Source organism: Cryptomeria japonica, chromosome 7 (assembly GCF_030272615.1).
Source record: "Cryptomeria japonica chromosome 7, Sugi_1.0, whole genome shotgun sequence".
Taxonomy (NCBI): Eukaryota; Viridiplantae; Streptophyta; class Pinopsida; order Cupressales; family Cupressaceae; genus Cryptomeria; species Cryptomeria japonica.
Window position 1 is genome coordinate 562779031 of NC_081411.1, and position 262500 is coordinate 563041530.

The 262500-nt window shown below is 37.1% G+C and overlaps 1 protein-coding gene across 1 annotated transcript; it reads left to right on the forward strand.

The window, feature by feature from the left end:
- The first annotated feature begins 69203 nt into the window (after positions 1–69203).
- LOC131078433 (uncharacterized) lies at positions 69204–234121 on the forward strand. The gene is made up of 20 exons (XM_058016131.2): positions 69204–70041; positions 71325–71475; positions 91648–91979; positions 95813–95894; positions 95977–96307; positions 99789–99847; positions 120237–120326; positions 121851–121942; positions 122146–122244; positions 122394–122471; positions 153302–153386; positions 153500–153558; positions 153724–153793; positions 153985–154076; positions 201061–201123; positions 201251–201317; positions 208657–208983; positions 209138–209257; positions 215178–215330; positions 233598–234121. Exons 1-20 carry the CDS (start codon positions 69560–69562, stop codon positions 233685–233687), a joined length of 2922 nt encoding a protein of 973 aa, XP_057872114.2. The 5' UTR covers positions 69204–69559; the 3' UTR covers positions 233688–234121.
- Positions 234122–262500: the final 28379 nt, after the last annotated feature.

Below are 262500 nucleotides of genomic sequence, written 5' to 3' on the forward strand. Positions count from 1 at the left end.
TCCACACTTGAAGCATTTGCTAGGAAATTCTCTACTTGTACTACTACTACCTTTCCTCGGTGTCTTTTGTTCCGATTGTTTACTCCACTTAGGTTTTGACTCCTCTTCTTCAACTGGTTTCTTCATACTATCACTCATCTTGAATTTATCCTTTCCTTTATTCTATTGTCTTCTTCTCACCTTCTCCTCAGCCTTCAAAGCATACTAGTAAGCTTCTTCAACTGTGGAAATCTTCAACATACTCAACTCATCTTGAATGTTAAAAGCAATCCCATTGATGTACCTCGCCACCTTTTCTTTGTCCATCTCTCTATGTCCATATCTGATTACCACCTTGTATAATTCCTCAGTATATTCCTTGACAGTCATGTTTCTCTATTTTAGGTTCTGTGACATCTTGAACAACTCCAGTTTATAGTCTCCCAATGTGAACTTGGCCTTCAATCTTGCAACCATCTGTCTCCACCGGGTGATCTTCAATTCACCATTCTCCACTCTATCTTTCTACAACTGTTTCAACCACAAGGTAGCATTCCCTTTCAATTTGGTTTGTGCCAATTAGACTCTTTGTGGGTCCTTGACATCCTCAAACTCAAATTAGTCCTCCAACTCTCCGATCCAATCGATCAGATCTTCCAGGTTCACCGTTCCAGAAAATTTAGAAACCTCAAATTTATGCACTTTACTCGCTTGCACCACTGCTTTCAGGAATCTTTTCTCTCTCTCTCATCTTTTGGTCCTTCAATTTCCTCAAGCTCTTCACCGACTTCCTCATATTCATCCTCAGAATCAGGGTTTCTTCATAAACCAGCCAAAGCATTCTGGATCTCATTCCTCACTTCATTCTTGAAGTCTTCCATCATTTTCTCTACCCTCCGAGGGTTTTTTCTCCTCGACGGCATCTCTTCTTCCACTTCAGTGAACTGCCTCAACTCGGCAATCTGACTATTGGTTTCAATTGCCTCCCCTCGGCGATCTATTGAACACACACGCAGCCTACCTCCAATCAGCGATCTGTCCACCTCAAGGAATGCCTCAATGTTCACAAACGATTCTTCCACCAGTCGGTCCATAACCAGCTCTGATACCACTTGATGCAGCCATAACCAGTAAAAACCCTCAAAAGAGTCAATCAGCTTATGCAGCAAGAGAGACACAACAAAAGCAGCAAGAAAACACAACAAACTCACATAAACATATCATAATAAATCCTTAGAACTTCCGGAAATCATCCGACAACCATCATATTATTATCAAAGAACATCTGGTAATAAACTGGTTACATGCAAGCTTCAAGCCAAATACAATCCAACCGAGACTCAAAGAATCAACCGGATCTCAATATGCAAATCTCAATCCTTATTCTCAGCTCTACTTTCTCTCCCCTATGAATTATTACATAACTTCATATTTATACCCACCGAAACAAATCTGGGTCGACCTCATAAGATTAAATTCACCAATGCAGGAAAATGAAACGTGTAATTAGGTCAACCCTAAGATTTAAGAAATATTTTTAGAATATAACAACCAAGTGATGCAGTTCAACATGAAGGTCGGCCACATGCCAAAGAACATTGGACAAGACCCAAGATGGATCCACATGCCAAGAATCGCATCGGTAATGAAGTAAAACCAACCAGTAAGCACAAGAACTGTCCCAAAACACAGAAACAGTCAACTAGAAGCGATAACTAACCGGAAAGAAACCCAAATGAACTGGAAATCTAGAATCAAGCATATGGAGCCATTTGGAAACCGAAAATAAGATATGCCACGAAGAACAAGCAACTAGTGGTACATATCGGTATGAACACAGAAAACTGCACAAAGAACTAACAAGAACAAAACTGAAAGGAAATGCTTTTTTGGTTGATACAAGATGGTTCATCGACCAAGGATGCTCCTACATCATGTTCAATGTGCTAAGAGAGGCATGTTTCCCTCCATCTAAGGCTTCTTAATCACGGATTGCAGTGGTGGATATTTAAAATGCTAGGTAAGTATGACTTTCGATTAACACAGTCTCTCTATTCAAATCAATAACCATGAGTCCTAATTACTTTTCCAAGTCTATTTCCTATATTGACTCCTTAAGCATATAACATGAATTCGATGCTTACAATGCATGAAGTATGTATCATGCAATTGTAAGTATATATATATATATATAATTCAATGAAAAAATAAAAACATAGTATTCATCTATTTTATTTGGAATATATAAAACTTCATCTGCATGAACAATGTAAACAACAATCATCAAAATGCATGCACAATCGTTTAAAATCATTTAAAATCAATCTTTCTTTAAATCAAATAACATCAATTATAAACACTCAATAAGAATTCATCATTCAAATTTAAATGAACACTCCATTTTAGAGCCATATAAAACATTCATCTATGCAAGATACATTCTGTGAAATCTAATGTGGTGTGTGAGATTTCATCTCCATAGGAAATTCAAAAATTTAAAACAAATCTACCTAAACCAAGTTCTTGCCTTCATCCACGTTGTTCATGCATTCACTTACACTCGAATTTTATTAGCAATGACAATCCCCAATTTTCATAATAAAATAATTTAAATCATTCATTTACATTTAAATTTCTGTTTTGCGAGTAAAAACCCTCTCGCCTCTTATTTGGATGCAACACCGACTCAAAACCTACAAGAGGATTCCGACTGTGGAGCAAATCCATTAATGTGAGTCTCGCCTCTATTCAAGCCATAACTAATTTATATAATTTTGTTAATACAACGTTAACTTTTGGAAATCCTAACTAAACAAAGAATACCAAAAGTGAAAATAGATAAAAACAATAAACTCCATGGTGAAGTTGAATGAGCTGCATCTTTTGCGGTGTTCTTTATCTACCTCTCCCACCCTCCCCTATCCAGCCGAGGACCAATGTGTGAAAAATTACATTTCACATATAAATTCTATGGTGCAACAAATTAAGAAGGGGGAGTATGTCAAAGCCTTGCATTTTAATGAGAGTTTAGAAGGTTACAATAATGAGAGTGCTTGACTTTATTTTCTTGACTCTAATAAAATAAACAACAATTTGGATAGCTATGCGCAATACCAAGCATTGGTTGTAATGGCTCTCAGAATCGCAAGTTTCTTTGTATTTACAGTTCAATGCAATTTAATAGGGTAAGTTAATTGCCTTTAAAGCATTTCAAATTAAACATCTTAATTAAGATGTTCTTTTACATTGATGAAGTAGGTTTGATCACTAATACCTCCTAATTAGCATGTTGGGAAACTCTCTCACCAAGTTGTTGGTCCCCATCTAGTACACAATGTGGATTGTTCTTTTAACACCCACCCTCAAGCGACACTTTGTTGTTTCACCTTGGTAACATGTTATTTTATAGGGAGTTGTCATGGCTTAATCATAGGACCTCTAACTCATATATTGGGGCACCTTATTACTAAACTACCAGCCCCACAAAGGGAAACAAATGACTGTAGATGAAGTTTCAAAGGTTTCTTTTGAAAATAAAGAATACTATAGGGGTAGTTGTTCAACTTAAATGAATGTTGAATAAAAGGCAATTGTTTAGGGTATATTTGAAGAACGTAGAATTCATAATGTTACATTTAAATCGTAAATTTTGATTGATTATATATATTCTATTGTTGTAAGCTTTCATTAACATAATAGATATATATTAATGTAGCACTGATTTCTTAATGATAGGTATGCATTTGTGTTAGATCTTGCTTGTAGATTTAGAACATCAAGAACATTTTTGGTTTAAATTTAATTGGGTTTGTTGCAATACATCATTATGTAATTCCATTTTTGGGGAATCAGCTATGTGTTAATAATTGCATTGTCAATGATCTATTTTATAGGGTATCCAAGTACTCAATTATGCTATTTAGGGAACATACATAGTCCATAGGGTTTTTTTATAGTCTATATGAAAGTTTGTGTGTCTTATTTAGGATTTTGTTAACCATCAATTAGTGAAATGTTATTTAGGATTTTGCAAAATTTAAAATATTGCTTTATCAAGGTGGTCGATGATCTTCACATTCTCTTTATGGATGCTCTATAATTGTGAATGCAAAGAAACAATTTAGAAATTGATATCAAAGAAAAACTTTAACATTTTGTGATGAACATTATGTCTTGAAAAAACGACCAAGCATCTACTTTTTCATATATAAGCACAATGATATATTTCATAGAATTCACAACGACATTTTTTTGAAGGGCATATAGCCTCTTTCCAACACAATATGTGATAATAAATAGTAGGAAGCAATTTCAAAGTTTCCTTTTAACTCATGAACAATTTTGACATAGGTATAGACTTATGTGTATATGGCATTTGATTTTTGGAGTGCACTTATATATCTCAAAAAAAAATTGTTTATATCATAAACTCTTGTTAATTATTAGGCTTGTTTTGGATTTTCCATTAAAATACTTCTTTTTTTCTTTTCTATCACAATCCTTCACCTTGTTATGTGTGCAATATTTCCTTTCTCCCCCTTGTCTCCCCCTTGTCTCCCCTTTGTTTTTAGTTAGTTTGGGTCTCAACAAATCAATTTTCATCTCCTTAAGCTCTCTAACATCTCAATGATGAATCACAAAGTATGATAAAAAATGTTGATGCAATCAAATCAAAAAACAAGAATAATAATTTCATGAATTGTAAAAATCTAATAACATTTCAAAGTGTAAAGAATATTAATGTTATTAGATTTTTACAATTCATGAAATTGTCATGATTACATCAACATTTTTTATCACACTTTGTGATTCATCATCAAGATGTTAGAGAGCTTAAGGAGATGAAAATTGATTTGTTGAGACCCAAACAAACTAAAAATAAATGGGAGATGTGGGGGAGAAAGGAGATATTGCATGTAGAACAAGGCAAAAGGTTTGTGATAAAAAAGAAAAAAAGTATTTTAATAGAAAATCCAAAACAAGCCTAATAAATAATATTCTTTACACTTTGAAGACTACCAAAATTTTCACTTTAATATTTTCTTTAAAACCCCACAAAAAAGTTCTTGTACTAAAATGACCCTTAAAAACCAAACACCAACCTATACATCATGTTAAAGGAATGAATGAATGAATGAAAGATTTTAATAATGTCCATGAAGCTTAAACACCGTACGAGACCCAAAAACAACACACAGCCCCCTTAAAAAAGGGTGTTGTCCCAATTTTTGGATTTTCAAAAATTTGACAACCCCTTTGAATTTTTGCTCAAAATGTGTCGTTCTTTTTTTTTCTAAGGTGTCTTTTGAGGTGAAAAACTCACATTTGTTAGTATCAAATCATCAGGGGGTGTGTTTGTCATTGTTATCCAAGTTTTGATGAGTTTTGGCTTTCATTTTCCTAGCTTTTTCTTCTATTTCAGGTTTAAGATCAGTCACTACAAATATGAACTTTTTGCTTGAAATTTATGATTTTGATGCTCTAAGGCACACTTTTCAAGGTGGAAAGTCTACATTTATTGATGGTAAATCAATCATGAGTTTATCTTCCATCCTTGTGAAAATTTTGGTTACTTTTGGCCTTCATTTTGGCCATTTTTTGTGTCATTTCACGTTTATGAGCAGTCACTACAAGTAGGGGTCTTTTTTATGTCATTGCAGGTAAACTCACTGCAAGTGGGGGTCTTTTAGATGTAATTACAAGTTAAGTCACTACAAGTAGGAACATTTTGATGCAATTACAAGTTTTAAATTTCACTTTATGTTTCTTTTTTCACTTTAATTGCAAGTGGGGGTCTTTTTGAGGTGATTGCAAATAATTGAAATGACAAGTTATTTTAACTTGTAATGTGTCCTTTAAAACCCGAAATTGGCCTTTAAGTCATTTTTTTCAAACTTGTAAAGTGACTTTTAAGACCTGAATTTGCCTTTAAGTCATATTTCAAACTTGTAAAGTGATTTTAAAAGCTTTCATTACAAGTTATTTTCAAAAAGCAACATGTAATGAACCAAAAATAACTTGGTTTGCTTGCAATGAGGAATTACAAGTTATTTTAAACTTGTAAATAGTCTTTCCAAACCCGAAATCAATTTTGCAACTAAATTTTACTTGCTCTTACTCATTCAAACCCCTATTATAGAGATTTTTGGCATGAAGAACACTTGGCAAGGTCTGCAACTTTATTGAATCCCTCATTTTGGCTCTAACATTGCCACGTTTTTGTAGATTTGAGTTTGATGATGCCCTTCCCTCCTTGGTCGGATTTGTATGTTGTTGTTGCAAGCACTTTTCACATAAAATAACATTGCCTCCATTGCAAGCAATTAACAATAATGCCTATTGTTGTTGTTTCCTCTTTATTATGCCCACGTGTTTCATTTCGGGTCTCGAAAGGGTGATTGCAATTCCATAATCCATGGCTTTCATTACTTGCAGTTGGATCTCTAAGACTCGATTGCAAGTGATTTCAAAAGTCTTAAAACATTGTTGCCTCCACAAAATTCCCATAGATAGTTTATGAAGGCTTTCCCACAAGATTGCAAGCTTATACCCAATCAAAATGCTTACTTGCAATCAGGTCTTCAAGACCCGATTACAAGTGTAAGTGTCAAGGTTTTTCCCTGCATTGCATTTGTAGTGAGTCTTTCAAAACTCAAAATTGGTCCAAAATGCACTAAAAACACTTGAAAACGAGTCTCTACAATCCAACTACATGTGCAAACTTGTATTTTCCAATCACACATATTAAGTTGCATGTTTGTTCTCCACAATTGCAAGTCAATGCTCTTGTTTTTCCACACTTGTAGTCAGCCTTCCAAAACCCAAAATTGAGCTTTGGTCTCACTTTTGCAGCCCCTTTGTCTCATCCATGTCAATCTTGTTTGCACACACAACCTACCAAATCAACAAATTAAGGCATGAGCCTTATTTTGCAAGCATATTTCAAGATTGGAGGATGATGCAAAGAAAGAACAACAACATGATGGAGCCATAGAAGGAGATGGATAAGTGATATGAATGATTGAGAGCATAGAATGCTTTCAAGATGGAGATAGGCTTCTTACCTCAACCTTGCAAATAATTTCCCTCCTAAGAAGCCAGCACTACCCCAAGCAAGAAGATAAGATCAAAGTTCATTGGCCAAGGACACAAAGATCATTAAGGATGCAGATTCCCATTCCAGTTCGAGATGTCTTCACCAATCCTGAATACTCCAAGTTCTAGCATCTTGAAGAAACGTGAAGATCATCATAGACAAAGGATGATGTAGTTAGAGTTGTGTCTTCGGACACATAGAATAGTTTCAATTATGCATTTGTAATTTTGTTTTGACAAGTTACATGTAAAAACAAGTTTTGTAATTGCAAGTGTCACTTTTACTTGCATTTTTGTAAAATGTAATCACATGTAAAGCAAATACAAGTTGAGTTAAATTAGGACTTTAATTGGAATAAATCATGGTGGTTGAGAGAATTTCTCAAGTTGGTTAGGATCCTCCCACCTTTTTCTCAAACTCCCTCTCCTATATATACTTGAGGGAATCTATTATATCTCTTATCTTTTTGCAAGCAAGTAAATTCTGCAAGATTTCATACTCATAAAGACATTGAGCTTTATAGTTCTAAATTGTCATTTTCTAAGTAATATAAAGAAGTGTAATATTTCAGACTTTGTGTTGAAATCTTGCTTAGCTTCCACTATGTTCTTGTGTCATTGAGGGATATATCTTTGTGCTTACTTAAGATTGTAGAAGGTTGTTGGAAAGAGCTTCACCCCAAATAAAATTGTTGACTTTGTGTTGTAGATATCAAAGGTGAAATTAGTTTTAGTTCACAATTTGAAGTTGTGAAGTATTGCAAGACTTTGTGCTTGTGATAATTTTCATTTTAGTCTTAGAAGCGCATTATATTTGCAAACTTTGTGTTGTTGTACCTTACACTTGTTCTAAAAAATTATTGTTATTAAAGGGTAGATAGGATTTTAGATACTTAAGACTTTTCACTTGATATTGTTTTCTTGTCTCGGAGGAGGTGACAGAAGTCCTTGAGCTTTCAGAAAACTTCATTTCCTCTTTCTCATTTTGCTTTATAAGTTACTATTGTTATTTATTTCCAATTTCTATTACTTTTCTGTGAAGAGAAAAGAATATAGTTTTTCTTGAAAGAAGAAGAAAGATTGTTGTCTCGCCCATATTAGATTAGTTTAGTTTGTAGATAGGGGGAGACTTCCCTGAATTAGTCAAGTATCATACTCACACACTGTGGCTAAAACCACAATTTTGCACATCTCCCAGGTGTACAAAATTTTCAACCAACAAAGGACACCAATCCTTATATAGTTTGTAACCTCCTCTTTTAGATTTGTTCTTTGACAATGAATTTTGATCGATAAGTTTGTTGGTTTTCCCAACCTTGCTTCCTCAAACAATCTACTTAAATTTATCAGTTTTCTAGATGTCCTCATAACTTATACAAATATTATTATACATTGAACATTTTGTAAGTCATTTTGTCTATACAAAATAAACATGTTCTTTAGATATCATCCATTTGCCTCATACACATCTTAAATGATAAAAATTGGTCCAAAATTCACTACAGAAAAAAGAAGGCTCCAAAATTTACTTTGAATAAAAAATGACTCCAAATTCACTTTGAAGAAATAGGGGAGAGGAGCCATTACGTGTGCACCCCAACTTTGGGGATCCACGTGGCATGCCACATGGACCCAGAGACCAACTTTTTAGACCACCCACATAGACCACTAAGTTGGCTACTCAAAATCAAAATTTGGCATGCCAACGAGGATTTTTTCATGGTCAAGAATGACGTGTCATCCAAGTTGCCAAAAAAGTGCCACTTCAAACCGTCAACTAGAACGTGAGCGAGCCCACCCCCGAAACTTGTAATGGTTTTCATCTCAACGAACAGGTTGGCCGCGTGGTGATGAATCACTTGCTCATGTTACCAATGTGGAACTCCGCCCATTTGTCTCACAACCACATTAAAAAAAAATGAAGTGTTCACATTAACTACGCGTCACTTCGCATTACATGTGTAGACACCTAAAAATGTCTCATTGATCATGTACTAATTATTCCTCTAATTAGTTAAATAATTATTTAATTATTTAATTAAGTTAATTAATCATATTCTTCTAATTTCATATTTCCTCATAAACTTACTAATTATTCCAATTTCAATTCTATCTTCATTTAATTATTTAAACCATTTTCTAATTAAATATTTATTATTTAATTAATTGTGATTTTTAATCATTCAATTTAAACAATATTTATTATTTAAATAAATTATATTTTCAATTTCTATCTCTATTTAGTTATTCAATTATCATTAATCATTTTTTAAATTTTAATTATTTAATTAATTGTGATTTAATTCATTTAATTCAAATAATCTTTATTATTTAATTAAAGTCCATTTCTAATAATTAAATAGTTTCTTTAAATTATTTAATTAACTAATCAATTCTCCAAATTCATTTAATTAACTAATTTAATTCTTCTAATTCTAATTCTAATTTCACATTCTTCAAATTCTTCTAATTTCAAATAAATGTGCATGATTTCAAAAATCAAATTGAAAATCAAAGTCAAGCTCTAAATATATTCAAATAACAAATTGAATTTAAAATAAATTCAATATTTGAATTAAATCGCATGCAAAGATTAAATTGAAAATCTAGGTCAAAGTGCAAGCACATGCTAAATTAATTAATTCAATCAATTAATTAATTAAATCATTATCTTTCCAATCTCTATTTATATCTTCCACTTTGCTTTTTTCTAAATAAAGCTCTCAATCAGCTTTCAATCAGTTAACTATTTCATCTATTTTAATTGATCTTTTCAATTAATTGATTAATTACATATTTTATTTAATTCTCTTCAATTCCTATTTCCATCTTCTAGTTAGCTTTTTCTAAATAAATATTTCTTTGTCATCCTCTTTATTTCCTCCAATCATTCTTTTTCATCTTTCAGTCAGCTTTTTCTCAATCAGTTAACTCAATTAATCTATTCAATCTATTATGTTTCACCTCCAAATCAGCAGTTCAACTATCAACCAGCATGTGATCTCACCTGAGTTCCACCTCTTGATCAATATGTTCCACCCTTCAATCAATCTTCTCCAATTTTCTATAAATTGAGCATTCAATCCTCCTCAATCCTGGACAATTACTTTGAATCGCGAACTTTGAATCTTTGTGTCACTTGCAGGTTGCTAGCGTAATATCTGAGAGCCATCATACCACAAGGAAGAGAAGAACAATGGAAGCTATATGTGATCATGGAATAGGGAGTCCTTAATTGATATATTTTACATTCCTATTGATTATTTGCATTATTTCATTGGTTTATTTAGGATTCTTTGATTAGATAGCGATTCGTGATTTTCCTCTGTTTCTAATTGATTTTGAAAGATGAATTTTAAAGTATGACATTTTGGTGAACCCGACGTGAACAACAGCTAATTAACCTTCTTTGTTTTCTGTGTGATTTTTACAGGTCGTACAGATTTTTTTTATTTTTGTAGGTTTTGTACGGATTCCAAAGTGGATTTCATCGTCACGCAATCGTGTTTGCATCCTCACGCAATCTCATAGACAAGGTTACCCAATCGAACAGATAAAGTCACGCATTCGTGTGGAACCCATCACACAAAAGCCCTTATAGGATCACGCAATCGCTCTATTAGGATCACGCATTCGTTAGAAATATTATTGTTCTGTTTATTTTGTGCTTTTGTATTTTCTGCTCTTTGTTATGTACAATTCTGCATGAAATAGGGTAAATCTAAATACGGATTATTTTTATTGCATGCTTCATTATGACATTTTATGACACGTAAGGTACAACTCAGAATATCAGGTGCCAAGAGGATGAAGGAGCAAAGAAGACAAGCCAGACACTATCAACATATCCTCAAAGTAGAAAAGAAGATACGAGATCTAGAGGATCAGCTAGCCATCGATAGATATAACAACCTAGTTCTCTCTTATGGAGTAAAATATGATTTTATTAACATAGAATGGATGATGAGAGACTAGCTAGGGAATCAGAATTTTCTTTGCAAGTTCCAGATCAGAATTAGCTTTCTTTTTTATTTTTTGTTTGGTATGTCTGTGTATCACGCAATTGCTCTGCTAAGATCACGCAATCGCTCTGTTAGGATCACATAATCGCTCTATTAGGATCACACAATCGCTCTGTTAGGATCACGCAATCGCTCTGTTAGGATCACGCAATCAATCTGTCAGAATTACACAATCGCCTTTACAGAACCATGCAATCGTGCAGACAGGATCACACAGACGTTGAGGTATCATTACGCATTCGTTTAATTGATAATTCGGTTTTCTATTTTCTATTGATTTTTATTGGGTTACTAATTATCTGTTTGCAGCATGTGGTGAATTTATAGAAAGGATCGGATTGTTATTGAATAATAAACATTCATGCTCTCACACTTCATTTTTGGGCTTAAAATTAACAATGGTTTAAATGGACATGCATGCATCACACTTCAGTTTTGGGCTTAAAATAAATAATGGTTAAAAAGGACATGCATCTTATAACACTTCAGTTTTGGGCTTAAAATAAATAATGGTTAAAATTGGCATGCATGCATTCACATTTCATTTTGGTGTTTAAAATTGACATGCACATGCATATCTAACACCTAAATTTGGTCTTTTAAAACGAACGTGAATCAGGTTGCTCATAGATTAACTCATATTTCATTTCTTTAAGGGAAAGAATCTTTTATCATGTTTGGGGTGGACCTATTTTTGCATTAACTACCTTTTCACCCACCTTCGAGGTCTTGGGAGAAAGGGAGAAGGTGACGACAACGCCCAATTTTATTTTATTTCAAGTAGTGAGGGGTATCTTTGACTGGGGATTTCATCACTCCATAGAGGTACTTCGAATTGGGATGCATTGGGATATGATCTCTCCCAAGGTACTCTCGAGCGGGTTTTCTGAGCCGCTATATAAACATATTGGTCAGGCGACTAGAGTGTTGAGTGAATTTGACGTATGTGGGGGCCTTCCCTGCACCGATAAGTTCAACTAAAGTTTGTGGCTTGCTCTGAGAATACATCGTTGGATCGGGAACCCTTGAAATTTTACAATAAGAACCAACTTAGTAGCCCAAATCCTACATTCAGTGATTTCGGGAGTGCGGATCGTACCCCATAGATACCCCTCATGTACCTTGCATTATGAGACAGAAATCCCTCAGTGGTAAGATCTTTGGATCTTCGGGGTAAGAAATATTGGCATGCCCAAGAAGTGTGTGTCGTGGAGTGGAGCCAGTGCTACCAGACTCTCTATCTGTCCATCTTGTTTCAGTATTATGTTGCAAGAGCCTCATTTAATGGTGTCCACTTTTTAGCCTAAGATTGTACTCTGTGTTTTTTTATGTATCGTTGTATCATAATAGTATTGAGTCAGTTTTGGGCTATTTCAAGCCCTATCCTACGTATCTCTGAATTTTCAGAATTGGTCAGAACACTGTTCAGTCAGTTATATTTGTCTTCAAACAACTATTCTTTGATTTGGAAAATGACAAACTTGTCCTACACACAGAATTACTGAAAACAAAGTCCATTTTGAAATGTCAAACAGTCATACAAACTCAAAATTTCACATACTTGTGACCTTGTTATCGTCCTTAGTCCTTGCATAGTCCTCATTTACGTCTTTATTATCGTCCTTAGAACTTGCATAAGTCCTTGCATAGTCCTTATTTACGTCCTTAGAATTTGCATGAGTCCTTGCATCATCCTCATTATTGTCCTTATTATCATCCTCATTTACGTCATTAGAATTTGCATGTATTTGCATAAGTCCTTGCATCATCCTTATTATCGTCCTCATAGAATTACCATATACGTTGTCATAATCTTCGCATAAGTCCTTATTTGTGTCCCATTGACCTCCTAGTTCATTTTAGTGTTGTTATAATCTTCATTTTAGTCCTTGTCTAGACTTCATATATGTTTGTCTTAGTCCGTCGTCATTTGCATAATCATCCTAGAAAGTCATACCCCAAACGTCCAAATCACAATTAGAGGATCAATCAAACTCAACCTCAACTCAAACAAGTTTGTTAAGTTCAACAAATCAAACATTGTCACATTCAGAGAAATAGAGAAAACATCTTACATGTTGTGATCCTAGGTCCAAACCAATCAAGAAAACATCATGGATTGGCATTATACATTTCGTAGGGAAGGTGGAGAATTCATACCTTCCATTCCTATTCCATCTCCATCCATAGAAACCTTAGCTCAACAGATCAAGACTTTGCAACAACAAATGATAGACATGACTAGTCCTAACAACCATACGAGCTGGTTATAAAAAATGATGAGAGAATTGATGACCACGAAGGAATCAATATCAAGCCAACCTTCTTCTTGTTGTGAGACCATTCAAACATGCCAACCTTCATTCTTCAACAAAATCATTCCTACCTCAGTTCAACCAACATAAGAGTCATGTAAACCTTCTTTTTTATTTCAACCCACTATATCAATCATACTAATCATATCAACCCAACAATCAAACCCCATTCAACCAAAGTCCAAAACAAAATTCATATCAACCCAACAATCAAACCACTTTCAACCAAAATCAAACCCCATTCAACCAAAGTCCAAAAACAAATTCACATCAACCCAACATTCAAAGTACCTCTTTCAACCAAAATCAAACCCCTTTCAACCAAAATCAAACCCCATTCAACCAAAGTCCAAAACAAAATTCACATCAACCCAACATTCAAAGTACCTCTTTCAACCAAAATCAATCCCCTTTCAACCAAAATCAATCCCCTTTCAACCAAAATCAATCCCCTTTCAACCAAAATCAAATTCCATTCAACCAAAGTCCAAATCAAAATTTGCAACAACCCAACATTCAAACCTCTTCCAACCAAAATCAAACCCCTTTCAACCAAATTCCAAATCAAAATTTATTCAACCAAAATCAAGCCTCTTTCACCCAAAATCATACTCCTTTTAGCCAAAATCAAATCCCTTTCAACCAAAGCCAAAATCAACCATATCTATCCACCATTTCATCATCCCCTGAAGTCACACAAGACTAATCCATGCCATCTCTATCTAATAATACAACCTCCCAAGGGCTTTCCATAATACAAATCCAATCTAATCCAAGTCATGATGCTAGTCCTTTCCATGCTTCAGAAATTCAAGATCCAATGCCATCATATACTCCTATCACAAAGAGTCTCGTTGAAAACCATTAGACAGAGACACACGTTTGGACATCCTTTCAATGGTTTTTGATCGGTTGGAAAAATACAAAGTAAGATTAAATCCTAAGAAGTGTGTCTTTGGAGTAACCTCTGAGAAGCTCCTTGGATACAGTGTTTCAAAAAGAGGAATTGAAGTCGATCCAGCAAAAGTCAAAGCTATATTAGAAATGCCACTACCAAGGAATATCAGTCAACTTTAATCTCTACAAGGAAGACTCCAATCCATACGAAGATTCATAGCACAACTTGCGGATAAATGTCATCCTTTTCAACACTTGCTACACAAAAACATCAAATTCAAATGGGATGATAACTGTCATCAGGATTTTCAAATACTCAAATATTATCTTCTGAACCCATCAGTCTCGATGTCACCAATTCCAGAACAACCCATGTTACTCTACATATGAACTACACAAACAACACTGGGGGCACTCTTGGTGCAACAAGACAATGAAGGCAAAGAAAAGGCGGTATACTACATTAGTCGTACTTTGGTTGGTTATGAGCTTAACTTCACTCCAATTGCACGTGTGTGTCTTGCTGTGGTTTTTACCTTGCATAAATTATGACTTTACATGCTAACTCATAAAACTAAGGTTGTTACAAGGATAGATCCATTGAAGTATCTTCTCAATAAAGCAATGCTCACTGGCAGACTAGCTAAATGGGTTATGATCTTGAGTGAATTCAACATTGAATATTTGGATAGGAAAGCAATCAAAGGACAAGCTATTACAGATTAGTTGGCAAATGCACCCATGATCAATGACGCTTCTCTAACTTTAGAATTTGAATCCATTCTGATGGTATCACACATGAAGCTTTGGCAACTATACTTTGACGACTCGTACACGCAGCATGGTGCAGGAGTTGGCATACTCTCTATCACAACTCAAGGGGATTCCATTGCTAAATCATATCAATTGTCATTTTCTTGCACTAAAAATATAGTAGTATATGAGGCATTAACAACTGGATTACGAATTGCAGTTCAGTTGAAGATCCAAGAACTTCATGTTTTTAGAGACTCTCAACTTGTAATTCGTCAAGCAAATGATGACTACCAAATAAAGGATGAAAAATTACTTCCCTACAAGAAAATGGTAGATGACTTCAAGCAATATTTCATAAAGATAACCTTTGAGCAAATACCAAGAGAACACAATCAAGCTGCAGATGCCATGGCTACTATTGCCTCGCTGATTGATCTACCGCAGAATGAAACCCGCTATGAGTTCTTGGTGGACAACCTTGTGGTCCCCTCATATGAGATCACTTCTACCAAGATGATATGTGTCGTTGGTCCTGATTCCTCTTTGTATGGTCCCATTTTTTCATGCCTTTGTAACAATATCCTTCCTCCTGAGCTATCCAACAACCAACGTCGTACTTTCATTCGCCAATCCTCTCGATATATCATTTTAACCGATACCCTTTACCGTCAAGGTCTAGATGAAACTCTTCTTAGATGTCTCGAAGGGGACAAAGCTCTGATTGCGTTACGAGAAGTCCATGAAGGTATATGCGGTCCACATTCTAGTGGTCCTACCTTAGCCAAGAAACTCATCAAGACTGGATATTACTGGCCCGGTATGGAAAAAGATTCATATTAGTTTGTCAAGAAACATACGAAATGTCAAATTCATGGAGACCTTATTCATGTGCCAGCACAAGAACCTCAACCAATTGCGACTCCTTAGCCCTTTTGTCAGTGGGGACTCGATCTCATAGGCAAGATTCACCCTCCTTCTTCTAATGGCCACAAATTCATTATCACTGCTACAAAATATTTTACAAAATGGATCGAAGTCGTTCTTCTCACCCAAGTCATTGGAAAACGAATTGCTACATTCATTCTTAACTATATCATATGTCGTTATGGTATCCCTCTTTCCATCATCACAGATAATGGATGTCCCTTCAAGAACCAGGATGTTCGTGAACTTTGTGATCGCTTCCATATTAACCATCGCTTCTCCACTCCATACTACCCCCAAGGTAATGGTCAAGCCAAGACGTCTAATAAAATCATTCTCAAAATCCTCAAAAAGGCAGTCGATGACAATGGCCGAAATTGGCACATCTAGCTTAATCCCACACTTTGGGATTATCGCATAAGTGTTCGCACACCTACAGGAGCTACACCTTATTCAATTGTCTATGGTACTGAAGCTATCTTGCCTATTGAGGTCGAGTTACCATCTTTGCGAGTCTCTTTGCGCAACATTATCAGTCATGAAGACTACAGGGTCTCTCACTTACAAGAACTAGAACTATTGGATGAACGACAACAAACTGCTTTTAATCACCTCAAGGCTTATCAACAAAGAATGAGTCATAGCTACAATCATAAGGTTAAGCCTCATACCTTTGAGGTAGGTGACTTAGTTCTCAAGGAAAATCCTAAAAAATCAGCAAGATAGATAAAAGAAAGGCAAATTTGAACCAAATCGGCTTGGTCCTTATGTCATCACGACAGTCTACGAATCAAGTGTATATCAGCTTTTGGCCCCAGATGGAGAACCTTTGGAAAATCCTATCAATAGCATGCACCTTCGCAGGTTTTACACATAGCTCTTCGGAATATCCTAATTCAAAAACACAAAAAAAAATTAAAAATATAAAAAATACAAAAAAAATTATAAAAATAAAAAATCGTTACTTGGTGAAAAACTGGCAAACGCCGCGCCTTGTGACACAAAAATAAAATAAATTGAAAAATATAAAAAAAGTAAAGAGAAATAAATACGTCCAACGGTGAAAACCACTTTGGTGGCGCCCTAGACAAGTATCGTGGTGAAAATCGGGTTACTGGCACCATGTGTAGAGACATTGCTCCTCCCTCCTTATGGATTCAATCTCATCCTTTCACTTTGCACAAACTCATAGCCTATCCATCCATAATAACCTTGCCCATTCCCATCATGGCTTGTTATTGATCTACCTAAGATTGGTTAGCCATTCATAATAATCATTCCTTTTCACCCTTTCCATCCATAATAAATTAGCTCCTATCTGTGGCTAAGGCAAATCCTAAGTTTAGTAATGGGTATGGAACTACGAGCATCACACATTCTGAGGAGTACAGTTTCTTCCATTTTTCTTCAGTCTATCCACACACAATCCACAATAAAGCAACACTTGCATCACGGATCCGCAATAAAGTTTTGCCTTCTCCGTAATAAAGTATCAGTTTCATGGATTCAGTCAGTTTCAGATGGGATTTAAACAACATCAATGGGCTTCAACAAATCAACTCTTTCAACAAACTCAGACAACATTATGGTTCAAGTGTTGTTTATCCTTTTGTGAACAAAAACATTGTAACCACAATCAAATAGAATTATACAAGTGACAAGAGACACTAAACTTGAGGACTACAGTGGATGTTGGTGTCAAGTCTTGGTTTTATTTTGATTTTATCTTTTTGGTGACATGTCTTTTAGCTTTTTCGGGATGTCTCTAACTAGAGATTTTATCTCTAGGATGTCTTTGACTAGAAAGGAGAGGATGAGATATGATTCGCCTCCTATTGTTTTGTTGTTTGTGGATTGTCTCTTAGTAATGCTATGACTTGTCCAAGGATATGAGGACATTGTAAGTCTAGTGTGAACTGGGGCATTCCTTGTTTGCGACTATCTGATCTCCATGCAAATGGGTACAATGACTTTCTGGGTCAAACCTTTACCTTGATGTTCATAACCTATTTGCAATAATAAAGCTCAATGATGATAAAGCACAAGAAGATCTTTCACTTCCATAACTTCTATCTTCCATCCCCCTTTCTTGATTGACCTCCATCGTCCTTCTTGAGTCTATGTAGCCCGCTATCACATGACTAAGTATAATGACACACCAAAAATATTTGCATTTCATGTAGTTTGCACCTGCATTACCACATATTAGTATTTTCTACATACGTATAGATATCACAATTGCATCATATCCTGCACATAACACATGTTAGCACATTTTATATTTTCATCATGTAAATAATTATTTGCATTATCATATTCATCTACATTTCATATGCATAACATATAAAACATAAAAGAACAAAAATGTATTACATTCCATCATGTACATATTTGCATCCATATCATAAGCATCACATAGGTACACGTGCATATAGTTTCCGCAAGGATGAATCATCTCATATATATATATAAGTGTCATGATACAATAGTGTCAAAATCATATGGCTACAATCATCTGAAGGTCTCTACATCATCATACAAAAATGGTACAAAAACTAATACATGGGGAGCCCTCTAAGGCTATGATGAACTCCCTCCCTCGAAGCCAGCTGGCCTCAACAGAGTCTGAGCCCTGGAAGTCCCCACCCCAAGATCATCTCTCTTTCCCCCTCTATCTGGTGGTGGTGGAGGACCCATGACCCCACCACTAGACGCTTGTCTCATGTCTCTCCCTCCAATGGTCATTATAGTTTGCGATGGTCTCCGAAAGCTCCTAGCCCGCTAATCAGGTGGCACAGCTCCATAATACAAATCTCTCCAGTAGGCTATCTCCTCCCCTGCTCGTAGAACATAGGTGTATCTGGCCCTAGTGTCCTCTGCTTCCCATCTCTCTGCCCTCAGTGCCTCCTTAGCCTCTGTGTAGATCTAAATGACTTGGTCTCTCTCTCGCTCAGTGTCCCTTAGTTGTCTCCTGAGCCTAGGCCCATCCCTCTCCAAGTCCTAAATCTCATTTGTTTATCCTTGGTATATCTCTCTCAAGGATAGTAGCTCATCCTCCTCCTCTCGTCCCTCCTCTCCTTGTCCCTATGGCTGCTTCTATGGCTACTCTTGTCCCTGTCCTTGTATTGGAACCTGTGCTACTGGCGCCTATAATGGCAGTCGACCTCTACCTCTGACTACATGAGCTTGTCCCTCCTCTCCTCCATCTCTCCTTTGAGCTACCCTCCTCTCTATTAATGCACCCTGCCTCTGTCATCTACCTCTGCCTCCACCATCCCCACTATCATCTCCACCATTCCCACCATCACCCTCTATCAGCTCTCCTGGATCTGTCAGTCGTAGAAATGGATGATCTGCCCAATATGCAGTGTACTCAGCATCCATCCCCGCGTCCTCTACATCTACCCAAATATCCCAAGACATGGGAACCATCTCTTGCATCTGTGCCAATGCCTGATCATAAGACACCTAAATGAGCTTGACCTCTCACTGTCTGCACATACATCCTTGAACCCCGTGGCATCTGTTGTATCCTACCAAACTACCTGCATATGTTGTCAATCAACTGCCACTCAATAACATATGGTGTCCGCTCAATCAAATACCTACTCCTAAACACATATGGCAACTCCATTGCGTCATCCTCCCACTCCTCACAATCTCGGTAAGGCCTCCATACCACATTGTCTACCTCATCAATCACTCGACACCAATACTCTAGCCTCCCAATCTGTGGCTAGGAAGTAATCATATCATACAAATGCACATAATTGCGCCCATGTCCCCTGCCTCTAAAGTGTATCAGTCATCTAGCCGAAAGATGCTCATATGCCCATACCTGCAGTAATGTCACTCCACACCCCAATCTCGTTGATCCATGATACACAAACTGATGTAGCTCATAATACAAGTGTGCCAACAGACACAACCCCCATACAAACCTGGTGTGCTCAGTCACCAATGTTTCCAGAGTCCTCCCCCATCCCACAGCCAACCCTCGTGTCGCCCTATTCAGACAGAGGAACCCACTGATCACTCCTACCAGTACCGTTGATAGAGCCAATCCTGTAGCTATCATGGTGTCCCAGGCCACATGTCCTACTCTCATCTCTAGTCCTGGATCCTGGAACACTTGTCGCAGTGCATCCTTATCTCCCTCTTGATCGTAAGGAACTAACTCCCCATCAATCGATATCCGCAGTATCCTGTACACGTCCTCTAAGGTGACTGTCATCTCATCCATTGACAAATGAAAAGTGCATGTTTTTGAGTGCCATCTCTTGGTTAATGCAGTCAGCAACCCCATGTTTGCCTGAAACTCGAGCATATACATAATGTATTGTAATCCCATGGGCTCAACTGCTACTTTATCCTCAAATGTCAACTCTGGTCGTAATCCCTGAGTCAAAGGGTATCTCTCCCGTGACTCCAGCATAGGTAGGTCCTGCAATCAAGCCAAACAACTATGTTAATCCTAGTAGTACTCCTTGTTCATCACAAAGTGATTCTTTTTTATCCTAGTGCTTATATTTATCATATGGCACTCTATCCTAGTAGTACTCCATGTTTATCACAAAGTGTTGCTTTTATCTTGTCTTTTAGGGCACCTAATTGAGTGTATCCTCTTGAGTAGCCTATCCAATTGACAACGTATGTTCTATCACAGAATTGTCAATTTTAGCCTAATCCAATTTACAACGTATGTTCTATCACAGAATTGTTAATTTCTATGGTACTCCCTGTTCATCACAAAGTGCCTCGCTCTATCCTATCCTAGGGCCTCTACTTGAGTGTATCCTCTTGAGTATTTTCCTGATTGGCAACGTATGTTCTATCATAGAATTGTCAATCCTAGCCCTATCTGTTATCCTAGTCTTCCCTAGAGGACCTGTTTGAGTGTATCCTCTCAGCAACTTATCCAATCAACAACGTATGTTTATCATAGAACTATTGATTCAACCTTGAAGACATAAATGTGCATTCATGACACAAACGCGCTTACATACTACACAAATGTTCCTACATTTCACACACGCACCTGGATTACACAGACATGCCTCTGTCATACATAGACATGCCTATCCTACATAGACGTTTCTATATTTCACAAATGCGCTCGCATTTGACATAGAGGCCTTTCAAACCATAGACGCATTTCGACCAAACACAAACACACCTATCCTACCCAGACGCACCTGGCACCAACGCAGACGCGTCTTCACGTATTTTGACCCGCTTGACAAGTTTCTTCGACATTTCTAATATGTATTTATTGCCCTACCTAACATGCATTTATGACAACAATTAATGCAACAAGGTACAAGGAGGTTTTGTGGTACTTATTGGCTCTCCTGCATTTGTTGGCCTCTGATATCGGTGAACGCGATCGAATCTATGCACCAATGCCATCGATGTTGACTGTTGACTTCTCTCTGCTCTCTCTGCACTCTGATCTCTTAGGTGTGTGGATGACAATGAGGATGTTTTCCCTTGTAGTTTATCTTATAGACTACCCTAGCCCTAGTCTCCCAAGTTCATCTTCTTTATCCCATGACTTTCACTCTATCCTATCTTGTCAGACCTTTCTAGCCTTTCTTTCTCATCAAGAGATTGTCTGCGATCTTTTCAAACATTTTCATCCAATCTCTTAAGGGGACATATAATTCCCGTCTTGGGGTAACTTTGTATCAGTTCATCCTATCTTCATTGAAACAACGTGACAAGTTGCATTGCCTCAAAGAGGGGTAAAATGTAGACACCTAAAATTGTCTTGTCTAATTAAATAAATATTTTTATTTATTTAATTATTTAAGCCTAATTCTTCTATTAATTAAATAAATCTTTATTTATTTAATTAATCATTTATCCTTTTCTAGCCTTTTTCCCTCATCTAAACAAATACTTTTATTTATTTAAATTGTCTTTTTCCTAAATTAGATAAATATTTCATTTATTTAATTGATCTCATTTCCTCTATTAATTAAATAAATCTTTATTTATTTAATTAATTCATTAGCCTTTTCTACCCATGACACATGTCACTCATCTCTTAATTCCTACACTACCTACCCTCTCATTATTTTCTTATTTCCTCTACCTACCCTCTAATCCTAGCTGACCATTTATCTTTACACCTCTTAATCTTATCCCTCCATTTCCTATAGTGTCTTTTATCTAAGAAGATTCTTCTTTCATTATCAAGCCTCCTGAGCATTTTCTAACTATCTTATACAATCAATCCCTTTTGCAATCAAGTTGTCAACCACATTTACGTTCTTTGTTGAGCTCTTGTGCACACATAAAATCTGAGAGCAAATATATAAATCAAGATCAATGGAGATAGGAAGAATGGAGATTCAAACCCTGGTGGACATGTGATGGTATAATCTTTGTGATTTTGTTGATTTGCAGTTTTCTTAGGTAATCTTCATATGTTATGGTGGATCTTTGTTGTTGTTAGGCTAGGGTTTTGTGGTTGAATTTATTTAGTCTTTCAATACTGTTGTTTCCATTACTTTTCCCCATACATAGCAGGTACCAAATCGAACATGGTGGACGACGGAGAGCTACTTGCAGACGTTGAATGGGATCTTTTCCCCTTTGACCCAGGTGAGGAAATTTCCTCACTAAGGCTCACAACAATGAAACTTTTTGTATTGTTTTTTATCTCGACATTTGTCCTTTTACTTGATCTTTTGTATTTTTTTATGTCGACATTTGTTATGACTGTTTGGCATTCCTCAAAAATATTTTGTGTCTCCTGCGATGGTTGTCCATGTTTTTTTTTTGTGTTTTTTGAACACAACATTTTGTGTTCATAAACACAAATACATAGAAAAGGGAATCGTTCTCCTCTATTCTTTATTTACTATCAATTCAATGGTGACATCTGAGTAAAATTTTGGCTCCTTTCGTGAAACAATGAAAATATCGAAAGTTTTGGCATCGACTTGCAGCATCACTGTGGTTTAATGGTTTTAAATTTCACCATTGATGTTTAAGGTTTTAAGGGTAAAAGGGTTTAATTTCACCATTCATGTTTAAAGGGTTTAAAGGTTTCAATTCGAATGGTTCACTATTAATGTGTAATGGGTTTGTGGGTTTAAATGTTCATTTTATTTACGGATTCATTGGATTTAGGCTATTAATTTCACATTTACTATCAAAGGGGGTATCAATTTGAATGGTTCATTGTTAATGTATGCATTTAAATGTTCATTTCATTTATAAATTTTGCTTCTCGATGTAGTGGTTCAATTTCATATTTACTGTCAAAGGGGGTTACAATTTGAATGGTTCACTATTAATGTATAATGGGTTTGTGGGTTTAAATGATCATTTCTTTTACGGATTCACTGGGTTTAGGGTTTCAATTTCACTTTTACTGTCAAAAGGGTTTGAGGGATTTTCAATGTTTCACTGTTAATGTAAAAGGGTTCACATTTCCAATTTTATTATTAATTGAGTTTGTGAGTGTCAATGGTGGCTTTAAAATTCAATTTTAAATCTTCCATTTTTGAATGGGATCATTCCATGGTCCATTGTGTTCCTTGTCCGACGATTTAAAATAATGTGACTATTGCCATAACTAATGAAGATGATGATGAGATAAGAAGATGACCGGTAAAGTTGATATGAGGAGATTGTTGGCTTGATGATGATGATGATATAATTGTAATAGGATATTTGATGAATTTATTTGTGTTGTCATTGATGGCAGCCATGTTTGTTTAGTCATCTAGGTCATCTAGACCTACCGGTATAGCCTAACCAGTAGTGGAATGAGTTAGACAACAAAACTGCTAAGTTGATGTCAACCGATAAACAAGAATAGAGCGATGATCAAGTGACCAGTATGGATAATTGGATAAGAGTCAAGTGTTGCGGTTTAGAAAATCTGTGATTGAAATCGCATCAAGTTTGGTGAATCCATAAGCACATTTATAATTGACTTATAATGTCACCAAAATGTAATGGTGGGTGAAAAATGTGTAAATGAGAGATCAAGAGGAAAACTACCCTTTCCCTCCAAGGAGAGATGAGAGTTTTACTATGGATTTCCCTTCAAACACTTTTCACCTATTACATTGGAAGAGGGGGGGAAATTCACTAGATTCAACCTTCAAAGAAGAAGATAAACTTCTGAATGAAATGGGAATGATAAGTTAATCATCTCTTCCTATTTCAAATGGAAAGGAATTGATTGAATTATGTATAGAGACTAAATGCAAAAGTGACAAAGAACCGATTATAACTTGAGATTGTTGGAATCCAAGAACACTGAGAGGGGGGGTGAATTAGTGTTCTACTGGAATGATCAATTTTAACCTTATTAAAACATGCATACACGAACCGGTATACCGATACATATAGAATTGAAAGAAGTAAAGTAACCAATAAACCAATCGCATAAATGGATACCATAACACACAAAATTATGCGTGGAAAACCTCAACGAGGAAAAACCACGAAGGGATTTGTGACCCACAATATCAATTCACTGGCCATATGAAGAGATTTTATAAAATATAGGGGCTTGCACTCGCAGGAAGGCTTACAGCCTGGAGCACATTGCTCAATCACAAAAGGAGCCTCATTAATTACATACAAATCCAGACTACAATCCGGAAAAATGATTGAACTACAAAGATAGCATCTTTTATGCCTCAATATAGTTCCGGTTAAGCTCTGTCTGTTCCGGTCTGAAACCCTAAACCCCTACCGGAATACCCCTTTACATAAATATCCTCACATACATGATCTCTCTCGTATGTTTCCCATCTCCTTTATTATTTCCTTCCACATACATATATACATACCCTATAACAAAATGATCTAGCCAACTAACCTATATACCCTTTACAATTTATCATGCCTTATGTCATCTTACAAAGATAATTACAATATCAATATACATGTCGGCTATATAACATAAATACAAGAATATCAAAAAAAATTGTTGATGTCGGATCCAAAAGATGTCCGCCTTAAATATCGATAACCTTATTTTTAAACCATGTCGGCCTGCATTGTCAGTAACCTGAGAATTCCTTTCATCCTGTCGGTGTTGGTGCCAGTGTCGGTGAAGTGCTTGTCGATACACAATTGAACCAAAACATGAAGCTAGAACAAGTTGCCATGTTGTCATCAATGCCAACATATTGAAACCAACCAATTGAGTGTCAGTTGCCAAAAATATTCCCCTTTGGCATTGATGGCAACACTCATGTGAAAAATGATCATGGTTTCATCTGTAGGTTTCATCCTGAGCCTACTCCCCCTCAGTTGAATATCCATCAATACAAAAATACTCCATACTTCCATATTTTTCCATCTATACTCCCCCTAATGTATACAACTCCCTCTTGTTTTTTTCACATCAACCCCCTTTGACATCAATGCCATAAAAAATAACCCAAAAAAAATACCAAAGATCCAAAACTGGGATGAAGAATGAAAGATATTTTACAATGAATATCCCAAAAATACCTTACCGGAGCTTAATATATTTGAAAATTTCCGGATAGTCCTTGTCCACCTTCTCTAGATAAGTATCCCAACTAGATTTGAAAGTGTCAAAAAATAGATACAAGTTCATTTAGCATATGGGCAAATGACTCTTTCTCATTTAACTTTGCCGGTGTGGGCTTACCAACCATATCAATGCAATCCTTCTTATGTACACTAAGTGAATCCAACCTGGGACTCACCAAACTTGTAAGACTTCTAGCTCTCCTTATGTTTTTGTCTTTTTCCCTCTCAAGAGCTAAAACTTGAGCTTCCAAAACCAAAATATGACCATCAATGGATGTAGTCAATGAATTCAATCCATCAAAAGAATTGGCTATACCTTCAAATTTCTCTTGAGATTCCTTAATCCTGTTATCCAAACCAACTGTAAGTAAACCTGTGTTACAACATACTCTCTAAATATCTATACACTTCTTTAAAGAATTATCTATCAATTTCAACTTATCATTGATTTTCTTCCTTTCAGACTCAATCATTTGATCAAATGTAGCTCTCTTTGCTATGTGAATCTCTCTGGTGGTTGTTGGTTTGATATTTGTTGCAAGGACTGAAAATCCTTTGAAATATGCTCAGTGATTGTCTTAAGCTTGTCGGATGGGCTCGCTTCTCTATCAATCTTGCACTCCGGGACTAGTCTATCCAAAACAGTGATAGATTGATCAATAACCACTTTATCCATAGATCCCTCCTTCAACATTTTTTGTGCAACCATCATCATGAGTTCAGTAGAGCTCATCTCAGTTATGCTTTTCTTTTTAACCTTCGAGGTGTCAGTTGACAACAATGATGGACTCACTACCCATTCCTTGTTGGATTCCTCTTTCTCCTCCTCTGATGATTCAACCTTTGTAGCTTCCTTTTTGCACTGGTGGCTTCACCACTTGGTGCAGTCTCAGTAATTGTCGATTCCTTCCTAGGAACTTTATCCTCATCCTATACAATCCGATCCAGAGGACTATTGTCCTCAACATTATTAACCTGTTCATTATCAACCTTTACACTCTTTGTATTTGTCTGTATCTCAAAATTTGTCTATACATTTGTATCTATCGGGGGCTCAATTTCCACTATCTTAATGTTTTTCAAATTTTAGGGTGAAGTACCCATAATACCCTTTCCTTTTCCTTCAACCGGGATGTCTGCAGTATCTATTTTTGATTCCGGTGAAGTATAAAAACCACAGTTCTCATCAAATAACTTAACCCATGCCTTGTGGGTCTCTTTGATTATCTCATTTACCCTTCCTAACACAAGACTGATTATTCTATGTTTGTTGTTAAAGATTTTCCTAGCTACAACCTCAAGTATCTTATCCATCTCCTCTGTAGCAATAGAAACACAAATAGATAACAACTCTTGTATCTTTACATGCTTGTCCTCTTGCATTGTTGATAGTCTTCTAACATCTAACATATCATAAAACTATACTGGTATTTGGTCTTCAATTTTTAATAGGGCTTTCTTATAAATATCCAAATATAACAAAATGGCTTCCTCTACTTCTATTTGTTCATTATTATCTAAACGTTCATAATAAAACTGTACATTCTTTAACATACCATCTTTAGTAATCTCATAAACTAAATCTGCACAAGTCTTTGGTGGAATGATAGTTGCATTACTAGATTCAATTGCCAGATCACTGTCATCCTTCTTCTTTCTCCTTCTAGTATCGGATGAGGCTGGAGGTGTTTCTTTTGGATCTCTTCTTTGTGTCAGTACCTCGATGGTAACTTTCCTAACCGGTTGCTTCTTAGCCTCTACCTTATTTTCTTTAGTTTTCTTCCTCATTACCCTTTTGAATGCCAAGGGTGTATCATCTTCAGATGTAGATTTAGCTGCAATAGGTTCAATAAATATTTCTAGTTCTTTTCTCTTTCTGCCTTTCTCTGGGACAACATCAATCAATGCTTTGATTTCTTATAAATTCTTTTCAAAAAACTTACTTTCCTTACCTTCCTTCATCTCTGTCTTCTTCCTTTAGAACTCAATTTCAACCTCTTGTGTCTTCTACTTAGCAGTGCCAAAGGTCTTTACAGTTTCATCTATCGGTGAATCAATTAGCATTTGTGCATAAGCATCAAAAATATCTCCCCAATCCAGATCTTTCGAGGTTTGACTTCTTCCATGAGTGTTTCATCTTTCTTAACCATGAAGCATACGTCAGTTGAGTATTTCTCAACAATGTGCTTAGGAACCCTCTCTCTAGATTTCATAGCCTTCTGGAATGCCTTAAAATAACCCAATACTTTATCATCTCTCTGACTACCCAATGAAGCAATTGACTGTTTCAGTTGCCTCCCTACCAGGATATCAAATGCCCATTGTCTCTTCCCAAAACCGGGAGTCTCATTGATGAAAAATACCATTAAATAGACAATTAGGTTACCATACCAAAAGGTTCCTTCTTTTCTCCTTTAATATTTCCTAGGTTTATCAATAGTTCATCCAACATCCAACCACATAGATCTAACTTCTCAGTCTCCCTCTTCATTTTATGAGCTACATAAATACAAGAGCTAGAAAAAGAATTTAGACGGTTTTATTGTGTTACCTTGTAACCAATGACCATGGTATCGAATCTGATATCTGTTTCGGTGATAGTACTAATTCTCATTGATCGCCTGTCCGAAGTTGCGTCGGTGATTTTGTTGACATGATCATTAGAAACCTTCTTCTCTAGATGTTGCCCAACCTGTGGTAAACCAGTGATTGCCCTGATGGCCTCCTTTGTAATCTTATATGGTCTATCCAACCAGATAAAATCTCCATGCACTCTACTCAAAATATACCTAACAATTTCATCTTCAAATTCTGGAATATCCCGAATGTCGGTAAACCCTAGATCCTCAATGTGCTTGTACTCGGTCTTAATCTTTCTAGAATCTCCCATTAACTCATTCATGTACATGCCCTTGATATCAGACATTCCCAAATCCTCAATGTGATAGTGAATGTAGGCTCTTACATCTTCAACATACACAACTCCTTCGGGACGAGAAAATGCCCCAACCAAATCATCCAGGGTAGCAACATGCGGATAATGCTTGAAAGTTGGCCCGGGACAGTCCTTGACATCAACAACAGTCGGATTTGCAACAAACATATGTACAGATGATGACCCCGCTTCTATGATTGAAGATAAATACCTGTGAATCATTGCCGCTCAAAGACCCTAAAGACCTCTTCCAATCGCTGGTGAAATCTCTCAAAAAGATATTTGATCGCACTGAATTGCCTTAGGCTCGCTTTGAATATCTCTTAATCGCTCTAAATGCAAGGTGATAAAAAATGAATTAGATTCAACCTTTTAACTTTCAAGAAAAACCTTAATCTATCATTGATATTAATGACTTCCGGTGAAAGATATTGGATCTCAGTAAAACATATTCATGATGGATAAGCATATCCAATATTTGGAACATCTTCCAGAACCTCTTCCCAGGGCTTAAGCAGTATTATCATGAATTTTGCTTACCCCTAAGGCATCTGCCTCAATTACCGGTTGAGCTTCGTGCCAGTGCAAGAGCAACCTCCTCTGTTGGTTGAGTAACTGGAGCATTCCCATCTGCAGATTGATCTTCTGACTTCCTGACCCATCTCTGGGTATGATCTTGTCAGATTTCATTAACCTTTTCTTTCCCTTTCTCATTTGATCCCCCATTATCAACCGGTGGATTTATGCTTCTACATAATTTAGCAATATGCCCAACCTCATTGCATGCATAACATGTAACATTGTTCTTTTGAATTTCTTTGCTAAAACCGATATAATTGCTTGACCTGCACTGATTAGCCATATGTCCAAATTTTTCACATGCATAACATTTAACATTTATTCTGCAATCTTCTATCTTATGACCATTCTTATTGCATTTAGAACATTGACTGGGAGTAGAATTATTGTTTTGATTTGCTCTATTTCTACATTGCCTAGCCATGTGACCAAATTTATTACAAACAAAGCATCTACCATTAAATTTATAAGCATTAAACTATCTTATGGTTTTGATCTTCATTTGCAGTACCAGAACTTTATCCTTGTTCAAATCTGAGTCCACTGGAATCTCCATTCTGCCTTTGTCTCTTCAATAACTAATCTAGTTGTGTTGAACTAATCTTGATTTTTTCTTTATACTCACTTGCAATAGTTAGATCATCTCTCGGAATTATCATTTGTCTCTCAAGATCTTGTTCATTACTCTGGGATTGTACTAAATCAATTCTCAACATATCATTCTCGTGAACCAACCTACCACATTCTTCAAATTTGTTCTTTAGAGATACAACAAGATTTTATTCCTTTTTCATCCGGTCTTCAATCTCCTTAGACATTCTCATAGTTATAGCTTTCATTTCATTCCTCGTGACCATGTTCTCCTAACTCAACTTCTAACACTGTTCCTTAAGTGCATCTTTCTCTTCATCATCCTGATTTTGCAAAAGTTCCTTCCTCCTAGCTTGAACAGATGACAACCTATCCTGTAGGACAAGAATGAATTCTTGAGCAGAACTCAATTCATATTGTAGCTTCAAGTTTTTCATTCTTTAAGCATCATAAACTTAAAGTTCTACTCAAGTTGCTTCTCCAAACTCGTATCCATGGATTCCTTATTCAGGATCTTCCTCAAGTTGTCAAACTTCCTCTGAGGCACAAGGCTTTGATACCAATTGTTGGAATCCAAGAAAACTGAGAGGGGGGGGGGGGGGTGGGTGAATCAGTGTTCTACTGGAATGATCAATTTTAACCTTATTAAAACATTCATACACCAACCGGTATTACTAGTATATATAGAATTGAAAGAAGTAAAGCAACCAATAAGCCAATCACATAAACAGATACCATAACACACAAAAGTATACGTAGAAAACCTCAAAGAGGAAAAACCACGGTGGGATTTGTGACCCGAAATATCAATTCAATGTCCATATGAAGCGATATTACAAAATATAGGGGCTTGCACTTGTAGGAAGGCTTACAGCCTAGAGCACACTTCTCAATCACAAAAGGAGCCTCACTGACTACATACAAATCCAAACTACAATCCAGAGAAATGATTGAACTGCAAAGATAGCATCTTTTATGCCTCAATACAGTTCCAGTTAAGCTCTATCTGTTTTGGTTTGAAACCCTAAACCCTTACCGGAATACCCCTTTACATAATTATCCTCACATACATGATCTCTCTCATATGTTTCACATCACCTTTATTATTTCCTTCCACATACATATATACATACCCTATAACAAAATGATCTAGCCAACTGACCCATATATCCTTTACAATTTATCATGTCTTATGTCGGCTTACAAAGATAATTATAATATCAATATACATGTTGGCTAGATAACATAAATACATGAACATCAAAAACAATTGTTGATGTTGGCCTTCAATACCGATAACCTTATTCTAAACCATGTCGGCTTGTGTTGCCGGTAACCTGAGAATTCCTTCCATCCTGTCGGTGTGGGTGTCGGTGCTAGTGAAGTGTCTATGAAGTTCTTGTTGGTACACAACTAAATAAAAACATGAAGTCGAAACAAGTTGCCATGTTGCCATTAATGACAACATATTGAAACCAACAAATTGAGTGTCAATTGCCAATAATATCCCCCTTTGGCATTGATGGCAACACTCATGTGAAAAATGATCATGGTTTCATCTGTTGGTTTCATCCTGATCCTGCTCCCCTGAGGTGAATATCCATCAATACAAAAATACTCCATACTTCCATAGTTTTCCATCTATACTCCCCCTAATGTATACAACTCCCTGTTGTTCTTTTTCACACCAATATCTCTCCCCCTTTGACATCAAATCCATAAAAAATATCCCCCAAAAAATACCAAAGATCCAAAACTAGGACGAAGAATGAAAGATATTGTACAATGAATATCCCAAAAATACCTTACCGGAGCTTACTATATTTGAAAATTTCTGGATAGGCATTCTCCAAAATCTCTAGATAAGTATCCCAACCAAATTTGAAAGTGTCAAAAAATAGATACAATTCCATTTAGCATATGGGCAAATGACTCTTTCTCATTTAACTCTGTCGGTGTGGGATTACCAACCATATCTATACGCTCCTTCTTATGTACACCAAGTGAATCCAACCGGGGACTCACCAAACCTCTAAGACTTCTGGCTCTCCTTATGATTTTGAATTTTTCCCTCTCAAGAGCTAAAACTTTAGCTTCCAAAACCAAATTCTGATCATCAATGGATGTATTATTCAATCCATCAAAAGAATTGGCTATACCTTCAATTTTCTCTTGAGATTCCTTAGTCCTCTTATCCAAATCAACTGTAAGTAAACCTTTGTTACAACATACTCTGTAAATATTTTTACACTTCTTTAAAGAATTATCTATCAATTTTAACTTATCATTGATTTCCTTCCTTTCAAACTCAATCATTTGTTCAAATGTAGCTCTCTTTGCCTATGTGAATCTCTCTAGTGCTTGTCAGTTTGATATCTACTGCAAGGACTGAAAATCCTTTGAAATGTGCTTAGTGATTGTCTTAAGCTTGTTGGATGGGCTCACTTCTCTGTCAATATTATAGTCTGGGACTAGTCTATGCAAAAAATTGATAGATTGATCAATAACCCCTTTATCCATAGATCCCTCCTTCAACATTTTCTGTGCAGTCATCATCATGAGTTCAATAGAGCTCATCTCGGTTTTGCTTTTGTTTTCAACCTTTGAGGTGTCAATTGATAACAATGATGGACTCACTATTGGTTCCCTGTCGGATTCCTCTTTCTCCTCTGATGATGATTTAACCTTTGTAGCTTCCTCACTAGCACCAGTGGCTTTGCCACTTGGTGCAATCTCAGTAACTGTCGGTTCCTTCCTAGGAACTTTATCCTCATCCTCTACAATTTGATCCAGAGGACTATTGTCCTCAACATTAGTAACCTTTTCATTATCAACCTTTACACTCTCTGTATTTTCTGATATATCAACATTTGTATGTACATTTGTGTCTACCGGGGGCTCAATTTCCACTATCTTAATGTTTTTCAAAATTGAGGGTGAAGTACCCATAATACCCTTTCCTTTTCCTTCAACCAAGATGTCTGTAGTATTTGTTTTTTATTTTGATGAAGTTTAAAAACCACAATTCTCTTCAAAGAGCTTAACCCATGCCTTGTGGATCTATTTGATTATCTCATTTACCCTTCCTAACACAAAAAAAATTATTCTATGTTTGATGTTAAATATTTTCCTATTTGCAACCTCAAGTGTCTTATCTATCTCCTCTAGAGAAATAGAAACACAAACATATAACAACTATTGTATCTTTATATGCTTGTCCTCCTGCATTGCTGATAGTCTTCTAGCATCTAACATATCATACAACTGTGCCTATATTTGGTCTTTAATTTCTAACAGGGCTTTCTTATAAATATCCAAATATAACAAAATTGTTTCCTCTACTTCTCTTTGTTCATTATTATCTAAACGCTCATAATAAAACTGTACATTGCTTTAACATACCATCTTTAGTAATCTCATCAACTAAATCTACACAAGTCTTTGGTGGAATGATAGTTGCATTATCGGATTCAATTTCCATATCAATACCATCCTTCTTCTTTCTCCTTCTGGTACTGGATGCGGCTGAAGGTGTTTCTTTAGGAGCTCTTCTCTGTGTCGGTACCTTGATGGTAAATTTTTTAACCGATTGCTTCTTAGCCTCTACCGTAGTTTCTTTAGTTTTCTTCCTTATTACCCTTTTGAATGCCAGGGGTATGTCATCTTCAAATGCAGATTCAACTGCAATAGGTTGAATAAATATTTCTGGTTCTTTTCTCTTTCTTCCTTTCTCCGAGACAACATCAATGAATGCTTTGATGTGATATGAAACTTTTTCAACAAACTTACTTGCGTTACCTTCTTGCTTCTCTCTCTTCTTCTCGTTGAACTTAGTTTCAACCTCTTGTTTCTTTTGCTTAGCAATGTCAAAGGTCTTTACAGTTTCATCTACTGGTGCATCAGTTAGCATTTGTGCATAAGCATCAAGAATCTATGCATCGACTTCATAACCCATGTCCTTAATCTAGATCTTCTGGGGTTTGACTGCTTCCATGAGTATTTCATCTTTCTTAACCATGAAGCATATGTCACTTGAGTATTTCTCAACAATGTGCTTAGGAACCCTCTCTCTAGATTTCATAGCCTTCTGGAATGCCTTTAAATAACCCCATACTTTGCCATCTCTCTGACTACCCAATGAAGCAATTGACTGTTTTAGTTGCCTCCCTACTGAGATATCAAATGCCCATTGTCTCTTCCCAAAACCAGGAGTGTCATTGATAAAAAACAACATTAAACGGACAATTAGGTTACCATATTGGAAAGTTCCTTTCTTTTCTCCTTTAATCTTTCCTAGGTTTATCAATAGTGCATCCAACATCTAACCACATAGATCTAACTTCTCATTCTCCCTCATCAATTTACGAGCCGCATAAATGCAGGAGTTAGAAACATAATTAAGACAATTTGATTGTGTTACCTTGTAACCAATGACCATGCTACCAAATCTGATATCTGTGTCAGTGATAGTACTGATTCTCATTGATCGCTTGTCTGAAGTTGCACCGATGATTTTGTTGACATGATCATTAGAAACCTTCTTCTCTGGACACTGCCCAACCTGTGGTAAACTAGTGATTGCGTTGATGGCCTCCTTTGTAATCTAATATGGTCTATCCAACCAGATAAACTCTCCATGCACTATGCTCAAAACATACCTAACGATTTCATCTTCAAATTCTGGAATGTCCAGAATACCGGTAAACCCTAGATCCTTAATGTGCTTATACTCGGGCTTAATCTTTCCAAAATCTCCCATTAACTCATTCATGTACATGCTCTTGATATCAGACGTTCTCAAATCCTCAATGTGATAGTGAATGTAGGTTCTTACATCTTCAACATACACAACTCCTTCTGGAACACGAAAAAATGCGCCAACCGAATCGTCCAGGGTAGCAACATGTGGATAACACTTGAAAGTCAACCTAGTACGGTCCTTGACCTCAACAACAGTCGGATTTGCAACAAATATAGGTATAGATGATTATCCTCCTTCCATGATTGAAGATAAATACCTGTGAATCGCTACCAATGAAATACCCTAAAGACCTCTTCCAATCCCTGGTGAAATCGCTCAAGAAGATATTTGATCACACTGAATTGCCTTAGACTCGCCCTTAATCGCTCTGAATGCAAGGTGATAAAAAATGAAGTAGATTCAACCTTTTAACTTTCAGGAAAAACCCTAATCCGTCATTGATATAAATGACTTCCGGTGAAAGATATCGGATCTCGGTAAAACATCTCCATGTCGGATAAGCATATCCAATGTCTGGAACATCTTCCAGAACCTCTTCCCAGGGCTTAAGTAGTATCATCGTGAATTTTGCCTACCCTTAAGGCATCTACCTCAGTTATCGGTCCAGGAGCAACCTCCTATGCTGATTGAGTAATCAGAGCATTCCCATCTTCAGATTGATCTTCTGACTTCCTGACCCATCTCTAGGTATGATCTTGTCAGATTTCATTAACCTTTTCTTTCGCTTTCTGATTTTATCCTCCATTACCAACCAATGGATTTCTACTTCTACAAAATTTAGCAATATGTCCAACCTCATTACATGCATAACTTGTAACATTGTTCTTTTGAATTGCTTTACTAAAACTGGTATAATTGCTTGACCTGTATTGATTAGCCATATGTCCAAATTTTCAACATGCATAACATTTAACATTCATTCTGCAATCTTGTCTTATGACCATTCTCATTGCATTTAGAACATTGACCGGGAGCAAAATTATTGTTTTCATTTGCTCTATTTCTACATTGCCTAGCCATGTGACTAAATTTATTCCAAACAAAGCATCTACGATTAAATTTATAAGCATTAAACTGCCTTACCGGTGCCTTATGGTTTTGATCTTCATTTGCAGTACTGGAACTATGTCCTTGTTCAAATCCATGTCCACTGGAATCTCTGTTGTTCCTTTGTCTCTTCAATAACTCATCTAGCTATGCTAAACTAATCTTGAATTTTTCTTTATACTCACTTGAAATAGTCAGATAATCTCTCAGAATTATCATTTGTCTCTCAAGCTCTTGTTCATTACTCTGGGATTGTACTAAATCAATATTCAACATATCATTCTCATGAACCAACCTACTACATTCTTCAAATTTGTTCTTCAGAGATACAATAAGATTTTCTTCCTTTTCTTCCAGTCTTCAATCTCCTTAGACATTCTCATAGTTATAGCTTGCATTTCATTCCTCATGACCATGTTCTCCTGATTCAACTTCTGACATTGTTCCTTAAGTGCATCTTTCTCTTTATCATCCTGATTTTACAAAAGTTCAATCCTCCCATCTTGAACAGATGACAACCTCTCTTGTAGGACAAGAATGAATTCCTGAGCTGAATTCAATTCATCTTGTAGCATCAAGTTTTTCATCCTTTTAGCATCATAATCTTAAAGTGCTACCTCAAGTTGCTTCTCCAAACTCATATCCATGGATTCCGGATTCAAGATCTTCCTCAAGTTGTCAAACTTCCTCCGAGGCACAAGGTTGTGATACCAATTGTTGGAATCCAAGAACACTGAGAGGGGGGGGGGGTTAATCAGTGTTCTACTGGAATGATCAATTTTAACCTTATTAAAACATGCATACACCAACCGGTATACTGGTACATATATAATTGAAAGAAGTAAAGCAACCAATAAGCCAATCACATAAATGGATACCATAACACACATAATTATACGTAGAAAACCTCAAAGAGGAAAAATCACGATCGGATTTGTGACCCACAATATCAATTCACCGACCATATGAAGAGATATTACAAAATATAGGGGCTTGCACTTGCAGGAAGGCTTACAGCCTAGAGTACACTGCTCAATCACAAAAGGAGCCTCACTGACTACATACAAATCTAGACTACAATCCGGAGAAAAGATTGAACTGTGAAGATAACATCTTTTATGCCTAAATATAGTTTCGGTTAAGCTCTGTCTTTTTCGGTCTGTAACCCTAAACCCTTACTGGAATACCCCTTTACATAAATATCCTCACATACATGATCTCTCTCATATGTTTCACATCTCCTTTATTATTTCCTTCCACATACATATATACATACCCTATAACAAAATGATCTAACCAACTGACCTATATACCCTTTATAATTTATCATGCCTTATGTCGACTTACAAAGATAATTACAATATCAATATACATGTCGGCTAGATAACATAAATACATGAATATAAAAAATAATTGTTGATGTCGGATCTAAAATATGTCGACCTTCGATACTGATAACCTTATTCTAAACCATGTTGGGCTGCATTGCTAGTAACCTAAGAATTCCTTTCATCGTGTCAGTGTCGGTGCCGATGTCGGTGAAGTGTCTGTGAAGTGCCTGTCGGTACACAACTGAACCAAAACATGAAGCCAAAACAAGTTGCCATGTTGCCGAAACAAGTTGCCATGTTGCCATCGATGACAACATATTGAAACCAACCAATTGAGTGTCAATTACCAATAGAGATTGGAGTATGGGATGAAGTTGTGCACCTGGATCTGGCAGTAATATGTTGAGACAAAGTTGCCCTACAAATATGAGGAAAATTTGCCCAGACCGTGGTAGGAATGTACACGGTCTTTCAAAAAATCCACGAAATGAAAAGGGTTCTTCTGCCTCTGCAAATGGAGTCCAAATCCGAAAGTACAACTGTGCACCTGCAACCTACACACATAAAAGAGAGGAAAAGGGATTGGGATTGGGGGTTTGCCTTCAGGTCAAACACCAGTTTTGGAATTAACCAAGTAATGAAAGAAAGTACTTGCAAGTAAATGTAAATGAAAGACTAAAATGTAAATCACCTCAAGGGAGGTTGTGATAGAAATGTTTATGGAAATGCTTATGTGGAATTGAATTTTGAAATTAATCTCCTCTTCAATGGTTGAATCCTTGACTTGAATGCAACACCTAGCCTTAAAGGGAGACTTGAGAATACTCAATGCTTGAAAGGAATGCTTGAATGCTCTTGAACACTTGATCGCAAATTTTCACCTTAGTGAACTTATCCAACTCCTCAAAATGAGAGAGAAAATGTAATTTAAATACATGTAAATTAGGGTTAATGAAACTGATTTTCATCACAGGTCAACATCGGGGAAGTTTTCCTGCTCACTACACAACCTATAATGCATGCTTAGGAAAGGCTGCCCCAAAATAGGGCAAGGACAGGGGCACCATGCTCCTATCCTGCGAGGACAAGGGCACCATGCTCTTGTCTTGGCAGCACAAGGGTGTTGCATCCCTGTCCTAGGGGGACAGGGGCACCACGCCCCTGTCCTGCCCCTTTCTCTAGGGCAGAGTGCAAACAGGGTGGTGCAGAGGCCAAGGGAGAAGCAAATTCCAAGGGTTGAGCAGTCTTCGGTCTTCAATCAGGCTAGGGGATTCGATCTTGCATGTGTGAGGACCCTAATGTAGTAAAAAATTGCTAGGGTTGTAATTTTATGACACTACATTTAGCCCCCACTTTAGCGAGAGTACGAACGTACGCCAATACTATTGGTAAAGTACAAGGAAATAGGATTGAAATACTTTTACCACATCAAGGAGGCAAGATGTGTCAAGCCCCCACTAGACTTGGGATCTTACGACTTTGGTTGACAAAGTAAAAGGGAAGATCGAGAAAGAGAGAACCGTGATTGCAAGTAGAAAAGTTCCCCTCACTACGAGTCATGAAAGTAAGGATACCAAAGATTACAAAGAAACATAAAGTTTACTAAGTAATTCTAAGTATCAAGAAGGAAAATATGCACAAAGTGTATGCCTCCATGTTAAAGCGATCGTGTACGCCTTATCAAGAGCAATTGCTTTAAGGTAGGATACACCCAAGAGAGAGAGAAGAGAGAAAGCACATTATCGCAAAGATTTAGTCCCCAATTGAGGAATAAACCCAAGGATAATGAACACAAAACACAAGGTAGTTTTGCTTTCCTCGAGGTCAGTATGTTGTATGATAACTCATGTATATCATGTATGTATATCTGTATATAATAATCGCCATTCCCTAAAGAAGGACACTACCTTAGAAGAAAGGGAAGAGAGGATGTCTTTTGAGTCAACATGAAGAGACCAAGAAAAGATCTCAATGCTTTGGGTCATCCCCAAGTAGACATTAAGGGAACAATAGAAGAACAGGGATACACATAGAAGAATGGTCACAAAAGAGCAAGAAAAGAGAGAGAGAGAAGATCTGCAGTGCTAATATTGCTAATCTAACAAGACATCCGCCTCCCGATCTTGGTGATCACTATTTTGGGAAGGTGAGCAACACACCAGAGGAGTGACATCGAGCATAGCAGATGAAGCTATCACAAGATCCAAACAAGGACTATGATCATGTGGTAAGTCACTTTGTTCGATTCTAGGAGCTAGGATTCAGGTTTGTAAAAATTTAGTTCATAAATGCTTGTCCACATCAATATATTCATACTCATTATCAGAAGAATTAAGAGTTGTATGGCCATCATGAATAACATTTTCACCCATTTCTTCATCAAATTTTATAGAAAGAGGAGCAAGAACATGAATAGGAGTAAAACCATCACATGTTTTGTGCAACTTATAATTTGGAGATGTAGGTTGAACATCTTGCTTAGGAGAAAAGGGAATCATGTCAACTGTCGGAGTCTGAGGAGATTGAGTATTTTGAGGGATAGCTTCATGAGCTCAAACACAACGTCTTCATCAACATTCTCTCGCACAACGATTTTGTCAAGTCTTAGTGGAAGGCTGCGAAGGAGGAGGAACACTTGAAAAAGTAGGAATGTTTCTCTACTTGATAGTTGAAGGTTTAGGTTGAGGTCTTTTAGGTTGAACAAGAGGATAAGTAGGCCTCCTCTCTCGATAAGAGGAAGGAGGCGGAACTGTGCCATATGAAGGAGGAATATTAGGTGTAGGAAAGAGACCAGGTCCATCATGAGGAGGAGGTACAAGTCTAACCTTAGGAGGAATATTGTTGTTCTTCTTAGGAGAGGGTATAGTCACATCCATAAGAATAGGTTGACGATATTCCTTAGGAGGGAGATTAGTTCTATCCATGAGGGGAAGAACCTCATCTTGCAGAATAATAGGAATGTCAAGTGTTGGGGATCTAGGTTGACTTAAGGATAAGATCATATATTTCTTCCATTTTTGATAAGATTGAAAAAGAGCATCGCTCCTTGATGAAAGAGATTGAAATTATTTAGGCCAAAAGAAATCAATAGGAACATCGGGGCTTCTTTTGAATGGATGAAATAAGCTAAGGTTCACGGTTATGATTTCTCCATTATGAGAAAATTTTAGACATTTGTGAATTGGAGAAGCAATAGCCTTCATGGAAGATAGCCAAGGATAGCCCAACTTCACACGGAATTTCTCGGAAGAGTGTATGATAACAAAGTTGACATCCATGGATTTAGTATGAAATTCAACATGAAGGGTGATAGAGCCAATGGTAGGACAAGAGAATCCATCAAATAAATTTACAACCACATTAGAAACATCATATATTGGTTTATGCAATCGTAAAGTGAAAAGATATTCCTCAGTGATGACATTAACCATGCAAGAGGGATCAATAAGGGCACCATGGCAAGGGATATCCTTAACCTTCGTAACTATGTATAAAGGGTCATCAGGTGCTCTAATAGTCTCACTAGGGTCAAATGTAATACAAGGATCCTTAGGCATATCTTGTTTTTCTACCATATTTACCAAGTTCGAAGCCATATAGGTGAATTCCTTAGAAGAAAAACAATTAGGCACAATCTCAATAACATTAGAGGTATGAGAAGGCAAGGGATCAGTGAAAATCTTAAGATTTTGATTAGGAGGAGCTACTGATTTATTCCCTTTATCATTCACACCTACCACATATATAGTATTGTTATCAATTAAATCTTGAATCTTATTTTCTAATGTGAAACATTTCTCAGTATCATGACCAGGCTGACGATGAAATTGACAAAATAAAGTGTTATCAAAATAAGGGGATGCAATTTTAGAAAGATCAACTATTTTTATAGGAAGAAGTTTGATAACATTTCTTTGCAACAACTAACACATAATACTATGTAAATATTAATTCAAAGAGGTAAATTGTCTTTCTCTTTGGAAAAATTTAGAAATAGAAGGCACAACTGTTGTAGCAATCACATTGTCGTTGTTGATTGTATCATTAAACTTGATGAATATTTTTGTTGGTTTGAACTTCACAAACGGTTGTTGAATACTCTCCCCCTTATTACTTGGAGCCATAGGAGTGGATTGCTCTATTTAACTCATAGTCAGTTGATTATTATGGAATGTTGTGCACAACTACGGAAAGGAAGTAAACTCAAACAAAAGAAGCTTTTCCCTGATATCTTTTTGCAAATTAGAAATAAAAATTCATTGAATATCATTATCAGGTACATGAAAATAAATTTGAGTACACAAATGCTTATATCTCCCAATGAAATCAATCACTTTTTCTTTAACACCTTGTTTACAATGCATTAAATCAGTCGAAGTGATTTTAGGACTAATGTTCTTTTGAAATTGTTGGATGAAAGCATTTGCCAGTTGTTGAAAGGAAGTGATAGAATAAGAAGGAAAAGAGCAATACTATTATAAAGCCTTATCTCTTAGTGTTCTTGTAAACAATTTTGCAAGCAATCTTTGATCATAAGGAAAATCGGTACACAAGGTCTGAAATGTTTTGACATGTGTAAGAGTATCACCTTTTCCATTATATAGTTTTAATTGAGGGACCTCAACATGTTTAGGTGGCATGACTTTAACAATATCAATACAAAGTGGGCCCGCAACATCAAAGGTGGGCACACTAAACTTGGATTGACTCATAGAAGCAATTTGTTGTTGTAAGGAAGACACGGTTTGAGCAAGATTGTTAATTGTCGCTTCGGTAGAAGAATTGATGTTAAACATGGTTGATTGAGAAGGTGGTGTGATGTTATTGAAAGAAGGCATGGACTAAGAATAAGATGGTGGGACATTATGATAAATAGCCACAGGTGATGATTGGATAGGAAAAGGGACATTTAAAGGAGGATTAACAAAGTTGTTGAAGGAATTGCCCCCTTGTGTCAGATTGATTGGTTGAGGAATAATAGGAATACTTATGGAAGAGATAGGTAAAGATGGAGGATTAAATGAAGAAGGGGGATTACCCCCATGAAAAATGGTTTTAGAAATGACAGTTTGAGTTGATGTAGCCATGATGTTGGAGGTAAAAGTAGGAATACTAGTCATAAGATTAGTCAAAGGAATTGAAGTATTGACTTGTGTTGAAGGTTGTGAATAACCTAGGGTTTTGGCACAACTCTTGATAGGCATGGCATTAGAGTCAATAATATGTGAAATTCCATGCAATATATCAATTCCATTCTTATCACTTTGAATTATGCGCTTAAGACCTTCAATTAATGGAAGAGGTTCACTATTAGGGTACTCTTGGGACATCCATTGTTGAAAGTTATCAAATTGATTGTCCAATGTGGAAAGTTGATCTATAGAGACCCTAGTTAAAGCTTATTCTTCATCATGGGATTCATCAATGGGGTGAATAGGCACATGATTAGGATGGGAAGAATTAGCATGATCCCCATTAAAGAAGTCACCCAAATTAGACTTGATCTCCTCGGTAATTAAACCTTGGGAGGCCTTAATTCTAATGCTTCATCTAATGGGGATAGTATAGGTAGGACTAATAGTGGTAAAACTCATGCACTAGAGAGAAAATTTCAATTTTGAATTTTGAAGTATAGGAGCAAAACTTACAAAATTGAGTAATGCAAAATTTAAGAAAATAATGATTACACAATTTGAACTTTATTGGAGGAAGATGATAAAACAATTTCCAAAACTGAAAGGAAATTGGAATTTTAAAATTAGGGCCAAGGGGATACCACTTGATTTTAAAATCTGAATTTTTACAATCAGGGCAAGCTATAATTAACCTCTTAATTTAAAAAAATTTCTTGAAATTTGAAATGTTGAATTTTGGAGGTATTTACAATTCTAGAGGGATAAAAAATTGATAAAATCAGCCAATCTTCTGGATTTAGGTTATTAAATACAGTCATAACAGTCTCCCGAAATTTCAGGAAAAAAGTCGAGGACCATGGCGGGAATGCACATGGTCCGACCAACTTTTTTCAAAATTTCCAAGGATGAATATTACGATGATTTCAAAGCTAACCCCAAAAATTTGGCGAATTTTACGATTTCTAGATGGGCGAAATTAAGGTTCAAGTGGAAAAATAGGACCCTATTAGGGTTTTGAAGAAAAAGAGGAATTGAATTGCAAATTTGAAAAAGGTCAAACCTAATGGATAGGGACACCTTGGAAAATGTTTAGAAATCTGAATTTGATTGAAATTGATTAAAATTTGCACAAAATCCAGCTAAATTTGAAAATTAGGGTTTTATGACCTAACTACTTAATTTTAAAATTTGAATTTTGGGAAAAAGGAGGGAAATTGAAAATTTGAATTGTAGAAATGAAAACAAGTCTGAGAACAATCAGAAATCTGAAAATTAAATGAAAATCCAATTTTTGCACAAGTTCAAGATGATTTTTGAAAATTAGAGTTTTAACAAGTAACCGCTTAATTTTGTAAATTTGATTTGCAAATTGAACAAAACAACGAGGAAATTGATTTTGACAAACAAAACAGTTTTCAGATCTAAGATAACCACAAGCAATTTTTTCAAATCACAAGTTCAATTTTGATTTTAAAAACTAGGGTTTTTAATGATTTAACCACTAAGTTTGCAGAAAATTTTAACTTGCAAATGAAAAATATACAATTTTGTTCAAAGGAAAGCATGCAAGATGTCGGGTTCACCAAAATGTAATGGTGGGTGAAAAATGTGTAAATGAGAGATCAACAGGAAAACTACCCTTTCCCTCCAAGGAGAGATGAGAGTTTTACTACGGATTTCCCTTCAAACACTTTTCACCTATTACATTGGAAGAGGGGGGAAAATTCACTAGATTCAACCTCCAAAGAAGAAGATATAACTCTGAATGAAATGGGAATGATAAGTTAATCCCCTCTTCATATTTGAAATGAAAAGGAATTGATTAAATTATGTATAGAGACTAAGTGCAAAAGTGACAAAGAACTAATTATAACTTGAGATCGGAGTATGGGATGAAGTTGTGCACCTGGATCTGGCAGTAATATGTTGACACAAAGTCGCCCTGCGAATTTGAGGAAAAGTTGCTCGAACCATAGCGAGAATGTACATGGTCCTCCAAAAAATCCGTGAAATGAAAAGGGTTCTTCCGCCTCTGCAAATGGAGTCCAAATCTAAAAGTACAACTATGCACCTGCAACCTACACATAGAAAAGAGAGGAAAAGGGGTTGGGATTGGGGGTTTGCCTTCAAATCAAACCCTAGTTTTGGAATTAACCAAGTAATGAAAGAAAGTACTTGCAAGTAAATATAAATGAAAGACTGAAATGTAAATAACCTCAAGGGAGGTTGTGATAGAAATTTTGATGGAAATGCTTGTGTGGAATTGAATGTTGGAATCAATCTCCTCTTCAATGGTTGAATCCTTGACTTGAATGCAACACCTAGCCTTGAAGGGAGACTTGAGAATTCTCAATGCTTGAAAGGAATGCTTGAATGCTCTTGAACGCTTGATCACAAATTTTCACCTTATTGAACTTATCCAACTCCCCCAAATGACAGGGAAAACACAGCTTAAATACATGTCAATTAGGGTTAATGAAACTGATTTTCGTCACAGGCCGACATCGGGGAAGTTTTCCCACTCACTGCACAACCTACAATGCATGCTTAGGAAAGGGTCCTACCCCAAAATAGGGTAGGGACAAGGGCACCACACCCCTGTCCTAGGGGGGACAAGGGTGCCACACCCTTGTCCTGCCCCTTTCTCTAGGGCAGACTGCAAACAAGGTGGTGCAGAGGCCAAGGGAGAAGCAGATTCTGAGGGTTGAGCAGTCTCAGGTCTCCAATCAGGCTAGGGGATTCTATATTGCATGCATGAGGACCCTAATGCGGTCGAAAATTGCTAGGGTCACAATTTGATGATACTACATGACTTATATGAACTCTGTGAAGAAGAATCAATACCACTAACAGATCTTTAATCGGTAATGATTTAAGGTTTGGCGCTGGATCTTATTATGATCATAACTTAGTGATCATGTGTCAAAATCCGTGTGTAATGATAAGATGGTGTTTGAGCGCGTACAAGGATCAAATTTCTTGGGAAACATCAAAGTGCTTAGGAGAATGAAACAATGGTTTGATTGCTTATCAAATTGATGTGTAGTGATCATTCGACGATAGAAATCATCCAGAAATTTGTTGTAATAATCTGTAATGTAAATTCATTGTATCTCGTTGATGTAATTAGGGTTTGTAGCCGCCCTAATTGTAAATTGTATTCAAGGCTAGTTGGAGAAAATATTTTGTGTCGGTAGTTTGATAAGAAGGTGTTGTCTAACCAGATTGAAGTGTTTGCATGTGTGTCGCAAAGTTGTACTGAAAAGGATCTGTACTAGCAAGCAAGGAAGTGTTGTAATCAGATCATTTGCCTCGTTGTTCCCTAACAGTTACAACAGTTTGAAATCTCTTAACCGGGTAGATCCTAACAGGTCTTATATTGTAAATCCCTTCACTGGGTGGTTTATTAACTTGAGTTTGAAATACTCTAACAAGGTTACTCCTAACAGGGCTGAGGCAAAATCCCTTAATCGGGTGACTCCTAACAGGGTCTGCGCTTAACCATACATATTGTAAGGTCTTAACCAGGCTAGGCCTTTAACCGGGCGCATTCCGAAAGAGTACAAATATTTTGTGGGTGCTAATTCCCACCATGGTTTTTCCCATTTGGATTTCCACATGAAAAATCTATGTGTTCATATGGTGGTTGCATTGTTGATTTGTGCATTTGATATCATTACTTTGTTTGCGCGTTGATGAACACTTGAGAGAATGATTTGTTAAATCTGCATAACAAAATTGTTTGAGTGGTTACCAGTAAAGGTTTTTGAAGTATTGTGGAATTGTTTTACTACTGATTCACCCCCCCCCCCCCCCTCTTAGTAGTAATCGGATCCTCATAATAACAATTGGTATCAGACCCTAATTCCCTTAGAGGCTTAACCACTTGGGACGATCTCTAAGGCTAACATGGGGGAAGGTTCAATGAGTTATAGAGAGATTTCACACAAGCTTGCAGAATCTGAAGAAGCCCTTGGTGAACTAAAGGTCAAGTACAAAGCTTCATTGACTAAGAGAAGAGAGTTGCCTGAGTAGTTGATGGAACTCACTGAAGCAAACATTGATGCCTTGTCTAATGAGGTGAAAAAGTTGAATGATGAAAAGTCAAATCTAAGGAGAGAGTTGGAAGCCCTTACCATTAGGATGAGCCAAGAGTTGGAAGCCAGGAGGATAGTTGAAGACAAAATAAGAGATAAGGAGCATGAGATCTTTAAGTTGAACCAAGAGATTGGTACCTTGCATGCACACCTTTATGAGGAAAATTAGGAAAAAGAGGAAATTCAAGTTGATCTAGACATGGCTATGTCTCTTGGAGAAAGTCTTACAAAGAAGAATGAGGAGCTTACCAAGGAGTTGGCTGATGCAAATGAGTTATCAAGTAAATTCAACAAGAGCACTACTATGCTTGATGAGCAGATTCAGACACAAAGGCAGAACAAAGATAGACATGGCTTGGGATACACAATCTTTGAATAAGGAGAGCCATATGGTACCAAGGACACCATGCACGAAGCCAAATATGCACCAAAGACCAAGAAGAACATCGGTAAGAGAACCTACAAACCAGGATGTTTTAACTATCATAAGGTAGGTCATATTGCAAATGTTTGTAGAAGTAGATCTAGTACTTTGGATGGATATAAACCTAATGCATATGAAGGATATAAGCCTAGTACTTTTGATGCATATTGCTTCAATTGCAATAAGTATGGGCATAAATCTATTGAGTGTAGTTCAAGAGTGAACAATCAAAGATCTTACATGGGTTAGAGGTCTAGTGGTGAATGACAAAGATCTTACAATTACTTGAGGAACCCTACTTAGTAGTGACCTCATGAGAACCGGTCTAGTCCTTATGAAATGAAGAATAGATGGAATGTGACATGTTCAATCTATCATAACTATGGTCATGTTGCTATGCGTTGTTGGAGAAGAACTAATAGAGGCAATGTTGGACCCTGGAGAGCATCTGGAATGGCATGTTTCCACTGTCACAAACTGAGACACATTGCAAGGTTTTGTAGAGCTAGAATAAACCAACTAGTTAATCAGTTTGTTGATCGGAAAGGAAAGAAGAAGGTAGATCTGGAAGAAACCAAAAGTGAGATCTGGAAGAAACCAGAAGTGAGATGAATAAGATATGGAGGAAGAAAAGTGAGGAGAAACCATTAGAGGAATTCAATTCTTCACCTGGTGTGGAGAATCCCTTACCGGTAAACTGTTATGTATGAAGCTTAGGGGGATCATAATGTCAGATCCATTTTCAGACCCCCTAAATGATGTGTGGTAAGTCAAATCTACATGTTTTGATGCAATATGATGTTATAAAGGGATTTTGATATATAATTGGTAGATTAGATGTGTTATATGAATCGATAGCAAGTTTTAGGGTTGAATGGTGATTACGGTATGTTCAATCAATTTAGCATTAAATGCAGTTGGTAAAAGGCAAATAAAAAGGTGTTTTATAGTCTCATTTCTCACCTAGCATTTTCGAGAGCACATTTGGAGAGTGACAAAAACACATAAGATATTTTGACTGCTACTTTGGCAAAGTTGATAGCGGATTGTGAAGATTGTGTAAGAGCATTCAGACTGGAAACCCTAGTTGCAAAGAGATCTGATGATACTAGCAAGTCTAATGCAGTAGATGAACATAAGCTAGTGATCATTGAATTGGAAGTTCAAAATGATGTTGAGCATAACATTGTGGAGGATACTTCTCAATCGATGGAAGATGAAGACGGAGAACAAGAAGAGACTTCTATACCAAAACCGGTTATACGTAGATATGTAAAGTTGAATCACTTTGCATATCAAATAATTGGAGACAAGAATGCTAGAGTGCAAACAAGAAGAAAGATCAGAGAAAGTGCTTGTCTGATTTCCATAATTGAACCTAAGACAATGACGAAAGCTCTCAAGGATGATGATTTTATAAAGGCTATGAATGAGGAGCGTGATCAAATAGATAAGAATAACACTTGGTCACTTGTCCCCAGAATAGCTGATAAAAATGTGATTGGTACTAAGTGGGTGTTTAGGAACAAATTGAATGAAGATAGTGAAGTGGTTGGGAACAAAGATAGACTAGTTTGCAAAGGATATGCATAAGAAGAAGTTGAGGATTATGGAGAAACCTTTGCACCAGTTGCTAGACTTGAAGGAGTAAGAATTTTCTACTTGCATTTGTAGCATTCAAACGATTCAAGGTATACCAAATGGATGTAAAGTTTACATTTTTTAATGAAATTCTAGAAGAAGTGGTTTACATTGAACAACCAGATGGGTTTGCATTGATTGAAGACAAAGACATGGTGTGCAAACTTCATAAAGCTTTACATGGGTTAAAGAAAGCTCCAAGGGCATGGTATGAGAGACTCCATTCACACCTGATAAAGATTGGATTTCAAAGAACCAGTGAAGACAATAACATTTACTTGAAGACAAAAGGAGACAAGTTATTGATTGCAGAAGTGTTTGTAGATGATATCATATTTGGAGGAGATGATGACATGAGTTTAACTTTTGTAGAAGAAATGAAAAAAGAAGTTGAAATGTCTTTGATAGGTGAAATCAAATTTTTTATTTGTATGCAGGTCCAACAGATGAATGGAGTAATCTTTATCAGCCAGTCCAAATATGTGAAGGAGGTATTGAAAACCTTTGGAATGGAAGACTCTAAACCAGTTGAAACCCCTATGGTTACTGGTTGCAGATTATCCAAGGAAGATGATTCAGATCCAGTGGATGAAATTGAGTATAGATCAATGATTGGTAAACTACACTATATTGTTCATAGCAGACTGGACATTTCTCATGCAGACGGTATAGTGGCTAGATTTCAAAAAAATCCTAAAGAGACTCATATGATGGTAGTGAAGAGGATTTTTCAGGTATCTTAGAGGAACTAATGATTATGGATTATGGTATCCATACAAAGAAAACTTCTCTTTGAAGGTTTTCACAGATGCTAATTGGGCAGGTAATATAGATGACCAAAAGAGAACAACCGATGGTGCATTCTTTCTAGGAGGAAGAATGGTATCCTAGACTAGTAAGAAACAAAGTTGCATTTCTCAGTCTACAACAGAAGCATAGTATGTGGCTGCATCTATTAACTATACTCAAGCAATATGGATGAGACATGTATTAGAAGGATTTAAGGAGAATATGACAGAACCAGTCGTCATATATTGTGATAATACAAGTGCAATAAGTATTTCAAAGAATCTTGTATTGCATGCTATAACAAAGCATATTGAACTGAAGTATCATTATCTGAGGGAAAGAATGTGGGAAAAGCAAGTCACGATGGAACATGTGTCAAGTAAGGAGTAGTTGGATGACATCTTCACTAAGCCATTGCCTAAAGAAACCTTTGAGTATCTCAGAGGCAAGCTAGGGGTTATACCCCTACAAAAGCTCGACGAAGATGTTGCTGCAACATCAATCCAATGGACTAATTGAAAATCTTTCACTGTGGATTGATGAGAAAAGGGCTACCCCACAGGGGGAGCAGTTGAGATGAAGAAAATAAGAGCAACTGAGATGAAGACAACCATAGTAGCAGAAGATGAATTTGACACTTTGTACCTTTGGCATTGTTGTCAAAGGGGGAGAAGGAAAGTAAAGGGGGAGAAGAACAGTGAAGAGAAGAAAGAGAAGAATTGATGAAGGGAGAAGAGCATTACAATAGTCATAACAGTTAGAGTTCCAGTTTTGCATGATGATATTTTTATGAGCTTTTGGTGTTGCCATCAATGCGAAAGGGGGAGATTGTTGGCATAACTGATGGAGATGATGATGAGATGAGAAGATGACCAGTAAAGTTGATATGAGGAGATTGTTAGCTTGATGATGATCATATAATTGTAATAGGATGTTTGATGACTTTATTTATGTTGTCATTGATGGCAAGCATATTTGTTTAGTCATCTAGGCCATCTAGACCTACCGGTAGTGGAATGAGCTAGACAACAAAACTGTTAAGTTGTTGTCAACAGGTAAACATGAACAAAGCGATGATCAAATGACAGGTATGGACGATTGGAGAAGATTTAGGTGTTGTGGTTCAAAATATATGTTCATAACATTAGCATGAGTATGCGATTGAAATCACATCAATTTTTGTGAACCACTAAGCACATTTATAATTGACTGATATGAACTTTGTGAAGAAGAATGAATACCGGTAACCGATCTTTAATCGATAATGATTTAAGGTTTGGCGGTGGATCTTATCATGATCATAACTTAGTGATGGTGTGTTAAAATCTATGTGTAATGATAAGACGATGTTTGAGCACGTACAAGGATCAAATTTCTTGGGAAACAACAAAGTGCTTAGGAGAATGAAACAAGGGTTTGATTGCTTATCAAATCGATGTGCGGTGATCATTGAATGATGAAAATCGTCTAGAAATTTGTTGTAATGATTTGTAATGTAAATTCATTGTATCTTGTTGATGTAATTAGGGTTTGTAGCTGCCCTAACTGAAAAGCGTATTTAGGGATAGTTGGAGAAGATATTTTGTGTCAGTAGTCTGAGAAGAAGATGTTTCTGAACCAAATTGAAGTGTCTATATGTGTGTAGCAGAGTTGTGTTGAAAAGGATAAGCACCAGCAAGCAAGGAAGTGTTGTAATCAGATCATTTTCCCTATTGTTCCCTAACAGTTACAACAGTTTGAAATCCCTTAACCGAGTAGATCATAACAGGTCTTATATTGTTAATCCCTTCACCAAGTGGCTCATTAACTTGAGTTTGAATTCCTCTAACAAGGTTAGTCCTAACAGGGTAGAGCTCCTAACAGGGTTGAGGCAAAATCCCTTAACTGAGTGACTCCTAACAGGGTCTGCTCTTAATATGGCATATTGTAAGCTCTTAACCGGGCTAGGCGTTTAACAGAGCACATTCCAAAAGAGTACAAATATTTTGTGGGTGCTAATTCCCACCGTGGTTTTTCCCATTTGGGTTTCCACATGAAAAATCTATGTGTTTGTATGGTGGTTGCATTGTTGATTTGTGCATTTGATATCATTACTTTGTTTACATGTTGATGAACACTTGAGTGAATAATTTATTAACTATGTTTAAGAATATTTTTTGAGTAGTTACCGGTAAAGGTTTTTGAAGTATTGCATAATTTTTTTACTACTTATTCACCCCCCTCTCAGTAGTAACCATATCCTCATAATAACAGTGACCACTCTCAAACACCTCCTTTGGTTTCAATATCAATGTTCAACTGTTAATTCATAAGGTTCACATTTTCACTTTTATTGTCCAATGTGTTTGTTGGTTTCCAAGTTGACTTGATTATTGGCTTCACTACATTCATTATGGGATTCACTTCATTGTTCTATGATTCACTATTAAAATAATTCGGACTGCACATCTGCATTGTGTTCACTGTCATACGATTTACATCTTCACATTTCTAAAAAGAGTATTTTCACTAGGTATAAATCAATGTTTCATTGTGTTTGTTGTCATATGGTTTAAATTAATGTGAACACTTTTTACATACTCCTTAGGTTTCAATTACAATTCTTCACTGTTAATGTATATACGCCTTCAATTTTTCACTTTTATTTTACAATTTGTTTTGCGGGTTTCAAAGTTGACTTGATTTTGGGATTCACTTCATTTAGGGTTGCAATTTCACTTTTACTGTTAAAGGGTTTAGGGCTTATGACTCACTGTTAAACTAATTTTCATAGCACATCTACATTGTGTTCATTGTCCAAAGGTTTACATTCTAATTTGTTGCAATAACTTTACATGTTTCGTACCTTTTCAAATGCTTGTCAACTTTCATGTGTAGTTGTGAAGTTCATTGAATACATTGTGTATGTCCATGTACAAAAGTAGTTAGGATTACACATATGCATTGTGTTCACTGTCACACGGTTTACATCTTCACATTTCAAAAAAGAATATTGTCACTGGGTATAAATAAAGGTTTCATTGTGTTCGTTGTCATATGGTTTCAATCATTATGAACACTTTTACATACTCCTTGGGGTTCAATTACAATTCTTCACTGTTAATTTATATATGCCTTCAACTTTTAACTTTTATTTTACAATGTGTTTTACAGGTTTCAAAGTTGACTTGATTTTGGGGATTCACTTCATTTAGGGTTGCAATTTCACTTTTACTATTAAAGGGTTTAGGGCTTACGATTCATTGTTAAAGTAATTGGCATAGCACATCTGCATTGTGTTCATTGTCTAAGGGTTTACATTCTATTTGTTGCAATCACTTTACATGTTTCATACTTTTTCAAATGCTTGCAAACTTTCTTGTATACTTGTGAAGTTCATTGAATACATTATATGTATGTCCATGTACACAATTATTTATTAGGGTTCCTTGAACCCTTGAACATTGACAGTGAAATTGAATCCCTTTAACATCAGTTAGTATAAATCAAGTAACTACATATAAGTATGTGCATGTATATGCATATACATGTACGTACATGTATATGCATCTATGTATGTACATGGATGTGCATATATGTATGCACATGTATATGCATATATGTATGTACTTGTACAAGAAAATATGTATGTGCATGGATGTTCATTCACATATGTAAATCCAGGGCAAATACATGTGTGCATGGATATGCATGAGCATATGTAAATACGTGCAATGCGCATGCACATATGTAGATGTTTTCGGAGGTGACTAGGGGAGAGGATCCAGGACATGCACACCCTAACTTTGGGGGTCCATGTGGCACGCAAAGTGGACCCAAAGACCAACTTTTCAACTCGCCCACATAAACCACTGATTTGGCTGCCCCAATTCAAAAGCATTTGATAGTAAAATTGAAAATGTGAACCCTTTTGCATTAACCACTTGTGCATATAAATCGGGATGCCACAATATGTATGTACATTCATTTGCATATATGTTTGTACATGTATATGCATAAACATATGTACATGTATATACATATATGTATGGACATGTATATGAATATGCGTATATACATGTGTGTATGTACATATTTGTGGTCCATATTGATCGGGAGTGCAAAACTAGTAGTAATCAAAACACATGTATAAGTAGCATAGCCGAACTTGAAAGGTCCACAAACTAATCTTTTTAGAGGACTCTTCATGTGAACCCTTTTACATTAACGACTAGTGCATATAAATTAGGATGCCACAATACGCACATATGTTTGTACATGTCTATGCATATATGTAAGTACATGTATATGCATAAATGCATGTACATGTATATGCATATATGCATGTACGTGTATATGCATATATGTATGTACATGTATATGCATACATGTATATACATGTGTGTATGTACATATTTGTGGTCCATATTGTTCAGGAGGGCAGAACTTGCCATAATCAAAACACGTGTATAAGTAGCACAACAGAACTTAAAAGGTCCTCAAACTAGTTTTTAAGAGGACTCTTTTATTACATTCAATCCAATTCACTTGTAATGTGATGATTGGGCGAAGGTCTCAAAAATTGGAACAACTACATTAAGTCACTAGATGAGAACATGTTGTCATTTGATTATGGAGGTGCAAGTAAGGAGAGGTGACATGTAGTTAATGCCTCTGCAGTTGGAATTTGAATGTCGGGGTAGGAGTATTGGGCAGAGTAGATGGTCGGTAAGGTGTGCAAGTGATTGATCATCACAAGGCTAACCTGTTAGATGCAAATGGAAAGTGTGGTAGGTTTTGGGGGTGGGTCCGCTCTCATTTCGGTCAACGGTCCGAAGTGGAATTTTTTTGGTGACTTGGATGACATGTCATCATTGACCCTGCAAAAAACCTCGTTGGCATGTCAACTTTTGATTTTGGGTTGGCAACTCAGTGGTACTTGTCAATATTTTCTCCTCATCGCATAACATCTTCTCAATTGCATTGACATATAAAATTATCATCTTTGCTCGTTCATCTTTCATGTACATAAGCGGAAACATAAAACATGTAGTTGTTGACATCTACGCTCAATCATCCCATTACATGTATTGAATTGCAAGGACATCTATATAAAATAGGTATGCACATAATTGGAAACTACAAGCATGATCATGTTCACAACTTCTTCAATCATCTTTGCTCATTCATCCCATTACATGTTCTCAATTGCATTGACATATAAAACAAACAAAATGAACCTAATTGGAGACAATAAAACATGTAGTTGTTGACATCTTTGCTCACTCATCCCATTACATGTAGAGGATTGCATCAGCATCTATATAAAATAAGTATGGACATAATTGGAAACTACAAGCATGTACTAGTCCACAACTTCCTCAATCATCTTTTCTCATTCATCCCATTACACATGTCTGAATTACATGGACATATAAAACAACTTCCTCAATCATCCCATTACTTGTTCTGTATTGCATCGACATACAAAAAAATACCATATAAGCATAATTCGAAACAAAAATCATGTCAAATCCATGTCTTAAAAATACATTTTCGCAGTTCTGGTATGTCTTGATAAATTAGAAAAGTAAAAAAAAAGAACATATGTTCATGTAGATGTCATTTCATCCAAGGGGGAAACGAACTTCTTCTAACTTTAGGTGGTACCCCTGAGCTTGCGACAGGTGCCATGTTCTCATCACCTTGTATTGGGTTGCTATACCCAAGGCTATCGATAACCCCTGACATGTGAGTTGAAGGAATAGAAAAGGTGACAAGTAGGGAAGTTGGTTGATAAATTGAAGGTGGTTGAAAATACCTAGGGCTATCGACAACCCTTGGCATGTGAGTTGAAGGAATAGTATAGGTCACGGGTGGGGAAATTGATTGACAAATTGAAGGTGGTCGAAAGGTGGGGATCATTGCGTTCAACATGTCCTGCATTATGGGATGTCATTCTAATAATGGACTCGATGGACTGTTTAGCATCCCCTTTCTTGCCAGAATCATTCTTGGCTCCTCAATGGCCCTTTTCTCTTCCTCTTGCTCCTTTAACGCCTTCGCTCATTTCTATCGTTCCTCCTTCTCCTTCTTCTCTATCTCTTTCAACCTTTCCTTTTCGTTATGCAATATCTCCTTTTTTTTCCAATTCCTTCTTCTACTTTGCCCATATGCTTGCTGCATTTTTCTCTTTGGCCTGCTCTTTCTTTCTTTCTTTGGTCTCCTCTGCTTCCATCTTCTTCACCTCTTGAACCATTAACTATTCCATGAACTCATTAGATGTAATAAATTGTGAATTATAACTCAACTGAAGTCCATCATGAACACCTTTCCCTTTCATCTTGTTGACGATGTGAACAGGCAACTTTAAAAATCTTGACAATCCTATTTCCTATTGAGAGGGGCCTGTCTCACTGACTTGGGATTGCAGGCTCTCATCTTCCTCACTACCAACTTGTGTTGTGTCTTACTGTGTCAATTCTGCATCAGGTTGGCTATCTGCCACAATCGACATAGTAATGCACCACATCATCCATGGCAGTTGTGGGTGGTGAAGGGAAAGTGAGTGTGGAGTCTTCTTGTTGCCCTTCCAAGTCAACTCCTAGAGCCATTTCCCCATCAACCACCCATGTCGGTGATATTCATTGTGATGGATGAGTAAGACTGTCTTTCACACTGTCACTCACTCTTTCTTCGATGTTTTCTACAATAGCTTCACTTGAAACATCAACATCAGATAAGCTTAACATGTTTTGTACAGCCAAAACATCCTCGCCATTTTGAATGTCGAATGTGGTGATGGGTTGCATGTCATCCATGAGGGCATCGAGATTGATGGGCCATATCTTTGTCCTTTTAAATCCTACTACAATGTGTAAAGCGGAAAAATCGAACCCTAGTCGTTCTCCCCTCCCCAACTCCAAGGAGAGAGAAGGGAGAGTCACTAGGGTTGATGGTTTTCACTTAGGGGGGACTTTACATTCAAAAGAGGGGTTGAAACCCACAAGATCCAATCCCACGCAATGCAAGATTGGATTCTATATGAGTTTCAAGGGTTAAGACATCAAGGATACCCTCTTTTGTAAAGAATGTAGATAGAAAGATTGAACTAGGAATGCATGTAGAAGCAAGAAAGATTCACTTATAAACAGAGATAGGGATATGGGATGAAGCTGCGGACCTGGAATTAGTAGTAAAATGTCAAGACGGTGTTGTTCTGTAAATTTGAGCGAAAGTTGATGGGACGATGGCACCCGGCGTGCACACGGTCCTCCGAAAAATCCGCGAAACGAAGGGGGATCTGTTCGTCTCTGCACAAGGATTCCAAATCTTCAATTACAGCCGCGTACCTGCAACCTACACACAGAAAAGAGAGGACGATTGGGGGGTTAGGGATTAGGGGTTTGCCTTTAGGTCAAACCCCGGTTTTGGAATTAACCAAGAAATGAGAATGTTGTAAATGTAAATGTTTGTAATGTAAACAAGTACTGATACCTTGTTGTAAGAATGTTTGTATTCTTACATGCGAAGGTGTAATGTATGTAGTATGTTGTATTTTGTATGTGATCTCCTCTTCAATGGTTGAATCCTTGTCTTGAATGCAACACTTAGCCTTGAATGGAGACTTAGAATGCTCAATTGCTTGAAGGAATGCTTGAATGCTTGAATGCTTGAATGCTTGAATATCGTTTCCGCCTTTTTTTCATCTACCAAAATGGGAGAGGAAATGTAGTTTATATACTTGTCAATTAGGGCTGATAGACTGATTTTCCCGACCTTAGGCCGACCAGGAAACATTATTTTCCAATTTGCAAACTTAAAGACCCGATGCCCAAAAGAGACCGGGCCCAAAATAGGGCTAGGGACCAGGGCGCAGGGCGCCATGGTCCTGGGGGACCAGGGCGCTGGGCGCCCTAGTCCTGAAGGACCAAGGTGCTGGGCGCCATGGTCCCACCTCCCGGGATAGCAGGGTGCAAGGAGGATCAGGCCAGGGTGCTGAAAATGCAGTTTTTGATGTCATGAACAAGTTTCGGGGTCTCCATTCAGGTTCCGTGTTGCATCGCCATCGTGAAGACCCAAATGCAGTCGAAATTGCAAGTGTCGCAATTTTAGGACGCTACATTTAGCCCCCACTTTAGCGGGAGTATAAGCGTACGCCCATACTTCTGGTAAAGTACAAGGAAACAACATTGAAAAACTTTCACCACGTCAAGGAGGCAAGATACACCAAGCCCCCAGTGGACTAAGGATCTTACGACTTCGATTGACAAAGTAAAAGGGAAGATCATGAGGGAGAACCATGACTGTCAGTAGTAAGGTTCCCTCACTATGAGTCATGCAAGAAAGATATCAAAAATTTTCAAGTCAAAGCTAAATTTGTCAAGAAATTTTCAAGTATCTTGAAAAGATATGAATGGGATGTATGCCCCCCTACGTTAAAGCGATCGCACACGCCTCACCGGGGGTGATTGCTTTAAGGTAGTGATACATATAAGAAATGAGAAGGGAAAGGAGCACGTTATCACCAGGATTTAGCCCCCCAAGTGTGAGATAAGCCCAAGGATAATAGACACAAAACACAAATCACAAGGTGACTTCGCTTTCCTCGGGGTCAGTATGCTGTATGATAATTCATGTATATCATATGTATGTATGCATAATTGTTCTTCATTCCCCAATCAAGGAAGGTCACCTAGAAGAAGGGAACACATGTGTCTTTTGAGTCAACATGAGAGAGACCAAAAGAGATCTCAATGTTTTGCATCGTCCTCAAGTAGACAACACTAAGGACAACAAATAGAAGAATGAGAATAACACATAGAAGAAGTAACAAAAGAGAGGAGGAGAGAGTCTGCTATGCTAATGAACTAGTCTAGCATGTCATCTACCCCCCGATCTTGTTGATCAATATTTCGGGAAGGTAGGAAACACGCTAGAGGAGGAACATCCAACACAGCATATGGAGCTATCACAAGATCCAAACAAGGGCTATGTTCATATCCCAAGCCACGGTGTTCTTGTCTAGGAGCTAGGATAAGTGCTTTAGAAAATTCGTTAGATAAATGGTTATCAACATCAACATATTCAAATTCACTATCAAAATGAATAGGAGTAACATTTCCATCATAAATAACATTTTCATCTATATCATCATCAAGATTTATAAAAATAGGATCTTTAACTCGCACAGGATCAAGACCATCATGCATCTTATGTTTAGGAGATTTCGGCTCAATCGTCGGCTGAGGAGAAAATGGAATAATATTAGTTGAAGGTGTTTTTGGGGATTGCAAAGTTTGAGAAGCAGCTGCCTGAGTTCTAAGACAACGCTTTCGTCGGCGTTCACGTGCAGAACGATTTCGTCTAGTCTTAGTGGGAAGTTGAGAAGATTGAGGAGGAGGAATGTTCTCATCCTTATCACTTGGGTGTTTAGGTTGTGGTCTCTTAGGTTGAACAATAGGAGAAGAGGAAGGTCTCTTCTCTCCATATAAGGGAGGAATATTTGGTTTAGGAAGGAGACCAGGTCCATCATGACGAGGAGGTATAGGTCTACTTTTAGGAAGTTTATTAGATATAGGCATAATCACATTCATAGGGATGGGTTGGGAATCTTCTTGAGGAAAGACATTAGTTTTATCTTTCAAAGGAAGAACTTCCTTCGCAAGAACGATAGGAATGTCAAGTTTGGGTGTTCTAGGTTCACTTAGAGATAGGATCATATCTTTTTTCCACTTTTGATAAGATTTGAAAAGATGATCACTTCGCGGAGGAAGAGATTGGAATTGTTTAGGCCAAAAGTAATCAATAGGAATGCTAGAAGTTCTTTCAGCTGGTTTAAAGAGACTATGATTGACAGTAATAACTTCACCATTATGGGGAAATTTCAAACACTTGTGAATAGGAGAAGCAATAGCTTTCATGGAAGACAACCAAGGATAGCCTAGCTTCACACGAAATTGTTCGGATGATGGAATAATAGCAAAGTCCACATCAAGGGATTTGTTATGGACCTCAATAGGTAATGTAATAGAACCAATTGCAGGAGAAGAAAATGCATCCAATAGTTTCACAACCACATTTGTTTCATCATAGATCACTTGATTCAATTGCAAAGTAAAAAGAAATTCTTCAGTAATGATATTAATCATACAAGAAGGATCAATAAAAACTCCACGGCAAGGTGTATTCTTGACTTTTGCAACTATATATAAAGGACCATCAGGTGCCCTGATAGTTTCACTAGAATCAAAGGTGATGGAAGGTTCTTTAGGGATTTTCTGCTGCTCTACAAAGTTAATCACATTCGGAGCCATAGACACAAGATCATCAGGTGAGACAGATGAATCATTAGTATCAATCGCATTAGAGGTATGAGAAGGTAATGGATCAGCAAAGATCTGAAGATTTTGGTTAGGAGGAGCTATAGATGTGTTGCCTTTATCATTCACTCCAAAAACATAAATAGTATTATTATCAATCAAATCTTGAATTTTACCCTTTAAAGCAAAACATTTTTCAGTATCATGCCTAGGTTGACGATGATATTGACAAAAAGATTTGTTATCAAAATAGGGTGAATTAATCTTTGCAGGGTCTATTTGCCTTATAGGAGGAAGAGTAAGCACATTTTGTTCCAATAACTTATTCATAATACTATGCAATGATTCATTCAAAGGAGTAAACTTTCTTTCTTTCTTGAAAAACTTAGAAATAGGAGGCACACCTGATGCTGCATTCACATTGTTGTTGATGATATTTTCATTGAATTTAATGGACTCTCTGTTCGGTTTAAACTTCCCAAATGGTTGTTGACTACTATCACCCTTATCACTCGGAGCCATAGGATTTGCTTGTTCCATTTGACTCACAGTCAGTTGATAATTGTGAAGAGTTGCGCACAACTGTTGGAAAGAAGTAAACTCAGAAAACAGAAGTTTTTCTCTAATGTCTTTTTGTAAATTAGAAATAAAGATTCTTTGAATATCATTGTCAGGTACTGGAAAAGAAATTTGAGCATACAAATGCTTATATCTACCAATGAAATCATTCACTTTTTCTTTAACACCTTGTTTACAATGCATTAAATCAATCAAAGTAACTTTAGGACTTATATTGTTTTGAAATTGTTGAATGAAAGCATTTGCAAGTTGTTCGAAAGAAGAAATAGAATAGGAAGGCAATGAGCAATACCATTGTAGGGCTTTTTCTCTTAATGTTCTAGTGAACAGTTTTGCAAGCAACCTTTGGTCATAAGCAAAATCAGTACATATTGTTTGAAAGGTCTTAACATGTGTTAGAGGATCACCCTTACCATTATAAAGCTCCAAATGCGGAATTTCAACATGTTTAGGGGGGATAGCTCGAACAATGTCAAGAGAAAGTGGGCTCGCAACATCAAATGTGGGCACACTAAACTTAGATTGATTCATAGAGGCAATTTGTTGCTGTAAAGAAGAGACAGTTTGTGCAAGATTGTTAATGGTTGCTTTAGTCGAAGAGTTCATATTAGATGTGTTAGATTGTGATGGAGGTGTTATGTTATTGAAAGAAGGTAGAGAGTAAGGTGGTGGGACACTATGATAGTTAGTCATAGGAGATGATTGGAAAGGAGCAACACTACAAGGAGGAATGGAAGGGTTAAATGAATTGCCCCCTTGCGTCAGATTCATTTGTGGAGATATAATAGGAACACTCATTGAAGGAATGAATGAAGAAGTCAGATTGAATGAAGGAAGAGGGTTGATTGAAGAAGAAGGATTGCCCCCATGACTGGTGATCATAGGAGGAATGTCTTGTATTGAAGTAGTCATTATGTTTGATGTAAAAGTAGGTATACTAGCAATAGGAATTGTCAAAGGAATAGAATGATTAACTTGAGTAGGAGGTTGTGTATAACCTAAAGTTTCGGCACAACTCTTCATCGGCATCACATTCGAATCCACAATGTGTGCAATACCACGCAAAATATCAATTCCATTCTAATCACTTTGAACCATACGTTTTAGACCCTCAATTAATGAAAGAGCTTGACTATCAGGGTATTCTTGAGACATCCATTGTCGAAAATCGTCAAATTGGTTATCCAATTTCGAAAGTTGTTCTTCAGAAACCTCATGGAGAGCTTCTTCATCGTTAAGAGGATTAGAGGAATTACCCATGTCCTTGTTAAAAAGGCCATTCAAATTAGGTTCCATCTCCTCGGTAATTAAACCTTGGAAAGACTTAATTCTAAGGCTTCGTCTAACGGGAATAGTGTAAGTAGGGCTTATTGTTGTAAAACTCATGCACTAGGGAGAGAGAGAAAATTTTGAATTTTAGAGGTAGCAAATTTCAATAAAACCAGCCAATCTCCTAGATTTAAGCTGTTAAATGCAATCAGGACAATCTCTCGAAATTTTGAAGAAAATGTCCGGGACCGTGGCGAACGGAGTGCACACGGTCCTCGCAACTTTTTTCAAAATTTCAGGGATGAAAGTTATGATGATTTTAAAGCTAATCTGAAAAAATTGAGTGATTTTACGATCTATAGATAGGCCAAATTAAAGTTGCAATCTCAAAATTGAACCCTACCAAGATTGTTGAAAAATGTAAAATTTGAATTTTGAAAAAGAGGGGGAAACTGAAATTTTGAATTTTATGGTTTTAGAGGGAATGCTGAAAGCAATGCAAGTGTTGAAATTTAACAATTTACTCGATTTCATGCAAAATTCAAATTTGAAAGTGGAAATCAAGGTTGTTGCAATTAAACACTTAATTTCAAAAGTCACAAATTGCAAAAATTTGAATAAAGCACTGAAATTTCGAATGAATGCCAACACACTTTTCAGATTTAGGATTGTAAGAAACACAATTTTGATATGAATTTCAATTTCAATGATTTTTGAATGATTAGAAGCCTCAATCCAAGAAATCGCTAGACCAACTTTGACTTTAATTTTGAAAGTGTTAGAATTGATAAAATCAGCCAAAATTCTGGATTTTAGCAGAAAAATACAGTAAGATCTAGCTCCCGAAATTTCGGAAAAAATGTCGGGGACGATGGCGCTCGGGGTGCACACGGTCCTCGCAACTTTTTTCCAAATTTTCAGGGATGAAAGATATTGTGATTTTGTTGCGGAATCCAAAGTTATAGCCGATTTGGAGGTGTTTTGATCAGTGAAATTATCAGTCAAAGGTTGAATCAAGAAGGTCTTAAAAATTAGGGTTTTGACATTTAACCACTTAATTTTTAGAATTAAAGCACAGATATGAATTGACAGTTTGCAATAGAAGGGTAGATCTGAAACGAGAATTAACAATTAAACATTTCACAAGCTTAATTACTAAAAAGAAATTTTTAGGGTTTTTATGCAATCAACCTCTAAAATTTGCAAAAGATCAAACATGGAAATATAATTAAGGAAACAAAATTTTCAGATCTAACCATGAATAATCAGAATGAGGATGTTCACGTTTTGTTCACCAAAATGTAAAGCGGAAAAATTGAACCCTAGTCGTTCTCCCCTCCCCAACTCCAAGGAGAGAGAAGGGAGAGTCACTAGGGTTGATGGTTTTCACTTGGGGGGACTTTACATTCAAAAGAGGGGTTGAAACCCACAAGATCCAATCCCACGCAATGCAAGATTGGATTCTATATGAGTTTCAAGGGTTAAGACATCAAGGATACCCTCTTTTGTAAAGAATGTAGATAGAAAGATTGAACTAGGAATGCATGTAGAAGCAAGAAAGATTCACTTATAAACAAAGATAGGGATATGGGATGAAGCTGCGGACCTGGAATTAGCAGTAAAATGTTGAGACGGTGTTGTTCTGCAAATTTGAGCAAAAGTTGACGGGACGATGGCGCCCGACGTGCACACGGTCCTCCGAAAAATCCGTGAAACGAAGGGGGATCTGTTCGTCTCTGCACAAGGATTCCAGATCTTCAATTACAGCCGCGTACCTGCAACCTACACACAGAAAAGAGAGGACGATTGGGGGGTTAGGGATTAGGGGTTTACCTTTAGGTCAAACCCCGGTTTTGGAATTAACCAAGAAATGAGAATGTTGTAAATGTAAATGTTTGTAATGTAAACAAGTACTGATACCTTGTTGCAAGAATGTTTATATTCTTACATGCGAAGGTGTAATGTATGTAGTATGTTGTATTTTGTATGTGATCTCCTCTTCAATGGTTGAATCCTTGTCTTGAATGCAACACTTAGCCTTGAATGGAGACTTAGAATGCTCAATTGCTTGAAGGAATGCTTGAATGCTTGAATATCGTTTCCACCTTTTTTTCATCTACCAAAATGGGAGAGGAAATGTAGTTTATATACTTGTCAATTAGGGCTGATAGACTGATTTTCCCGACCTTAGGTCGACCAGGAAACATTATTTTCCAATTTGCAAACTTAAAGACCCAATGCCCAAAAGAGACCGGGCCCAAAATAGGGCCAGGGACCAGGGCGCTGGGCGCCATGGTCCCACCTCCCGGGACAACAGGGTGCAAGGAGGATCAGGCCAGGATGCTGAAAAATGCAGCTTTTGATGTCATGAACAAGTTTCGGGGTCTCCATTCAGGTTCCGTGTTGCATCGCCATCGTGAAGACCCAAATGCAGTCGAAATTGCAAGTGTCGCAATTTTAGGACGCTACACAATGTTAAAAATTGTCAATGCCTTCTTCAAGGACTTGCTTCCTATTTCTACCAGTTCTGCCTTCCTGATCTCCACATTTGGAAACCTTGCCAACCATGTTGCTCTTTCTGTTTTGAAGTATGTTTTGAACGAAGAGAAGACACTCACATCCGATGGCTGTAGTTTGTGAAAGGTGTGAGCCGACAATGTGAGAAAGTCTATACCTAACATCCTTGCCTCTTGGATGGTCATCACTACAACATGGCCATCAAATATAAGCAAGTGCCTGTTGGTGGGCAATACACCCCTTGGAACAGATTGCATAAAGTGGTGCAGCCAATTAAGGAATAGTTCCTTCGTCATCCATGCATATTTTTGTGCTGCCATTCAAGCACCCGACTCACATTTGGCAATGTAATATTGTAGGTACTTATTCCCTTTGAACAAGTAGAAGCTTGGGATGCTTTGCTTGAAAGCGTTCACGCAACACAAAATCATAATCCATTCCCGGCTCTTTGGGATTATGTATGAGACATTGTGACTTCCTCTCCTAGCGAGCACCCTCATAGCATCATTCCCACCCACCATAACCCCAGTTTCATCACAATTCTGACGAGGACTATACGAATTTATTGCATAAGCCTTTGATAATGTCTCGTAAAAAGAAACAACGACGGTAGGTCTCAGAGTGAGTGCCCTGTCTTTGTCAAGGCCTTCAGCTGTCCACAAGGTGAGTTCTAGATGTTGGGCTTTAAAACCAGCCCACCATGACTTCTCGGGCATGTCATCCTTGAAAGGGTTGGGTCTACCCTCACAAATCTGCGCCACAACTGCCTTCAAGTTCAGGATCTTGAGTCCATGACCAACCACTGCCATCTGTTGGCACCACTCAACAATCTCTTCTTCCTCTTCAGCAGTGAGGATGGTTGGGGGACCTTTCTTTGATGTCATTGTTAGACCACCCAACCATTTTGTCACTGTCGCAGCTGGGATTCCCCACTTCTTTTGCTGCAGACTTGACAAACATGTCATTTTCCTCTACATCATGGATTGCACCCTCCATGGAGGAAGTCGACCACGACTTATGTGGCATTGTAAAATTCCTTCCAATTGAAGGAGTAGTATTGTCCACTGTGGGCAGCGAGACAAGTTCTAGTTCCTGATCCTCCGGTGATGGGGTTTGTGGCTGAACTGGGAACTTCACACCTCTTTTATGTGATCGCAACCTTGTTGATGCTCTCTTCTTTGCACCAACAATCATCTTATTTGCCTTCCTCATTTGCAGAGAACAATAATAAATTGTACGTTAGTTGTATTTCCATGACAAATATACAGATTAATATGAATTGTACAGTATGCATGGAATGTTTGTGTAATTTTAAATGTAACATGCAAACATATATACAATACAACATGGGTTACATTGAGATGGAACCAACTAACCAAGTGATGTTGTAAGTCAATGCCTATTTAATGATATTAACTTTGATGCTTGACATGGCATCGTTGTGCATGTAAGGAGTGGATGACAAGATATTGTAAGATGATAGTAATGCTCGAACAATAGAAGTATGGTTCCCTATGTAAAATGATATGTTTTATGGGCATATGTGTGTAGAAATATATTATTTATTGGAAACTTAGACAACAGGGGTTTAGAGGTACATGTGCAGACTTAGTCTGGCAGGGATTCATGGTCAAAACCTTCTGGGTCAAGTAGATATGGTGGTGTAGCTGAAATGGCTTCCTTCCAAAGAATTTGTTGACTGTATAGTCGAAAAGGTAGATTTGAATGCAACCCAGTTTGACCATGATGAGGTTGAATGTATACTTTGGTAAAAATCCATGATGGAATATGTTTATTGACTACTCTTCGAAGCGTCTGTTTCCATGACAGGGTAGCGGAGCTTTGATGGACTTGTGGTCCATAGTTTTATATAAAAAACCTATTCAGATAGTTGGTTTGCCATGATTCCATATTCATCTTGAATAATTTAGAATAGAAAGACGATCGGGTGGGAAAGAGATGATCATCACAAGGGTTTGGACAGAGAAAAAGTTGGTCAACAATATGAGAATGCTTCACAATCCATTCTTGATGTGCAAGAATGCATGGATAAGGGATTTGAATTGGCCATTTAGTGGGTGGAATAGGTGACTGCGAGAAGGGATCAAAATATTCATGGAGGTAAGTTGTGATGTCATAATTTGCATAATTTGGAGTGAGGGTTGCAATCAGACCTTGAGTTGTTAGCGTGTGATGGACCTTCAAATAGTTTTCCCTATCGTATTCATAATTTTGAACAATTTGATAGCATTCATCTCTGTTTGAGACATCCACGCTCAGTTGTGTCCATGTCCGATGTCTGGAATGTATCATTGTGACTTCTCTGTAGTTATCTGCATCATGATATACATTACAAATATATCATGTCACTTGATAGTTGAACACATCTGTATACATGATTTGCTACTTCTGGAATCTGCATCAACGTTTCGGATCACACCTTGTGCTCCACTATCAGGATGAAGGAGAGTGTTAACTGGGGCATTTCATTTGTGCATCTCTGGGCACTCTCCTTCAACAAGATGATGGATCGCAGAGTGTGATAAAAAACGTTGGTATAAAAAAGAGTTAGACAATCAAATCCATAAGCGGGTAATGTAATTCAGTCATGGCCTGTGGAAATTAAGTAAATTTAATATCTGTAAATACATATATGTACATGACCTCTATATGTACATATTCATATATACGTATATGTACATCAGCTGTATATGTACATATATGCACATACATGTAAAACCACACAAGTACAATAGTTGTAAATGTATATGTATGTAGATACATATATGGATTTCCAATGGACAATTAATTTTGTTAGTACATACAACCGTAACACCATTTTGATGTTCAAATCAGTAAGTATTTTGTTGTTTGATGTTCAATCGCGTTTGGATGTTTCTGTTGTGATATTTGTATACATTTATATACACAGAGTCAGTAGTTTTGATGTTTACTGTTAAATTAATTCAAAATTTGATGTTTGTTTTCGTTTCAGTTCATTCGACTCACTTGAGTCATTGAGGGTTGGTTTTCTGTCATACACACTTTTAAGTATATTCACTTGTGCATTTGGAACTGCATTTCGATGTTTGAATTAAGCTTATATGTATATATATGTATATACATATATGAACACCAGTTGTAGATGCACATATATGTATATACACAAAAGTAGAAGGGTTGTAAATGTATGGGTCTATGTTCATATAGCCATGTAGATTAAATTGAGTCATTATTTGATATATGTCCACTTGAGTCAGTGTTGTGTTCGAATTGGCATGAAGTCAGTCATTTGCATGGCTGTATGTTCATTTACATTCATCTACACTTTTGTTTGTGTTCAATTGTGCATTTTTAATTGGCTTCTTTAAAGTTGAATTGGCTACTATAAAGTTGAGTTTAATGAATTGGGATTGTATATATAAACCTTCAAATATACACAATTGAATGTATAAGTATTGCATGTGGAATATATATATTGGACAATGTGTATATATATATACACACACACACTGTCAAATATATATATTTGACAACGTGTATATACATATGTATACGGTGTGAAACTTATGTATACGTGGACACCATGAAGATGGGGTTATATATACACACACTGTCAAATATGTATATTTGACAACATGTATATACATATGTATACAATGTCAGATGTATGTATACGTTGACACCACAAAGATGGGGTTATATATATACACACAGTGTCAAATATATATTTGACAACGTGTATATACATATGTATACAGTGTCAGACATATGTATACGTGGACACCACAAAGATGGGATGTGCATGTTGTGGGTCCTCTCCCTAGGACAAATAATGTTAGGTGGATATGTCAGTATACTGAATTGTGCATTAATGTAGGGAATGTGAGCTGACAGATGCGTGCTAAAATGCAAAAGCTCATTAATGTAGGGAATATGAGGTGACAATTGCTTATTTAGATGGGAAGTGTGCATAATAAAGCCAAAATCTTTGAAGAGATTTGACTCACTAACATTAGTGTAAAGTATTGAAGAGGAAATAAAAAACAAACAAACACATCTATTTATAGGGGTCAAGCAGTGCATTGAGAGTATGGTTTATTTTAGTAATTGTTCAGTGAAGGGGAAGCAGTTCGCAAGAACTGGTAAGCATGGAAGCTACATTCACACTTTACACCTCAAGGCATTAACTGACATTTGCTAGCACAATATCTGATAAGAGATTGAAGTAAGTTTTCAAGTACCAGGATGAATAATTTATCACAACAATTAAGGTGTTCCTTAGTGTTTGTTTCTTGAAAACATAACACGGGCATCACAAGAATGTTGACATTGTGAATATGGTTTTGGCATGGGAGTTGGAGATTGGGAAGAATGCTAAAAAGTGTGCATGGTTGTTGTGGGGAATAGTGGGTAAGGAATGGTTAGGTGGCCTAAAGCTTCTGCTCGACAAGGCTGTTCTTGGATTTGGGTTTGATTATCTAGTAGGGGAGGGAGTTCGATATTCTTCCCATTCATTAGATGTAGAGTGGGTCAGGATCGAGAAACCAATAGGTCCGAAGTGACCGAGGGGTGGAGGTTGCTTGAGCAATTTATTCGTTGAAAGGAAGGGGGTGCGATTGTCGCAGGTGCGGGTGAGGATGAAGGCAGCGAGCAGAGGCCGCATGTCAAATTGGAGTCGACGGACTTATGGGTACAAAAACCCATGGGGGAAAGCAATAAATGATTTATTTTGGTCTATGACAAATCATTTTTGTAATCATTTTGGTAAGTGAGTCGTAGTTTAAAAAAAAACACAATTTATTGAATTGTTAAACGTAAATTGAAAACAGGTTTGTGGATTGTGAACAAGAAAAATACCTGGAAAACACGTATTCTTTGCCTGAATTGTGTGGCTTCTTGCACCTTTGCAACATGCTCTTTCTTTGTCTTCTTGCTCTTCGCTTCTTGCTTTGGCTCGTTGAATGAAATGCACTGATTTCAAGTGCTTATTTATGTTTGAGAATTTGAATTTGAATCGAAGTTCTTTAATTTTTTTACCTACTTTGTTGAATTTGAATCTCAATATTTTCCCATTTATGTTTGAGTTGATTGTTTTTGTTGTTCAATCCGTGGCCTTACACAAGCGCTGTGATGGATGCAGGTGATATGACCAGTAACAACGCTGAAGTGACCATATCAACTTGGTTCGAGTTGGACAGATGGGACGGGGGATGCAGAAAGGTGTTGAAAGGGTCCCGTGGTCTGACACAGACGTGGACAAATTTTGACCATCATGTGACCTTTGATTGGCCATGCCACTCTCCATGGGTGCTCACATGGCATGGGGTTGTCGTCATGTCGTTTTGTATTGCTTCGAAGTTCGCTTATTTAGGCTTCATATGTTATCGTTTTAATATTTAATACAAACTTTAATGTTTTTATCATGGTCCCTTTATTGGGCACACGATTTTATTTGACCAACTCTCAAACTTTTATTCGAATCAATATGAATGGTTTAAATGTTTACGTGTGAACATAAAGATTTATATTTTGAATGCAAAAGATACACTTTATTGTTAATTCATGTGATTGTTGAATGATATTATTTATTGATTTAATGTTGAACATATGATGAGATACACATGACATATACTAAATAGTTAGGCGGACACCTGTTTAGATCCCGTAATGGCTCCTCTCCCCTAAACGACTCCAAAATTCATTTTGAAAGTTTTCGTAGGACGTACCTATCTCAAAAAGACAATGTTCCATTTGGAAGATATAACGATTACCCGCAGAGTCCTCTTTGCTAAAACCCTTTCAAAACCTCTCACACCTGAAATAACAATTCGGAGGCTTCTTTTTTGCGAGTATAAACCCTCTCGCCTCTCTCATGCAACGCGACTTAAAACCTACTGGAGGATTACGGCGATGGAGCAAGTTCATTAGAGAGTAGAGGACCTGGCCTGGGCTCTATCCAAACCAGAAATAATTTCACGTTCGACCTAGCATTTTGTTTCTGCAGAGATAACTTTTGGAAACCTTAAGTGGACGAAAAATGCCAGAAATGGAAATAGATAAAACAGTAAACTTAGTGGTGAAGCTGTACGAGCTGCGTCTTTTGCGGTGCTCTCTATCCAGCTATCCGACCCTTCCCTGCCCAGCTGAGGACCAAAGTGCGGAGAATTACATTTCACATATAAATACTGTGGTGGAACACATTGAGAAGGGCGAGTATGCCGAAGCCTTGCATTCTGAAGCCGCTCGCTTTGTTTTGAATGGTGTCTGTGATGATGAATTTGTTTCTGAGTGTCCCAATTCTAAAGAAGGGGCAAATAAATTTTATTGCCGTCTTGAAGATCGCGTTACTGTTTTTCTCCGTGGCTCGGAAGATTACAGTAATGAGAGCGCTTGGCTTGATTTTCTTGACTCTGATAAAATAAGCAGCAATTTGGATATCTATGCACCATACCGAGCATTGCTTGTAATGGCCCTCGGAATCGCAAGTTTCTCTATATTTGTTCAATGCAATTTAACGGGGTAAGTTCTTTACATATAAAGCATTTCAAATTGAACGTCTTAATTAAGATGTTCATTTACGTTGATCAGCTATGTCTGATAGCTAAAACCTGTTAATTAGCATGCTGGGGCACTCTCTCACCAAGCTGCTGGTCCCCATCTAGTACACAGTGTGGGTCGTTCTTTTATCACCCACGCTCAAGCGATACTTTGTTGCTTCGCTTTGATAACATGTTATTTGACTAGGAGCTGGCACGACTTAACCATAGGACATCTTACTAGTATGCTGGGGCACCCTAGTGCTGAGCTACCAGCCCCATAAAGGGAAACGAATGACTCTAGATGAAATCTTAATGGTTCCTATTGAAAATAAAGAATACCATAGAGGTAGCTGTTCAGCTTAAAGGAATATTGCATAAAAAGTTAAAATCATGTGTTTACGGTAAATTTGAGAACATAGGAATCATAGTGCTATCTTTAAATCGTAAATTTTGATTGATTGTATATATTGTATTGTTGTTAGCTTTTTCACTAACATAATAGATGTATATAATGTAGGACTGATTTCTTATTGATGGAAATGCCTCTGTGTTTTAGAACATCAGGCACATTTTTGGTTTTAATTTAATTGGGTTTCTTGCAGTACATCATTATGTAATGTCATTTTTTGGGAATCAGCTGTGTGTTATAGTTACATTGCCAATGATCTCTATTCTAGGGTATCCAAGCACTCAAGTATCTCATATAGGAAACATGCGTCGTCCATAAGGTACACTGTATGCCTCATAGGTTTTTTTGTATTCTACATGGTACATTGTATGCCTTATTTAGGATTTTGTTAAACATCTTTATTAGTGAAATAACTGTTTGATTATAAAAATCAGGCGTGGACTGGATGTTTTCTGCTCGCACTTCTTGTTTAATTTTACCAAGCTTCATCATTTTGAGTGTTGCAAGGGCTGTGTGGGTTGCTTGACTAAATTTTAAAATGCGAACACAATTGTAGGTAGTGTTTTTGTTTGAAAAAAAGGCTTCAATGGCCATCCTTGAAATCCTTGTCTAGAAGTGATTGAAATTTGACACTTATTAATCTCTTGTAGGATATTGGAACAATAATTTTGATAAATTCAGAGGGTTATTGATGTGTACTTAAAAATTTAGGTGTATGCAACAGTGCAGTTACCTTTTAATTTCAGCACAATCCAGAAGACTTGATTCACAATTATTTCTTTTCCTAGAAGGGTAGTCTTTGCAAAATGTAATACTGTGTTATTGAATTGATCAACTGTGTTATTTGATTACAGGCCACATGGAGACTTTGAAAGATTTCCTTTCAGCCATGGTTCAAAACAAGAGATGGTAATGCTAGACGAGCAAACAGAATGGGAGAGATGGTCCTTTCAACAACTCATGTCTGATGGTTGTGATTTGCTTGGAAAATATGTCCTTCCTGAGGTGTGTGATTTGTATAAATTGGATCATTCATCATACAAATATATTAGTCAAATCTGCGAGTCTTGTTCACTCGTATGATATTTTAATTTTTATATTGCAAGGAGTTGATATGAATATCGTTTGGGGGTCTTATGTTTTCTCTTTCTTTTTCTGCTGGATTGTATTTCTCATTGAGTCTTTATCCATCTTCAAAACAAAGATAAACATCTTATCTATTTGCATTTATATCAATGACAGAATAGAAATACAACACCGACAATTAAACCATCTGCATTAGCCTCTAAATAAAAAGAAAAAATTATAGCACTGGGCAATCATTTGGAGCATCCCTGATGGAGAGTCATTTTTTGTTGTCAGATGGAACATTGTGTTGTTCTGCCATCCCCACAGCTAACTAGAGGATTGAAGCATATATCCTTGATATGTTAGTGCCACCATAAATATAAATGGTGACTTCCATTTAGTTATCAAATATTAAGTGAGGCATCATCTGTTTTATTGATTTTATGACTTAAGAATGTTTTATAGAGGACATTAATCATTACCTCCTAGTCTTGAGCATTCTGTTCATTATCAAAATTAAATTTACTCTACAACCACAAAGGCTGTGATAATTGTAGGTAAATTGATATGTTAAATCATGCCTTCAAAGGTCAGAGTGGGTGGTGTTGTGACCAAAGGTAAGGTACTTGGAACTTGAACAGCAGGGATGGCAAATGGAGCTGTAGACGCAGAAGCTGAAGCTTTAAGATTGGAAACTGAACTACCAAAATAGAGGTTTGATGTTCCTTTTGCTGGATTCATATATTAACGACTAATCAGTGGATTTCACTTCAGCGGGAGGAAGGAGAACAGGATCTAGAAAAGTGCTAAATCCAAAAGATGTTTGTATGGTAGTTAATCCCTCAGAAGAAGAAGAATTATCAGTCGCATGAGAAATTGAAGGGACAGTGCTTGAAGTAGAGTGAGCTGGATGATCAGATCTGAAAGTGTTGTGGGTAGGGGGAGTGGGTTAGCAGTCCTGAAGGATGCAAAACCTTTTAGTGATGGATTTCAGATCAGATATTAAAGAAAAGGGTTGTGCTTCAATGGATGTCGACATTGCTACAAAGTTGCTTTGGATATGGATGTTCCCCAAATTTAGGACAGCTTTATATATGTTGATTTTTTAAATCTTCTCATCCTCAGGTTGCTTTGCATAGATCCAACTCTTTTTCCAGCTCAGCAAATATTTTTTAATTCAAAAACTTCTAATTTTAATTATTAGTTTATTTGCTTGGACTTCCAAGGAAACTATCCTTTCTTTCATTTTCTTTATTCTTCATTCTGCATTTGGTCATTCTCATGCCAAAGACTTTTTGATTGTTATGCATTATCTTTTAGCCATTTCTCATAGACATTTTCCGATTTTTGCATGCATTATTGCAGCATAAAATATGTGCTGAGGGTTTTCTTAGGAAACATCTTCAGCTAAGTTGCCAGTTTGGGTTTGCTGAATATTTTTCCTGGGTTTGTTAGGATTGGATCTCCCTAACAACATGTGACTGTGTGTGTACTAAAGATATATACAAATAACCAGTCTGCCCAAAATGTACAAAACAAGTACAAAACATAGCTGATAGTTGATAATTCAATGTCATTTGTCATATGTGAAAGATAAATAAAAAGTAGTTAATTCAATGCAACTGCACATGAAAAATCAATTCAAGTGATAATATTACTCTTTGTTAAGAGCATTGAGTAGCAATTTTGTGCCCCTCATCCCTATTCAAAACTTAGGAGAGCTATGCGAAAGAATCATCTCAAGCAAACCTGCTGTGTAAGGTGCAAGAACTCAGAAATTAAGCTCAGAAGGATGCCCAAGAAAAGCCCCAAAATTGATTTGTATGCCCTCCAATGATATCACCCTTTCGCCAATATTGATTCCTTGTTTTGCTAGTGCTCAAGGTGGTGAAGGCTGAGAGTCCATTGCTTGTTTTATTCCTTCCATTCTGCCCTAAATCGGGCAATGCAATTGTTCCATTGACTCCAAAGGGGAGTTCGCTCCACGTCTCACTGAAGCTTTTTTTAACCAAAATTGAACTTAGTTTCACACACGGTATTTGTTTTACATGTTTGATTCGTTAAAACAAAATACAGTTTTTAATTTTTAAACTACACTTCAACGTTATCTATATATATATATATAAAGTAATAATTATATATGTATATATGTACATATATGTATATGTTATTTGCCATAATGTATGTATATGTATATAGATACATATATAAACACATATTTTTGATATTGGAAAGAATTCATATACATTAAATAATATAGACATTTTATTTTATTAAGAAAACAATTGTGCAACATATGAGACAAACGACGTAAAATAAGGGAGATGATTTATTTTTCCTATCTAGTCATTTAAAACAAATCTGGTTTCATACTGCAGTCATAAAAAGATCTGAGAAAGATATTGGAGAAGTTCATTCATGTTATTCAGTTCACAAAATGCATATATATACCTCTGTATGTATACATATGTACATATATATCCATGCAGACATATCTATATGTTAGGCAGATTTAAAAATCCACATAAATGCCGTAATTTCCATAATTTTTATGACAAAGAAAGCGAACAACAGCTGTAAGTCTCTATAATGTTTCGGGATAATGAGCAGTTATATACATATGTTCGTGACACACTCATGTGTTCCAAGATGCAGATCAAGATTTTATGGTATTCTAAACGGTTCTGAAAACATACTTGTAATATCATTGGTGCATCGATTTCCAATCACAATGGAAGGAAATACAAGTAAAAATAAATAAATACACCTCTGCAGAGAACTTTTAGGAAAATGACACAGATTGATGTGAGATCCTACAAATCAAACTGCTTCAAAATCTTTTGGTGAAGCTACAATTTCCCCACTTTATTTTTTAACAAATTGCTGGTAAAAACTATAGTCAGAGGTCGTTCTAAAATCTCAAGCAAACCTGCTGTGTAAGTTGCGAATGCTCAGGAATTAAGCTCAGAAGGATGCCTAAGAAAAGCCCCAAAATTGATTTGTATGCCCGCCAAGATATCGCCCGTTCTCCAATATTGATTCCTTGTTTTGCTAGTGCTCAACGTGGTGAAGGCTGAGAGTCCATTGCTTGTTTTATTTCTTCCATCCTGCCCTAAATTGGGCAATGCAATTATTGTATTGACTCCAAAGGGGAGTTCGCTCCATGTCTCACTGAAGCTTTTTTTAACCAAAATTGAACTTTGTTTCACACATTGTATTTGTTTTACATGCTGATTGCCATTTTGGTGCCTATTTTGATTCTTTGATTCGTTCAAACAAAATACAGTTTTTAATTTTAAGACTGCACTTCAATGCTATCTTTTTATATAAATAGCTTATCTATATATATATATATACATATATATATATACGTACATATATATATATATATATATACGTACATATACATTTACGTAAATATATGTATATGTTATTCACAATAATTAATGTATATAGATACATATATAAACATATATCTTTAATCGACATTTAAACATAATGTTCAAAGTAATCTATGTGTCATAATAATGTAAAATGCAATACTAAATAATTCAGAATGCTACATGTATGCAATTATGTGAATGTGTGTGTGCATCAGATTTCCATCATGCCGATTGTTGCCGGTTGGCTAGGACACTTCTACCTCAGCCAAGTTATTGTCTTCGACAAGTCCCTCCATTCACTTGCAGTCAAATTATAGTCAATAGGTTAGTCCATAAAACCATAGCCGAAGCACATTCCATCATCATTTCAATTTCAATTTCAATTTCATGCAATTAAACTACATTTAATTTTAAACACATTTAATGCATAATTAAACAATCATAAGATTTTTAACCATAGTCCCAATCCAGTTTATTGTATTAATAATGCAAGTAAAACAAGATGTGACAATGGAGAGCCTGAATTGGGATCCATATCCGGTCCAAAATGGTCTAGGTATGGGATGTCTTTTGAGTGAATCCAGTATTAGAGAAACCATGTTATGGCTTTTGTGGAACCAATTTCATTCTAACTTATCTTCTAGTCACTCACTGGAATTATTTGGAACAATTTTTTTCTTGTTAAAACATAGATCTGTCTTGAAGTGAAGTATCATTGATCTAGTATGGAAATCCTATGGTTAGAAATTCAATCATAAAATCAATGTTTGGGTTGTAGCAGTTTGTGGACTCTTTTTCTTCTTCTTTGAAAGTGGCACATGTGATTTTAATTGGAAATTTAACATTTTTGAATTGGGAATGTTGGCCAGTTTGATGAGCTTAACGTACAACTCATAATATATGTTAGACATATGAATTAGATTTAATGTTTAGTGGTTGGTTGGGTTAATCACTCTACACATATCAAGTTATTGTACAAGTAGGTAGCACTCTATCTTTACAGGACGTGGGTGATGATAGCCTGATAAAGTGTTAGAAGCTGGTATCAATTTCCACATATGGAAGTGAATACATTTTGGAGGACTTTTAGAACCTGTCGACAACTTTGCGGTCTAATTTTATGTTTGTGATCATCCCTGAAAATATATTTTAAAGTGGGTGAAATCCATTTAAATGTCTAGGAGCTTATTAGCAATGTCACAATAAAAAAAGAAACACAATCACAATTTATTTTCTAAGTTACTGGTTTTGGTATGAGTGCGGGTATGGGCACAGGTACTCAGTACAACAATTTTTTCCCCTTGGGTATGGGTACAGGTTCGGATATATGCACATCTAAGATACCGGTTCTTGGCAAAATGGGTTGGGTCCGGGTCCTGGTTCTCCTTGGGTTCCTCCTAGGTCCTGCCCAGGTGGCTGGGTTCTTTGTGGGTCCTACGCAGACCCAGAAGAACCAAGGCCTGTGGGTTCTGTTGGTGTATGTTTTATCATCTACCAAACATTTAGAATAAGATACCCAAAGGTATTCTATCCTCTCCTGAAAAATCACTGCTGATTCCAAGGTCTATATATGCGAACAAGCGACTTTAGTTGGATAGCTACTTGGGTAGTGTATGCTGAAAATCTCAAGGGGAACTTACGTTTATGAATGTCTTTCAAGCTTTTGGACTTAGATGGATTTATCAATTTTAGGTTCTTTCTTTTTTTTTTGGGTTTTCGAGATTTAGACTTTCAAAAAAAAGGGAAAAAGGGGATAGGGTTAAGAAAACTAATCTAAACCTACGAATTCTGGAGACGATATTAACTAGGTGCTCTCGGGAAACCAAACTTTGCTTTGCCACACTAAGGACAACTACACAAAGCTGGTGCAATCTTCAATGGGTTGTGCTTATGATTGAAGTTTTGGCATGCACAGGGGATAGGCTCAGACTAACTTTGCACAGTGAAATGGAAATCATCTATTCACCAAAAGTATGAGCGGAGATGCACCGTTAATTAATACTTATCAGATCCTTCATTCAACATTAACAACATGAAAGCAAATCTAAATTAACTTTTAACTAATGTGTTGAGGAAATTGAAACCATGCTAATCATTCAAATAACAGAGATTACAAAGCCTTAAGAGAAAGCGCACATGCAATATATTTTTTGAAAATGACCTTCATGCAACAATATATCAAAAACCTCACTCTCCAAATGAGAGGAGGTAGCCTTATATAGTTTTTAGAAAATAATGAATGACTGAGATCAAACAGTGATCAAGGGCCCAGATTGAAAGTTATAAACCCTAATTAGGGTTTCCTAGAACTCTGTTAGTTTGAATGAATGAGAACATGACAAGTGGCACAATTGCTATTGTTACTGAGGTGAGTGTCTAGTTTCCCTTTTTGCAGATTCAACGTATCTGGACACGATGAGCCGAACCTCTTCCATAGTGACACTTGGCAGGTTACTAATTTGGAAGTCGACGATGTCCACATCATCAGTACACATGGCAAGGATGCCTTCCCACTCAACTGCCTGGACAAGAGAGTTCTCGTCAATGAGAAGAAAACTTGCGATCCTTGAGAGATCACCCTTATCAATCATCCTCGAGTCTTTGAAAAAGCTCGATTGAATTCTAGCTCTCGGATTCTCTGCCTGTAGGTGTTTTTCCCTTATACCCTCTTTCTGCCAAATTTGTGATGCCACACAAAACACCTTACTTAAAATCCCTCCAACACTTTCCTCCGTTTCAAAACACTTAGTTTCAGATTCCTTCAGTTGTTCAATCTTGGTGACCAAAGCATAATACCAAGTGTTAAAATCATACCTATCCCCAACCTGGATGACACCTGCATCTACCAAGTTTTGCTTTGACAGACCTCGGATAATCCTCAATTGTGGAAGTATTTCATCTTGGATTTCTTCAATATCTTCCTAGTTTGCAACTAAGTCTTAAATTCTGCTAACCAATGAAGAAGCCGACTCATGTGTCGATACTAAATTTTCCACAAGTATGCCAGCACGTGCCGAAGCATCTGAGCTCCATTCCTTAGCTTGTGTGAACGTACCCTTCATGTCCTCGTAATCTTTTATAGACTCTTGCTGAAGAGGTTGCGGAGGGGTGACTGGTATCTCATGGTTAAGTGGCTTGGTTAGGTGGAGAGCATATTTCCTCCACAGTTGATTCTCTTCCTCAACCTTCTTTCTTTTTTCTTTCTCCTTGGCTAGCCTTGCCTTGAGGGCGTTGCAAGAGTCGTCAAAGTATTGGACTTCTTGGTCTTGAGTAGGCTTACCCAACTCCATTGTAGTAATCTTATAATCTTCCGGGGCAATATTGTCCCGAGTTTTACCCTCTTTTGGCACAACTATCTGAACTGTTCTAAACCTTGCACTATCCCTTTGAATCAAAGAGAATTTTCTAGTTGGCTTAGGTGGTTCAATTATGACTGGTTCGTTCACCTTTGCCAAAAATGTTGCTGTATTCTCTTCAAAGTGGGTTTCATTAGGAACTTTGGCCCTTATCTTTTCTCTCAACCAATTAGGAATGGTTGACTGCTCCATAGTATTTTGATCAAATCCACCATCTGTCCCTCCCGGTCCAGTAACTATACCATCAAGGAAAACTACTGGAGACTCAGGCTCTTCAACTTATGTGGCTTTATTAAGAACTTGTTCCTTGTCCCGGTTTTGGACAACCTCTCTCATTATTTCTTCAATCGAGGGAGAAGGCACTCTTACTTCATTATTCCCCATATCTGTGTCTAGCTCCTGTTCTTCAACTGCATTCTAGTAGGGCACAGTAGATGCAACACTCAAAATGGAATGACCTTCGTTGGATTCACGTCTCTCCCCAACAACTTTCTTTCCCTTGGCCTTTCCAGAGCTTCCAACCAGTTCCTTTCTTTTCCGGGACCCAACACTTTCTGGATTTCGAGCATTGCCTGTAGAGATACCAGGGTTGGCAGACATAGAATCATCCATTCCCATCAAATCATAAGTTAGGGCAACACCTTTGGACTTCAGTTGCTTTGTCTTCTCAGATGCCCACCACTTGGAGTATTCAACCATTGATCTCATAAGGTCTGCCAAATCTGACTTTTCTCTTTTGACCAATCAACCAAGGCTAGTGGCTCATTTCTTATCTTCTCGAAGCTCGGCTGCTGAAGCTCAGGACTGTCTTCTATTTGATCGACAACTCTGAATACTTCTGTTGCTCTCACCATACTTAGGGGAATCCTTGACCAAAATCTTTTTCTGATCTCGAAACTATCGACTGCATTAGCCCAATAATCTTCCAAATCAGTTCTGTGCTCAAATACCATTCCTTTTACCTTTTTCATCTTATGGAATGGATCAAAGTTCCTTCTTGCCTTGTATTGGTAGAAAAGGGTACCAAGCCAGCTCTTTCTTTGCAGTGGTGGTAGCCTGTGATGACGGGGCATGCCTCTAGTCCATTTCCAATCGTGAGGGAGGATGTTCCTACCTTCTTTTGCTTATCTCTCTAAACTGTCATATAGCCTTCTAGTTGTTTCACAACTTCCAGTAGCACAACTCGGTTGGGAGGGTAAACTGAGAGCTTATAGGGAGATCTAGAAAATCCCCGAATTCTAATATAGGTGAATCTTGGGTATTGAATATACCAATACCCGAATCTGCTTATGAAGTCCATAGACTCTTGAGAGAGTCTCTAATGTAATCCACCTTTCAGTGTTCGTGTGATATGCATAAAAAATGTATCATTTACCCTCTTGAAATGTAACTTTTCTTCCATGTGCAGCTGGGGGTAACGATTGTAGATAGGAAATTGATTCTCTTTATTTCCCACTTCCCCTCTATAGGTGAGGCCTCTGTATCTATAGGTTCTATCAAGGGAATAGAACAAGTATGAGCTCATGTAAAAGGTCCTATCTGCCTCCAAATTCCTCAGCTGGCTGTATAAGTTATTGCTTATCATTTGAGCCCAGTCAATCATCTTGACTCCATTCATTATTTCATTTATGAAGTAATACATCCAAGGCTCAAATGGAGCACCTTGAGGATTACCCATTATTCTGTTCAACAACAATCATATCTCCAATCTCTTCTTTAAAATACGCCCTCACCAAGCTCTTTCTTGACAGCTTGGAGGCACCCTCTCTTGGCTTGTCCAGCCAGGAACGATTGATGATAGCCTGGTACTCCTCCATATGGTCTTGCTACATTCAATCAGCCTCATCCTTGGTCACATATACAGCATTGTGATATTCCGGAATCCTAAAAGCTTCCCTTATGGCCTCATCACTGATGTTGGCCAACACTCTTCCATTTGGTGCCACAATATCTCCACTGACAGGGTTATAGTGCCTAGCGCACTCAACTACCAACTCCGTGCACTGCATGGTAGGGAGAAAGCCAACAACATGCATGATGCCACTCTTCATCATTTTACGCGCGGTCACGGTAGGCACAAGATTATCTAAACCAAACATCCGCTTTTTAAACTCTCTCAGATTGATATGCCCGAGGTTGGTATCACTGATGCTCTTCCATTTTGAGTTCATCCTTGATTCAGGAAGAGCATCCTTGTATACTTCAAACTTCATTGTGCTTGAAATCTGCGAATAAAAATGAAACTTAAGTTAGAGACCAGAAATTTAACTTAAAATTTAGGATCTTGATGGCTAAGTGGTTGGTATTTCAATCTATTCTTGACACTTAGTCACAAAAAGATGGAATTTTCACATGTAAACTCCATACTTTTATGATTTCAATCCAAAAACCAGGTCTTATAATCTCGAAAACCCTCATCCCATTCAGTCCAACATGATCTTTCTTACTGAAAATTTTGGATAAATCCACAAAAATCACCTCCAATACACTCAGAAAAATTGAGAAAATTAATAAGTCTGCCCACCAATCAACTTCACCTTTGACAGAAATGAGAATATAGAAGGAACAAAACTCAGAAAACCTGAAAGTTCTGCTTTCTATTAGTTGATTGGACTCCAAAATCTGCAGATACTTGATAAGAATGAGGTTGAAAAATTAAAACTCCTTCAAAAGTTCGCTCAATCTGCAAGAGATCACCCTGCAACACCTCCAATCTGCAAAATCTTCTTCGAAATAACTCTCAACCTGCAAAATAACTCTCAATATTACTCTTAACTTGCTCAGAAAGTTCGAACCTTATGTGTGAGGATGAAGAAGTGAAGAAGGTATTTGTAATGAATTTTGAATTTGCAATTAGAAACATGCAGATCTTTTCCCATTCATGTTTCTAATTCGATTTTAACTTTGAGAAAGTTTCCAATTTGATTTTGAGTTGCAATGTCATCTTCCTTAAGTTCGAATTCTTCATTTTACAACTCTGTAATCTGATTTTCCATTTCATATTCAAACTAGACTTGTAGATTGGCATCTTCCAAAAAGTTTCTAATTTGGAACTCAGTCCAAAAAATTGCCTCAATCCGCAAATATCCTCTTTCTAATTTAGATTCATGGTTGGAATCTCTCACAAACTCAAGTTTCTATTTTGGATTTTCCAGCTCATATTCAAACTTGATCTTCAAATATCTCTTGTTAAAACTTTCTAATTTGGAACTTAGTTCAAATTTCATGAAGATTTGGATGACATCACCAAGGAATATTTTCCTTTCCTCAATACTTAGCAAGTATATTTGGCTTCACCTTTGACTTAGGCGAACTTCATGAAGTTTGTTTCTCATTGTGTTGCAAGGCATAGTCAGACTTTTATAGAGTGGGAACTTTCCTTATGTTTATGTGCACCTCATGTCTAAACTTTATCACATTTCCCTCAAGGCGGACTTTGTTGGTCATGTTTCTAACTTGTTGCAATGTTGGGCGAACTTCCATCAATACGAAGGATAATAGCCATGTAGCATAGGGCGGACTTTATACATCATACTTTTCAAGGCGGACTTTTGAAGTATCACCAAGGGCGAAGTTTAAGTGTTGCTTTGAAACCATCTTCTAGGCAGAGTTTGGAGAGATAGGCATCTTCCTTTATCACCGTAGGTGGACTTTTGAGAGGCTTGGACACCACTCACCATCATCTCATAGGGCAGACCTTTTCTTGTTTGCAAGCACTACCAAGGCAGACTTTGTAGGCTTGGCATCATGGGCAGACTTTTCTTCACTTTGAAATCATCTTGCATGTCCAAGTAGGGCAGACTTTCTTCACTTTGAAATCATCTTGTATGTCCAAGTAGGGCGGACTTTCTTCACTTTGCATGTCTTCTAAGGCGGACTTTGAGACTTATAACACTTGCTTGGGTGAAGTTTATGACCATCATGCACCTTTGGAGGGTGGACATTTCCAACTTAGGAACCATTGATATATATATATATATCTTTCAAGGCAGACTTTTGAAGCTCAAGACCATCACCAAGGCGAACTTTGTTCACTTGGGTGCAAAGTAGGGCAGACTTTATTCATTTCCCTTCATGGGCGGAGTTTGGAAGCATGGCACCATTATACCTTGGCTAGGCGGACTTTTCTGAAGACTTGGAACTCAATTATGAAGAGGGCAGACTTTCGGAGAGACTTCATCGTGGGCAGACTTTTGGAAGCTCAAGACCCATCACCAAGGCAGACTTTGGTGCTCTCTCCATTGGGCAGACTTCTTGATGGCCATGACCATGCTGACCTTACCTTGAGGGCGGACTTTGAATGATTTATGCACCTTGAGGGCGGACTTTGAAGAGTCTCCATCATGGTGGACTTTGGAGAGCTTGATCAAGAGTAGGGCGGACTTTTCAACTTCCTGCCATAACACTCATCATCAATCCGTGATTAGCCAAACTTTGAAAATATTTGGAAAACTTCAAAATTCCACAATTTCTTCAATTTTAACTAGATTAACTTGAAATTTGAAATCCACACTCAGGCAAACCATCGAAGCATCATGACCCCTAAAATGTAGGAACTTAGCCTTTTAGGTCAAAACTTGATAATTTTTGATTGCGATTGAAGCGGGTCAGTAGTACTCATGCAAACCCTAGGTCCCCACTCCGAAAAGCAAAAAGAAGGCATCCCTAAAAAATAGGGAAAACTTTCTAAAAATAGCCATATTGGGGATTGAGCTAAAAATGCCAAAAACGAAACTTCCTAAAAAATAGGAAAAAGCAAAAAAGCAAACTTTCTAAAAATAGAAAGTTGTTCAAATTTGTTCAAATCAACCGTGTTCTTCATCCTTTGGCCTTTCTAGGCACTTTGATGGTGTTTGGACTCCGTTATCACTTGGCTTGCAAAAATTGACTTCCAATCCATAGGACTCAAACCATTCAAAACTTGACAGAACCGAGCAAAATTGATGCGGAAGGTCACAGGCACTAACAAAAACCCTAGAAAGCAGGAAAGAGGGAGGGTCCCCATCTTTAATGGGGCGATGTGTGAAAAAAGGTCACAACAAGTTCTCAAAAACAGGGCCCACGGGTCATAAAAACACACACAAAAAAAAAAAACACCTTTTTAAATTTTTTTAACATCTAACCCTAATTTTGCCATCAAAACATATATATAATTTTGATGTTTGAACACATATATAATATATGTATATATATATATATATATATATATAAAATAAAAAATTATATATGTGTGAGGACGTACCCGTACCCATACCCATACCCAAGTTTTTTTTGTTGTTGTTGAATCCACGAATCCGTACCCGAATCGGTAACTTAGATGCACACACACATGTATATATACATATATATATGTATATATACACACATGTATATACACACATATATACAAACACATACATATATACACACATGTAAAGTCCCCTATTTGAATCACCTTATATTTTGCCCACAAGAGATTAGAGTATTATGGCTCAGGTTTGATCTGATTGCTTTATTGGAACTCCTGCTATGCTTCAATGTCTTCATCAAATGAAACCTTCTCCCCTTATATCTTCCAATGTGAGGGAGGGTCACATCTCTTCATCATGTCTGCCCTTTGTAATGGTCACAACCTTTCACAATCACCACTCTTTGTAAGAGTCACAACCCTTCATCACTTTATACCCTTTGAAAGTGTCATAACCCCACGTTTTTGTAATTAATTAATAAAAAAACACATTCCTACCCTCCATTATTATTGTAACCTAATCAGAGATGACTCCTTGTTTTATTCTAATATAATGATCATATTTTAATTATTAATACTAGCTATTAAATAAACTTTACCATAAAATATTATTAATTAAATAAACATAAAATAGATATATTGATACATAATATAATATTATATTTACCATATAATGTGTTATTCAATAAATATAAAATATGATATTGGTATACAATATAAATTATCAAAATACATTACAAATCATTAGTATGGAATAAAACCACATTACCATACGATATTAATAATAGAACCAATATAAAATATATAACATGCAATATAGATTATTTATAAAACATTATACTTAATGCGTACCTTAAAGATTATTAATAATATAGATTATAACATCAAAACATTATATAGATTATTTATATCAAAACATTATGATTAATACGTTATTTATAATGTATTACCTCCCGTGAGCGCATTGGTGATATGCGATTAAATTGTGGCGCCCAAGCGGTAGTGCAGATCGGTCAGGGAGCAGTGACTCCAACAGTCACCACCGCTCACCTTCTCCCTCAGCGGTCACGTCCTTTGTATGGACTGCTCCAACACTCCCCCCCGCTGGTATTAAAGAACAAACCGTGAGGAGGAAGAGGGAAAAACAGCATGGAAAGGAATAGCGGCAGGAAAAGGTGGTAGCAAAGGACGCAGGTAAGACTCTTGCCCACCATTGTGTATTCTGCAGTAAGGTTTACGTAAATCAGTAGGGTTTACATACATATAGATAGATATTCACTCAATTCGTTGGTACATAAATATATGTAGTTATTAATTCAATACGTTTGCATATACATAGATGTGGCTAAAATACATTTGTATATAAATTAAGATTAATATAATGGGTATTAATATAATACATTAATACATAAAATATATATATATATATAGATATGGGTATACAATATGTATGAATGAACCTCCATATGCCCAATTAACTAATGAATGAATTACAACTACAAATTCAGAATAAATGGCATCATTCAATTAAGAGAATAGTAGGAATGGGTTAAGACACTAAAATAATGATAAATGAATCAATTGCATATCCAAGTCCAGTGAGACATGACGAGAATAGAGCAATAAGGATAGTAGGAACTAGGCCTCTGTCAAGTAGGCCACCCACTGCGGATGACTTAAGGTCTGCCGTCAGTGGGCCAAGGGGGAGTGTACCGCTCTTGGGCCTGACAAGCACTACGGGCATCCTATGGCATCTAGTCCCCTTGATCTCATTAGGAACTAAATATGGAATTGACTTATTGATGACAAAGTAACCTTAAGAGAATTTGCTAGCTACACTCTAGATCAATCATTCACATCGCAAACAAATGTTGAATTGCATTGTTTATATTTTTTTTTTTATAGATTGCGGATTTGGGGACATTACAGAAAGAGTCACAACCTTCATAATTTCTGCCCTCCTTTGGAAGAGTCACTTTCTTATTTACTTCCCATTCCTTCTTCCATTGATTATTCCTTGATTGACATGCTCTATTCTTTCTTCTCCCCCTCCCCAACAAATGAGGTTCTCTTCTCCCTTTTATATCTCATGTTTGAGGGAGTCACAACTTTTCATTTCATGCCTTTTGATCGTTCATTAACTTAATTAAATTTTAATTATATTTAATTTTATTCTTTTATTCTTTTATATTTTGATTTTGATTTTATGTTTATTCTTTTGTACTTCAACTTTATTATTAAATCCTATTTCAAACAAGGGACATTAGAACACATATAAGTACAGACACATATCTATATATAAACACATATACATATATATACATATATGTGTGTATATATACATATATATCTATGCATACACATGCATATACATATATATGTATGTGTGTATACAAACATGTATGAGTGTGTGTGTGTCTATGCAGATATATATGTGTGTCTATGCATATATGTGTGTGTATATGTATAGATACACACATACACACATATATTTGTGTCTACACACACATATATGTATGTCTACACACACATATACTCACACACATATGTGCATATATACACATACATATATGCATATATACACGCATATATATGTATACACACATGTATATACACACACATACATATATACACACATATATGTATATAGTATATACACACATATAATGCATGTATATATGTATGTGTATGTATATATGTATAGATATATGTATGTGTATATATATGTAGATATATGTATATGTATTATATCAGTATTACAAGACTTGGACTCACCTTGGACTTGGCAAGCTGATTTTTGACTTAGGCTTGAACTCAACACCCAAACTCGGTGCAAACTCGACAAATTGAAAATCTTTTGAAATTTAGTGATTTTAAGGATTTAAAACTTGTTTCATGTGCCCTTTAATAAATAAACCTTAAAGACACAATAACCTCATTAAATAGAAGCTATTTTGATCACATAAGTATAAATGTGACTTTAGTTGAAGGAAATAACACATTTAGATATATAAATATTGTCAAATGTATACAAAACTCATGTAATATGAAATCTATGACATCAAAACAAATGCTAAAACTAAAAATATAAGTCTATGGCTTAGAGGAACCTACATTATTCATCCAAGATCACGCCAAGTCACGTGTTGGTGTCTAAGATAGGGCCTTGGATGATGATGTAGCCATGATATTTGCTTGTGTCTTAGTGATTGGTGTGTATATTCAAGTGAGGAATTTATCATTAAAGTTTTCTTGAAACTTGCAAAACTACATGTTTTGTTGTCAATTTTTGTTAACTATGACTTAACTTGTATTCAACAATACAATGGCTGTACCATGCCAACTTTGCCTATGGCAGTCCTTGTATATTAAACTTGTCCAATGTATGAAACAAGATAATCCTTGATTGTGGCTTTCATGGAAGATGCGGAGATTTGGAACAGGAGATATGTATTTTGTAGATTTTATGATAATTCATCATCATTGGTCTATTACTTCCTTAGACTTATAGTTTGATGGGGATTTAGGGGCAAACGATTGAGTAGCAGCGCCCCTTGCAAGGTTTTGGGGGTAGCGCCCCTAGTGTGGTCAAGCTGGGAGTGACCCCATTGGGGTTGAGGGGAAGAATACCATTTTCATAATTTTTTATAAATCCTAGATGGGCATGTCATAAACCCAACAAGCATTGAAAGGTTGTAAGTTTTTTATTTTTATTATTTATTTATTTATTTATTTTTAATATTTTTTTTAAGTAAATACCTTGCAGGACTCGCCTAGAATCAGCTAGTCTAGCAATTGCTTGGCAGTCAAGTCTCCCAAACTCGCTGAGGGTCGCTCACCTTGGGACTCTCAGAGTCTAGGCAAGCCTTGTAACATTGATATATATTCATGTTTATATATTACTGTATCTATTAATGTATTTATGTGTGTATATATGGATGTTATGTATATGTATACATATATATATGTTGGAAATATTGTCATTGATGTCAAAAGTGAAAAGACAGGATCATTAATGTCGAAGTAAATAGATGAGATTGTTGGAAATTGTTGTCATTGATGTCAAAACCATTGTGGAAGAAGTTCATTGTCTGATTTTGATGTCAAAGAATGTTACATTAATTGTCATTAATGTCAAAGAAATCGTTGCCAAGATTCCAGAGATCGTTCGAAGAAGATATAATTGGTGAAAGAAATTGTGGGCCAAAGGCTACTAATAGTTGAAGAAAAAATCCACACCAACTAGCAAGTTGAAGTTGGATATTTGAATGAAATTAAATAAATAAAGTATTATTTATTTTTGTCACGCAAGATGGACATTTGAAGAATTTTAGTAAATAAATTTATATTTATTTATTGACACCCAAGCTAGAAAGGATTTTAAAATAAATAAATCATATTTATTTAGGGGCTGATCCCCATCATAGTCGCCCAAAAAGAAAACTATGACAAGCAGCAATCATAATTAACAAAGGAACATATTTGGAGCAGTGATTGCATTTAATACAAGGCAGCGATCCAAAAGTTTTTCTATGCAACACATAAGACAAAAAGCACGTAAAGACAAAATAGTTAATAAGAGAAAAAAAGAAGCGCTTATATCAATGAAAAAGCAGGACTTAAATTAAAGAGATTTTAACAATTATAATGTGAGCAATGATTAATACACAGCAATTAAAGTGGATGAGAAGCAGCGATTCTTTATGAAAAGACAACAGTTCATAATGAGAGGGTAGAAATTTGTTAAGATTGTTTATGGGCAACAATTTAACTTAAAAGGACTGAGTTGACAAAAGGACATGTCTATTGATGAGATAGTGTCTATTTTAAGGGATGTCTCCCTTCAATTCAAGGCATAAGATATAAATGTGTAGTGAAGTTGGAGAGAAGAAAGTGAGAATAAGTGAGAGATGTGTATGGAATAAAAAGAAGTATATATTAAAAGAGATGTGTTGAGAATTGATTGATAGATCATACTATCACAAGGAGATTTGAAGAAAAGTTGAATAGAGATGTATGAAGAATAAGTGAAGATTAAATTAAAAAAGATGGAGTTATTAAGATTCAGATTTAGAGAAGATCCATGAACAGACTTAATGAAGATATTTGAAGCAGATTTATGAGAGCTTAAGTGTAAATCTATGAAAAGAATTATGAGCCAGATATAATGCAAATTTAAGAGAAGAATTAATACCAGGTTTGTAAGAAGAATTCATGCAGACATAAAAAGGAATTTCATGCAGAAATTGAAAAGGGGTTTATGGCTGATGCATAGAGAGGAAAGTGTAAGTAGATTTGAAGAAGGAAATTTGCAAATTTGTGAAGTATTTATGGCAGATTTATAAAGAAGAGTTTATGCAGCATTTACAAAGAGGATTTTATGGAGATTTGTGTAGCATTTGTGAAGCATTTATAAAGAGGAGTTTATGTAAATTTAATAGAAGATATGTATAATTAGATTTTGTGAAGGCACAAAAAGAGTTTGTCATTCATTGAAGAAGACATAGTTTGAGAAGGAGACTATTTATTCATTTGGAAGTTGGTGCTTCCCCAAAAGAGGTTGGTGCTTTTGGTAGGCTGGAGCCTACGAATTGAGGGGATTGGTGTCTCCTATGGGTTGGTGCCTACAAAGTTGTAAGAAGGGTTCATATATAAGCAATATTTGCCGAAGTTTTCTCCCATAAGGGTTCCCACATAAAATCATGTGTTCTTTATTGTCTTTATTGTGCACATCTTATGTTGTTATTATTCAGTTGTTATGCTTATGGTATTAAGTTTGAAAAAGTAAAGGTTGTTGTTATACTAATTCACTCCCCCTCCTCTCATAATAACCATGTGCTTGCTCATTATATATATATGTATGTATGTATGTATGTGTGTGTGTATATATATACACACACACACACATACATACATATACATATATATACACACACACACAGAGACATACATACACACATACACACACACACACACACACACATATATATTAATGTGATAGTGTCGGTCAGAATCTTTGTGGGGCGACATAGACTATTAAATTGTCTAATTGGCCTTTCAGCCTTAGACAATTTAATTGTACCTATTTGCTTCTATTTGTTAATATTCCGATTATCTGTAATCCGCCACCCTTGGATTACAAGTCACATTTATTAAGATGTGTTCTATTCCTAAGTAAAGTCATGTTAATGAAGAGACATGATCATTATAAGGAGTCGACTTCATAAGGAGATGTGTTGGTTGGCGCCACCTTGTGAAGTGTATATAGAACCATTCTTCCCCTTCTTCAAAGCATCAAATACATACACTTCAAGCCGATCGAATTCTGCAGCAGATTCACATCAGAAGTTCGTGTTCGTCTCCAGCAGATTCACATCTCCTCTTCAGCGATTCATATTCAAGTGATTTGTCTATATCTTCATATAGATTATCTTCAGCAGTTCGGATCTTCTATAGCATATTGTGGTCGATCTTCTGCAGATTGTAGACTTATTCAGCCAGTAATGATCTTCATATAAAGAGGATTGAATCTACATTATATAGATTGATTCTAGAGTGAATTCCCTCATTGTATAGCTTTAAAGTGTGAAGCATTTGTAAGACATTTTGCTAATACATTCAAGAGATCTATTGCTGGGTTTTTTCACCTTCAAGAGGAAGGTTTTCTCAGGGTAAAGTTTGTGCACTTGTGCTTGAATTGTCTTTATCTAATCTGATCACTAAAATTACACACACACACACACACACACACACACACACACACACATATATGACTATTATGACATACATACATATATATATGTATCTATCATACACACACAGACACACACAGACAAACACACACACACACACATACATACATACATATATATATATATATATATATGATTATATACATATATATGTATATATATATGTATGTATGTATACATACATATACATATGTACACACTCTCTCTCTCTCTCTCACACACACACACACACACACACACATATAAAGTCAACATTCAGTTCATTTTCACTTGAACAATGAGTTACACACTTCCACTGGCTGTGTACTGTATAAGCTACCTCATCTAAAGATATTTTTTGGCAAGTTGTCCAACAATAATGTCTAAATCAACACACTCAAGAGTTAGATCTTGTCACAAACGTTCATGATGCACACCATTTTCACAATTTTATCACTTAAAGGTGAAATCATATACACAAGCAATTTTTTTTTTTTTTTGGGCCACCATTGTATATATATATATAAAGTCAACATTCAGTTCATTTTCACTTGAACAATGAGTTACGCACTTCCACTAGCCGTGTACTGTATAAACTACCTCATCTAAAGATATTTTTTGGCAAGTTGTCCAACAATAATGTCTAAATCAACACACTCGAGTTAGATCTTGTCACAAACCTTCATGATTCACACCATTTTCACAATTTTATCACTTAAAGGTGAAATCATATATGCAAGCGCTTTTTGCCTTATAAAAATGTTGTTAAAAGATAACTTTTTCTTTTTTTTTGGGCCACCATTGGGTCCCCCTGGGTTTACTTGGGTTTGGCCTAGGTTTGCCTAGGGTCTCTCCCGGGAACCTTGGGTGAATCCAATGGGGAACCCGCTCGGGACCTTGATTGGAACTATACCCATATGGGTATTGGGGTGGGGGGCTTTAAGAGGAACCTAGTAACAGTTTGTTTTAGGCATATGGCATAATGGCATTACATGTCATTGGTGGTAATTAGGGTGGTTGATCACAATAATCTCCAAGTTGTTATGTAAACATGTGATAATGTATGTTGAGGTGAGAAATAGTTTTGCGAGAACATAGTTTTGCCTGACTAGGTGCCTAAAAGGTGTATTGTATGGTTCAGTTTCATCCCACCATTTTCAAAAGTTATTCTCAATTCATTTACTACTCCTAACAATTTTAGGTGGTTGAACATTTAATATCTCTTTTTATTGTTGTTTCATTTTAATTCGTGCATATAAGGCATACAGTAACTACAGTTTGATTGTATATGATTTACTTTAATGCAAGCAATGATAATAATATTCTATTTTTCTTGTGTTCCCTATTCTTTTTTTGTATATATGTAAGACATCATAAAATGGCTTTTAAAAAGTATTCTCTTGGATTTGCAGTATTTTGTTCTTGCCAAAATATTGCTGTTGAAAACAAGACAGATTACAAATGAGTATGATAATATGTCCATCATTTGCCCCAAAAGCATTGCCTGGTGGTCATCTCGTCTGCTTTTGGTTCAGCAAAAACTTTTGGATGAAAGGTCTCGTTCTTTGCATGATCAATTGCAAGTGACAATGGAAGAGACTTTGAAGCATTTTGGTCAATCCACTAATGTTATGGGCTATTGGGAGAACGAGTTACACAAAGGAGATGCTTCTGATATAGTAGCAGCTGCAAACCTTGAAGCTGGCATCAAAGAACTTGTCTACAGTTATGTTGATCGTGCAAGGTAGGCATTTTGGAGGCATATTATATTGTCATGTTGGTTCTTCACGAGGGGCTTACTTGTAAAGGAGGCTTACTTATTGCATGCAAACTGAAAATGTTATCATCTGAGTTATTGTTTAACTTAGTAGTTTGTCACAGTTTGAGCTTTCTGATGCAAAGATTTGGTAAGCAATGATATACTTGATGAATATTCTCCACCCTTTAGCTTTTTCTCTCTTTGAGAATCCTTTTTATAGTGGCTGTTATCAAATGTATGCACATAAACAAATATGTATCCCAACATTTGCATTGATACACAATCCATAAGAATTTGATTGCTTCTTGATGTTCTGATTATGAATTTCTTTCTAGTTTAGGAGTTTAATTTTTTGAATAGCATACAGATGCTCTTATAATATTTGTCCTTCAGAGTCTGAAAACTTCATATGCTTCTGAAATACTGAATTGTGATATTAAATATCCACTCCAAAAGTTCTTCAAATGATGCATGTGAAGCTATTTTTTTTTAGGTTGTAATTTATATAAATAATGGATTTATTAATTCAGTTACCATATGCAGATTTTCATGGATTTGTTCTGTATGTGAATGTGTTTCGTGTTTTAAATGATAGGCTGATAATATTACTCGACGTCAAATAACAGTAGGTTGTATTTTTTGATAGTAGTTATAGATTTTTACATGTTATTTATTTTCACTTCATATGATATGTAACAAACTTGTTTTCAGATGGTTACTGAAACCTTGTTCAGCTTTGGTAAGTTATACAGAACATGCTTCTAGGCCACATATATTTCACTTTCTTATCTAATTAAAATTAGTTGTTGGCATCTTTAGATCATACATTCACTATTGGTCTTTGCACATCGAGGATCCCCTAAATGTAATCTGTTCTCTTTGGGTTGATGCAAATTGTTCCACAGAGAGGATGAGGGAAGCAGTCACAATTTTTGCTTAAAACTCACTAAGAAAACTTATGTTTCCTCCAAACTAAGCTGCTTCTATTGTTCCCCACAAGGTTCTTGAGAAGGCCACTTTTCTGTTCTGATAATATTCTTTCTGGACTTCGGTTGTAAGAATTTCTCAAACAACTGAGGTCTATGGATGACATGAAAAGGGCAAGTTTGATTTTGCATTGATTACAATTTATAGGGCATTAATTGCCTCATTTGATCAGCAACCTGAAATTCAAAGTGAAGGACACATAAATTGAGGCAGGTCAGTAAAGAGGCTTGACTGGCTTTGACCTTGCGGAATTTTTGTAAATTGTCTTTGACTAAGTGGGGGTGAAATTTGACTTTTTGTTGTCATTTTGATGACCGTCCTGCTGCTTTTATTTGGTGAAGGTGTGAACAGAAATTGAGTAGGCTTGATCATATTTTGAAAATTTCTATGATAGGTAAATTGACTGTCTGGGGAATTCCATCTGGAGGTCTGAATCTAAATGTTTATTCAGTTTGTATGTAGGTTCAATTCTAAAATTCAGAATCCTATATGTATCGAAGATGGTTGGACCGAATTAACCAGCTATTTATCTTGATCAACTGACATTGTTGGATGGAACCCATGGTTCCTATGGTAAAATAGGTGATTAGGTAAAACACATAAATGCATGCAGTAGTTTGGGTGTGTTGATATAATCCATGGTTTTGATTCAAACCTGCAAATACTTGTGCCGTTTACTACTTTAGGTGATTAGGCTTGGCCAATGGTTATAATCATAAAAATGGATGATTGGAGTAGGATCTATGGGAACTCACAATAGCCAGTCTATTTGTATGACCACAGTTACAAGACTCGGACCCAGCATGCTAACTCTGCAAGCTGATTTTTGGCTCAGACTTGGACTCGGACCCAACACAGACCCGACAAACTGATTTTTGTCAGACTTATGTTCAGACTCAGACTCAGCACAAAAACTCAGCAATCTAAGAAAAGCATCATGTATAAATATTTTACAACAAACTTGAATTTTTGCAGAACTTTAGTCTCGCAGACTTGTTGAGTTTGGCAGAGCAAGTCAGCAGGTCTCATTTTGGCCTGGAACTGGGAGACTTGCATTGTACTTGGCCAGTCTTGTATCACTAGGAATAGCACATGGTTTACATCATATACCAATGATCAGAGGAAAACCCATGAAGGCTACTGTAGTTGTTTTTGGATTCTTAAACCCATGACGGCCATGAATATCTTGGCAATCTGGTAGCTAACTGTCCCATTACTGACTGTACGTGATAGTGAGATAATTCTGTTGAAACGAATTGAATACATCATATTCTACAGACTTCACTATTTTATTTGTTATCCTATTTCGGCTAGGTGATGGAAACAATGTTCATTGTTGGTTAATGTCCGAAATAAATGATGCCTCATGACGATGAACATCAAGGGAGAACCCCTACATCAGATGTTTGTGATCATGTATTAACGTATGTTGGGCATGAGTATTCATTCTGTTTATAATTGCTCTTATATTTTTTGTTGGATGCAGGTGCAGGGGGAGGATCTATAGCTTGTATTGTCTTAGTAGATGAGTTTATCATAATTAAAACATGCAAAAAACCATTCATTCTGTTGTCTATAGCTGAACTTTACATCAGATATATTCATGCTATTGCTCACATACAAGTGCAGGGGCAAGTTTTGTAAAATCTGCACTCTAGTTGATCTTTTGACAAAGAGCTTTTGTAAAGTTTGTGCAATAGTTATTATTTCCCTGAATAAACAATAGATGTCTGGTTGTAGCATTACCAAAAGAAAAAGATTGTGATTAGGGTATGTGAGGCTGGTGGTTAAGATCTAGGACATATATTGAATAGATCTGCCAAAGTGATAGTTTGTACTTGTTGAATCTTAGTACAAGCACCTATGAAGGCATAATGCATGTCTGAACAGAGCATCTCGGCAGGCAATTATAGCATACTTAAAGAAACAAGTGAAGAAACATAGATTGCTAGGGGTTGGCTATGATTAACAAAATTCAAAGCCATTCTCTAGAAATGTAGAACTCAATTGAAGAAACTAATGGGCACAATTTTCACACATTTAAAGTTCAAATACACAGCCATTAAGGCTGGCAGAATCAAAGAATAGAGCCAACAAAAAAGTCTTTTATTAGATTTGGTATATTAGATTCAGTTGTACCTTGTTGATATGACAAACTCTTCAAAAGGAATTTGGAATAACCTGAATGCACAATATAGTTTAAAAAGCGTTAATAGCAAATTTTCTTCTAAACACCAACTTTAAATATTGAAATGGCCTGTGATATAATAATTTTTAGTTAATAATGTTGCTTTTGCATCCAGCATGGCCCAAAATGATTTTATTTTTATTTTTTAAAACTAGATCAACATTTTGTTGGTATCTGCTTCGTCAGCTTGGCTTGGTCTAGGCAAGTTTTGTAACCATGTTTGGTACAAGAACCTGGTGAAAATTTGGTAGGTGTTCTTACAGCTTGACTTTCATTCTTTTATTTTTAAACATTGTCAAATTTTATTCTTCTTTCTTCTTTTTCTTTATATTCATAGACCTGACCGAGTCTACCTTCTGAGACTTGCCAAGTCCGGTGAGTCTGGCCAGACTCTCTGGGTACCTGGGTCATGAGTCCTTGGATATCTGCTTCGTCAGCTTGGCTTGGTCTAGGCAAGTTTTGTAACCATGTTTGGTACAGAGATATAATTTTTTTATTTGTGTTTCATATTAATATTAACTTACAGACACATATTTCCTTTGCTAACAATATCTCTTCCATTGTTTTTTATTACTGTGTATTATGTATCATGTTATTAGAAATATTTATGGTTTGGTTGACATGATGATATTTACTGTTACAGGCAATTCTTCAAACAAGCAGAAGCAGCATGTGGCTTGAGACTTTCTGTTACTGGTGCACTAGGCTTCCGTACAGTTCATCAGGTACTTGATCAGACTAGAAATAAGAAATTAAGGATATTTTTCCTGGGGAAGGATTTTCATCCTGTATTACTTTGTTCCACAGACAGAAGCAAAGGCTCAAATGGTTCTGGTAGCAGCTCCCTTGAATGAAGAGAGTGAGCGGAGAAGTGACAAAGTTCAAATGGACAATTCTCTAGTGCACAATAAGATTAAAATTTTTGAGGGACATACTGAGCACTCATCTAATGATTATGAAGACAGTGACATACTGTTAGCTCCAAGGTTAATTGAAGCAGTTGAAGATGGAGGAGTTTCCACGAGTGTTGAAAATGTTAGTCAAAGCAATTCAAAGATATTTGATACCATTAAGCAGGCAGTTATATTGGCAGAATGTCTTGACATTAAAAAGAGTACACCAGATGATGACTTGCAGGGTATGTTGCCTATAATGTTGACTTAAGCATTGTGCAATTCATAGATAAATTATAAGAAATTCAAGTTGTGTTCTGAGTATCGTATATTTTCAAATGTATTTTGTACTTCTATGGTTGCAAGTTTTTTCTTTACATTGAATCGAATTCTCTGTATTTTTTGAGATAAAGAAGATTGAGCATCTGTAGGGGGCCTTTTCCCACAATCTTATATCAGAAAATAGCTGAAAATGATCATTAGGGACCTTGACTTATAATATCAATTGATTGTTTTACAAGATACCAAAATCCTAGTAACATGTGTTATGTACTTTGTGTATATCTGGCAGAATGGAAGAAAGACTGCAAAGTACAAACTATAAACATAGTAGATTAACATCTAAATTTTCCTTTTAGATGCACCAAGAGTAGAGGAAGGTGGCATCCTGGCTTTGTGATCTTTTTCAGAAAGGACAATGGCTGAGAAAGACAAGGAGTAAGAAACCAAGGACTTCTATTATCATTAAAATTGGTGTCATATAAACAACGCGTGGAACTGAACATGATTAGATGGTTCTTAGTGCTGCACCAGTCCCTCCACCTCAATTCTTGTCCTAATGATGAAAGTGAGATTATAAAGATTCAGATTACCAAGGGCATCGACATATTTATTTTACAAAACTTGGATTGGACATGATTAGGTGATATTCCTGCTGTACTAGTTCCTCCACATTGGTTCCTGTCTGCACAGTTAAACTGGGCATTCAGCTTGCTAGGGATTTGTACAACATTTCTTTCCAACAATTTTTTATGCAGGCTATCAAATATATTCAATTTTGCCTCAATTTATTCATGGTCACTTGGCAATGCATTGTACTCGGCAGTACCCAGAGCCTCATAGTCATAATAGTTGATGTCTGAATGAAGAATGTAAGAAGCAAGGCTGATTGCTACAGAATCATTGGTGGCAAAGACTATATCCAAATAATAGATGTTCCTTCTAATGCAGGTGTCTCCCTTGTCAAAAAACAACATATCTATTTCAAATTTTCAACAGCTTCACCCTCTTGTTTTTCAGTGTCCATCTCGAAACCTACTTTCAAGAAATTTTCGTAGTCATTTTTTTTGGCAAAGTAGCTTTTCCTTGTAGAAGTCATTTCCTGAAAAATCCTTCTTGAGTAGCCTGGGACTACGTTGTATCAATCTTATTTCCTCAGTTCCTAGATTGGGAGTTTGCCCTTGACTCAGAGAGCAGTGAAGGCAAGCTATAGGGGTTCATGGGAGATAGGTTTGATGGTAAATCAGATTATTGAACTTGCCTTTCCATTGGTGCAGCTTAGTGTCTGTGATGCCTCAGATATGATTGTTATAATTTCATTTTCTCATTGGAGGCTTATATTTATGCTTATACAACAGTCAGATATTCATTATTTGTATTGTAATTTTGAATTCAATTTTCATTGTCTGTAATGTCCCTACTTTGAAATATAATTTAATAATAAATAATAATAAAATTAAAATACAAAAGAATAAATATAAAAATAAAAATAAAAATATAAAAGAATATAACTAAATATAATTAAAATTTGATTAAAGTTAATGAAAGGTCAAAAGGCATGAAATGATAAATTGTGACTTCCTCAAATGTGAGATATAAAAGGGAGAAGAGAAACTCATTTGAGGGGGGGAGAATTTGAAAAATGAGAAGCGCAGATCTGATTTAAATAAGAAGTGCAGATCTGATTATAAAAGGTTATGTCCCTTCCAAAGGGCAGAAATAATGAAGAGTTGCACTCTTTCAAAAGGTGCTAATGGTGAAAGGGTGTGTCTCTTGCCAAAGGGCATGCATGATGAAGAGCTGTGACCTCTCCCTCACATCGAGAGGAAAGGAATCAAAGCATCCAATCACATCACCATGGATTGATAAGATCAGAACTGTTATGAAGTTACAGGCAGTAACATCTTTGTTCTTGGTGGTATGCATGGGGATGAGCTGAGAATGTATGCTTAATATATGAAACCTGATAATGTTTTCATGCAGAATTAATAGTAATATTAATATGGACTGCAATATGTATGACAGTCATACTTAATTTCATATATATATTCATAATACATAAGAAATTAGTATACTTATAGTCTAAATCATGTTATTACTGTCAGTATTTAAGAAGATGGGAATGAGATGTTCCAAAGAGGGGCAGTCTAAATCCAAGCAATAGGTTAAGTCCCAATATAGGGTGGGGATCAGCGACCCATAAGCCTTGAGGGTATGGACCCAAGATAGGTAAGGGCTTGGATCTATAAACTTTGAGGGAACCTATTGTATTTGGTCTCTAAGCGCTTTGGTAACATACATAAACCCTTCTCCCTTAAACTGAAGTAGTAGCAGGGTCTGATATCTATATTAAAAACAATGAATCATGAAATTAATCATCTAATGAGGAAAATAGATAAGAACTTGTTAATAATTTATTGAAGAATATCAATCAATTTTAGTATATTGAAATAGATCAAGTAGGGGACATTACATTGTCATGGATGAGTGAGATATTTTAATTTATTATATTTAAAATCTTCAATGCAATTGTTTATAATGTTTTAATGATGCATAATTTTTTGACTGGAAGGATATAAAACTTGGATATTCTCTCATATATATTGTTGTTACCTGCACTGTACCCAAGATCTGGGCAAACTTTTTGGCTGTTACCAGAAACCTGTTTGTCCATATTAACCTTCTAACTTGTTTTTTCTTGTCTTCGATTTTCTTCAAAATTGCATACAGTTTTTAAATTTTTCTAACCACAATATTTTATTTCATATGAAATTTACTCAAGTGGGATTTGCTTGTAGTCCATGCTTGCTCTTATCCTTTGAAATGTTTCTTTGCTAAGTTACTAGGAGGGTTTCATATTGGATATACAACGAGCCTAGATACACATATATACCCTACTTTATTCAGATGGTCATGCTTTAGTTTGATATGAAGACACACACAGTGACACTAAAATAAAAAGTTATACACATGTTATATTTGTCAATGGAAATGTGCAAAGAATGCTGAAGTCAATGCATTATTTTTAGGATATATAGAAATGGAACGTCATCATTCATATGTAGCAAGCAGTTATTTTAACACTAAATTGGAACACATACAATGCATTGTTTACAGAATACAAGAAACATTCGTTGTTTCCTCAAAGAATGTAATGCATTTAACTTAAACAACTTAAGAATTGCATCTACAAACCATATTATGTATGCACATCCTATTGCTTCTGTTTGTTCTTGAAAATGTGTTCTATCCATACTTGTACCCCATGCTTTGCCCATATTCTGGTCAGTTATTGTTGGAAGTAAGCTTGTCTTCACATGAATGTAGCAGATTGTTGTCTATAGGCTTAGGTGTGTAAAGCGGTTATGACTGGATTTTATGTTTTTGTTGGTATGTTGTAATTGGAGTTTTTGATTCTTGTTCATTCATTTTAGCATTTTTTTGCAGACTGGCAGATGGCTCCTTATATAGAAGCTGTGGGTGCTCAGAATTTCTCCTACTTTATGGTATGGCCTGCCTTCTGTTATAAATGTTTAGAACCTTTGGCAGTTTGTGTACCTTCATTTCATTGTTTTATTTCCTGGTAACATTTTTTATGCCAAGGAAGTTGAGAAGATTTGACTGTTCAAGGTATTCTTGATTTATTGTTTCTCTTGTATTCTTTTTTATAATTAATGCTTCTGCCAGAAAATTGCCCATTAAGAAGGTCAATGACCTGATTGTTTTCTCTTTCTATTTTGGAGAATTGTTGAAATTAATCATACATCCTAATATCTGTTAACTTCTTTCTTATTAAGTGCCCGTGTTTATCTTTCACGGGCACAACACTTTGTTTGTTTTATCCCTTGCCAAATTTATGCTCAACCAAATCAGTGTTTCTCCAAATTTCAGGGATGGGAGAAGAAAATCGGGGAGCTGGAACATGTTGGGGGATTGGCTATTTAGTATATATAAAAACTATATTTGAAATTTTAATACAAAAATTATTACATAAACAAACTAACGGATACTGAATTTTTTTAAAATTTGTTCCAGGTTCCTACATTGAATGACATTGTTACATTATAATAAATTTTAGTGTTTGGATTCCTCCCTTTCAAGCCAACATAAATTGAACAGCAAATAAGGATAAACCTGTGATGTCCCCATCCTAGTCAGGACTTTAGAGTTGATGAGTTAGCTTATTTCTTGGACCCTTGTTGACTAACAGGGTATGGACAGAGGGTCATGGAGACAGTGGATGGAGGATGATGTTCTTCACTTCAGTGCTGGGTTCAGTTCAGGGTTCGTTAGAGCAGTTTCTGACTCCGATTGAGGGATTTTCTATTTATAGCATTTTGGCTATTTTTAGATGGGAAGTTGGCTGTTTTTTGATAGGCCCCCGGTCACATGGGTTTTGTGAGCTTTATCTCCAGCTTCTGACGGTTCATCTTTTGGAGTCATATTGAGAGAGATATTAATTTTTCAGTGGATTACAGGTTATATTTAATTAATGACATTTATTATAAAGTCACATTGACTTTTTAATATAATATTTCACTCAAATTTATTTAAGTGACTTTTTAATTCTCTCTATAGTTGGGCGCCCATATTGAAAAGTGTTTTAACACTTATTAATTTTTTACAACCCTAAAAGCAACCCTAAATGGCAAATTGTGGGTTTTGCATAAAGCCACCCCTTTTGAGAAATCAAATTTATTGTTGAATACTTGATATCTCATTCCTCTCTGGGTTTTGGAGCTTGAGGGTTTCAAATTGGATTCTTCATTGGAGAACGCCTATTCTTCAGTGCATGGTAATGGGGAGACTGTGAAAGATCAGTTGAATTGTTGCAGCTGTGGTTGGCTTCATTCAAAAGTCAAATTGGTGATTATTGCAGGCAGATCTGACTTCTTCAGACAGATCGGTGATAGGATTTAATTCTTGTTTGTTGCTGTTTCTTTGTGAGTTGGGTGTCTCTTTCCCAAGACTCACAATTTGCTCATCTTGGCGCCATCTTTCATGTTGTTTGGGCGTCTAGTTTCTTAATAAGAGCAATTCTGAATTGTTTCCTGAATAAAAAATTAGAACTTTGTAAGTTGCTGATTGAATCTTTTTATTTCAATAAATTGGCTAAGGACCTATGGGTATGCTTCTAAATTCTCCAATTTATTGTTTCAGCTGATTGATTCCATGTATTCTGTCAATATGTGTTGAAAATTAATGAAAGCCTTTCTGCAACTTCTGTCTATTTCTGAAAGACCATCTCTAATAATCAAAAACACAAAAAGAATAATAAATTACAGCAGGTTGAAGAATTGAACCAGCAAGGGGTTCATCACAGTGTTATCAGAGCTCTGATCCTGCCATCCTGGAGGGTTAGGGGATTTTATATGCATCACCAATAGTTTGGGCATCAAAGGTTTTATACCCGCAAGAGATTCGGTTCACAGGGAAACCAATTTCAATTTGGTCATAACCGAATTGAAAATATGGGTGACAGGAATGAAGCCGCCACCAGAAACACTACACAAAATGATGACAACGAGGCAAGTGAGGTCATGAGAGGTATAGCATCTGGACAACAACAGGTAGCAACAGTGTTGCAACAGTTGACTACCACCATACAACAACTTTCAATACCTAAAGGTAATGATCAGAATCAAGAAGAGAATGGCAGTATTGTTGGTCATTCTAGAGCTCGTGTGACTAATACATGCACATATGACAGACCCACACGCCCCACTTTTGTCAGAGTTGAACCTGAAGATGAGGTTGATTTTGAAGCTGGAGATGACATGGTTTTTGGTGACAATATCGTGGCAATGCATGATGAGTGGGATAGATTACCACAAAGAATTAAGGATCACCTTAACTTTGATAGGTATATTAGTTAGAAGAGAGATCATAACAAGAATTGGAATAATCAGAAACCTTGGAACAAAATTAATGATCTCAAATATGCAATCAACAAGCTCACACTTTCTACTTTTGATGGCAGCGGTAGAGTTACAACCAGAGCTTGGAATAGCAAGTTGGATACCTTCTTGACCCTATGTCCTATGTCAGAAGAAGATGCTATTAAGTTTTCAGCTTTGCATTTGGATGGGGTAGCCCATGATTGGTGGCATCATGGGATGGTGACTTTGGATCATGACCTTATTACTACATACCAAGAATTTACTGACAGATTGGTTGAGCATTTTGATAAAAGAGATCCAGAGTTGTATTTCAGGTATCTAGCCCAATTGAAACAAATGGGCAGCTTGGAATCTTATATTAGTGAATTTCAGAAGCTTTCAGTTATGGTAACTAACATCTCAGAGAGAAGGCTGGTCATTCTTTTTGTTGAAGGTCTTTATGAGCATATGAAGGGTTGGATTAAGGCTTTTGATCCCCCTACCTTGCAAGAAGTTAGGAGGAAGGCATGTAGCATAGAACTTACCGCTCCTTGTAGTAAGTTCACTCCAAACAACTCCAAACCGTCCTCATCATTTAATGACAACAAGTCTGATCCAAAGAAATCAGAAAATGTGGATCAAGGGAAGAAATTTGTAACACCTTTGGACAGGGAAACACTTAATGATTTGCGTAGAAAGAAGCCGTGTCCCCTCAAGCCTTAGGGTCAAAATATGAATATGGAGTGGTTTTATTAGGGAAGAAACATAATTGATAACACAGACCAGCAAGCTGATCAAGATGATTCAGAGATTGAAAATTCAAAGAAAGGAGTTGAAAATGAAGGAGAATTTGATGTAGGGGAAGCTCATATGTCTAGCATGCAAGGAGAAGGTTCTTTTAGGTTGCGTGGACTCTTGGCTGGTCAAAGAGTCATTTCTCTACTTGATACAAGTGCAACTCATAATTTCATAGATGCATGGTTGGTGGAGAAGCGTGGGATTCAAACTCAAGAGTTTGAAGGCATAAGGATGAAAGTTGCTAATGGTAATTTGCTGACTTGTGATAGAATGATTTCAGACTTACCCATGAAACTCAATAATTATGAATTCAAAGCTGATTTTTATGTGGTTAACAAGGGAAACATGGATGTGGTCCTTGGCACGATGTGGCTTCATGCAATAGGTGAATTTACACTCAACCTTAGACATATTGAGATGAAATTCAAGGTTGATGGGACTAATCATGTTCTTAAAGCTATCAAGGCCAACAACTTAAAATTAATCACTCTTAAAAGAATGGAGAGACTTATTAGACATGACATGGTGGATTGGGCAGCACAGTGTAAACTAATGCCTACTTATGAGGAGCAACATAAACCACCTTACCATTCAGATATTCAGGAGCTTAGAGTCAAGCATACAAAGGTGTTTAGTGACATACCTCTTTGTAGGCCTCCTGATAGAGGCATAGAGAACATTATTGAGCTTGAAGAGGGCACCAAGCCCATCATGATTACACCTTACCGGCACCTCAAGCGGTTGAAAGATGAAATTGAGAAAACCATCAAAGAACTTCTAGCAATGGGACACATAAGGCAGAGCAAGTCTCCTTTCGCTTCATCAGTTGTTTTAGTGAAGAAGAAAGATGGCACACTTAGATTGTGCATTTATTCTTGTATGCTGAATAGGACTATAAAGAACAGGTATCCCATTCCTCGCATCGATGAGTTGTTAGATGAGCTTCATGGAGCTTGTTATTTCTCTAAGATTGACTTGAGGACAGGTTATCATCAGATCAATGTCAGGGAGCAAGATATCGAGAAGACTGCATTCAGATGTCATTGTGGACACTATGAGTTTTTGGTAATGTCTTTTGGGTTAACCAACGCACCAACCACCTTTCAGTCCACTATGAATAGGGTCTTCCAGTCTTAGTTGAGGAGATTTGTTTTGGTTTTCTTTGATGACATTTTGGTTTACAGTAGAACTTGGGAGGAGCACCTCGTTCACTTGGATACTATTTTAGGCATACTTGATAGGGATTCCTTTTACGCCAAGGAGTCCAAGTGTGCATTGGGAATGGAGAACTTTTGTATTTGAGTCACATAATCAGTAGAGAGGGAGTTCGCATGGATTCTGATAAAGTTCATGCCATTGTTGATTGGCCTACGCCTGAGACCTTGACTCAGCTCAAGAGATTTGTTGGTTTATGTGCCTTCTATCGTCGGTTTGTTTGTACACCTCTAGCACATGAGTGTTTTGAGAAGTTCAAGCAATTGATGACTACATGTCCAGTTCTAGCTTTATCTGATTTCACCAAACCTTTTGAGCTTCATTGTGATGCATGTGGAGAGGGTATTGGTGCAGTGATTATGCAGGACCATCATCCTATAGCTTACGAGAGAAGGAAGCTTAGGGGTCCGGATAGGAGCTATAGTATTTATGATAAGGAAATGTTGGCCATCATGCATGCAATGGCTAAGTTCAGGCAATATTTAGTTGGCAACAAGTTTTGTGTCAAAACTGATCATAATAGCTTGAAGCATTTCCTTGGGCAGCATGATCTAAATGAGAGTCAACAAAAGTGGGTCAGCAAGTTATAGTCTTATGATTTTGACATCTCATATGTCAAAGGGACTCAAAACATTGTTGCCGATGCTTTATCTGACAGTCCCCATTTGAGCTCCATGGCAATTGTTTCCGAGGATTGAAAACACTTGATTATAGCAAACTATGCCAAGAATCCATGGGCCTCTGGTATTATTGATGGAACAGTACAAGACTGCAGGTACTCTCTTGCGAATGACCTCATCATTTAGAAAGAGAGGATTTTTCTAGTCCTAGGTTTTGAGGTGAAACGCATAGTGTTGAGGACTTTCCATGATACACCGATGGTTGGACATCTCGGTTACTTTAAGACCTATAGGAAGGTACGAGAGAGATTCTCTTGGAAGGGTCTCAAGTCTGATGCTCTTCAGTAGGTCAGAGAGTGTTCTGTTTGCCAACAGAACAAGTAGGAGGACAACTTTCCTACAGGGTTACTTCAGCCGCTTCCTATTCCTGACAGGAAGTGGGAATGCTTGTCTATGGAATTCACCACGGGCTTGCCTAAAGCCCAGGGTAGAGACAACATTTATGTGGTAGTTGATCGGTTGACTAAGTATGCACATTTCTTCTCGATCACGACTACTTATTCAGTTGCACAAGTGGCTGATCTTTTCTTTCATGAGGTATTCAGATTGCATGGTTTACCTCAGAGTATTGTCAGTGATAGGGACAGCAGGATCATGGGTCACTTCTGGCGGGAGTTATTTAGACTTTGCGAGGCATAGCTAACTCTGAGTACCAGTTACCACCCCAGACTGATGGACAGACAAAGATTGTCAACAAATGGAAGGAAGGATACCCGCGGAACTACATTTCAGGGCAACAAAAGGCTTGGGTGAAATGGTTACACTTGTGCAAGTATTGATATAATTCTACTCACCACATGACTATTCAGATGACACCTTTTAGAGCCTTATATGGTTATGATGCACCAAGTTTCCTAGATTTATTGTTGAGCAATTACAGAGTGCCTAGTGCTGGGGATTTGTTACAGGAGAAACAAGACATTATGAGAGTTGTTCGTGAGAACATCCAAAAAGCTCAGAATCAACAGAAGCAGTATGCTGATCAGAAGAGGGTTGAGTGAGCATTTGAGATTGGAGATATGGTATATCTGATGCTTCGACCCTATAGGCAGTTCACTCTGAAGAAGAAGGGTGCAGAGAAACTCAAGCCATGCTACTATGGAACATTCATGATTGTCAGGCGCGTGGGTGAGGTGGCTTATGAGTTAGATTTATCAGCAGATAGTAAGGTTCATAATGTGTTCCATGTGTCACACCTTAAGAAGGCACTGGGATAACATAGTTCCTTTTGCAGTTTTACCACTTGTTGTGACGTATTCACACATCACCCCATTGCAAATGGGGACCCTTGCTTTTTGCTTTCTAAGGTTAGTTTTTTTGCCTTAGTCTTTTAGCTTCTTGGCTATTAATCTTTGCATTGGAGAGTTGCCAGAGAGATCTTTAGGATAGTAGGGTCTGTTTAAATTGAAGTGGGTCAGTAGGTGGTCCAGGTCAGGGTCTATTGAAAGCCTCCCCTTGGTTAGGCCTGGGTCTTGTTTCTAGGATTGAGTTTGAGGAAATTGTATCATGCTAGGAGTCTTGCCTTTTGAGACCTATGCCATTGAGTCAAGTCAAGGATGCCTTGGACATTAAGTTGAGCAAATTTTTGATCATGGACAGTGAATAAAAACTTCACTTTAGGGCATGGATTGGGGGGAAATTAGCTTGAATTCACCCTTGGAGACGCCTTGGACAAACTTAGACTTGGAAATTTGGAGAAAACGTTAATAATTTGAGCATTATTGCAAAATTTGCTCCTGACCCTTCCAAAGGGTCCAGAGCGAATTTCTCTAAAAGCCTCTCTTGCTTCTAACATGGGTTAAAATCCTTGATTCCACGCCTTGACTGAGTGAGGAATGACCTATCTATACCCTGTGAGCAAGTTGGAACAAGATGGGATAAGGAAATTGAGCCTAAAACATCAAATTCGCTCCTAACCCTTCCAAAGGGTCCAGAGCGAAATTCCTCTTTAGGTCCTGTCCTTCCAAAGGTACCTAAGCAAAATTGTCAGGATGTGCTTTTGATCCAACATTTTGAACTAGGCGCCTCCTTAAGGTGATTTGTTAGCATGGTCTAAAGGCCAGGGCAACGTGAGTGAAGGTGAAGTTTGAATGTTTGATTGATGTCCAAGACTAATCCTTCAAAATTTCGCTCCTAACCCTTCCAAAGGGTCCAAAGCGAATTTCCTTGGGATCTCCTTCCTTGCTCCTAATTTACATCATAAACCTTGTTCCCATGGCGATTGGAGGAGGATTAATGACTTAAAGTGAATTTGAGATCCAGATGAATGCCCTTAGCCCTTGAAAGAGTTAGGAATTTGACCAAGAGTGCAAAATTTGCTCTTGACCCTTCCAAAGGGTCCAGAGCGAATTTCTTCTAAGCTCCTGACCCTTCCAAAGGGTCCAGAGTGAAATTCTCCAAAGCACCTAATTCCTCACTAGAAACATTGAATGGTGGTCACGCTTGGCAAGAAAAGGATTCAAATGGACAAGTCTAAAGCAAGATGAGTGAAAAGAAGGAAGAATTGGGCCTAGAGGAACAAATTCGCTCCTGACCATTCCAAAGGGTCCAAAGCGGATTTCTCAAAAATATGTACTTTCCTCCCAATTTTAAAGCAAATTGCCCTTAAGGTCTTTTCCTAAGATGGTTTGAAGCTAAACACGCAAGCTAAGAGGAAATTTTATCAATGCCTAAGCCCTATTTACTAAAATTCGCTCTTGACCCTTCCAAAGGGTCCAGAGCGAATTCTCCTAAAATACCTACTTACTCCTTGTTTGAGACCAAAATACTTTGTTCCTATGGCGTAGTTGAGAAAGGATTGATGTATACTTGCCTTGAGAAGTGGATTGGAGCAAAGGAAATGATGAAATTGAGACTAAACGACAAATTTCGCTCCTGACCCTCTTAGAGGGTCTAGAGCGAATTTTCCTAAGACCCTCCCTTTTGCTTCAAGAATGGACTAATTTCATGCCTTGGAACCTCAACTAGGATGTTATCATGCCTTGAAGACAATTGAAGTAAAGAAATTGATGAGAAAGTGAAGAATTTGTGCAAAATGTAAAATTCGCTCCTGACCCTTCCAGAGGGTCCAGAGCGAAAATTTCATTATAGGTCCTGTCCTTGGAGAGGGTCCAGAGTGAAAATCTCATTATAGGTTCTGTCCTTGGAGAGGGTCCAGAGCGAAATTAATCCTAATGCCTTCTTGTTGATGATTTAAGGTAAGAAATGCTATGTTAGAATGAATATATTATGTATGCTTAATCATCTTTGGTTTATTTTGTAGATCAACAAGACCAAGTTAGAGGAAGATCACGCGAGGACAAGAAGGACTTCTTCAAGCTTCATCCACATTAAGGACACCTTAGATGCATGAGAAGGTACCCAGGGTGTTGCTAAAATCAAAGGACTTCAAGTGTTAGAACTATCCTCAAGTAGATCACAAGATATCAGAAGAAGGATCTTACAAACACTTCAAGGCGAGGTGAGCTACCACAGGAGGAGTGACTTGACCGTGAAGAGGCTTCATCAAACACAAGAGAGCCAAGGAAAGGTACGCCACTTGTCAAGCACATCAAAGACAAAGGAGGATCGACCAGAGGTCATCACAGAGCAAGTACCAGACAAGGTGGCATCCCAGTCACTATTACTCCAGTCAGAAGGGTCTACATCAGCGTGTCCAGATTCGATGAATCACACCTATGTACGAAGACCTATGTACGGAGACACAAACTCCGATGTACCTACCCTTTGCTTCTTATTGGTTCTCTTGTTTTGAATGCAATTTTACCATTGGCTAAGGGAGTTTGTTGTAAGAAACCCTAATTACGGTTTCCATCTTGTAATCCTAGCCATTGATTTTAAATCAATTAGAGCCATTAAATTGTAAAGAGCTCCCTATATAAAGCTCTGGATCTTCATTTGTAAAGAGAGAATAGTTAGTTAATAGAGGTTAGAATAGCTAATAGTCAAGAGTTAGTAGCTAGAATAGTGGAATAGCAAATTAGAGTAGAGTAGGAAGAGAAGGCAAGAAATTGTTGCCTTGTTTGTAAATGAACTCCATTTCCATTGAAGTTATGGTGAAGTGTGTTATTTCTTTGCAATATGCATGGTTTCTTGTTGAATATTTATTTTAGATGGTAAATGATTAGATTGAATCAAAGAAGTTACTGAATGAACTCACGTGGAATCCACCTAGTCCAAACCACTAGCCTCTTACTGACTATAAGTGCACCCTGCGTGGTCCACTGGCATGAATGAGCTTAATCTCGAGTCGTTACGCATCTATTGTTCATGTATTAACTTGAATGGTGATCAGTGTCTGATGGTGTAATGATTTGAACATCTTCAAAATTCTCTTAGAAGATTGCATTGAGCCAGTGTCGAATTGTTCAGTTTGATGGTGAGACCTAGCCTAGTAATCCACCTAGTTATTCATCCATCTTGTTGCATTCTAGGCCTTAGAGTAGACTTTTTGAATCCCACACCTTTTGGTTATGTCTTTATCTCCCGGTGAGTAGTTGGGACTCAAGTTCCAGCAGATTAAACGTTCAGGCATACAAACGTAAGTCCCCTTGTGATTCCAACATAATCACATCATGCCACAAGAGCTTATCCACATGTAGAGACCCTACATATAAGAACCTTGGAGTCTTCTCAAATGATCCTTAAGCAAATCTTCAGCATTTGAGAGATTTTGTTCAAGAGAGGATAAGATACCTTGCTATTTTATTCTGTGCTCGCATGTGCATGAAAAATACATCAACACCACCCCTGGATGATGAGGGGAAGTTAGTGCTAGTACCTGAGGCCATTCTGGAGTTCAAAGAGCATCATTTGCGCAAAAGTGTCATCAGGGAATTTTTGATTAATGGAAGGATTTGCTGATAGAGGATGCTACTTGGGAGAGTGATAGCATTTTACAGCATCCAGCATTGAGTTTGCTTGAGGACAAGCAAATTCAGGGAGGGCGGACTGTGATGTCCCCATCCTAGTCAGGACTTTAGAGTTGATGAGTTAGCTTATTTCTTGGACCCTTGTTGACTAACAGGGTATGGACAGAGGGTCATGGAGACAGTGGATGGAGGATGATGTTCTTCACTTCAGTGCTGGGTTCAGTTCAGGCTTCGTTAGAGCAGTTTCTGACTCCGATTGAGGGATTTTCTATTTATAGCATTTTGGCTATTTTTAGATGGGAAGTTGGCTGTTTTTTGATAGGCCCCCGGTCACATGGGTTTTGTGAGCTTTATCTCCAGCTTCTGACGGTTCATCTTTTGGAGTCATATTGAGAGAGATATTAATTTTTCAGTGGATTCTAGGTTATATTTAATTAATGCCGTTTATTATAAAGTCACATTGACTTTTTAATAAAATATCACTTAAATTTATTTAAGTGACTTTTTAATTTTCTCTATAGTTGGGCGCCCATATTGAAAAGTGTTTTAACACTTATTAATTTTTTACAACCCTAAAAGCAACTCTAAATGGCAAATCGTGGGTTTTGCATAAAGCCACCCCTTTTGAGAAATCAAATTTATTGTTGAATACTTGATATCTCATTCCTCTCTGGGTTTTGGAGCTTGAGGGTTTCAAACTGGATTCTTCATTGGAGAACGACTTTGGTGCAGGTCACTTGAAACCCTACCTAGGGTTAGCAGTTTTGGGAAAAATGTCATAACTTTTGTTTAACCGTTGGATCTGGCTATAACTTGGAGGAAATGTTTGTAATTATATTTTATAACATCTCACCGAAGAGATTGGATAAATTTGGTGAATTGCAAAAGTTATTAACAACTGTGTGTGGCAGATCATAATGAAAGTGTTGATCAAAATTATGAAAATGTTCTACATCATTCAAAGGGAATTATGATGAGAGATGATTCATGCATGATATTTCTTATATGGGCTCACCTTATGAAAGGAAATGTTTTAAACTTAAGATAAGTATTCCATGTTTTATTAAGGCACATGAATTATTGAGTTTGTAATTTATGCTATAATATTGGCTAGTCAAATCTTGTATGCTTCTATCATTGGTATTTTTGTTCGAGATAATTTAGTTTATGAGCTATTTGTAATCTCTCTCTGACATACCTTTAGGATGAAAGCACAATAAAATTGAATTAAAGGGAGAAATAAATTGATGCTTATAAACGAATTGATGATTGAGACCAAATGCAGAGGGAGTTTGACATTTCAAAAGAGGACAAGAGGTTGATACAAGAACTTGAGCTTCAGAGGGAGCAGATGGTTCAGTCAACTTGTGACAATTTCGATCATAGTGATTGAGAGGGATTTTCACTATTGAAGGTGAAACACTTATGAGGTAAAACTTGATTCAATTTATTATTATACTAATGAAATCATTTAATGCCTTATGGGCCCTATGTAAATCATAAGGAAGTGACGACTTCCAAATGATTTCCACTTGTATTTTTGAGGTTATTGGAAGGTGACGATCTTACAATAACTTGAGCTTGTGGATAGAATCGCCGACAGAGGCAATCCACATGAGATCTCGTGGATAGAATCGCCGACTGAGGCAATCCACGTGAGAGCTTGTGGATAGAATCACCAACTGAGGTAATCCACTTAAGTGCTTGTGGATAGAATCGCCGACTGAGGCAATCCACTTAAGAGCTTGTGGATAGAATCGCCGACTGAGGCAATCCACGTGAGAGCTCATGGATATAATCGCCGACTGAGGCAATCCACGTAAGAGCTTGTGGATAGAATCGTCGACTGAGGCAATCCACGTGAGAGCTCATGGATAGAATCGCCGATTGAGGCAATCCACGTAAGAGCTTGTGGATAGAATCGCCGACTGAGGCAATCCACGTGAGAGCTCATGGATAGAATCGCCGACTGAGGCAATCCACACAAGAGCTTATGGATAGAATCGCCGACAGAGGCAATCCACGCAAGAGCTTGTGAATAGAATCGCTGACGGAGGCAAATTCATACCTTGAGACTATGGTCCCCTGTGATGAGCATCATATGGTTGATGCAAATACTCCCAATATCATGACATGATATTTTTGAGTTATGGCGAATATCATGTGCCTTGATATTCTTGTTTATACCATACTTCTTGATATCATAATGAGATAATATTTTCTCTATTCCATAATTAATCTAGACTTAATGCATTTGCATTGATTTTATCTTCCCTAGCTAAGAGGGAGTGTTAATTTTGTATTGTGTAGCTATGGTGAGGGCCATAAGTGTTGACATGGGAGATCACTACACATTCTGTCTAATCATCCTCCCTAGCTAAGAGGGAGTGTTAATGTTTGTAGCTTCAGTCGAATGATCATTTAGAATACATATAATATATGTTGATTAATAATAATATATTATTATTAATCATATGAAATTTAATATTCAATATTAATCTATTATATTATTCTAAATTGATAATTGATTGATGAAACATTATAATATTGATTAAATTATTATAATTAAAGGAGAGACATGTTCGTTCAAGGACATGCCTCTCCAAAGGGATATATATAGTATAATGTTATTCAATTTGAGAACATATATAATTCCAAGAATGCAAGTATCAGATTGAATCAGATATATACATTAAAATACATCCAATAAAACCTGGGAAAATCAACAATTTGTCTTTCTCATTTGGTGTAGGTTTTGTTTATACCATTTTTTTAAAAAAATTTGCATGAATGAAGTTTTCTTAAATTAAATTTAAGAAAATTTATGAAAAAAATCAAATCACGTAGTATTTGGCACGGTTTGAAAATCAAGGTTTTTTGGGCACACCTGGGTACAATACCTGACGTGCATCCGGGTTGTATTGGATATATATCTGTTTCAGATATGGGGATACACGTGCCTAGGGAGGGACAAAAGAATATCCAGCTACTTTGAACACAAGATTTAGTAAACTGAATTATTGAAATTATATATAAAACTATGACAGCTGCTTCAACAATTTCTGCAATATGAAGCTTGCTATTCAATATAAGCTATTTGATTCAGCAAATCAAAACACAAAATGTTACATAACAAAATAAACAATAATTCTAGCTGCAAATAGGCATAAAATTGGTATCAACTTTTTTAACTGCATAAAGCACTCATAAGTATTTACAATATTTTGCATGATAAATAAATAAGAAATATATTGAAGTTTCTATGCTTAGTAGTTTGCTTGCACGCAAAGCAAACCTTAAATACAAATTTATCTGAAGATAAGAGACCATCAAATAGACGTTGATTAAATATATTACATTCTAATATTAACCTTCTAGAAGGTCATTAGTGATAGAAAAAAGACGTGAACATCAATATAGGTAGCTTCAAATTTACTGTAAATTAGATTTAACAATGTTTATCATATGAAAGAAATCAACTATAACATCAAAACATAATGCCATAGAATACTAAACACATAAGATTGGAATTACGTGGAGAAACCCTTTTGGCAAAAGTCTCCACCAAGAAGAGATGAAAGACTTGTATTATCAGACTTGTATTATCAGCAATATGAAATTACAATACGACTTTCAAACTCTACTCTTGTCTTCAATCTGATAGCATAACCCTTGCAAAACAAAACTTGAACAAATTCATATTGTCTCCAACTCAACCCTTCAATATATAGACTCATGGGGGCTCAAGATACCACTATAAAACATTACCATGGGTCAAAACAAGGTTCCAAATACCATGGTAAAAATCCGTATGACCCCTACATGCCAAATATAGTCTCTTACATGACATTATACCTTCTGACATGTTTTCATAAGAATCCCCCTTAAATAGGAGATACTCTTACATGCGTCATAGACTATCAATAACCTATGTAAGGATACTCTTACATGTTTCATTAAAACTGATTCTCATGCCAAAATGATCCACTCCATTTTTAGACCTTATAGTTGTTATAGAATCCGTTATAACATCCTTAAAAATAGGCTTTCCATGTTATACCATTTGATGGGCATCTTTTGACAACTAATAACTTGTTTTTAAAGGCACTAACATCTGGTAAAAGTGCCAACTCATAGGACCCACATCTCTTATGGAGCACAATAATTTAATAGCTTAAATGGCAAATAACATGGGAAAACATAAAATAATAATAAATAAGTAATTTGGAGTTGCTAAGGTTGAGACACCTTAATTCCCAACAATTAGAATAGTAATTCTCTAAAATAGCAATGGCTAAAATTAGGTAATCTGACGTTGATCAACTCCTTTTTCGAACTTTTGATGATGATAGACACTTGAGAATTTAAAACCCTAATGACTTTTGACAAATCATTGAACAATTTTGGTGACTTGTATCTGATTTCTTTTTCATCTCTAGAATCTTTGAAAATCCAGTGTCTTGATACCCTAGACCTTGTCAAACATGAAACCTTGACAATCCATCCTTAGGCATTACTTGGTGGCCACTTAATTGCAAAGCCTTAGGTGTTGTCACAAGCTATGGAAAACTGACTTTGACTGCTAACTGTATGAAACCAATCTGCAACTTGATATTGTAGGAATCCTGAGGTACAATTGCCTCCTTGTGACCTCCTTTGATGAAAATCAGACCATCAATCTTGAAACACCTTGGATGAAGAGTGAAGGAAATGGTAAAACTCTTAAGTGTCTTACCAAAAGCTATGTATTTCTTTTGCAATGACTGAGACTCCACTGAAAGATACTGATGTACCTGCAACAAAACTGCTTGCAAAACTCCTTCCACAGGCAACTTACAAACTGATTCTCTTTAGAGACTGCTTAAAGTCTACTTCCAAGTGAAATACAAACAGGAACATGCTGTCAATGGTGCTGATAACTCTTGAAAAATCTGCAGTTATTCTTTGTGGTAACAATCAAACAATGAGTAGCCTGAAGTAAATTCCAAAGGCATCTGCATATCATATTTTAGCTGCTGCAAAGGTAATGAAGATGCTGATAAAAGCTTGATGCCTCCATTCGAACTGTGCACAATGCCTGTTGAAAATCTGCTGTTATCTACTGTTCTGTTGGTTTGTGCCCTAGGGCTTTCTGAACACTTGTTTTTTGAATTTTTGGTGAATAACTGTTATGGCATAGGTGCTAGAGCTTTTGGGTGACATCTTGTTCGGCTTGCAACTATCTCAACACACTAGTCAATAATTTCTTGTGGAGATTCATCAGTACAGTTGTCCATCACCAAGATTTATTTTGAAGGCTCTTGCAGCATAGAATTAGGTTACGGTCACATGCAAAGATCACATCATGGGGTGGATTTACGTGGGATATCTCAAGGATTTGAAGGACGCCAATTTGAAATTCTGCATGGGACTTGTAGCATCTTTTTGCACTGATAATTTTGTTGAACCTCAAAAGTGTGGTTGTGGACTTCACTACAATGCTCTTTAGGTGTAGTATTTTGCTAAGTTTGTTAGATATGTTTGAGTTTAAATAAGCTACATTTATAAGTCAAAGTCCCATTTTGTTTAGAATAGGGTCCACTTTCAAAAGTCATTAATAGTGTCATTTTAAATGTTTAAAATAAAAAAGAAACATTATTTCAATTGTAAATGGATGCACTTTTGCATGTATGCAACATTTACTTTATAGGGAGGGGCATTTTAAAATAGAACTTTAAAGTCAAATTTGCTAAGTAAGTAGCAAATCCAATAGAGGCGGGAGGCACCAGAGGCTGCAGGACACCCAACGTCCTCTCGTCAGTGACCGACGACTGGGCCGCTTATCAACTTCGGTGGCATTTTATTTTCTAGTATGCAGCATGATATGTTTTGTTTTTCAGTGTTCTTGGTTGTGTGAATAAGTGGAATATCATAGTATGGGGCGAATATAACCAATGTTCCATTCCCATTTGTGATATGTATGGTGATTTCTATGTAACTTCCCTGATGTGTAAGCATAGTGGCAAACAAAAGCACTAGAGTAAGTCAGCTCATGGATCTTGAAAGGGTTTGTGGGAGGATCCAAAAAACTACACAAGGTGAACAGATGAGTGGAGGTTCCTGTTCATGCCAAGGTTTGTGGTAAGCCTATTTAAAACCATGGGAGGAGAGAGCCTTTCTTTCGATGAAGGTCATGAGTCACATAGTTGGATATGCCACAAGGGTGAGCATATTGAGGAAGAGTGTGTGAATGTTTTTCTACCATTTAAACATTAAGGTGGGGAATGTTAGGAAAATTAATGTTTACATTATATTTGAGGTGTTAGTAATTATGCAAATATAAAAAGGTAATTACTATTGTAATAGTGATGTTGTTAATAGACATCTCACTAATATAGGCTGGGATGGTTAGTCGTATATTGTTGAAATAACAATATATCACAATAGTTAGTCTTTAATGTGTTATACCCGTGAATTTAAGGCATCCTTTACATGAGTGTGCACACAAGGTATCCTGTTTGTGTTGGATGTTGCTGAGCTACTTGGTTTGACAGTCTGTAATTGGATTTGCAGACCGTGGCCTGCATTGATATTTAATATATGTCCTAGGCTAGTTGTTTATTAATTCAAACTACTCTAATATTTTCTCTCTTAAAAAAATAAATATTGATTTGTGTTACTCTTCTTGCTTCTCACGTAATTACCTTGGATTCATGGCTTACAAACTACACAACCTTTTTTGCTACTCTTTCTTGGGATAAATTAATACATCCTTCTGCTGTAATTCTATGTGGCAAATGTGTTTTATAAGTGTCTGATGGGTTGAAAAATTGATGGAAATTGTTGGAAATTTATCCAATCTCTAATCCAATAAAGCCATTGATTAGATTCAAAGGTTAGATTTCACCCAATTAAAATCTGTGATTGTATGCAAATCTGGAAATTAAGTTGTCTTAATGCAGAAAACCATGGAGATATTCATCATCTTTGTTATGCCACAAACTACCACTTAACATGCTTAATAAATCCATCTTAGATGAACATAAAACATTTAGGAAATGAACATTATTTCATCTTAAGGTAGAAGCAATAAGGAAGCATAAATCAGCAACACAAGAAAAACATCTCGCAACACAAGATTTGCATGGAGAAACCCTTTCAGGAAAAAACTCCACCAAGAAGAGAGGTCTAGACTTGTATTATCTCCATGAAAGAGAGATTACATACAATAATTCCTTCCTTCTCCTCTTCAACGTTCAATCCAACAACAATTGTGTACAAAAAAGAACTCGCATGATGTCTCCATCTCAAGCCTTCAATATATAGATTTATGGGGGCCCAAATACCACTATAAAACATGACCATGTGTCAAAACAAGGTTCCAAGATACCATGATAAAATCCATACAACCCACGATAGAAACCATCATCATGCAGCTTACAATAGCCACTTACAGATGCTCTTCCAGCTGTCATGAGGCATCTCACCAAAGTGGGCACCTATGGACCAATATAACAATATATAGCAGAGTAGCCGGAAACTCCTTTGTCCCTCCCCGGGCACGCGTATGTCCGTATCCGTTCCTGTATTCGAAACAAATACGTATCTGATACAGCCTGGATACACATTGAATAATGTACCCACATGTGCCCAAAAAATCTTGATTTCCAACCATGCTAGATACTATGTGATTTGTTTTTTTAAAAAAATTGATGGAAATCTTTCTAGATTTAATTTTAAAAAACTTAATTCATGCACTTTTTGAAAAAAAATTGGTATAAACAAAACCTACACCCAATGAGAAAGACAAATGAAATGTTTTTCTATTTGAGTGACCCATTTTTTGGGTCATCTTCCAATGCAACTCTACTATTTTTGCATATTGTAAAATGTTAAATCAAGTTATCATTATTTATGTAGCAATTATGTGTCTGTATTGCTTTTGAAGTAATGAAAATCTCATCAAATAACTTAGAAAACTGTGTTAAATATGTGTGTGTTTTTTTATGAATGATGTATCCAGCCGTATCCATATTGGGGGTCTTAAAAAATGGCCGTATCCGTATCCAATACCATATCCGTATCCGATACCGTATCCGTGTCCATGCAACTTTGATATATAGTCATAAATGCCATCATAGTATTGTATGACATCTGTCATAAGTTCATTACTGTCATACGTGCACTTACAAGTTACAACATCTTACATGTGTCCAAACAACCCAAATTAGAAGATTCTAAGAGGGACGCCTAGATATTTTGTCCTTTTCCTTAAGTCCAAATAGTGAAGGTAACTTCATCTTTACATGAGCTCTTTTACCACTGTTGGTAAAATGGTTTTATCCCTTATGGGAAAATTACAAATAACATTAGAGGAATAAATAATTCAAGCATTTACAAGGTTGAAGAAGAAGAAGAAAAAATAATTTTAACGTCCACGAGGCTAAGAATAGCCTATGGGACAATCTGATCAAGCTGAATCAGTTTTTTTAAGGTCTGATCTTTGTTTATTCAGGCTAATGATGAGAGTACCCATCTTCACGATATGCTCCTCGCTGAATAGGTTATACCATGTGCTGGCAGTTAGGAAATTGGCAAACTTCTCCCGGCTGACTTTAAGTGCTTCACACTCCAAGATAAAATGTTTTTCAGTTTCCACACTCCCGCTGACGCAAAACGGACAAACTCTTTCTTCCCAAATCTCTTTTGGCCTTTTCCACCGCCCGGTCTCACACCGAAGTTGGTGAGAGTTGGTTCTAAGCTGTGCGATTAGAATTTTAGCCTTCCATGATATATTAGCCCCTATATAGACTTTTTGAAGATGATCATAATTGGGGTTGAACTCATTAATATAGTATTGTTTCTTCCTTCCTAACCCAATACTCCAATTTTTCTTGTAAAACTTTTCCATAACGAAGACCTTTATCTCCTTGCTGTTTGTGGGGCATGAGTTCAAATAAATATCCCATTTTTCAACCATTTGATGTTTTGTTTCATCCACGTCTTCTTCCTTTTGTACAAAGTGTCGTTGACAACAACCTTAGGCCATCTATCTTCTCCCATTTGCTCGGTTCTTTTTAAATAGCTAATGAGATGCACCATAGCAGCTGCCTCAATAGGGGCAGCACCCGTTTCACTTAACATGATATCATATGGGACCGTGCTTTTAATTTTGAACTTGCTTGTGATCAAACGTTTTTGAATTCTCTCAATTTGCTTCCATTGAGAATCTAAGGTACTGCTGGCCCAAACTTCACAACCATATAGAATAACTGGCAACACCAAAAGCCTAAAAAGTGTTTGGATGGTTTTCCAATCCCAAAGCTCAGCCTCTCTGCATCTATTTTGAAGTGCATAGAGTGCCTTCCAGCCGCCTAGAGTTCTCTTCTTCCTGCAACCTTCCCAACTAAGACTCTTGTTGAAATCAATTCCAAGGTATTTGTAATCTGCAACTTCTTCAAGAATGCTACCTTCAAAGTAAAACTTATGTTGCTCTTGTTTCCTTCTACTTGAGAAAACTATGATTTTTGTCTTGCTGATATTAACTTGCATTCCCACAATATTGCAAAAGCGCTCAAGGGCAAATAAGTGCTCTTGCAAACCAAGGGCGGAATTAGCAAGCAAAATGAGGTCATCAGCATAAAGGAGCAGCCTTATCACAAATTCACCCAATTGAATACCATCACCATTCTGCATGTTTAACCATTCTTCAAGTTTGTCAATGTATAAGCCAAACAAGGTAGGGGAAAGAGGACACCCTTGTTTGACACCAATATCACTCCTAAAACTAGTTGAAATGCCATCAGGAGTTCTGATTTTCACTTTAACCTCCTCATAAAGCCTATGAACAGCAGCCCTAAGATGAGGCGGGATACCAAGCTCTTCCATTCTGTGCCACAGTTTGTCATGTGGGACTGTGTCAAAAGCTTTTTTGAAATCAACAAAGCAACAGAAGACATCTTCCTTTTTCTCCCAGGTTTTTTCGATGATGTGTCTCAAAGTAATACCATGATCAACTGTGGAATGTTTAGGTCTGAAACCAGCTTGGCCTTTTGCACGTTTATGATTTTCTTCTGCCCATTTGCTGATTCTATTTTCTATCATGCTGCCAAATAACTTAGCAAACAAAGGATTGATGACACCTTAATCGTAACACAATGCTGGTGGATTTGGGCATAGAGTACAAGAGGCCTTGACTTACTATCTTTATATGGCTTGTAATTATGCATATATGGTATTCATTTTGAGGATGTCTCTATCATGCAACATTTTGGATTGCAAATACATTTTTTAACTTTATAAAATGTTAATTGTGCCATGTCTCTGTGATATTCTGATTCCTGTCATGTTTATCATTTATACCTGACGTTTCAGTTGATCATTATTATTTTTATTTGGATTTAATTTTTATGATTATTTCCTCTTAAGGTCAGATGTTATACCACTAATTTTTTATAATTGTCTTCTGTGAAGGTGAGATGTTTATACCAGATTCTTCGCATTCGCTGGGAGCACAAAAGGAGCCGCACAAAACAGCGTTCTATGCTGATGATGGATGAGCTGGTTTAGTTTGACTCTATCTTCCTACAGGCACTTAGTTTGTGCTTTATTCTGTTTTGTTATAAAAACTCCTTGATTAGCATTTCACAGTGCTGATAAGCTTGCTTGGTTTCCATGAGTCTAGCCTTCATAGAAAATATACATAATAAATTTACCTTTATAAAAACTGTAACCAAGATGTGAAGAGAAACTGATATATTTTTTAATCTATGATGCTGACACTATACTGTATTAATTGAAATCTAGATGTCAAAAGTGCAAATTGCAAAATTCTGGAAATTCTGTTCTGCAATTTCTTGGTATATGAAGTCTGTCAAAGGTTTCAAGGCTAGATATCATTTCAGTTGGATAAATAACAACTAGAAGATAGTGTGATAAAAGAAGCTAGACCCTTTTTGACTTTCTTTGTTAAATGCAGTTATCAATGAAATTAACTGGGTTAAGTCCAAAAGTTATGCGTTCTTATCTATTTATGTATTACTTTGTGGGAAAATAAAGTGTTAGTATACAACTTTGAAAGTCTACATGTTCATTGGAAAGGATATTTAAAGAAGGGTTCCTTTATTACGCCAAGAGGCACAGCTACAGTGGCAGTAAGGGGTGCGATGTGAGCGTGTTAGCAAAATCTATTCAATAAAAATTATTACAAAACTGACGTACAAAAATAATTAAAATTAAAATTAAAATGAGTAAATAGGTATTAAGTGGACAAAATTAAATAAACAAGTTTAAAGTAAATATACTAACTATAAAATAACTCTTAAGTAAACAAAATGACTCTTCTTTCAACATAAACATCTCATAAAAGTAAAATATAAATATAACTATCATTTCAATGTTAAATTTGTAATGTAAATTTTTTAGATATATTAAAATTGATATTCATGTAAAAAGATAAAATAATTAATGAAGTAAAAATTAAAATAATTCTTTATTTTTAATGCAATGTTTTTTTATCATTTATTGTCTTAATACTGAAAAATAAAACGACTCTTTAATTAAATGTGATAAAAAAATTTCTTTTAAAAATTAAATTGATACTAATTTATTTTATTTACTCAAGTATATAATTTTTATTTTATTTTATTTATCAAATTACATAATAAATATTTTTTTATTATAATAGTAAAAATAACTCTTTCAATAAAATAAAATAAATAAATAAAGAACAATGTAAATAAATAAAAATACAATTAAAATAGCTACCTCCATAATGATATCTCTCGGCTCATTATACATAGATTTTCTAAAGATAGGTATACTAGTGGTAAATGTTTAGTAAAAGTCATTGAATTTAATACAAAAAGTGCTTTATATGCAATGGTTCCTTCATAGATGTTTTCGTGCTTGTGGAATTTGTATTAAATTGTAAGCATCAATCAAGTTTTGTATACGTTGAAAGTTTGTGTTTTTGTTCTCTTACATATATTAATGTATTCGTGAAATTATGAATTGGTGATTTATATATTATAGAAAACTATGGTAAATGCATTTGCTTAGATTAAGCTTTTGCAGTCAATCATGTAGGCACAGGAAGTGCGAGGGTACTTAACACCAGCTGCAGACAGAATGCACTATGCTTACTGTGTTGACTTCCCCACCATACCAGCACTTCTCAAGTAAATGAGTGCCTCTATCTATCTCTAAATATGTTTCCTAGAACATAACAACTGTGGAACATTATCTTAAATTGCATACTCTTAACAGGATTGAAAAGATTGTTGTTCATTGTTTTGTACCAAATGTTATTTGTGAATATTTTCTTTGAATTATCTTTAAGATGCAACTTTCTGATTAGAGCTTGCTTGCTTTTATAATGGAGGGAGTATGCTGAACTTATGGTGAGCTGTGGTATTGTTGGAGATGCCTTACGGATTTTCGAGGAACTTGAGCTGTGGGATAATCTTATATATTGCTATCGGTATGCTAATCTTTGTCCTTGAAAGATTAGTATTATGTTGTGGCTAATTCAAGTGTATTGCATGTCAGGGGTTGATTGATGGCACTTAACATGCTGTTATATGTTTCCAAAGTAAGAGTTTAACTTGTGTTTGTTTTCGATATGGGCAGTTTGTTAGGCAAAAACCCAGCAGCAATTGATCTCATCAAAGAGCGCCTACAACATAATCCAGAGGACCCTAGACTATGGTATGCTGTTTCGGCAGATGTAATTTTTCCCTCACATTTAGTTCTATATGCTTTATATTTCAATTTCATTCCTTATGAGACAGTTCACACTGTATGAGTCTGCATTTATAGCTTAGTCTTCTGTTTCTATATCCTGTTTATGTTCCTACTGTTCTGAGGAGATGATGTGTGCGATCATATCAAATCAGTGTGGATTGAATCCTCTTTATAGTGAATGGTTATAGCTTCTTACATATTTCTTATCTCTTGTATGGAAGCAATATCCTGTGAACCAGTTTGCCTTTTAACTCTTGCTATATGAACAAATGAATTAGTAATGTGTTGGTTTTATTTTTTTTTCTTAAAAGCAATTTGCACTTAAGTGAACTGAAGTTTGCATTGAATTGTTGGCCTGTCAAAAGGGAATAAAAGATGTCTATATGGTGTTATATTGTCACTGTGAGATTTGCCTCTCTTTGTACCTGAAGTTATATATTATTTTAAATAATCAGGAGAGTATATATTATGGAGAATTATAGTAGTTTACTTTGGAAAATCAGGATTTTTTCCCATGTTGTAATTTTAAAAATTAACAGATTCTTGTGACATGGACAAATCTCAGCTATGAGTGCACCTTTACAGATGCTAGTCATAGTTATGGTCTTTCATTGCTTACATAGAGATAAGAATTATGAGCTATCGTAATTTTTTTGATTTGTAAATCTGGGGATTAACTTGCCCCAGTTGGTGAGGCCACAAACAAGGGGCTTGATCTCCATGCATAGAAACACTTCATCTGCCAAGGACCAACTCAACCAACATAACAATATCCACTGCAGAACTCAAATTTAGTACCTATCACAAAACGGCCAATTCATATGCCATCTAACTATGCACTCACGTAAGGCGTCAGTGAGTTTTTAGAGCAAGCTAAAAACTGTAAATTAAATTTGAGTGGATGGGCAAGGACTTGGTCTTTGGTTAGATTTCTTTTTTTTTTGGGGAATTCAAAGTATTGTATACTATGTGCATAATCAACTATTCTATGGATGAAAACAAAGTGATTGAAGAGTTTTTCCTCCCAAATTTTTTGAAAGGAAACTAGAGTATGTTTGTGGCTCCAAAATTTATAACTTTTCATGTGAAAGGAAGCAACTGGAGATTGGAATGTAGAAAAATACAAAACTTTAAACCTTCTATATGCAAGTAAAACAACTGTAGCTTGCAATTAAAAGAAATCCAAGTGTCTAAAACCGTAACATTTCAAACAGAAATCTAACTAAACGTACATGCAGACAATAAAGACACAGGATTTCATAATGAGAGATTCCATGTGATCGGAGATTTTATTTACAAAAAATTGAAACTGCTTTATTCCTTTTGCAATCCTTCTTTGGAACAATTACATTATTACATTATTATCCCTCATTTATATGGTGTTTTTATTTGCACTCTACTTTGCGTTGAGAAAGACATTGAAGATGATTAAATCATAATTACTAGATTTTGGCACAACCCAGACTCGGTAAAATGAAAAAGCCTTGAAATATGGAGGTTTTTCTATGCACTCTTATATGAATCAACTTTGAAGACAATTTAAATAAAATAAAATTACAGCCTGCTTGATCAATACGCAAGTTGAACAAATGAGTGCAAAAGTGGCTTCACACACACAAAAAAAACAACCAAAAAAACAATTACAGTCTGTTTGATCACATACACAAGTTGAACAAATGAGTGCAAAAGTGGTTTCTCTCCCTCTCTCTATCTCACACACACAAAAAATAAATAAATTACAGTCTGCTTGATCACATACACAAGTTGAACAAATGAGTGCAAAAGTGGTTTCACACACACACAATAAATTACAGTCTGCTTGATCACATACACAAGTTGAACACATGCACAAGTTGAACAAATGAGTGCAAAAGTGGTTACACACACACAGACCAAATTGAAAAAGCCTTGAAATATGGGGGTTTTTCTATGCACTCTTATATAAATCAACTTTAAAGAAAAAAAAATTCAATAAATTACAATATGCTTGATCACATACACAAGTTTAACAAATGAGTGCAAAAGTGGTTTGAGCTTAAAGAATATGTGTGCACACACACACACACTTTTCTACGCACTCTTATATAAATCAACTTTAAAGACAAATTTTTTTTTTCAATAAATTATACACAAGTTTAACAAATGAGTGCAAAAGTGGTTTGAGCGTAAAGAACACAAACAGACACACAAAAGCTCAAACCACTTTTGCACTCATTTCTTAAACTTGTTTATGTGATGAAGCATATTGTACACACACACACACACACAAATAAGCTCAAACCACTTTTGCAATCATTTGTTAAACTTGTTTATGTGATGAAGCATATTGTACATACACACACACACAAGCTTACACCACTTTTGCACTCATTTGTTAAACTTTTTTATGTGATGAAGCATATTACACACACACACCAGCTCACACCACTTTTGCACTCATTTGCTAAACTTGTTTATGTGATGAAGCATATCACACACACACACACACACAGCTCATTCCACTTTTGCACTCATTTGTTAAACTTGTTTATGTGATCAAGCATCTCTCTCTCTCTCTCTCTCTCTCTCTCTCTCTCTCTCTCTCTCTCTCTCTCTCTCTATCTTTCTATCTATCTATATATAACTTATGGATTATGACATCCATTGTATCAAAAAAAGTTTAGGATAGTCATGAACTATGGTAGAGAAGAGCTTCTATCACTTGACCAAACATCAGTTTCTCTATCATTTTGCGCTCTTGTCCCAGACATGTACTCCATGTTGCTGCAACCATGATATTGCACTTGTCAATGTCCAAATAATTTGCTAGTGCTCTGTCCTCTTCTGTCATTGTTACTATCTTTGCCTCAAGCTCAACCTGATCAACCCATGCATGGTCATCCTCTATAAAGATAGGATCTTTATCCTTGATCATCTAGTCTAATAATGGATCAATCATCTCTAATGTAATTGAAGATAAATTTGAGCCTGTGATTTTCTTTGAAAGAGAGGCAAAGATTGCAATGAATAGAGATGAAGTCATTTAACCTTCAAACCATCAATATTTTGCACTTATTCGAGTGATGTGCACAAACATACATGAATAGAGATGAAGTCATTTAACCTTTGAACCATCAATATATTGCACTTATTCACAAGGGATGTCCACCACTTGGATGTCAATGTACATTTGCATGCGTGGGTCTGCTGCTAGCTGCATATCAATGTTGTTTAATTCACCCACCACATTCACTTAAGTTTTGTCCAGCTGTGTCACCTTTCTATGTGTTTTGGTGGGGGTCAAGCCTAGAGCGGTACATATGGACAGTGGCATGACATTTGCCGAGGCTCTGTAATGTCCCTTAATAAAATGACCTTAAAATATCCTAGTTATGGTGTTTCAGATCTTAGTGTAGCGGTTAAGAGAAAGTATCTCAACCTTTGCTGTTGTCAAACCTGCAAAATAGAGTCAGAAAATACTACAAACTACACTAGGGAATGATTATATAAGCAGCAGTGGAGAATATAATCATGTAGGGTGTCTTGTTCAACAGTTTCCCCTACTCAATATTATCATGTAGGGTGCCTTATAGCAGTCCTCCCTACCCTATATTATCATGTAGGGTGCCTTATAGCAGTTCCCCCTACCCAATATCATCATATAGGGTGCTTTATATCAGTTCCCCCTATCCAATATCATCATGTAGGGTGCCTTAGTAATAGTTCTCCCTAATCAAGCCACTTTCTGAGGGTGCCTTAATAACTGTTCTCCCTCAATCCTAAAGAGGGTGCCCCATTAACTGTTCTCCCTCTATCTGAGAGGGTGCCTTAATAGCGGTTCTCCCTCTAGAGATAATGTACAGCAGTATCATAGATCAGATTCATAAACATGAATATATTGCCAATCAAATAGGCAGAATGTTATTAGCATCAGACATACATATGCAAGATATTAATACTGTGAATATACAAATACTATCATGTGAGAATTACCATATAATGCATCTACAGTTTACTATATATAATTTCTAGAAATCCATAGATCTTTCGTCTTATTACTTCTTTTTGTTTCCTTGATTACGTCTCCCTTCCATGGTTGTTCGATGCCCCATTCTGCCTTAGATTTCCCTCCATATATACTTCCATGATTTTATGAAGAGAGACATCCCTTTATACAGTGTTTGCCCTCTCAGCAAAGGCATGACTCTTCATTTTGGAATCTCTTCATAACCAAACACTATCCTCCTTAATGACAAGTTATAATCCTCTCTACTTGAATGTTGTCCTTCCTTTTACTCGATGATGGCTGTAGATGTTCGATCCTATATATGCTCTTCTCTGATGACTCCTCTAACTAGAATATGAGGGGGATATGACAGCATGAACATTATTAGATTTCATATTAAGTGCATTTCTATGCATACCACCAAGAACAAAGATGTTATTGCCTGTAACTTAACAACAGTTCTCATACCCTTTCATCATGTATGCCCTTTGGCAAGAGACACACCCTTTCACCATGAGCATCCCTTCGAAAGGGTGCAACTCTTAATTATTTGTGCCCTTGGAAAGGGACACAACCTTTCGTGATCAGATCTGCACTTTTATTTAAATTAGATCTGCACCTCCGATTCCCCAAATTATCCCCCTCTCAAATGAGCTTCTCTTCTCCCTTTTAAATCTCTTGATTGAGGGAGTCACAACTTTTCATTCCATGTCTTTTGACCATTCATTTAACTTAATTAAAATATAATTATATTTTATTATATATATATATATATATTTAATTTAAATGTTAGTTTTAATCTTTTGTATCTTAATTTCATTATTATTATTATTATTATTATTATTATTATTATTATTATATATTACTAAATCCTATTTCAAAGTGGGGACATTTGTCGAGGCTCCTGAATCTATCAAGCAATTATGTAGATTCTTGCCAATATCCTAAGTGTCAGAAAGAAGGGAGGTGGCTCTAGCTTCTCTATGAACTGGTTGATTGTGGACTCCACTTGTGCCATGTTTCAATCTGACGCACCTTTAGCTTGAACCTTTCCTTTGTCTCATGCATCACTATTATTCTTTGCAGGCTCTTCAGCTGGAGTTTTCTAAGATGGATATTCCTCTCTCTTCTTTTCTTGGGTTTTCGGGGCTTTGTTGAGGCTGCTCAAAACTGCCTCTCTAACTTTGGTGACCCTCATTATTCAGCCAATGACATGCTGACTTTAATTTTTCTGAACTCTTCCACCACCAGTTGGCTCAACTTATTTATCTTTGACTTATCAGAAGACTGTTCTGCTTGGATTGGCTTTGCAGCTGTTGCTTGGTTTGGGACAGCAGTAGGCTGATTTGGGAAGACGGGTGCTCTAGGGGCAGCTGTTGCCTTTTGGGCCGGACCTTGATTCACATACTGCTGTGGCACCTTTGGGTGCCTCGGGGTGTTGCTTGCATTGTAATCTGAGGGAATTTGAAGGTCCTTTGGAGGTGTAGATGTGGTATATGGGCCATTGTTATTGTTTTGGTTATTGTTGTTATAATACCCTCAGTTGCCACGTTGGTACTGCTGGAATGCATTCACATCCACAGGCTGGTCTGCATCAGCTACTTCGTTTTCTTCTTGATTTGGGAAGAAAAAGGGAGGAATATAACTCTGTAAGACCAAATTTGTGTCATACCTAGGTGAGAGAACTATATCATATTCAGTGGTAGGGGGTGTTGATTGAGTTGCAGTGTTCTCAATCTTTCACTGAAATGTGTTGGCTGCCACTTGAAATTCATTACACTGTAGCTCTGAGTGCTAATTGGTGTTATGCAGCCTGCACCAGTTTGACAGAGCAGCCTCTGTGAGTAATACCCTATCAACTGGTCTGTTGTCTGTTTTCAACAGTTGGAGGGTTGTCAAGGGGCATAGGAACTCCACCATTGTTGGGGTGGGTGTTCCATGTTCTATTTAGCCTCGGGTAATTCTGATTCTAGTACTGATTTTGATGTTGGTTGCTCTGTGAGTTTTGCAGATGGTTGTTTTGATTATGCAAATAAGTCACCTCCGTCGAGAGCTTCTTCATTTGGTCTGTCAACTCTTTGATCTCATCTTTCTCCTCCTATGTCTTGGTGGATGGTACAATGTTTTGTAGATACATAGGTTGGCTGGGAGGTGCTTGAGATATGGGTCCTCCAGGATGGAGTACTAATTGATTAGTAGGGGTTGGGAGTTGGTATGTTGGCTGAGGATTTGATTCAGTATAGGTTTATGATGCACTAAAGCTTGGATTATTCCATAGATTTGATTCTACATTGTGGGTGGTCCCATGTGAAGCAAGGGTCTGGCGACATTTTGGCCTAAACCTTTGCTAATTTCCATGGCCTTGGCATATGCTTCGGTCAAGTTAGTTGGGGTAGGGTGAGACTGTCAGACAAACATAGCCATAAGGTAGTTTAAGGCTGAATAATAGATTTCCCTAGCTGAAGCATCGCTAACTACATAGGGACCCTGCAATCTGGTGAAGGCTTTATGAAATCTGTTGGTAAAGGAGCTGATTGACTCGTGTTCCTGCCTCTTTACCTCCACGAACTGTCTGTGACTCTGTATAGCTCTGTGGGTGTGATGGGTATACCAAACTTCCTTGTAAAAGATGTTTTCAACTTCTCCGAAGAGTCGATAGATGAAGTTGGTAAGTGAATGAACTGATAAAATGCTTCTTCCTCCAAAGAATAGGGAAAGAGCCTGTATGCCACATCTGCATATTCAATCTGCCTATTATGCAGCGCATCCTCAAAGATATTGACATGCTCTTCAGCTGTTCTATTTGGGTCATTGAATTGGAATATTGAACAGAACTTATCTTTGCGTTTGAGCATGTTGTGATAGTTCGTAATGTTAATGCATTAGTAGCTTCTGCAAGATAAGACTCTCCTAACTCTCTACTCTGTTATTAGTTTACTCATTCATGCTTTATGTTTATCAGACGATAACATTGATCATAATTATGATATTGATATTGGATAATGATGGATTAGATTGACGACCTACTTAACCATGTTAAGCGTCAATCTAAATGCTATCGGGCTATTAACCCGATGGCATATTAATGCCGATTCATATCAATGTCGATTCATATATGAATCGGCATTAATATGCCATCGGGGTATTAACCCGATAGCATATAATGCTAACCGTTATTGTTATTGTTTACTTAATATTGATCCATTATTATATGCTTGAATACCGATTCATTATCGGGTATGTTTTATATCTATAACAATTAACAAATACCGATTCATGATCGAATATGTTTATAAGCATTGTTATCATTAACAATGATACCGATTCATTATCGGGTATGTTCATAAGCACTGTTACCATTAACAATGATACCGATTCATTATTGGGTATGTCTATGAGCACTGTTATCATTAACAATGATACCGATACATTAACAGGTATGTTTGTGGCACCGATTAGCTATGAATCGGTTGATGTTAGTAAGGGTCACGACCAAGTGACATCTTGGTTGGACATGTCTAAAAGACATGTCCGATCAAGGTGCCACTTGATCGTGGCCACCCTACTACTTATACATCATTCAAATCAAAGGAGATGACATTGAAATCGATACATGTTCATCCTCCTTACCTGCAGTAAAAGAAAGATAGCATTATTAGTGTCATAGTCATAATATCAAAATTAAAATACACCATCTTGCATATAACTTGTCCATTAAATTGGAAATTACATTACATTTACACGTAAAAACCAGGGGGGATCGATTGTCAACGAACCAGGTTGCACTATTCAGAGGAGGTTGGTTATGTGCCATTTGTGGCCGAATTGGTGGGATTGGGGCTGTTTGGGTAGTATTTATTGGGACCATGGGTTGCTAATTTGAAGAACCAGGTTCGTTCGGGTCTGCAACTCTATGATACTGTATACGTTTATAAAATTGTATCCCAACAAAGTTTTCTTGCACAAGAGTAGACCTTAGGACCCTTTCAAGCCTCTTTGGAGAGAAGGAACCGATCCTATACAGCTTGTGGCCCTCCTAGTGCCAATTTTGTTTGACGTGGGAAATGTTCTCACGCTTGTCTCTTTGTCAAGAGAAAATTGAATACCGAGATAATCCCATTCTCTCTTGCATAAGGAGGTTTCCAGTGCTACTAAGGACAATCACAAGAAAACAACCTCAAGGTTTAAACTATCAGGTCTTGACTATGGGACAACTCAGTAGTAATGTGTTTGCTGGTAACACTAAGGGGACTTACGCTGACGATTAAGATTGGCTTTGGAAAAGTTCTACAGGTTGTTCTTAAAACTTTGGAAGTCTTCTGCTCATCAAATTTCCATTAGGCATGATGTTGTTCTGGGATATCAACTTCAGATTTACAAAAATAAGTAGAAAAGAGATAAAGAGAAAGAAGCTAAACTACTTTAACTAGAACAACATCTTGAGTGAATAGACATAAATCTCAAATAACCATGCCATGTTTTGGTAGTTAAAACACAACTTGACAGAGCTAGTGCAATCTTCAAAGGATAATCTTGTTTTTCAAACTACTACATTCATATGCTGAATTCAAAACATTCATCCAACTAAGTATTTAGTAGCCGAACTAAGCTCTTTAAAGTTTAAACTTTTAGACTAACCATATAGAGGGATCAACAATCAGCTGATCCTTAATGGTATGAAGTACGAACAAAAAAATTCCATTAAATATCAACTCAAGAAACCATTTGTAAATGAAATGTATAACAAAAATTAAAATTTGGGAAGAAGAGGAACCATGCTGTCACAAGAAAATTGACTCAGATTTGTCTTCCATAAATTTTGTATAAATTTTGGCAGAGTTTCAGCAACAATTCTTTAACTTCTTACAAAAACAAGAGAGAACTAGTCCCCTTTATGTAAACTTTCAAAATTTGGATGAATGGCTAGGATTTAACTAAGCAAGTGGCCCAAATTCATCCATATAACATGTTCACCCATGCCTAGTAAATATGTAGCTTACCTTTCCAACTAACTTAACGACCACTAGCAATAAAGCTGTCCCAAAAAGGTACACAACACGGAACTCAAAAACAAAAAATGTACTTTGGTTGTTGGGAGAAATAACTAACTTTGGGGACTACACCTTTTGTCATCCCAAAGTAGATATTTCCCTTTTTACAATAAAAATTCATCTTCACCATTTAAGTACTTTTTCCAAATATCACTGCCTGTAGCTCACTCTGCCCGAACGTATTCTTTAAACTTCATGCAGACGACCCTTATCTTTGGTCTAGGTGGTGTAGGTGTTGTTGATTCGGAAAATGATATCCTCATAGTGATTTTTTTTAATCCTTTGCAGCTCCAGCCCCCAGTCCTCCTTGTTGGTCTCGTATCCTTGCATTGCTGAATGTAGTTTGCTGGCCAATACCATGTCATTCTTGGTATATGGAGCCCCATCATTTTTTAGATGGCTTTTCAAGCGTAATCTCAGCTCGTTACATTCTGCTATTAGGCCTTTAATCGCCAACCAAACTCCGCAGAGGTCACTCTTTAATCTCATAGTTCGGTACTTGTTTGCGAAGGTGTGGAATTCATGGGGTTCGATGATCTGCTGGCTTGTAGGGATCTTGGAGAATGTCTAGAATAAAGCCATCATGATTGGAAGTGAGTTATTAACCACCTCCCTTAATTTCTCGAGCCCCTTCTTAGTGGATGATATTGCTTGGGTGGTCTGATCTATTTCATGCTCCAAAAAGTCATATCCTGGAGTATCCGATTTCCCATTTTTGTTACTTCTTCAAACCACTCCCGCATTACCTTGTCTGAAGCTCTCATCCTTTCAAATTTGGTGGTTGTCTTTTGAGCTAGTGCTACGGGAGGAACATAGCCCTCATCAGCATGTTGCAGTGGTTTCAGTAGATGACCTATGTAGCTCTCGCTCTACTTTGCCTGAGGCTTATGCATATCCCTCTCTGCGGTCATCTTTTCCAACTGGCTTAGCATTGTCTCCACTAACTCTCTGAATTTTTTCACCTCCTGCCGCTTGGTGGCCTTTCCCATTGGGATTTACACAAACATTTTAATCAGCAAGCGTGACATCCTTGACTGATTTACCTTCTGGTGGGGAGGCAATATGTATTGTCCAGTTTCACTGAGCATCCTTAGTTATATTTGAATAGGTCCTCGGCTTCTTTATCTCTTTTACCTGAGGCTGCCCTATATGGGATAATAAGTCCTCTAGACTTATAGGTGGCCTCACTGCCACTTTCTTCTCAGCACGGTCCTTCAACCGCACAGGAGGTACTGACTGACTAGAAGTAACCACCATCTCTTTGCCTTGCTCTCTTGAAGCTGCAGCTGATTCTCTTTGTTCTTGGCTGGTCAACTAGGGATAAGAGGGGATTCCTTGCAACATCTTGTTCTTTACCTATGGTCGAGTTTTCTCCAACCTCACTCAACGATTGTTGGGTAGCTTCAACTTTTTGTTGTTCTTTATTTCTAGGGGGACCTTCATCTTTGTCATCCTCCTTGTTCTCATTTTTACCTTCATTCTTTTCAACTTCTTCATCACCCACTTTATCATCTTCTTTTTTGGGTCAAATTTCTCCTTCAATTTGATTTTTGGGGCCTTCTAGATCAATGGTCTGCACTTTTGGCTCTTGTACATTGAGCTCCTCGTGATCAACGATCGACATTTCTTGCTCCTGCACATTAGGCTCTTCTTGGTCTTCTGTTTCAATGACAACAAAATCCACTTGTTACATAGGAGGGGTAGATTGCTACTCTACTACGGTTGCATCTTCTGCTGTGGTGAGATCTTATGATGAGGTGATGAGGTGGCAGTAGATAGTCTCCTTATTGTTAGCTTCTTTTGAGCGGGAGGCTCGGGTGATTGGTTTTTTTATTTCCTCTGGACCTCTTTGATGCCCTTGACCCCTTGCTAGCCTTTGCTTTCTTTCTTTTCTTCTCAGGCTTATTTTCGCCTTCTCCGTTTTCAGCACTTGATGCCTCGTCGTCTTTTGATGAGTGAGACTCGAGGTCTCCCATCAAATTATAGGTGAACTGTACCCCATCATGGGTTAGTTCCTCAATGCACTGATTTATCCAGGCATCAATGTATCTTCTGGGTCCTTCCATTATGATCTCCATACTAGTGACTGGATCTTGAGACCAATTGATTAAGGCAGGGAGGCGATCTTTCACGACATCATAGGCCTGCTTTTGCACGCAGTCTCTGTAGTCAACTAGCTGTTCTAGGACCCGGGTGTATTTTGAAATTTTGATTTGGTGCAAGTTGAGCCTAGAGTATTCCTCCTGCGGACCTCAAAATCGTCACCAAAACTAGCCCAATAATCTTCTATGTTCATTTTGTTCTTTTAGTGACGACCATAATCTTTTCATCCCAATCCTGTAGGATCAAAGCCCTTTCTGCAGGGATGCTCTGACGATCAATATGAAGATAGCTCCTCAATTGATTGCTCAGCTTGCGTAGGGGTTTTGAAGTATATAAATCATTGCCCCTATCATCATTGGGTAAGAGACTCCTGAAACCTTTTTGTCTCTGAGAATTTGTCCAGTTGCTTGTACTTGTCTTGTGACTTCTAGGAGTACCATCTTATCGGTAGGATAGTTGGGGAGTCGGTACGAAGAGCCTTCAAAGCCAGAGATTCTTAGATAAGAGAATCGAGGAAACTGGATAAACCAAGTCCCATACGTCCATATTAGCACAATTGCTTGTTTGGACAGCCTTTGCTGCAGTCCTTGCATAGTTCTGACCGTGCCTTACCATGTGCATGGTGAAAGCATCATTTACGCGCTCATACTGTCCTACTGCATATGCTATATTGTTCCTCTCCCTCTGGCTTATATTGTAGAAGTGAAGTTGAGGATAGCAGTCATACACCTTTATTTGGTTGGGCCTGTTCCCAATGCCGCCTAAGCGGATCAATTCCAACAACCTAAGATGTCATGCAAACATGTATACCACATAAGAGGACATGGTAAAGTATCTCTTTTCCGCCAGCTGTACCAGCTGTGTATGTATGTTATTGCTGATAATTTGAGCCCAATTAAACTTGATTTTCCCCATGAAGACCTCTTCTACATAATAGAACATCCACTCATCAAACAGTTTGGAGTGGGGCTGCTACATGACACGGCTGAGAAGGGTGACCATGTCCCTGTATTCTTCATTGAACTCACTCTTGTATACCTTTTTGAGGATCCTGGAGCTGTGGGGCATCCTCTCCTTAAACTAGTTGTCATTCATTTTGCTTTTACAGTTGGTGGGATTTTGGTCATATATTCTTTGAGCCTCCTCCATTGGTACCACAATTGCTTCTTTGTAATGTCCACTCTTTCTTAGTGTTCACTTAGGATGGGAGATTCAACTGTCATCCATTTCCATAGGTGAAATTTAGTGTTTGGAGATGATTGGCTAGCCAAGAATGGGTTTATACTTAGTGATTTTTGGCCTTGGTGAGCTATTTACATTAAAACTTTATAATATTGTGTTATAAAGTTAACTTTTTCTAAAATTAGAAAAAATTAATAAAAAAGTGACTTTATAAGTTACTTTATTATTGAATAAGTAACTTCATTTTAAAAAGTTACCTTGCCCACTCCCCTAGGAGATTATTAATAATTAAGAAGTGGTGACTTTTACATGATGGGCTCACCCTCAAGTCTAGATACCATTTTGGAGGGAATAAGATTCCTTGGAATCTTAGAAGTTGCCTTCTTGAAGTTCGATGAAGTTTTGCAGGCATAAAGGGAAGGAGGCGATTCGTTTTGGGAGATTTAGAATTCATTATTTTTGCTTCTTTCTGAGTTGTGAGGTCTACAGCATCATGTACCAGCTTTGTAGCCATTGGAGGACGAAATCCTTCCAGATTTTGTTTGTGTAGACGAAACCCCACACTCCCAGCAACACCACGGTAGCACTAATTGACCAGCAATTGGCCATTAAGGGCCATACTCGGCATGAATTCACCATTTGCAGCTTTGTCAGGTCTGACCTTATAGATCTGGGCAGTTAGCATTTTCCAGCTGATATTGCTTCCAAACTTGTAGCTTGTACCTTCCAGGGCTAGTACCATTATCACTTGCCTGTGGACCCATAGAAAATAATGGCAGGGGTTTTGAATCAGGTTTTTGGCTCAAAATCCATTGTTGAGGGTTAATGACAGCAGTCCACCAGGTTCTTTAGCTTTTCAATCAGCTGTGAGAGTAGTACGTACAATTTTGTGGGGAAAGCACCTTCAATTCAAGGGTTTTAGCCTTGCATCGGGCAAGGAATCACTTTGTAGTGCAAGTTCTCTCTCGAATTTGTTTTGATAATTCTTTATTTGCATAATAAACCCTGTTGGAGCTATTAATACCTAGAGGGGGCTCTCCAATCAGCAATCTTTTAACTCCAGTCAAATAAGGAGCTCATCTAGACAAGCATTGGACACTTGGTAGGCCAACTTTGGCTCTTGATGGTATCAGAATTGATTTCAATTGTTTGATAAATTGCTGTTAATAAATCAGATATCTCTGAATTTCAATTCCAGTAGTTATTCTTTCATGTATTGCAATTGTCTTCCTTTCTTGTTATTAAAACTTCAAGCAAAAAACACCTAAAAGCATACAACCTCAAAAACTGCACCAAAAAACCAAAATTCCAACCGCTGGTCTAAGGAATCAGATTTAAAAAAACATATCAGATTGTGCAAAATTATAGTTGGCATCTTTCATTCTTCATGGACAGGGATGTCGAAAGCCTTTGCAATGGCCTCAAGGGAGATATCTGCTATTACCATGTCGTTCACAAACACCACCTTGCCATATGGCTTGTAGTGCTTGGAGCTTTCTACAATTAGCTCGTAATTCTGAATAGCCTTCAAGAATCCGATAGCCTATGCTATTCCACTTTCCACCATTTTCTTAACTCTCCAGTTGGCGTCCGTGGCATACACTTTGTCTCTAAATTGTTGAATATCAATATGCCCGAAGTCTGCATCCCCCACATTATCCAATTTGTTGTAATGTCCCCGATATTATTAAATAATTTAATAATTGTGTGTGGCCTCAAAAGTTAAATTTATATTATCTCAGGCCCTTTTTACTTTTGGCAGTAACATTTTGGCCGTGTCGACACTTTTTTGTAATCCTTCGGGAAGTTTCATCGAAGCCATATATATGGCCGAGTTAGTCATTGTTGTAGGTATGCGAATTTGATGTTTTTTTCTGTATGTGCGAATTACGGTTGGAGTTCAGTTGTCAGCCATTTCGGAGGTGGAAGATCCTCCCTACTTGGCATTTGCAGTTTCGGTGGTTCACAGCCACCCTAGCCTGCCATTGGAAATATTGTGATCTGAATAATATCCATAATCTGAGCATTTCAGTATTCTAGCAATTGTTCGTAACATCATTGCTTGTCTTTACACCTCTCACATAGTCATATTACCAACATATTACATATAACGAAACCATCTTTCTGAGGCCGAGATTATTAGTTCCGCACAGGAGAGTCAATTGACCATATGGAAGGTAAGGAGCGTACAGGTGGAGGGCCGTATGGTGGAGGCTGTGTTGGGTGTACGGAGTGGAGGGTCGTATGGTGGAGGTCGTACGGTATAGCTTGCGTTGACCGTACGGTGGAGGGTGTGTTGGCTGTACGAAGAGGAGGTTGTGTTGACAATATGGTGGAGGTTGTGTTGCCATACGACAGGATAAGCGTATGGTACATTACATTTGCTCTAAACTTTCGAGTCCCTGAAAAATAAATTGAATGAATGATTCAATAATCGGATAATCTATTCAACAATATACAAGCGTATATAAAGAGATTACAAGGACGACGTTCTAAATTAAGAGCAAGTCGTTTAAAGCGAACTACTTAAAGCTAAATGCTAAATGCAGCTTAAAAGCTAATTAACTAAAAAGAAAAAGCTAAATGCTAAATAAAGCTTAAAAGCTAATTAACTAAAAAGCTAAATGCTAAATAAAGCTTAAAAGCTGATTAACTAAAAAGCTAAATGACCATTAAACAACGAACTAAATATAGGTGACTCAAATATAATTAAATATTCTAATAGTTCCACTGTACTCTCGAGTATTCATATTTCATTTTTTCCAATTTGTTGGGGTTCTTAGTCTTAGACGTCTAAGAAGTTCTTGGTGCTTCGGGTGCCTTAGAGGAATCAAACGCTTTGGGAGGTATCTACCCTGCACACCAAGACGTGAATTACGGTGCAAAATGTGTAAATGGGGTTATCAGTGCCCAACAACTGCGTTAGTAACAAAAATATTGACAAAGTGATAATGTAACAACATTATGGCGAATTTTGAAAAAGTATTACAGTTTGCTGTTCTAGTTTCAAGATTTGTTACAGGGCTAAAAATCTTGGTTTTGGCATGGTTTTCCCTCAGTTTAAAATTTGTTGGTTTGGTGCACTTTGTAGTTTGACTTGTTTTATCAAAGCACGGGGGAAATTTCGGCATTTGAAAGCTTGTTGAGCAATGTTTTAAGTTTTCTACCCTTGTTGTAAATCCCAAAAAGTTCCCAGGTTGAAGTTTTCAAAGTTTGATTTCAGTTTCGGCAGTGTTTGCTCAACTAGGGTTTACTCTTGGGTTCATTCCTGAGTAAAATTTCAACATACACATTGGTTTATTAACCCTAGGTTAAGAAGTGCAACCTTTCATGATAAGTTTTAAACACAGGAAACCTATCGATGGAATAATAATACTGCAGCAATAATAATGTACCTGAAGTTCGGGCTGAAGCGATTTTAGCTGGAATGTACTTTCCCTTGCTTGTTGGGTGAAATTCTTTCCTCCCAACGATTTTATGCCGTGATTGTCTCCTCCCTGTGCCCTATCCCTTGAACCCAAAATGTCCAAAATTACTGGCACGATTTTGCAACAAGGGAGCCTACACTGTTTCTTAGCGCACGCTTTGGTTTGAATTTCCGCTTATCAACATTCTACTCGACGATGTGAGAAGCAAAATGAAAATGAACTTATCGTTTCTTACGCCTAAGTTTATTTTATGTGCCTCTATTTAATAGTGGCCTTTCATTGGTATTTTTCTCGGTAATTTTGAAAGGCAATAAAAAAAGCCTTGGCTTTAATCGCCAAAGCATGCAAACTTTATTTTAAGCACTTCAGCTTAGACTTTACTTTTCGGTAAAAAATTCGATGTTTGTGGAGATATTTTGAAAAACAAATGAACTTTACCTTGCTTCTCTTTAACTTGCCTTGCTATTTTTGGGCCTCCTTTCTTTGGCGTTTTGATGTGAAGTTCGGTGTTATTTTCGGGGGTTTTTACGACTTAAGCAAAGTCTTTTTCACATTCAAAGTATCCTACGTTTTCCTTTAAAGCGTGAACCTTTTCGGTATTTGATTTCGGCCCTTAGTCTTTGGTTATTAACTTAAGTGATATGAAAGGGGCGAAAATTAAAAAAATGCTCTTCACGAACTTAACTTATGTCGACCTCGCCTTTTATTATTATTTTATCGACCACCTTGTGAATTAATGTGTTCGACATTTGCATTGGTAATTTCTTCAATGTTTGAAGGATAATTGGGAGAAGGCGTTTTAACTTTTATAACATAGGGAATTAGTTTAAATCGGCCCCCCTCTTTTTCATTAAATCGGTACATTTTTGGCACATGTTAAGAAAAATGTTTCCCCTTTTCAAACCTAGGAGCATGGTTTAAGTTTACTCCCCTTTGATGTCCTCTTGGTAAACATTTTGAGCGTCTAAGAGCCTCGGTCCTTTATCGGCGCTTTAATGATGATGTTAAATAAAGATCCCTTGACTTTGAAACATATATGCTCGAATTAATCAACACCCCCCCGCCCTCCAAACCCCCATTTTCTTCTAATGCCCTAGGCACTTTGGAAGACTTCAATATTTTATCGGTGAATGAAGGGGGGAAAAGATGCTTTATGCTTATAACAATTCGCCTTCTCTTAAATATTTCAACACTTTCTTCGGTGTTTGGGGGAAAAATGTGAAAAGGCGATGTGAGGATGATATGAGAATGGTCTTGCTTTCAGACTCGTCCTTCTACTTGCCTAGACGCCTTTTAGGTGAAACAGGGAGCATTTTTAGGCATGTTGCAGAGGTGAGATGTTTTTGCTTCAAAATGCAACATATTGCATTTTTTGCGTTTAACCTAAACTTGACCCCTTGAACACTTAGAGTTTTGATGTTTTGGTCTGAACTTGTTTCAACGATCCCTTTGTTCTTCGTGAGCACTGACTACCTTTGCTTAGTCCTGGACTCGACAAGTCTCGTAGCACCATGGGATCCTAATCCCTCTTTCATGCTTCCTATTCTGCCAACCTAACAAAATCCTACTCAGTGCCGGGACGAGGCAAACCAGGAAAGGAAAGGGGGTCCCTGTCGGCGACAAGGAGTGTGTGCAAGGCACAACACTTTCCTTGAGACCTTGGAATCTTGGAACCTCGGAATTTTTGACCTCCTTTCATCCCTTTTGCCTTTTCCTTGACCCTAGAATCCCGAAACCTCTCCCCTTGTGACATTTTCCTGAGGGCATGACGTCCGACTTCCGATGACTTAATGCTCAAAGCTCTTAATGCTCCACCAATTCATTCATAAAGCTACAGGGACACATTTAATTTCATTTGCAGGATTGCCATCAAGTGGAGTCCAAGGCCATGCTTATTTATGGTTGTTTGATGGCCTTCATGTTAGGTCTACATGCTTTGAACTTGGAATGTTAGGCAAACTACCTTCTAGAAGTACTTTGCTTCTTGGGAATGCCTTTTTAGGGTATGGCCATGTTGCTTGCATGCACAATCATGTCAGATTTGTGCAATTCCTTGCCTTCTCGAACTGATATTCTTCTATTTATACCAAGGTCAAGGTTTCCCCTCCTTGACCATTGGTCTCTTGTATGTGATCCATTTGCTATATATAGGTTGTTAAGCCTCATTGTAAAGGGTTCTATCCTATCTTCAACTTATGCATGTTGTGTATGTTTTCTTACCTTCATTATAAGTGTATGTATTGTGGCTTTCTCTCATGTAATGCTTTGTTAACTTGTTTCTTAGTGTGACTTGTGGGAAATCTTATCCCCTTTGACATTTCACAAATTCTAACCTCCATAGATGCGTTTGGGGTCATTCATGCAACTGAAGATTGTGCATCTCAAGGGTATTTCGATTGATTCTTTGTGTCATTTCGGGGCGGAGAGAGGAACATCTCTTATCTTGGTGCATCACCTCCTTTCTTTTTAGCATTTCCTTATTCCCTTTTCCTCTACAAGCTGTTAGGTTAGCTTTAAAAGTAGACTTTGGAGTGTTGAGTTGGTTCAACACTTGCACTTGGATTGATAAGGAAGCCAATCTTCTCCGAAGTTTCAACCCCTTTGCGCAAGGTCTAATTCTTTGGGGTTGTTTCCATGTTTCATGAGGTTTTTGAGTTGATAGCTTAGAAAGGGTGCAAACTTTTGTGACAACAGTTTCTGGCACGTTCGGTGAGACAGACTTTCAACTTACATGCTAAGTTTTCAGTGCTTCTCTTAGCATCTCAAGCTTTGGAGGCAGTTATCATTCAAGCACTTGGCGACTTTGTTGACAGATCCGGTCTCTTGTTCATGACCTGTTGCTGCTTTCAAGCCCAAAATTCATACAAGAGTGTCTTCTAGAGGTAATTTCCAATTATCAATTTTTCCATTTTCAAGTTCTAGAAGATAGAGAGGTAGACCTTCATTGTCACTAGTTTGGGGTATTAAGGTTGTAAGCACTCCATCACTCAGGTCTTATTCTACCTCTCCGTTTACAAGACCATTGTAGTCTGGGGCTCTTACCACTTATGTCAATTGACCATTGTTTCACATGGACAAAAATCAGGTTTTTTTCACCTTCAATGGGGGAAGTCCTCTCATTTTAGCCTAAAGAAATGATATGCTAGTGGCCGCATTAAAGAGCATACCATATTTCATTGGTGAAACAACTACTACTCCAATAGAGCACATTCAAGACATTGCAAACTTCTGCTTTGTCCATAATGTCACTGAGGATGATGTTGTTGTTAGGCTCTTGGCCACTTCCTTGAAAGGAAAAACCTTGTAGTGGTATAGAGGGTTGCTGCCTAACTCCATTGAAAACTAAGACAAATTAGAGGAGAAGTTGTGTGACCATTTTGAAGACAAAAGTGAGTGCACCTCATGAATTCATGGGAGACTTCAATTTTAGATTCCAAAAGACATGGAATAGAATTCTTTCTCTAGTCAAGCCATCTCCCAATCATGCCTTGTATTATCTAAGAGCTCTCAATAGTGATGTAATTGTCATTATACAATCAATGGGCGGAACCTCTCTACTAGATGTGTATGACATAGCCATAAGGACAAAAAATTGTTTGATACAGGTTGGGAAGATAGGTCCAAGGCTGCCAATGCCTCTATTCCTAGAAGCTCCTACTCAACAACCCACCTTGGCTCCTATCCCCATGGTCTCCATAGACCATCCATCCACATCCACTTCATCCTCAAATGAGCTCCCCGATGTCAAGACTTTGTTGCAGGACTTTGGCAATGACTTGGTGACATTAAGTAGGCAACAAGCTCAACAAAGTAGGCCTTATCAAGCACAAAATCAGAAATACCAGCATAATAGGCCACCTTTTCAAGGGCAAAACCAATGGAGTCATGTGAGGCCCTTGAATAGTATGAACCCTACAACTGCAAATAACTCGAAGGCAATAGTTCCAATGCAAACAACCTTGCCCAAGAGCAAGATTGGTGTCAACCATGCAATCAACCACATAGTCAAAGTGCATGCCAAATGGAGAGTTTGTCCAAGCTCTAGTAGTACAGAATGAGCCAACTACCTCCGACCAACAATATGATCCAAATCAGCCAAGTGTTGGCAATCAAGCTCATATATCAGGAGATTCTACCTTTGTCAATTGGCAAGAGGTAGAATTTTGTGGTATAAACCAGACAAATAGTGATACTATGCTACAATACACAAGGTCAAAAAGGAAAGCGGTAGAAGGTACCTCACCTTCAATATCAGCCAAAGCTTCAACACCCAAAGTAGGTGTCTAGGATACAAGTCAAAATACCATTCAAGGGAGCATAATGCAAGAGCCTCAAGTTCCTCTAATAGAAAAGTCAGGCCTTGTTCCAAAAGGCCTTCAAAATAAGTTGGTGCTCCTTTCAACATAGTTGACCAAATGAAGAAGGCCAATCTCAATGTCACCATGTGGGAGGTCCTTTCCATCCCATCTCAAAGGGATTTTCTTAAGGAGGCATTGAAGGGCATCAACCAATCAAGTGATGAGGCATCGGTTAGCAAGAAGATAGTCTCTACCAGTTTCGTACAACTCAAGGAAGAAGAAGATTCAAGAAGAATCAGTAAGCCTCTCCTCTTCTATCTCTCTTTAATTATAGGAGATAACTTAGTTCACAATTGCATGATAGACTCAAGAGCTCTAGTATCTCAGTCATGCCTAAGAAGGTAGTTGACCTTCTTGGTATAGAATATGAACCTGTGACTAAGGGGCTTGCACAATTGGATGGTACTTCTATTAAGATAGTAAGGGTTGTTAAAAAATTTGAAGTTAACTTTGCATGCATGCCCTAGTTCCACTGTCTTGCAAGACATATCAGTCATCAACCTACTTGCCTTCTTTGCCATCTGTTTGTCTATAGACTTCACCACGATGATAGGCATATGCATGTCTTTTGATTGGTCCCACATATTATTTGGATTAAGGTATGATACCGAGGTTACCATAAAAGCAGAACCCATTGCACAAAACCACATTGAGTCCTACACCCCCAACCCTATAAACATGAATTGCAGTTTATGTGAAGAGGGGGAAGAGTGTATTGTCCGTGAGCCTGCTACTCTTCTAGAAGAGGTTCTTGATTGCTTGCTATATGAGTGTGGCAACATTTTCTAGTTTGATTTAGTAGCTGTGACCGAGGAGGCTGGGCATGGTACCAATTGTATTCATGAGGAGGATGCTCCTATTTCTAACCTCATTAAGACACAAGAAGATCCGAAGGGGTTATGGAGCATGTTTTTTGATAGTTCAAGAAACAAGAATGGTGTAGGTGCTTGTGTGATGCTTGTTTCTCTTGAGCAGGAGAAATATTTCTTCTCTTTTAGGCTTCATTTTGGTTGCACAAACAATGGGGCTGAGTATGAAGCCTTGATCTAGGGTCTTTAACTTGCACAAAAGAGAAAGATCAAATCTTTACAAGTATTTGGAGATAGTGAGTTGGTTGTTAATCATATCAGAGCTCAGAATGTAACAAAGAACCTACTCAAATCATACAAACACAGGGTTTGGTATTTAATTGAATGATTTGAGGCCTTCAACATCTAGAGCGTTTGTAGGAGTTAGAATAGGTTTTCTGATAGGCTTGCAGCAGTTGGTGCTTAGTTTGACATACCAACACATGTTGCAAGCAAGAAGGAACAACGCATCAGGCTTGTTGTAAGGCTTGCTATCCCATACAATCAAGCGAATTGGCAGTTGTTCGAAAGTGATTAGTAGTTTGCCAATTTCTTGCAAATGAAGTAGAGTTTTCTGCTAGAAATCAGTCTATTCTGCATGACCAATATTGAGATTAGATGATGCAGCTCAACTCCAACAAGTTAACTAAAGGTCTAGTTACCTTGGAAGGCATATTCAACTCAAATGATCAATTGAGGAAGAAGATGAACCTGTCTGCAAAGAAGGTGATTATAAGCTAGTTGTTATTATCAAATATAAGTCACTACATTTGGGAAAGGTATGTTCCCCAATCAAATAAGAAGCCTTTGTTAGGCTTTGTTGAAGATATGATGACATAGTTGCTTGGACCTATGAAGATTTGAAGGGTTTTGACCCTAGCTTAGCCTAGTATGCTATAGAACTAAACCTAGATGCAAAACCAGTTAGACAAAAACAAAGGCCAATAAACCCCAAAATCAAGCCATTAATGAGGAAGGAGTTAACCAAAGTCATAGAGGCCAATATCGTCTTCCCTATAAAACATCCCTCTTGGGTGGCTAACCTTGTCCCTGTAAGAAAAAAGAATGGAGAAATCAGACTATGTGTAGACTTTAGGGAGCTCAAAAAAGCCTCCCTTAAGGATCATTATCCCCTTCCCTCTGTGGAGCAAATTCTACAAAAGGTCAATGGCTCAAAATGATTTTTCATTCTTGGACGACTATTCAGGCTACAACTAGATTTTGGTCCAAGAGTCATATAAGTCTCTTTTTACTACTAACTGGGTACCTATGCTTATTGTAAGATGGCTTTTGGGCTAACCAATGCAGGTGCCATGTTCCAAAGAGCAATGGACATGGCTTTCAGGGGTATATTAGCAAAGTTCGCACTCATATACCTTGATGAAATAACTGTTTATTCAAAACATGCAACTGATCATTTTGATCATCTTGAGCAAGTGTTCATGAAATGTAGAAAATATGGTGTCCTTGAATCCAAGTAAATGTTTATTTGTTACTGATCAAGGAAGATTGATAGGACACATTGTATCTAAAGAACGCTGAGCTGTTGATCCAGAGTGGGTGGAGGCTATTCTTTCTCTTCCACTCCCCAGTGACAAGAAAGAATTATAGAGCTTCCTTGCTACGATCATATTTGTGTGGAGGTTCATTCCCAACCTTGCCGCCATTGTAAAACCCCTAAAAATTTAGCCTTTAGTTGGACCAAGGAAGCGAAGGCCGGTTTTGAAGAGATCACGCAAGCAATTGCTTATGTCCCTACTCTTGTCAATCCTAACTATGAAAAGGATTTTATCTCAGCTGTCCTAAGACAATAATTTGGAGCAACCCATTGCTTCTTCAATGAGGGACTGGGGATTATGAGCTTAGGGATAGCTATGTAGAGAAGCAGGGCCTCACTGTTGTAAGAGCATTGAATAAGTTTAGACACATGCTGTCTGACAACAAGATCCGGCTCTTAGTTCCACATTCAAGCGTCAAGGATTTCCTTCTAAATAAGGACATCAACGAGAAGAGGGCTGGGTGGATAATCAAGGCCATGGAATACGACGTCAACATCATGATCACCAAGCTTGTAAGAGGTAAGGGCTTATGTGAACAGCTTGTCTCATCTTTTGAGACTCCTTCACCCTTGTGTTACAAGAGGACCAACCAACTAGCAACGACACTCAAGTCAGTTGGGTGAGTGACATGACCACGTTCTTAATGGAAGGTAGATACCCCCAAGGTCTAGATGGGACCAAAAGAAGACATTTCAGGTTGTAGTCCATCCTCTATGTCTTAGTGGATGACACCCTTTTTTGAAGACTCTAATGGAGTCTTGTTAAGATGTATTGAGCAAAATCAAGTCAACAAATTATTAGAAGAATTTCATGATGGCTTTTCAGGGGTCATTTCCTTGTAAGGACTACAACTATCAAAATAATGAGGTCTGGTTATTACTGGCCAATCTTATTCAGTGATTCACATAGATGGGTGAAGAATTGCAAAAAATGAGCCTTCTTCTCAAGAAAGCAAAGGTTAGCTGCCTTTCCTCTCTACCCTTTTCAAGCAAATCAGCCATTCACACAATGGGGTTTAGACTTCATTGGCATGATAAATCCACCTTCTAGTGTTGGTCACAAGTGGATCTTGCCCGCTACAGACTACTTCACCAGGTGGACAAAGGAAGTTGCATTGAAGGATGTTGCAGAGGCCTCAGTTTTGGAATTCCTTGATGGAATTGTGACAAGATTCAATGTCTCCTCTACCATCATATCAGATAATGCCAAGGCATTTGTTCAAACCCAAATCAGTTCTTGCACAATTAAGCATAGTATATACTTAAATACATCATCCAATTATTACCCTCAGGGTAATGTCCTAGTTGAATCTTCCATCAAAAACCTCATTAGGATAGTCAAAAGAACAATAGAAGGCAACTAGAGGTCTTGGCATGCTAAGTTTAGGAGAAACTTATGGGTTGATAGGGTCACACTCAAGAGGGTGATTGGTAACTCCCCTTTCGTGGTGGTATATGGGAACGAAGCAAGACTATCGTCTGCCTTGGAGTTATCCTCTCTTGAACTAGCACATCAACTAGAATTGATAGAGAATGATGCCATGACAATAAGGCTATCTAAGCTAATGGAGTTGGAAGAGGTTAGAAGTTAGGCTATGCATATGCTTGAGGCTCATCAAGAGCTAGTCAAAAGAAGGTTTGATAAAAAGTCTACTAACAGGGTCTTCAAAGTGGGAGATCTAGTTCTCAAGTGGGATGCAAACAAAGCCAAAGTAGGACGACACTCCAAATTTGATGCTATCTGGAGTGGTCTATATGTTATCACAAGTTGCAAGGAGGCCAATGCATTTCATCTCTCTAGGTTTGATGGTGAAGTTCTTCCAATCCAAATGAATGGGTTTCATCTCAAGCCTTGCTTCTAAAGAGGGTCTTGATGACAATGTAAATATTAGATCAGAGGTTGTTTTGCTTTAATAAGTGCTTTTTCTCCTACTGCATTCTCCTTAAGAGAATGTATGCTCTAGGTTCCATCTTCCCTCCAAGTGTTGGCACGCACATGTTTTGGGTCCTTCCAGTGACTCAGTGCCCAATGGATGCTTAAGGATTTTGGATTTCATTCTTAGTAGGCAAGCATCCCATAGAGGTTGCCAAAATGTTGTCATTTTATGACACCCTTGGTCCATCAGTGAGAACCAATCTGAGATATGTTCACGAACAAGCGTTGCCCTAGTTGATCAAGGACAAAACCAATGGAATCATGAAATGTTAAGTGTTATCTTGTCAAGAGGTGGTTTTGGGCTAGCTCCTTTCCTCCCTTTCCTCCTTTGCTTGAGGACCCCAGAATCCCGAAACCTCAAAATTTTGGACCTCCTTTCTTCCCTTTCCTCCTTTCATTAAGGAGCTCGAAATCTTGGAACCCCATAATTTTGGACCTCCTTTCCTTGAGGACCCCGAAATCCTAAAACCTTGGAATTTTGGACCACCTATCCTCTCTTTCCTCCTTTCCTTTAGGATCCCGAAATCTCGAAACCTCGGAATTCTAAACTTCCTTTCCTCCCTTTCCTCCTTTCCTTGAGGACATCGGAATCCCAAAACCTCTCTCCTTGCGACATTTTCTTGAGGGCTCAACGTTCGACTTCCGACGAATTGTAACACTTCCAAATGACGTGATTAACACTCAAGGCTCTTAATGCTGCACCAATTTATTCGTAGAGCTACAGGGGCTCATTTTATGTTTTTTCTAGGATTGCCATCAAGTGGAGTCCAAGGCCATGCTTATATTTGGTTACTCGATGGCCTTCATGTTAGGTCTGCATGCTCTGAGCTTGGAATGTTAGACAATCTACCTTCTAGAAGTACTTTACTTCTTGGGATTGCCTTGTCAGGGTATGGCTAAGTTGCTTGCATCCACAACCATGTCAGATTTGTGCACTTCCCTTCCTTCTCGAACTGACATTCTCTTGTTCATGCTAGGGTCAAGGTTTCCCCTCCTTGATCATTTGTTTGTTCTCTACGACCCATTTGCTATATATAGTTCTATTAAGCTTCATTGTAAAGGGTTCTCTCCTCGCTGGCTTGAGCTACCTTATGCTCTTTCACTTCTCTTGGAGATTTGTATATTTTCTTGCATTTCTGCAATTGTAAGTTTGGCCATTGGTCAGGGAATAAATTGAAATCATCATTCTTGTCTCCCTTCAACTTATGCCTGTTGCGTATGTTTCCTTACCTTCAGTACAAGTGTATGTTTTGTGGCTTTCTATCACATATATTCTGTGTTAACTTGTTTTTGAGTGTGACTTGTGGGAAACCTTATCCCCTTTGACATTTAGTAAATTCTAACCTCCATAGATGCGTTTGGGGTCATTCATGCAACTAAAGTTTGTGCGTCTCCAGTATTTTGATTGATTTTTTGTGTCATTTCAGGGTGGGGAGAGGAACATCTCTTATCTTGGTGCATCACCTCCTTTCATTTTAGCATTTCCTTCTTCCCTTTTCCTTTGCAATCTGTTAGATTAGGTTTAGAAGTAGAATTTGGAGTGTTGAGTTGGTTCAACACTTTCACTTGGATTGAGAAGGAAGCTCGCCTTCTCCGGAGATTCAACCCCTTTGCACAAGGTCCCACACTTTAGGGTTGTTTCCATGTTTCATGAGGTTGCTGAGTTGATAGCTCAACAAGGATGCAAACTTTTGTGACAACAAGAACCAAGAATGGTTTTTTGTTCCCATTCTTGAATTAACGTAGAGGGTTTTTGTCCTTCGAAAAGATGTTGAGACAGATCTCTGGACAAGGATTTTTGGAAAATTGATAATGATAAAATGAATGGCCTTTTCCAATATTTTCTTTTTCATGCTTTTTCCATCCAACGTTAAAAGTAATTAAGAATTACTTATTCTTTTAATTATTAATTCCCTTTTTGGTAATTAATATTCCTTTTGATTGAATATTGACCACTTTTCACTTTTTACTTTATTTTGCTTATTGACCATTTCTGCTTTGTAATTAAGTGTCCTTTTCCAAATTTATAACTTGAGATACCTTGAGACAACTTAATAAATTATTTTTATATTGTTTATTTTTAAATCCTCCTTTCGCTTAGAGGGTACAAAAATAGGCTTTGTGTACTCCGATTCGTTTCAATTCGAAAAGGGGACATTACATACTATTCCAATTGAGCTATCCAATGATCAGGCTTTGTACACTTACTTCCTCATCAAACAATTGAATGCCAATTTTTGCTTCTATTAGAAGAAGGCTGTTTTGAATCAAATTTCTCCATTGATAGAAAAACTGATGGGGATATTCCTCAGTTGTCTCTTCAACTACAGATTATGAATACCAGCTCTAAAGCAATACTTCCAATTCTGAATTAATAAGCTTTAAATGCTAAAAATTAATGGTTCATCTAACAATTCAAACAAGTATGAAAGAACTTGTAAAAGGGATTAAAATTTTAAATATAGTTTAAGCCAACGTTGACAGTGTCTGAAGAAAACATACACCAGGAGAAACCCATAACTGGGAGAAGTCTCCAGGAAGAGTGAGCCAAAACTCCTCATGTCATTATATTCATAGTCTTTACAAGTGTATTAATATCCAAAGGACTGATTGGAATCCACAGCATCAACAAAAAAATGAGCTCTTAACACCTGTACATGTGTGAAACTCCATGACTTCCCTTGTTCTCTGCTTACAACAATAAAAAATGAACCTGTAGGAAGGTATAAACAAGAGTGAACCCCTTCACAAAGCCTTACATGTATTTAAATAACATTTCTAATTCTTCTTTGGGTGGGGTAATCTTTGCTCATAACGTTTGGGAGAAGAAGAGACATTGTTTGCAACCAATGGCTTTCCCGTAGGGATAAAGCTGGCAAAAAACTGTTGTTTTATGCAGGCAGATGGTTACAAAATCGCAAGGGTGAATACATAAGTGCTGGGACAAATGCTTACTGTCAGAATGGTTTTGAAACTGCACCTTATTTCATTTGGTGGTTTCATTACCAACTACAAAATACTATTTTTTCTATGTTACTTAATTGTTAGTTAATCCTACACAAGGATTCATTTCCAAATCAGATTTGGGTACAAAACACCTGTGGAATTGGCCACAGTGCACTCTTTTTGAGATGGATTTGTTTAGTCATCAACGAGCGTATCTGGGTAATTCCAACTTGTACAAGGCGTTTTCATAGTTATTGCATTTGTTTTTAAAACTTTTTTAACATAAAACATATGACCAAAATTCCTAATGACTATTTTTCACTGCATTTTCACAAGCAATAGCAGATGAGGAAGAAAGGGTCATTTGATCAAGACTTTGATGGCATGGTTAAATCCATTTTAGATTGCATTCATTTCATGGGCCAACAACTATTTATGTTCAGACTGCATTTTTACCATTTCCCCCGCTCTGCTCCTCCCTACTTGCTGTTGGAATATTCCAGCCATTCAAACAGCTTCCAGCTATGTTTGAATATTATCTATTGGCTTCCCACTATTTGAATAACTTTCAATCGGGATAATATATGGAATGCTGCATTCAACTATATTATCTAATGACTTCCAACTGTTTGAATAGCTTCCAATCGGGATAATAGATGGAATATTGCATTCAAGTTTAGAGTTCATTTCCCTTCTTTAATCAAACTCAGGCTACAGGATTATTTAACTTTTTAATCTATTAAAATTTAATAAAATTTAATATCATTTATTAATATATTAATCTTATGATAATTTTTAAATGAAGTTTATTGTTTATTAAACTTAAATACATATTAGTTGTCCAAAATTATATTAATTAGCATTAAATTGATTATTTATTATGTAGTGACACTTCTCTCCGAGAGTAAGTATTTGCAGTGGAATTAATACAGTGATTAATATTGGAGTTAATATAAGTTAATACATAATGTTATCAAAATAGATATAAATAGCAATGCGTACTATATATGTGTGATAATTTATAAGAATTCTAAAGGAATTATTTAACATGTTAAATTGAATAACATAACCACATAACTAAATCATATTATCACCAAATTCATATATTATATTCTCAGTATCTTTATCATCAAGGGTTTCTGATACTTATTTGAGTCTTGAGTACTTGGAACAGTCATTCTGGCTCTAAGAAGACTTTAGTTGTCTTGGTCATCATAGCTATGGCACATCTAGGAGGAACCAGCTCCTTTCGGAACATAGAGCTCTATTGCGCTCTACACAAGTACTGGTTCAACAAAACAATACTCAACACAAGTGCTATCCATGCCTTGGGCAAGACCCTCCTGGGTGTACTTTGTGCCCCCTTCCTCTAATGTCCATAGCCCGCCAAGCCACCTTCTTCTTCTTCTTCTTCTTCTTCCTTAAGTGATCTCCATGCCCCTTCCATGTCTCACATGAATGCTTTATGTAACCTATTAAAGGTTGGTTTACAAATCATCGCACCCTTTCAAAAAGGTTTTCTTTTAATTATTATTTAAATAAGTATTCCTCCAATTTTATAATAGTTTTTTATAAATATTCTTACCAAAGGAAAGGATCATAATATCCTTTATTTTTATCTCCTTTTTAATTCTAAAGGGTTATTTCATAACTTTATCTTCTCTTGGGGAAAAAAGTCAAATAATATATTAAATTTAGTATAATTTAATATTTATTTTTAATATTATTATATTATTTATTATTCTCTGTATAGATGTTATTTTATGAATGTCCTGTTAGTATTTATATTTGTATATTTTGTAAAATAATTGTATCCATATATGATATGGTATTCATATCTATAATACAGTTCTGCTTTAATTTTTTTGAATATCTATTATTAATATTTAACACGTTTAAAAAATAAATTAAATATAGTATAACTTTATATTAATTTGGTATTAATCAAAGTTTGAAAACTTGGACTTAGACTCAACTCGAAAGCCCAAAATTTTGGCAAGGGTTTGGCAAAAAAACTATAGAATTACACAAAAAAATGGATGATTTGAGCCAAAAAATGAAAAAAAAAATTCACTTTGTGTTGTTTTAATGCGCCCAGACAGATCTGACAGTCACCTCCCAGAACTCGGGAGTTCAAGTCTAGGACTCAGAGAGTCCGAGGGTGAGACTCGGATGAGTACTCTAGGACTCATGTGGACTCGTTTTGTGAGTCTGTGGCGAGATGACTTGTCCAGCTATAGGGCTCACGAGTTTGGTAAGTTCTAGAGAGTATTCGCAAAGTTCTCAAACTATGGTATCAATATAGTAGTTAATAAATGGATTTATATTATTATGGCATTAATATAGTAGTTTTTAGATTGCAAATATGTATATATCAATGATTTTATATTTTTATTGAACGGATTACCCAGCCTCTTAAAAAAAAATTGCTGTATTGGTGTACCGAATCTACGCAATTGCACCCAATTCTGATTCCAATTCAGTAATTAAGCTTTTCTCTCCAAATTTCTCCTGCTCTCTGACCTCCTTTAGATGCACTGAACTAAGCCAAGGCTGTCTTCATCACCAAGGAATAGTCAGTTGGCTATGAAACTGTTGTATGCAGGGTGTACTGTTTCTTCGACATTTTCTTGACAGAGATAACATATGTTGTCCTGAACAGGTTTCTTGGTCCAATTTATGGGTCACCATCAGAAACATGTAAATTTGTAAAACAGTATGCATCATATTGGAATAGAAAAAGCATAAATGAAATGAAAACATTTATGTGCAGCAAGTCTAGCTTTCTAGGATTCTAATCTTTAGTCTGTTAGATAAAGGAATTAGGAAGAGTGATTGAAATTCTATTAGTCATATATTAATTTTTGGTTACTTGTTATATTTGAAGGGTCCATGTCATAGAACTTGATGCTGGAAAAACTTGTGGTTTGTTGCAAACGGGTAATTTTGCATGTTGTTCTGACCTGCCACAGGGCAAAATGGTTAGCTCAAAATGGCCTGTTCAAACTTCAAACCTATGTTTAATTTGGAGAACTGTTTAAAAAAAATAATTAATCAATTATGCAAAGATATATTGATTACGTGGCTTGCTTCTTTGAATTACATATCCCTATTTTTTGTCAAATTTATAGGCTTGCTATTTCAGTGAATTTTATATCATTTTTTATATGATTTCTTCAGTTTACAAGATATTTAATGTAGTTGCATTATCCATACAGTGGGATTTCTTTTGATATTAAAACTCTCCTTCCTAATAGGAGATCCTTTGAAATGAAAATCTTCAACTATGTTGCAGTATCACATTGCCCAAGCTATCACACCTTATATGTTTGGATACGTGGTATGAATTGCAACCTTTGATCGCTTCATCTTGTTTGGTAATTTGTCCTTCCTTTTTAGGTGTTCACTGGGAGATGTTACTCTTAATGATGATAACTACATCAAAGCCTTGGAAGTTTCTGGTAACAGATTTGCTCGTGCTGAGGTTTGCATTATTACTTAAAAGGCTATTCTCTGTAGTAGGGATATTTTTATTAATTTCAACTAGAGATTTGACATGCATATATACTCAGTGCAATTTTGTATATTTACTGACAGAGATCGTTAGCAAGAAGTGCATATAATAGAGGGGAGTACAAACTGTCCCAAAGTCATTGGTATATATTATAAACCCATTTTTATTGGTCTCTATACTTCAAATTTTCTTTGTTTCCCCTTGATATCATTAATGTTTCCTGGTTTCTTTTCCTAAAATAATTTAATGTAGTAAATGAAGTTATATTAAAAACTTCCAGATGTGTTGAATAAATGGGTCATTGTAGGGAAGCTGCACTTGCTCTAAATTCACTACATCCAGACGGATGGTTTGCACTTGGTTCAGCAGCCTTGAAGGTAAATTGGCCATTGTTTTTATGAAATTATTATTTTCACCCATAATTTTACATTGCAGAAGAATACCTGATCAATTGTGCTGATATTTAATGCAAATACATGTTCATATTCCTTGTTTTATATTTACTATTAATATTGTTGATTTGGGATATTTACTCAATATTATCATGCCTTTATTCTGGATCTTGCAGGCCAGAGATTTTGATAAGGCCATAGATGGTTTTACACGAGCTGTACAGCTTGATCCAGATAATGGGGAGGCTTGGAATAACATTGCTTGCTTGTGCGTTCTTATTTTAATCCTTGTCTGATTTGAAAAACGATATTAATATCTTGGAGATATATCTAACTCCTTTCAAAAATGTTTTGGCAATATTTTGGGAAGAACATCTATTATTTGTAATATCTCATTATTAAATTGTTTGTAGCATAAGCTTATGGATCGGATGTCATTAGTTAACATTTACTGTTCTATTTGGCTGCACAATATGTTGCTTTGTGTTTAGCTCTCTTTGTTTGACAACCATGATGTTTATTAAAAAAAAAGAATTTGGTTAATTTATATATAATTACATGCTTAGCAATCCAAGATACATATGGTGTATCTGCTAGTATGTACATGCCTAAAGAGTTAGTTTATAATTGAAATGGTAATTGATTAATTAAACAATGGAGATACAAAGCTCCATTTAAAGAAAGTACAAAGACGATGTTTCTAAACAAAACAATCGTTAATTAAAACTAAAAATAGAAACTAGCTAAACAAAATAATGTACATTAAGTGACCATTAAATAAGAAATATTCTACTCTAATACCCTCCCTTAATGGTCATTCTATTAACTACACCAAGTTGCCTCTTAAATTTTACAAACTCGTCTGGGCTCAAAGACTTGGTGATGATGTCTGTAGTCTGATCCTCAGTTGGAACATACTACAACGGAACAGATCCATCTTCTGCAAGTTGTTGAATGAAGCTGAACACGTTTGGTGTGCTCATGGAAGACTGGATTCTTGGCAAGTTTTAGTATGTAATCTCCCCATTTTTCCTATGATCACTCAGTTGCATAGTTTTGCCTGTTAGCCATCTCTGTAGGCAATTACAGAGGCTAGGGGATGATTGGCTTTACCAAGAGGAGTCTATATTTAGTCATTTTTTGGCCTTGGTGAACTTAAGTTGCATAGACTTTATAATAATTCATTATAAAGTTACTTTTTCTATAATTAGAAAAATTATAAAGTAACTTTATTTTAAAGGAGATTAATAAAAGTTAATGATGAATTATAAAATGGCCCCTTGACACATTTCCCTAGAAGTTATAACTTAAAGGTTATAACTTAATAATATGGCCACTTTTGAAGAGGAGTTAGACCCTCAATGGGTCAAACTACTTAGGAGAAGTTGTTTTTTAATAAAAAGAAACATTTTAACAAGTTTTTTGATGCCAAAAGTGCAACCCTAACCCCAAATTCGAATTAGGGTTTGAGGAAAGTTTAAAAGACATTGGGGGCAGCATTTTATTCATTATTCATTGGATATTTGACAATTTTTTCCCTGGAGAGCTTTGCAGCAACAAGCTTGATTGGAGTTTCATGTTGAGAATGAAAACTCTCACCCTTATTTAGTGCCCATTCACCTTTGCATTGAAGGAATCCTCTTTCAGGTCATTCGAGGCCAGGAAAATTCATACTTTTAGCAAGAATAAATCATCTACAACACATTTGAGCAGATTGGGGAACATTTTCCAGCTGTTATTGTGCTTTTAATGCTGGCCATACCATTCCCAGGTTGACTGTACCCTCTTTGGTTCTCCTGTGAAACCAATAAAATAAATTAGAGGGTTTTGATTCAGAAATTTGTGTGTAAATTCATTCTTGGCAGCAAATAAAGACAGATCAGTTGGTCTTTCAGGGAAATTTTAACACATTTGGGCTACATCAGTATTTTAGTGGGGAAAAAGGGTCAATTCTGGAAGTTTCTTTTGGCAAGAATTTGGAATAAGCACCTGGTCTGCTATTTCTTCCTTAAACTGTTTTTGATAATTAAATATAAGGAGAATAAAACACATTGGAACAATTTGCAGTGCCTGGAGGCTCCTATATTGCTTTTTGCACCACCTCCAGCATCAAATAAACTCATCTAGGCAGGGCATTGGACACCTAGTAGGCCAGTTTTGGCTCTAGTTGTCTTAAATAATCATTCTCTTGAATTTATAATTTGCTGCAATAAAATCTGAGTTCTGAAATTTTATTTCAGTCAATTGTTTTTTTAATGTATTTCATTCTTTTGGCAAATTTTCATCGGCATAAGCAAGCAAAACCCCAAAAACTAAAAAACATCAAAATTCACCTCAAACCAATAAAACAATTTGCTGGTCAAAGATTTGAAAGCAAACAAAAAAACTTCAATCTGGATCAGATTCTCAGTTAACATCTTTCACAACACCCCTTTATTGCCTTAGAACAAGAGAGAAGGCCCTGCTTGACACATTTGCATGTCAGAAAGTATTGTTTGAAGCCAAATTGCTTCAATGAAGACAGGTTTGAAATTCTCTATCTCCATTGGAAGATATTCCAACCATAGTTGGACTACTCGCGACTCGGTTCGACTCGCGAAGTCCTTGGGAAAAAAACTCGGCAAAAACTCAGGAAAAACTCAAAAAAACTCGTCAACTTAAAAACATGCTTAACTTTAATAAAAAATGCATTTTTTTTTCAAAATTTAATGAGAAGATGCATCCAATGATTCAATAAATGATAACGCAAAAGAAACAAGTTGATTGTAGCATAGTTGAAAATCTCGGACTCGCCTCGGACTCGGCAAACCAAAAATTTGGACTCGTGAAAGACTCGGCAAAAAGAAAAACCGTAGTTTTACAAAAAAACATAAAGAAATTAATGCATTTAGAGAGCATAAGAGCCATAATTGAAACATTACACATGTCACATACTCATAGTTTCAAACTTTCAACTCTAAAATGTATAATACCAAGATTTCTTCAATGCTAATTATGTTGTTATATGGAGCCTAATTAGACTCGGAGGTTAAATTTTCCCTACTTCCATCGGTGCAGTTTCCCCCTATATTTTTCGACGGGGGTTTGGGGGCAGCGCCCCCAAGTTGGGGTCAAGGGGCATGGCGAGGCCAAAGATACTTTTATTATTTTATAAAGGCGTCGGGTGTTATTTTTCTTTTATTTTTCACTCCCTCGGTTATGCCAAATGAAAGCAAATTTTTTTTTAAAAAACTTAATTTTAAAGCTTGCATGACTTTTTTTTTTGGGTCGCGCGAGTCCATCTAAAAGACTCGCGAGTACATGCAAAAGACTTGCGCGAGTCCTTGCAAAAGACTCGCGAGTCTTTCAGATGGACTCGCCAGGACTCGCGAGTCCTTGGCGAGTCGACTCGTGGCTCCCATGGACTCGCGAGTCCGTGGCGAGTCCACGAGTTTTAAAAATATGGATTGTAGATATAATTAAAAGCCAAGTGTCTATAAAATCGCATCCTCATGAGGAATGCTGATGGCTGGAAGCCTGGAAGCAAAATAGTAAATAGTTTTTGTAAAACCAAAAGTAAATACATCATTACAAATTACAACTACAACTTCCCCTTCCGAGCTCTAGCAAAAACTAGGGGAGAGGTAGAGAACTAGAGGGTCTAGTCCTAGAAGTCTGCAGTGGGCATGTATGTGCCTCCTCGCTCATTATGGTTGGCTCATCCTCCATCCTGGATGAAGCAATGTCTCCACCTACTTGTGGCACTGGTAATGACTCCTCATCCTCATCCTCTTCCTCCTCAATGTCAGCTAGCGTGAAACCAAATCCACCCCCCTCCTCCATAACCTGCCTCTCCAAATCTGTGAATCACATCCTCGGAAAACAATGGAGGCTACTCCGGTGATGTCCAATTACTGTAAGGATCTATATCATCCAAGTCAAGTGGACCACCTACTACTTCCTCTACCTTCCTTACACACAATCAAAGATTATATTGCCAAAGGCAAGGTCATTTGGGCGTTTTTGAGCTAACTTGCTCCTCTTCTTCGTGTCAATGGCTTCAAACAAGCTCTAATTGCACTCACAACTGGATGAACTGCAAAGTTGACACAAGATTTTGAGGGCAATTTTTTTGAGATTTGGGGTATTTACACCTCAACTTTGCCACCAAGCATCTGCAAATTAAAATTAGGTTGAGAGTAGCACCCCTCGTTGGGATCTGAGGGTGAGAAAAAGAGAGGTAGAGAGATAGGTCTAGATCTTGGGGGAGAGAGGAGAGTTTGAGATAGAGTGTGGTAGAGAGGGGGATAGAGGAAGAGTGATAGGGAGATAGGTCTAAAATTTGAGGCAGATAAAGTGAGTGAGATAGAGAGAGCGAGAGAATGTTGATAGGAGCATAATGATTACTGAAATTGATTGTCTGAAAAATTAAAAGATCTTCTAAAACCTAGAATTTGCATTATAACTCCTAGAGATCTAAAACCACTCTCAAACATCTTGCCAATATATACATGAAATATAACTTAAAGTAAATGCCACTAGGAAAAAGACATATTGAAATGCCACTTATACTTAAATGTTATATTTCATGTATATATTCTGATGAAGAGAATGAAACTGACCTGAAAATACAAAAATAGATAATTTTTTGACATGTTTGGGCCTCTTTTTTTAGTCTAGCCGAGTTTTTTTTATAGAAACTCGGCCATTACTCGGTGATTACTCGGTGAGTTTTTGCTGCAAGTTAAAGTGGTAAAAACTTGCAAAGCTCAAAAACTTGGCAAGTGTTTAAAACTCGCCGAGTACTCTGCGAGTGTTCCAGCTCTGCTTCAAACATTGCTTTAATAACTCCTCAATATTCAGGTTTGTTAGAGGAAAGAGCTACCGCTTGCTGTTTCTTATTGATCCATGTGGGTGCACTCGTGGCCAGACTAAAGACATACCTAGAAGTAGACTTCCTATCGTCAACAAAACCTGCCCAATCCGAGTTTGTAAAGCCAATCAGTCGAGGATCTTTTCTTTTGTTGTATACAATGCCAAAGTTAGGTGTACCCTTCACATATCTTAGTACACGCTTCGTTGCAACCCAATGTTTTGCCTTATGGGCTGTCATGAAGCAAGATATGTAGCTCCAACATGAGTAAGATTAGGTCTAGTGGCTGTTAGGTAGATGAGACTATCAATTAGTTGCCTGAAAGATGATTCATTCACTTAAGGGGAATCTATTTTGTTTGATAGTTTCATCCCTTTCTCAATAGGTGTAGATGTAGGTTTGCAATCATTCATCTAGAACTTATCAAGCAAACTCCTGGCATACTTCGACTAAGAAATGTAGATACTGCCACTAGTCTGTCAAACCTCTACACTAAGACAATAATGAGGAAGTCCCAAATCTGTAATATCAAAAGATTGGCACAAATTTTGTTTGATTTGCTCAATCAAATGTGCCATACTACCAGTAATGATCTGGTCATCGCCATAGATGACAAAAATTTTCTCACTACCAATATTCTTGACATACAAGTTAGGATCCAAAGGACTCCTCTGAAATGTTAATGCATGATAGCCTCGGTAAGATAAATGATTGAATGAGAGATAAATGAAGTCTCTCATTCAATCATCTATCCTATCGATAAACTATGATGAAAAACTTCAAGCTATTGTTCCTTCATTTGATGATCATTCTTCAATTTGTATATGTTCAATCATACTTGTAAAGTTCGATCAATGCTTAACTATCGATAATCATCGATTGTAAATCTCATAACACAGAATACCGATTGGTATCGGTTTACATTATAACGTATGCACTCCGATTAATATCGGTTATCATATTAACTGTGAACAGCGATTATTATCGGGCTTAACCAATGCATACCAATTAATATCGGTTGATATATTAAACGGTGAACATTGATGGTTATCAGGCTTAACTAATACATATTGATTAATATTGGTTGTCTTGCATATGATAGACACGCCGATTGATTATTGGGTGGTTTGTTAAGTATACGCCGATTGGTAAATGCTACGATAAGTCAAAGGGTGCGATCAAGTAATGTCTTGATCGATCATGTCTAATAGACATGACCGGTCAAGGCATTGCTTGATCCTCCCTGCTTACATATATATATATATATATCAATCGACATTTGTGAGAAGGACATCGAAATCAATAAATGCTCCTCTCACTTGCAATATACAAGAATATAATCAGATTTATCATATTAAAGGAAAAGATAACCTTGAATATAACTTGCATCTTGATTTGAGAATTGAATAACATTTACATGGTATCAGAGCTATAGTTAAATCGAACCCGAGGCTGTTCAATTTTGTGGAAAATTCAAAACAAGCATATATTCAACATCACATTTCCTCTAATGGCTAGCGCTATCAGATTTGAAGATAGACTCGGAGGAGGTGATGACTTCTCAGCATGGAAGTTCAGAATTCAAATGATTCTAAAAGAAAATAAAGTCGAATCATTTGTAAAAACTGAAACTGCAAAAGTTGAGACTGAACCTGACAAAACAACTTGGAGAGAGGGAAATGAAAAGGCCATCAAAATCATAGTTGATGGGGTGAGAAATAATATTATGCCCATCATAAGGAAACATGAAACGGCTTACAACATGTTCAAAGCACTTGAAGATGCATTTGAGATATCCAATGCTAGTAGAACCTTGGCTTTAAAAAGAGAAATAAATCACATAGCCATGATCAAAGGAGAATCAGTCAATGGCTACTTCATGCGAATATCAACCCTAAGGGATGAACTAGCAACTCTTGGATATGAGATCTAAAGCAAAGAATTAACACTCATTGCTCTAGATGGGTTGCCTAGTATATGGGAAACATTCGCCCAAGGCATCAGTGCAAGGGATGAATTTCCAAAATTCGACAGGCTAAAGGCAGACTATCTCCAAGAAGAATCAAGGTTAAATAAGAAAGGGAGCAAGCAAAAGAATATAGATGAAGATCTTCAAGTTCTAAATACAAACTCAAACAAGAAAAGCAAGCAGAAACAATTTAGGAAGAGAAAAGGTCGTCATGGCAAGAACACCTTCAAGAAGGACCTTTCATAGATTCAATGTTACAGATGTGACAAATTTGGGCACTATGTTGCCAAATGTCCGGAAAGAGCCAAACAACAAGCCACATTTGCCAAAACAGGAAAATCTAAAAGGGAAGATGACTCTGAGAAGTATGTACTCTATTCAATACTTAGAAACCAAGCATCAAACAAAGTTAACTCCTGGGTGATCGACAGTGGCTCATCCAGACACATTACAGGATTCAAAGAAGTGCTAGACTCCATGATAGAGGAGAATGATGAGGAAGTGACTATCAGAGATGACTCCACACATCCAGTCAGAGGAGTACAACTTAAAGGAGTACTATATGTCCCAGGCATCAAGAGAAACCTAGTCTCCATATCAGCACTAGAGGACAATGGATACAGAGTGACCTTCATGGACAACAAAGTGTTGGCTTGGCCAAATAATTCATCCCTCAAGAAAGCTAAAACCATTGGTCAAAGACAAGGCTACTTGTATGAGCTGTGCACAGAGCCCAACTTAGCCCTAATCCATGAAACTACAGATGCTAATGAAGTCTAGCATAGAAGACTAGGTCACCTGAATTTTAGAGCTTTATCATCAATGGGAAACCTTGTCACAGGCCTACCTAAGTTAAAGCAATATCATTCAGGGGCATGCAAAGGATGTGCCCTAGGTAAAAATACTAAGGGTGCTTTTCAAAATAGTACTAGGAAAACAAGTAAAATTTTAGAGCTAGTACATTCTCATGTATGTGGATCTATGTCCGTACCTTCTTTAGGGGGATTTTTGTATTATGTAATATTTGTTGATGACTACTCTAGGAAAACTTGGATCTACTTTCTGAAGTGTAAAGAATTAGAAGAGATCCTCAATAGGTTTAAAAAATTCAAATCACTAACAGAGAACTACTTAGGAAATAATATTAAAACTCTAAGAACTGATAATGGGGGGGAATACACATTAGAATTATTTAAAGATTTTTGTAAAAATTCAGGGATTAAGAGGGAGTTAACAATACCTTATAATCCTCAACAAAATGGGGTAGCTGAGAGGAAAAATAGGACAATTGTAGAAGCTACCAAAGCTATGATTCTTGATTAGAATCTAAATGTTAATCTTTGGGCAGAAGCAACTAGCATTGCTGTATATATTCAAAACAGATGTCCTCATTCCCATCTTGAAGATAAAACCCCTGAGGAAGTCTTTACTAAATCAAAACCAGATATCAGCCACCTTAGGATATTTGGGTGCCCTGTCTATATTCATGTACCTAAGGAGAAAAGATTAAAATTAGAGCCTTCTGGAAAAAGGGGAATATTTGTAGGATATAGTGAAACCTCCAAGGCCTACATAATCTATATACCTGGTCAAAAGAATATTGAACTAAGTAGGGATGTAATCTTTGAAGAAGACTTAGCCTTCAAAAGAGCCCAAAGCTCACTAGAACCTGAAGTCTATAGCCCTACCCCTAGTATAGATGAAGACCCTGCTCCTGAGCTTCAGAGGGAGAGTCTTGAGGAAAATGAAAGTGAAACTCAAAACCCACCTAGAGAAAATTTCAAGAAAAGACCACTATGGGCCACCAAAACTGTAGAAGAAGCTCAAAAGTATGCTGCCCCTTCAGGAACTTTCAGAGAAAGCAAAAGGCCTGACAAACATACCAACTATGTCGCTCTCCTGAATAATCTCTCAGGAGTAGAACCTACTAATGTATCAGATGCACTTAAACATCAAGTATGGAAGAATGCCATGTCTGAAGAATACCAATCCATTATGAAAAATCATGTTTGGGATATTGTTCCTAGGCCGTCTGGGAAATCTGTTGTCACCTCCAAATGGCTCTTCAAAATCAAACACGCTGCAGATGGCAGCATTGAGAAACATAAGGCTAGATTTGTAGCCAGAGGGTTTTCTCAAAAGGAAGGAATTGATTATGAGGAAACATTTGCACCTGTAGCCAGATACACTTCAGTAAGAGCAGTCTTAGCCATTGCAGCATCAAAGGGATGGAAAGTTCATTAGATGGATGTTAAGACATCATTCCTTAATGGTGAGATCTCATAAGAAGTATACCTAGAGCCACCTGAAGGGTTTGAGATTCATGATGCAGAGTCACATGTGTGTAGACTCAAGAAAGCTCTCTATGGGCTTAAATAGGCTCCCAGGGCCTGGTATGAAAGAATTGATACCTATCTCTCAAAATTAGGCTTCTCCAAGAATGATGTAGATCCTAATCTCTACTATATGCAAAACAAAGGTGATATGCTAATATTAATTTTATATGTTGATGATTTGTTAATCACAGGAAAAGATCACCTCATAGATCAATGTAAGAAAGACCTTGCTAAAGAATTTGATATGAAGGACTTGGGACTCCTTCATTACTTCCTAGGTTTGGAAGTATGGCAGAATACTAATGGCATTATACTAAACCAGGGTAAATATACCTTGGACATTTTGAAGAGATTTGGAATGCTAAACTGTAGACCCATGACCTCTCCAATGGAAACAAACCTTCATAAACTTAAGGAAGCAGCAGCAGAATCACAACCATCAGATCCTACTCTATATAGGCAAATGATTGGGTCTCTGATGTATCTTGTAAATACAAGACCATATATATGTTATGCAGTTAATGCCTTAAGTCAGTTTATGTGTGAGCCTAAGGAGATCCACCTGATTGCAGTAAAACACATTATGAGATACTTACAAGGTACTCTAAACCTTGGTCTCAAATATGAGAAAGTTGATCTAGACCTACACAGATTTACAGACTCAGATTGGGCTGGAAGTGTGACTGACAGGAAAAGCACTTTAGGGTGTTGCTTCAGTTTAGGCTCAACCATGATATCCTGGATCAGTAGAAAGCAGTCTTCTATGGCTCAGAGTTCCACCGAAGCTGAATATATTGCAGCTTCCATGGCTGCCCGAGAGGCAGTATGGCTTAGGAAGTTGCTTGTGGGATTGTTTGGAGAGCCTATGAAACCTACTATCATACATTGTGACAATCGGAGCTGCATAAAACTTTCTGTAAATCCAATGTTCCATGACAGATCCAAGCATATTGAGATTCCATACCACTATGTGCGAGATATGGTAGACATGAATGTGATCCAATTAGAATATGTTTGTACAGGAGATCAGACTGCAGATATTCTGACCAAACCTCTTTCCAGAGTGAAGGTTGATCACTTCAGAAAAGGTTCAGGTATGATAGAAAGGTAATTTGCTTTGTAATCTGTATTTACATATCAATAAGATGTTTAATGTGTAAATTTCTTTGTCATGATAGGACATTTTGGATTTTATCCCCTGAGTTCATATCTAAGAGGTGACGATCTTATGATGTTCAAACCAGTTATCATGTTGGATCTCTGGTATGTCATAGATGTGCCATGACTGTTTTGTGGTAAAACATTTGTATAAGATGTTAGTGCACATACCACAACTTGGATAAGATGAGAATTTAATCATCCTCATATGTTTATCCTTAAGTATTGCATGTTTAGGCAATACTGATATCACATGCTTAGGTGATATCCTGTCATCACAAGATTGATGTGATGAACATTTGTATCACGTGTTTAGGTGATATTTCATGTCATGTGATTAGGTGATATGATTTTCTGAAGAGTCAGATTGTGTAAAGAATACTAACCATCATTTGAATTGTGATGCTTGATATGTTGTTTTCATTTATCTCACCTAGCTAAGAGGGAGTGTTAATGCATGATAGCCTTTGTAAGATAAATGATTGAATGAGAGATAAATGAAGTCTCTCATTCAATCATCTATCCTATTGATAAACTATGATGAAAAACTTCAAGCTATTGTTCCTTCATTTGATGATCATTCTTCAATTTGTATATGTTCAATCATACTTGTAAAGTTCGATCAATGCTTAACTATCTATAATCATCGATTGTAAATCTCATAGCACAGAATACCGATTGATATCGGTTTACATTATAACGTATGTGCTCCGATTAATATCGGTTATCATATTAACTGTGAACATCGATTATTATTGGGCTTAACCAATGTATACCGATTAATATCGGTTGATATATTAAACGGTGAACATTGATGGTTATCGGGCTTAACTAATACATACCGATTAATATCGGTTGCCTTGCATATGATAGACACGCCGATTGAGTATCGGGTGGTTTGTTAAGTATACACCGATTGGTAAATGCTACGATAAGTCAAAGGGTGCGATCAAGTAATGTCTTGATCGATCATGTCTAATAGACATGATCGGTCAAGGCATTGCTTGATCCTCCCTGCTTACATATATATATCAATCGACATTTGTGAGAAGAACATTGAAATCAATAAATGCTCCTCTCACCTACAATACACAAGAATATAATCATATTTATCATATTAAAGATATAATACATAGTTAAAGGAAAAGATAACCTTGAATATAACTTGCATCTTGAATTGAGAATTGAATAACATAGACATGATCGGTCAAGGCATTGCTTGATCCTCCCTGCTTACATATATATATCAATCGACATTTGTGAGAAGAACATTGAAATCAATAAATGCTCCTCTCACCTACAATACACAAGAATATAATCATATTTATCATATTAAAGATATAATACATAGTTAAAGGAAAAGATAACCTTGAATATAACTTGCATCTTGAATTGAGAATTGAATAACATTTACATGAAAACCTTGTCTAACTAAATACTAATAAATTTTTATGTACGATGCTCGAGGAGCTTGTTTGAGGCCATAGAATGCTTTCACTAGTCTACATACCTAGTGTTCTTTATCGGCAACCTTGAAACTTGGAGGATGTGTCATATAGACTTCTTCCTCCAAAGCACCATTGAGGAAGACACTCTTGGTGCCCATTTGATGGACATTCGAGTCAAACTGTGTTGCAATGGCTAGAACAAGCCAAATGGTGCTCATCTTGGTTGGAGCAAAGTCTTCCTTATAGTCACTGTCTTCTTTCTGCGAGTAGCCCTTAGCCACCAACCGAGCTTTGTACTTATCAAGAGTTCCATCAGTCTTACACTTGACTTTATAAACCCATTTGCAACCAATGGGTTTCTTTCGTGGTGGAAGATCTGACAAAACCCAAGTGTTGTTCTTCTGAAGACTATGATACTCATCTTCCATAGCCTTTTCCCATTCAGGTATTCCTTTTGCTTTGGAATACGTCTAACGCTCATAAATACTTTGAAGATTTGCCATGAGAGAAAAATTTACTATGTTCTTTTTGCTCTTGCCTCAACAAGTTCGTCATCACGAATAGCACCAATGGTCATTTCGCACCATTTAGGCCGGAGAGTAGAAGAACATGTATCTAATGCGAGAGGATCAACATGAGCAGGAGTGTCTGGAAGAAACTCATCGGGATGTAGATCCAGCTTTTCCTTAGGAAAATTTGGTGGAACAAGATCCTATCTAGGAGAATCAATATTCTATGTTAGAATCAGCAGAATCCCTTCAGGTGGAGCTAAGGGAAGTTGAACACCCAAATCTTTATCCTTTAGAGGTTGATCTTTAGTTAGCCTTGAGAGGCTGGTCTTCATAACTGAAAATAGGAGAAGAGAGATGAAAAGGCCCTCTTTCATCAAACACAACATCTCAATTGAATATGAGACGATCACTATCTACTTCAATCAACCGATAAGCCTTGTGATTATCATTGTAGCCCATGAATGTCAATGTCTGGCTCTTGGAATCCAATTTGATCTCTTTGCATTTGGAATCCAAACATAATTAGTAGAGCCAAAAACTTTCAAGTGGCTGATTTTGGGCTTCCTCCCAGACCAAGCTTCTTCTTGGGTCATCTTCTTAATGACCTATGTGGGAGACTGGTTTAGAGGATACACTGCAGTATAGTTGCTTTAGCCCAAAATTTCTCAAGAACATTCCTATGTTCCAACATAGATCGGGCCATTGTGGTGATTGTGCGGTTTCTTTCCTCAACAACAACGTTCTGTTGAGGAGTGTAGGGTCTGGTAAGCTGACACTTAATGCCTTGCTGTCCACAAACATTGGAGAAATCAATGGAACAAAATTCCCCCCATTATCTGACCTAAGAGTTTTGATTGGACATTCTGATTCTTTTTCAAATAAAGGCCTTAAAATACTGACATTCAAGAAACACTTATGACTTGTTTTTATGAACAAACACCCACATTTTTCTACTGAAGTCAATGGCAAATAATAAAAAATACTTGGTGCCAGTGACTGATGTAGTGTACATTGGTCCACAAACATTTGCATGGATGAGCTGCAAGACTTTGAAGAAGGCTCTCCAAGCATCACCATCTGAGGAAGGAGTTTGATGTTGCTTTCCTGCCTGGCAAGCTCTACAAACACCATGATTCTATGATTGAATCTCATGTAAACCAACAACCAGACCCACTTGAGCCAATTGAGAGGGATAGGGAACATTTAGGTGCCCATACCATTGATGCCAAAGCGTGCTGATGGAAGAAATCTTTATGGCCATGGCATGCTCCCGAGAATTGCAAGTGTCAACAAGTTTGTAAAGACCATGAACCTCAAGGCCAACAACAACTGTAGTGTGATTCTCCTTGTCAACAAAACTGCACTTGTGTGCATTGAAAATGACATCTAGCTTTGGAAAATGACGCATAATCTGACTGAGTGAAGATTTAGTTCCATGCTTGGAACATAGTTTACATTGAGAAATATCGAATTTCTCCCTCCAAATGTAATCTGAACATTGCCCTTGCCAACAACAGTATACTCTTCTCCTCCTCCAAAGATAACAAAATCTTTGAATGTCATGTATTCTGTGAACCAGTCCCATCGATGAGTTAAATGCTAAGTTACTGGTTCGGGTTCGGATTCAGGTACACATTCTGGGATTCGACAATTTTTTTTTTCTTGGGTACGGGTTCGTCCATATATATATATGTTCAAACATCAAAATTATAAAATATAATTATATAATTTATAAACTATCACTACCATTATTGATCATTACAATGATACAATCCATACAAAAATGAAATATACAATGTGACTGCTGCAATGATATATTACAGCAGTTATAAACATATCAGATATTATAGAGAATAATATAATACAATATCATTCAACCACGAAAAAAGGATCCTAAGTTAGAGCACGACAAAGATGAATAAGAATAGCACTAGGACAAAACGATGAACAAATAAAAGCAGATCTGCAGTAGTCTAGAACAACTTGGTGTGATAGAACAAGAGAATATATGAGCAGCCTTATGTAGAGGATAAGAACAGAATTCAGAGCAGACCAGTGAAGCATATTGGAAAAGATCAGAGAGACATGGGTTTACATCAGTGTTCCACGGGCGTTGGGGACGGGGGGACGGGGGGGATGCATTTCCGGGACGGGGGGACCAAGGGCCTAAATTTGGGGACGACAGCGGGGGGGGTGGCGGGGTGGTGGTGCTCATATACTTGTACATATACATATAATACTTGAAAAACTAGTTTTGAAAAGATGTATGACAGTATTACAGTGTAAGAATTACATTTCAAATGAGACTATAGGAAATTTGAAATACTAAATCTAAATACCAAGATTTCTAAGTTGTGTTGTTATATGGAGCCTAATCAAACTCAGAGGTTAGATTTTCCCTACTTCTATCGGCGCAGTTTCCCCCTATATTTTTCAACGGGGGTTTGGGGGCAGCGCCCCCAAGTTGGGGTCAAGGGGCATCGCCCCTTGCGGGGTCAAGGGGCAGGTCCTTGTCCTTGGAGAGACGTCTGCACGTCTCTTGAAGGACGGGGAGACGCCCAAACATCTCCCAAGGAGACGTGGAGGCGTCTCCATGTCTCTTTGGGAGACGCCCAAACGTCTCCCAAGGAGACGTCTCCACGTCTCCACGTCTCCCTTGGAGACGCGGGGACGCGGGGACGTCTCCGTGTCCCGGCGGCGCTTGGGTGGCGGTGGCGGGATGGCGGGGGACGTCGCGTCCCCGTCCCCCCGTCCCCGAGACGTTTCTGAAGGGGGGACGCGCCCAAAAAGGGGGGGGATGCGTCCCCGTGGAACACTGGTTTACATGCTAAAAAAAAATTAAAAAAAGTATTTTTTTATTGGTTTTTTTGTTTTTATGACCCGTGGGCCCTGTTTTTGGGAACCAATGGGCCTGGGTCCGCTCGGGTTCTTCCTGGGTTCCACCTGGGTCTTGCCCAGGTGGATGGGTTCTCTGTGGCAGGACCGACAGAGAACCCATCCACCTAGGCAAGGCCCGGGTGGAACTCAGGGAGAACCCAGAGAGGACCAATATTGGGCAAGAACCAGGGCCCAAACCCAGCCTAAAATGCCAAGAACCGGTATCTTAGGTGAAATGCCAAGAAGCTCTAGAATCGATGTACAAGGGAGGTTATTTGACATGGTTTGCTGGTCTTTTGGCCATAAATGCATAAAAGGAAGACTCCTGCTTAGTATGCTCTGCAACATGGGCCTTCTGCTTAGACCCTTCCTGCTTCAATTGTTCAGCAACCAAGCATTCTTTGCATTCTTTCTTCATATGATCAAACTTGTCATAGTAATTGCATTGGATATTCTTCTTGAAGTTCTTTTGAGATTTACCTTGTCCTTTTGGTTTGAAGGTGTATCCTTTGCTTTTGTCCTTTATTGAAGGCTTTGGTAGTGAATGCTTGTTCAATGGAGGATGTGCTAGTGTTGCTGCCAAACTGTTGTTTCCATCTATCCTGCTATAAAAGCTTGTTGCAAAGGTTAGCAAACTTGAGATCAACACTAGTAGAAGTAATATTGAGTGTCTCAATAAAAGGCTTGTAGGATTGAGGTAAAGTCTTGAGCGTGATCACCACCATGTCTTCTTCCTCCATTTTGCGACCAATAGCTTCTAGCTGATTGCATATATCCTTGATCTTCGTAAGAAGCTCCTGTAGAGACATCTTATCATCCATCATCATGGAAAACAACATGTTCTTCGGGAAGAATACTCTACTTTTGTCTTGGTAGATGGCACTTGAGGCAGCTAATTATCGGTGACCAATAATTTGATGACCATCAGTGCTTCACGATTTCGCTCATCATACTTGTCTTGGTATTATTCCACCATTGAGGGTTGAGACATAGTACCCAGACCAAGCTGATCAAGACATTGATACCCAAATATTCTAAGCATCCAGTGTTTCTATGTGTTGTAATCACAAGCATTGAACTTTTGGCTGCTCTTTGGCATGATGTTTGTTAAAGACGCCATCTTGCACGATTCCCGATGCACAAAAAACAAGGTATTAGAACAATAGAAACAAACATGTGATTTAACTAGTCAAAAAATTGTCAAACCGTTGGCACATAACTTAAGGCACAAATCCCAAGACACAAGCTCAAACTAGAAAAAAGATTACCCAAGTCGAGTTGTTGAAACTCTAGGTTGCAAGTAACTAGATCGCATAAATAAAGGAATAAAAAACCAAAAAGTCATGTTTTTATTCAGAAACCCTAAGTCTCTGAAAAACATGTGGCACAAGAAAATTGAGTTACAACAAAATTGTCACAAAGCCTAGCCATAGCTTTGCATCACCTCTAGTCACAGAAAAGAAACTAGGGAGTCATCGTGTGTAGAGAGGTCGTGGAAAAAATAGATGTTGCGAGAAAAGCCAGAGGCGTAGTGATATGCAGATAGAGGTGTCACCATTTTCAAAGGAGTCGTCGCTAAAATCCGTCCCCAAAACAAAACTCATCCTGTGCTGAAGAATTTTGTGAAAACTAGAAAACCCTTCTATGCACAATTGAGACCAAAAAACCCGTGCATGATTGTACAACAGATATGTGATTACAAACCCTTTGACCCTTGATCGAAGAAATCTGCGATTTGTCAACTAAAAATATTCACACGATTTGATCGAGCACAAACTCACAATTTTTTGTTCTTTCTAGAAAACCTTTGATTTTTATAAAAATCGAAGAAAACTAAAAAAAATACCGAAAATTCTTTTAGGGAAACATGATTTTATTTATAGTTAAGGAAAAAAAACAACCGCCAAAATTTTTTCAACTAGCTTTGATACCATGAAATGGTAATTGATTAATTAAACAATGGAGATGCAAAGCTCCATATAGAGCAATTACAAAGCCGATGTTTCTAAACGAAACAATCATTAATTGAAACTGAAAATAGAAACTAGCTAAACTAACTAAAGTACATTAAGTAACCATTAAATAAGAAATATTCTAATATTACTCTAATTACCATTATATACATATTCGAAAATTGTATCATACATCTTTTCACTCTAGCAACTTCTTTTTCTATTAATCTACTTCAAGTTCAAAGATTCTGTTTGGATGTATTTTTGGTTTACCATTTGTTTGTGTTGTGCATGCCTAAAGAGCTAGCTTCTAATTACCATTATATAATATTCGAAAATTGTATCATACATTATTTCACACTAGCAGCTTCTTCTTCTATCAATCTCCTTCAAGTTCAATGATATCTTTTTGGATCCATTTTTGGTTTGTAAGTTCTTTGTGTGCTTGCTTGAGTCTTTTTCCTTGCATCTGTATGTGTGTTTGCAATGCACAGTCAAGTTCCTATGCACGTGTGTGTGCACAAGTGTGTATTCAAATTTTGGTAGAGGGAGTGATCTTTTTTTGGGTCCTTTGGATTTGTGTGGATTTGAATAGCTATTTGTCTCCTTGCGTGGAAGACAAGGATGATGCTAATAAATATGTTATCACAATGTTACATTTTATACATGTTCATATCAATTATCTTCCTCCCTAAAGGATATCTTTTGGTGTTCCTACCTTGTCCATTCAAGTGGAGAAGATTAATGGAGGAGTTAGGAAAAATTCTTCACAATTTATTGGAGTGGCTGAGTTTGTTTATCAAAACACTCAATTAAAAGTTGACCATTTGTGCAGAATGTTTCTCACCAAAACATGATGCCTTGATAGGGTGTCCAGATTATTTGTGGCAGCTCTAGTCAAGCACTCTTATCTTTCCTCTTGGCCAGTGTGCTCACACTAGTTTTGTGTATTAAAAGCTAATCACCATTTCTGGCCAATAGGGAAGCAACTTGATGAAGATGAGGTGCTTCACATTCTGTACCTCTTGAAGCATCCAAAGGTTAGATTGCTTAAATTAAAAAATAGTTAAAAAACAAACTATGTGATCCAAATTGGATCCGATTGTGAAGTAAAACCACTTCACGTAAGTTATATATTTCTTTAGTAAGAGTCTTCAGGGGAGTTGAAGGGTCACATAGAGTTGAAATCCAGTTTGAAGAGAAAGGGAGGAGGGGAATGGATAGTGGGATGCAGAACACGAGAGAGGGTAATTGGTTGCATGCGATAATTTCTTGAGATTGTAACATTGCATTATTTTGGTGATAGTGGATTGGAGGCACGATCCCACATGCTGGAGATTTCCAGATTGCTTTAATCCAAGGTCAGTCTTGCATTTACTCTTTTTGTGTGCTGTTACATATTTCCTTCCCACGTGTCCATGTTAATTTGTCATTGCTTCATGTACTTAATGCAATGTGCTTCTCTTTGAATTGTTACACTTAGGTATGATGCTAAATTATCATATAACATGTCAAATCATTCGTAAGACTAAGTAATATTTATTTAAATAAACTGGATAATGCTACAATCAAGCTAATTATGGACCACGCTAAGTTAAATTAATGCAACCCCTAATCATTCTCTAAACGTGGCTCGCCTCTAAACCATAATTAATGTATACTTCCAATCTTCCTTGTGGGGAATTGAAGGGATATTGTTTCCACCCACGCTGCAATCACATGAATTTACGCAAATGGTAATGATTGTAGAACGTGTCAGAGTAGAAACATGTGCATTGGTATAGCATGTGTGTTTACCGCTACAACTGATAAATTAAATACAAAAAATAATAATGCACATGACAATGCATACCAGAGACAACAGTAAAATATATCTTTATTCGCACATGCAATTATTACAAAGAAGAAGACCAAAGATTGTGTTCAGCCAAGGAGTACAATAGACCCGACTATATCATACTACCTTCCTTGGCGGTACATAACATATTTAAAGAACCCTACAGTTGCCGAGAGGAATACAATCGTCAACCAACCGACACATAGCTACTCGAGAGTGACAACCCACTTAATACAATTAATTAATACATTGTCAAGTAACCAAAATTTTCGAACATAACAATAAGCATTTTATGCCAACTACATCATCCCCCCCAAAAGAAAAAGTCGTCTTCCAGACGACAAGCAAACATCAAGTAATATTCAGGAAGACTAAGGACAGACAATGAATTGGACTAGACAACACGAACTTGTAGTGCACTTGCCAAATCAAATGGGGGTTTGGGGGCAGCACCCCCGGCGGGGTCAAGAGGCAGCCAAATAATAGATATTTTGCAGTGTTTAACCACAACTCAAGTGGCATTTCCACGTACGACTTGCAACTTTTACAAACTTGCTGCCTTGACTCATTCTTCACATACGGGCTTGACTGATTGCCTTGACTCATTCTTCACATATGGGCTTGATTGATTTTCTATGTACGGTTTAGTGTTTCTGTATGATGTCTTTGAATTCAAGTACGACTCCTCTGTATTGTCTGACTTCTCCTCTATCTTGTATGGACTTGACTTCTCTACTGTCACATGCGGATCCATGTTCATCCTCAACCCATGCGTCCTCTTCTCTTGTCCGTACAGTATGTGAGCTGGCCCCACATACAGTCTTTCATTCCTGTACAACTTATTGTCTCCCCTTTTGTATAATGTGCAAGATTTCCTCCCGCATGACATGTTTATGGTTTCTTTGTACAACCTCCAAGTGATGTAGATGCTTTCTTCCTTGCTTGCTTCGTGTGGTATCGGGACCTCCTTCCCGTTAGACTCTACGACATAGCCTACGACGGACGATGGCACTTTACTCTCAACTCCCGTGGGCCATATAGTCAATCTACTCTTGGCTGCTGCACTTGTGAACCATACGGTGTATGGTGTCAAACCCTCGACGTCGGCCTCCAATTCCGGCAATTGACTCTTGGCTCCTATGGATTGTACCATCAATCTACTCTCAGCTCTTATGGGCCGTACGATCAACTTAATCTCAACTGATTTTTGTACGGTGGAATTACTCTCCATAACTTTACACGCTTTCATCGGTTGCTGTACTCCAAGGGTTGTAGCTTCAAAGAAATTACATGTTGGCGAAAATACCTTGTAGTCCTCTATTTGCCGGTGGAATAATCCATTGAGGGAACTTGTTTCATCCAAGCAATCTTCCAGTTCTAGTTACCCTTCATCATTAGGTTCCATGCCTTTCCTCCCTTCATCCATACCTAACTCTCCACCCTCAGGCTTTGAGTCGGAGGATGCTAGTTCTTTGCTCACCGCCTAATTCCTCAAATTGATGATGTACTTCCTCTCGTCACTCTCGATCGAGTGTATTCCGCTTCCAATTATGATTCGCCTTGGCCATAATCAACCATCCCCTTCCAACGAGTGCATCATATGCCTTCTTTTCCAACGGGATGACTACGAAACCCAAGAAAAATTTTAGTCCCAATCATTACTTTTTGTGCCATCAACGTTCCTCATGACTCGATGCCGTGTTGGTCAAAACCTACCAAGTGGAAGGTTGGTGGCATTTCCAAGTGTCTTCCAACAACATATTAACTTCCGAGTCCTTGTCGATGATGGTGTTTGCCAAATTTTGGCCCATTATTTCCATCTAGACAACAATCGTCTTACTCTCGATGCTCACCATCAACAACATTGGATCATTGGCCTCATTCCCTTCAGGTGGTGGTTTTCCCGTCAGTTCCTCCTCTTGTGGCTCACATTGGTTCTGGATGACAGTGGTGTCACTGACTTTGTTGGCAATTGCCATTCTCAGTTGTGGCATAGTTTGAAGGAGGTCGGCCACCTTGATTGGTATGGTTGTCTGTAGCACCTATCGAACTATGTTATTCTCTGACTCCCACAATGACGTACCCGCAGTTCCATTGGGGGTTACTTGTTCCTTCGCTAGCACTTGTTTTACTTAGGCTCTAGCTTCTTGGAGTCCTTCCTTCTTGGTACAAGCGTCTGGGTATATCACCTTCTTCCTCTGTGCTCTCATGATTGCTAGAACTGCCTTGTCTTGTTCCTCTACATCCAACATATTAATACCCTTTTGCTTTGGGTAGTCGGTGTCTTCATGGTTCTTGGGTCCACACCATTTGCACAATAGTTTTATGTTGCCTTTCTTATTTTGGTAGTCTCTCGCAAAGTGTCCGCATTCACTACATTATCAGCATTGTATGATAGGACGTCCCCTGGAGTCATACTCTATTTGATTTCACCCTTGATAACTGCCTGACAATGCATTATGTGGTTCAGATGGAGTGAACTCTCCCTGTGTGAAAAGTACTTGTGTACTTCTCGTCTTCAAATTGTATGGACACTCCTTGATTGAATGCCCCAACACTTGGCAAATCTCACAAAACATATTTCTAGGACAATCACCTTTCCTGTGCCCCTCGCTTTTGCATTCAGTACACGATAATTCATTACTTTCTTTATTGGTTCCTTTCTCAACCTTCAATTCTTTCATCATTCTCAACATATCCCGTCGAAGGGCTCGTACGGTTTTGGATTCTTCGTCACTGCTACCTTCAGTGCTCTCACCATCATCGGTCTTCCTCTTCCCTCGAGAGGAGGTTTTGTTTTCACTCTTGATGTCCATCACCCAATTGTAAGCATTGGTGTACGAGGACGGAGGCACTACTTTCATCTTGTTACGCAACGAAGAGATCAATCCCTCAATGAACCACCTCTTCTTCAACCAGTCGGCTGGCTGGCTCTCCATCTTGTTCAACAATTCTTTGAGCCTACCGTTGTAAGCGCATACACTCTCATTTTTACCTTGCTTGGTATTATAGATTTCTGCTACAATCTTGTTGTCATCCTTAGCATCCAGGTTTGTGTACTAGTCAATAGCAATTCCCCGAAGGGTGGCAGGAAATGCCTTCAGCCAATAATCATGGTCATCTTGGCCACTCACCTCCCATATCATTATACATGTCTTACAATGTCGTACGGGATCCTCCAATCCATCCCTTGCAAATTTAGGGAGTTTCTATTTTTCCTGGGTGTTCATCATTGTTTTCACTCGAAAGGTACCAAAGGAGTCTTCGGCTCAATTCGTCGGCAAGGGACAAGTTCCCACAAATTGGTTTCTCACCTACTTCCTTGTGTGCCGGACTTGGGGGATTGTTCTGGTGCTTTCCTTGCACTCTCGGCCACACACGCGTCCTCTGCACATCCACCTCTATTGTCCCCAACACTTTAGGTACTTCCAAGTGTGTTGGACCTAGGTGGACTATTCCAACTGCCACGTTTTGATGCTTTCTTTGCACTCTCGGCCACACGCATGTCGTGTACACGTCCACCTCCAAAGTCCCAACACTTCGGGTACTTCCAAGCTCTGACTCGTCCTTGTGCTCCCTTCGATTGAGGGTCAGTGAATCATCTATTCGCTTGGTCTTGACCACCATGTGGCCTCTTCTCACCTTTATTGGAGTGTACAACATGAACCACTCAAGGCTGACCTGATTTCTTTTAAGGCAACGATGCCAAAATGTTTACCGCTACAATTGATAAATTAAATACATGAAATAATAATGTACATGACAATGCATAACAAACACAACTAGTAATGATAGAAGGGAGAATTCTCAGTAGTTCGATCTTTGTTTCATTTCTTTTCATTAAGTTTTGGGAGAGATCTCCTAATTTTTGTAAAAACTGTTAAAACCCTAGGTAGGGTAAACAGTGTTTTGAAAAACAAATGTAAATAGCCTCCATTCCACGTTGACCAAGGGCCAAAATTTGGTGGAATGGAGGGCAATGTCATGTATTTTATTTCTACTTTGGTTGTAGGGTCTCATATCAATGTTGGCACGTGCAAATAGATGGTAATGTGGCTGGTTTCAGTGTCTCACACTGTGAACATCAGTGTATTAGTGGTGTTTGAATGTGTTGAAGTGTATGGAGGGTTTGGAAAGATTGGTGGAGGCTTAGAAGAGGGTATGAAGGTGTCTCAAACGTGTTCCAAGAGGTTGGAAACCCTAAGGGCTAATCAAACCAAGAAAGTTTATGACTGTCCCTGCACTTAGTTGACTGTCCTAATTTGACAGTGATATGAACATCTCCATTTTTGTGCAAGATTAAGTGAGTGTTGATGAGAGTTAGAGTGGGAGAGATCTGAGGAAGGTCTAGGAGGTTCTTTGAAGCCTTTAGCAGTGTTTGAAGACCCCATGAGGTGAGAAGCATCCACATGATATTGACTGATCCTAAACATGTTGTTGACTGTCCTAAAAACAGTAAATCCTCAATAAACATTGTTATGTCATTTTGGGAGGTTGGGTGGGTAGAGAGAGCCAAGTTTGAACATGTTGAGAAGCCTTTTAGGAGTGACAAAAGAGTATGTGTGTTTGTAAGAAACCATTGCATATTGTGAGTTGGCATTGGTGGAAGAGTGGAAGTCCTAATAGGGGACAGTCTAGGTTGAGTGACCATAAAGGGGTATGAATGTATTTGAGTGCTTTAGAGCATGGATGTGGGTTCAAGATGGTTGAATATGTATGGAGGAACATGTATGAATGGTTGGATAAGGAGTTGGTGAACAAGAACGTGTTTTGGCTATTGAAGCCTTGTGAGTGGATTAGTAGCCTTGTGAGGGGAATGGTGAAGTTGTGGAAGGGTTAGTACCTATTGAATAGGTAAGCGGGGAGAAGGAATCTCCCTAATATGGTTTAGTGTGTGGATGCTCTGCATCACCTTCAAAGCACCATAGGTGAATGTTGCAAAGACACTCACAACAGGAGTCTAATACAAACTCTGTATGGATAGAACTTTAGCTGGGATAGATACACTTTTAGTTTTGCATTATTTTTTGACAAGACGAGAAGAACAACCAATGGCTAACACATTGGAGTAGACGAGGAATTGGAAGGTGCATCGTGCAATGACACCACAATACTGGATTTTGTAATATTATCAACCTCTTCAGAAATATTACAAAAATATAGCTCTGCTTATTTTAAATCAGCATAGTGATTAATAATGACTTTGTTAGTAGATGCTTTAATTAGTCTATGTGCCTTTGAATGTTCATCATAGCTAGCAAAAAAAACATCTAATAGTTTTCGAATCTACTCATGCCTTATTAGCTCAAGAACTAAAGTATATGCAGCTAAACCAAATGCACAAAAAGATGTTACCTTAGGTTTGATATTTGGTGCAGTCAAGGATGTGGGACCTAAAGCAATGCAATCAATCCGAGCAGCTTCACACAAATTTTTGAGTAACAATAGTAACAGTTGTAATCTTAATAATAACATTTGACAACTCTTAAGCCTACTTTTATGTGGCCTAACATAGGAGCCTAACCCTTGAAACCAGCATTACAAATAGTGAAAAAATTCAATCTTAAAAATCTAATTACAATTAGAAATTTGACTATAATTTTACCTAGAGAAATTGAACCTAGGCACAAGGCCTTGCACTGATCTAGAATATCAATAACTGTCATGTCCCCTCCTTGATCGTTATATATATACTAAATGAAGCAATATTTATAATTAATTAATATAATAATTACCAAAGAAAGATTATTTGAAATTTATTTATTTATTGAATATTATTATTTAATTAATATATATTAATATTTATTACTAATAATATTCTTGAAATATTCAAATAAAAAATAAATTAATATTATATTATTATAAACATGATTTATATATTATAAATAATAAACATAATTTATATATTCTTAATTATGGACACACTTTATATATTTAAAATAATAAATATATAATTGTGAAGATCGGGGGACATTACACAAAGACTTTATTCATGTCATGAAGCCGGCTCCTAATTAGAGCATTTGTATTGTCTCATTAGTAATGTCCCCTCCTAAGTTTAGGCCTGTTTTAACCATAAATAATCCATCTCAACATACTTATGACTTAAACTAAATTGATTAGGAGACAAAACTATCTTAACATGAATCCAATCAGTGATAACAGAGAAATGTAAGCTTCTTTCTGATATTATCTGATCTATATTCTAATATTTGTTATTTATATACATATCTCTTTATATATATTTATATATGCTATTTATTCTCAGATATTATCATTATATATTACTGCAGATGCAGTTCTTATAAAACATTATAATAATTATAATTTTATTATTATTATAATTATATTATTATTGTTATCTAAATTTATATCACCATTAAATTCTGCATAAGAATGTTATCAGGCTTCATATATTAAGCATGCATATTAAGCACATCACACGCATACCACGAAGAACACAGATGCTACTGCCTGTAACTCAATAACAGTTCTGTTCCAATCTGATCAATGGTCCATTTGATGGTTGTAGATGACATATCTTTTTTTTCTACCAATGATTTTAATGTCTTTTTATATCATATAACCTTTCATGGATAGGTTGTGTCTTTTCTTTAATACCAACAGTTTGTTCTTGTTGGTACTAATTCATGCCTCTTCATATAATCACCGAATTTCTCATATTGATCAGAGCTTCCGAGAAGTGTTTGTTAAGGATGTGAATCGCACCCTTTTGTACCTATAACCGCTGTCTTGTTTTTAATGAATAATGATCTCATTTATTTGTTTTTGTATGAAATCGCTGGATTTATCTTCTGACTATTCACTGTTCCTCCTTGACACATCAGCCAGAAAAATAATTAACTTCCTCATATCATTATGAAGTTGCTCTTAGTCGATTACAAGTGTTTGCAGATAAGGTAATTTAATTAACCGTATTTTGTGAAGCACGTCCACAATATGCTGTGTTTTTAATTTGTCATAACTGTTGCTTTGTCTTTGATCATTATCGCTGACTTCATATTAATGTTCTTAGCTTGTTATGATTTCAATTCTCATTATTAAATGGCATCGTGGACTCCTTATTATTTGTCATTTGTATTAACCACAAACTAATGCATTTAGCTGCACCTCATTTCTTTCCTAAGTCATTCCTTCATCATATTAATTAATACCTTTCCTCTATCAGGCTGTCTCGTTAATGTTAACTATTATCTTCTTTATCAATTTCGCTCATATGTTTTTCTGATTAGGAGTTGGCTTCATGACATGAATAAATTCTTTGTGTAATGTCCCCCGATCTTCACAATTATATATTTATTATTTTAAATATATAAATTGTGTTTACAATTAAGAATATGTAAATTATGTTTATTATTTATAATATATAAATCATGTTTATAATAATGTAATATTAATTTTTTTTTATTTGAATATTTTAAGAATATTATTAGTAATAAATATTAATTAAATAATAATATTCAATAAATAAATAAATTTCAAATAATCATTCGTTGGTAATTATTATATTAATTAATTTTAAAAATTGCTTCATTTAGTATATATATAATGATCAAGGAGGGGACATGACAATAACACCTAAAACTCAACACCTTAAAGGTTTCAGTGTACATTTGAGGTTGGAAAAGTACATTTATTTAATTTTTTGAAAATTTATTTCCAAATCTATTGATCAGCATGAGGGTTTTCCTTTTCATTGTTTTACCTTTCCATTGATTCATACTCAATAACTAGAGATGATCGTTTTTAGAGGGAAGTTGCTGCTGCATTTTACTTGATTACTTAGTCGCTTATTCAAATGCCCAAGAGACTCATGTAAGCCATGACAGAGCATCTGACAACACATTCAACTAGGAATATCCATTGAAGGCAAAGAATAGCATAACTGTCGATGAGGGAAATGGATGTTGATTGTTGATTGTTGATTGTTAGAAAGAGGTCAAAATGGTCAACGAGTAATTGATGTAATGGACAACTTTGTAACTACTAGCAATTCAGAAGTATTGTCAGTGAGGAATACATGTCAACAACAAATGAAATGCCAAACTTTTGAGCCCAACTAATAGTCGTGAGGTAGCATTCATATTTTTTTAGAAACAGGAGTTAGCCCACGTGGAAGGATGAGTTGGTAGGAGACATTATAATCATTAGCATTTGCAAATTATAACTACTCAACAAGGATGCCAACCTATAGACAACTAGGATGAATGCCCAACATCAAGATTATTTTCTTAAAATTGTTGCTTTCTTTGAAATCATATAAACATCTATGGAAGAGATGTCATTATACTTGATGCCTCCTTGTTTTTGTCTAGTAATACACATGCCCCACTCAAAAAGGAAGAACTATTGTAGATGTTGCCAAGAGGGAGTATCAATGACTGCTACTAATTGTGATTCTTGTGGGCTTTGACCAATAGTGAATTGGTGATTGGTTAATCTAATTGCTAGCTGAAGTAGGAAATGTAGTCTTACAAAAGGATTTTTTATAAGAAACTTACATTCCATTAATCTAATAGACAAACTCATTTAGGCTTTACGAATGTATCTTCGATAGAATTTACCCCACATGATATGTGAGTGGGATTGATGTAGTCTAGATATCGGTTTCTTACTAGACAACCAAAATCTAGTATCCAACAATAGAATTTCGCCACAACAAGAATTTTACTTCGAATTTATTTCAAATTTGAAAATAATCTTTAGAACAATCACAAGGAGTACAATTAGTTTCTCATTTAATTCACCTCAATTTTTTCTCCCCAATTTCAATCCTTCCAAAAAGCTTTCTAGAATTTACAACTTTTTTTTATACTTCGGGCTCATAAGAAGTTAAATTGTTGTGAGATCAAGATTACAGGTAATTGAATCATTGTAGAATGGAATATCCGGTTGCAGGGTAAAGTCTAGCAAGTGACTAGTTCAAGCAAGAAATTCTAGATATCCAGTTTGCTAACAAGATTATGCAAATATCTAGTTTGAGCAGGTTACATTGTATGTCTAATTCTTAAATGAGAGTTCACAAATATCTATTTTGTGGAGGTTTGATGCCCATTTGAACAATTTTCTTATAACTTGCTCAATAGTTAGGTCCACCTGAAATTTCTTGCAATTCATACCTTGTTGACATCATCATTGTCGTTGTAGAAATTCCTTTGCTTATTGAATGGAACCTTTAAATGATACAAACATTTGGTTCAATTGCCTTCTTTCACATATTATACAATGTTGATGTCATCTTACCATGCTTATGTCATGTTGATGTTATGTTGACATCACCATTAGAATTGTTGATCCCAACTACATATCAAAACATATAGGTTCAATTCACTTCAATTGAACTACATTTTTTGTAGAACATTCACCATTAGAGCTAATCATCAAAATTCCATATCAAAACTTACAAGTTCATTTCATTTGAACTATCTTGCAAATCTAGTTAAACCTGAATTTCTTGCAAAACAACCAATTGTGAAAAGAAATGAATTGGAACTGGTTGTTAGGAAATAATTTGGAAATGGTTGGCAAAATGAGAAAGTACCTGTTATGGGAAAATGACTTGGAAATGGTGGGGAAAATGAGTTACTATCAGTTGTGGGGAAATGACTTGCAACCGATAGTAGGAAAATGCCTTGGAACCATTATAAGGAGATTCAGTTCCCCGCAAATATCCAGTTAGAGACTAAAAGTCCGTGTTCACGCAACTTAGCCAATATTTATTCAATCTTCATCAAATTGAAATCACAAATACATATGAAGACCTTTCTCAAGGTGATGTCCTTAATTTTACCAATGGGAATATGGAAATTCTCTTTTAGCAACTACCAAAAACCTACTAAAACACAACAAAATTGAATTGAGATTGAAAATAAAATTTGACATATTTTTGGGTGATACAGGATTGCTTGTTTACATAGATGCTTCTACATCAAAGACCCAATAGGATACTGTTGATGTGTCTTTTGTACACGACCAAACACAAAATAAAATACCTAAAGGTACCTTATCCTCTCTTGAACAAAGTTTCCCGACTGCTGAAGATCTCGCCGAAGGATCAGTCGAAGTAACTCCAAGGTTCTGACATGTAGGTTCTCTACATGTGGATAAGCTCTTGTGGTATGATGTGATTTTTGCTAGAATCACAAGGGGACTTACATTCGATGACCTGAGCGTCTGATTTGCTTTGGATATCACTGGAACGTGGGATTTCACTGGCCCTTGATTTTGAAAAAAAAGGAAAAAGGATAAGGGTTGGAACGGGATCTATTTCTAACACTAAGAACGTAAGAGCAATGAATGACCTTTGATGAAATTCTAACTAAGTCTTGCTTTGACATCCTAGGATCATCTCCACAAGATTAGTGCGATCTTTTGAGGAAAGCTTTATGATGTTTAGATCACCGCTACAAGCATGGACACGTCAGGTTGATGCATATCAATGAAGAAGCGATAATTGAAGTTAAGCTTAAGCTGAGTGATTCCAGTTGACTACGCAAGGCAAGTCTGCAATCAACAAACCGCTAGTAGTATGGATATACGAATTTCTTCCATTCACCTAATAACATGAAATCAAATTTGAGAAGTATAGAGACCATGCAAATTGTTGAATCGACCCATAGAATTCACCATTTCTTCAATGAAGTTTACAAGTCTTTTACAACAATATCTCAGCAACAATCTTTGCCTTCTCTTTCTACTCTACTCTAACTATTTCCTACTCTCTGACTATTCACTATTAACTAACTATTAACTATTAACCTTTACAAATGAAGAGCCAGGGCTTTATATAGAGAGCCCTTTACATATTGATGGCTCTGATTGACTTAGAATCAATGGCTAGGATTACAAGACAAAATCCCTAATTAGGGTTTGTTATAACAAACTTCCCTAGCCAATGAGAAAATTACATTCAATATTTGAGAACCAATAGGAAACAAGGGTAGGTGCCTCGAAGTTTGTGTCGTCCCCGATGAGTCAGGTACATTGAATCTGTTCATGCTGAGGTGGACCAATCCGACTGGAGGAATGATGACTGGGATGTCACCTTGTCTAATGCTTGTGACTTGGTTGATCTTCCTTCATCCTTGATGTGCTTTGATGAACATCGTACCTCCTTGACTCCCATATGCTTGATGAGGTTTCCTTACTATCAAGTGTTCTTTCTCTGATAGCATACCTCGCCTTGAAGTGTCATTCTTCTCTGTCATCATGTGGTTTCTTCATGTGGTAGAATGAGGTCTTGAGGCTAGCTTGCAGCTCCTTGAACACTTGAAGTCTTCGAACGCTTCAAAACACCTTGAGTCCTCCTTTATGCATCTGGGACGTCCTTGATGGTGATGGGCTTAGAATAGGCTGTCCTTGTCTTGGCCTGATTTTCTTCCACCTGCAAAACAAACCAAAAGATGATTAAGTACACATGATATATTTATCTCACATAGCATTTTGTTCCTTAAATCATCAACAAAAAGGCATTAGAATGAAATTTGCTCAAGATCCTCCCCACAGACAGGCCTTATAAGAATTTCGCTCTGGACCCTTTGGAAGGGTCAGGAGCGAAATTTGCATTTTAGCTCAAATTTCATCATCTCCTTGCCTTGAACTTTTCTTGACCTTTGAATCGCTTTCTCCTGAAGACATCATTGATTTGACCTCCAAAAAGACTAAAAAAGGGGATTTCGCTTTGGACCTTGGCTAAGGACAGGACCTATAAGGAATTTCACTCTGGACCCTTTGGAAGGGTCAGGTGCGAAATTCACATTTTAGGACAAAATCTTCACATTTTGTGACCACAATTTGCTCAAATGCATGTCTAAGGATGCCTTTAATCTCAATAAACACTAGGTTTGATGCAAAATTGGAGCAAAATAGAGGTTTTAAGAATTTCACTTTGGACCCTTTGGAAGGGTCAGGAGCGAAATTCACATTCTAGGACAAATTCTATCACTTCTATACTCCAAAATGCCTTCCAAGGCAAGCATACACTAGTCTTCTCTCCACCAAGGCTTGGGAATCCATCTCTTAATCTTAATCATGGGCAAATTAGGTGATTTTGGGAATTTTGCTCTGGACCCTTTGGAAGGGTCAGGAGCGAAATTCTTGACTTGTTTTCCTTCACCAAGGTCTATCCTTTTCACTCTCTATACTTGGACTCTCATCTTTGGATCCCTCTCCCATGCATGCACCACTTGCTTGACCCTCAAAATGGCTAGAAAGGAGAATTTCGCTAAAAATCATGGCCAGGGACAAGACCTATTTAAGATTTCGCTCTAGAGCCTTTGGAAGGGTCAGCAGCGAAATCCTAGTTTAAGCTCAAAATATTGATCATTGGTGGCCACAATCCATTCAAAGGTACGCCTAGGGGTCTTTCCAAGCTCATTTCACCTTGATCCACAATTGGTTAGACACAAAAATGGAAGGAAAAGAGGGATTTTAGGAATTTCGCTCTGGACCCTTTGGAAGGGTCAAGAGCGAAATTCACCTTCTTGAGCTTATTTCATCATTTTTCCACTTCAATTCACCTCAAAAGGGCAAGGACATATCAATCTATTCCTATCCAAGCCATAAAAACCAAGAACTTGACTTGTTTTGAAGGGGAAACAGGTGTTCTTAAGAATTTCGCTCTGGACCCTTTGGGAAGGGTCAGGAGCGAAATTCTCCTTCTAGGCCAAAATCCTTCACATTTGGTGATCACTAGCAACTCAAAGCCATGCTTAAGGACATCTCCAATCCTAATTAACCCTAACCCACACTTGGCTTGGCACAAAATTGAGAGAAAAGGGAGGTTTTGGGGAATTTCGCTTTGGATCCTTTGGAAGGGTCAAGAGCGAAATCCACCCTCTAGGCTTGATTGTTGATCTTTTCAACTCCAATTTTCCTTGCAAGGCAAAAATACACCACTCCACTTGCATCCATGCCATAAGAATCAATGTCTTGACCTCATCCAAGATGAAAATAGGAGTTTTCAAGAATTTCGCTCTGGACCCTTTGGAAGGGTCAGTAGCGAAATTTGTATTTTAGGCTAAAATCCTTCACTCCTTCACTTTTTGTCACTCCCTAAGGCAAAAACATGCCAATCCACTTCCCAACATGCCTTAGAAACTAAGAACTTGGTTTGAACAAGGAAGAAATTGAGGTCTATGGGGATTTTCGCTCTGGACCCTTTGGAAGGGTCAGGAGCGAAATCCATGTTCTTGGCTGGTTTCCCACTTCCTTAATCCAATTCTCCTTCAAACTTGATTGAATTCAAGCTCCTTTCTTCTCACTTAAGTGAATCTACCATCAGATTAGCTCAAGACAAGGTTATTTTCATCATTTTAGGCAAGATAGGGGGTCAAACTGAGGATTTCACTGTGGACCCTTTGGAAGGGTCAGGAGCGAAATTCTCCTTCTAGGTTGATTTCCACCACTTCATCACCTCAAACCTTCTCTCCAAGGCAAATATGCATCCAAGTACTTCAAACCATTCCTTAGAAGCCCCAAACTTGGTCAAGCTAAAGAGCAAAGTAGAGGAAATATGAATTTCGCTCTGGACCCTTTGGAAGGGTCAGGAGCGAAATCCATGTCTTAGGTCAAAATCTTAATTTCTTAATGCTTTCAATCACTTCTTGAGGCAAGAACATATCAATATACCCCCACCATGTCCAAGGAACAAGGATGTTGGCCCAAACAAGGGAGAAAATAGTGTCTAGGGAGAATTTCTCTTTGGACCCTTTGGAAGGGTCAGGAGTGAAATTCTAGTTTTGGGTTGATTTCACACTTCTTTTCTCCTTATCAAAACCTTGGACATACTTTGTTAGGCTTCCTTCCATTATGATCATGTGAATTTTCTCTTCAAGTTGACATCTTGCTCAAGATTTTGTGAAAAATATGGTCTTACAAGAATTTCGCTCTGGACCCTTTGGAAGGGTCAGGAGCGAAATTCACATTTAGGCTCAAATCTTGACTTCATTTCCCACATTTCTTCATCCAAACAAATGTTTTGCCCTCAATAATGCCTGGGAATGAGTTAGTTCTAAGTTTGGGTCAAAGTAGAATGTCTTATGGAGAATTTCGCTCTGGACCCTTTGGAAGGGTCAGGAGCGAAATTGAAATTCGCTTTGGACCCTTTGGAAGGGTTAGGAGTGAAATTTGACATTTTGGTCTCTCCATCAGGATTCATATATTGAATATAACATTTAAGTATAAGAATTATATTCCATATATACTGTTAGGATGTTTGAGAGTGGTTTCGGACCTCCAGGAGTTATAATGCAAAATCTAGTTTTTGGAGGATTCTTCAATTTTCCAAACTTAGTCAAATTTCAAGATCAGGATGACATTCCAGACTTCATCGCTCACCAATTTGACTTAACTCAGACCTTCAAAGATGATATTCACTCACCAAGCTTCACTGACCTCCTCAAACTCAAACAAGACACAATTAGCAAGTAGAGAAAAACTTTGTCCTAAGGAAGACTTTCAAAGATGACCCTAACCCGGAGCATCCACTGACTCACCTTTTAGCTAAAACAGAGCCTGCTATCTTAGTGATCCCTCTGGCAACACTCAACATGCAAAGGCTAATAGACAAAACCCTAAAAGACCTAGAAACAAACCCCAGAAGGCAAAAAAGTAGGGGTCCCCATTTGCAATGGGGCGATGTGTGAATACGTCACAACAGATACCAACAATGCTAAGGGGTTAGCTATTATGTTGAAAAGGATCGAGGGTGTAACACATGGGCCCCACTAAAGGGCTTATTGAAACCAAAGGAGCAAGATCAATAGATGCCCCAAAGAAAAATCTTGAGAGGACATGTTGACAAGGAAACGCATGATAACACACACCAAAATAAGCTAGACAAAAACATAAACCAAAATTGAACTACCATGTTCTTGAAGGATGCAAGATTGCTAATTGACCCAAATGCTCCCACATTGGTAATGGACCAAGCTTCCTTTGGTGTGATTTTTTATAAATTGCTTTGCTCACAACTTCCAAAACCAAAATCGAACTACCATGTTTTTGGCTGATGCAAGATCGCTAATGGACCTAGTTGGTCCATTAGTATTGGACCTAATTGCTTCTCAGTTGGTATTGGATCAAATTGCTCCTCTATCAATATTGGACCAAGCTTCCTTTGGTTGATATTTTGTAAGACTTTGTAAGGACTTTTGTTTAGAATATTAATTGCTATGTTCACTTATTCTCTATAATAGTGTTAGGGCACACTCCTATGCATTATGTACTTTGACATCTCCATGATAGTTATGTTACACCTTTCAAACACTCCATTCTACTACAGATTGTATGGGACAACCAACTATCTTTGAATACCTTCTTTTGATTAAGTGGAGACGAGTTCTCCTAATTAATAAACTACAAAGACTTGATCCGACACCTTGTGAAAGTTTCCACCAATGGCTTGAACTCTAAAATTGCACAAAGGCAATCAAATTTTCTGTTCAAGAAGTAGACTCCCATCTTCTTGGAGAAGTAATCCACCAATACAAGAAAATACCTTGAATCAAGGACAAATGGAGATTTCCAATATGGCTTACATAGATATGCATAAATGAGATCTAAAAGCCCCTTAGCATGTGATGTACCTTCAGTAGGAAATGATATCCTCTTTTGCTTAATGGCTAAACACACAAGTCGTTTTTTTATTTTATAGGGAGTAGCCCTTGAACCGTATGAGCTTTGTTAAGTTTGGCCAAATATCAAAGGTTTAGATCACCATATCTGTAACACACCCCCTTAATCTGATTTTTTAATGACTTTAAGCTCACTGTGATTTTAACAAACAGTTGGCAAACATTCACTTTGCTGATTGAGATTTTTGATTTAATATTTAATGGTAAGTGTTTTGATAGAAACAAGGATTTAGCAACTTCTACATATAACTGCTGTTGTAATAGACTCAGAAAATTTAAACCAAACAGCAACAAATTGTGATAGATTTCTGTACATTGTTTCCCAAACTAAGCTTCAGATTTTCAACATTATATGCTGGAAACACCTTAGAATGCTTTCAAAGTTTATGGGGATCTATTATTTATTTGTACCACTTAGTAGCACTTGGCGAGAACTTGTGTTGTTTTGGGTGTTAGCATGGTTTTCTACTTTTCAAGTTAGATTAAGATTTGTTTACATAAAGTTGCATAGTTGAATGGAAGATATTGTTGTTGATTCATGGTGAAACCGATATGTTCATACCATTTGTGATTTGTTGATTGCAAGTTGCAATGCATAGTTAGTCTCAATTCAATTGAAAGCTTAACTTTAATTGCTTTATACTCATTGATTCACATTGTCTATGGTGTTAATGTGTATAGGTGATTTGAAAACCATTGATATTTCCCTTGAAGATTACATAATCTTTGTGTTGTAGTTTCCTCGTGGCAAAGCAAAGCTTGGTTTGGTTTCAGTAAGTCATCAATAGTTTCTTGTATTGTTAGAGATAGAATAGATTACTAAGCCCTTATCGTTTTTACATTTTTTGAGATCTTTCATAGAGTTAGCTGGAGAGCCTTACTGCAAAATCATACTTTATTATAAGGGAAAGAATTGATAAAGTCCATGAACGATTGTGTAAGTCCCTTTGTGTTAACCAGTAATATCACATCACATTCACTTAGTCTATTTATTATAAAAGTCGATCGTTCGCATTGTAAACCTTGGGGTTGCCTTATTTGATCACGAAGTTTAGCATTTGAGGTTTCCTTGTTCAAGAGAGGATAGAATACTTAGTATTTTATTTTGTGTTTGAGGTGTCATAGAAAAAGACATCGACAATTACCTCCATTATGAATTCATAAAAATTGCCAATTTTTTTCAATTTGAGGTGCAAACCAAACGCAATCCAGACAAACCTTCAATCCTTTCCATGCAAATCCATTTGCTTTTTCTTTTCTAATTTCATTGTCACTTTTTTTTATTTTCTCTTTTTCTCTTTTTCGTTGTTTTTACTTTTCCTCTTTTCGTTATTTTCTCTTTATTCATATTTCCTTTTCTGTTTTTCCTTTTTCATAAAATATACTGACAATTTAAAATGCCTAAATCGTCCAATTTTTTAAGGCAATTTAAATAATACCATTCACAATCTTTTCCTAGGCAATTCAAATGTTTTTATAAATTTCCCAAAGCCAAAGGAACAATTTCAAATAAAAATTTAACTCATTGCAACAATTTAAATAATCATTCCCAATGCATAATAAAGAACATTTCTCCCTTTTGTTTCTTTTTGAATTTCTCGATTCCCAATGCATTAGGCATTATCCACACACAAGATACCTTGGAAAATACAATTGCATGCAAATGGGAATTACACAACCACGTCAAAAGATGCATTTATAGGTTTTCTGCAACACAAATACTTGAATCACCACTAATTTGGACCCATACTCAAAAGAGTAAACATAGGGCTCATCTCACACTCAAACTGAGTGCAATACTGGCTACTAAACACATAAGCTCAAAGTGACATCTGTAACATAACCATTGTTATAGAATAACTTAGACCTATGTAGCTAGCTGGAGAAATAATCTTGTACCTATAACCTAAGTCACTAGGTTTGGCCGAATTTCATCCTTGAAGTTCGAAATTCGCCGAACTTCAAAAAAAAAAAAATCGTTGAAATTCAATTTTTTTAATTTTTTTTTATTTTGTTAAATTTTTATTTTTTTTGGCCTTCTTCTTTTGTTAATATTTTTTAAACACATCTTCAGTCTGTCGTGAGTTGCGGCCTGTAGGAGAAGTAGTCGCGGACCCGTGATAGTCGTAGCTTGCAGGAGAAGTTCACCTGCAATTTTTGCCACCGTTCGTGCCCTAGCATATGTTTCCTATGGTTTATATTTTATTAATATGTCATCTTTTTGTAACGATTTCAAATCTATTTATCAATGTTAAACTATTTAAGCAATTTTATAGATATATTACATATATTTACGAATTTAATTCGAATTTTATACATTTCAAATTTTTCCCTCATCGAACTTCATTCGAATTTCAAAGTTGTCGAACTTCGAATTCGAATTCAAACCTGGTGACTTAGCCTATAACCATTCAATGCACATGTGAAGTGTACCTGTTCAATACATAAATAGGTGAAGCATAGCATAATCCTGCTATGGGATACACCATCATATAAAATATTAATTAAGGCATCAACATGTCATAAAATCATGATAACATTGTTGTCGGCATAAATTGCCTATTGTTATGGTTGTTTGTTATCCGACAAGGTATTAATTAATTGTATTGAGTGGGTTGTTAGTCTCAGGTGGTTATGTGTTGGTTGGTTGACAGTTGTGTACCTCTCGGCAACCGTCAGGTCCTTTAAATATGTCGTGTACTATCAAGGAAGTGGCATGGTATTGTCGGATCTATTGTAATCCTTGGCCGACCATCTTTGGTCTCTTCTCTGTAATAATTGAATGTGCGAATAAAGATATATTTTACTGTCGTGTCTAGTATGCATTGTCATGTACATTATTATTTCCTATATTTAATTTACCAGTTGTAGCGGTAAACATTTTGGCGTCATTGCATTAAAAGAAATCAGGTCAGCCTTGAGTGATTCATGTCTGCAGATCCCATCAAAGGTGAGAAGAGGCCACAGGGTGGTCAAGACTCAAGACCAAGTGATTAGGTGATCTGCTGACCCTCGGCCGGAGGGAGCACAGAGACGAGTCGAAGCCTGGAAGTACTCGAAGTGTTGGGACGCTGGAGGTGGACGTGTAGAGGACGCTCGCGTGTCTGAGAGTGCAAGGAAAGCACCAGAACGTAGCAGTGCGAACAGTTCACTCAGGTCCGACACACCTGGAAGTACTCGAAGTGTTGGGGACGTTGAAGGTGGACGTGTAGAGGACACCTACGTGGCCGAGAGTGCAGGGAAAGCACCAGAACGTAGCAGTCGAAACAGTCCACCCAAGTCTGGCACACAAGGTGAATACACATGTACCTTCCGAGTGAAAACAATGTTGAACACCCAGGAGAAGCAGAAATTGTCGTAGTTCACGGGAGACGGGTCAGAGGACCCGGTAGGGCATTGCAAAACATGCATAACCATTTGGGAAGCAAATGGTGAAGATGATAGGGACTACTGGTTGAAGGCATTTCCCGCCACCCTTCGAGGGATCGCCATTGACTGGTACACAGACCTTGACGCCCAGCACAAGACGAGATGGAGTGATCTGAAGAGGGCGTTCCAGGAGGAATTCAAACTCTTGAGGGATGATAATGAGATCGTGGCCGAAATCTATAATACTAAGCAAGGGAAAAATGAGAGTGTGCGCACTTACAACCGTAGGCTCAAAGAACTGTTGAACAAGATGGAAAACCAACCAGCCGATGGGTTGAAGAAGAGGTGGTTCATGAAGGGATTGATACCCTCACTGCGCAAAAAGATGAAAGTAGTGCCTCCATCCTCATACGCCGATGCGTACAATCGAGCGATGGACATCGAGAGTGAATAAAACCTCCTCCCGAGAGAAGAGGAAGACCGAGAATGACAAGAGCACCGAAGGTAGCAGTGACGAAGAATCCAAAACCGTGCGAGCCCTTCGACGAGATATGTTGAGAATGATGAAAGAATTGAAGGTTGAGAAAGGAACCAGCAATGAAGGTAAGGAACTATGGTGTATTGAGTGCAAAAGGGAGGGTCACACGAAAGGTAATTGTCCTAGAAATATGTTTTGTGAAATTTGCCAAGTGATGGGGCATTCAATCAAGGAGTGCCCCTACAATTTGAAAATGAGAAGTACACAAGTACTCTTCACATAGGGAGAGTCCAACCCATCGAAATCACAAAATGTATCGCCAAGTGGTTATGGAAATCAACGAGGGCAAAACCAAATATAGTACGACTCCAGAGGACGTCCTATCATACAGTGCCGACAATATAGTGAATGGGGACACTTTGCGAGAGACTGCCATAACAGGAAAGACAACATACAATTATTGTGCAAATGGTGTGGACCAGGTGACCATGAAGACACCAACTGCCCAAATCAAAAGGGTATTAATATGTTGCACGTGGAGGTACAAGAGGACATCGTTAGTTTTGGCAATCACAAGAGCACAAACAAAGAAGGCGATGTATTCAAACTCTGGTACGAAAAAGGAACAAGCTGAAGTAGAACAAGTGTTGGCGAAGGAACAAGTAACTTCCAATGAAACTGCAAGTATGTCATTGCGGTAGTCAAAGAAGAAGATAGTCCGACAGGTGCTACAAACAACCGTACCCATCAAGGTGGTAGACCTTCTTCAAACTATGCCGCAACTGAGAATGGCAATTGCCAACACAGTCAGTGACGACACAGTCATCCAAAAACAATGTAAACCACATGAGGAGGAACTGACGAGAGCCGAAGGGAATGAGTCCAGTGATCCAATGTTGTTGACGGTGAGCATCGAGAGGAAGCTGACAGTCGTCGAGATGGAAATAATGGGGAAGAAGTTGACAAACACCATTGTCGATGGAGGCTCAGAAGTAAATGTACTGCCAGAAGACACATGGAAATGTCTGGTGAAGCCGAATCTTTGGCCGCCAACCTTCCACTTGGTAGGTGCCGACCAACACGACATCCAACCTTTGGGAACATTGATGGCACAAAAAGTAATGATTGGGACACAAAGTTTTCTTGGACTTTGTAGTCATCCGGTTACAAAAGAAGGCGTACAATGCACTCCTTGGGAGGGGATGGTTGGTTACTGCTAAGGCGAATCATAACTGGAAGCGAAACACACTCTCGATCGAGAGTGACGGGAGGAAGCATGTCATTGACTTGAGGAACCAGGCGGTGAGTGAAAGACTGGCACCCTTGGACTCTGAGTCTGAGGGTGGAGAGTTAGGTATGGACGATGGAAGGAAAGGCATGAAACTCAACGATGAAGGGGTGCTCGAACTAGAAGATTTCTCTAAAGATGAGACGAGTTCCCTGAATGGACTATTCCACTGGCAAATGGAGGACTATGAGGTATTTTCACCAACATGTAATTTTCTTGAAGCTACAACTCCTGGTGAAAAGCAACTGATGGAAGCATGTAAAGTTATGAATGATACATTTGGTAGTACCAAGATGGAAAGTGGACGGAAAAAGCCCACTGACGAAGGACAGGGGTCGTACAAACAAAGGAGCTTGCATGGAAGGAAATCATACCAGTACGTAGTTAGATCGTATGCAAGCGCTCTGTCAAAGAATTTGGAATTGAGAGGAAAAATCAAACAGAAGGAACCGTACAAGCCACAACAAATTCCATCTCGGTCGTACGACACCAGCCATACACCCTACGGAGTAAGGGATCGCACAACAAGGAGACCATACGACCGAAAGAGATACGCGTAGAACCTAGCCCATACACTGCATGGGGACGAAGCATAATTGGCCACTCTAAGCACATTACGTAGCCAGGAAGCAGGAGGAACTCGACGTAGAGAAGGCAATAAAGGCATAGGAAGTAGTCCGTACATGGTCATACATCAATTGGGAAGTGGGTCGTACATATCCGTATGGGCCAGTGCAGAACCGTATAGAGAACTCCGTGCGGGGAATACAGAATTGCTAGGAGGAATTCATACGAAACTGACTTAAGGAGAAATTTGTACGGAGTGTGCAAGATTGGATAGAGAAATCCGTACAAGGTGTGAGGGTGTGCCAAGGAAATTTGCTGAGATTTGTACGGAATTGGAAAAAATTCGTACAGAATTAGCTTGGAAGGTAAGTCCGTACACAATCAGCTGGAGGAAGGAAATCGTACACGATTCTTATGGACCTAGTTGAAGGGGGCCACGCAGGCAGCGTGTACGGTGACCAATCGAGAGGGAAGCTTGGTGCGGGGGTAATTCCATATGCGCAAGTAGAAGAGGACTTTTGTACGAAGACGAGAGGTGGTCCATATGTAGTCCAGATCGCATGCCGTGTGGATTTGAGGCAGAAATCAATGTTTTTGGCATCTTAAAAAATCACGAAAATCATGTGCGCCATGGAGTTTCGTGTGGTTTTGAAAGTTGCAATTTGTTGTTGGCGGCCTAGGACCCTGCGAGGGGCGCTGCCCCTTGACCCCGCTGGGGGTGCTACCCCCAAACTCCTGTTGGGGGCATTGCCCCCAAACCGCCATTTGATCTGGCAGGTACACTACAAGTTGGGTTGTCCAGTCGAAGTCACTGGTTGTCGTTAGTCTTCCCGAATATTACTTGATATTTGCTTGTCATCTGGAAGACGACTTTTTCTTTTGGGGGGATGATGTTGTCGGCATAAATTGCCTATTGTTATGGTTGATGATATTTGTTATCCGACAAGGTATTAATTAATTGTATTGAGTGGGTTGTCAGTCTTGGGTGGTTATGTGTTGGTTGGTTGACAGTTGTGTACCTCTCGACAATCGGCGGGTCCTTTAAATATGTTGTGTACTGTCAAGGAAGTGGCATGGTATTGTCGGATCTAATGTAATCCTTGGCCGACCATCTTTGGTCTCTTCTCTATAATAATTGAATGTGTGAATAAAGATATATTTTACTATCGTGTCTGGTATGCATTTTCATGTACATTATTATTTCCTATATTTAATTTACCAATTGTAGCGGTAAACAAACATTCATTCAAAACACAAAGTATAATATGCATATCCATGAACTAAAGGATAATGATAAATCCGGCATATAAGCATCTCACATGCATCTTAAGAAATACCACAATAACAAATTACATCAAGTCCTTGCAAGGAACGCGACACAACCACACATGGATCTCAATGCAAACAACACCAACAACTAACATGTTGAGGAACCTCATTTTAAAACATGCAGGTGGTCCTAACACACTATGTAGAGCATGAACTCTAGCCACAACCAAAACTCACAATGAAAATGGTGAAGCTAAACCACCGATAAACACCCAAAGAAACAAGAACAAACATGGTCTATGCATTCCTTGATATTTAGTTGGAAAACAATGACGAGATCTAGACATCTCAAGGCTACAAATGGGAAGTGCATTACAGTGATGGAGTTATAAATAGACATAAGAGCTGATGAAAAATGAATGACACGTAAAGTGGAATGATTCTTGGGAGTTGGAAAATCATAATTTGAATCCCCACTTTGGGTGTTGACAAGTGGACATTTTCATTGTAGAGCTGCTTGGTCTATATATTGAGTGTTGGCATTTAGGGAAGTGTCTGAATGTTGTTGGAACTCCTTGAATTTCTAGGTGTAGAAGAGTAAATATTCATATAAAAATTTCACTGTATTTGTAATATCTTTGGGACTTTATTGTGTGGTATGGATTTGAGGCTAGATTTTTCACTTGAAAGTTCTTTCTCAGAGTAAATTTATGAGTTATGTTTCTATGCTAAGTTGCCAGATTCTGCAAAAAATCCCATGGGTCTTGGTTCGATTCGCACCAAATATTGGTCCGTTACAAATTCTCCCCAAATTCTGTTAGGGTTCGATTTTGGCCCAGCAAATTCTCTCAGAGGAACCCTGGTCGAATTTTAATGTATTTTGGACAAATTTCAATGCCAGCGGCAGAACCCGGGAAGAATCTGGGTGAAAAAGACATTTTTTAAAACTTTTTTAAAGTTTTTTTTTTTTTGCCTAATTTAGTCTATTCAACCTTGCTACCCTAAATTAGACCACTAAAAAGGTCAAATAGGTAAAACCTATCTCATTTGTGCATTTGTGAATGAAAAAGAAAACTTGTTGGCTCCATTTCTAAACTTTCTTGTTTGCTTGCCATAGCTGAAGAAGTGTTGAAGGGTGATAGTTGCATGCTCTGAGCTGGTTTGTGAGTTATTCCTACGTAGTTGCGATTGTTGAGAACTCCTCAAAGACATTGAAGAGGGAGATTTCACCAAAAGAGGTAGGTTTTTGTTGATTTTGTTTGTTTTTTTAATTTTTCTTTACATTGTTTTACAAAATGAAATGATTTCTCTAGTTCTACTTTAATTTATTTTTTCATTTTGGTTTGTGGCTTTGTATGTTGTTTAATGTTTATAGATTCAACATTCATAGAATGGCAAGTGCTTCTAGCAATCGGAACTCCCGGTTCAGAACATAGTCAGGCTCTCCACTATGGAAATATGTGGAAATGGTTTAGCAACTACCAGGTGGAGGTTTCCTTTGGATTTGCAGCCATTGCAAAGAGGAATATAAAATCTCTTATAGTAGAGTGAAAGCACATTTGTGCTTTATCCCTCAAAAAGGCATCAAGTTTTGTCCAGGCAAGCCAAAAGTTCCAGGGCAGCCTGCACCTAAAACCTTGCTTGCAAACTCTATTGTACTAAAATATATTGAAGAGCAAAGACAAGCAGATGAAGCAGTTGGGAATGCAGTTACTCATACTTTGGAAAGGTCTAGAAGTAAAAAAGCAACAAAGGCCTCTATGTCTTCAACTTCCAATGAACAATCCGTAGAGGGCCATCCGTTCTTGAATCTTCTTGAACAACCGGTGACAAATAAAAGAGCAAAGGGGCCCTTGGAAATGTCATTTCAGAATGAGGCTAGAGACATTGCCAAGGAAGACATAGGTAGATGCATCTATGCAAATGGATTGGCATTTAATGTTGTTCGCTCACCGTATTGGAAAAAAATGGTGAGATCAATTAATGAGGCTCCAAGGGGGTTCAAGGGCCCAGGTTATGAGAAGGTGCACACCACTTTATTGGACAAAGAGGTGAAAAATGTAAAGAATTCCTTGAAGCCTATGAGGGATTCAGGGATTGAAACAGGGGTGTCCATATGTCCATAGTATCAGATGGATGGAAAGATGCAAGAAATCGCCCTTTGGTCAATGTTCTTGCAGTGTCCACCAAAGCTGCAATGTTTTTGAGAGCAGTGGATTGTGAAGGGTAAGTGAAAGACTGTCCATTCATTGCAAACATTCTTTTCCAAGCCATTGAGCAAGTTGGTCCTCAAAATGTTGTTCAAGTGATAACAGGCAATGCAAAAAATTGTAGAGCATGATCTGATACACTGACATGGATAGGCCTTGCTTGGGTGAGGTATATGATGGCATTGACTCCATGATTGAGGATATGAAAACAATCATAAATGAGAAAGAGCAAGATCCTGAAGAAAAATTCTTCATGGAAATACAAAAAATCATGGTGGAGAGATGGAACAAAATGACTACCCCTTTGCATCTCCTTGCCTTTGCATTGAGCCCCAAATACTATAGTCAGGAGGTCCTCAATAAGAGTAGCACTAGAGTTGCCCCATAGAGAGATCATGAAATTGCTATGGGGTACAAGGCAGCCCTTCGTAGACTCTTTCCAGATTCATTACGGGCTGTGGTGAGGGCTGAAGTCATGAGTTTCAAAAGCACGGATGATTGCGGTATTGAGGCTCTTGAAGACAAGGCAAATGTTGATGCTCATAAATGGTGGTACTACCATGGAGAAATATACCAGAACCTACAAACCATTGCCATCAAAGTTTTGTCACAAGTAAGCTCTTAACTCTTAAGGTTCTAATTTCTTCATTCTTAAAATTTCTATTCAATGATTCATAGAATCATAACTGATAACTCTTAACTCTGATTTCAAAATTGAAAATCTTGATAGGTTGCTAGTTCATCATCATCCGAGAGGAATTGGAGCACATACTCCTTCAGCCACTCAATAAAATGCAATAAACTACATTCCAAGAAGGCGGAAGACTTGGTCTATGTGCATTCAATCTTGAGGCTCCTAACACACAAAGACAATACCTACAAACAAGGGGAGGCAAAGCATTGGGATGTTGAACCAAAGCATGCAGAGTTGGATGATTCAATTGCCCGCCTTAATGCGCTTGGAGTTGATGATGATGATGAGCTACTTATGATCATGAGGCTGCTCCTGAGGCTGAGATTGCTAGTACCACTGCCAGTGGCACTGTTTGTGCTTCTAATTTACCACAGGAGGATGATGATGATATGTTTGATGACTTTTGGTGATATTTGATCAGTGATGGCTGATTGTTAATGTTGACATTATTATTTTTGAACATAAACATTGATATGGTGGTGTATTTTGGCATTTTGCTATGTTATTTGCCATTTGGACTAAAAGTCTACAACATTAATATATATGGTGGTGTATTATGCTATTTATTTGCTGCTGCATATATGTATATATTTTTATTTTTTTATTTCTATATGTTTGTGTACAGATGAACCCGAACCCGCCCCCCCCCAAAAAATGAACGAATTTGCGAACCCGAATCTCGAACCAGAATCCAAACCGGCAACTTAGTTTCTATGCTATCCTCTATTTGTGTTCATTTTTTATCTTCATTGAGTTTTTTTGTCTTTTCAATTCTACGTTTTATGTTTCCCTTAATTATGAAGTTTATTGCAGTCATGGGTTTCTGCATTTGATATCTGGTTTCGAATATTAAATGCTTAAAATTCCTTACAAACATTGGACGGGGAATAAAATAGAGGGCAGGATGCTTGTACACCCCACTATCACTAGAATTGTAACCCTTTTGTCTTGTTGCATTCCTCACCAAAAGATGAATTTAAAAAGATCAATTGTTTCTCCTGGGATGACTTAATAAAAAATTGCAAGGACCCTTTTTTTGTAATAGATTTGTGATTTCTTTTTCTCACCCTTTGGAGGGATGTCAATAGGTGGTCGTAGTTTCAGAACCATTAGCAAAGTTTTTGAGAATGGCTGATGGACTAAAATTTGTTGGGCTATTTTTAAGAGGCAATGGATGGGGGTAAGGGGGACCAGTTTTATGGGATCCTAAACTAACCGTAGGTATTTGTGGTAAATCATAAACTAGTGGTTGTATACTTGAAATCATAGTCCTTTGCATACTATCATATACTACAAATACCTAACTTATTTTTATTTTCCATTCCTTTGTATAAATGAAGAGGTCGCCTAAGGCCTGTTAAGGTACATTCAATATTCTATTATAAGCATGAAAGCTAGAGATTAATTGTTTACCATCACAAGCGTGAAAGGCTCCAATAGGACTGTTTGATTGTTTTACTACACTTGTTACATTGAGGAAAATGATGTTAAAGCACTTAGTAAACTTGAAGTTGAATCTTGATTTCTTTTTTTTTTTGCAATTTTATTAATTGATATATTTTTCTACTTAAATTTTAGATGTAATGGTGGAAGGATTTTTGTAGTAATACTCCTAACTTTCAGAAGTAGCCTTCCCATATCTTGTGCTTTTGTTGTAGTCATGCTGTCAAATGTTTGAGCATATACAAACCAAGAAATAAATTGATTGGGATAAAAGTGCTAGAATGATCTGGGTTCTGTGCACTCTAGCCTTTACCTCCTAATATAAAATTGGGAAGGCTTGATTTGATTAGAAGTAATTGATGCATGTTCCAATGAAGTAGATTTGGGAAGGATTATAACTTAAATTTTTTATTCTAAACATTCATATTTTTTGGGTGTTTAATAATAGTTTATATTTACCAGTTCTTATTCGAGTATGGATCTTACACTTCCACTTGGCTTTGCTAATTCATTGCCCACTGTGGACCATGCGATTGTGGTATGGCCAATATCATAGTATCTGGACTTGTGAGTTAATCATGATTGCTCCCATTTAAACTGGAGGCAATATCTGGTGCATGCTAGTTTCACTTGCCAAACAACACAGCTCAAAGCTGATACCAAGTTTGTCAAATCTGTGGTTAATTTAGTAAACTAGTTTTTCAAAATTGATATTAAATCTGGTTTTTCAATTATCCATAAGTTGGACAGGAAAAAAAGTTCTTTTTAATTGTTTTTTGAGTTCTAATTTATTTTTTATTTTTTGATATTTGTTTATTTTGTTCTGAATCTTGAGTTTGAGAAATACTTACAGTCTGGCTATATCGTGGTATTTCTGCTACAGTTAGGTTTAATATATAAGGTTGTCTCAGGTCTTCACCACCTGTGAACCTTAATATTTGAGAAACACTTACTGTCTGGCTATATCATGTCATTTCTGCTACAGATTGGTTTGATATATATAAGTTTGTCTCAGGCCATTACGACTTGTCCTTCGGTTTAGTTGGGTTTTATGCAATTGAAAAAGTGTCTGAGGAATATTATTATGGTCTAATTGTTTGACAATTGGAGCATACTTCAAGCCCCATAGGTCACTTTGCTTGCTATGGAGACACTGTTATTATGCCTGATATTTATTTGTTCACTAGTTTGATGTTAGCATAAGTACGCCATTTTGGTTTACAAATTCTCATCTTGTGTTTTGTAGACAGTAATTATTACCTAATAACAATTTGCTATAGAGTATATTTCAAATAGAGTTATTGTCAAAATTGTAAGTCAACAGTGGTTTTTTTCAGACATATGATGAAGAAGAGGAACAAGGAGGCCTTTACTGCTTTTAAAGAAGCATTAAAATTCAGGTTAATTTATCTGACTTCTGATAAGATTATTTTGTTTAGTTTTTCATGCTCATATGGCATCATAGAGGAGTGACAAGCTGGTATATGTGATATTTATTTGTTGAAAACTGTGTTCCTTGTTTTGCAGGCGCAATAGCTGGCAAATGTGGGAGAACTATAGTCAAGTAGCCATGGATATTGGTAATTTTGGTCAAGTAAGTGTTGAATTTCAAATTCATTTCCAACAAGAAAATAATGAACTCATGGTGCTAGACAAGGCAGGCATGCTAATCATCTTTTGCAGAAGTTGATTTGGTAGCTTAAACCAACCGATGCATTTTTTTTTTTGATAAATAAAAGTGTGACCAAACGGGGGTCATGCCCAAGAACAAACAACCAAGCCTCAGCCACATGGCCAAGACAGCAATGGCCGTTTAGACCAACCGAATTCATCACCCTGGATCCTAGACCTTCCAATCAAATGCCTCCTAGCACAAAGACAAGTCATATGAACGGTTCTCTGCATCCATATGAGTAGCTTGATTTGCCAGTTTATTGGCCTCTTGTTTACCTTCTCGCAGTGTATGGGAGATTTTGACATCTCTGAAATTTGAGAGTATCTTCCAGATTCATGAAGTCTATTTCTTGGATCCCCAATCAGGGCAATCTTTCTGTTTGAGTACATTGATGACTATCTATGAGTTACCCTCCAGATGAATCTGGTCAAAACTAAAAGGAAGCTTCGGTGCAGAAAATGCTTCTTAACACTAATCCAGCGGGGGAGATAACTCAAATTTTCTTACAAATCTTAAATTGTTACAGAATAAGAAACACATACAGAACGAGATATACAACATGCAAATAGATTAACAATAAACACAAGATATATTGTGGGGAAAACCCTTTCAGGAAAAAATCCCCCACACTCCAAAAGCCACTCAATATATTATTAAGAAATCAACAACAATATACAATATGCTTGTAGAGCAAGCTTCTCCTAGGAGTATCACCAACCAGAGATTCGGAGGTAACTCAATAGGTATAAGACTCTTACACACAACCTCCATCTCACACACCTAATAAATAGGAGATACAATACATGAAATTGTCAAATGGTGTTACAAAACTATGAGCTAAAACCACCCAAAAGTGGTGCTCAACTTATCTCCAATCCAAGATGCTCTATGATGTGTCAAGACATACACCAACACATATAGCTCCCTTTTACAACTCATTTATGTATCTGACATGGTTTTATATTTCCAGAATATTTTAGGAGACCCAATTTTTGGAGGCCATAAATTTTGAACTAGATGTTCGATTGACAAACCCTTTGAAGTGTTAGAAAGCTTGTGACATGCTATATCAAGCTATAACCCACTACGCTAGTTATAGACACTTTCAGGGCATTTTGGAGCCTCTACGACCCTTAAAATTGACTCCAAAACTTTTGTTCACAACTTTCAAAAATAGAAAATATAATATCTTCAATTCTAGACATAATCTTGCAACGAAAATTTACCGGCATGCTTATCTAGCCAATTCAAAGCTTTGGGGAAGATTTCGAACTAATTCGTACACAAATGAGAAATTACTATAAATAGTAACCTTATGCAAATGTAAGGTTGAGACACCATTTTTCTAACAAAAACTACCTTCTCTACAAGCTCGAACACCTAACCATGCAATTTGGAATTACACAATGTTATTTGTAGTCTCCCCAAGCTTCATGGCCTCGAGCTTTAGGATCATACCATCTAAATCCCTGATGATGCAACCTGCCCCTGAATGGCTAGGGTTGCATCAACAACAATCAAAATAACTTTTGTCCACCCTTTGTCAAGAGGCACCTATCAAGTATTTTCCCTCTTCTTAGCCTTTAGTGTAGGCTGATTGACTCCACACATAGTTGATCACCAATCGTGGCCGATTTTGAGTCATTCTATCATCCCAACTTGTAAACGTGCTTTTGGAGAGGGATTGATTACGAGCAACATTATTTACTACTTTTTTGATAGCATTCTCAATTTTTAGCACTAACTTCGTCACATGCATTTCCTTATTTTGGAAGAGACGATGGTTTTTCTCTTTCCAGATTTCCCAAATAACTACTGAGGGGCTGATCTCCAAAGGCTTCCAAAAATTGAGCCTTCATTCAACATTGGTCAGCAACTGAACATGGCAAGAAGACCCTGTGTTAAGAGCATTGACCAATCTAGCCTTTCTGTGACTTTCTTTCAATAATGATTAGCAACATCACATCATAACAAAAGGTGGTTGATTGTTTCAATTTGGTTCTTGCGCAAGGGGTAGTGGAACGAGCCTTGAAAGTCAAGTTTGCTTAGCTTGTCTCTAGTGAGAATTTTCTTCTATAACATTGCCCATGAAAATACCTTAGTCTTTGGTAGGCGTGCCTTATTCCATAATAGATGTGTGGGCCATTCCTCTTTCCTTATTGTTTCCTCCTTCAGTTTATATCCCATCCTCTGTAGTTTCCACATTTGTCAACACACCACTGGACTTGATCTTCTCTTTTTGCCCAAACAATCTTCCTACCAGTCAGGATTCTTCCAAGAGCCTCAACTTGCTCCTGAGGGGCATCAATCCCTTGTAGAGAATGCCAATGCTTTTCCACAATTTTGTCATGCTCCTGAATGTCTACATGATCAACCACCCCGATGGCCCCAATGGTTAGAAAGCCAATCTCTGATTGCAGCAAGGTTTTGATCATTGACAGGAATTCAACCAAAAAGTCTACCCCCTAGCCCATTTCCAACGTCCTAGGTAACATGATTTGCAATAATATCTTTGAATGCACAAATGAAGTTCCAAATTGTTGAACTTGAGATGGAGTTCTCAATTGAGAAAATCCATGTGGGATCCTGGCCCATTTTAGGTCTGATTTACTGTATATATTTCACACCAGTTTAGCCCCAAGGGCTAAGTTCATAGGTGTTCATTGTCTAAGTCCCACTACACTAGCCTCTTTTGGATGACAAATCTTCTCCCAAGCAACCAAAGGTATTTTATGTTGGTTCTCACTGCCATTCCAAAAAAAAGGACTGCATCTTTTGGTCTAACTGATCACAAATACTTTGGGGTAGTTTCATACAAGACATTCAATGAAATTTGAATATGTATAATTGAAACCACTGTTTTGAGCAGCATGTTTCTACTTGACGAAGAGAGCCATTTCCCTATCCATGAATCCATTTTCAACTTGCAATTGTAAATAATAGCATCCCAAAGATGAACTTTATTTGCACTAGCAAATAGAGGAAGCCCTAAGAACTTACATGGGAGCTTACCAATCTTGAACCTCAACATGTTGGCCATGTCCTTTTGCCTCCAAATGTCTCTATTTCCAATTCATACTTTGCCTAGAAACGCTGCAATATTTGTCTAGAGTAGTTTTGATAGTTCGGGCCTCTCTTCAATTGGCCACCCCAAAAAGCATCATGTCATCTACAAATTTTAAATGTGTGAGGTTTTTGACCCACATAACAACTTTGATTCCCTTCTATTGAAGCGATAATTGTGCCACTGTGATGCTTTTGCGTAGAGCCTCTGCCATGATAATAAAGAGGAAGGGGGAGAGGGTGTCCCCCTGTTGTATGCCTCAAGATGAGGGAAAGAAGCCTTGTGGACTCCCATTAATTAAAATTGAGAAGCGTGGGCTTCAGATGCAACTCCCAAGCCATCGAGTCTATTCCTTACTAAAACCAAATCACTCGATAACCTCCAAAAGGAATCCCCAATCTACCTGATCATAGGCTTTGCTAATGTCAAGTTTCAAGATCATTCTCTCCACCTTTGCTTTCCTCATAGTGTGAATTGCCTAATGAGCCAAAATACCCTTCAGGATTGATCTACTAGGAGCAAATCCACTTTGCTCTTCCAAGATGATTAAGGGGAGAACCAAATTTAACTTGTTTGCTCTGACCTTGGTTACAATTTTATAAATTGTGTTGCATGATGAGATAGCGGGGAAATACCCCATCACTTTCATTTTTGCATTCTTTGGAATGTGGGCAATAAAGGTATTGTTTAAGTCTTTCAACATGGAACCGTTGAGTCTCAATTGCTCTATCACAACATCAATGTCCCCTTTGACTAGGCACCAAAAGTGTTGTGAAAACAAGCAAAAATTCCATCTGGCCCTAGGGCCTTGTTTGGGCTGAGTTGGAATGTTGTTATCTTGACTTCCCTTTCCAAGATTGGACGCATAAGTTGTTCATTTAGAGCATTATCAATCAGCGGCGAGATGTTACCAAGAACTTCTGCTCTCACAACACCATCAACTACAACTTGCCTATTCAAAAGAGTGAAAAAAATTGATGGCCTCATCACCAATCTCTTTTGTCAACAATCGAGGGACTCCATTTTCATCCTTAATTTCATTGATCTGATTTTTGCTTTTGTATGTAATAGTAGAGTAGTGAATTCTTTTTGTGTTTTGACCCCATCCTTAAGCCAATATTCTTTGGACTTTTGGCACCAAAAGATCTCCTCCCTCAAAATCTCCACATACTCCCCTGCAGAGATTTCTCCATGTGATAATCCTCCACTCCCATTCCATCTTGAATGAATTTCTCACTAAAATATGCTAACTCAATCTCTATCCTATGCTTTTTCTCAAATGTATTACTGAAATGGTTCTTGTTCCATTCCTTCAATATAGTTTTAATAAAGATGAGTTTCTTGTGGAAAGGGAGGAGCTTTGTAACTGTTGTCATTTTATGACACCCTTGGTCCATCAATGAGAACCAATCAGAGATATGTTCCATCGACCAGTTCTGCCCCAGTTGATCAAGCGCTAAGTCAGGGAATCAAGAAAATTCTTAAGTGTTATTTTGCCATGAGGTGGACTTCGGGAATTCTCCCTCTATCCTTGCATAGTGCCTTCAATACCTCAAGGTCCATTGACCAACTCTCCTTTCCTTTGTCGATTTTCGGATTTTGGGGAACTGGTCCAACACTTACTTTTTTGGTAAGTGTTACATTGTTTCCCCGAACCCTGAAATCGAAAAATCCCTCCCTTTGTCAGATGTCGGATTTCAGGGAACTAGTCTAACCTTGTTAGACTATTTCCTCAAACCTTGAAATCCAAAATCCCTTTGTCGGATTTTGGAATTCAGGGAATTGGTCTAACACTTAATCTTTTGGTAAGCGTTAGGTTGTTTCCCCAAACCCCGAATTCCAAAATCCCTTCCTTTGTCAAATTTTGGTTTTTTGGGAACTGGTCTAACCCTTACTCTTTTGGTAAGCTTTAGACTATTTCCCCGAACCTCAAAATCCAAAATCTCTTCCTTTTTGGATTTTGGGGAACTGGTCTAACCCTTACCCTTTTGGTAAGCATTAGACTATTTCCCCGAACCCCAAAATCTGAAATCTTTTCCTTTTTGGATTTCACCTTTCGGATTTTGGACTTCGGGGAACTGGTCTAACTCTTTCTCTTTTGGTAAGAGTTAGACCATTTACCCGAATCTTGAAACCCAATATCCTTCTCCCGCCTCCCTTTTGTCCCTTCAATCTTTCGGACTTCGGGGTTCTCAACTCCTCATTATTAGTGACAGTTTCCTGAAGGCCCGATGCCCAATCTCCGATGACTAACAACACTTCCAGATAGAATGACTGACACTCAAGGATCTTAATGCTCCACCAACTCTTGCAACTTGTCTATTTTCATTTATGGAGCTACAGGGATGCATTTAATGCATTTTGTAGGATTGCCATCAAGTGGAGTCTAGGGCCATGCCGATTTATGGTTGCTTGATGATCTTCATGTCAAGTTTGCATGTTTTGAACTTTGATTGTCATGTAATTCACCTTCTAGAAGTACTTCCTTCTTGGGATTGCCTTGTTAGGGTATGGTTAGGTTTCTTGCATGCACCATCATGTAAGATCCAGCCACTTCCCTATCTTCTCGGACAGACATTCTCTTGTACATACCAAAGTCAAGGATTTCTCATCTTCGACCGTTGATTTCTTCTTTGCAACCAGTTTGCTATAAATAGGCTCTGAGGCCTCATTGTAAAGGGTTCTCTCCCTGCTAGTTTGAGCTATCTTCTGCTCTTTCACTTCTCTTGAAGACTTATATTTCTTGCATTTCTGCAATTGTAAGTTTGGCCGTTGGCCTAAGAATGAATCAAAATAATCATTATTGCCTCTCTTCAACTTATGCATGCTGTGTATGTTTTCTTACCTTCATGATAAGTGCATGTTTTGTGGCTTTCTCTCACATATATGCTGTGTTAATTTGTTTCGGAGTATGACTTGTGGGAAACCTTCTTCCCTTTTGACATTCAACAAATCCTAAGCTCTGTACACGTTTCTGGTGTCATCCATGCAATTGAAATGTGTGCATCTCTAGGGTATTTGATTGATTCTTTGTGTCATTCCGGGATTGGGAGAGAGATATCTCTCATCTTGGTGCATCACCTCTTTATTTTTTTGCATTTTCTCGCCTCTTTTCTCCTACAAGCTGTTAGAGTAGGTTTAGAAGTTGGATTTGAAGTGTTGGGTTGGTTGAACATCTGCACCTGGATTAGGAAGGAAGCTGGCCTTATCTAGAGATTTAAACCCTTGCGCAAGGTTCCATAATTCGGGGTTGTTTCCATGTTTCACAAGGTTGCTGGGTTGATAGCTTGGCAAGGTGCAAACATTTGTGACAACAGTAACCAACCAATACATTTTGTGATGTGATGTGATGGTTCTCTTATATAAGTTGCATGAACAAAGATAAGAGGTCAATATCCTTTATGAACATTTCAAGTTTTCAAAAACCAATCATATGATAGATCTTGGATGTCAATATGTGATCCTGCAAAATTATTAAACAGTGAAAACTTTGAAAACCATCTTTTGAAATATATCTTAAAAGAATGAATTTTCATTAGTATCAGGTTATAATAAGGAAGATATAGCAGCTTATATGTATTAATAACTCAAAGAAGAAAAATTCTACAGTTCCTTGTAGCATAAAGCAGTCTAAACCAACCAAATATGTTTTCAAAGATTATGGTATGGGTGAAAATAGACACTTTTTCTTTCTAACTTCTATATAGTTTCTTTTCTTTTTATGTGAAGACTTCTTTCCTTTTTAGCTTTGTTGGATACTCTAGAGTTTTTATGTCTTATAGAACATATCCAGACTGTCTTGATATGTATATGATCTAAATACTTATTAAAGCTGTATCCAGCAATCGTCTAATCTGTGTACATATTGGGTAGGGTAGATGTTTTATCTGGAAGTGGAGTGTATGTGATTATGTAAGTATGGATGTATGCATGGTTATTTTCTTTATATGGAATATTATTTTGAATTTGTCAATGTATTGACTGAATGCACCAAAGGTAAATATAGAGTACAGTGGTTATTGATTTTGATTATTCTCTTGAATGGCGATGTATAATTTGGCGATTGAAGGTTCCTTTGAGGGGCATAAAATCATATTAAATTGAATGCTTCTGAAAAATAGTTATTTTGAACTCTTCTATATGCAAATAAAATGATCTGTGATAGTGTATTGTATAATGCTGGATTTTGTGCAGGCATTGGAAGCAATAAAAATGGTGTTAGATTTGACTAATAACAAACGTGTAGATATAGATTTGCTCTCAAAGTTGGTGGAAGAAATGGAATCCAGAAATGCACCGGATGGATCTCTGGGTATTGCTGCCAATGGTCCTGAAAAGAATCTTCAATGCAGCAATTATATGAATGAGATTCAGTCAAACAAAACAACTAATGGCCAGAGTACAGACAAGCAAAATGATACCATGGGCACTGGGTCAGTTGACAAGGAGAATTATGGTGGCATCAAGTATTCTTTTGAAGAAGAGCAAATGGTGGATCTAATTGGAAGAATACTACAGCAGGTTTGAAGGAGTATATAATAAAAAAAAATTGATGGTGTTAACTGCTAATTTACTCTGAAATATAATGTTTAGGTTAAAGTGAGAGAGATTGACAATGAGCTTGATATTGTAAGGATGTTTCACTTTGCTTGATCAGTTTTTCATATGGTTTCAGATAGTACGAAGTGGTGAAGGTGGGGGGGACATATGGGGTTTGTTTGCTCGATTCCACAAATTCAAGGGGAACTTGGTTACATGCTCAGAATCTCTCTTGAAGCAAGTCAGGGCTTACCAGGTATTACTCTTGCCCAAATGAAAACAAGTATATTTTGTACTAGAAGGAAGTGGAAGAAATTCATTTTATAATCCCAAAATATGTATTTCTTTTTCATTTATGGCCTGGAATATAATTATTAGGGGAAACCTATACCTCAAAAAAGTGGAAAGTCAAACAGCACACCTAAAGAAGCACCCTTAATTAGCTAAGTTACAGGTCTGGGATTTAGGGTTCGGGCTCACCATTTGGTGGATTGTTTTTCCCAAGGTTCAATATGACTGGTTACGACCTTATATGTACTCGTAATTTGCAAAAAATAAAATACTTGTAGTTAATAGATTTAATATCAAATTTAAATGCAAAATTATAATCTATAAACTTTATATTACTTTTCAACCCTTTGTCAGTCCTTCACTGTAATGTCCCTTATATATATATATATAGACTGATATACTGTATGGATTACTTCAAACATTTCAGTACATTATTATTAAAAAGATTATTATTCAATATGAGTAGATTTCCACAATCCATTAGTACGTCTATATAGTATGTTGATGCAAAAAAGCTCACAATCAAATCCAGAAGCTCATATAGACAAAGATTATTATTATTCACAAGTTAATATTAAAAATTATTATACACAAATTATTATTAATATATGTGCATTACCTATATCAAAACTTGTTTATTAGAAAAGCACCGATCAAATTACCAATACATTAGGCTGTGTTTAAGAATAACAAATTTTAATTAGAAAAGGCACGACTCAAGGGGGAGTCATATACTTTAGGAAGGGTCGTATCCAGTCAAAGAAATTAAATACCTTTGACCACCTTCCTCCAGCAGGACACACACGGGAAGTAAGTAGAAGAGAATACGGGAATTTTAAGGAAGGGAAGGAAGTCTGACTGTTATCATCAGTCATCACACAGCACAGCCAATCTTACTGTTGGTGTTGGAAATAAGCCACACCCGGACCGACGATGGACTGGTCCAAGAGGGGCTAGTAGCTCAGTGGTAGAGCACTCCAGCAGTGTATGGAAGGTCCTAGGTTCGAGTCCTAGCTGGTCCATGTCTCAACACTTACTAACACACGGAAATAGTAAGAGAGGAGAATACGGGAGAAAGAAGAGGTCAGCAGTCATATTCACTGGGAAAACTCTACCGAATGAATGTGAAGATTGGTAATGATTTCATAAGATGCTGTCTAGTATTATTGCTATAATTTAGTATGGTTAAAACAATTAACATTACTAATAAAATCTAATTAATACAATTCAATATTGATACTGCTAGTACAATCTAATATTGCTAATATAATTCAATATTAATACTACTAATACAATTAATATTAGTACAATTTAATATTATTAACCCAGCACGGAGGATACAAGTGCTGTGATTTGGTATGGATGAATTAAAATATTAGTGCATGAATAATATAATTTCAGTGCAATCAATTACAGACATATACCCATCTATAGGAATTGAGGGAGCTGAAAATGCTACTCTATTGTAGTTTGTGGATTTTTCTCTTTTTTTTTCCAATGTCAGATGATGACAGTTACATCCCTGGGGCTAAACAAACATGATTTCTGTTTAGGAACATTCTGGGAATGTGGGGACAAGGACTTTGCCCCCTCACCCTTATCTGCTCCATATCTATTTTTCTTTTGGGGACATTCCACCTTCTTTACATTCCAAGGATGCTAAGCTGTTCAACCTAAATATTCACTCTTAAATACCCTAAAATGCTTGCCCATTTGAATTTTGATTTTTTTACAATTTACTTGTGCAAGCAAGAAGAGGAAAACTGAAAAGAGAGGAGGGGGTGAAGAACTATTTGGACACAGCTTGAGGTTTGTGGATTTGAATGACCTTATGAGAGAAGTTAATTATTTCTCCAGGTAATGGGTGGACAAATATGTGAACAAATTGATAGAAATGGGTGTCACCCTCACCTATGAAAAAATGAGACAAGTGGAGCCTTCTCTTGATTATGATGAGAGAACACCTACAAATATAAGGATACATGCAGATGAGGAGAGTCATGCTCGCAAAAGAACGAAGGGTATGCCTGGAGAATCTAAAATGAAGGGGAAGGAGACAGTTAGTCAACAATTAAAGAAGAAGAAGAAGAATAAGCCTAGCACTCCTTTATCGACCACCAATTCCTCATCAGTAAAGGAAATTGGAATGCTAGAGAAGAGTAAAGAGTTTGAACAATGTTCCAATACGGAGACCTTGCCGGAAAATATTCAAGAATTACAGGCTATAGCACAGTCGGCACCACCGAATGAGGATGAAGAGCAACCAAGATCTCCCACAGTCCATTTGAATGTAAGTTTGGGCAATAATGTGTTTGATTTGACTAGGGATAAGGAGGAGGAGGATGATGTCATCTCAACATTAAGAGGATTAGATCGAGAGATGTGTCTTGATGATGCAATGGGAATTTCCACCATTCTAGATTGGTTACTACAGAGCATGGAGAAAAGCAAGATGATAGGGGTGCAATCTATTGAGAATATTGATGATGTCTTAGCAAGGACAAACAAAGAGAAAGAGCAGAAGAAAGCTAAGATATTTTCCAATGTTGTTAGAAATGAAGCAGGTGTGCGAATTGCACAAGTGACTATCCCGATGGGTGATGTGACCAAAGATGTGGCCACTCCCATGGATTATCAAATTACTTCGATTGCCCTTGGACGAACTACAAAGAAGCAAGAGTTCCAGAAACTTGATGATACAGTCCAGGCAATCAAGGCACTATTGGATAGGGAGAATGTGAAGGAGAATATGTATAAGGATGAAAATATGAAGCTTAAGGAATTTATTGCAGGGATGAGCTCCCATAGGTGTGAAGATCCCACTTTTGTCTCATCTATTGCAGTTGATCGTGGATTTCACTTTGATCATTAGGCAACGAGAAATACACATACAAAATTAGGAAAGTGGATTGAAGATGTTACAAAATAGGCGGATGATTTCCTAACTTAGTTTGTCCAAGCATTTCACAAATCATCAATGCTCATGTTCAGGATACAAAATTTGGAGGGAGTGTGGGATGATTTCCAGCCGGTACAGGAGAAGACAATTCCTCGCCTCAAGGTGTTGAAGCGAGTTCCGAAGCCCACAATTATCCATGAGGGAGTTGTATGTGAGAGATATTTATGATTTTCAGAGATGGTATTGTTCATTGGCCATGCAGAAGTCTACTTATGAGCATGCGAGGAAAGATTGTGCAGAGATGAAGGATCAATCCAAGAGATTCAATCCAAAATCCTTTCATCCATTGAAGAATTGTGCTTCCAATGGTCTACACTTAGAAGAATTGAGAAATAAGATGAAGTTCATGTATTTCAGTTAGTTGGATTCTTTGAAGAAGAATCAGATTGATGATTTAGTTTCCCTACTGATCCACATCCATAGTTTACAAAGGCTTATGCCAGATTGGGAGAATATTCTTGATGCTTGTTCGGATGCATTGGATGTGATGGATGCACAACAGGAGGCTTTGCCTAGTGTCACCATGGAGGAGCTAGATTCAGTTTTGGCCAAATTTCTGGAATATGTTGTTAGAGAGAGGAATGCAAGTCAGAATGTTCTAGAAGATTCCCTATTTGATGATTAGGCGTCATTCCATTGGATCACATGTTGGTGATTCCTTTTTTGATGTAAGCCCTGATTAGGGCAAACTTAGGGTTATGTTGGCATGATCTTGGCCCTTGATTTTAAATGAATCTTGGCCATTCATTTCTTTGGAGACTCTATATATACCTCATTGCTTCTCATTTGTAAAAGAGAGATTTTTGAGAATTGTCGCCTATATGCTACAAATTTGAATACAATCATTGAAGTTTGGTGATTTTGTTTAAGTGTTGTATGCATTTGTGGTTCTCATTGCCTCCAAGTTTAGAATATAATTTATATTAGAATTTGTTTTAAGTTTTTTAGATTGAATGAAAGAAGTGTTGAATGCATTTGTGTGGAATCCATTTAGTCCATACCACTAGCTTCTTGCTAATTGTAAGATTGCCTTGTGTGGTCAACTGGAATTTAAAATTGAACTTCAATTATTGCACGTCCATTGGTATGCATTTCTTTGATGGTGATAATTTGAACCTCTATGAGATTTACCTTAGTTACCCACATGTCAACAATTGACGGTAGAAACCTTGGAATCGTCTTAGTTGATCAGATATTTAGCATCTGAAATGATTTTGTTCAAGAGGGGGGTAAAATACTTTGGTATTTTATTCTGTGTTCATATTTGCATAAAACACGCATCAACACTGTTCTGATTTGGTTGCTGTCTACCATTCATACTCTATTTTGTAGTGCTTCTCTATTTTTTCCTACTAAAGTTGCATATGATATATCTCTTGTAATCAATTGATTTAATCCCTGTGAATCTTGTACTTCATTTGAGATGATTGATGTTTGGGCTTGGTCTATAGCAGTTAGCACAATTGGCTAATAGATCCGCCATTGTGTTTGCTTCCCGATATGTGTGTGCTATGGAATAATTTGGAATTAGATTTAAGAGTTGGGTGATGTTCTCAATCCATTGAGTTGCCTTCCAACTCGGTGATGAATGTTTAGTTATTGCATTAATGATTACATGGGAGTCTCCTTCAATATCTAAATCTGAGATATCAATGCATGTCTGTATTCCCAATTGTAATGCTGCATATTCAGGCTCATTGTTTGTTCCTTCTTGTAGTTTGATTGAGCCTGCCCATTATAAATTTCCTCTATGAGCTCTAATGATAAAACCTGCTCTCGATAATCTTGGGCTACCCCTGGACGGTCCATCAAAGTTTAGTTTCAACCTTCCTTCCTTTGTCTTGTTTAATATAAATATTTTAAAATATTAAGTTATAACAGATTGAATAATAAACAAAATTATATAACAAATTGACGTGATGTAAAACATAAAGTATAAATAATTTTAATTTAATTGGAAAAAGAAAAAAATTAAAATAAGAACGAAACTTAAAAAACTAGTAAGCCTCTTTGTGAAAAGCCCTGAAAAAGCCAAGTCGGTCGTAAAATGGATGCATAGGAGTTTCGTGGGCACCACTAAACTCCCAAGTAGCAGAAGGCAATCGGCAAAGGTTTCTCTTCCTTCAACAGAGCTTTCTTCTGGCATCGTAGTCTAGATGTTTTTTAAAATATATTTTATTAGCACAAATGTTTCCCTTTACCCTACCGAATATATGGCAAATTTCAATGAATTTTTTTTAATGTTTTCAAATCCACCGAATTTTGAACTTCATGATTTAAATTCGGCGAATGTGGTGACTTAGGACGAGGCTATGGGGTCGTGACATGTCTCTGTGTATCTCAGAAATAAATGCACTTTTTCTATTCTAATTTGATGGCACTATAGTGATGAGCAATGATAAGGGTGTCAATACTTGCTTGAATGTGAAGTGAAGGTTGGTAACAAGCTTAGTTGTTTAGCATCCATTGAATGTGATTGAACTAAGGAGATCCCACATGAAATTGTCTTGGACATGAAGGGAAAATAATATGCTCAGCAAGTTGAATTATTGTATCAGGAGTTGAATCATGCTAGTGCCAGGTATGAAGGATGTAGTTGTTTGTTGATAGGAATGCATTGTTTCTTACCTCAAGGATTTAGCAGGGGATTTACTCAACCTTTTCTCATGGTGCTTGAGGTGTTACAGGTTTGGCTGCAATTCACTCATTTCACAATTATCATATTATGTAGGAGCGTGAACTGTTCATCAGACCCAAGCCTCGAGAAAATTTTCTGAATTTTGAATGCTTGATATCCTTTTTAATTATCGATGTGTTTTTCCATAGACCATCCTGTGGCTATATATGCATGACATTCAATTTATCTTTGATTTTCATGGAAGTAGCAGAGCAGCCTAATCTTATTTTTATTTGGTTTTAAAATCAGGGATCTGAGTTGAAGAACAATGAGGATTGTTTCAAAAAGTTTGCTCGTGCTTCATTGCAGCTCTGTGAGTTATACATAGATATTGCATCTTCCACAAGCAGCAAGCGTGAACTTAATACAGCACAAATGCACTTAAGGAATGCCATCAAACAGGTACCATTTGTACAGATTTTAACAATTAAATATTTAGGAAGAAGATTACTGAATTTTGAACTATAGTAGCATACTTTGATGATGTGCTAAATTCGTCATCAATAGTTTTTTATGTGGGTGGTATCACTCTTCTTTTTGGAGTGGTTTTTCATTCATGTCTATTAAACTCAACCTATGTTAATGTATGTAGTTGTTATGCTTTGATTGATGTAGTCTATAAGCAAATTTCATTTGCCAATCATGTACAATTGGTTCATAAACCTAACTCTTGCTTGAGGCATAATTATATTTATAACAAATTACCATAGTTTGCAGAATATGATGATTGAAGATACATTCTGTCTTGTTGGATTGCATCATAAAAAATTTATTCTTGAGATAATGTGCATAATATAAGAACATTATTCATTCTATAATATCATAGACAACAAGAGTTATGCGAGACAGAACATTCTGTAATCTACTGTTTAAAATTTCTAAAGTAATTTTATTAAGGCATTTCTGAATGTTGAACTCTGCTTCAAGTTGAAGCAAAGAACTTCTTCAGCTTGGTAAATGGATTACTTAGAAGTATTAGGATTTCAGGAGACACCCTCGAGACATTCTCAGAACAGTCAATAATGCTCAAGACTTCTATTTGGTTCTCTACTCCAGATGATTTATTAGAGGTTTCAAGAAAAAGGGAAACTCTCAGTAAAATAAAACTTAAATGAACATCTTGTGAATTGGGGATATGAAAAAACTAACATATGGAAGCAAGGACAAAGGATGAGCAGCTATATCAAATGGTAAGCCCTTGACATGTGACTACCTTCCTGATATAATTTCATGCCCAACTGAATTTTCTAATCGAAGTGAAAATAGAGTAAACAGGAAGATTTCATCTCCCACCTAATTATATGGCTCAAAAACTCAAACATAACTTTGGTGTTAAAGCATTTTAAAAACAGAACCGAATTGTAGGGGATAATATTTTTCTTATTAGTATGAGCAGCTTCTGGATTCGATTGTGTGATTGTGTGAAAAAAACATTCACCCAATCGAATCCAGAAGCTGCTCATGCTAATCACATGGATTGTGGAAATCTACTAGCATTAATATTTTTCTTATTGAATATTTCCCTAAGAATTGCTTCTACGTATTGAAAACTTCAGTGATGATTGTAATTGACTTGTTGTGCAATAGCAAAAAACATGTTACACAACAACTGAGGACAGGTTTTTGGTAATTAGAATATTGTTAGGTCTTTCAGTAATTTATTTACTGTTAGTCTGCTAGGCTTGTTTGATTTACCTTTTTTTCCCATTTTGCTAGAGTTTTGGTTAATTTCCAGTTTTCTGAAAACTATGTAACATCTGCAAATAGATTACGAACATTAAAATTATAATTTGTAACTTCTATGTTAGAAAATTATCCCCAAGTTATTGTTTAGTTTTTCGTTGAGTCCCAAGTGATTGAAAATTTTGGGTCAGTTGAGTTATTGCCTGAGTTTTTCAACGATGTCAACTGACACCCTTTTGTCAGTATTTTGTAATATCTGACTTTATATTCTTTTCCTGCATCCAAGCATTGTCAGTTGTACCAACTCGTATTGTAATGATCTATTAACTTTGTAAGTTAAAGTTCAGATAAATGAATAATATAATCTTATTATATTTTGGAGCCAATTTGAGCCCACATTCATGCAATTTTCTCAGCATTTCTAACATTTGAGAGTTGACATCAGCTGAATCCAAGTAGAACTTGATTAGTTGAAAATTTTGCTATCCGCATAGTTGAATTTGCACTGATTCAAAATAAAATTGTGGCTTTCAAATCTGTTTCAGATATTATACTTAAATCTGAACTGGCTTTTAGGAACCCCCTAAGATTTTAATCCATTTTATAATAGTAACTAAAAAGTTAATGAATTGATTGGTTTTTATCAGAGTAACAAAACTCACCACGAGTCAAGCGAGTTGGCGAGTCGAGTGAAGTTTGGCGAATTTTGGTAGCTCGTGACTCGGACTCGGCGAGTTTTTTGCATAACTTGCATGACTCACGAGTCGTGCGAGTTATGGACAAAATCGCCAAGTCTGAGCTCCAAGACTCGCGCTGCGGCAAGTCACGTTTTGACTTGCAAAAAAAAACAAAAACACAAAAGCTTTTTGACATGTTTTTTTTGTATTTCTTTTTCGTTTAACCCTAAAAGGTCTTCTGATTGCTAGTTGTGAGAAGAAGAGAGGAAAAGTGAGAGAGAGGAAGGAAAACAAGAGGCCATAGGTTTGCAACCAGCAGGGAAGAAGAGCAACCTCCGTCTTAGGACTAGACAGATTTTGGACACTGACTCCTCTCTGATCACTCTAGCGGAGATTGATCCAGAGTCTGAGTGGATCACTAAGTCTACCGATCTTGTCTTCACTGAGGAGGACCATGAGTGGGTTGACCAGGCAGACAAAGAGGCTGAGGTTGTGGCTATGGTAGAGGAGGAGGATAGAGCACGATCCGGCACAGGCACAACTGATGTTGATCGTTGTAGCACCTCACAGGTGGAGACTATGGCTACTCAGTCATCCAGGACCTACCTTAGATGCCTTTGTAGGAGGCAGATAGACTACTCCGAGGCTGAGGCTAAGGATGAGCTAGAGCCTAAGCCATAGACTTGCTTTTGTTTACAGTTACATATATGTTTGGGAACATTTGATGTCATGGATTTTATATACATTTATAACTCTATATATCTATGTTTTCTATTTCCTTCAGCTACAATTTACATTTCTACACGTGATGGATGTATGTATATGTATGTGATCAAATTAGCTTCTATTTCAAGGGTTTTTTTAATTTTGCCGAGTCACAAGTCGAGTCGGCCTTGCCGAGTCCGAGTCTGGGAACTTTGGTTTTTATTGATCCTTAACCTTTTTGTTGGAGTTGATAATTCAACTCCCACAGCACACCAAGTGTCATCTGCAGTTAAAACCATAGAAGCAAAAATCTGGAAAAAAATCCCAGTTAATCATGATTTCCAAAAAATCGGACATCTCATTTTTTTCTCCGATTTATAGTAAAAGTCATTGACTTCTGGTCAATGATTTATAACAATTTAAATTGTGATGAATCATTGAAAATCACTATTAATTTGGTGAAAAATTGTGTCCCTTTCCCACGGCACATGAAACCTTGAAATGTGCCAAAAAAATGATAAAAGGTGGTTGTGCAATGTCTTTCAGCAGCCTGCAATGGACTTGGCTGGATGTCATCTTCAGCAAAACTGTGATGGATTTCAGATACAACAGTAGAAGTTATCGAAGGCGTAGCAACCAAATATGTTTAAAAAAGATAACTAAGATTTAATTGTTACTCTAGAGTCTTTACATTGTCTGTGAATGCTATAGTGACGTCAAATAAAGTTTTGTATTGATTTGTTTGAATTCCTAGAGTTGTGCCATTTGATCTTTTAGAAAGGTCTCCTTTACAGTTCAGAGAAACAAAATCAAAATTTATTAATTGTAACTTTCAAATTGGCCAGGTTACAGCAGAGTTAGAGGTTGACCATAGCATTTTCTGCTCTCCTAATTTGCATCTGCATATCAATTCCAGATTTAAACGTCTATTTAGCTGGCCTTTTCTGTTTACAAGAGCACATAGCTCTATTTTAAAAAATCGAAGATTTCAAGTTTCAAGAAATCATGTTAGGTTTTTACTCTCATTATATTGGAAGGTTTCAGATTGGAGCCTCACTAGAAATAAATCAACAAGACACATCATTAGAAAGGAAGAGTAAGAGAGGATAACAAAAAACATTTGTTATACTTTGCAGGGCCTACAAAAACTACTTAACCTTCTTGCTTCAGCCTTCCCTATCTTCTTGGACTCAGTTTCATATTTAATTTTGATCAAAAAGGGAAATGTTTGGATCAAAGAGATGAACCATTGCCTTTCTTTCTTGAAAGTAGGCCTTTCCTTTATTTTCCTTTCTTTATTTAATAATAGCTACTCTTTCAGCAACTTACCTCACAATCACCCTACTAGCAATCGGCCTACAAAACGGTATAATGGAAGCATTTGATGACGCTATATAGAAACAAAGTGGATAAGATAATTTCTCTCAGTGAAAACTATATAGAGTAAACAATGGTCTTCATTATTACTTTTTAAAGGCAACGTATCTTTGGTAGGGCTATAATAATTCTTAATGTTAATTGGAAAACTGGCCTTTTTGCTTGTACATTTCTATCTTTTAGTGCTCATAATTTAACAGCCAATATCATGTCTATGGGGTTAAAAAAGTATACTTAATTTTAACAGAGAAGTACAATGGTAACGGGCTCTAGATTACATAATAGTAACTAAGGATTCAGCATAAATAAATTTGAAATCAAACCATAGGGTGAAATAGTTAAATCCCAAATCATAAGATCAACGTAAAATAGTCTTGTGTGGGAAGGACTCCTCAAGAAAGCATGGAGATGCAAAGATGAAAACTCCTAAGTAGCATCCTCGGCAAGTAGGTTCTTCAAGCTTTGCAATAACTAATAAAATCTACTCTGTTGGGCTTTACTGTCCATGTATTTAGTTGAATTGCTGCTGTTCTAATTTTTTAGAAAGAAATGCATTTTATATTACTTCAAAGAATTTTAAATTCACATTAGATTCCAATAAGCCTTCATAATCATTTTTCCAATGTCATGTTGCCCCATAATCATTTTAACCTTCTCAGACGAGGACTAATTTCCTAACAGTGGCTGAACCACTTTCTGATAAATTTAGATTTCAGTTACTTCACCGACTTAGCTAATAATTGACCTCAGGCCTAGACAACTATTTTATGACTGCCCTCTTCAAATGTTAAGTGAACATTTGCCTATGTTTGATATTTTTGTACACAATAAAGTTCAGAACATCAATGATATGAATATAAACAACAAAAATCTATTTTCTACAATTCATGGGTTAAACTCTTTATTTTATTGTTCTCTATATCTCTATGCTATGGAAATGCCCTTATGTTTTTTTTTTAAAGTAGTTTTTGTCTCTTTTTCTATGATTTTTTACAAATTTTTTAAATCCAATTTTTTCCCAACTTTTTCCAGATTTTCTCAAAAAATCTTATACTTTTGATTTGCTTATTTTTTCCCCAAATGATTTTTGCTGCTATGGTTAAAAGCACGCTATCACACAAAATAAAAGCAGTTGATTTTCTATGAAGCTTTTGACTTTATTAGAGGCAAAAAGATTATTATTACAATATACAATGAAACCCTTGCTATAAGCATGAGGATAAAATCCTAGATAAAACCATAGGACAAGATTAAATTAGATCATGTCATGTGTCTTAATCCTACACTTGAGACAACAAAAACACATGACCTAAGTAAGCTTAAGCATGCTATTGTGAATAAAGACATAATTATAATTAATTAGGCAATTTATGTTTTTCAATCAAGCACCCCCCCTTAAGTTCAACTTTGGAAGTATGATGAAATGCAAAAATGCACTAATGATAAATGATTGCATAAATGCATGCTAAGTCACAAGGTTCGAATCGGAGTTCAAATTCGACAACAATAAAATTTAGATGAAGTTCGACAAGGGTAAAAAATTCAACATTAAATTTGCTTTATACAATTTGAATTTGAAAAAAATATATATAAATAATAAATCCAATAAGTTGTTAAAATAGTTTAACAATGCTAAATTGAATTGAAATGAAATTATATTATAAAATAAAATAGTCTAATGTATTGTTTATCAAAACAAAATAATATTCGATGAAATTTAAAATTAATATAAATATTTCACCTTATTCAATTGAAGAATAAAACAATATTATTAAATTTCATACATTTAATAATCAAAATGTTTAGCTTTAATTTGTCAACTATTTTAGATAGACTTCATTTCCGTTGCAAAGAACAATGGAGACGGACTTCATTCCCATTGTAGGGCATGATGGAGACGGACTTCATTTTGCTCCCAGGGCACATGGTGCGATGGACTTCATTTTCGTCGAAAGGTGCGATGAACATCATTTTTGCTTCTTAGTCATTATATTTCAACGGTGCTCTCCTGAAAGCTACTTAAATGCTACCCTTATCTTTCCTATCTTTGTTTATGGCTCTTGAATGGTCTCAAATACTTCATTAGATCTGTTTGTGAATCTTGAAGATGAAATATCACCCAAATCCTGTTTCGTACAAATTAAAGGGCGAATTTGAGCAATTTTTTCAAATTTAATAAGAGTTCACCGAACTTTGAACTTCATACATGAAGTTTGGCGAACCTTGTGACTAAGGATGCATAGATGGGTCCTAACTACAAGGCCTGAGAGGTACCCACATACAAACAAATAAATCTCTCACTCTCAAAAAAGGAGATCCTCATGGGAAAAAACTCCCTTAAAAGAAGAAAAATATTTGAAGTAACATGTACATATGGTGGAAGAAAAGATGACTCAACATGACCCCCTAAGGATTGCTTTTGTCACAAATTTGCAACATATCCCCCCAATAGGAGAGAAAAGATGATTCTATGAATGCTCCCCACAAAGAAGTAGCTCTTGTGCCATTGATGAATACCTAAAGATAGAAAACAATTCACTTCCTGCAAACTACAGTTCTTCCCTTAGGAAGAAATAGATCCAATGGTGTTCGTAGAAGAAACTCCAACTCCAAGAAGAGAGATGAGGGAAAAAGTCTCATGATGGATATCTTTGAAAATTGTTCAAATGTCGACATGTCAGAAGAAGGTGATATCAATCCAAAATCTTGTGAAAGTTGATGAAGAACAAGATCCACAGGCAAAGATTATTTGATAATAGTTATGCCATAATTGTCATCAAACAGTAGATGGATGGTCTCAAATGAATTGTCCAAATCTACAATATGAGACTCCACAAAAAGGGATTTAAATGTTTGATGGATATGAATCCCAAGTAGCTGTATCTAGAAGATGATGAGTATTCTGATGCATTGAATCAATAGGGGCCATGGATGTAGCAATATTAACACGTTTGCATTTCCCCCTTCACATTCTCTTATCAATAAAATGTAAATGCTTCCAAAAATAAAAATAAAGAAATAATGAATATACATATATTCATATGTTTATTTATTTTATAGATGCAGATTTCCCTTTTCCTAGGATACCTCTACATTAGACACCCTAGGTAACTGAAAGGCACCACAAGCTCCTTATCAAATTTAAATCCTTCAATGGCACATTGGAAGTGATTGATCCCTATTTGGTTTAACAATTTGGAATCCTTTGGTGCCTTTGTCGTCCACTTAACTAAGTACTCCAAATATCCTTTTTCGTTTGATCTTTTTGACAAATTCAGAACTCCTTATCAATGGCGTTTCTAAAGTTGTTGATCCTTGTGTGCTATAACAATTTGGAGTACTTTGGTGCCTTTGTTGTCCACTTAACTAAGTACTCCAAATATTCTTTTCCCTCTTTTTTGAGTTTTGACAATTTTGGAAAATCCAAAATGTTGTCAATTCCTCTCTTCTCTGACACTTGATGCTTTCTATCAAGAACCTACAAAGTCGATTTCTCTTGATCAACAACAATCTACTTATTTTGAAAAATCATTTATGTCTGCTACACTAAAAATTGGAGAAATACCTATTCTCTTAGGTAACTTAATTTCATGGTCGGTCATTTTTTATTTATTTTAATTCTTGCATGATGTAGTTTTCTTCCATTTCAATTTGTTAGTTGCATCGTTTGGAAATCTTTATTTCCTCAATTATGTCGTTATTAGAGTTCCAATTTGGTCCCTTGCTCTCTCTCCTTGAGATTGCTATATTGTTTGTAGGTTTGACTGTTCTTCTACAACTTCTTTTTCACTTGCTGATGTATTTCTTGCAAATAGTCTGTAATATTCTTTGCTTCAAATTATTCCACTTGAATGAGTGATGTCTCTTGATTCCCTAAAACCCTTTGAACCACACCCATATGCTATCTAAAAAGAGGTTTTTGTCATGCTTCTATTGGTCAAATTGCTATATCAAAACTATACCTTTTGCCAATCTTGAATCCTACTAATTGAGTTTCTCTCCTACCATACACCTTAACAAATTTCCAAGGCTCCAATTTGTAGTGAACCCCTTTGTCCTCAATGCCGGAGATTTCCAAATACTGAATTTTAAGTGCAGTTTTTTTGTGTTTTGGTTTTCTGATTTTTTTGTGCTTTTTGATAGGGTTTGACAAATGAAGAATTTGCATCAAAACATACAACAACACTTATGCTTTCAAAACTGAAAATCATTCAAAGTTCAACTATCATGCTATGGTCGCAAACTATTTCCTTGAAATGCAAAGTTTGAAGACTTATTTGGAATTTCTTACAAAAAAAGCAATTACTACAGCATTATTGAACCTGATATGAATGATCTGGCTGCTGAAATCATCTATCAATTTGCTCCAGAATTGTTGCACTGGGCTCCTAATGTTAAGCCGCCACCTTTTAATATTTTTGAGGAATTTTTAAAGCTTCCCTTTGCAAAATCGCCTCCTCTGCTAATTCACCCTACTTGCAGCTGTATTGATGAGGTATTTGGAAGTGATTTGCAGCTCAAAAATGACGGTGACTGCTGCCAAAAAAACCACCTAACTCAGATCTCCAATCTGCAACTATTAATCCCTCAAGCTGGCTTGATACAACCCTCAAACTTCACCGATTTAGCACCAATGGAACCCCTGTTTGAAGTCCCCTCTGAAAGCCAAATTCACCGGATATTTCCACAATTCAGATGGCTGCAACAATGAAGATTTTCCCGTTCTCCAATGCTTGATAAAGATTGAAACCCTTCGTCTCTGCTCTCCACAAAGTCATGAAAATAAAATGCCAAACAATAATAATGAATCGAACTTCTTCTTGTTGAACATATATAATCCTCAAGAAGTTTGATTTTCTCCCATAAAGCACTTTAATAACATTAAATGTTATAATATTAAATTGGCATCATTAAATGCAATAATGACCTTGGGTTATGTGCAAATAATTAATTAATATTTTGGCCCCCTTTTATGATGCCTAGACCCTCAACTTAAGTCACTTAAGTTATAATATAAAATTATATTATAACTTTATAATATAAGCTCATAACCAAATAAACTTTAATATCTCCTTAATTACTCAACATTTGTGCACGTCGTCTAAACAAGAGATTGACATGAGGAAACTGCATATGACCATACCCCCTTTACTAAAAATAGCAGGGGTCCATCTCTAACATCCCAAGACTTACTAAAAATAGTAAGTAGAGCAAACGATGTCCGAATGATGCCAAACGAAGACCAAACTGAAGCACTCTAAACACTGGAGATGATACAAATCCTCAAGAGACCCTCTAACCATCCTCATTAGCCTACAAGGGTCAGGATGATAGGCTAATCCTCACTGAAGAACTGATGTCAACAAGAAGGGGACATCATAGTCCGCCCCTCCTGAAATTGCTTGTCCCCAAGCAATCTCGATGGCAAATAGACTCCTCCACGTGGGTCCCAAGTGAAGACCCATGCAATGTCCTTGCTGTCATCAAACGACTCATGTAACACTGACACATCAAGTTGAACCTGTTGAATCAACTCATCCTCGCCATCTTGTGTCCTTGGAGTAAGAATCTCAAGTTGAGGCAACTCATAACATTGATCTTGGTTGCTACCAAACTTGGCACAAGGTATGCTGTCATACAAACTGTCCATCACATGTGCACTGAATGCACTCCCCACCATGTTCACCGCTGAAAACTCCTCTGCTAGTCCTGTTTGAAAACCCGATGCATTGCTGATAGGGAGGCTCTCACAAAGAAGTGCAATTTGTCTAAGACACTAGGAATAGTTCTCATTGTGGGCTTCCTTGTTTGTCCTATGCCCTTCTCTCCTTGTTTGAAAGAACACCAACCCCCAAACTCCTTTGGAGAACTCTCTACCAATGTGTTTGCTCTAGTTACTCAATCAAGGTTAGGACTCACAGGAGTAAGTCCAACCACCAACATGTCTAATTCTTTATCCTTCACTTGTAGGGGACTAGGAGGAGTCTGAGATGGTTTGACAACTCCTACCATGTGGTTTTGAAGTTTGCTTCTCTTCATTTCTCTATCGCTTTCATAGATTCCTATTTTCTAGGCCTAGTAGCCCTATGAGCCCATTTTAGCCCTCCCTTCACGGTTTTTGCTCTTTTGTGCTAAAAACTTCCAAATGACCCCCCAAAAGCTTTTGTGATCCGGATACCCATTTGGACACTCTTCAGGATATAGGGGATGAGGTGGCATGTTTTGTCTGTACAAGTACGGCCCCCAAAATGGCTCTTTTGAAGGGTTTTAGGCTTAGAAGCTTTCTCCAATAGGGTTTCTGATCTCCACACCCTGTCAAACCCCCACACTCACATTGAAGCACTGTATGACATCCGACTTCAATGTCAGTCACTTGGCATTATTGGATTAGATCACCCCTGCAAGAATAATTGGCAATAGCAGTCATGCTCCTAGCCGGTCTATGGCAAAGCTCGCCTAGGGCATGATGGTAAAATGATTCCAAGCAACTTCCAGGACACAAAATGAAATATTTACACTATTTACAGACTCCATTACTCGAATCCCAAAGGGCATAGTGAAACCACAAAGGAAATTCAAGTTGAAGTCATTCTTTTGGGCTTTAACCCTTACTCAGGCCGAGAGCAATGAAAACAAGAAAGATTTCCAAGGCACCAACTAAACCTGCACAATGAATGAATACAAATACTTCTTAAGCACTACAAGAATGAGTACTAGCCCTCCATGAAAGCACAGTACGGAAATCAATGCATTTAGTACGGACTGCAATAAGCAATTTGACAAGTTTTGTGGAAAACAAGAAAATGCTAGAAGTTGCTTGTTGAGGAATTTGTTCTTTGGATCTTCCAACTCTCTTACAATGTTTTGAAAGGCCTTATATATGCCTACTCACTCAAAACCAACCACCAATCGGTCCTCTAACTACTGATTTGAGCATTTTTTCAAAAATTGCTCACATTGTTGCAAAATGTTGTCAAGCAAACATGACAACTTTTGCTCCACAATGCATTTTTGCAACTTTTGCATATCTACACACTCTTGACCACCTAGGATGGTTTCCTAACAACAAATAAACATTTCCAAAAGCCTTATGAGGCCTTACAAGGAGTTTTACACAATTTTGCAATATGATGCCATTTTAGGCTTACAAAGGCACATTGGCCAAAACTGAGAAAATAAGTTAAAACTAAAGACAATCAAACTACAAACAACCTCAAAACACACTTTTGGACCTTTCAATAGTCCTTTATTCACTCATTGACCCAATGAGGATCATTCACTCCAAAATTTTGAAAATTCATCAAGAAATCTAGGTGCTCTTGCACCAACTGCTAGGATTCCAAACACTATGATCCATGCTCACCTCAGGATTGGGGGCATAAGAGGGATCAACATCTATCTCGAAGAGTGGATTATCACATGACCAAGTACAATCTATCTCAAACAAGGGATTGTTCACAAACTGAACAACACCTCCATGCTGATCCAAATCGTACCATTCTGAATCCCCAGAGTCATGAGCAAACGAGAACCCCTCCTAAACGGTCCCATGCTCTATCATGTTGCTCTCCTCTCTCTATGGAGAGAGATAGAATGCAAGCTCCCATCCGCAATTCCCCTTAACACATAAGTCTTGTTATTCATTTCAAACTTCCTTTCCAATTTAGGTATGTTGAGGGTAAATATTCCAATGTCTTGGAGCCATTTCATGCTAAGACTACATCCGTTGCACCCATATTAACCACATAAAAATCAGCTTGTAACTTATAATCATTCAGTCGTAAGGTGAGATTACTTATCCGTTTGGTGCACATGAGGGTATATCCATCCGCTACTTTGAATCAAAAACCATTGAAATCCTCTGTTTGTAATCTACATCTGGCCATAAATCCCTCATCAATAAAATCATGTGTTGCTCCAATGTCAAGCAAAGCAACGCAACGCTGCCCACTAACTGATCCTCTAAATCGGAAAGTAACCTTGTCCTGCACGTCTGCAAATAATGCAATAGGAGATAAATTCCCATCTGGATCTAACTGTTGTAGTTTTTTCACCCTGATCATCCCCTATTGCAGCCTACTGACCTGAATTTTCAATGTCTGAATCCTCATAATAAGCCCACATTACGCGGTTTGCCTTGCCCTTAGGCCTCAAAGGGCAGTCATGATCTCTGTTGTAGGGCTCCTTGCACCAAAAGCATAGTTTCTTCTTTCTTGGCTCTTCCCGTGTCTCCTCATCCACCATGGTTACATTTTTTTTTTTCTTATCAACAAATGGTTGAGGACTCTCATTGCTGGTGGAAGGAATATCTTTATGTGAGCTCTTGCTTTTCGGGGCTGCAAGTTCCATGCTCCTAGCCTTCCTCATGGCTACTTGCAGTAATGGAGGGTCAAAAGCTTTAACCCAACCTCTCAAAGGTTCTAGAAGACCCTCAATGAATAATACAATCAATCACTGCTCAGAAATATTAGTAGCCATGACAGATAACCGCTGAAAATCTCCAATATAGCTCTCTAAGCTCCCAACCTGCTTCAACTGAGCAAGTTCCTTGAAATATGATTATGGATCCTTCCTGTAAAAACGCTCAACCAACCGATCAGCGAACTTCTGATATGAGGTGATAAGATTATGCTACAAGGTGATCATTCCATTATGCCACCAATCATTCACTACTCCATCAATATGCAATGTGGCAAATTTGATTACATCTCCCTCAGTCACAGCTCGGTCCTGGATACATAAATTGGACACATACTTCCATTTGCGGATACCACTGTAGGATCCCTTGCTAACTCTGATCCAAATTTGTTGATTAGAGGCTCAAGGAATATTGTCAAAAACTTTTTAGACAATGCCTAAACTTGCTGTTATGAGTTCTTGTTTGTATTGTTTTGGTCTTGTATGCTGCACTTGATGTTTTTGAATGCTTCTACGAATGCAAGTTTGACTAACAATGACATAGAAATGATATGCCAGCTGTTTTTTATGACTTTTCACATGCATACAAATGACTGAAAATATTAACTTCAGCTACTTGACAAATTATCAAACACTTGGCATGCATCTATTCACCCCTAGCCTCTTGTGATTGGAGCATGGCACTAGAAGTGGTAGTTGATGGAGATCCAAACATCATTCCCCTCGTCTGCGAAGCATGAGGAGAAGTATGTGACGCATGATGGTTGTGTTGAAGGGCTGCCCTAGCAAACAAAGTAATAGGGACTGAAATATTTGTGTCATCTGGAATACCCCAAAGCTTGTTAAACTCAATTTTGTACTGTATATTTTTAGCTTCCTTCAAAAACTTACAATGATCCACACCTTTTCCTGTCCAAAAAAGAAAGTTTGCATTCACTCTAGTGATGCTACCAAACCATTCAACCCCAAAAATGTTGCACTTGCACTTCCTTGTTCCCCCACCTGAACGTGATGTGCCTTGTACTCTTGAAGCAAACTGTTTGAGAGGAGACTTAGGATCATAAGCACCCCTAGCATACTATGCCAACAACTCTGAAGGGAAACTTGTTCTAGCTGGTGCACTCGCCATGGAACTAGATTGGGCTCCAGGATCAGCCCCATGGTCACCCCCCTCATCGTCAAGTTCAAATTCTGAATCATGTTCACTATGAGAATGGATTTCCATCTCATCCTTAGTCATGTCTTGGAAGCTTATTGTGAAAGTGACACTGCATTTCACAAAATAAAATCAGCCTAGTTTAACAAATTGAAAGACAAATTTGAAATTTCAATTTTAGATACAAAATTTACAATTTATAATTTTATATTATTTAAAAATTAAAATAAAAAATAATAAAATTTGATGTTGAATCTTGAAGGTTCATTCATCATTTTGCCCTCAAGATTCAACATCAAATCTGATTTTGAGATGAATAAGAAAAAAAAGACAAGTTTAATGTTAAACAAACAAAGAATCGATAAATGAAAATCAGAAAATAAAAGGAAAAAAAAACAAGAAAAACCCTACCTTGTGCTTGAAAAATCTCTCCAAAATGCAGTAGAATCTTCTTCCTCCTCTTGTTGCTCTTTTTCACTCCTATCACACTTGCAATCATTTTTTTCACTCCTTCAATCAGACTTCTACAAGTTTTTCTTCCTCTTCAGCTTGCTGGAAAAAAAATCAGTGTTTCAAAATGTGAGTGAAATCATCAAATATGATAGTTTTGTGTTGTTTTGGGGGAAGGGGTGGGGCCCACATCAAATTAGGGTCACCCCCCAACCCCCAAAAATCGAACTTTTTTTTTTTTTTTTTTTTTTTATATTGCATTTGACGTGGGGTGACAAGAGACGTCTAGACGTCCCCCAAGGAGACTTGGGGACGTCTCCACGTCTCCTTGGGAGACGCGAGACGCGGAGACGTTTCCTTGTCTCCGCGGAGCACCAGTGCCGGTGGCGGGACATTAGGAGACGTCACGTCCCCTTTTCCCTGTCTCCGAAACGCGACCCAAAAGGGGGGGGAACACGTTTCCGTGGAACGCTGATTAATGATAACTTTTGCAACGTTGATGTTTTTATTTATAGATACAGAATTCTTTCTTCTTTGAATTGGTTCTTTATCTTCCTATGTTGGTTTTAACATATGTCTCTATCATTAGAGCGTCTTCATGTTCTAGCTTCTTCATATGTTGAGCTCATTCAATTGATTGCTCTTTTGCTTGGGTAATGGGAGTATTGATTTCATTCCTCTAATTTCCATCATATTGGACTTGTCGGCACTCACATGCGCTATGCTTTTGCTTCCAACATTTGAAACAAGTTCCAGAAATTTCTCATCTTTTGCTCTACCTCTTGAAGGCTATGATGTTCTTCCTTCTTCCCTTCGGTAATGACCGTGAAAAATTCTTGCTCCTCATCAATGACCATTTTGTTCTCTTCTAGCATTTGACTGATTTCTCTTTCATGAAAATCTCCCTCTTCCCCTAGCTATTTTGTTGCCACTTGCCTTCTTTATAAATTTTCCTTGGCTTTTGATGCAGGTTGATAAGCTTCTTTGATATGTTCAATTCATCTTGATAATTTTAGCCTATTAATATATTCTGGCACATTTTCTTGGCCTTCCTCATGAAGACCTGAGTGTATCCCGATTTTATAAAAGAACTCTCTATCTTTTATACTTGGCTCTTCGTCTTAGATTTGGCAATTTCTTCAACAATGTCAGCTTGAAATCAAGTGAAAATTTGCCTTTCAACTTGGCAAATATTTAACTGCAATAGAATCTTTCTTTACCCTTAATATTTCTTGTAGTCTAAACTTTCTCTCAGCAGGGTTGCATGACCTTTCACCTCGGTTTGAGCCAATTTCACTCTTTTTGGATTAATCATCACCTCAAACTCCTTGGGATTCAAACTACTTGAGAAGCTTGCAACTTAATTCAAAGTACTCAATCATTGTGAGCCAAACAATTAGCTCTTTGGGATTCAAACTACTGAGAAGTTTACAACTTCAATTTTTGTCCCTCTTCCAATTCTTGAAATAGCTCTAATGAGGTTATCCTATCCTTCATCCAACACTGGTTGCTCTTGTACTTTTCAACTCGAAAATAATCTTTTGTAACTTATTCCTTATTTCTCATCTTATTTTTATGACACCTTTTCCCTAGTCTTCTTCAACATCCAATCTTGCTTGCATAACTCTTATTGAATCTACGACTTTATTGTGTGTCCCTGCCACATTGGCAATTCTTACCCTATCTTCACAAGGCACTCATCTGGGAGGCATGTTGACAACTTGACAACACAAGTCACCAACAATCTGCTGCTGTAATAACTAATTACAATCCAAATAGGAAGTTATTTCTTTTCAATGTACTTGAAAATGAGCTTTGATACCACTTGATGTAGTCAAGGATGGGTAGCCAAATTAGTGGCAGCCTTGTCCTGAAGCCAAAACCCAAATGGAATATACACTTATCCTTGATGCATAATGAAGACACAAAATTCTATGTTTTGACTTTAGATTGGGAACTTTGTTTTTTTCCTCTTTCCTTTCTTAAACCAGCTCTTATTAGCTTATTATCCCCTTCATCCAACAACAGTTGCTCTTGTACTTGCCAACTCCAATATCATCTATTGTCAAATTTTCTTCCTCATCACTAATCATTTTCGAGAGAAACCTCTTCTCCAGTTTTATATCACTACTTCTAATTTTGTTTGCATCTCTTACTAAGTCTACTGCTTCATCCAGTCTCGCTGCTACATTAGCAACTGCTACCCTACCTCTACAAGATGCACTTTTGGAAGGGATGTTGACAACACACTATTCGCTGTAATATTTAATTTCAATCCTACATGGGTGGGTATTTACTATTTCTTCTGAATTGGACTTTAAAATGAGCTCTACTAGTACTTGATGTAGTCAAGGATGGGGAGCCAAATTAATGGCAGCCCTGTCCATGCAGCCAAAACTCAAATAGAAAACACTAATGTTTGATGAACTATGATGACATAAAATTCTATAGTTCAAATTTAGATTTAGGAACACAAAGGAACCATGAGCAACAGCACAGATTTGAAAATTTGTGATAGTCTTTCATTAGATCTCTCTTTACCAAAATTGAACTGAGTTCTTCCAATTGCCCTTTGAGCTTTACTGTAACTTCAAAACCAACAAATTGATTGGTTTTCTTCAACCCTGGACATTAATTCTTGACCCTTTCACACTCCCCCTTTCCTTAAATGGGAATGCTTCCAAAATTAAGAGGAAAATGTATATTTTTTGTCTTGTGGATGTCGATTGCCCTATGCCTAGGATGCTCATGCAACAGAAATCCTGCATGGAGCACTTCTCTGTTAAGAGTGTTCTCTGTGGGAGTATTGGCTGGGCCACCAGAAAATATTCAGTATTTCTCCAACGTTTCATGATGGGGGCATGGGGATGAAGTTTTGGGAACAGCTTTTGTTTTCCAGCTCTTGAGGCTTGTGGTCAGCACCCACCACAAGGTGGGTGAATCCAAGGAAATATAATTCCAAGTCTTCCTAATCTATAGTTGAAGTTTTAAAAATATCAGTAATAAATCGTACACTGGAGTAAATAAGTTTAGGCACGGAGGTGGAGAAGCAAGGTCTTTGTTCAGAATATATTGAGATGATCCATCGAGAACAACTTTATTTGATTTTATTGATGGTTTTTTATCAAAATATTGTGCACAATCAATCTACATTAACTGTTGGATTAGTTTCCTCTTTGAGCTGCATTTGGAGGATTTTGGTTAGGCCACCTTAAAAGGTTCAAGATAATGTACTGACACTAATGAAAATATAATTCAAGTCTACCTAACCTGTAGTTGAAGTTTTTAAAATATGGTAAGACTGGAGTAAATAAGTTTAGGCAGGGGTGGAGAAGCAAGGTCTTTGCAGAGAATATATTGAAATGATCCATCCAGAACAACTCGATTTGATTTGATTGAATGGTTTCTTATCAAAACACTATGCACATGAAGTTTACATTAACTGTTGGATTAGTTTCCTATTTGGGCTGCATTTGGAGGGTTATGGTTAGGGCACCTTAAAAGGTTCAAGATACCAACTTGAATTATGCACTGATACCAATGAAAATGTAGAAAGAAAAGACAATTTTATTTCCACCTATTAAGTATTAGAATTTTTTAAAACATTTGTAATATATATCAGACTGGCGTGAAGAGAGCCAGGCACTGAGGTGGATAAGCAAGGTTTTTACAGAGATGATCCATGCAGAACAGTATGACTGGATGTCATTGATTGGTTTCTCAGCAAAATATTGTGAACATGCAATCTGCATTAACAGTCATATTAGTTTTTTATTTTAGCTGCGAAAGACATACGTCTTGGTAGTTGTAGCCTGCCATGACATTCCATTCAAGCGGTGGGTGAAGAGAGAAAAAGTTTAGGAAAATGCAACTAGTTGACCAAGCTACTACTGAACAACCATGTTTGACTTGAAAAAACCCTAAGTGTTATTAGATGTTTTATAAAATTCAAAAGATTTATGGTCATTTTAGGATAATCATACTATTGTCTTGGAAGTTGTAGCTCTGTAATAATGTAATCTTTCGCATCTTAATAGAGATCTATGAATCTCTGCTACTTTGATTGAAAGCATCCGTGTAAAATGAAATAGAGATGTAGGATCTTTATAATTGCAGTTGGATGGAAAATGTATCCAAATTTCTGATTATATTTTATGCTTTTGACCTGTACTTACAAATTTGATGTTCTTTGCATTTTGTCAGGCTGAGAATTTCTCTGGTTTAGGTGAATATAAAGCATTGGAAGCCTGCCTTCAGTTAGTGCAAAAGCAACTTGAAGCTACATCTCTTTAGAAGAGAATAGTTTTTTAATGTATTTTTCAAATTGTTTTGGTTTGCGAGGCAGAATGCTTTTTATTTCACACATGGAAGGTGTGGTTGTAAAAAGTCACTATATCTGCATGCTTCTGATTGTTTTTGTTTGTTGGCATGGTTTTATAGGGGAGGAACTTATTGCAGTTTATCTTGTAATGAATGTTAAATGTTTTATAATATGGTTTTTTATTTGCTTAAAAATGTCTGGCATTTTTTTCTGTTTGGGGATATTTTCTGCAATGTTGAATTCTAGGATCGACATTATGTTTCATATCACTTCACTAATTTTACATAAATGGAGCTGGACTATGCATTTCAAGTTGCTCAAGGAATCCGAGAACTCTTGCCCGATTGAACCTGTTTTGTAATGTGGATATTTTTGATGTTGAAAAGAAACATGTAAACTTAATGTTTCTGTGGCACTATAGAACCCAAACCAAAACTCTTTTAGTTTTAATACTGGACTCTGAACAGTTATTAATAGCTCTTGTTATTTGTATTACATGGTTAGAAACATCTAACAAGTACTTTACTAAATGGGCTAGTAAAATTATAACTCTAATTCTAGTCACATATATGAACTGAAACACATCGCTTAAATTTGCAGATAAAACTGCTAAATATTCCAACCAATGACTTAAAGCATCTACCATTTTATCTTCAACTTTCAAAGCATTTGTGGAGGAAGATATTGTTGCATAAACTGGAGGCATTGACACTCCTAAATTCCTCCAAGGTCCCTTCCAGTTCCTTTGTTACCCAGCTGAAAGAAGGTTGTCTACAGGGTGAACTTTTTTCTACTTGATTTATGGACAGCTATTTACGTCTACCCCTTCCTCTTTCTTGCTCAAACACAAACACAAGCAGTCTAGCCAATACAATAACATTAATCTTCCATAGCTGAAGCTTTTTCTTGGACAATGCTTTGAAGAAACACAAACACAAGCAGTCCAGCCAATACAATAACATTACTCTGATGTAGCTGGAGCTTCTTCTTGGACAATGCTTTTTTTCTCAGCACCTTTGTAGTTTCAATTTTGTAATTTTTTATTGCTTCATTCAATATAAAAAAAAAAACACAAACACAAGCACAAGCTAGAGAGGGCTCTTAGGGTTTAACACCTTTGGCAAAAGTACTACTAGAGGGTAGATTATGCTAGAACATGAGTTGTGGTAGTTGCACCCTAAAGCATGTTCTGATTAGCAAAGCTTCAGGAGTGGGTGATGCCTCAGAACCAACCTCCTTTTCGCAGTTATCCATGTGGAAATTATTCACAGGACACAATGAAAATAGTTATTAGTAGAACAAATCTTATCATTCATTGAAGTGTTATAGCTAGCTTGTAAATCACATGAATTATGAATGATGACTTCAAATTAGCTTATGTTTTGCATAACTTTTCCATGGCTTCTGAAAATGCTTGATGGAAAAATCCTGCAAAAGTTTTATTATGGTTTCACAGCTTAAATTATTCCTTCAGATGGCTCTATATAATTTTATTTTCAATTTAATATAGCTCCCCTATGTTACAATATACATTTCTGATAAACTCAAAGTTAGCCATGGTTTATACCATATTGGCCAATTAAAACAACTACCTGCAAATTTGAACATCATAATCTTTTGTTACTGATTTCACGTTCCAATAGAAGAGAGATGTTTGTACCTAAGTTTGATTCAATACAATATGTGATACAAAAGTTATGAACTTGTACTCTATATTAACGTTTACACTATTTAAAAAATCTTGTTTAGTTATCCAAAGGACAGTAATCATTTTTTCAAAAATCTCATGTTATTATCTGCCATATGGGTAAAATTTGGATAAATTATCGAAAGAGTATGACCATAATATCATTATATAAATTTTACGTTAATTAGCCGATAGACTATTATACATGGGCTTTTTAGCTTGGAAAAGTGTTAACGTTCAGAAAAATCATGTAATTAACCAAACGCAAAATGATGTTACAATGCCATTAGTTATTATGCATATTGTGCAGAGTGAATAAGAATAATGCCCTTCACTGTGACATTGGTTTAACCTTTTTCCCTTACAATAATAAATACTTCCAAGTTTCAAGGCTATTCAATGCATTAGTACTGTTGGAAACCAACAACACTGAGAGGGGGGGTGAATCAATGTTATACCGGAATGATAATATTTAGTCTTATTAAAATATGCATACCCCAATCAGTATATCGATACATATAGAATTGAAAGATGTAAAGCAATAAATAAGCCAATCACATAAATGAGACCCATAAAACATATTTATATGTGAAAAACCTCAAAGAGGAAAAACCACGGTGGAATTTGTGACCCACAATATCAATCCACTGGCCATATGAAGAGATATTACAAAATATGAGGGGTCTGCATGTGCAGGAAGGCTTACAGCCTAGAGCACACTGATCGATCACAAAAAGAGCCTCATTGACTACAAATAAATCTAGACCACAATCCGGAGAGGTGTTGAATTGCTAAGATAGCATCTTCTATGCCACAATATAGTTCCGGTTTAAACTCTATCTGTTCTGGTTTGAAACCCTAAACCCTTTACCGGAATAACCCTTACATAAATATCCTCACATACATGATCTCTCTGATATATTTCGCATCTCTTATATTCTCTCCTTCCGATTATATATTCACATGATGATTCTTACAAAATGATCTATCAAACTGTTCTATATACCCTATACAAATTTACATGCCTTATGTTGGTTTACAAAGATATTTACAATGTCAAATTATATGTCGACCAGATGATATAAATGCACAAACATTATAATCAGTTGTCGATGCCGGATCCAAGATATGTTGATCTCCAATACCAATACCCTTTACTAAATCATGTCGGCCTGCATTGCAGGTGACCAAAAAAATTCCTCTGTACTGTCGGTACCGGTGCTAGTGAAGTATCTGTGAAGTCCCTGTCGGTACACCATAGAACCAAAACATGAAGCCGAAACACAATACCATGTTGTCATCAATGACAACATAGTGAAACCAACCAATAGACCGTCAATTGCCGACAATCTCCTCCTTTGGCATTGATGGCAACACTCATGTGAAAAATGGTCAAGGTTTCATCTATCGGTTTCATCCTGCTCTGCTCCCCCTGAGCTGAATATGGAAAATACTCTATATCTCCAAAACTCCATAACTCCCCCTAATGTATGCAACTATTTTTATTCTTTTTCACATCTATACTACTCCCCCTTGACATCAATGCCATCAAAAAATTCAAAAAGGAATGTCAAAGAATAAGAATTGTACAATGAATATCCCCAAAAATGTCTTACCGAAGCTTGACAAATTTCAAAAATTTTGGATAAACCTTCTCCAGTAACTCCAGATAAGTATCCCAGTCAGTTTTGAATGTGTCAGAAATAGATACAAGTCCACTCAATAAATGTGCAAAAGACACTTTTTCATTTACCTTTGTTAGTGTGGGCTTTCCCACCATATCCATGCATTCTTTCTTGTGTACACAGAGTGAATCCAATCGGGGACTCACCAAGCCTCTCAGACTTCTAGCTCTTCTAATTATTTTTTCTCTTTCCTTTTCAAGAGCAAAAATTTGGTTCTCCAAAATAAAAATTTGACCATCAATTGAAATAGTCGATGAAATTAGTCCGTCAAAAGAGTTAGCTATACTTGCAATTTTCTCTTGAGTTTCTTTTATCTTTTTATCTATATTTGTTGTAAATATTTCAGTGTTGCAACATACCCTATATATATTTGTACATTGTTTCAAAGAATTTTCTATTAGGATCGGCTTCTCCTCAATCTTTTTCTTCTCGGTTTCAATTACTTGATCAAATGTAGCTCTCTCAGCCTAAGTAAACCTTTCTAGTGCTTGTCGGTTAGAGATTTCTTGGAAGGATTGAAAGTCTTTGGATATATGCTCAGTGATTACCTTAAGCTTGACGGATGGGCTCGACGGATGGGCTCGCTTCATTTCCAATCTTACACTCTGGGACCAGTCTATGTAAAACAGTGATTGATTGATCTATAATCCCTTTATCTGTGGATCCCTCCTTCATTAGTTTTTGTGTTTCCATCATCATTAGTTCAATGGGACTCATTGTTGTGATGTTTTTCTTTTTAACTTTTGAAGTGTCAATTGACAATAATGATGGATCAACAACCTATTCTCTGTTGGATTCCCCTGCCTTCTCTTCTGAAGATTTATCCTTTATAACTTCCTCATTTGCACTGGTGGCTTCGCCACTTGGTGTAGTTTGTGTAACTGTCGGTTCCTCTGTAGGAACAGTAACCTCAACCTGTACATTTGTGTCCGAGGGACAATTGTCCTCACTATTAGTATCTTGTACAATGTTAGCTGGTTCACTCTATGTATTAACCGGTATCTCAATATTTTTCTGTACATTTGTATTTACCGGGGGTTCAATTTCTACTATCTTAATATTTTTCAAAACTGTGGGTGAAGTACCCATAATCCCCTTTCCTTTTCCTTCAACCGGGGTATCTACAGTGTCTGTCTTGGTTTCGGATGAAGTAAAGAATCCTTTGTTTTCTTCAAGAAATTTAACCCATGCTTTTTGAATCTCCTTTATTATTTCATTTACTCTTCCTAGCATCAGACTAGTTATCATATGCTTGCTATTGAAAACTTTTTTGTCTGCCACCTCAAGTGTCTTTTCCATTTCATCAGGAGCAATAGTAACACATATAGATAATAGCTCTTGAATTTTAATGTTTATCCTCTTGCATAGCCGGCAGTCTTCTAGCATCTAACATGTTATACAATTCAGCTGGTATTTGATTTTCTATTTCTAATAAGGCTTTTTTATAAATATCCAAGTATAATAGGACTGCTGCCTCTACCTCTCTTTGTTCATCCTCTTCTAAGTGATCATAGTAAAATTGAACATTCTTCAACATGCCATCTTTAGTGATTTCATCTACTAATTCTACATAAGTTTTAGGTGGAACCTTACCAGAATCAGTGTCATCATTCTTCTTCCTCTTTGCAATATCGGATGTAGTTGTAGGTGTAGCTTGAGGTGGTTTCTTTTGTGTCGGGTTGCTTCTTAGCTTTTGCCTTTGTTTCCTCTGTTTTCTTGCTAACAACCCTCTTAAATGCCAACAGTGTGTCATCCTCAGATTCTGATTCTGCAATAACAAGCTCAATATGAACTACAAGATCCTTCCTCTTTCTGGCTTTCTCCGGGACAACATCAAGTAGTGCTTGAATGTACTTTGACACCTCCACAAATTTGCTTGTTTTTTCCTTCCTGTTTCTCTTTTTTCTTCCGGTTGAACTTTGTTTCAACCTCTTGAGTTTTTTGTCATGCAGCACCACAGGGCTTCTCTGCCTCATCTATTGGTGCATCAATCAACATTTTTGCATAGGCATCAAGAATTTGTGCATCCACCTCATAGCCCATTTCTTCATCCAATTTTTTTGTGGCTTAACTGCTTCCATGAGTGTTTCATCCTTCTTTACCATAAAGCATATGTCGGTTGAATATTTTTCTACAATATGCTCAGGTACCCTTACCCTAGACCTCATAGATTTTTGGAATGTTTTAAAATACCCCCATACCTTATCATCTCTTTGGCTTCCTAAAGCAGCAATTGATTGTTTCGATTGTCTCCCTACCGGGATGTCAAAAGCCCATTGCCTCTTCCCAGAACCGGGTGTATCATTCAGGAAATATAACATCAGGCAAACTATCAAGTTGCCATATCATAATGTACCCTTCTTTTCAACCTTAATCTTCCCTAGATTTATCAATAACTCATCAAGCATCCAACCGCATGGATCTAATTTTATATTCTCTCTCATCATTTTGTGTGCAACCAAAATGCATGAACTAGAAACAGAATTCAGTCGGTTTGACTGAGTTACCTTATACCTGATGATCATGCTACCAAATTTGATGTCTATGTCGGTGATAGTGCTCACTTTCATGGATCGTTTGTCAGATGTTGTGTTGGTGATCTCTCACAAAATCATTTGAAACCTTCTTGTTTGGTTGTTTCCCAACCGATGGTAAACCAGTGATTGTCTGGATGGCTTCCTTGGTGATTTTTTAAGGTCTGTTTAGCCATATAAATTCCCCATGTACTTTGCTCAGAACGCATCTAATTATCTCATCCTCAAATTCTAGAATATCCAGAATGTTGGTAAACCCTATATCTTCAATATGCTTGAATGTGAGTTTGATCTTTCCAGATTCTCCCATCAGCTCACTCATATACATGCCCTTAATTTTTTAAGTTCCCAAGTCCTCAATGTGACAGTGAATATATGCCCTAACATCCTCTACATAGACAACTCCCTCCGAAACGTGAGAAAATGCTCCAACCGAATCTTCTAGGGTAGCCACATGTGGATACCGCTTGAAAATTGGCCTGGGGCGGTCCTTGACGTCTACTGCAATCGAGTTTGCAACAAATATAGGAATAGATGGTGATCTCGCTTCCATGTTAAAGATAAATACCTTTTGGTCGCTCTCGGTGAAAACCTCCAACAAATTCTTCCAGATGTCAATGAGATCACTCAAGAAGAAATCTGATTGCTCTGAATTGCCTTGATCACACTTAGTCGCTCTTAATCGCTCTGAATGCAAGGTGGTTAACAATGAAGTGTATTCGACCTTTTAATCTTCGAGAAAAACCCTAATCTTCCATTAGCATAAATGACTGCCGATGAAAGATGTCGGATCTCGCTCAGAACATATTCATGTTGGATTATCATCTCCAATATCTGGAACATCTTCTAGAACCTCTTCTCCGGGCATATGCAACATCTTCATGAATTTTGCCTACCCCTAAGGCATCTGCCTCAGTTACTGGATGAGCTCCCTGTCGATGCAGGAGCAGCCTCTTCTATCGGATAAGTAACTGGGAAATTCCCATCTGATGATTGTTCTTCAATCTTTCTAACCCATCTCTGAGTATGATCTTGTCAAATTTCACTAACCTTCTCTTTTCCTTTCTCATTTGATCCTCCATTACTAACCAGTGGATTTATGCTTCTACAAAACTTAGCAATATGTCCAACCTTATTACATGCATAACATGTAATATTGTTCTTTTGAATTGCTTTGCTAAAACCAGTGAAATTGCTTGACCTACACTGATTAGCCATATGTCCAAATTTTCCACATACATAGCATTTAACATTCATTCTACAATCTTTTGCCTTATGACCAAACTTATTGCATTTAGAACATTTACCAGGAGCAGAATCAGGGTTCTAGTGTGACCAAATCTATTGCAAACAAAACATCTACCATTGAATTTATAAGCATTAAATTGCTTTACTGGTGCCTTATGGTTTGATCTTCATTAGCAGTACCGGAACTTTGTCCTTGCTCAAATCCAAGTCCAATGGAATCTCCAATCTGCCTTTGTCTCTTCAATAACTCATCAAGTTATGCTGAGCTAATCTTGAATTTTTCTTTGTACTCAATTGCAGTAGTTAGATCTTCTCTCAGAGTTATCATTTGTCTTTCAAGCTCTTGCTCATTACTCTAGGATTGTACTAAATTAGTTCTTAACAGATCATTCTCATGAACCAACCTACCATATTCTTCAAATTTGTTCTTCAGGGATACAACAAGATTTTCTTCCTTCTTCTTTATGTCCTCAATCTCCTTAGACATCCTCATAAGTATAACTTGCATTTCACTTTTCATAACAATGTTCTCCTGACTCAATTTTTGATATTGTTCCTTAAGTGCATCTTTCTCTTCATCATCCTAACTTTATAAAAGTTCCTTCCTCCTAGCTTGAACTGATGATAGCTTTTCTTGTAGGACAAGAATGAATTCCATAGCAGAATTCAATTCATCTTCTAGCTTTAAGTTCTTCAACCTTTCAACATCATAATCTTCAAGTGCCATCTCAAGTTGTTTCTCCAAAGCCATATTTATGGATTTTGGTTTCAGGATCTTCCTCAAGTTGTTAAACTTCCTTCGAGGCACAAGGCTCTGATACCAATTGTTGGAAACCAATAACACTGAGAGGGGGGGTGAATCAGTGTTATACCAGAATGATAATATTTAGCCTTATTAAAACATGCATACCCCAACCGGTAATACTGGTACATACAGAATTGAAAGAAGCAAAGCAATAAATTAGCCAATCACATAAATGAGAACCATAACACACAGATTTATACGTGGAAAACCTCAAAGAGGAAAAACCACGGTGGGATTTGTGACCCACAATATCAATCCACTAGCCATATGAAGAGATTACAAAATATGAGGGGCATGCACTTGCAGGAAGGCTTACAGCCTAGAGCACATTGTTCAATCACAAAAGGAGCCTCACTGACTACAAATAAATCCAAACTACAATCCGGAGAAGTGTTGAACTGCTAAGATAGCATCTTCTATGCCAAAATACAGTTCTGGTTTAAGCTCTTTGTTTCGGTCTAAAACCCTAAACCCTTTACTAGAATAACCCTTACTTAAATATCCTCACATACATGATCTCTCTGATATATTTTGCATCTCCTATAGTCTCTCCTTCCAATTATATATTTGCATGATGATTCTTACAAAATGATCTATCAAACTGTTATATATACCCTATACAAATTTACATGCCTTATGTCGGCTTACAAAGATATTTACAATATCAAATTATATGTCGGCCAGATAATATAAATGCATAAACATTAAAATCAATTGTCGATGTCGAATCCAAGATATGTCAGCCTCCAATACCAATACCCTTTACTAAATCATGTTGGCTTGCATTGTCGGTGACCAAAGAAATTTCTTTGTCCTGTCGGTACCGGTGTCGGTGAAGTATCTATGAAATGCCTGCCGGTACACCATAGAACCAAAACATGAAGCTGGAACACAATACAATGTTGCCATCAATGACAACATAGTGAAACCAACCAATAGAGTGTCAATTGCCAACAAGTACAAATTAACCAATGCAGTAAATTAATTAAGAATTTTACACGAATTCCTTGACTTGTGCTCTCAACTCTTCTTTAGAGTCTTATTCTTTATCCAAGTGTATCTCTTGTATCTAATAGTCTGGTATCTCCATTTTGTTCTTGGGTATGTCTACCAAAGACATTGCAATTTGGGTCTTTTAGTAGCTAGAAGCATATGTCGTAACCACAAATAGCTTCTTAGCTCAACTCGTCGGTTGTAGAGTCTTGAAGGTTTGCTCCAAGATAGTGAAGTCTTCTTCACTTCTTTATATGTCCTTTGTCTTCTCTTTATAGTGTGGGTCAGCCATATGGGAGTAGTACTGAAGACTATTTCAAAGGAAACATTAGCCCTTAGACACATTTCAATCTTGTCGTAGTTGTTCCATATTGTCCTTGGGCTGATCCTCAACTACTTTGTCATTTGCCTCATTTTTTCCATCATCTATTCTTTCTTCATGATGCTTCTCTTCCATACTTCATCATGTAACAGGGGCTTGTCTTTGTCAACCTCTTGATCCTTTTCCCGTTCTTGTTCTGTTGGCACCTCCTCAAGTGTCTCTTGATGTTGGGCTTTAGGAAGTCCAATCCCCTTATCTTCAAGATCAATTTTCTCCCCATGACCTTCCTCTAAGATTTCTTCATCTTGATGTTCCTATGGAGTATGAGGATGTTCGTTTCTTTCATTGTCTTCATCATCAGTATTCCTTCCACCAAGCATGGAGTGCAAGGCTTCTTCACTTTCCTTTTTTAGTGTATCTATGTTGGTAGTTGTACTATTAGTCTTATCCTTCTCATCATCCTAATTTGTTTATTCAACCTCTACATTCACCTAAGGTAAGTTTCCTTGTGCAACACCTTTGGGAAGACTTTCTTCTACTCAGGCTAGTCTTCATTGGTATTTGGAATATCATCCCTTCCAACTTCCTCTTCCTCATCATCTCCAATATGAATTGCATCTAGAATCTGTTAATTGAAGTATCCCTTTTTGGTACATCATTTGTGGTGGTGTGTACAAGAACTCCTTGGTCTATTAAAGTTGGTTAAGGGATCGTTGCCTCCCTTTGGGTGGAAGGTGTTAACCATACCCAAAGACTGAGAAGGGTGGTGAATCAGTCACGAACTTAAACTTTATACCATAAATCAATATCAATTAATTCTTAATCTTATCAGTAGCAATGTAAGATAAAACAAAGAACATAATGCACAAGAGAACATCAACTTTACTTGAAAAACTTAAATCGAGAAAAACTACGGTGCGAATTAACTCACAATATATGAACAAGATTACAATATTTGTTTTAGACACATTGCCAAGGAAGGTCATTGTTGCCTGAAGGGCTTGAAGGTTGAGGTGCACTATCTCAGAGCAAGATACAAGGGATTTGCAAGTTGAGATGCATTGCTTCATGGCAAGATACAAAGAACTTGCTAGGGAGACTCACTATCTCCGAGCAAGGTACATGAATATATGTATCAAAATAAGCCTTCAACATACTACCTCTAGCAGTCTCCAAGCATGAAGCTACCATTAAATATTTGCCACAAGCGACTAAATTCAAAACATTCACCATACACTTTCTCTGCCTTCACATCACATACTGTGCAATTGATATTATCATGTAAGCACTTTGATCTACACACTCACACCACACGTTCACACTGATTTAGTCTTCCATATATATCCTCTTCTTCATCAGAAAACATAAATTAGGTCGGCTAGAACAACTAGCAAACATCGGGCAAGCTTAAGCCCTATTAAGTCAGACACCAAGCACAATTGTGGTGAAAGTGATCCAATCCGAGAGATTGAGAGAACCTAAAATGTCGTTTTACATCTTTCTAAGCAATTCCAAACTTCACACATGTTAGCACACATCCTCCAAAGTAGGCAACAACGTAATGTGTAGATAAACCATGTAGCATATACCCAGTCAGTCCTAAAACATATTTTAAATTAATTAGCTCAATGTGGATCGCCACAACTCAAAGTAGGACCCAAGTGCAACTTATCACAATCTCCAATGTTGGTGAAGGGATCCAAGGATACACCGCAAGTAAGAGAACAAAATTTGTTAGCCAAACCAAAACAATTATCTTGAACAACTAACATTAGACATAATGTGACACTAAACAAATCGTCCAACATCATGTGAGCACATAAGGAGTTTTCTTGAACATCCAACAACATTCCCAAATAGTTTTTTCTTACTATGACATTAAAATATAATGGTGCAACATAAATGGATATAAAACACTTCATTCTGGAAGGTCGGTAATCCCAGTTGTGAATAAAACTTCATTATCAACTCTTGTAGAGCACTTCAACATGTGAAACTTAAACTAAGACATAATACAACTGTTATAATCATGTACTCAAAGTTGCAGCACTAGAACTATCAATGTGGAGAAATGCAAAGCATTTTTTGAATCAATCTTGAAAGACAACTAGACTGCCAACAAACTACAATCACCAACCACATCAACTAGAATGCAAGGGACCTAAAAAGATAGGAGTACAACATCCACAAAGCATACATATTATGTTCAAATTTGCAAGATAGTATCATCAAATGTAGAGGAATGTAGAGCATTCTTTTAGACTGCCTTTAGCATACATTCGTGCAATTACTCGTTCCATCAATCTTCCAAAGACCAAAATTTCCCAGAAACATCATAAATCATCATAACCTATACCATACAAGATCATCACAATCATATCCATTTTATTGCCCTAGTCCTAATCCTCATCTTAATATTTAGTAATCACATCTCAATATGATATCATTGTCATGCTTTTAATCCTCATCTTAAGGCATCTAATCCTCATCTCAATGCATCTAATCCTCATCGCAAGGCATCTAATCCTCATCTTAATATGATAACTTTGCCAACAAGCACATTATCAACATCATCATCAACACCAACACATCATACTGAGTATGACATTAGACACCAAGAAGGTGAACATCTACAACACAGAGCATCTACAACCAACATTTGACAAAAATCTCCCCATATACTGGCAATCATCATGCCATACATATCATTAATGACACCACACAAGTTGTTAGGTTGACATCAATAACAACAATTGCCAACAATCTCCCCCTTTGTCATTGATGACAACACTCATACACTTAATGCAATACAGATCATCTACATTATCTCTCATTCGTACATCTCTATTTGCAGTATCCTCTCTCATTTTAACAAAATAGTCAACTATAAATTGTATTTTCACCACATTCTTTCTCTCTATGTATTCTCCCCCCTTTGACATCAAGGACAAAGGGCACATGTTTTCACCTAACTCTGCATTTTTTATTCATGTATACTATCCTACCCTTTTTGATTGATTTCTTCCTTAGCATATTTCTCTCCATACTTCTACATTCTTCCCTTTCAATAGTAACTAACAAATTATCTACTCTCCTTGATAGCAACAATCACATCAATCCGGGAGATAAAGGATATACCTTGAATTTCTCTCCCTGGATAGATGCACCAACTTTTGCATCTAGTTAGAGAGAGGGGCAATAACTCTTAACTTATGTCTGAGATAGTTAAAAGTATCCTTTGAAAGTGACTTAGTAAAGATATCTGCAACTTGATCCTTTGTGGATACATGCTCCAACTTGACTTTTTTCTCTACAACTTTTTCTCTTAGGAAATGATACCAAATAGAAATTTGTTCAGTTCTTGAATGCATCATCATACTCTTTGAAATGTTAATAGCACTTTTATTGTCACACATAATAGGAATGAGCTATATACATCATCTTCACATCCTTTGTTTACTTCATTCACATCATCTAAGTGTAGCAGTATGCTGCATTAATATACTCAACCTTTGTTGTTGATAAAGATACTCTGAATCTTATTTCTTACTAAACCAGGAAACCAATCCATCTCCCAAGAAAAATGCACTACCAGTAGTACTTCTTTCATCCACACAACTAGCCCAATCAACATCAATATAAATCTTCAAAGAGGAATCACTATCTTTTTTAAACCATATACCATAATTCAGAGTACCTTTTAAATATCTAAATATAATTTTAACAACTTAGTCATGAGATTGCTTAGGATTATTAGCTTGATATTTGATAACCAAACACACTATGTGTAATATCGGGTCTAGAAGTAGTCAACTATAACAATCCTCCAATCATAGACCTATAGAGAGTCTTCTCAACTCTCAAAGACTCGTCATCCTTATTCAATTGACAACTAGTAGCCATAGGGGCACACTATATTAAAATTTTACATACCAAACTTCTTCAACATCTCTTTAATATACTTAGCCTGAGAAATTAAGATACCATCATCTAGTTGAGCAGCTTGAAGTCCAAGAAATAAAGATAACTCACCAATCATTGGAATCTCAAATTCTCCCTACATTTCTTTTGCAAATTTCTTACATACACCATCATTTCACCAAAGGTAATGTCATCAACATATACAACAATTATCAAAATCTTGTCTTCCTCAACCTTAAAGTAAAGATTGCTATTTGTTGTACCTTTTTCTAAGCTTTGCTAAAGTAAGTACTTGTCCAATCTTGCATACCAAGACCTAGGGGCTTGCTTGTGACCTTGCAATGCCTTTGGAAGTCTGCACACCATGTTTGGATCCTTTGTCAATTGAAAGTCATCGGGCAGCTCTATGTAGACTTATTCCTCTAAATTTTCATTCAAAAATGCTGACTTAGCATCCATATGATACACGTCAATGTTTTTGCGAGTTGTAAATGCAAGAAACATTCTAACTACCCCCATTATAGCCACTAGAGCAAAATTCTCCTCAAAATCAATATCTTTACTTGAAAATATCATTTGCAAACTAACCTAGCTTTGTTTTGTGTCACTTCTCCTTCTTCATCCACTTTGTTCCCATAACATTCTTGTTTGATGGTCTAGGGACTAGTTCCCATGTGTAATTCTTCTCAATTTGATCAAGTTTTTCTTCCATTGCCTTCACCCATCCTTCATCCTTGCTAGCATCAAAAAATGTTTTGGGTTCTACCTTTGATATAAGACAAAGATTCACCTGCTCGCTTGCCTTGACAAGTCTTCTTCTAGTATGCACACCTTCATTTTTATCACCAATGATCTAATCTTCTGAATGGTTCTTTTTGACATACTTTGTTAGAGTCTTAGGGACATTCTTTGAATCCTTCTTTGTTTTCCTTTCTTCCTTCTCTTCATCTTCTTCTTCTACAATGCAAGGAGCACCTTCTGATTAACAATTCTCAGGTTCTTGTGTAGTTTGATTCCAATCTTCATCTACTTTAACATGTGTTTTGTTGATGGGCCTTTTGACACACCTAATACAAGCTAAGAAAAACTAGGCTCCTCCTGAAAAAGGTAAGGGAGGTGAGGCTTCCTTCCTTCCAAGGTCTCTATTGTTGGGTCACAATGATGCAAGGGTAACTCAATATTCACATGACTTGTCTCAAGCAAGGGCTTTGTTTGTCATAAGCTGGAGCTCTCAATGTTAACTTCTACTCAAAGAAATAAAGTAAAAAGACAGGACTGCAAGAGAAGGTAATTAAAATAAATATGCAAATTATGTACAACGAAACAAATGATTCACGTAACTTGACATTATGAATAACATTTCAAAATAGCAACAAGTGAAACTTCCCACTAACATGCAAGATCTTCAATCTTCATGTAAACAGAGCTAAATTCTTAAAGATGAACTTTTCACAAGATTCTTCAGACCTCATACACCATTAACATGTGCAATATGATTCATTAAACAATGACGCCTCAAACAATTAGATGCTATCCTAAAATGATATAAGATATCAAATCACGAGAAGAATTCCGATTTCGGAGGACACGACTCATGAAACATGTCGTCCATGAATTGCTTGCATTGATTTAGAAAAGAAGCATCAGCAATCACTGATACTGTAGATGTTCAACTGTCTACAAAGAACTTAAAACTTCAAGAAAGTTGCATAAAAAAAATGAAATTAATAGCTAATGGCCTCAAATCTTCAATTTTCAGACCCTTACAATGACTCGGAAAGTTACATTTATATATCCAAAATCCCCAAGACTTAGAATAAATTTCACCTAAGGATCAACTACAAAATAGGAGTCACAGTTAACATGCAAGTTAGTACACTCTAGCCTAAGTTAAATTATTCATAAGCAAGTTTTTGCTAACTAGAACTAGCAGCCATACTTCTCCTTTGGTGCAAGTTTCTCCTTTCAAGGTGTCGTGGAGCCATGCATGTTGACTAAACTTCTCCTTAGGTGGGTTGTTCAAAACTGCAATTTACTTAGATGACATCGTTGGTTATTCTAATGCATTATAACTGCTCCCCTTTGCTTGAGATAACTAGAGATATACATGCAATTCCCTATTTATTTACTCATTCTACTTCTTGAAATTTTGATAGTTCACATTCAATTGAGACTTGAGGTGGATTTGAAACATACTTAAGATAACATTCAATTGAGACTTGAGGTGGATCTGAAACATACCCAATTCGAAACTTGGAGACTTTAATATTTTCCCTTAACTCCTCCATCTTGTCAACCAAGTTATCCACCAATTGAGTTGCTTTGTAATATTGCAAAATGAGATATATGTGTCTCTCCATCAACGTAGTGTCAGACTTTACCTCTAAAGAAAAATTCTCCGCTACATACTAATCCCATTCTTTGAGCACTGACTCTTCATCAAGCAAACTTTCTTATGTAGTTGTAAGCACATGCTTCCCTAATATCTTGACTACATACTCCTAATATCCCTTCATTAACTCCAACAAAGAGGGATTCCTTTTCAATAGTTCAGCTCTGTATTGATCAATAATGTCATTTTTGAACTCTAATATGTAGATGCAATCTTGCATAGAATCTAGATCTTCACCTCCCAGTAGGTCCTCTTGTTTAATTACATCTTCTTCTAAGTTCTTTATTTTCTTCAACACCTTGAGTTGATTTTTAAACTTGTGGGACTAGGTTTTCTATTGAGTTCATAGGATGATCATTACCCTTTTTGAGGAGGCCAGCATCCTCGTATATATACAGGGTGTCCCATAGGAACAACTTTGCCTTCCTTAATTAATCACTAGCCCATGTATCTTGGTAGTTTTTCCTTTATAGTATGTAGGGCCTTAACTTCCTGTTGAGGGAGAGTTGAGGAAGAGGGTTGTGAGTCTACTGCCCTGGAGTTGAGTGGAAGTGATAAGTCTAAGAGCAACTACCTGTATTGTTCTATCTGATCCTTGATTTCCTGTTTAGACTTATATTATTTCCCAATTCTTGTCTTTATGGTGGTTGTGGCAGCATCCAAGGTAGCAACCTCTCCCCATATAGTTTATTTGCCCAAGTTCACCTAAGAGACTTGGTAACCAATTGGTGACTACTCTTCACCTTCTTTTCTTCACATTGGGGTGGCTATGCTTGTCATGGGTTCTCTTGATTCACTCCTTGTCAAGTGATGTACAGTCTTTGCCCTTTTTCTTTTTCTTGGAGTTTCAACAATAACATCTTGGAGAGTTACTTTAAGTAAGACAACTTTCCTTTAAGTTTCAAAATTAAAACTCAGCTATTGAGGCACATTGGAGTCTTGTTGACCACCTTGAGGAGTAACTTGAGCAGTCATTGAATAACTTTGTGTTACCTATTCTTGCTCCTCTTCTTGTACTTCTTCTTCATCGTGGTGTTCTACTTGTGGCTACTCCTTAGGTTCTTCATGTTGTGATGGAGGTGGTTGTGGAGCCTCTTCCTCTTGTTGTTGTTTCTTTACAAGGTCCTCAAGTTTATCTCTCACCTCGCGCTCAAGGATTCCCTTCTCTCTTTTCTCCTTTTGTTCCCTTTCACTTTCCTCAGCTTTCTTGAGAAGCTCTTATTGATCCTATGGGGTGAGTACTAGGCGACTATCTTGATCATCTATCTCCATAAGTTCTTGTTGCTCAACCTCTTGTTATGCAACATCAACAATTTTGTCCTTTTCCTATGTAGTCATCGATGGTTGAGTAGGTTGTTCATCATGATAGATGATTGGTACCTGAGATAGCATATATTCCCCCAAATCATTACTCAAAGTAGCTCATTTTTTATTTGATGTGTCCTTCCTATTAGTGATATTTCATTATCAGAATCTGAATTTGAATCAATATTATGAACTTCAACTTTCTCTTGCACCTATGGTAGCTGTGTATGTTTACAAGAGACTGAGAAGTTGTTGTTTCTTTTTCTGGATCTTGATCTTGAGATGTCCCTTCTCTTAGGGTTATTCCAATTGCAGTCATCACCAGAGCAATTCAGGCTTGAGGAGTAGCAAGTAACCCAATGGTTACTCCTTGCTCAGACCATGTCTTTAAAGTCGTTGACTCCTTAACCTTCTTGTGTAGTTGGCATTGTAACTCCTCCTTTTGAACTAATGTCATGGGAGCTTCTTCCTTGATTGAAGTTGTCTTTCTCGAGTCACTCCTTTTCCTAACATATTCTTGTGTGGCCTTTCCTTTATTTTTCCTTTTAGAAGTACTACCTTGAAATCTTGATCTTAGCCACTATTTGCTTCTCTGAACTACCTCTGAGGTGACATTATCTATGGCTACATCTTTTGACTCAAACCATCTAATGGGAGAAATATGTCTTTGGTCTACCTTTTTCTCATTATAGAGTGGATCTAAAACTATCCCATCATCTTTGAAATCCTTGGGGATGTCATTTTCTACACCAAATTATCTCATCTAGAAAGCAGTAAGTCTGTAAAACTTATTTCGCCCGTTAATGGGCTTGATCGGGTTAATCCAGTAGACCAAGGGAAGAGAGAGGTAGAGCGGGTCCCCCTTGAATTTGGGTGGACAAATATTAACTTCTATGGTGCATCCAAGGGTAACCTGGGATCGTCGAGTGCAGGGTGTGTGGCGAAGGATTCCCTAGGGACTAGAGTGGGAACAGGTTGTAAAAGATTACCAAATGGATCTAACAACGAAGTCGAGGCCAAAGCGGTCGTACTTGCAATTCATCTCGCAAGAATTTTAGGGGTGACCAAGCTCCACTTGGAAGGGGATTCCTAAGTGATAGTCAATGATATCATTCGTGGCAACTCGCTCAGTTGGAGAGTTAATCGTGACATTGAAAAGATCACGTCGATTATGGCGCACTTTGAAGATTTCAAGATATCTTACGCTTTTCGAAGTGGCAACGCGAAGGCTGATAGATGCATTAATGAGGCATTGGAGTTGGGATTAGGTGATACGAGAATTACAGTGTATGAATAATATTAGTGTCCTTGAGTTCCTTTTTGGCCGATGATATTCGTTATCCTTGAGGTGACGAGTAATTAATGGAGGTGGTTGTTTGAACTTGGCAGTGGTACAGGGTGGCAGTCAGAGGATCTCATTTATTCCTCCGCTTAGCTTTAATATTTCTTGGGCAGAGTGGTAGAGGTTTGATCTTTGGCCAAATGTGGAGGTGGTAAGAAAGGTGATACATGCATTTATGCCATTTTATAGGAGCATGTTTCAAAAATTATCGGACGAAGATATGCATTTATTGTGATTGTTATCATGTTTTGTAAGTTAATTTTGCTCGTCTAACAGGCAGTGTGTAGTGAGTCATTTGTAAGGCATTTCAAGGAGTGTATTATGTGGATGTTTTGTGTAGCCATGAAGCCTAACTTTTCCCTCAAGACGTCACGTCCTATGGTAGCATTTTGGGATGTCATTTCTAATGAGCGCCTCTCTAACGTCTTCAAGTTTGAAGACCAAGACTTTCTAAATAGAGTCAAAATTGTTCTTGGTGATGAGTACATGCGGGAGGAGTTCAAATATCATAAATGTTGCATTGTCCAAGCATGTACAAAATTGAAAATCAAAGATAGCAAAGTTAATGGTCAAACATCATAGGGCAACATTGACCATACTATTATGAGTTTAAAAGCCAGCCAATAGGCTAAGAGAGTGATTAAAGGCATTATTGCAACCTTTAGATAATGACAAACAAGAATGGTCTCAAATCTAAAGCTTACATATGATAGAACATAACAAAGAGTGCATCTCATTCAAAGCATCTTTAATCACAAGCAGCTCCTATGAAGATTGTTCCAACAACCCAAAGACATAGTGAAGGATCATAATGTCAATGAGATTCCATGAACAAACAAGGTAGAAGGATCAATATCATGTCATTATGATACAATCATAGTAAAAGATGGTGACATTTATAAGCCATAAAAGATATCCTCAAGCACAAAACAAAGAATAATTTCAATGTGTATCAAAGCAAGTTACCTTCAAAGGGAAGTGAATGCCATCATCATGAATAAGGGTGTGACAATAGAAAAACAGTCAATAAAAGACACTCTTGTGTAGAGACAACAACATCCTCAAATCCCATGTGGAAGTCAGAAAGGACAATACTATGGTCAAGAAAATCAGTTGAAGATCCTTATGGGCATCTCATTCCAAATAGTAATGAAAGGAATTATATTTGTTGTCAGTGAATTTCAAATTATACTTCACATAATATGGAGATGTCTTTTATTGACAACGTAATGCTTGTCTTTGTTGTATTAATGTGAAAAGGCCATCATTAGGATATGTTTCTCTTCTCTAAGATTATATATCCTAATTGTTAGCTTTGATATCTTATGGGATATGGCTTTGGTGACTCTTGCTAAGCATTGACTCCCATACCCTTATAATTATCAAAGAGTTTTAAAACCTTACAAGACTGCCCTGTTATCACAGTGCTTTTTTGAAGGTGATGCTAATCATTATATCTCTATCAGGTTTGGGACTACCTCACACCACTATCAATCTCATCCAAGGCAATACCTTTGTCAAGCTTTTATAGGAAAATCTTTGGAACTTCTTTTACTACTCCTTTCATCACTGTCTTTGAGGACTGTGAATGATCCTTTCTTTGCTATCTTTTCTCTTGTCTTGGACCTAGGACTTGGTCTCACGTTTCATCCTTTTTCACAAGAATTTATTCTATCTATCCCAAAAGCCTATCAGTTCCTTTGGATGTTCTGACCATGATTCCTCTATTTGTATATCTTTTGAATGCTTTCATTTACCTAATAGTAAGCACTTGATGGTTAACACTTATTTCATGTTGGTAAAGCTTTTGACAATGCTATGAGGACTACCTTAAGGTCTCATTGAGCCTACATAACCATTGTTTTTCTCCATGCGATGACTTTCACACTATTCTTTGTCCATTTTTTCTAACTAACATTATGATTCTGATTGTCTTTACAATGTGTGCTTGATGGCTAAGACAAACCCCTAAACTTTATTACATTCATGATCCTAGGGGACCATGTATATGGCACTTCTCTTTCATATATCCATTGATAGATATTTTCCCTACAAATTGCTACTATCTTAATTCTTTGAAATTAATGGATTGCTATTTCAGTGGGAAGCATTGGTACTGACACAATCCTTGTGTTGAATCATGATTATTGACTGTAATCTTTTGTTTGATCTTTCTTAATGCTCTTAGCCTCATGACATCTTTTCATAACAGTCATCCTTTCTACCTTCATTCATTCTTTGATGAAGATTTTCTTGATTCCCTTGTTGAAAACTACCATCACAGCCCTTGACACCCTTAGTATCAAAACATTGATATTCCATTACTGTCTTGGTGAATTGTTCTGAAACTGTGACATAGGTTCTTAACAGTAAAATGGGTAAAATGGACTATGAATACCCTTATATCCTTGTGCCTTAAGTACCTGCACCCATCCTTCAATGTTTGTTGTTACTATGCTTGTTTCCCTTGAGACTGCATTTTTTTTGTTGATCTGCTCATAATCGTGGGGTTTTGGCTATGTCAATATCTTTACTATTGCACTTTGATGATGATCTATTCTCTTCAATATTTTCTTTGAATACTACTACTATTATGTATCTCATGTCATGCTCTTGTATGGAGATTGCACACATGATGACTGTGACTTTTCTTTATGACTGCCACATGTAGATTTGAAGTATCATCAATAGTGATCTTCATCACTTAGTGGGCCTTACATCACCATTATTGTTTAGCTCTTTTGATGAAGCTTGTCACAATATTTTCATGATATATTCCTACAATATGTTTTCCATACTATGATTATATATCAAGAATATAATGGAAAAAAACCTTCAAATTCAAAAAATGGCTTCACTTTTTTATGAAAGGTAAAGGAAAAGTTGTAAAGGAGAAGAAAACCCATTTTATCTTTGCATGAGATAACTATAGCCACTTCCATGGCTTTCTTGATTATTTCCTTGTTATTCTCCCCAAAATGGAGCCATACTTCATGCACACTATTCTAAAATAGCTTTTCCCACACCCCTGAATGTTGCGAATACATTTGAACAACAACTTCCTCTTCTCATCCCTGGAAATATATACTTGAATCACACAGAGATCTACTATTTGAGCTCTTGCTTAGGTTCTTAGAAGTCTTAAACAAATCTCCTAAATTCATCTTGTAAACAAAACAATGTATATGGACCGGAATAAATATGGAGAGCTCGCGTGGAGGAGAAGAAGGCGGCAATGGAAGAATTCAAAATTTGAATTCTCTGCAAGGCAGGAACTCTGGTTCCAATGGAGGTAGTGGCCAGATCGATGGAGCTGGCCAGATGGGGGAGAAGGACAAGCCTCTGAATATTCTGTAGGCTGACAGTTCTCTGCCAGAGAAGAATGCGAGTTCTAGAAACACGGTGGGTGGGTCTAGTGGGGGGTCCAGCCCACGTGAAGTTTTTTTGGAGAATGGAAAAGGAACTAGAAAGTGGTCATCTCTCTTTGGAACTAGACCATCTGGAAAATCCTCCTTGCCTCCTGTCAAGAATATATTGAATCCGACTGGTGGTAAGTTTGCCATCTCTATTCCTGATTCGGTTTTGGACCATAACATAAGTAGTATGTCGAACTCTCTAGTGGGTAAATTCATGGGACCATGCCCAAACATTGAAGTTGTTAGGGCTTATGTTAAATGGAAATGGGCTTTGAAAGGTAATGTTGAAATTTCGGCTCTACCCAAAGGCCTCCTCACCTTTGCCTTTTCCTATGAAGAAGGCAAAATAAGGATCCTCTGTGGTAGTCCTTGGTTGGTTGGAAAGACAGCTCTAGTCCTTCAGAAATGGCATCTGAATCTAAACATGAGTGATTCTCTTCTAGTGCAAGTCCCAGTTTGGGTTAAGCTACTAGGTCTACCTCTTGAGTATTGGGCAAAAAGTATTTTCTCAGGTATAGAAAGCTCTTTTGGTGAGCTCCTCTTAATAGATCCAATCACAGCTTCAAGAAGAAGGCTCACTCATGCCAGATTTTGTGTCAGGATCGCGCACGATGTAGATATTCCTGAGCAGATAGATATAGTGTCAAAGTTGGGAACGTGGAAACAACAAATTGAATACAAATCCATCCTCTTTGCTTGCTTCCATCGCAAAAAAGCAGGTCACTGAGCCAAACATTGTCCTCTCAAGCCTAAAGGGGAGAATAAGCAAGCCAAACCTTCAGTAGAAAGTAAAAAGGCTTCAGAAAAAAAGGTATGGCAAGTCAAAAATTCAGAAAATAAGGAAACTAACCTAGTTTATACCAACTGTTTTGGACCCCTGGGGGAGAATAAGGACATGGTCTCCTCTGCCTCTGTCTCTAATCATCTCCCCCCCTAGGAAGCTCTGAGTAAGGAACGAATGAAAGCAGACAACCCCCTGGGAGGGCAGATCCGAATAGAGGAAATAAAGATCAGATTCTAAAGAAAATACTAAGATGGTAGTTGCTGACACCTTGGCCAGTAAGGAAGCTCCCAATAAAGAGGATCAAAAGGATAAGGAAACTAGGGAAGCAGAACAATCTGAGGAAGGGGAGATCACTGGCTCACAAGAAGAAAAGATTGACTCTTCCCCTCTCACAATCAAGTTTGATTTGCAAGAGGCCCAGAAATGTGCTATATTGGGTATGAACCTTTCGGATTCTGATCAAGCCTCTAAAACAGTCAATATCTCTTCACATGATTCCAGATCACCTAATTGGGGTAATGAAGAGGAAATTTCTAGAATCCTTAGTAATCCCGAAGCGGTTTTTGAGAAAGAAGCTGATTGGAAAATTCCAAAACACGAGAATAAAAAAGGATCAACTCCCTCAGTCACCTAATTAAGGAAGTCTAGTAGAATTGCTCAAGATGATGTAGGGTATGTCTCCTCATCCCCAGGACGACCTTCAAACCATAAAGTCAGAGATAAGGAGGCTAGCAAGAACATAGCAGATGGGACTCAGAAGACTCTAAAGAAGTTAGGAATTGGTAAGTAATTATGAAGATTGTTTCTTGGAACATTAGGGGACTTAATAATCCCCACAAGCATGATATTATTAGGAATGTGATTAGGGATAGAAAACCTGATATTTTTCTTATTCAAGGAACTAAGATGAGTAGAGATAAGGTTGAAGCTTTGAATTTCTTTAAATCTAGGAGTATCAGTGGTGGTAGCTCGGAAGGTGCCTCTGGAGGCATTGCAACAATTTGGAATCTAAATAGTGTTAAAGGTCACGTTCTTATTCAAGAAAGCAATTTTTCTTGCATTAAATTTGAGCATTTAAAAGGTGGAACCTCTTGGGTCCTCACTAACATTTATGCTCCTAACACCTTGAAAGCCGAAAGCAATTTTTGGAAAAAAAAACTTATGGAAATAAGGGACAGTTTCAAGAACCTCAGCTGGCTGGTCATGGGAGACTTCAACACCCCTTTGAGAGAGGAGGAAAAATTTGGTGGAAGCCCTCCTCAGTTGGATAGCAAACTGGCCCTTATGGATTTTATAAACACTCGAGATCTTAATGATGTGGAGATGCAGGGATGCAATTACACTTGGACTAACAGGAGGGCTGGAAATGACCTTATTCAAGTTCACCTTGACAGGGCTCTTATTTTTTATGATTGGTACAGACATTATTTTTGTTCTCTGTCTACTCACATTCATGTTGGGTCTGACCACTATCCCATAACTCTTTTTGCTGACCCCATCAACAGAAGAAGGCACTCTCCTTTTAGGTTTGAAAAAATGTGGACTCTTCATCCGAATCTCACCCATAAAATGAACATTCAAGTTGAGGGTACTGCCATGTATAGAGTTGTGAAGAAACTTAAAAGCATAAAAGACAACATAAGGACTTGGATTAAATCCAGCTTTGGGAATATTTTTGAGGCCAAAGGAAAAATTCAGGAAGACCTCAATAAAATACAGGTCCAAATCCAGAAGGATGGATTCTCTACTGTGACTATTGGTGAAGAAAATGAGATCCTCAAAAGATACCATGAAATCATTGCTAAGGAATAAGCTTTTTGGAAGCAGAGGTCTAGATGTATTTGGCTGAAGGAAGGAGATAAGAATACCAAATTCTTCCATATGTCGACTATCAAACATAAAGCAGCTAATAGGATCAAAAAACTGATGGTGGACAATGGGGAGCTAGTTAAGGAGGAGGAGATAAGAAATGAGGCCAAATGCTTCTTCACTGATCTTCTTTGTAGGGATCAAAGCCTGGATGTTGATGTTCAAAATTCCTTCCTTCAGAACATTCCTTGCCTAATTGATGAGCAGAAGAATGCCTTCCTTACTTCTATCCCTTCGAATTTGGAGATCAGAAATGTTGTCTTTTCTTTTGAAGGTAACAAAGCCCCTGGACCTGATGGCTTCCCCATGTTCTTTTTCCAAGAGTTATGGGATATTGTTGGGAAAGATGTCTCCAGTGGGGTTAAAGATTTTTTTGGGGCTAGAAAACTTCTGAAAGAGATTAATGGCACCTTCATTGCTTTAATCCCCAAAATTCAAGGTGTTGACTCCATGGATAAGTTCAGGCCAATCAGCTTATGCAACTCGTTTTATAAGATAATTTCCAAGGTCCTAACCTCCAGACTCTTGAAAGTCCTTCCTTCTTTGATCAGTCATCAGCAAAATGGTTTTGTGCCAGGAAGGCAAATTCTAGACTCTATCATAACTATCCATGAGAACATCCACTCCCTTGTTTTGGCTAAGAAAAAGGGTTTTACTCTCAAGCTTGATCTATCTAAGGCCTATGAGCGGTTTGATTGGCCCTTCCTCATGAAGGTCCTTTTGGCTTTTGGCTTCTCTAATAAATGTGTGGACCTCTTCAAGTAGCTCATCTCCTCTACCTCCTTTGTTGTTCTTGTTAACGGATCTCCCTGCTCCTTCTTTAAAGCCTCCAAAGGACTGAGGCAAGGGGACCCCATCTCCCCTATCCTCCTCATAATTATGGTTGAATGTTTTGGTAGGTCCATGGAAAGCATGGTGACTAGAGGTATTTTTAAAGGTCTCCAACCTTCCTCTGCAAATCATACTTGCTCCCACCAACAATTTGTGGATGACACCGTTGTTATGGGGGACTCAAGCATTTCGGAAGCCAGAATCCTGAAGGACACCCTTTACAAATTTGCTTCTACTTCAGAACAGCTTATCAACTGGGTCAAAAGTGAAGTGTTTTTTATCAACACTCCTGAGAGAAGATGACATAGAATTAGCAGAATTCTGGAATGTCGGTTGATGATCTCCCTGCTACTTACCTAGGTCTCCCCCTGGGCATTGCTCCACCTGATTCCTTTTGGAGTTCTTTGGTGGATAAATTTCAAAGAAAGCATGTTGGTTGGAAAGGTGCTCTCCAAAGTCAGGCTGGCAAGCTTCAACTTCTTAAAGCATCCCTTCAAAGCATTCCTATTTATGGCCTCAGCCTCTTTAGAATTCCAATTAAGTATGCTGATGCTATTGAAAAAAATCAAAAAACAATTCTCTGGTTTGGGGTAGAGGAAAAGAAAAGAATGGCTTTAGTGGCTTGGGACAAGGTTTGCAGATTGAAAAGTAAAGGTGGTTTGGGCCTGAGGAGAATCCGAACCCTCAATGAAGCTCTTTTGTCTAAACAGGTTTGGAGACTGTTCCACTCTGACAGTGAGTGGTGTAAAATTTGGCAAAGTAAGTATCCTCTTCTGTCTTCTTCTCTTCTCTCTTTCATCAATTCTGACTTCAGTATTAATGGGTCCCACATTTGGAATCATGCCTCTAAGTGTAAAGACAAAATTGCTAAAGGGGTGAATGGAGAGTGGGTAATGGTAGGAAAGTTAGATTTTGGGAGGATCCCTGGTTGTTTGATAAGCCTTTGATGGAAATCCCTGATTGGGCCCCTTTTGTTTCCCCCTGTATTAGAGTCTTCGGCTCCTTGGTTGAGGGGTATTGGATAGGTGATAAATGGCAGAACATAGAAGGTATTCACCCTAACCTTATCAATCTCAAGAAACACGTCTCTTCTGCTTGGTTGAACAATAAGGAAGATACTCTTATTTGGAAATATGAACCCAAAGGCAACATTACTATTTCTTCTATGTATGGAGTTCTTTCCCCAGCCCCCCTGAGAACCCCTTCTGGTCTAAAGCCTAGATAAAGGGTCTTATCCCAAAGATCATTTTTTTCTACTGGACAATTATTCAAAATAAAGTTTTGACTTTAGACAATCTTAAGGTTAGAGGTTTTATCCTCCCAAATAGATGTGCTTTATGTCTTGAGGAGGAAGAGTTTGTGGACCATCTGGCCATCCATTGTTCCTTCACTGCTTCAATTTGGGAAAGATTTCTTAAGAATTTTTGTATGGAATGGGTGTTTCCTAACTCTATCCGAGATTTGTTCCATTCTTGGAGTTATCATTGGTCTAACCCCACTTTGAGATCTTTGTGGCAGATTTCACTCCCTCACATCCTGTGGGGGATCTGGAAAGAAAGAAACAACCGTATCTTCAGGGACACTTCTCTCACCCAGGCTGTTGTTTTCTAGAAAATACAGAGGGTTGTTATGGAGAACATTAAGATCATTGGAGAACCATGCAATTCTGCCAACCCCATGGAAACTCACATTTTCAACTCCTGGAATTTGAAGAGTGTTGTTAGTACAGATTCTAAACAAAGCAAGAGACTTGAAGCCAGATGGCACTCTCCCCCTCATGGTTGGTTCAAAATCAACTTTGACGAAGCTGCCAAAGGCAATCCTGGCCCAGCAAGATGTGGTGCAATTCTCAGAGATGAAAATGGCAGTTGTAAGGAAATGATTGTTGTTCCTCTAGGTTGCCAAACTAACCACATGGCGGAAGCTATGGCTGCTCTTCAAGGAATTCTCCTGGCTAAAAGGTGGAACTGTCCCTACCTATGGGTTGAGGGGGACTCTAACAACATCATCAAATGCCTAAAAGGAACTTATAAGCCTTCATGGACTATCAACAACATTATAAAGGTTGCTAGAGATCTCATCAATACCTTCAATAAATGTTTTATTTCCCACCTTTATTGTGAAGCTAATGGTCCAGCTGACTGGGCAGCCAACGTGGTGGTCAATCACAACAATATGGTTACCTGGAAGGGTAAGGAGGATCTCCTCAATGACGTCAAATCGATCATTTTTATGGATCGATATAATTGCACCCCAAAGATCATAAATGAACAAAATAATGATTAAACGGACTAATAGGAGGGCTATAAATAATCATCATTATGTCAGTACCATTTTTGACAAGACAAACGCCACCTTTTTCCACGCTTTCTGGGTATATGGGGTTGCTTCGAGAAATTTCTTTCTTGTAGCTTTCTGCAAATCTCGGCCTTCTGTTTTGAATAGCGAAAAAATGGGAGGAAATAGACGCCGCTATGAACCCAGCAACTGTAAGGAGTAGAAACAAAAGGAGGTAATTTGGAGCATCTTGTAGAAGGGCGGGTTTACAAAATTTATGGAGAGACTCCATGGGAGGATGCCACAATCACTAATTTTTTATGCAAAAATTGGAGGAAGGGCACCCTGAAGATGGGAGATGAAATTATCTCCATTGATGAAGACCTCATTTCTCAGGTCACGGGACTTCGCAGGGAAGGAAGCAATTACTACAGAGACAAAAAACTTAGCAAGGAGGCTATTGAGCAATACCCTGAAACGGCAAAGGAGAAGAAATGCCTGGTGAAGCTAAGTAAGACCTACTACTTGCCTAAGGCTTTTGTTAAGTCATGGAGGGAGGTTTTGTTTGCTATTATGCGTTACATTACCCTAGACGGCAGATTCACAAAAGTGTATGGCTATCATTTTGTATTGCTCAACCATTTCAGGTATGATGAAAAAGTTAATATTCCATATTTCTTGATTTGTTCAATGAATGCTACCATTAATGCCCATAGAGAGAACCCTAAGGGTGATACAGCCATGCACCAAGGCCTTATGGTTTTAATATACGACCATTTAAAAGCCAACCAAATTGCCCTTCCCCAGCCTTCTATCTCTAAGTCTGAGAAGGAAGGGTTGGATCTTGGTTTTTCAATAGGTGATGAGTTTGATAGTGATTCGATAAGTGAGTCAAAGGAGAGTCTGGAAGACTCTGAAGCTGAACTTGGTAAGAAAAGAAAACAGGTGAGCACCAAACCATCCTCTTCTAAGGGTAAGAAAAAAACTAAAGAAAGGTTTTCCAGATTCGCTCCTCCTCCTCCTCGGAGGTCTCTGAGGACTTTGAGAAGGATGAATCCCAGATCCCGTGGAAAAAGAAAAATAAAACTTCCATTCAAATAAGGAACAAACAGAAAAGGTAGTATGGTTATGAAATGGAATTGAAGGATAAAGTGCAAAGAAAGGATCCTGATGTCGACCAAAAAGTGGAGGAGGAGATCACAGGGGAAGATTTTGATCAGAGGGTTGGTGGAAATGTCGATCAAATCACTAGTGGTGATGTCCCCAATAATGAACAGGACAATCCTAGTGAGAAAAAACCCCCTTCAAATCCTCCCACTGAGGGTTTGAAAGGGTTTGTGGATACCCTCGAATGGTTAATCAACAATCACAAGA

What these genes read in the sequence shown, in the direction of transcription:
- LOC131078433 (XM_058016131.2), top strand. Translation starts at nt 69,560, where the DNA reads ATGCCAGAAATGGAAATAGATAAAACAGTAAACTTAGTGGTGAAGCTG. An exon ending in ACCAGATGATGACTTGCAGG is followed by an intron (nt 96,308 to 99,788) that starts GTATGTTGCCTA and finishes ATTTTTTTGCAG; the next exon opens with ACTGGCAGATGGCTCCTTAT. An exon ending in AGAATTTCTCCTACTTTATG is followed by an intron (nt 99,848 to 120,236) that starts GTATGGCCTGCC and finishes TCTTCTGTGAAG; the next exon opens with GTGAGATGTTTATACCAGAT.